The 278696-nt window shown below is 41.0% G+C and overlaps 1 protein-coding gene and 1 pseudogene across 5 annotated transcripts; one reads left to right on the top strand and one right to left on the bottom strand.

The window, feature by feature from the left end:
• The first annotated feature begins 31091 nt into the window (after positions 1-31091).
• LOC130043929 (dnaJ homolog subfamily A member 1-like) lies at positions 31092-33454 on the top strand (annotated as a pseudogene).
• Positions 33455-71053: 37599 nt separating this feature from the next.
• On the bottom strand, positions 71054-277687 carry MPPED2 (metallophosphoesterase domain containing 2). 5 transcript variants are annotated; one of them, XM_056136719.1, is made up of 7 exons: positions 277092-277687; positions 270942-271190; positions 257773-257795; positions 174798-175023; positions 79779-79894; positions 75139-75252; positions 71054-71476 (listed from the first exon to the last, which is right to left on the bottom strand). In XM_056136719.1, the coding sequence occupies exons 2-7, from the start codon at positions 271067-271069 to the stop codon at positions 71358-71360; spliced, it is 726 nt and encodes a 241-aa protein (XP_055992694.1). In that variant the 5' UTR covers positions 271070-271190; positions 277092-277687; the 3' UTR covers positions 71054-71357. The 5 variants fall into 5 exon arrangements, with proteins under 5 accessions (XP_055992694.1, XP_055992662.1, XP_055992671.1 ...); XM_056136687.1 differs by lacking the exon at positions 257773-257795 and adding an exon at positions 221926-222107 and having other exon boundaries at positions 277092-277680; XM_056136696.1 differs by lacking the exons at positions 257773-257795; positions 277092-277687 and adding exons at positions 221926-222107; positions 275325-275448.
• Positions 277688-278696: the final 1009 nt, after the last annotated feature.

Genomic DNA, 278696 nt, shown 5'->3' with positions numbered 1-278696 from the left:
AACTGTATCCTTTACCTAATTTTAGTCCTGGCTTCCTTAAGTTTCTCTTCATTCCTTCTTCCTGCTCACCCTCCCTGCCCCTCATCCTTTAAGTCATAAAATAGCTGAGAGTGTTTATTCCATAACATTTCATTGGCTTCTTCTCTTACTGCATCTCAAATATTTGGAGCAGATATTGGCTCCAGAGCCTCCTGGGAAATGTGTTCCCAGTAGGATAGAATGGAAGCAGAGGCTTTGGGCATGGGAGAAAAGAACCACTCATTGGCTGACAGGGATGCTTGGCTCCTAATTACTAAGAATGGGCAGCTGGCACGCAGGCTCTGTTTCTGCTGCATCATAAGTAGGCTCAAGGGAAAGGGCAGGTTCCCAGACCAAGGCAGAGCGCAGACGGCTGAAGGAGGCCAGCCAAGTCTTATCACTGGATGCTAGAGGGTAGGAGAGAGGAAATAAATGGGAAACCCCACTACAGGGATTTTGATTAAAAGCTTTCATCTGGAAATTGTTGTGTTTGATAGTGCTTTAGACAGAAACTCCAGATAATAAACAGTATCAACTGAATCCCTTCCGTATAATGGCAATGATGTGATCCCACCAGTTTCTATGACAAGCCTCCTCTCAAATTCTGGTCTTAGAAGTGCTCTCTCTCTCTCCATCTCTCTCCTCTCTTTTTCCTCTCTCTCTCCATCTCTCTCCTCTCTTCCTCTCCCTCTCTCTCTTTCCCTCTCCCAAAGCCCCACTCTCCCTGGTACCCACCCTCCTCCATGACTTTCTTCACCCAGGCAGCCTAAATCAACAGAAAACATTTATTAGACTTGCAGGTTCTCATCCCAGAAGGCTTTTGAGTCATGTGAAAAACAGGGTTTGGATATGCCCAAAATATAAATAAAAGAAGTACCATAAGTTGTTACTATTTTTAAAGAACCCTTAATTCAAGACTGATGCTGATGCTTTTGGATCATACTTGACTGTACCCAGGGATGTCCCCTTGGAGTTCTCAGGTGAGCATGTGGTGTCTGGGATCAAATGCATGCTAGAGAAGCACCTTAGCTGCTCTACTCTCTCTCTCTCCCTCCCTCTCTCTCTTTCTCCCTTCTCTCTCTTTTTCTCTCTCTCTCCCCCCCCCTTTATTATTTCTATTGAAACAAGTATGACTCAGGTTCCATGCTGAGTTCTAGTCCCTAATCAGCCCTGTGAGCTAGCTGCCTTTATTGTCTCTGTTTTGCAGACAAATAGAAATGCCATGAGGTAGTTTCATCGGGTTTTCTCCTTTGTTTCAGCACCTATAGGGCTGGCCAACACGTAGTTTTTGCTCAGTCAATATTTGCTGAATCAATGAATGAAGCTAAGCCATGTGTTAAAGCCATACAGCTGATAAAGGGGAAAGTGGGGTCACACCCAGGCCAGCGTAAATCAGGAGACTGAATTCTGCCTCCCTGCAACTCTTTCACCACTTATGGCTTAGGTCAGGAACAGAGACAAGGGCCTGGAGGCAGGGGCTCTCCCTTCAGGACACTTACAGTAGAACTCTCCTCGAAAATGAATGTACCATGACTTTTCCAGAGCAGGTGTTTAGACATTACTGACAAAACAGAGCTTCACAGATATGTAAGCTGTGAGGAGAGAACACTTTTTTCATGATCATTTTTCTAGATTTTCTGTAACGTCTAATGACAAATTGGAGACAACTTACTCAAAATCTCCAGATAGAGGCAAATGTACTTCTAGGCTCACTTAGCAATTGCTTGAGATCTTTGAAAGTCTCTTGAAGGCAGGCAGTAGAGGAAGCTCTCTTAAGAAATTATCAATATTAGAGCTCCAGAAATCACAGACAGTTCCTCTACCTTTTTTATTTCATTTACTTGAAAGTGAACAGATTGAGCTTGCATTTCTCTGTGTGATTAACATCAAGCGCAGGGTGGTGGTTGAAAGGTCCATTATCTGGAGAAGAACTTAAGAGGCAGGATGGACAACTTCAATTTAGATAATTATTGGATGTGATGAAGTGCTCTTCAAATGGTCCTGCAGGGGTGGGGCCGGGGAGGAAGGCCAGACTTGAAGTGCAGGAAAGACCGTCAGAACCCACAGCAGCAAATATCTGTAAGAAGAAAGCAGGTCTGATGAGATTCTGGCCCCACTGCTCACTAGATGGGCAGCCCTGGGCAAAAAAATCACTCAACCTCTTTGAGGTCAATTTAGACATCAGTAAAAGTGGTAATGGCCACACCAAGCTTTCAGGTAGATGTAAACATCCAGATGCCGAGAAAGCCTTGGAGGTCTCTATGGTTTGGAATTAATGTCTCATCCCCTTGAGAACCATTAATACTGAACAAAGTTTAAAAAAAGGATCCAAAGAAGGATGCTTGCCTTGCACACAGCCTAAAGCGGGTGGAGTCTCAGGTCCACATGGGGTCCTCAGGGTGTAGCCAGCAGTGATCCCCAAGCACAAAACCAGGAGTAAGCCCTGAGCACAACTGGGTGTGGTTCCCAAACAAGAAAAAATTCAAATATGAGCTAGATCGACTCATAGAACATACATGTTCACAGAACCTGAAATGAGTATGATCTAAAGGGCCTCTCCAAGGAAAGAACCACAAAATTCTAAACAAAATCTATGTGGCCCTGGCAAGGGCTTCATAGTTAATATTCCTCTGCCTCTATGAAAAGTGGTATAATACTGCCAGGTACAGGGTCCAGCAGAAGTAGCTACCATTCTTCATTGTCCAAATCCTGGCTTATTTCTGTGTTCTTGGGTATGTCGCTTAAACCCCTTTTTGCCTCAGCTTTTTCTCTGTCAAAATAAGTTGTTAGGAGGCTGAAATAACTGGAAATACACATGACTTAGCATGCAGTAATGAATATGTTGGGGCAGCCAGGAGAGGGCTCCTGATGGAAGCACCTGCTTTGCAAGTATGAATTTGAATTCAATCCCGGTGCCACCAGCACGGACCGAGCCCGATGCTGGCAGATCTGTGTTCTGTGATATCTGGTATCACAAGCTGTTTCCAGCTGCTCTGCAGCCAGGTGTCCTGGAACACTGCAACTGAAAGGTGTTTGTTTGCACTTCTCAGCCAGAGTCATTGCTGGTAAATCCTAACTCCTTCTTATATCTGGGAGTCCGTCACAGCACAGGTACAGCATGTGAGCACTGCATCAGGGAGTGCAATGCTGCTGAGCACTACAAGAATGTGCAACCAGCACCCCGATTAAAGAGCCCAACATCCTACTGAATGAAGGTGGTCTTCAGCAAGCACTACGTCTGAGTGTCTCTGAATGGAAAGTCCTGGCAAAGGACTAGGGAGCACACAACCTAGGATCGATGCAATAGCAGCAACAGAGTGAAGGGAAAGGGGCCATGTTTTGCAAATGTTCAATATAAAATTATTTTTAAAAGAAAATAGATGTCATAATTTTATTTTTACCTCTCTCAAGGGTATGGGGGGGATTGGGCCACGTCCAGCTGTGCTCAGGGGCTATTTCTGGCACTGTGCTCAAAAGTGAGCCCTGATTGTGCTGGGGGACCATATGCAGTGCCAGGAATTAAATTCTGGTTGTCTGCATGCACAGTAAATGCCTTAGCTCCTGTACTATCTCTCCAGTGCTCCTAATCCATTCTTGCTTTAGGAAATGACCCAAATGTTGTACATTGAGGTTGGCCACCAAGGAAGATAGTGTGGTCTAGGGGAACTTCACAGCCTTTTGCTTGGGAAGTTTTCATCTCTCTCTAGGAGAGGATTGTGCTGCTGCTGGCATTTGATGAGAAAATGAGAAGGAACATGGTCCAGGGTTCAGATGGGACCCATGCAGTATCAAAGAGGAACAATTTAAGGAGATACTTTCAGGGCATGAAAGGGTTTATACTGACCTTGTGATGTCATGAAGGCCTGAGCTCTCACAATCAGATTTCATGGGTCTGTGAGGTGCCATATCCAATAAGTGATCTAAAGCAACCTATTTCCTCCCAGGATGGGAGATGCATGCTGAAAGTAGACTATAGACCAAACATGATTGCCATTCAATGCCTCTTTTGCAAACCACAGAATCCAAAAGAGAAAGAGAACAAAAGGGAATGCCCTGCAACAGAGGCGGGGTGGGATAGGGGGGATGGGCAGTGGGAGGGATATTGGGATCATTGGTGGTGGAGAATGGGCACTGGTGGAGGGATGGGTACTCGATCATTGTATAACTGAAACCCAAGCACAAAAATTTGTAAGTCTACAACTGTACCTCATGGTGTTTCACTAATAAAAATTAAAAAAAAATAAAGCAACCTATTTCAGGTACCTAGAGTAATAAATGGCGTAGTGGATACAAGAATCACAGGACTAAAACAAGTGGAACTTTATTATTCTGGCATCTAGGCTTAATTACCCTGACACCTTCGCTCAGTGCCTGCAAGCTTAAAGGACCCCCTTGGATAACCATGTGCCCAAGAAACATTCATCGTCATCTACCTGACCTGCACATTCTCATGTGCTGGTGCTTAGGTAAAGGGAAGATTACAGTCACATTCTGTTGGGATACTAGTAGAAAAGACACATATGAAAAATTAATGTTTTCAAACCTATATTCTAGTGATATTCCACTTCAAGGTGGGTTTTTAACTTTTTTTTACCAGAGAACTCATTTTTTAAAGCTGTTCTCATTGATCAAATATCACTTAACCTAGTTCCCTGGCTTTGTATGTCCTAAAGGTTTATCAGAGGAGAAAATTGAAACAGAGAGCATCTTGATGGCTTTCTTGAGGACATAGAATCAGTTAATGGGAAAATCCAGGTTGGAATCTGTATCTCCAGACACAGAGATGAGTAGGACATATCATGGGTTCTACATATTGTCTTAATCTATGTGAAATTTTCATGCCAATCATTTTATACACATACAGCTTTGAACTTCCTTGAATTATTTTATCTCTATTATTTCATTTATAAATTCACAAAAATGTTGAGTGGGTTATACCTAAGATAAGTAAATGAAGGTGCAGAAAGTTGTTTTTCTTCACACTGTTTAGATTTTTCCCAAACCACATGTTAAGCCAAACCAGCTATAGAATTATTTCTTGTTTAATAACCATTCTCTGTCCTCTCTTATTTTCTTATATATTATCATGTAATAAGTTATCTCCAAAATTCACATCTTAAAATGACATTAAGAGATAGGATGTAGTACAGCAGGTAAGACCTCCCCCCGGCCCCCAATCAATCTTCTGCCCTATATGTGACCTCTGAGAACCTCTAGGAGTGATCTCTGAGCACAGAGCCAGGAGGAAGTCCTAAGAACCCTCGGGTGTGGCCTCAACATCCCCCTTCCCACATCCCCGGCAAATAAATAACATTGATTTCCTCATAGTTTCTTGTTTCTCTAGCATCAGAATTCCAAGGGGTCCTTTCACTGGTACCTGCAACTTAAGGTAGCTCCTGAGGTTGCATCAACTGGGGCTGCAGTTCCTTCTGAAAATTTAGCTTAGAGTATAATTTGCTGCTAAAACATTGGCAGGATTCAGTCCTCAGGGTTATTGCAAGGAACCTTACAAACTATTGGCCAGATCCCTCCCCATCTCACTCCCCGTTAACTCCCCCTACCCAGGGCAGGGCTCCATATGAGGGCCTTCGCTGAGAATGAGCATGAGAGCATGACCAACAGCAGGGAAGCCCAAGGAAGTAGCCATAGGACTCTGGTAACCTAATCTTGGAAATAACATCCCATTACTTTTGCCATATTTATTCATTAAGTGCAAGCCCCAAAAGGTTCAGACTAAACTCAATAGGAAGAAAGACCAAAATGCCCGATTCTCAAAAGACTGAAATCACTAGAACCATTTTGGAGAATGGGACCATATATCACAGACCCCCACATTAAAATTACACTTTCGAGATGCCTATGGTGAAATGAGGCTAGGATTAAGTTGATTATCTTTTAGTCTTCAAAAAATTTTATTGTAATGTGAATAAGACTATTCATCCAAAATTATAGCTAGCAGCTTGTTGGACATTTTGTACAAAGCAGACACATATCCCAAAGGGATAGACCCATGATTCCGCCATCCATCTCATCCTCTCCTCAGAGTATGCTAATTTCAGTGTGATTTTTTTTCATCTGAACCAAAAGTCTTGCCTTCCAGACAACACAAGTGAATGACACTGCCTGCATATCAGAAATTGCTACTGACATTTCAATTTTGCTTAATTTTTTTCTTTCTTTGATAGTATTATGGAGAAAATTTACATTTGAATAAAAAGCAAATAGTGCATGTCAGAGTAAGCATCAGGGAATGTCAAATTGTTTTTTTCCAATTACAACTCTATTTCAAATAGGGTAATGCAATTAAAGGATAATTACTAGAAGCACAAAGCCAAGGTTACGATCAGAAATGGTTACCCTTTCACTTTAAGTCCTGTCTTGCTAAATAAAATATTCCTGAGGGGCAAGTTACTGTTTGAAAATAGAATACACTCATCCAGGAACAACCGAACACTTGGCATTGTTGACCAAAACATGTATTTGTGTATAAATACAAGTGTTTAAAAGAGATGAAAAGATACCAAAGGTGAGCCACATTTTCCTTGGCTTTATCACTCTGATTAATAATGTGATAAATTAGCTGTAGGATGCAATATTAATTAACAGTATATTAGTTGCATTTTATTGCCAATAACATAACAAGCTCTGAAATAGTAGTGAGGCTAAACTGCTGATGTGGGCTTTTCTGCAAACTGAGCTGTAGTTTGATTTCTCATTTGTCCAAGTGAAGCATCAGCAACTGAGTAAAACCAATTACCTCAAAACCCACCAAGCCCTCGGCAGCAACTTAGTGCATCTGAGCTTTGCCCAAATGTTATTACTTTCAAATTAGAGCCTGGCCTGAGATGGGGCACAGAAGAATTTCTACTGCTGAAAATAATTCAATATGGCAGTCTAGTTGTATAACACTTTGCAGAGCCAAAAAGAAAGCAAAGACCCCCTCCTACTTCAAGCCATCTTGAATCGATAGCTACCCCCTTCCAGAAGGGAAGTGCAGAGGTAGGGAAATTAGTTATGAAAGAGAGGCATTTTTCTGACCCACTCAGAAATGTTGTCAGAAAACTTCCAGGTCATAGCATTCATTTGGGGGAGAAAGACCTGGGTTTGGGTGGAGAGCACTTGAGAAAAAAAGGATACCAGAAGAAAGGAGATTTAAATAAGTTATTGTGCCTGACAAAATTTATAATTAAAAAATTAATTAGGTAAAGACGAAATTGATTGTGAATGAACACATAGTTGAAGGAATTAAAACAACTGGAACAGCACATTAAGAAATCCCTGTTTATTTTCACTGGTTCCCATAATATCCTTTGAATCTCTGTCTCTGTCTCTCTGTCTCTGTCTCTGTCTGTCTTTCTGTCTGTCTGTCTGTCTGTCTGTCTGTCTCTCTCTCTCCCCCTGTATTAATCTGCCTGTCTATTTCTATCTTTGTCTCTCTCTCACATATATAGATTCATTTTCCTCTTCTCCCATTATTGTGAGTAAATTGCTTCACACCCCTTATTATACTCTAAACTGCATTTCAGATAGTTTATTCAATTGTTTATTGCTTGTATCCCCACCAAACCGAGATATCCACGAGATCCTGAGATGTGTCTGCCTCTTCACAGTGGAACAGTGTCTAGTACATAATGGACAGAGAAAGGCTTCAATCAAAGAATAACCTCAGTCACTGAATTGAGGTTTACAAAATTCCCAATGTCTAAGTTACAAATATTTTTCAATAGAAATGAAGTTTTAAATAAAATGATGACAACTGTAACTGTAATTTACGGGGGGGGGGGGCGTTGCTATGTGATCTTGGGGAGTTAAAAGTTTTGTCTATAGTATCTTATCTAACCTCATAATAATTCTACAAAGCATGTGCTTATAGAATTTTTAAAAATTGATGATATTTTTAATTTATTTGTATCCATTTGAAGTAGGTGGGAATCAGGCCATATTACAGATAATCCAAGGGCCTAGTTTACTTCGTATCACAAAGAGAGAAAGAGAAAAAGCCAAGATTTAGGTTACATGTGTCACTTTTGCTCCAGCTATCATTCTATGCAAAGATGAGCAAGATACAAGCAGGCTTCTGAGACCCTCACTGTCATTCAGTTAGGGCTGAAAGAATTATGGTCTAAGAGAGTCCTCTTTGCCTTACGTTGACAGAGGAAGAAACTGTAATTGAGTCCTGGAGAACTGGAGATGGGGTTGCCACCATCCTAGCACTGCAGTCACATATCTTGACTCTTGGCTTCCCTGCTGTTTGGAGGGAGGGCTGCTACTTCCGGGGGTTCATGAGAACAGTGTAAATTTTTCATTTCCCTGGACCTGGATTCCTATGTGAGTCTCACAGCTGTCAGGGATCCTGTTTGCTTTCAATAAATGTAACAAATGAACAATAAATAAGTGATGAGTCTTCTGCTGCAGAGAATGCAGCAAGGGCAGGAGCCAGCCAGGTGCCTGGTAAGCCCCAGTTTCTCAGTCCTTATAACCAAAGGCTGCACAACCATCACAAAACTTGACCATCAGTGCAGGCCACTGAGTTTTTCTGTTTCGCCGGTCACAGTCACTTAACTATTCCCTTTTCCTCATCCTTCAGAATAAAGTTTTTCAATCTTCACTCATTCCATGATTTTTAGGGAGAAAAAAAATAAAGCTCTCGTTCGGTTACAGCACTGTTACTGTCCTTTGACTAGAAAGAGTTAGAGAAAAAATTCAGGATTGATCTGAGGGACACAGAGCCCAAGTTCCATTAAAGTGTATTAATGCCAAGGTCTGTGCAATTAGTGAAAAGTCAATTCCCATTACTAGTTAACACTATTGAATATCTGCTTTCTTTAATAAAAAGCCATGTCCAGTACAAAGTGAATAAATCAATAGGTTGGCTGCATTTAGATCATTCTGCCTTCTTTGAAAATGCACAGAGAAACTCCGGCGGAGCTCCATTCCCTCTGCCAAACTCCGTCTGTGCACTGGCAGCTAGCCCTGACATCTTTGCCTGGAATCTTTCATTAGCACTCTCCTGTCTGAGCTCTCATTTCTCGAATCAGAGAATTCTGAGTTTTACCTTATGCCTAAATTGCCTATGCGTGCTCTTCATCTCGGTCTGTCTCTGATTTCGACTTGTTTGAAGAATGGTCTGGAAAACTATGCACATATCCCTGAAACCCAGTGCCCGCAAGCATCGGGCCACTATAAGGTGAGAGAATGAGCTGTGGGTACAGCCTCAAAAAGGATCAAAGAATCCCTAGAGACTGAAAGACTTTGTCCCTTCCAATAACCCCTTTGTCTTCATTACAGCTAGTTTATTCTATTTACCACCTAATGTCCATAGCTGATCTGGACCTGTTTGTTTTTTTTAAGTTAATGAAATGACACATGTCCCTTTTCTTTGTCCATGGCTTTTATTTTGGATGCACACATGGTTATTGTCAGCGTTTACACCTGGTGGACTCAGAGGAGTGGAGAAGGATCATATGAGGTGCCAGGAATTGAACCCAGGTTGGATGTGTGCAACACAAGCACCCTCCTGGCTATACTGTTTCTCCAGCACTGCACATAATTCTTTAAGTCTATAACCTCTCATGGTTTTCAGCACCTTGCCAGAAGAAGGAAAGAATCATCTCTCTAGGATGGATCAGGGCTCAGTAGGTAGGTGAATCTATTTATCTTCCAGTGGTTCATGAAAGATAAAACTATTTAGACACTAGTCACATTATAATGCTTGGTTTATTACAGATTTAATGGCTACTTTGAACTTCAATGTTTTGTACTTGCTGATTGTATTTAAGTTACTTTTAGATTGGAATATTACATTTCCATGAAAGTGGATTATTTTTCTCTAAGTTATTTATTTATCAGAATATCCTCTCTTTGGTTGAACTGGAAGATTGCTTTAATCATATTTATTGTATTATATTATTGGATATTTTTTTAAAAAATTCCTTAGTCCTTTCTTTTTATCCCATGGTCCTTATTCACTGGTTTGATATTTCTGTACCTCATCTCCTTGCCAGAGTATTTTCTTGGATAGCTGGGCCCCGTGATAATATTGGTTTGACTCGTGATTTCAGTGGAAGAAAATATTTGCTTCCCATTCCTTTCAGAATTCAGTGAATTGATATCATTGTCCTGGGTTTTTCAGTTAGTTCAAGTTTAATACAGCAGGTCCTTAAATAACATTTTATTCAACATCTTTTCATTATAATGTTGATTAACAAAGAAGAAATATCTGTCAAAATCAAACATTGAACAAAACAATCTAATTCCAGACCCTGTTTTTGTTACATATCATTTCATTTAAAGTTATAATTTCCAAGAACCTGTCAGACTAGGACTCTAAGTGACAATTTACTGTATTGCTCCCTCCACAAAAATAGATGGAGAGCTAGCTGAACCCTCTTCTATTCCTGTTGAGAAATGATTCTTTCATGCCACTAGCTAAAAACTTATTTCTGATCTTGAGGTCTGGACTGTCATTACAATGACCACATACCCGACACTACACTTTGAATCCCACAGAAAAAAAACCCTCTGCCTTTATGAACACTTCCTGAAGTAGCTGAAATTGGCTAAGGGAGTTGGAGAACTCAGCAATGAAATTTCACACATCGCTTCACAGAGCAGCTTGTGGGGTGACAATAAGTGAAGTACAGTGTTGTCTCTCATTTAGGGTTTGGGACTTGAGAAAGGTAGTTTCAGTAGGTGACAAGGAGAAACTTAAAAATTATCTGACAGGTGGGCAAAGTGTTCTGAAGAGTTCAGTGAAGATACACAAACTAAGGAATACAGAACTGGATCTGGGACTGAAGATTTTTGTCATCCCGAGTAGATGAAGACCTGCCCACCCAGCCAGAGGCAGAGAATGAATTTCCATTCTGGTAATGAAGCTCATGAAGCGATGCACTGGCATTGTCAAGAAGTTAATCTAAGATGAAGTATGGTAATGAACTTGGTGAAATGAATACATGCATTCCTAAGCAGTAAAGCCTGGCAGGAAAACTCTCTTTTAAGGAGTTGGTAGGAATTTTGGTTCCTTTAGCAAATCTTGCTGTAAAAAAATCCTGGAATGAATAGCAGGAGGCAAAACTGGATTCAACAATTTCGTTTTAACAAAATATAAAGACATGTTTTAAATGATTCAAATTCACAGAATCACCTTCAATGCTGCAGACCAAATAAAACACCAAGTAGTCAAACCCTAGAGCTTTGAAGAGGGGGGAGAGGGTGATCAGAGTGGTCCCCTATGCTGGAGGCACTCCTGAGAACCATCTTTTGCAAAACAGTCAAATTGCCAAACCAGAGTTTGGCAGGCGAGTTGCTCCATAAAATGAGAATGAAACAGAATGCACTCTCACCTTTGAGGTCAAGTGCATGTGGAGATGGTTAGCTGAAATGAATTCTGATTAGTATCAACTTGGACTCAGGAGTAAAAAACATTTAAGCAGATGTGTTTATACTGTTGACATGCATCAAGGGTATACCTTAAATATGAGTCATAATACTTGGAGAAAAGATGACTTGAGAAATGCATACCTCTGATGCAGTCCACCACAAAAGTCAACATTTTAAATCCCCCAAGAGATGGCAAATGGATTCCAATGATATGTCCAATCACTCCACAAAATAAGCTATGTTTAAGAGCCTGCTACTCCCCCCTGCATCACTTTGTTCTTTTTAGTTATTTTCTCAGGTTCCCACAGCAGCACTTCATTTTCTAGTAATTTTTTTTGGAAAAAGGAGAAATGAACTTGCATTCCATGAATGCTTTCAAAGCTTTGCTGCGGCCCAAAGAGGAGAGGTAGTTGAGTTCCATTTCTGAGGAGAGGGCTTGACATTCATGAAAATGGTTCTCATGAGCACAGAAGAGACAAAAACAAATTCCTCTCTGGGGGGAGGGATGATGCAAAATTCCTGCAATCACTCTCCTTATTGCACATGAACCCTGGCCTTCAGCTAGGTTACTTCTCTGGTGGAGGTAGGCTGGACAAGCCCTGTCAACTAGTCGTTGCAGATTTTTCCACTTCTCTACTTTCAGCTTCTTAGTCTATTTCCTAGGACAATTGTACATTACCTATTCCATCAAATTCTTATCAGAAATTACTTTCAAATGTACTAAACTATGGTCATAACAATGTCCCATCTCACTTGGAGCAGAATATCTCTGCAATATTTACCAATGTACAACCAACCACTCCCTGCCATCTTCATTCTTTCTTCAATGCTCTGAATAATTGCGAGACACATGTGCTTTCTTCAGGACCTATGTATTGACTATTCCCTTCGTTTGGATTGTTTTTCCTGCAACTTGATAAAACTAGATCCTGGGGCCTGAGAAAAAGTTTAGGTGTTAAGACTAGTCCATGCAACATATCCCAGTTTTGTTCCCAATACCACTATGGTCCCCCAAGCACCATCAGGCATGATCCCTGAACACTGCTGGTTGTTTCCCAAACTAATCATGTAAAAAGATTATATCAGAACTCAACTACAACTGTCTTTTTTCTCAGTAGAGATATTCTGAACTAGTCTGAAGACCCCCCACCCTAAATTTCTATTCCCTTTCCAACTTAACATTTACTTTACCCCATGATTGATTCAATCTATCTACCCACTTGAATTTAACATCCAGGGGGACATAGTTTTATTCATGTTGAGTCCTTTGTGATTTGTACAGTGCTTGGTATATAATAAATGCTCAACAAAACTTATTGCATGAATGAAGAAATAACAATGATTGATGAAAGGGGTTGGACATATCTCTTTCATTTGATCACTTGACTTCCTGTTACTCATTGATTTGCTTGAGCGGGCACCACTTATGTCTCCATTCATCTCTGTCGCGTGCTAGTATAGCCCAATGGCGTCTGTTTGTTCTAGGAACACGAAGAGCCTCAAACCAATTGTTCAGTTTGAGGAAGAAGACTGACCATCTGGTAGGTGGGCAGCCACGCGGCCTTTTGACATCCCATGGAATCCAGTCGGTATCAGCTCTAGTCCAGCGGTTGTCTCCAAATCTCATTACGTGTCCAGCCCATCTGATTTTCGAAGCCTTGGCAAACGAGACAGCGTCCCTGATTCTTGACTCTCAGAACTCCGGATTCTTTCTCTCATTTGAGTGAAACGTGATACTCCAAGCATAGCTCTTTCTTCTTTTTTAAAAAAAAATTAAAATTTTTATTAGTGAGACACCATGAGGTACAGTTGTAGACTTACAAATTTTTGTGCTTGGGTTTTCGATTCCTCTTTGGGAGACCAAAATAGTGTTCTCATCCTGCTTTCACAGGGCCCATACCCTGAGGCATATGTTAATGCAGGAAGAACAGTGGAATCTAAGAAATGTGCCTGGAGCCGGAGGTTCTTAGTCCTCTTAACTATTTCTTAGATGCTCTTAAAGGCATTCCAAGCTGCTCTCTTCCTCCTGCACAACTCAGGTGCCAGGTCATTCGTCATGTTGACCTCTGGACCTAGGTACACATAACTGTTGCATTCAGAGATGGTCGATCAGTTAAGAGTGAATGGAATGTCAGGAATAAAACAGTTTCTCATAAACATTGTCTTTGTGAGATTCAGCTGTAGTCTGAACTTTTCACACTCATGGTCAAAGTCGGTCAGCATTTGTGCCACTTGGCTAATGTTTGGTGTTATAAGAACGATGTCATCAGCAAAGCAGAGGTGGTGTAGTTGCCAAACGTCTATCTTCACTCCCATTTCTTCCCATTACAGTGGTCACATGATGTTCTTGAGTGTGGCACTGAAGAGTTTCAGTGAAATGGTATCACCCTGCCGAATCCGCCTCTTGACATGGATGGTCAGTTCTTTGTAGAATGGTGAGATTCTGGTAGTGAATCCTTAATACAGCTCATGGAGGATCCTGATGTATTGAGTTTGAACGCCATGATTGGCTAGGGCTTTGATGATCATTTCTGTCTCAACAGAATCAAAGGCCTTCTTTAAATCAATGAATGTTAGGCAGAGTGGCATCTTGAACTTCCAAGAAACCTTAATTAGCTTGATTATCATGTGGATATGGTCAATCATGCTGAATCCTTTTTGGAACCCGGCTTGCTCGCATGGTTGTCCTTCATCTAGTGTTCTGCCAATCCTATTCAGGATGACTGGAGTGAACAGCTTATAGATGCATAAAACAGGCAGATCAGGTGATATTTGCCAACGTCGTGGATGTTTCCCTTCTTGTACAGTAGTACAGCCCTGCTAGTTTTCCATTGGGATGGAACCTGGCATTCATACAGGTAGCATGTGAAGAGCCGAGCCAGGAGCCCCACCCTACTTGCCCTGTCTGCTTGCACCAACTGCTGGCGACCCAGGGATTGGATTATGCACAGAAGACTCACCCTACTGGTACCAGATAAATACCTCACTGGCAAACCTCCACTACCTCCACTACCTCCACTACCCAGCCGCCGCCACACTCCAGGATGCTTTCCGGACCACAGGGCCGCAAAGTGGCCACGCGTCACATCATAAGACACTTAATGCCCATCTTCCTGGATTGCCGCACCATATTTGATAAGGTTCAAATATGGTTTGAACCATGGGAACACCTACAAGGGCGATTTGAGGCCACCCCAAAAACCTCTATACCTCTTGGAGAGCCTGGCAAGCTACCAAAAGTATTCTGCTTGCACGGCAGAGCCTGGCAAGCTATCCCTGGTGTATTCAATATGCCGAAACCAATGAATACAATGGGTCTCATTCCCATGACCCTGATGGAGTCACCAATACAGCAGCATTGAGAAAGATGTGGAAGGAGAGGCTGATAAAATCTCAATGCTGAACTAGGCTGCCAAAATGAAGAAAGACAAAAATGATTGTCTGTACTGTCAATGCACATATGCTGGCATCAGATGCATCCATCGAGAACCTGGTGGTACAAGCGCAAAAGATCAAGTAAGACATCATTGATCTGACTGAGACAAGAAGGCATCAAGCCACATCATGCCATTTTTGACACTGGAGAAAAACTGTTCCTCGGAACATACGACAAAAGAGGCGTCGAAGGTGTCAGTGTACTTGTCAACACAAAATGACCATGTGCATTGATTCATTCGAATGCCTAACAACCTGAATCAGACAATTACACTTGAATAGATGTGGCTCACTGCAGGCAGTTTCTATCTTCGTTGTCTACGCACCAGCATCCAATTATGACGAAGGAGAAATTGAGAAGTTTTACATGGAGCTGCAGAAGTTCTATAAAGAAGACCAGACCTTCTACAAGATCATTGTTGGTGATTTTAATGCCAAGATAGGACCGAGAAGATCAGCTGAAGAACTCATCATTGGGACCCATGGCCTAGAATGGAACAAACAGGGTGAGAGACTGTCCGAGTTCATCATGTCGACCAAGATCATCCATGGTAACTCACAGTTCCAGAAGGCCATGTTGGACATGGGAATCTCCTGGTGGATGGTTCCACAATAAAATTGGCCACATCATATTCAATGGACAGTTTTGCCTGATCAATGTCACTTGTTGCAAAATTCCAAAAGGGATCGGACTTCTGTCTCCTTCATGCAAAATTCTACTTCACAGAGTGGGGAGAAAGGGCTGCAAAGTTTAAGAAGAGAACTCCCAGAACGACCACCAACTAGGAGCTTTTTGGCACTATTGCTGCAACATGGGAAGATGCCGTCTTTGACAACATTGACGAGGAATACAATCGACTGGTTCAGCACCTCCATGATTGTTCGAGAAATGTCAAGAGAGAGATAGCCACACAAAAAAATGCCTGTCTTTGAAAACTCTTGAGCTTATTCACGAACGTGGCTTGGCGCATGCCTCAGGCAACGGCAAGCAAACTTCTGTGCTAGCAAAGCAGTGCAGAGATGCGATCAAGGAAGACCTCAAAGAGAGAAGATCAGAAGTGCTGGTAGATGCGGCAGAAGCCAGAAAAAGCATTCGTAACGCCCGCCTGTCCTTCACCAACTACAAGATCAAGATGACTGCCCTCTGACGTTCTGATGGATATATTACATTTTCCAGAAGGGCAATGGAGAAGATTATGCATGACTTCTACTCAGATCTCTTTGATAGCCAGTCCACCTGCCCACATACCAAACTCCACAGGATGGATATGTCATTCCCAAGGTTCTCCCTTCCAAAATCCGACATGCCATTTCGTCAATAAAGAAATGAACAGCATCTGGCCCAGACAGGTCAGACCTGAACACCTGAAGAACCTGCCATCAGTAATCATCAATACACTGACATATCTCTTTAACAGTCTGGCAAGTTACACATGATGTATTCGATATGCCAAACACTGTAACAACAAGTCTCATGATGGAGATGTTACTGGGCCCGCTCGAGCAAATCGATGAACAACGGGAGGACCGTGATTCGCCATGATATATAGTCAAGGTTCCTTCCTTGAACATCAGCAGAATTTATAACATTATCTTCATTGCAAATGGCTACTAGTTCTTACTTTATGTGAAATGACATTCATATGTTACTTAATCTTCAAAATCATGCTGAATGAGATCATTCTGTCACTGTACTGTCCTCCCATTGTTCTTCGATTTGCTCAAGTGGGCCCAGTAACGTCTCCATTGTGACAATTGTTACTGTGTTTGGCATATAGAATATGTCACGGGTAGCTTGCCAGGCTTTGCTGTGCAGGTGAGATACTCTCGGTAGCTTCCCGGGCTCTCCGAGAGGGGCGGAGGAATCGAACTCGGGTAGGCCATGTTGGCTGCTTGGAAGGCGAACACCCTACCCGCTGTGCTATTGCTCCAGCCCAAGATCATTACTAGTTTACAATGAATATATAAGTCAAGGAAATCAAGCAGCCTGCCTACATTGGCATGTTATTATAAGATAAAGTTCAAATTTTAGATTTTGTCTAACATGGTGGGTCTCAACTAAGGGATTATGTCACTCACCTCATCTAGGCATTTATATGTAGGAGATAGAAACACTAAAAAAATTTGCAGCTTCCATTTTCAAATAGAAAAAACATGGAATAAAACTATGTGCACAAGGGCTGGAGCAATAGCACAGCAGGTAGGGCGTTTGCCTTGCACACGGCCGACCCGGGTTCAATTCCCAGCATTCCATATAGTCCCCTGAGCACTGCCAGGAGTAATTCCTGAGTGAATGAGCCAGGAGTAGTCCCTGTGCATCGCCTGGTGTGACCCAAAAACAAACAAACAAAAAAACTATGTGCACATATATGGATAACTTTAAAAAGAAGTTCTCTAAAAGAAGTTATGGGATATGAACTTATTGGAATATGACTCTGCTATTAAGAATAAAATGTAATTATGCTCTTTGGGACAAGGTGGATGGAACTTGGAATTATTGTGATCGTCCTAGATGAAATAAGGAATTAAAAGACACATACTGAATCACTTCACTCATATGTGGAATATAAATAACTAAAACAAGCACAATGGCAAAAACCAAAACCATCTCCTAGACTCAGAGAAAATTATGGTAATTAGCACATAAATATGTGAAAAGAATGGCAGAGAGGTCTTTTGAGTGGTGAACTGTTACTATAATTTGGTGGTAGAGGTGGTAAATGTTATACACATAGAGTGGTGGTAAGCTATACCATAAAATTCTATAATATTTATTATAAACTAATGATAAATCAGTCAGGCAAAACCGTCGATTGAATATGATGTGGTCTATTTCGTTGTGGAATCGTCCACCGGGAGACTCCCATGTCCATCATTTAGATTCTGCCTTCTGGAACTGTGAGTTACCATGAATGGTCTTGGTCGACATGATGAACTCAGACAGTCTCTCACCCTGTTCGTTCCATTCTAGGCCATGGGTCCCGATGTGAAGTTCTTCAGCTGATCTTCTCGGTCCTATCTTGGCATTAAAATCACCCACAATGATCTTGTAGAAGGTGTGGTTTTCTTTATAGAACTTCTCTAGCTCCATGTAGAACTTCTCGATTTCTCTTTCATCATAATGAGATGTTGGTGCGTAGACAACGAAGATAGAAACTGCAGGCAGTGAGCCACATCTATTCAAATGTAAACGTCCGATTCGGGTTGTTAGGCATTCGAATGAATCAATGCTCTTGGCCGAAGAACCTCCGGCTCCGGGCACATCTCTTTGATTCCACTGTTCTTCCTGCATTAACATATGCCTCAGAGACCTGGGCCCTACGCAAACAAGATGAGAACGCAATTCAGGTCTCCCAAAGAAGAATAGAAAGAGCTATGCTTGGAATATCACGTTTCACTCAAATGAGAGAACGAATCCGGAGTTCTGACATCCGTCGACGATCAAGGATCAGGGACGCTGTCTCATATGCCAAGGTGTCGAAAATCAGATGGGCTGGTCACGTAATGAGATTTAAAGACGACCGTTGGACTAGAGCTGTTACTGATTGGATTCCACGGGATGTCAAGAGACCACGTGGCCGCCCACCTACCAGATGGTCAGACTTCTTTGTCAAGATCATGAACGATCGGTTTGAGGCCCTCCATGTTCCCGGAGCGAAGAGATGCCATTGGGCTACACTAGCACGAGACAGGGACAAATGGAGACGTTACTGGCGCCCGCTCGAGCAAATCGACGACTAACGGGAAGTTAAGTGATTAAGTGATAAGTGATAATGATAAATAACTAAAGAAAGTTAAAACTTATTTTCTTATAAAATGAAGGAAGATAAATAGACTAACAGTCCCCAAAGTGAACTTCAGGCTTGTAGTGATAGACTTGTCTCAGGTGACTTAATAACTATGTCTAAAGAAATGACCATTTTCCCAGGAATTTAGTCTTTGTTGCAGGAAAAAAACGCTCAGCAAGTTATGATCCGGAAACTGAAAGTTTGTTTGTAGTTACTCAAATAATTGTCCTTAGTTACTGAAATTTCTTTACTAATGCTTTGAAAACTTTGGTAACTTTGATTAAAGATTCATGCCCTGTGAATCTGGCGTACTGTTAAGTTGCTCTTTGGGGTCCTGTGGAACTCAAGGAAAGAGACATGTGCATGATTTCTCCATCCAAATGAGAATCCATAAACCTAGCACCAGAAGTATATATTGTGTGCTCTGGACTCTAATAGACCTCGGTTCAAATTCAAGTACCACACTTAGCCCTGTGCTCTTTAGCAAGTTTTTTTTAATTGAAGTAACATCAGTTTACAACGTGCCACATATTCACAACTCTGCACTACACCTTCCACAAAAATACCTCTATGCCTTTGCCATAGTCCACTAGACACCCTCCTCAAATTTTCTCTCACTTTCTTCTAGTAACTCCAGAACAGTATTAGAATCCAAGGGTTTTTGTCCATTCTCTTGCTTCGTTTCTCGTATTTCACATATGACTGAAATCATCCAATATTTGTCTTTTTCTTTTTGACTGATTTAACTTAACATCTTCTCAGTTCCATTTATGTAGCTACAAATAACAGCATTTCATTTTTTCTTATGGGATGGGTCATACTCTATTGCATGTATATAGCATACCTTCCTTATCCACTCATTTTCCTTTGAGCAATTTATTTTCATATTTGTTTGAAATATTTTTCTGTTCTTTACAAAAACATGCCTAGGCCTAGAATCCCTGGATCATATAGTAAATCTTTTTTTTGTTTGGTTTTTCTGTTTTTATGGGCTGGAGCGATAGCACAGCGGTAGGGCGTTTGCCTTGCACGCAGCCAACATGGCCGACCCGAGTTCGATTCCTCCGCCCCTCTCAGAGAGCCCGGCAAGCTACTGAGAGTATCTTGCCCGCACGGCAGAGCCTGGCAAGCCACCCGTGATGTATTCTAGATGCCAAACACAGTAACAACAAAATCTCCAATGGAGACGTCACTGGGCCCGCTGGAGCAAATCGATGAACAATGGGAGGGCCTTTACCTTTACCTTTCTGTTTTTGATCCACACCCCATGGCGCTGAGTGCTAATTCCTGACTGTGCTCATGGGTCACTCTTGGTGGTACTCAGGGACCCATATGTGGTGCTAGGGAGCTGTGTGCAAGGCAAACACCCTACGTGCTGTACTATTGCTCCAGCTGAGTAGATCAATTTTTAACTTATTAAGAATACTCCCAACTGCTTTCTGTAAAGACTGAACTAATATTAATTGTCTCCAATGATAAATAAAGGTTTTTCTCCGCACTGCCACTAACACTTGTTTCTGACTTTTTTGATATAAACCATTTTCACTTGTATGAGGTGATGTATCTTAATGCTGTCTGATTTATATTTCTTTCAGTGAATTTTTAACCATTTGAGTGACCTCAGTGGATCCAAAGTTTTGTTTTTAAATTGCTACAAAGTGCTGTTAATGCCTGTCAGATGCCATGTTCTTTGGACATGCCTTGAGTCAAACCATGGAGTAAACCTGTCTCCACAACCAGCCTAATACCTCATCTTTGTCCTTCACCCCTCTCTCAAGATATATTTAATCCAACAGAGTTGACGTTTAACCTACACAAGTCACAATACAAACTATGAAAACTTCAACCTAGATGCTCTATCTTTAGACTTTAAGTTAAACTTTCCTTTGCTCTGTGAATTGGGATGACTTGACCTTCTGGTCAACCTTGGAGTGTAGCATAGAATGGGCACAGATGAAGTGGCTACAGACACAGGATCCTCACTCTCTCAGTACTATTTGGGAAATGAAAAAGCAGAGAACTTGGTTATTTAATTAGTCCTCCAAGACTCTGAAATGTAAACATTTTCTTTGTAAAGCCCCGAGACCACTCTTGTTTCTCACCCACCAGCCTTTATTTCATTCTCTTTTATTTTTTCTCTGCCATTGACACCCCCTGCAATACATTATTAGATAACTTGTTTGCACAGAGGCACCTGATTTTTTCCCTCAAAATTCTTGAGGCATTAGAAATTTTTCTCCCTTATCAATTTTCTGTGGAGTGGTCCTCTATTCCCTAGTGGTGTTGGATTGGTACAGACTGCAGACACCAACTCAGAAACAAAAGGGAGAGCGAGAAAATAGAGATACACACAGTCAGCTTCCCTGGCTATTCCCAGTGTGTCCCACTGACAGTGCTGTGTGGAAGGGAAATTGTTCTATCAGCGACTGTGTTAGATTCATGACCCCACCACAACCTTGAATTGGCCTTTAGTTGTCGCTGATGGGAACTGAAGAACAGCGCCTGTCGACATGATTGCTACTCTCCAATGAATCAGAACATACAGGGCGAGGAGCAGCACATTAAATCAGCAACAGAAATATATCACTGTACTTTTATATAGATGTATTGCTTTTGCCCGGGCATATAAATGATTGGGCCAACCACTTATTTTTTTCAAGGACTATAAATTAAAAATAAGCTAAGGGTTTTAAAATGATGTCCTTTTTTAAAAAAAAAATCAGGGAAGCTATTTTAAGGCCACAGTCAAATATTTGAAGAACATCTTTTATGGATATTTCAGCCACTGTCATCAGGAGAAAAGTCAGCCCCTGCCTTCTGCACTTGGGTTGCTTAAAACCCCAGCACTGATTGATCACGTGTTGTCATTTGCTAATTTATTCTTTTAAAAAGTCATCATGATATTTACTTCCCTGCCCACCAATTGAAGAAAGTACAGGTTCAACAAATGTAAACTGGGGGTTAAATAGACAACAAGCATATTCAGCAGCTTAAAATAAGATTTTGTAATAGTCGAGGTATTCAGAGTAAAGAAGACTGGACAATCTATGATTGTTTTATATTAATTCATTTTTTAAAATTTAGGCTCTGTGCTTTGCAATACTAGAGTGCCAAAATCCCTCTACCAGTGTTTCAAGATCGCCTCATATCTCACCTCACACCCCATCCTTTTGGAAAACTCTCTTCTATAGACTGAATCTCAGGGTCTGTTGCCATTGGTAATTTATTATTTCCTTACTATGATTTTTATATTCCACATACAAGAGAGATTACTCTGTATTTGTTCTTTTACTTCTGACTCAGTTTGTTCAGCCTGATGCCCTCCAGTTCCATTCACGTAGAGATAAATTGTATGAGAATCTTTGATTCTTAAGTTTAGAAGAGATGGGGTCCCATTGGGAATATGCTAAAGCCAAAATGTTGTCTCCCCAAGAGCCCACATGCATATACCTATAGACAAAAATCTTCATTTCACTTCAATCAAGGAATCATATACTCTATATGCTCCTTCTTGGAACCCATGTTGAAGTTTCTTGGATTAAAAATTATCTTACAAGGTGAGAAAGTTGTGACATAGTAAAGGTATGGGGTTCTGGAGCTCTCTTGAAGAATTGGCAACTAATAATAAAGTACAGATGCTCACTACTTCTTTGCTCTTTAGAAGTACGTACAGTGTAGATTCAAGTTTTTCCTCCAACAACATCACTCACACTGACTACCACAGGCACAAAGACCTCAACTTTACCTATTTCTGTGACATCACTTCTGAACCTATGTCTCCCTTTTTTTCCATCATCCCAAATGCTCCAGTCATGTGCTTTCCTTTTTTTTTTTTTTCAGTTGCTCACTAGTTTCTTCCCCGCCTTGGGGTATTTTTAATTCTGGGTTGTAGGAAGACACAGTTTGCTTTAGTTGGGGTTTTAGCGTCAGCCCTGGTAGTCTTCAATAAGTGCTACTGGAGATTGAAGCCAGGGCTACTAACGTAAAGAATCAGGGCTCAGTTCAAATGAGATCATAATATCTGTCTGCGGATTTTTTTTTGTTTGTTTGTTTGTTTGAGAAAACAGGCAAAAGGAACACTAGTAAATTTATAAGTTTCATCATTTCACATGGGCTGGAGTGATAGCGGGTAGGGCATTTGTCTAGCAAGAGGCACACCGGCCCACCCAGGTTTGATTCCTCCACCCCTCTCATAGAGCCCGGCAAGCTACCGAGAGTATTTCGCCTGCACGTCAAAGCTTGGCAAGCCACCCGTGATGTACTTGATATGCCAAACACAGTAACAAGTGTCACAATGGAGACATTACTGGGCCTGCTCGAAAAAATTGATGAACAACGATGGACAGTGACAGTGATCATTTCACATGTGGCAAAGCAACTATAATAGGATGCTAATGGTATAAAGCAATGTTCTTCAACCACTAGCCAGCAGGTACAGAAAGGTTAAAAACCACTGGTCTGTCACCTTGGTGGTAACTTCCAGTCTGTGGACTTGTATGCAGAACATGTACTAGTTCACAGTCCTTGGGCATAAAAAGGTTGAAGAATGTTGTTATAGAGTATGACTGAGGGGTAGCCAAGGTAAGGAGGCCCACGGGGGAGATTTTAACTGGGATTTTAGCTGAAATGGGACAACTGAGAAACAAACCAGGACCAATTTTGCAGAAGCCAGTGCAAATGACCTGAGGGTAAAAGAACCTGGTGACTTGGAAGGTCAGAAAGGAGACTTTTCTGTCCATCGGATAGACTTTCTCAAAAAAGAAACTTAAATGCATTATTCTGCTGCCCTCTCTGTTAATATGCCATGAGCAGTTGTGATAACTAGATAATTTCATTTCCCTGAAATGTTATCGTCATTGTTCTGAGGGAGGGAAGTGTCTCCAAACAGTGCTCAGTTGCCCATTTTTGTTGATTCTCTGCTAACAGAATCAGTAGATCAATATGAGGGTCTGGGAATGCCACACTGCTCAGATTCTGCCAAGGATTAACCAGGCCACCCCAGCAGGGCTTGGAGGCCTCCAGGGTCACTCCCAGTGCTGCTCAGTAAGTGACATGAAAAGCATATGCTTAATACCTGTACTATCTCTCCAGCCCTTTCTGTGCAGTAATTTTGAGTGTGTGTGTATGTGTGTGTGTGTGTGTCTATGTGTCTGTGTGTCCGTGTGTGTGTGAATTCTGGTTGGGAAACAGGTAAATTCAAGTCCAATTTGAGTTGGATTAGCATAAAGCCACCCAGAGGGGTTCTGTAATTTACACAGTTACACAGCTATATAACTGGTTAATAAATATATTAAATGGAAAAGACCAGAGGAAAGTCCTGTCTTCTGTGTCTTTTTTCCTAGTGCCAGGAATCCAACCCAGGTTTTCACACACGCCAAGTAAGTCCTCTACAATTGAGCTCCTCCCCCACAAGCCCCTGCTTCTTACTTGCACCACACTGTTCTGCCTCCCTATGGTCTTCCTACCATTTACTAAAGGTCACTTTTTCTTAAAAGGTATTCTGGGATCCAGTTTCATAGGCAATTATAGTCCCGAGACATGCCATCATTACATACTTTTTAGCTTTCATGAACTTTAAAAGTCTGGCTGAATGTTCCCAACATCTTGGGTTCTTTAGCAAAGGTAAGTAAAAAATCTCTCCCTCCTAAATGAAAACAAACAACACTATCCCCTCCCTGGCAAACATTGAGGTCAGTAAGACATGTTTTGAGTATTTACTAGCATCTACTGGGGTGAACAATCAGGTCAGAGGTAAATTTACTTGTCAAGTTGTGAATTTACATGTCAAGAAAGAGAATCATGCCTCCCCTCCTTCATCTATTAGGGTGATGAGATCTTCCATTTCTTGGGTCTCCTAAAAATATCTAGGCAAGCATATAGCCCAATCCAAGATGGAACTTCCCTTTTAATTAAAAAAAGAAAGAAAAAAATATAGAAAGTTTCAAGAAATTAACACATGAATCCCTTTATTGCTACCTCTGGTAAAAATCAGGTCACAGTCCTTCAGCATCTGAAATCTATCTTCTCTGTAGCATTTTTCTCTATACATGGTAGGGGAGTCAATGAGTCACACCTGGAACACAACTGGACTTTTCGGTATCAAGAAACTCTAAAAATGTAGGTAGCATTTGAACTAAAAATTGTACTTCAAAGATTTCATCATGGGGAAATAAGAGATACCAGCAAGATTATATGGCAAGATTTATATAGTCAGATAAACAGCTGTTTTAGGATAGTGAAATATTGAAAATAACCTAGAGGAGATTGGAATATCCTAAAATGTGCTCTTGTAGAAAACTAGTCTCATACTACCCTGCAAACAAACACAAAACTTATTGTGTGACTAACTGATGCAATAAATTTGAGATAGTACAATCACTTTTGAAAATCTGGAGTTACTCTCTGGAAAGAAAGATGGCGGCCGCACGGGAGCCTTGTGGACAGCAGGTTTGAGCCGGGCTCGGCGGAAGCGGCGGGGACCTCATGGGAAGGGGGGCTTTGTGGGCCGTCCCCCACGCCCCACCGAGGTCGCCAGCTGCCCCCCACGAGCGGCTCTCCGGCACGGCCACGGCCCCGGAGGCACAAGGACTTAGCACAGAGAACCAGCCGCTTGGAGCAGAAAAGCAAATGGACTTGTGTTGATCCGCGACACCAAGCCTGCCCGGAGGGGGAAGGGCGTTGACCGGCCCGCCCGCTCCTCTCTGGAAAGAAAGATGGCGGCCGCACGGGAGCCTTGTGGAAAGCAGGTTTGAGCCGGGCTCGGGGGAGCGGCGGGGACCTCATGGGAAGGGGGGCTTTGTGGGCCGTCCCCCACGCCCCACCGAGGTCGCCAGCTGCCCCCCACGAGCGGCTCTCCGGCACGGCCACGACTCCAGGGCACAGAAACCAATCTCTTAACTAGCTAACTTTTAATAGAAATTCTTCCAGGGTCAATAAGTAAAATAGCAGAAATTCAAAACCGCACGGCCGCTATTGCGGCCGCGCGACATCATTTTATTCTTAAACCAAGTTGTAGAAAGCAAATCATTTCACAACGCTGTTTCAGCATATCTGATTGTGGGGGGTGGGTCGTAAACTCTAAACAATAATTGTGCATCTTCTATCGAAACAATCTATCTAGTCAAAGTAGATAGAGTATTAACTAGAACTCATCTGCCTCACAAGAATTGGGAGGGGTGGGAGGTGGGGGTCTATTGGGGTTCGGGGTTAAAAATAAGTATTGGTAAAGGGAAATGTGTTTGATATATACATGACTGAGACCTAAACCCGAAAGCTCTGTAACTTTTCCCACAGTGATTCAATAAATAAATAAATTAAAAAAAAAAAAGAAAACCTGGAGTTATTTATTTAAAAAAAAATATCATCAGAGGGCTTGGGATATAGTTCAAGGGGTAGACCATAATCTAGAAATGTAGCTCAGCAGAAAATCACTTGTCTCATATATGCAAGACCCAGAGTTCAAGTCCTGGGAAATCATATATATATATATATATATATACACATATATATACACATACATACATACATGCATATATACATGTATATGTATATATGTTTTAGAGGTGGCACATGCACCTTGTATGAACTTGTACAAGGTCCTAGCTTTGATTCCTGCTCTTCATGTTTCTTAGCACTGCTGGTTATGATTTCCATAAGTAATAATAGCAACAAAAAATATATCATCAAAGTCATGAAATTTGCTTATAAATGGATGCATATGAAGAGTATCATGCTAAGTGAAATGAGTCAGAAATAGAGGGACAGACATAGCAGGGCTGCACTCATTTGTGGAATATAAAATAACATAATATGAGACTGACACCCAAGGACAGTAGACACAAGGTCCAGGATTATTACCCCATAGTTGGAAGCCTATCTCATGAGCTGGGGCAAAAGGCAGATGGAATAGAGAAGGGATCATTAAGACAATGATGGCTAGAAGAATCGTTCAGGATGGGAGATATGTGCTGAAAGTAGAAGAACCAAATGTGTTACCTCTCAGTATCCGTATTGTAAACCATAATGTCCCAAAGTAGAGAGAGAGTATGGGGAAAATTGTCTGCCATGGAGGCGGGGGGAGGGGGTTAGAAAGGGGGCTATACTGGGGACATTGGTGGTGGAAAATGTGACTGGTAGAGGGTTGGATGTTTGATCATTGTATGATTGAAACTCAAACATGAAAGCTTTGCAACTGTATCTCATGGTAATTCAATAATAAAACAGAGATATCATCAGAGAAGTATCAATATCCTTCATCCCTTATCATCCATCCACTTTTATCTGCTTTTTCCATCCTGTTTTTTCTAATATTTATCAATTATAACCAATGCTGAAATAGCCTGTAAATATGTATTTATTGTTGCATATATAAAAATTTATATATGCATATATATATAAGTATGGATTCATAGAAAGAAATTTGCTGGCTCAGAAAGTAAGTACATATGTTGCTTTGTTAGCTTTGCCAAATTGTCCTCAAGGATCGTACTAATTTGCATTTCCCTCAGCAATGTATGAGAATGCTTGCTTGTCCACAGTTTTACTAACAGAATGTGTCGTCTACTGGTTAATTTTCGTCAGTCTACTAGGTGAGAAAAGGTACGTAACATGAGTGTTGCTCAAATTTGCATTTCTCTAATAATCAATGATAGGCTTGAACACATTTTCTTATGTTTTAGAGCCACTTAATTTTGTGTGTGCAAATTGTTTTTCTTTTTTCTCTTTCAGTTTTCTTTCATGTTTTTAATTCTATATGCCACAAGTTTTATAAGTACTTTATATGTTAGTAGATTAACCCTTTGTAGCACAGGTCACACATTTATTTCCCCTTGGCGAGTTATTTTGTGACTGACCTTTTAAGATGTATTTTGGGAGGCCAGAGAGATACTATAGCAGGTTATGTGCTTACTTTGCAAATACAGCTGACCCAGATTCAATCTCTGGTACCCATTATGCCCCCACCCACCTCCCACTTTCCCCAAGCACTGCCAGGAATGATCCCTAAACAGAGAGCAAGGAGTAAGCTTTAAGCACCACCGAGTGTGTCCCCCCCTTCCCAAAAAAAACCCCTCCATCCCCACCCCCACCATCGAGGTGCTTCTTGCTCTGCAGATTTTTTTTAACTTTTCACAGAATACCCAGCAATTCTCAGCAGCTACACTGCAGCAGACAAGCCTGGGCCTTCTGATGTAGAGCTTTAAGCTGTTTCCCCAGACCCAGAATTTTTTTTGTATTGTCTGGGTTTGGGGTCCATACTCAGCTGTGTTCAGGACTTACTCATGGCTTGGAATTTGAGGATCATTCCTGGCATGGGTGGGAGGACTATCTGAGGTGCCAGGAATTGAACTTAAGTCAGCTGCATGCAAGGCAATCACTTTGCCCATTGTTCTATTGCTCCAGCCCCGGACCCAGAATTTTAATCAAATGTCATGTAGTCAAAATTTTTTGCTTCTAAATTTTGTCATGTTTAAAAATGAATTCCTATCTGATAGCAGAAAGACTTAGACATTGTTACAGCATGAAAAGGGGAAATAAAGGAACTCAGGATAGTTCTGATATTTCTAAACTTGACAAAGAATAGGGAAGTGTATAGCACAAGAAACCAGGAATCAAGTGGATTCTGGGCCCACATGTTCACTTTCATCTATTTTCTGTGTGTATAGTGGGGTGGAGGTTAGGGGACATCTCTGAAGTGGTATTAAAAAACCCAGGAGCCGCTCCCAGCCATGCCTGGCCAATCAGGCCAGTGGTACAATGCTGAGCCAGAAAGTTGCGGTGCTTGGGCACTACAGTGCATGGAACCACCAGGGTCAGAAACTAGATGGCCAATATAGCCTGGGAGACTAAGCAGTGCCAGGGATAGAACTGGGGACTTACATGCACAGAGCTTATGTCCCTGACTCTTGCGATCTCCCGAGATTCACTTTTACCTTTATTAGCAGGGGCATCTTTGGAAAATTTTTGAAATATTAAATTTTTTTTCTCATTTGTAAAATAAGATGGCAAAACCTGTCATGTATACTATCAGCATTTGGATTTCTAATTTCAATACTTGGCACTAAGGAGATATTTATTTTCATTATTATTATAATTATTATTATAATCATCATTATATTTGCAGTGCAACTGCTCCTACATGAAAATTGAATAAAAAATTTTAAGAGATGCATTTTGATATTGACCCTGCATTATCTCATTAAGACTCCCCACACTTTTACTGGTGTAAAGAATCTCAGAGATGTTCACCAAATTCCTCTAAATGTTCATCAAAACTGTCCTCGTTTAGGCCTATGGACATACTTTATCTTATGAAAGGCTATCATGTCTCTGTTCTTTAATGAAGTCAGAGAAACCTCTAGAAAATGAAAGAGTTAACATCCATGAGGCATCCTGAGAAAGCAGATAAAAGCATCAAAATTAGTTCCAGAAAGGATTCTAATTAACCCAATTTATTATCACCTTATCTCTTCAAAGTCCTTTCCTGCCTCCAGCCTCAAGTTCAAAGTTTTGTGGTCAGTCCCGTAGGAGACATATTCCACAGAACCAGGAATCATCAGATGACACTGGTTATTGTCAATACCACAAAGGTACTCACTGGAATTTCTGTTGCCAATTTTGCTCTTTCCTAACAGTCAAATGCTTTTCTTTTTCCTGAAATAAAGCAGATACCCACAGGGAAGTCTGATGTCATCTTTGTTTTCTATACCAGTCAAAGCAAACATGACCAAAGACTATTTCCCTAATCCTTTGGCAGCTGCTTTTAAATTATTTGAACATGATCAAGTTCCCATCTACCAATAAGTTCGGAGAACGTGTGTCTGTATAGAGTACAGATATCTTATAAATCCCTATAGATGGGAATGAGTTTTCTTTCCCTGGTTAACTGATATTTGTTTTTCTCATTGCCTTATCCCCAAATGGCACATTGGACTTAGTTGTTTTCCCATCCTATTGCAATTCTTCAGTGCTTCAGGGCATATGCGATTTAGGGAAAAAAAAAAAGAGAGAGAGAAGGAACAAATGAATGGCAATTGTTTTTTTTTTTTTTTAACTGTGATCTGGATTCTATCCTAGCTATTTACAGATAGTTTGTTCTGTGCAGATAGAAACTCACAATAAGGTATTCCTGATGCCTCTGAGGATGACCTACATTAAAAAAAAAAAACTAGAAACAAGAGTGCTAGAGACAAAGGAAACTTCATAAGCAGTATAAATGGGTATAGACTCTATGAAAAGCAATACAAAGATTCTTCCAAAAAAGTAAAATTTGAACTAACTTATGATCCAGCAGTTCTACTCCTATGTATCTATCCAAAGAACAGAAAAACACTGATTTGAAGAACACACATGCATACATGCATAACATATATCCTTTGTTTACTGCAGATCTTTTTACAATAGCCATGATAAAGAAACAACCCAAGAGTCCAAAGACAGCTTGATGTGTGGATAGAGAAAAATATGGTAGACATACTCAGTGGAACACTGCTCAGTTAGAAGAAAAGCCGAATCTTGCCATTTGTGACAACATGAAAGGAACTTAAGAGTATTACGATAATTAACATAATGAGAAGGAGAAAGACTTCTGGATGATTTTACTCCTACATTGAAGAGAAAGAAGCAAAGTAATGAAACAGATAAAACCAAGCCAGAAAAAAACCTTGGGATCTGACCTGGACAGAGGTCAGCAGAGGTTGAGGAAATCCAATGGATTCCATGAAGAGTTTATGATACTTTGGTGATAGATGTGGCGTGGTAACATATATTTGTGAACATGAACCCCAAACCATATGTAGTTATGTAATGTTACCTTTAGACAAATAAATATAGAAAAAAAGATTGCATTATTTGGGTGGTCCTTAATTAAGGGGACACTATCCCTTTAATAAAAAGACCTCAAATGTGCTGATTCCCGCCAAAAGTGAAGAAGTTTTACTGAAGGCTTAAACCAAGAGCGATAGCACAACGGGTAGGGCGTCTGCCTTGCACACAGCCAACATGGCCGACCCGAGTTCGATTCCTCCACCCCTCTGGGAGAGCCCGGCAAGCTACCGAGAGTATTCGATATGCCAGACACAGTAACAACAAAGTCTCTAATGGAGACGTTACTGGGCCCGCTCGAGCAAATAAAATCACAATATGATTTTATCGGTGGAGAATATTTTCATGATAGTTCATGATGCAACTTAATTGACAGTGAAAGGGGGAGGGAATTCCAAACACTTGGAAACTGATAAGTGGGTGGATGTTGCACAAATTGAGAGGTTCCTTCAAGAAAGAAAGTTACTTCTCAAGAGTGGCTGTTCCCGGCAGAACTTTCCAGAATGCCCACTGGGGAAAGAAGTCGAGGAGGAGCCACGGCTGCCTGAGCTGTGCGCACAGCTAACGCTGCTCCGAAAGCCCCACCTCCACACTTCCACCCGCTCGCTCACCAACACCGGCCTCGGCCCCAATCTCCAGCTGTAGAAAATGGTGAAAGAAACCACTTACTGTGATGTTTTGGGGGTCAAACCCAATGCCATCCAGGAAGAATTGAAAAAGGCTTACCGTGATACTTTCCATGTAGTACCACTTGTATGTAAATTTCATGACTTCATCTTTTCTAACAGTTACATAATACTCCATTGTGTAGATGTACCAAAGTTTTTTTAACCAGTCATCTGTTCTTGGGCACTCAGGTCTTTTTTTTTTTTTTTCCAGATTCTGGCTATTGTAAACATTGCTGCAATGAACAAACAAGTTCAGATGTCACTTCGACTATACTTTTTTGCCTCTCTGGGATATATTCCCAGGAGTGGTATTGTTGGGTCAAATGGGAGTTCAATTTCTAATTTTTTTTGCTTTTTTAGGGTCATACCAGGCGATGCACAGGGGTTGGCTCTGCACTCAGGAATCACTCCTGGCGGTTCTCAGGGGACCATATGGGATGCTGGGAAGTGAAGCCAGGTTGACCACGTGCAAGGCAAATTCCCTATCTGCTGTGCTATCGCTCCAGCCCCTCAATTTCTATTTTTTTGAGAATCGTCCATATTGTTTTCCAAAAGGGATGAACCAGTTGGCATTCCCCACAGCAGTGGAGGAGGGTCCCTTTCTTGCCACATCTGTGCCAACACCAGTCTCTTTTATTCTTTTGGATGAAGTCATAAAATTTACATACAGGTGGTACTACATGAAAAGTATCATGCTAAGGGAAATGAGTCAGAAAGAGAGGGACAGAACTAGAAAGATTTCATTCATCTGAAGAACATAAAGGAACAAAATAGGAGACTAACACCCAAGAATAGCCGAGATAAGTACCAGGAGGTTCACTCCATGGCTCGGAGGCCAGCTGCACATGCTAGGGGAAAAGGCAGCTCAGATAGAGAAGGGAGCACCAAATAAAGGGTGTAAGGAGGATCCCCCAGGATTGGAGATGCATGCTGAAAGTAGACTATAGACCGAACATGATTGCCACTCAATTCCTCTTTTGCAAGTCACAGCACCCAATAGGAGAGAGAACAAAAGGGAATGGCCTGCCACAGAGGCAGGATGGGATGGGGGGAATGGGGAGTGGGAGGGATACTGGAATCAGTGGTGGTGGAAAATGGGCACTGGTGGAGGGATGGGTACTCGAACATTGTATACATGGTATAATTGAAACCCAAGTAATAAAATTTGTAAGTCTTCAACTGTACCTCATGGTGTTTCACTAAAAAAATTAAAAAAAAAAAGGCTTACCGAAAACTGGCCTTTAAGTACCACCCAGATAAGAATCCAAATGAAGGAGAGAAGTTTAAACATTTTTCTCAAGCTTGTGAAGTGCTCTCTGATGCATAGAAAAGGGATTTATATGACAAAGGAGGAGAACAGGCAATTAAAGAAGGTGGAGCAGGTGGCAGGTTCTGCTCCCCTATGGACATCTTTAATATGTTTTTTTTGGTGGAGGAGGAAGGGTGCAGAGAGAAAGAAGAGGTAAAAATGTCGTGCATCAACTCTCTGTAACCTTAAAAGATTTGTATAATGGTGAAACAAGAAAGATAGCCCCGCAGAAGAATGCGATCTGTGACAAATGTGAAGGCCGCAGTGGTAAGAAAGGAGCAGTGGAGTGCTGTTCCAATTGCCGAGGTACTGGAATGCAAATATGAATTCATCAGATTGGGCCTGGAATGCTCCAGCAAATTCAGTCTCTGTGCATGGAATGCCAGGGTCATGGGGAACGGATCAGTTCTAAGGACAGATGTAAAAGCTGCAATGGAAGAAAGATAGTCAGAGAGAAGAAGATTCTGGAAGTTCACATTGACAAAGTCATGAAAGATGGCCAGAAGATAACATTCCACCGTGAAGGAGACCAAGAACAAGGACTGGAGCCAAGAGACATTATCATTGTTTTGGATCAGAAGGACCATGCTGTTTTCAGTAGGTGAGGAGAATACTTTTCATGTGTATGGACATACAGTTTGTTGAAGATTGTGTGGCTTCCAAAAGCCAATATCTACTCTTGACAACCGAAGTATAGTAATCACTTCTCATCCAGGTCAGATTGTGAAGCATGGTGATATCAAGTGTGTTTTGAATGAAGGCATGCTGACTTACCATAGACCATATGAGAAGGGTCGCCTAATCATTTAGTTTAAGGTAAACTTTCCTGAGAATGGCTTTTTCTCTCCTGATAAACTCTACTTGCTGGAAAAACTCCTTCCTGAGAGGAAGAAAGTAGAAGAGACTGATGAAATGGACCAGGTAGAACTGGTGAACTTTGATCCAAATCAGGAAAGACGGCGCCATTACAATGGAGACGCTTATGAGGATGATGAACACCATCCTGGGGTGGTGTTCAGTGTCAGACCTCTTAATGGGGCCAGTGAGTTACACACTGCTGGCATTTCATGTGCAGTAGTGAATGAATGAAGGACTATTATTAATATACTTACTACTTGTAATTGTTTTGTTTTAATATTCAACTATAGTAGTGTTTTAAAAGTTAAATGAAGAATAAACTCAAATATGAAAGCTCAAAAAAAAAGAGTGGGCGTTCCCATTGGCTTTTTACTAAATCTTATGACTTCAAAAATTTAAATGTGGAGTCTACGAGATCTCTCAGACGGGCCACTTCAGTTCTTTACTCCAATTGCCATTGCTGTATGCTGATTGGCCCCTTCTCTCCATGAGCCATAGTCATAATACTATCAACACATAGAATAATCTTCAATAGTATTGGAAAATTTATAGAGCCAATTTCTGTTGTCATAATAATGGGAGAGTACTGACATTTATTTAGTCTTGTTGTACAACAAAAATACTTGGTTTTGTCCAAAGTTCTTTGCACAGAGGCCCTTAAGCCTTTGAAAGCTTCTGAAAGATGAGTATTTTTTGTTTCCTAATGAATTGGCTCCTGGGTAGAGAGTAGGAAAATGGAGTCCAGGACCTTAGATTGTTTCAGGAGAGGAGCTGATCACCAGAAATACAGGCTGTGATAGAAGGGAGGATATTTTAACTCTAATCCCTGACCTCTGGGAAGGGGAAAATGATTGGAGATAGAATTATGTCACCAATGACAATGATCAAATCAATTCTGCCACATATGTTTATTTCATGCCTAATTTTGTATCAATAGTTTTCAATCATTTTTCTTAAAGAGAGACTCTCAAATTGCATGAGATTCAGGTCTTACACAATTTGGATTCCTCCCATGAGGTCTGGGTTAGATTTTTTCAAAATGTTGTTATGCAGAGATCATTTATTTTATATGGTACCAGAAGGCTAGAACTATAATTAATGATAAGAGTTCCAACAGGGCAAATTTGAGGTTAATTTAAGAAAAATATTTTTGTCTTTACAGACATCTAGAGCTTAAGAGGATAACTCTAAGGACTAGATAGTTCCACAACAGGGGAGCAATATAATGAAGCAATGCCCCAGCCTTTGGCCTGGCCATTGTCATGTGGGTCCAAGCTTGGAAGATTGGCTGGACACAATGGGATTTCAGATATACTTTTCTACAGAGAGGCTCTGCTCTTCCTGTCTGTGTCCCCAAATCCTTCTCATGCCACCAACATTGCTGTCATGGTAGAATCTTAGGAACGGGGTGGCAGAGGTGGGAGTAATAAGGGCAGAAAACAATGAGCACAATAACATTTTTTACGAAGAGGAACTGAGGGCTCAGAATTAAGATTAATAACATGGTGTGTTCAGCAATTGAGAGGGAATCCACAGCAGACAGTTTCTAGAAACACCTTCTATAAGCTTTCCAAAGACCTAATCATGTCCTAGGGGAAAGGCCTAGCTCCTCACTTATGGGGAGGCCCATTAACCTTTTCAAGGGGTCACTTCCCCATCATGAGCCCAACATGCCACCCAGAAAATGTAACTGAACATCAGTTTTGCTTTTCCTCTTGCTTAACTGTTTTAAATGTCCTTGAACTGCATTTCTCCATCAGGCTTAATTTTATGGATTGTGGATTACATTTACTGCTCAGCACTTCTTGCTCAACCCTGGACAATCGCAGACCTACTGAGTTGTTAACTCACATGGTCAGCATTAATGTCTGAGACTAGTTATACCAAACGACTGTAGCAGAGCACGATTAACACCTGGCCTTAGAGAGTCCCAAAGAAATCAGCACTTTGGTTCTTCTTTTTCACCCGGCAAACTCCCAGGAGGAATAGACCAGTAATAACTTGGTTAACTGTACTTTATCTTTGAATGGGCCCAGCTTTCTATCCCATCTTACAAGTCCAGCCTTTGCCTGGAAAACTGTATCAGAAAATTGCAAGAAGGCCACTTTCTCCATTTCTTTCACAGGCAGGTTATAGAATTTCAGAGAAAGACAGTAACATCATCAAGACCACACAGAAAATCAGTAGTAGGTGATCTTGCTCTAATTTCTTTTCCTTCTCATTCAAGTCACTTTGGAGTATTCCAGAAAGTTGTTGTGGAAGCTACAAAGAGGTCTGGAATCCTAAAATTGAAAGAGAACTTAAGATAATTTATCATTTGCATCTCCACAGAGCCTGCGGATGTAAAGGCACCAGTAGAATGCATCTTATTGTTTACTCATCAAAATGAAAACTCATCTTCTGAATGAACTCAGGAGAGTGGAGCACAGTGAACACTACTGGTCTCTGACGGGCACTTGAAGTCATTCTGAAAGGGTACCCAGTTCACTGCTAATAATTTGGTCAACTTCTATGGGTCTTTTTCTCCTGCTGTCAGCCACATTCAGGGTAGATTATTGCACTGTGAAAGTCTGACATATGTCAGGATGCTCAGGTTAAGAATGTCAGCAGTTCTATTCAGTAGGAGGACAACCTACAGTTGCTGAGAGTAGAGAAAAAATTCTGAAATGTCCTCTCCTGATTCACTCAACCATCCCTCCCACTGCTCCTGTGAAGGGGAGGGTGACAAATTCCTGATATCAAAACCAGCTGTCAGAACAACATAGGGTAATAGCTGTCCTTGTCAAATGCACCAATTAATTCACCTGACTGTCAATGCAGAGATAATTGATAGACTCCACAATCTGGCTGAGTAATGAAAGTTGAAGGCATTACTGAGTCCACTTCACCTCCTAACAGGTCTCCAAGTGAAAAGGGGACTGTCAGAACCAGACAATATTAATAAACTTCTACTAAAATTGAAGTTTAATATTTTAAAAGTATGTGTGAAAGTAGGGAGAGGGAACTTCCTCATTAATTGAATCTTCTATAATGTGATCAGGATTGTTATCAGAAAATGCTCAGAGGAAAACATGACTTATAAGGAAATGTTGAGCTTGTTTATTCTAATGTTTGTTTGCATATACACACCTTACAGCTTGGGGATACCATTTCAGACTGCAGTAGTCTGGAGTTCATGTACTACTTGCTTTGCTAGAAGCAAAAAAAAAAAAATTCTTGCTCAACAAAAATTGAGCCAAAAGATTTGGTAGGAAATATTTCAAGTTATGGTGTGATAATGCAATGACTTACAGACATTGAGAATACTCTGATGACTAGATATTTACTGAACATTTAAAGATATAGAATATGATAGAATTCCAGACTTACAGTTATAACTAGAGAGTTCTGGCAGGAAAAACCTAGGAATTTAAAGTTTTGGTAGACTCTTTGAAAACAGAATCATGCCACAAAGACTAGCAAAGAAAGAACAAGGACAATAGGTCAAGACATTATAACACTAAATCTCTTGGTCATATAGTTGCATGTCAAATATAAGGGTCATAAGCTAGGTACCTGAAATAAGTTCCAGTAACTTATTTAAGCATAGTAACTCCTGCTAATATTACTGGATCACATATTTGGAAGTTTTATGAGAGTAAACATTAAAAATTGCCCTCACAAGAAAAGAGTATTTTGTAACTATGTTGGTGATAGATGTTAATTTGTCTTACTGTGATTATTTTCTAATGTATAAAAGTAACAAATCATTGTGTTGTACACCTGAAACTAATAAAATGTTATATATTAATCATGCTTATTTTAAAAAAGTCCAAAAACTTTAGGTTAAATTTAGGCCTATTCATTCTAACTTTGCTTTATATATCTAATACAAATTCATTTAATGTGGGGAGCAGTCAAACCCATTGGTGTTTAGAGAAACACTCTTGGCCATGTTGGGGGTTCCAGGAATAAACCTGGAGCTCCCACAAGCAAATATGTGCTCCCACCCTGTCAGCTGTTTCTCTGGACTCTTTAATATTAATTTAAACTATATATTAATATGTATCATCCTTATAACAGAGCTTATTCCTGGTTCTGTGCTCAGGAATCACTTCTAGTGCCCTCAGGGAGAACATATGTGTTGTCAGGATCAAACCCAGGTGGTTTGCAGAGCAAGTGCCCTACCTACTATATTATGTATCCAGCTCCTGGAATATATTTTTTAACTGTGTTTGGTTGTTGAAACCAGCACTTATTATTTGTGAAAATATTCTGAGATATAACTACATAATTTCAAGTTCATTAGGATGAAGGTATAAATATCACCCATTGAAAGATAAGGATATTAAAATTCAGAGATTCAGAGAAATTACATAATTTGTCCAGAACTTGAAAAAACTTATGGAATGTTCATTTAGCAACTTAGAAAAAACAACTCATTTTTGCATTCCTCCCTATGTCATCTGGAACAATCTTCTATTTCCTTGGCTAGTAACACCTATATCCAGCAAAGCCTCAACCCAGAGTTTAACTGTTTTCCTCTTACTAATAGTAACACTTTCAAACATTGAGTGCTTCCAATTAAACCTTGCTAAGGCCTTCATTTACATTTTCTAACCCAATTCTCACCTGATCCTCTGAAGATAGGTATCATTATCTCCAATTTACAGACAGATTTTTGAGGTTTTAGGAGTCTGAGTAACTTGTTCTCACCACTGTCACACAATGAGTCCAGAATGGAACTCAAATCTAACTACACACTCATGGCTCCCTCTTAGTCTTTAACTATTTGTTTAAATTTTTAAGGAATTTTGATTTCCAGTATTTTTTGTGAAACAATAGTTTATGCATACTTCCTCCACCAAAGTGTCTACTTCTCTCTACATTTGTCACAGTGACCCCTCTGTCCCTCCCCCACCGTAAACTTTACTACCACCACCCAACCTTTCTCCCACCTTACTTGGTAATCTCAATACTGTAGACCAGTTATCATGTTCTGTTGTCTTTGACTATGTATTATTTTCATACTGTGTTTCTTTGTATTCCTTATATGAGAGACATCATTCTTCTTCTTCTTCTTCTTCTTCTTCTTCTTCTTCTTCTTATTATTATTATTATTATTATTATTATTATTATTTTTTGGGTCATACCTGGCGATGCACAGGGGTTACTCCTGGCTCTGCACTCAGGAGCTACTCCTGACAGTGCTCAGGGGACCATATGGGATACTGGTAATCAAACCCAGGTTGGCCGCGTGCAAGACAAACGCCCTACCCGCTGTACTATCACTCCAGACCCTGAGAAACACAATTCTATGTCTGTTCCACTCCTGACTTTAATCAGCTTCATATTTTCCAGTTTCATCCACATTTCAAGACATTGTGCATATATGCTATAATTTCTTTATCTATTCATCTGTCTTGGACACTTGAGTTGTTTCCAGATTCTGTCTATTATGGGTAGTGCTCCGGTCCTCTACTGGTTTCCTCTTCAGAAAACAATATGAAAAAATCAGAGTTGAGTTTTACATATGACTCATAAATTTCCATTTCTTGGTGTCTATACCAAGGGCTCCCAAATGCTATTTTCCTCTTTGTTTAGTGTCAGCACCTTGATGCCCCAAATAAATGCTAATTGTTTCTGTGGGGAGCAGAAAAACCTTGAATTTTTGTTAGAAAAACTGTAAACATCCTTCTCACCTTGGTTTATTATTTTTTTCTGAAGATTTGGGTTTCCTGTTGTTCTGTAATGGACACACCATTTGAATAACCTGAACCCAGAGGAGAGAAAAGTCCAACAAAAATGTGAGCAGTGAATCCTGGGGCAGTCTGGGGCGAAGGGAAGCTGGCGTTGGGGATTAACTTCCTTGGAACAGCCTCTGATTGATAAATGGGATTTGTCCAGGCAGGTAGTCCTCAATTTGGATTTGTCAGGATCAGGAAGATTTGTTTCCTACCATGGTTATAGGAGGCTCAGGGTGAGTTCTGTGTACTGTGTACTCACCTTGTCTATGGGTTTAAAATCAAGACTATGTTTCTTAAGCCGTTCACATAAGAAAACACAAGCATAGATCTGTGGAGTGTCTCCCACGGGAAATTGTTTCTGTTTGAGAAGTAAAACATTTTTCTTTCTTTATATTCTTCAACCTGAATGAAGTTCCTTAATGAAAAAATAAAATACAAAGAAAGAAAACAAGGCTTTGTCTCAAGTTTTGCCTCAAGGATTACTACTATATAATTATATGTAGGCCCGTGTATCAAAGACAACTAGATAAGTGATGTCCAGTAAACGCATCCCTCCTATTCTTCCCATCACCCCAATTCAGGAGGCTTCCCTCTCCTTTCCTCTCCTTTTATTTTTACTTTGACCAACTGACACTCTCATGTTCAGCTAAATGTGTTGTCCTGTGTAGGCATCACATCCATCAATTAACGTTTCTGCCTTCTGTGCTAAAGGAATTATCTCCAAGTTCATCTTGATGAATTTTTCTCTCTACCTCATTACCCAAGCCAGATACTGCAGAGACTTTTCATGTTTAATGGCAACCATCTTACACAATTCTGATTCTTTTGAATGCACACACGACTATTTATAGAGGCCAATGAACATCCCATTGAGTATTTTTACATTAAAAACACTTAAATTACAATAGCTATGCAAGTCTCTTGTAAAATAAAATCAGACATTACAGAAGTGTCTTTAAATAGAGAAGGCCTTGAATGAAATTTCTTTTTAAAGCACAATCAAGAGTCAAATCACACATACTATGTATGCATATTTATGTGTAGAGATGTGTATATCTGCATATATATTTGTATACATATATATACATCTTATACATATAAACACAATATAATTTTTTTCACTTACCCATTTTTCAAATCTAAATAGGTGGTAATAAGATGAACATTAATAACTGGCAGTTTTCTTTATGATTTTTATTACTAATAAAATACTTGCGTTTTTAGGGTGCACTTAACTTTTACAGCACATTCACATTTAATTTCTTAATTGCTCCTCAGGTGGACCTATGAGATTTTATTGAGAAGACCCTCCACCACTAAGTCTCCTGGAGAAAATTTCTTGTTTTCTCTCTCTGCTTGCTTTATTTCTGACCATTTCAGTTAATAGCAAACATTATTTATGAGGGTGAACATCCCTACCTATGTCATGACTGTTTCCCTTTGGCACAAAATACGGAGTCAATAAATATATATACAAATGAGCAATAACTTGTTTTAAGTAGGTCTGGTTTCTTCATTATTGTCAGTTTGGAGTTTTAAAGTCCTAAATAAGTTTGTTACTGAGACATATAAAATTTTCCTTTATCTTTTAAGTAGAGCATATTGTTTATAATCTAGTTAATTATTAAGGTTGCAATATCATTGTTAGGTCACTACCAATCACTTTGTTGTTATTTTACCATAATTATTTTAGTGTTGAAAACATATTAGCCTTTCTACTTCTTCTCTATCTAGTCTTGATATTTAATTCTTTTTGAATTATGTTATGATTTGATTTTCTAGTCAGTGATGAGAACACAAATTATATTCTATGAACATCTACATTGAATTCATGCTTTATGCTGGATTTCTTGAAGATTATAGAAAACAAGGAGTCCTAATATGCAGGACTTATGTAATGTTTCCTTGGCACTGGTGTGCAGGAACTTCATGTTGGATCTCTTTATGCTATGCAATGTTAATATTAAATGTAGGAATCCTTAATTAAATGCATCAGGAGTGTGAGACTATAAGAAAACAAACATAAAAATAAAGTATGACTAACTGTACTGAAAGGAAATTTTCTGTATGGATCTTATTATATACGGCATGGTATTTATGGAGAACTTTTAAAAACTTGGACTTCATTCTCAAATATAGTTCAGAGGGGGTCAGAGGCATATGGCTCCACACCCCAAATCTATCCCTGGCACCACATGGTTTCTATCTCCCTTCAAAATCATCTTTTGAATGCATTCTGTTTTCTTTCTCCAAAGAACAGGAAACTTCCAGAGGGTGTTTTAAATCTTCCTAGGCTGCTATCTCCCAAGCCTTACACGGCCTGTCATTTCCTGAACTTGATGCTGTGGCCATTGTGAATGATTTGTGCACAAACCTACCTCTGTTTCGTGCGCTTTTGTTTTGAGTGTTCGGAACACACCTCCACCCCAATGCTTCCTCTCTCCTCTTTCTCACCTTTCCTCATGCCTGAGCTCCTCATTTTTCCAATCCAGTGCCCGGGTCAGGCTCTCAGTCAGTTGGCCTCTGGGAGTGTGTGCAGCTCTTGAGATAGTACCACACATGTGGCTCTGTGTATCTGTGTGAGGTCTGGCTCCTGTCTCCCAGATGAAGGGGTTCCCGCCACCTCCACCCACATCACAGGATCTGCAACCTCATCTTCTATGACTATTTGTTGTCTTGAAATGGAACATGAGGTCAGGATTTAGAAATGAGAGGGTGGGGTGGGGTCGGGTCTACCAGCCTTGCAAAGAAGAAAAGTGTTTGCTATAGAGGCGGGGTAAGGAGGCTGAGAAGGGGGAGAAACTGGGGAGATTGATGGTGGGAAATGAATGCTGGTGAGGGGACAGGTATTAGAACTTTACTTTTCCTCTGAGTGTTTATATTTATTTTAAATTAGTCATTCTTATTTTGATTTTTAATAAAATCAAAATAAGAAATGGAAACTCATCATGAACAACTTTTGTAAGCATGTGTATTTCACTGATTCAATTTTTTAAAAAGGATTTAGAAATGTTACTCAGCAAAATTTGTGTTGTAAAGAGCCCAAAGATTATATTAAATCAATCTACTTGGAACCAAAAAAAGTAGGGTCTTAGAAGCTGACCGTTGAGCAAATGAATGAGTGGAACATAAATGAATGAACTTCATGAACTGTTGACTCTCATACTGCTCTAGGACTGTTCCTGAGAGTTCATGGCCAATAGTCAAGTGCTTCTTATTGACTGTGTTCAATTTAGAGTTACTAATTCTCACCCACACTCGTATCAGCAGGATCATTATAGAGGCCATACTAATCAATGTGTTTACGGAACACAGATAATGACAACTAAAGCAATAATAACAGGAGAGTCATGGTAAGGGCTCACTGGGAAGGTAGCCCACCTGTGAAACACTTTCTCTGTATATGTGAGGCCCTGGTTCAATCCCTGGAACAATAAAACATGTAAAAATAAAATAATAAAATAATAGTCACTCCACTCACTGAGCATCTGCCAAATAAAGGACACTACTTGTCTCACATTTTCATCACCACAATCCTGAAAAGTGTTAGAATCCATGCTTTGCAGAATAGAAACCAATGCTGCACATTTGTCAGATATCAAACATAGTTGCAGAAACCTGTATCTCTGAGCCTGCTCATAGATGTTTATTAATAAGCTTCACTCTGAGCTGATATTCTGCAGGAACAGAGGACAAAAGAAGCTCTGGTCAGGCATGGGAAATAAAAGTGGTTGTGGTATTGCTGAGCCACATGGGGGTTGGAGACTTTCTGTCTTCATGTTCTGCCCCAGTCAGAAAACTCAGCAATGAGATGAAGTGGTTCAAGAATAGACCTCTTCTTCCTCTACATACAATTGAGGGCTCATTACTTCTCTGTGTGGGGGAAACTGTCAAGCGGCACGCTAAGCTGTCTAGCTGCCCTACGACTTCGGGGCAACAAGGTGAATGGCACCGGCAAAGGTCCATCTGCAGTGATGGAATTGTTCACCTGCCTCTTTCTCTACAGCCCTACTCTGCGCCCCATCGCCCAACACCGCCCACACAGCAAGGATGGTGACAGTCTTAGGAGCCTGCAAACACCCAGACATAGTCTTTTCCAGGGTGGGAGATGGGGTGCTTTGGGCAAAGGGTTGTTTGTTGGGTCCGGGACAGATGCGGCAATGGTGACACGGGAAAGGGGCTTTGTGGGAGGAAGGTGGGAGCGGGGTGTGCCCAGCTGGAAGCCGCCTGTAATTTAACACTCGCAGATGGAGACTGAGAGCGATATGATACCCCCAGCTGTCTGCCTCAGCCGCCTTCAAGGCCCCCTTCGGCTGCCTGGGACTTGGGATGCTTTGGGTAGGGCCTGGTGCGGGTGGGGGCAGCCTAATAAAGCAGCTGGTCTATTAGAAGATAAGCTTTGTGGAGAATCACACAATCATTCCCAATCCCCCTAATCCCAAACTTTATTGCCCTAGATAATAAGCTTTGGTGGCGACGCTGAATTGAAATATGGAATTGTCTGCAGGCTGGAGGCACCTGCTGTGTCACTCAGCCCACCGCCGGCAACTGCTGTGCACAGACCAGGGGCAGGTGCAGGGCTGACTGGCTCCCACAGGGAAGGGAGTGGCCGAGGGGGGCCAGCCAGCTCCGCTGACAGCTATAAGAGGCCTAGCCTGAGAATGAGTTTGCTTGCTTTGCCTTCTTCCCCTCCCTTCCCTTCTCTTCCTTTCCTTTCTCCTTCCTTCCTTCCTTCCTTCCTTCCTTCCTTCCTTCCTTCCTTCCTTCCTCCCTCCCTCCCTCCCTCCCTCCTTCCTTCCTTCCCTCCCTCCCTCCCTCCTTCCTTCCCTCCCTCCCTCCCTCCCTCTCTTCCTTCCTTCCTTCCTTCCTTCCTTCCTTCCTTCCTTCCTTCCTTCCTTCCTTCCTTCCTTTCACAGAAAGTTGTTTGGGACCATTTGGGAAACAAAGAGCAGGTGGTCAGGTTGGCTTTGGGGACATGGAGGCTCAGAGACAGGCTCCTGGTGACAGCAGATCTCTGTGGTCAGTCACTCCCCTCCCTTCTTGCACCTGCCTGGCCCCACCAGGGCACAAGCTGTTTCCTTTCCTAGCCTCACCTGCCCCTGCCTTCTCCCAGGTAAAACCTGCTTGTCCCTTTCTCCACAGTGCCAGCGCTGCTCAAGATTGATGTGGCCTCTCCTCTGCTCCTCCTTACTCTCAATTTATGAAGAACAGCATCCCATATAATGTCAAATCACTGTCAACTAATTGCCTTCCTGCCTCTTGTCCATGGGACTGAAAAATCTCGTATGGGTGTGAAGGGTGGGGGAGGGTCATATCAACTTGTCCTGGGCCTGTCTTGGAGATGCTCAAAGAAAGTGTTTTCTGTTTTGGTTTTCTGGTGTGTGTGTGTGTGTGTGTGTGTGTGTGTGTGTGTGTAAGACCAGGTGAAAAAACCTAATACACACTCAATGGCATCTTCTGTCACCACTAAAAATTATAAGGCAGCTGGGGATGTGAGCTGAGAGATAAAGCATCTACCTTGCAGGTTGGAGGCCCTTGATTCAAGTCCCCATCCCATATATTCACAAGGAAGGACGTCCACTTACACTGTTAGGTGAAAACAGTGCAGGGTATCAAACAATGTCAATGTTCTCTTCATTTAAAATGTTGGTGATATTGGAAGGAATAGTTGTCAAAGAGAAGTGTACTTGGAAAGGAGTTATGGCGAGTAGAAGACAGGCTGATTTTATCCATTAAGCCCCTTTGTAAAGTTGAAGTTTTTGGCACATACAAATGTTACTTGCACTCATAGAAAGACATTTGTTTGGTGGCAGAACAAATAAACAAGCATTCCTGCTCAAATTGGTCTTACTCCTCCTATTCATTGGTGATCTAGAACCATGGGAGAAAGAGTCTTCCCAAAGGTATTTGCAGCAGATACAGGAAATGTGCAGCAGGCATTTCTTCAAGGCAGGTGAACAAGTTGGGCTTGCAATAGGAATTTGTCAGAAGTTTCCAATGAGATGAGAAAGCGGCAGAGGAGAAATTTGGAATGTGCTATGTACGAGCTGATTGGCTGCTCAGAGACCAGTCACTATTGGTATGAAAATATCAAAATGGCATCTAATGCATTTTGTAAGAAGAACAATTTTGGAAATAATAGGTTTCTTTTCTTTATAGGAGTCACCCCCAAAGGTAGTTGGTGGGTCCTCCCAGCAATGGGAGGGAAGGGGACAGGTGTATAGTGCCAGGATTTAGCACGTGCTGGCCTGTGCTCTCCCCCTCACTGCCCAACCCTGCCAAGAAACATCATTAACGAAACCTGTCAGTTTCCCTAATTGCTCTGATTAGGACAAAAAAGTTCAAATTCTCCCTATTATGCTTTTCTCACATCTTCCTCTTCTTTCTCTCCCTCAACTGCATTATAGATGCCCTTTCAGGAAGGTTTGCCCTCCCTCGGATGAATACGACCTAAATTATCGGCCTCCTTCTCTGATGGTATATTGATTACTTCACCATGCCCATAAACAACCCCTCAGCACCTCTCCAGGGGACTGATTGCACTCGATTAAATTAAGAGCAATCTTGGCTTTTAAAAGGACCTCTCCACCACGCAGTGGCTTTGCAGGAGTGATTCACAGTTTTCATTTATCATCCTAATGGTCTCTAGGAAGGCTGACCCCTTTCTCCACATTACCTTTGGCTACATAGCTTGGATTTGGGGATCTCAGAGTAAGAATGGGTATATTCCCCAATACTAGGGAGACACAATAGCATAAACATAGTTAAGTCATCACTTACAGAACCACATGGGGTTGCCCTGCAGGGGTAAAAGAGGAGAATCCTCATTTTAAAAATAGAATAGCAAAATATTGAATGCGATCAAAGTAGAGAGAGAGAGAAATGTGGAAATCATCTGCCCCACAGGTAGGGGAAGGGTGTGAGATGGGGGGTATACTGGGGTTGTTGGGGGTGGAGAATGGGCACTGGTGAAGGTATGGGTGTTGAATTGTATGACCAAGACTTAAACCCAAAGCCTTTGTAACTGCTCTCACGGTGATTCAATAAATAAAATTATAAAAAATGGGAAAAAAGTAAGGTGGAGTTCATGCACAATTCTATCAGCTAATCAGTGGCTGAATAAATAGCAGTACTCCTACATTAAAATAAATAAATAAATAAATATTTACACTTTGAAAAAAAAATAGAATAGCACCTGAGGCCAGGGATACAGTTCGATGGTCCAGCATAGGGCTTGAGTCCGGGGATTCCATCCCCATCACCAAAATGAGTACTGTGACCTCCAAAAACTGCCCTTTCTCTGAAAATTAAGGTGGCAACTTGAATACTTTGTAGACTGCTTCTCCCCAATGCTGTTAGACCTTGCTTCTGTGTTTACAGACACTATGTGGCTTTGCCATGATTCCCAACACAGACACTGGAGACCTACCCTGTTCAGATGGAATTTTGGCTTACAGTCATTTTCAGCTAGCTAATTAAGAACTCATAGCTATACTGGCTTCAATCACGGATCCCTCCAGCCACCAAGTCCCCAGCTTCTGCTCTATTTCCAGAAAAACAATGGTCTCTTGGCAGAATTTACTCTTTCAAATGTTTTTAAAGAACTTTTTTTTGTTTTTTCTTGGGCCACACCTGGTGATGATGAGGGTTAGTTATTGCTCTGCATTCAAAAACTACTGGTGGTGCTCTGGGGAACATAGGAGATGTTGGCAATTAGACTAGGTTAGCTATACGCAAGACAAAAGCCCTACCCCTGTATTATTGCTTTGGCCCAAGAAATTTTTTGGTTTTGGTGCTACACTCTGCTGTGGCCAAAGCTTACCCCTGGCTCTATGCCTAGAGATACTGGCAAGGCTCAGGGAATCATTTGTGGTGCCAGTGATTGAACCTAGGTTGGCAGCATGAAAGACAAATGATTATCTGCTGAATTTACTCTTCTTGATCTGACTCAAAGAGGGCCAAATAAGTTGTTTGATTTTTCAGTAATTGATGTGGGAAAATTGTAAGGCTTATTTAAAAATAATATCACAATGAGCCTTTTCTTCAAAGACTGGATAGTCTAGCACAGCATGCATTTGGGGGATCAGAGTAGACCTTACAGACCAAATACACAAGAGTTCCCAGGTCCATCAACACACAGGAAGCCCACATTTCTCAAGATCCTCATAGACATCAGATCATCTTTTTATGGTTGTTGTTGCTGCGTATTTGGGAGCTGTAGCTGGCAGTGCTTAGGTTTAATCATGGCTCTGCTTGGGGATCACTCCTGACAGGGACCATGAAACCATATATGAACTGGCAATCAAACCTGGGTCTTACACATGTAGAGAAAGAGCCTTAGCCACAAAACTCTCTCTTTCTGCTACCAAGATGATCTAACTTAGAAAAAACATCCTGTATCATTGATTTAACCATAATGACTTACATTAAATATATTTTGTATAGCACTGTAGCATTGTTCATCGATTTGCTCGAGTGGGCCAGTAACATCTCCATTGTGAGACTTCTTGTTACTGTGTTTGGCATACATATCGAATACGTCATGGGGAGCTTGCCAAGGCTACATGTCAAATTGGGATTCTTATTACATTTGTGGATGTTCACATAGATAGCTTTTAATTTCGATTTGCAGCTTTTAAAAGATACAGGGACAATATTTTTCTCTCCCCTGAAACCTCAAACATTATTAATTTGATAATTTGAATACTATGCTTATGTTGCTCAAAGATTAAAAGAGTTTTGAGACTGTCCTTTATTCTCTCTTTTTTCTTTTTTTTTTTTTTTGGCTTTTTGGGTCACACCTGGCGATTCTCAGGGGTTACTCCTGATTCTACACTCAGGAATTACTTCTGGAAGTGCTCAGGGGACCATATGAGATGCCAAGTATCAAGCCCAGGTCAGCTGTTGTGCAAGGCAAGCACCCTATACACTGTACTATCACTTTGCTCCATGTCCTTTATTTTCTTAGAGGAGTTTATGGTCATGGAGATAGAACTCTGGAAAGCATTGTTATTAAGGATCAAATATTATTACTCTTTGGAGTGCTCCAGGGCTAGAGCGATAGCACAGCAGTAGGGCGTTTGCCTTGCACGCGGCCAACATGGCCGACCCGAGTTCGATTCCTCCACCCCTCTTGGAGAGCCCAGCAAGCTACCGAGAGTATCTCGCCCGCAAAGCAGAGCCTGGCAAGCTACCCGTGACGTATTCGACATGCCAAACACAGTAACAAGTCTCATGATGGAGATGTTACTGGGCCCGCTCGCGCAAATCGATGAACAACGGGAGGACTGTGACTGTGACCGTGGAGTGCTCCAGAAAAGTCTGCCTGCCAAGAATGCTCCCTTCCAGGGTTCTGAATTTCACAAGATCACTTTCTGATAGCCTTTATCATATAATAAGCAACCCCCAGATGTGGCTAAAAACAATGACCATTTTTCACAATTCTATGCTGTGGCTGCTAGGTTGTACTGATAGTTTTGTGTTGTTATTTGTTTGGGGGTCATAGCTTTGCTCAGGACTTGCTCCTGATTCAGGGCTTGGAGATCTCTCCTGATTGTGCCTGGGGGACCGTACATGGTACCTAAGGAAATGGAATCATCTGTGTTCAAGGCAAGACCCCCCACCTGCTGTACTGCCTCTCTTGCCCTGTACTGCTAGTTTTACCTCGGGTCACACAAGCAGCTATGTATTGCTGGAGGCTCAAAAGTTGACAGCTGGGGGGTGGGGATGGAGGGTGCGGGGCTCACTGGCTCATTGTGGGTTCTGGCTATTGGGCACCTCACCATCTTACTTTTCATTTTCTATTAGGCTAGATCATTTTCCTGGTGTGGCAGTCTCAGTGGAGTATTCAGAACAGGTAGAGATGGATTGCTCACAGCAAGTCCCAATACCAGTCAAAGGTATAAGGAGTGGAGAAGCAGAGTCTACTCCTGGATGGGAACACGGGGTGGAATTACAAGGAAGCCTGGACAGTGGGGTATTAGGAATTCACAGACATTAAATAGCAAACCACAAACATGCCACTGATGGACTACAGGACCCAGAAGGAAATGTGTAGCCTTCTAAGAAGCAAGGAAGTTGGGTCTGAACTGCAACCCCTATGGCTGTTAACCCGGGCCTCTATAATTTAGTTCCTGTGGAGGACCGCTTAGAGGCACTTCAGTTTGAAAGACAAAGGCAAGGAGGCAGGTTTTCTGGGATGGTCATTTCTTCCTTTCTCTCATGATACTCGTGCTATCTGCAGGGAGGTGCAGGGATGCTGTTGAGGCTATTAGGCTTCTCTCCTGGAAAGTCTGGCAGAGGCACTCGGCCATCAGTGGAGAGGATGCGGAGTGATTCCTGAGTGGAGCAACATATTAAAGTCAGATTTTCAACCACAATGCAAGAATTTGACAGCTGCCTCTACCACATACTGCGAAAGCTGAATTAGAAACCTGAACTTTCCAAGCCTTAGCTCCCTCCTCTGTAAAATGGGATCGCTAACTTTTCAAAGTTTTATGTATGTCTATGTGTCTCCATTATGGTTGAATGGCCTTAAATAATGCTCCTTTGTTCCTACATTTGGCACTTGTTTTGCAAAAGAGCTCTCCTTATTTTTTCTTTTTTTATTTTATAAAGTAGTTCACAATATTTGATTACATTTAATATTCAAACACCAATCCCACAATATTATATCTTCCCACCACCATATTTCGGATGTTTCTATCCTGAACACCAACCCCTGCCCCAAAACTGAACTGAAATAATTTATTTTATATTGTTTGTTATGAAAAACCACTAAAAATGCTACAAAAAAAGTTTCCATACAGGAAAGAGAGGAAAGAGTATGAAGATTGTTGTATTTCACCCAGGCGCCATTAAGCCCTTTTTTAAGAGATCACTAACATGTTGTTACAGGTTATATACATTTATATACATATATATATGTGAGTATATATATTTTTGTAAAAAAATTTCCCAAGATCGGTTGTCTACTACTTTAAACCCCATCAAATGTGGTACAGTACTCTAGAAGTATGGGTGTGAGGTATGAGTTGTTGGTCCAGGAATAGGTTCACTTGTGGATGAGGCTCAGCCCGAGAATGTGGAGAGTGACTGTGAGAGTAACAGTGGTTGAATTCTGGAGGTTCTCAGTTGCCGAGTGGGTCCCTCGGGGCGGGGAGGGGTTTGACCCACTCTCCTCCAGGGCACCCGGAGTGAAACAGCCTAGCGCCTGGTCCAGTGGCATGGTTATGGCATGTGTCATGTTATGCTTCCTTCTGGGAGAGAAGAACATTCGACTCTGGATGGTGGCCAATGACGAGATTATTTGGTGCCAGCCAGAGGTGGCTTATGGGTGTGACTGCTGAGTTTCTGGAAGCACGGGGACATGGGCAAAGGATCGCCGTTCCCAGTTCCATTGAACTCAGAGTTCCCAGTCGCAAAGTCCCGCATACCAGGGTTTTCTCTGGATTCACTCGTGGGTGAGGCTTGGCCCGAGCATATGGAGAGCAGCCTTGAGCATGGCGGTGGTTGAGTTCTGGAGGTTTTCGAGCTCTCCTTATTTTCTAAATACACTAAAATGCCCAAACTGAGTATCAAAGTACATTGTTATTGAGTTGACTATGAATGGAAAAAGAAAAAAAAAAGTTATTCTCAGTAGCTGTGCCATTGCCACTCTGTCCTTGAGCTTTAGTGGAGAGCGATTAGGGGAAAGGATTCGCATTTTTTGTTATCAGCCCACCTTAGCTTCTAAACCCAACTCTGACCTTTCCTGCATCATGGTGTGTAAAATGAACCTAAGGGCTGTTTTCTCACCTGAGAAGTGTCTATCCTAACAGAAGCACAGTGCCATCAATGGAGTTAAAATGAGGGCTGTGGTAAGTAACGTGAAGGAAGGGTATTATACACAATAAGGCATCAAAATTTCCTCTACTTGATGAATTTCTAGTCTTATGTTTAACACATTCTAAGATTTATTTATTTTTAACTGACTTGATTTTAACGTTTTTTTCCCTCTCAGTGGGTTTGATTTTGAGATCTCTGATCTTGGCCAGAAGCCACACACAGAAACATTTCCCCTCTCTTGAAACGTGAACTGTGTTTTTGTCCTTCTGGACTGTTCTCACTGTCCTGTCTCTTTAAAGAAAAGACCCTGAACAGTCTGCTCACCCCATTAATACTAAAGTCTGCGAGTTTTTCAGCACTACTGAACTCTGTATGACCCTCACAGACAATAATTGCTTTAACATAGGGTTAGGCAACAGCAACAAACTTGTCTAAAAATAAGCTAAGGCTTAAAATACAACTTAACCTGGGAGATTTAAGTAGGTAAAGAAGATGGCTTCTCTCCGGAATTGCTTCTTGATTAATCACCCCATCTGAGAGAGGCCATTGGAAAAATGACAGTTTTCAAACAGGGCTTTAAATGTCTCCTGCTCTACTTTTCCATACTGGCAGGAAGCCAGGACCTGCAAGGCACTGGTTCTTAAAGGGGACTGGTGCCCTTGGATTTTCCTGTTCTGCAGCTCGAGAAGAGAGTAGGAGAGGAAATGACTGACCAGTAGGGGGAAGGTAAAGGGGGTGTTTTCCTGCTTCTCACTTATGGTTTGCTCATCCTCAAGATAAACTCAGTGAGCAGCCATTGAGTCTGGCAGAGAGAAGCAGCCACATCTTGGGAACTAAGCAGTTTCAACTGTGCTTAGGGCCACATGCAGACAGGCTTCACTAGATCCACTAGTTTCTCTCCAGTCACATTATCCATTGACTGGCATTTTACTGACTTGAACTTAGTCCACTCTCTGTCCTTTCTGTTGACTTCAGGCAAGTTTAGGGTTCATCCCAACCATCACTTCTCTGAATTTGAGTTTGAACTTGCTTTGAGAACCTTTCATTTGTTGGTGGGGAATTACTGATCACTTCCCATTAGACCACTGTTTTATCTTTTGCATATCAATCATGAATCGCCTGGACTAAAGTCTGCTCTTACGCACTTGCTGATTCCCATGACATCACTGAAAAGCACCAGTGGCCAGTGACCTGTGTGACTGTGGGCTTTAGGTGATTTTGGTTTTTACCATCTAGGCCTCAGGTATACTCCAGTTGATGGGATTTTTTTTAGAGTTCAACTTTAGCCTCAGGTAGAAAGTTGTTTTTATTCAGAAAGAGAATCCTCTTGACTTCAATCCAAATAAAGCCCTGTAGAGGGATGGGTGGCTTTGTGGGTCTCACATTGTGCAACTCACCCAAATCCTAGGAATTGTTAAAACGTTCTTTGGGAATCTCACACTGCATTTCATTAAGAGTGGTTCATTCTGACCAATCTTTTTCTCTTTTGTTTGAGTCACACCTGGCTGTGCTCAAGACTCACCCCTGGCTCCATGCCCAGGAATTACTCCTGACTGTACTTGGGGGACAATAGTGTGCTGAGGATTGAACCAGGGCTAGCCATGCAAGGCAAGTGACCTGCATTATCTCTCTGTCTCACTGATCAATCTTTTGTGTACTTACTATAGTTCCACTTTAGATTGGCCATTTCTTCACAGGATTCTTTCCTGTTTCTATGGTTCCATTGTTCTCCACAATGACTTTTTTTTTTTGCTTTTTTGGGTCACACCGGGCAATACACAGGGGTTATTCCTGGCTCTGCACTCAGAAATTACCCCTGGAAGTGCTCAGGATACCATATGGGATGCTGGGAATGAAACCCGGGTCGGCCACGTGAAAGGCAAATGCCTTGCCCGCTGTGCTATTCCTCCAGCCCCTCCATAATGACTTTAGATAAAACAGCAAAGTGACCTCCCCAATCTTGCCATTCTCTTTTTTATAGCATTCATAACAGTTATTTATTTTGATTCAAGTTCCCAATAATTTATATTATGCTAGGGGCATTCTGTGTAACTTAAACCTGTGGGCCTCAAGAAACTGGAGAGTATCATGCTAAGTGAAATGAGTCAGCAAGAGAGAGACAGACATAGAATGACTACACTTACTTGTGGAATATAAAATAACATAGTATGAGACTAACACCCAAAGACAGTGAAGACAAGGACTAGGAGAATTGCTCCACGGTTGGAAGCCTGCCTCATGAGCTGGGGGGAGAAGGCGGTTGGGAAAGAGAAGGCCTTGGCCACTAAGTCAATGATGGTTGGAAGGGTGGCTTGGGATGGGAGATGTGTGCTGAAAGTAGATAAATGATCAAACATGCCTCTCAGCATCTGTATTGCAAACCATAATGTCCAAAAGTAGAGAGAGAATAAAAGGGAAATTTTCTGCCATAAAGGCAGTGGGTGGGGTGAGGTGCAGGTGGCGGGAAGGATGCTGGGGATATTGGTGGTTGTTAATTGGTAGAGGAATGGGTGTTTGATCAGTGTATGACTGAAACTCAATAATGAAAGCTTTGTAACTATATCTTATGGTGATTCAATAAAAAACCCCTAATTTACATTTTCTAAGAAACAAACTGTTCAGTAAATATTTATACTGTAAGTGGAAAAAAATTTGCTTCTAGAAAGAAATCTAGGGTGTTATACCTATATAGTATAGGTTGGAATGACTTCTTGATGAAATCATCTTATAATTTTAGTCCATTTTTAAAATTAACAATAGATTTGACATTTGATAGGGCATTCTGCTTAAATTTTTGATTATTTGAATATGTTGCTGGTGTAACATTGGTTTACAAGAATGTACATATTTTAAAAGGGTAGAAGTTCATGTCTCTTGACATTATACCCACAAAGTACCAAAAATCTCTACCATGAGTTATATGTAACACAAGGAGACATTGTTTCATCATCACTGTTATAGTCAAGACTAACAAACTGTCTTCTTACATCCTTATATCTCCCTCCCCAGCCAATTTTTCCATATCCTTTCTTTGAAGGATATCTGCCCCAACCATAGCCCTTAGCAACCATTGATCATTTTCCTTTTGTCTTGTGGGAACCAATATATCAATGGGATTAATAAAGAGTACTATCTTTAAAAACTGTCCTTATTTTACTCAACATAATTCCTGAGGATCATCCATATTGTTTCATGCATTGAAGATTTGTTTTCTTTTCTGACCAGGCAGTATTTATTCTATTACATGAATGCAACACATTTAAGGCATCTGTTCATCCACTGAAGTACATTCAAGATTTTTAAAGTTACTGGTGATTATAAAAAAAACACTAGTTTACTGTGTGAACCTATAATGAATGGTATAAAAACCCAGGAGTGGGATTGCTAATTTATTTGTAAATGTGCGTTTAAGTTCATAGGAAGGCACCAAATTGTTTTCAGGTATTAGTAACCATTTAGCATACTTATCAGCAATGCATAAGCATTTTAGTTTCTCTGCTTCCATGTCAGCACTTGATATTATCAAATTTACTTTCTTAATTTCTTTTCTCATATTTTAATAGGCAGGTAGTATTGAAATGGAATTCATTGAAATTCATTTGCAAATACAATAGATAGTGGAATCTCATTTTTCTAATGGTTAATGATGCTAAACACCTTTTCTTGTTTTTTTTTTTTTTTTTTTTTTTTTGCTTTTTGCTTTTTGGGTCGCACCCAGTGATGCACAGGAGTTACTCATGGTTCATGCACTCAGGAATTACTCCTGACGGTGCTCGGGGGACCATATGGGATGCTGTGAATCGAACCTAGGCCGGCTGCGTCCAAGGCAAACGCCCTACCTGCCGTGCTATTGCTCCAGCCTCTTCTTGTTTATTTTCAATCTGTGCTTTTTGGCACCATGCCTATTCAAGATTTTACCCATTTTTTTTTAGTTTTTGCTTTTAGGGTCCCACCCGGCAACAAACAGGGGTCACTCCTGGCTCTGCACTCAGGAATCACCCCTGGTGGTGCTCAGGGGACTGTATGGGATGCTGGGAATCGAACTCGGGTTGGTCACGTGCAAGGCAAATGCCCTACCTGCTGTGCTACTGCTACAGCCCCTATTTTAATTTTTTTAAAAAAATTAACTTTATTTTTATAAAGTTGCCTTGCAAGGGGCCAACATGGCTGACCTGAGTTCGATTCCTCCGCCCCTCTCGGAGAGCCCGGCAAGCTACCGAGAGTATCTTGCCCACATGGCAAAGCCAGGCAAGCTACCCGTGACATAGTCGATATGCCAAACACGTAACAATTGTTACAATGGAGACGTTACTGGGCCCGCTTGAGCAAATCTATGAACAACGGGAGGACAGTGACAGTGAAAGTTGTTCACAATAATTGATTACATTCAATATTCAACACCAATCCCACCAGCATTACAGCTTCCCACCACCATTATTTTATATTGTTTGTAATGAATAGTATGAAATGTCTATAATCACTATCTATGTCACAGTAATTCAATAAAAAGTAAAAAAAACCCTGTGAGATGTCACGTGGCTGCTCCTGGATTTCTGAAATTTTAAATAATTGTGGTTTGAAGTCATCTTTGCAGCGAGCTGCTCTGTTCTGAGATTCATTTGTAAGTCTCTGTATCATGGCCAGAGTGCTTAATGGCACCCGGAGGCAGTTTGTGGGCATGACAAACCAGGACCCCAAGAGGGCAGGGAGATGGGAAGGGGCGGACTATTCCTAGCTCCTGAGACCTGGCGTTTTCAGTCACTGGTCCTGCATACCTGGGTTTTTCAGCAGATTGATTCCTTGCGTTGGGGGCTCAAGAGGAACCTGTGATGATGGGCCATGAGGGTGGTGGAGATTGGGTTCTGGAGGTTTGTGGCTACTGGGGATCAGTTGGAGCAGGCGGAGGGACAATGCCTACTCCTGTCTGAGGTGTCCCAGTGAAATCAACTGGGTGCACTGTCTGGAAACATTTCTGCAGTGAGCTGCTCTGTTCCAAGATTTATTGGTGAGTCTGAGATTTTTACCCATTTTTAATCTGACAAAACTTTAAGACTTAACAATTACATATATATTCTAGTTACAAGATATAACACAACTTGAACAATTTTATCCCATTCTGTAGCTCATCTTATTTTCCAAATTGCATTCTTGAAAGAGCAAAAATTTGTAATTTTAATGAAGCACAGTTTTCCAAAATTCTCTTTCTTTCATAGATTATCTTTTTGGTGTCATACATGAGATTTATTTTTCTAATTTCTGATTGTGAATATTTTCCTATGTTTTCTTCTGAATGTTTTACAGAGTTACATTTAACATTCAGGTCAATGATCCATTTAAAATGTTATCTAAGGATGAAGTTATGACAAATTTTGCTTTTGCATCTGAAATTCTAATACCATTTGTTGAAAAGATTAACCTCTCTTTATAAAATTACCTTTGTATTTTAAAAAATTAATTGGTCATACTTGTATAGTTTCTGGACTTTCTATGAAATCTAATTGAAGTATCTAAGCCCTTTTACTGATATGACTGTCTTCATTGCTATATCTTTATACCAATTACTAAAATCCAGTAAGTCCTCTAACTTTTTTCTGTAATTTTTCAGCTACTGTCATTCTGTATTATGAAAGGAAAAAGAGGGAAAAACTGTTAAGCATCACCCATGTGACGATCAGTGAACCATGGAAATTTATAACATTTTTCAAATTTGAAAACAATGCATTCCAGGTGGGTATTACTTGTCCATTTATAAAGAGAACTGAACTTTAGAATTTTAATAACATGCCTAAGGCTATAGAGCTAATATGAGGCAGAACCAGGACTTAACCTCAGGTCAGACTGACCCTCAAGCTTTTATACTTTATACTATACAATAGTTCCTGTCAATTCTTCGGAATTCTGAGAACACCTTCAATGCTCTGCTGGAGTTAAGTTTTTAAAAAATCATTTAAGTCTTAAAAAAAAAAGCTTCCCCAAAGTTATTTTGTTCCCACGGTTGAGATGCAATCACATTCCTATTTACACAGTCTGAATGGAAGTCTAGTTTGGCTTCTTAAAGAAACAATTTCAAGTTAATAACCCAAGAGTAGATAGTTTCCTGGCTACAGAAAGATAAATAATCAAAGATTTAAGTCTTTAATTTCATATATTCTCATTAATTAAATGCCAATTACCTGCTTGTTTTCCTGGGAACTGGCCTTTACAATCAATCTTTTCAGAAACATTGTACACATATACTCACAGAGGTATTAATATCACTCTCAAGATTTACAGGCACTGGACTCTTTGGCTTAAACCATCCTCAAACACTCTACACTCTAACCGCAGATAATCGTCATAAATTTTCCGATCTTTGACCTAACTGGTTCTTAAATTTCCATTCCCTAACGGTCTTGAGGAGTCTACATATCATATTGAGATTCTTATTTCTTAGGATCAACACATTCCTGCAAAGCTGTGGCTTTCTGCCCCATCCTCCTACTTTAGATTTTTTTTTTTTTGCTAGTCATGACAAATGAGAATCCTTGGGGACTAAGAAAGAATACTCTGTCCTTTAATTCCCCTGTGCAAAATCATTCATTCAGGACAATATAACCTAGCAAAGGACCTGGAGAAACTTAACCCTCAGAAGTCCTTTGAAAGCCATACTGAACTTATGTAAGCATACAATGGTAGCACACATTACTGCAGAAGATATGCTACACAATCCCTAAGTGTATCTGCAATTTTTATTAAATATCTTAATTCCCCACAAGGTTTATTCCTTATGCTTGTATATAACTACATTTTATGGTTGCTATAAATTTGTCTTTCACGGAACTGGTGGCCTGCTTCACAGAGATCCTCTGGAATATTGCATTTTAATCCCATATTTCAGTTCAATTCTGCTCTTTTAACTTTTTGATTTAAGTGCCCAGAGTAGAATTATTTCCATCTCAATGCTTAGTTGAATGTTTTTGATTTTAAAAACTAAAATAGTTATTCATGGATATGCAAAGTAGATTTAAAAAGTGTAGAAAAATACAAAGATGATATGTTCTAAATAATCATTGACACACATGAAGAATTTTTTTTATCAATGATTTGATAGTGATAACTCATGTAGGCCAGATACTAAACTTATTAAGCTCTTATTTGCAACGATTTCTAAATTATTATTTCTGACTTTTCTCAACACACTTACTTCTCTCGATTGATCCCATGACATCAACTGTTATCCCTTTCACTTAAATGATGAGGAAACTGAGGCTCAAAGAGATTAAGCAATTTTATTAAAAATTCATAACAAATGAGTGATGGAATCCTGTTCTGAACCAAATTTACATGAGGTGTAGTCCCATGTTCATACAAAATATAAATGTCAGCTATTCACCACTATTAGGATCTCTGGTTCATATTTTCAAACATATACCTTGGAGACCTGGCTTAACCTTATAATTAAAAATGTCTTTTTATATGGGTGGAGCGAGATATCTTGCCAGAAACATTTCATGTCTTAGCTTGATCTATTGTTTTCTTGGGATATGACCAATTTATTTCTCCAAATTATAGTAACAAAGGAAAGTTGGGAAGGTGTTTTAATTCATCATTTTTGTAAGTGAATATGGCACAACCGATTCCCGTAAATGAACACTTCAGTGAATTATCATAGCACCCCTTCCCTGCCATCTCATTGACAGAGAGATTTGCCTCAATTCATTTACATTCTTTCAACAATCTTCATGGTCATATCAATGTAAAGATGGTATGAAATTGAGAGCTTGGACAAGTATAATGAGTAATATTTGTGAGAGTTTTATTTTGTATTAACATAATGTTTGGGTCTACATTCAGCCTATCTCCCCCATTTCCAAAAAAAGCAAGTAGTTCTAGATCTCACATCACTATAATTACTGTTGATTAGATAAGTAGTATAGACTGGTACTCATTATACCAATTAAATGATTAGAAAGTATATCATATGCATCAGATAAAATGTCCATAACAACTACACTGCCTACAGATTCATTTGTTCCTTCTCTATTGTGGTTGTTCTTGATATTTATTATACCCATAGCCTTTAAGAAGCCCTTTAAAACAAGCAAACTTATATAACCCCTGGATAAGACAAACATTTTAAATTTTAGCATATCAAAGTACAAATAGGTCAAGGTCCATTGACTAAAGAGTACAAAATGGTATTTCTTTAAAGAGTTAACTTGCCCACATAGAACAATGGGGCTGACTTCCTTCTATTCAGTTGAGCCCAGATAAACTTTGGTTGTAAATGATAAATGTTGTTTTTATTCTGAAGGCATGGAACATATGTGATAAATGTGAGGACTATCATGTGTCTTATGAAGAGCTAATTGTTTGTGAAAGATGTTCTCCCAGTCTCTCTCGCTCTCTCTCTTTCTTTCTCTCTCTCTCTCACACACACACACAAACACACACACACAAACACACACACACACACACACATACACACACCAGTCTGATGTGTACTGACTGCTGGCTCTTCTGTAACAATTTCATTAAAACATCAACTGTTACACCAGAACATAATGTGACAAAGCTGAGATTGTCTTCTTTGACCTTGGCAGGATCTGGAAACATTAAAAAAAGATCAAATGCTCTTTTTTTAATAAACAACTTTATGAAGACCTAATCACCCTGCATACTAAATCCAAGCACAGAACTTATAAGCCTACCATTTTCTCATTAACACTGTGGTTAATTTTTCATGCTGTATCCAATTTTCTCCATGTCTCAGACTAGCTGCTTACTCTAATTTATTAGCTTAAGAATTACTGAATTAAAAGGTAAGGAAAAAATTATATGTTTCTCCATTCCTGTTTAAACTCCCATCCTGAGGAAATAGAATCTTCACTTACGGAATAATTTCTTCTCATTCTTTAAATTGGTATTTTATCAACTCTCTTGCCTCTGGAAAGTTGGCAAGCAAGCATTACCAGGAATAGAATGTACTACTTTCTTTATAAAAGTCATTTTGTATTTATCTTTAGAATTAGTTTATCATTTTTTGAACAGTTTGACATATTTACTCATTGTAAATGGACAATGTGCATATATTATAGAGATTTCATTTCCAGTGAAGACCTCAATAGAAGCTGAAAAAAGTGGTTGAACTACCAGCTAAAGGCTACATTGCAGAAATAAAATTATGTTAATAATTCTCTAACCTTTAAGATATTTCTTTTAAATAAAAGTCTCTGAATAAAATGTGCACATATTAAATAGGTCTAGCTATCCAATAGCTACAAAGATTATCCAGATGTGACCTATTGATACCAGTCTGACAAGTTGAATCCTGAACTAGCAGTTATTAGAGAAATATTTAATGTTTTTGAGTTTTCAGTAAATCTGCTCATTATAATTAAAATTCATGATCTTGGGTGAGGGTTGGACAGCTCATTTGTTATTTGGGTATCCATTTCAACATCAGATGTCAATGTTAATCCTTACCAGAGAAGTTCTAAATTCTTGAAGAATAAACAATGCACTCATTAGTCTGAATTATTTACTTGTTTTGCTTTTTGTAAAGCACAATTATTTTATTTAAAGAAATTTACTTAAGTGTGAGAGGAGAGAAAGAAATACAAATCCTAGAGAGAATATGGCTTATCCAGAGAGGATATAGGCTCATTTGACCACTAAAAATATATCCTCCAGTGAAAGTTTAAAGACCTAAAACTTTAACTTCTGATATTTAACAGTAGTTAGATGCTACTAACACCAGTAAACTACATGGTTCAAAATCAATTATTTCATAGTCACTTCTTTTTCCCAACAGAACATTTATCACCAAATATTCTTTAATGAATCTACTGATCTATTTTTCTTTTTATGTACATCCTGACCCCAAACTGAGAGTAGCACTGTATCACTGTCCTTTTGTTCATCGATTTGCTTGAGTGGGCACCAGTAATGTCTCCATTGTGAGACTTATTGTTACTATTTTTGGCATATCAAATACGCCACGGGGAGTTTGCCAGGCTCTGCCATGTGGCGGGATACTCTCGTTAGCTTGCTGGACTCTCTGAGAGGAGCGGAGGAATCAAACCTGGGTCAGCAGCGTGCAAGGCAAACGCCCTATCTGCTGTGCCATCACTCCAGCCCAAATTGAGAGTATTATGGAAAATTTTAGCCATGAAATGCAAAGACCACTATAGATGATTGAGACAGGTTTTACAGGACAGCAGGTACACACAATGGGGTAGAAACACTGATTTTCATCTGGGTTACTTAGAAGAAAAAGGGACTCATTTGTCTTGGGGCAGGTTAGACTGCAGTTAAAGTTTTGGGTTAGAGCATTTTTTTTTGGTCAGGATAAATCTGTTCCTAAGTGGAGTGCCTGATTAATGGTGGTCACGTGATAAATATTGGTTACTTGTAGTATGGCTAATGAGTACAGTTTATTGCTGACCTTAATAATCAACCATACACCCACTGCCCTTCCTACACACACACACACACACACACACACACACACCCCTCCCTGGGTACTAAAGAAAACAAAGATACTTGTTGGGGGTAGTATTTCTCTTCCAAAAGTTGGCTTTGTTTTAGCTAAATGGTAGAAACACTTCTTAACAAGCTTAAAGAATGGTAAAGATTCAGTAGAGTGAGATTATAATTTTACAAGACTTTCAGATAAAAAGGAATCAGAGGAGAAAATGACCAACATATACCTCCCTCAAGAATGCCTTTAGTTCAGCAGGAACTATTTGGGGATTTATGAAAGAACAAAGCGTCTACTGATTGCTTTTACCATTGGTCCAAATTGATGCTGGTGAAGAGTTTCTTTAAATAGTTTTTAGAATGCTGAACTTTAAAAACAGTAGGTGATATTCCTAGCATCCCAGCCAAGTTATTCACTTCATATACTACCAACAACTGCAGCATTATTAGCATAGAAACAAATATTCATATCAATGAATTGGACACTGTTAAATCTCCAGGTATAGCTGGAATAGCCAGAATATTGTTACTGCATTGGAAGTACACAATTTATTTGGTGGCAAAAGTCTTTTTTAAAAACAATACCCTCATGAAACAGTCTTCCATGTGCCATTTTGCTGCCTATCAGGAAAACCCATCAGATACTGTGAAGAGGGGTCCAGCTCATCCTGAAAACACCAACAGTTCTCACATGACTGGAAAAATCTCATTACCCACTGACTTCTTGATTCAAAGAAGTCCATTAATTCATACATAGGTTATAACTTTAAGCCTGAATGGAAGGAACTCAGATGATCCATTGACTTCTAAACCTGAGTCTACTATTTCCTCTGTCCTTTCCTTTTCCCATTCTACATCATCTTTATAAACCATAAATTTCTATGAACTCAATATATATTTAATTGCTCTTTCTGTCTACTGTACTCATAGAATTCACCCTTCTTTGAAGATAATCTGTTAACTCATAAGATGTGCTAATTGCCAATAAAAGGCAATTAATGTTTTTAGAATTAGTTTCAGATTTTCAACATTGTTTATTTAAACCCATTAGAAACAATGACTTTTTTATTTTGTTCTTTTGGGCACTCAGTGGTACGCCAGGCTTACTCCTGGTTCTGTGCTTAGGGTTCACATCCAATGGTGTTTGGGGGGGGGGGCATATTTAATCCTTGACTGTGCAAGGCAAGCATCTTACCCATTGTATCTTACTATTCTCTGATCCCTAACAATGAAAGTTCTTATTATCCTTGTGTATAATTATTTTCAGTTTCACTGGTACCTAGAAATAGAGACAGTCAAAGGAAAAGCTTAATTCTTATTTACTAAGCATGATTACTGGGCCCGCTCGAGCAAATCGATGAACAATGGGAGGACAGTGCTACAGTGCTACAGTGCTAAGCATGATATTGTTGAAGTGGTACACAAACTCTCTCTCTTTCTTTTTCTTCAAAGATAATTTAAAGTAAAAACAAAGTTTGGGGTATCATGACTTTATTTCTATAAAGCAGATATAAAATATTTTTATAGATAAAAATTTTTCAATTTTTTAAAATAAAAACTAAGAAGATGAATTTGTTAAATATTTCAAATCCTGCCAGGTTATAAATGATACAAATAAAAGCACTATGTTTACTGTTCTAGGATCTAGTACAACTTGATGATTCGAACCATTAATCTCCATTGTGACCTCTATGTAGACAAACAAAACAAAACAAAACCCCAAATCTTAGAGGGGTCTTTCTGGTCACTGACTCAATACCAGATCTCATGTAGAGAATGCCTCAGTCAGCTGTCCTGAAGAATCATTGGACAGGTCAGAATTACCATGATGTCCTTTACTTTCCATTTTTTATCTGCTGTTCTATACAAATCTAGGAGGGGATGGGGGCTAGCTATCTTTAGCATGAAGAGAGCAAGAGTGTTCAAAGAAGTTTAGACAAATTCAAAGAAAAAAGGGGAATTGCAACCAAGCATATAATCTCCTTTCTTTTACTGGTGAATGCATGAATTCCAGGAAGCTTGTGGAGAGAATCTAATTGCTTGTTCAAATGTCCACTCACAGAAGCAAAGGTCCATGTCCTAGTTTCCAGACCCCATAATCCAACCATAAGAGTCGTATCCATAAAAATACAAACTCTTACAGCTGAGAGTTATAGACCAAAATGGGGCAGCTGGACCAGTTTCCCAGGAAACACTGATCAGGAGGAGATCAGTACAATTTTAGAGTCGAATAAAGAAACACGTACTCAGGGCAGTATTTCTCCAGAGAGCTATTTCAGATTCCACATAAGAGTAACTGGTGGCCTTGGATAAATCATTCCTCTCATTTATGTGCTGAACAGGAGAAAACAAGTCAACAACTGATGCATGCAAAAGCATTTGGAAGTGATGGATGGAGACATTATGGTGCATTTCGTCAATGGCATGCCATTAGAGAAAACCATTTCATAGAGTAAATTAAGAAAACAAACCAGCTACGTGACACACTTGGAATTGCCACTGGCCAGACCGGTTTTTCCCTTCCAGGAATGAAGCAGCATGGGCTTGACATTATCATTATCACTCTCCTTGGTTAGCTGCCTGTGTTTGTCTCAGGCTCAGATCCCCACTTTACTCTTCCCCCTAACAATGACCACTAACACAGATTGAGAAAACTCAATGGGGGTACTCTTTTATTGGTACCCTGAGCTCCTATTTTTCTTTATTGTTATTTAACTTCTTGGGTAAATATATTTCCTTCACAAGTTATAAAGTCCACGCCAAGGACTATAAACAAAGGTTATTAGTACAGTAAATAGTTGCTGATTTAATCAGTGATGATCTCCTTTCTTACATTCCTGACCATTATCTGTCAAACATTGATAAATTAAGAAAACATTTCTTCAGAACTAAATATTGCGGCTGCACGGCCTGGAGTCCTGGCCTTGAGGAGCTTGCAGGTTGACAGGAATTAAAATGTGGGGCAGACAGAAGTCCGTAAGGGAAGTTAAGGGGGTTGGGGGGGGCTGTTCCGGGTATATAGAGGGGTTTATGGGAGGCGTCTGGGAATTATGAGCAACTTTAAGGATTAAATGAGTTTACCAATCAATAGCATAGTGGGTAGGGCGTTTGCCTTGCATGCGGCCAGTCCGGTTTGAGTCTTCCGCCCCTCTCAGAGAGCCCGGCAAGCTACTGAGAGTATTCCGACCCCATGGCAAAGCCTGGCAAGCAACTCGTGATGTATTTGATATTCCAAAAACAGTAACAAGTCTCACAATGGAGACATTACTGGTACCCGCTCGAGCAAATCGATGAACAACAGGAGGACAGTGCTACAGTGCTACCAATGCCTTACAGAGAGTATGTACAGGGAAAGTAGGTGAGCCAAAGCAGGGAGCATGTGCAAGTTATTCAGTTTCAGGCACTTCTGCTGAAACACTGACCTATTCCCGTGGACATCAGCTCAGGTCAGGGTGGGAAGAGGCTATGAAATCACAGGCCCCTTCCCTGGGTAAGCAGGCTCTGACGGCCTCTGGATGCACTTCCTGGTAACTGTGGCTTCATAAAAATCAAAGGTGATTGATGGGTGCAGGCTCACTGCTTGCTGTGTTTAGTCTACCCATGCTTTTAGTGCCACTGTGGCGATGCTTCCTAATGGAAATGCATTTCTCACCGTTACCCTGATATAGATGTTCTTGGATAGGATAGGCTTTTTACCTCAAGACTTTTTGTCTTGTAAGGCATCCCTAATTCAGGAAGGAAACAAGAAGTTCAGAAGAACTCACTCCCAATATTTTGCCAGGTTGCTCAAAGAGAGGCAGGAATTTAGAAAGTTACATTTATGGAAGGTTTGGGTTTACAGGTTATTACCCTGGCTCTGATAAAAGTGCCTACTTTCTCTAGAGAATATTTTATTTATTTATTTTTTAGATTTTTATTACTGAAACACCATGAAGTACAGTTGTAGACTTACAAATTTTTGTGCTTGGCTTTCAGTTATACAATGATCAAGTACCCATCAAATATTTTTAACAAAAAAAAATAAGCTAAATGTTTCTTTTCCCTTTTTTGACTCTGGGAAATTATGAATTTTGTTCTACTTAATTATTTCAATTTTTTTAAAATTAAATAACTCACGGAGTCAGTCCCTCTATTGACAGTTTACCAGCACCATAGATAAAATGTAGGGTAGCCATGGTCCCTGCTTTCCAGGCATAGGGTTTGAAGTGAGAGAAGTGAAGGGAGTCCAACTGAAGCTACTAGTTGGTGAGTGGCCCAGAATGGATTTGAAAATAAGTGTGTCTGATAACAAAGTTGGGGGACTCGTGAAGTCCAGATCAGATAGACACGCAGGTTAAAAATGCATGACATATTGGGGCTGGAGCAATAGCACAGCGGGTAGGGCACTTGCCTTGCACGGGGTTGACCCGGCTTCGATTCCCAGCATCCCATATGATCCCCCCAGCACCGCCAGGAGTAATTCCTGAGTGCAGAGCCAGGAGTAATCCCTGACATCACCAGGTGTGACCAGAGAAAGCACTGTCCTCCCATTGTTCATCGATTAGCTAAAGTGGGCACCAGTAATATCACCATTATGAGACTTGTTGTTACTGTGTTTGGCATATCAAATACGTCATGGGTAGCTTGCCAGGCTTTGCCATATGTGCGAGATACTCTTGGTAGCTTGCTGGGCTCTCCAAGAGGGACAGAGAAATCGAACCTGGGTCAGCCACATGCAAGGCAAACGCCCTGCCCACTGCTGTGCTATCACTCCAGCCCAATTAAAAAAGCAAAACAAAACAAAAAAAAAACATAGAGTTGTCACAGTTGTCAGATAGAAAAGGCAAAAAATGTGTACCCATCTCTCTTATAGGAGGAGAAATTGTGAGCAGCTGCGATTACTGGTATACAGTTAAGGGGAAGAAAGCAAATGCTTATGAGAATACTCAGCATTCAGATTCTGCAGATTTCCCTCCAACAATCTAATTCATAAACTACAGAGAGGTGTTATATTCTTCACCAGAAAACAAAAAAAAATCCTATCACATCTGCAAAACTGAGCTTCTCATCTTCATTTATTCCTGAATGCCAAGACGAAAAAGACATAGTCCCAGTTCAAAAGTTAAGAATCCAAATACTAAAGGGGAGAGATTGCTTTCATTTGATCTGTGACAATGTCATGCCACAAACCCTCTCTGAGACTCTGCTGAGCTATGAGGGTGACTTTACATGGATGCCAAGGAAGAATGGGGTATCTCTGAGAGGCTTTGAATCAGCTGGGTTTTCTCTTCCAGTGGGATGATAGAGGAAACACAGAGGGGACTATTGCAAAGGAGGGTAACTGGACACCAGTAAGAACGATGTTCGACAGCTGCCATCTACCAAGCAATTCTGCTACTTTGTGAGAAGGGGGAGGAAAAGCATTCTCTAAGTAGAAACTGACTTTCCCGAAGTGGACTTGGACTCTTCTGTGAAGCCCCTATTAAAACTGTCCAATCTTGGAACCCTCCACACATCTAACTGCTTTCTCCCCTTGCCCAGAGTCATACATCACAGTGCATTGTAATCACTTCAGCTGAATAATTAAAGAGAAACCTTATAAGTTTTAGGAAAGCGGGGAAAGGGCATGAAAAGATAGTGATAAACTAAAATAATACAAGCAGTGGACTGCCGAAGTAGCTCTCCACCGCTGAGAGTGGAAGAGGCAGCATTAGTTTGGGCACAGCAAGTGTTTTTATTTGCAACTGACAAATCCCAAATCCTCACAGCTTCTGTTTCTCCCTACTTAAGACCTAGGTCACAGTATTTATTTACTTAAGTGATGGAGATGAAGGCAGGCTTAACGTTAGCCACCTGTCAGAATAACAGTGACCTTTCTCTTAAGGGGATTTCAGCAAACTTCCTCTCCCCATCTCCTTCTTTCTAAGATTGGAGAAAATGCACAGAAACAAAATCCACTAATTGAGCCAGGAGATTGTGAGATGGAATGTAAACACTACCAGGGCAGAGAGATGCTGAGAGATCCCTGAGCACCATTTAAAACAACTTGCTGGCTAGAGAGCTATAGTACAGCAGGTAGTTTGCTTTCCTTGCATGCAGTCAACTGGGGTTCAATCCCCAGCACGCCATATGTTCCCCTGAGCCCTGCCAGCAGTGATCCCTGAACACCACTGGGTGTAGACTTAAAAACAAAAACCACTTGCAAAGTAGGACACTCAGGCTTTTGGAGGTCAGGTTCCCTTATGTGCCTTTGGCAAATGCCCTTGGGGTTCTTTCTGTTAAGAAGGGAGGAGCATTATAATTTACTCTCTCTCTCTCTCTCTCTCTCTCATCTTCCCCCCTCTCTCCCCTCCCCTATCCCCCCTGCCCCCCCCAACTCTGTCTCTGTCTCTCTCTCTCTCTCTCTCATCTTCCCCCCTCTCTCCCCTCCCCTATCCCCCCTGCCCCCCCCAACTCTGTCTCTGTCTCTCTCTCTCTCTCTCTTTGAGCCATACCCTGTGGTGCTTGGGGGACAATATGCAGTCCTGGGGACCAAACCAACCACTTGGCTGCATTGAGGGCAAGTGCCTTACCTGCTCTACTATCTCTTTAGTCCCTAGTTTTTTTTCTTCTTCTCCTTCTCCTTCTCCTTCTCCTTCTCCTTCTCCTTCTCCTTCTCCTTCTCCTTCTCCTTCCCTTTCCTCTTCCTCTTCTTCTTCCTCTTCTTTTCCCTCCTCTTCCTTCTCCTCCTTCTTCTTTTTTTTTTGTTTTTTTGGGTCACACCCAGTGATGCACAGGAGTTACTCCTGGCTCTGCACTCAGGAATTACTCCTGGCAGTGCTTGTGGTACCATATGGGATGCTGGGGATCAAACCCGAGTTGGCTAGTACAAGGCAAATGCCCTGCCAGCTGTGCTATTGCTCAGTCCCAGCCCCTAGTTTCTAAGAAAGAAAATGTAGAGTTTTGAAACAGTGCCACTGATACTTGGGGGTATGACAGAGTCAGCTGACAGGTTCTACCCAGAGAACCCCAGACTCCTGGCTTATTAATGAACACAGATACACCATAGCCAGGCAGTGACCTCCAAAGGCAACTTTATCTCCATAATCACCATCACTTCATCTTATAGATGAAACTCAACTGAAAGCATGAGTGTTCAGCGCAGTGCAGCCATGACTGGCACAGGTCCGCTGGCTCTGGGCTCTGGGCCACTACCCCATGCTGAGTCTCAAGCAGTGAGGACATAGTCCATCTTGCTTCTGTCACAGAGCCACATTGCAGGCACTGCTCCCAGGTTCACACACAGGAAATGACCATGGACTGACCTGGAAACTAGGCAGGTCTGTCTGTTTTTTAACCTTGTTTTCCCAGAGAAAGGTAATTTATATCTGGGAGCCTCAGTTTACTATCTAAGGTCAAAAGAGGACTGTCAGCTATTCACAAACTATCTTTGGTCTATTTTAGCTTCTCTGGTCATGGACCCCCCCCCCCCCCCCCCCTTAGCAAGCTCAATTAAACACCTGCCCTCTAGGCACAGAACAATGTAGAGACAGTAAGTATTAACAGTATGATGACCTCACATGTGATATGTGGGATAGGCAGAAATTCTGGTCTACAGTTAGTCTCCCTAGTCTGTGGGCATTAAAATTAAAATTTCTTGTAGGAATTATACCAAGAGGAGGAAGAAAGAGAAATGTATCAGGGCGCAGTTCACTGGGCACTCGGATGTGACTTTTGATATCTACTGCAGATTCTGGTCCATGCTGGTTTTCTGCAATAGGTCTTCCAGAGAGGAAAAAAAACCCGTCAAACTTGGTTCCCCCCCACCTCATCTTGCTTGCTGGTGGCCCCAGCATTTTCCCAGGGTTGAGCATCATTTCAAAAGAAGGAGCAGGAGAGTGGGAACTGGTCCCAGTGAGGCTCAGAATGTGAAGACTGCTCTGTTATTCACTTCTCTCTCACCCCCCAAGTGAGCCTCCCATGTGAGTCACTCCTGCTTCCACGGCATGGTGACTCTGTTGTTGGAGAAATTACAACTGCCAAAGACAAAATCACCCCTCCTCAAAAATCTACAGCAAGATATATGACAGCGTGATAGAAGGAGAGAGTACATGGAGCGTCTAATCAATCTATCTGCCAGTCCATGAGTGATGGGTTAAAAAAATTATTGAAAATTTTGGGCAAGAGAAATAGTTCAGTGAACAGGGCTCCTGCCTGATGTACAATCAACCTAGGCTTAATCTCTGGCACCACATATTGTATCCTGAGCCCTTCCAGGAGTGATTCCTGAGCACAGAGCCAGGAGTAAGCCCTAAACATCACCAGCTATGGCCCCCAAATAAAACTGTCACTGTCACCACTGTCCTCCCGTTGTTCATCGATTTGCTCGAGTGGGCACCAATAATGTCTCCATTGTGAGACTTGTTGTTACTATTTTTGGCATATCGAATATGTCACGGGTAGCTTACCAGGCTTTGCCGTGAGGACGGAATTCTCTCCGTAGCTTGCTGGGCTATCCGAGAGGGATGGAGGAATCAAACCCGGGTCAGCAGCATGCAAGGCAAATGCCCTTCCCACTATGCTATCACTCTGCCCCCCCAAACCAACCAAACAAAAGAAACTTATTGAAAATCAGAAAAAAAGGGAGGTGTGCTGTTGGACTGGGGAATACATGAAACCCTATCATTGAGAATATTATAAAATGATAAATCATTGTGATTATTTTTTTTAAACTGGGAGAAAAAGTCACTTGTTCTAATATTAATACCCGTTTTTCCCAGGCCAAGCCCTCCCTCCTCCCACTCATGATCAGCCAACTTTCCAAACAGCACGAATTTAAAAATCTTGCAATTTTATTTGCATATAAAGGCCGCTAGATATAGAATATCACAATAAATTTAAAGAAACAACTGCTTTCCTAAATTTCGTTAACAAGATAACATAAAATAGAATAAAGCTCAACAGCATTTACAATGGGAAAACAGAAAGGACTATTAGCGACAATAATTTGTGCTAGCGAAGATTGCATCGACACACAGTGCAAAATGGGGGGAGGAAAGGGAGGAAGAAGACAATTCAGGGTATTTAAATATAAAGGACAACTAAGCCTTATTTTAGTTAGCTTCCATTGCATCCATTTACGTCTATACACGTCTGTAATGGTACCTTGATGAGACTCAAGTTCTTTGAGACCTTGAGCACTGAGAAAATGTGTCAGTTCCTTCAGACTTTTGATGCCCCGTGCAAGAGCATCCCTTTGCAGTTGAACTGTCTTGGCAAAATCACACCCCTAACTTAGTCATAATACACACAAAAATATTCATATGTATAAACCCATATTGCAAAGGAGTTTGCACGCTTCTTTTTAAACTGCATGAAATACCTGCCATTGACACAGATTCCATTCTCATATTTTTAAAGCTAAAATAATTTAAAAGAAACAATCAACGAGACCTCATCTAATCACACTATGGATCTCACTAGCTAAGCCATCCTTCAAAACAAGGGCCATTTTCTGCCCTTGGAACGGCCTTCCTTAGAGTGAGAGTGTGAAGGAGTCTTTTCCACGCCTATTTTTGTTGAGAGAATTGCTGTAAATCAGGGCCACATCTGCAAAAGAAAAAAAACACCCCAAAAACAAAAACAAAAACCCATTGCCAAAAACAACAACAAAACAACAAAAAATAAAATACTTCAAACAATACTCTTTAAACAGTTGTGCAAATCCTTAAAAAAAAAACACTGCCTACCTGTATCTCTTTTTTATCTAGCTTAAAGCATATTAAAATAAGATATTTTTTAAAAATCACCTTTTTAAAAAGAAAGCTTGGCTGTCCTTTGGCGAACACTAACAATTTACAATGGCGTGGCCTTTGAGAAAACAACTCATTTTACAAATGCACAATGCTCCTTTGATTTCAAATGGATGCCCCATTTAAAAAAAAAAAAGATAAAATATAGAAGCACAACCTCTAGCATCATCCATGTTCCAGCAATTTACAAAAAGAACTCACAGGATTCGGAGAGGAACAAGAGAATGTAAGTTTATAATTAGAAAAAATGGCAGTTTAAAGACCTTCCCTCACATTCCAATTGGGCGATTAGAGCTTCAGGAACCCTGTGGGTTTGGAAGGTCAAATATAATTGGAGGGTTGGTGGGCTGAAAACTGACTGTACACGTCGAGGCATTGATGTATGTTGTGTAACCATCGGTCATGATGCCGTAACCTGTGGAGAGAGAAAAGTCACACTCACTGTCACAGACACAAAGAACAATGAGTCAGTGCCGGGCGGGCAGGCGAGGACGAGGACAGCAAGGAGTCTCGAGCCAGGGGCAGAGAGATGCGACGCAGCTGAGCTGCCCCACACTGAAGGCTTCCAGAAGTTGCCTCCTGATTTTATTTTCTTGAAAGAGAATCTTTTCCTTCAAAGAAGAGCCATTCTTTCTTCCTGATTTGTCACGGACAGGCTCTGATTCCTTACCATGTGAGAATAAATCAAAACTTTGTTGTCTTCTTTTTAAAAAAGTAATTTTCAGTCCAAAGCACAAAATTAACTCTTGAGGGGTAGGAAGGAAAATGACTCCCTAAGAAACTTCTTGGAGGCACAGGTTTCAGGGCCTTGCGAGTACGTGTGGAAGTAGGGGCACGTGAAATCTGGGTTTTTCTTTCTCCTCTCTCTCTCTCTGTGTCTCTGTCTCTGTGGCTTCTCCCCACTCTGCTTCCCAAGCAAAGTTTAGGGGATCTGGGGGCCTGTCCTGTGGATATTTGGACAACCAGGCCAGACAGTTAATTAATTAATTAATTAATTACGTTTTGCTTGGGAGCCACTCTTGACATGTTCAGGGGTTACTCCTGCCTCTACACTCAGGGATTACTCCTGGTGGGACTCAGGGGGACCATACAGGATATCAGAGATTGATCCCAGGTCAGTTGCATGCAAGGCAAGCACCATACTATATGACCTGGGGCTGTACCATCTCTCTAGCCCCAGGCCATATAGCTCAAAGTTAGGTGTAGTTGTTCAGGTCCAGCAGTGAAGGGGGTCTTCAGGTCAAAAATGGGGGTGACAGGGAGTTGAGTGAGGCATATGTTGCTGGAGGGAGAAAACTCCAGACCCTGTGTGCTTCAGTCTTTTTCTCTATCTCATCAGCCTCAACGCGCTTCCTTAATTTTATTTTTAAATGAAACAATCTCCAACTCTCTCGATGAAACGTATTAATAAATGATCTGATCTTACTTGAATTGTGTGGCTTTTGATGCTGAGTTCCATTTTATTCGAGAGTCAAATAACAAAATGTTCAAGGGCTTTGCAGAGACCATCACCACAGGACATCCCTTCCTAAGCTGAACACGCAATCAAGCAAGACCATTTTTCCTCTAGGCAGCATAAACCTCTTGTGATTTCTTGGGAGAAATCTTGGGAAGTGTCTCTGAGCCTGGTACATATGTTCCTTTTATAACTTTTAAAATTTAGTTTGTATTATTATTGTTTTTGGGAGTTTCCCAAGCAGTTCCTTGGGGCCTGAGTTCCACTCTGGGTGACACTTGTTCAATGGGCCAGTGGTTGAGTGGTAGGGCTCAAGGATGTGGTGCTGTTCTGGTCCTGTGTTCTGGCCCAGGAAGAAGAGGGCCAGGGGTGCTCAGGTCTCTAGTACTACACCCAGCAATACTAAAGAGGCCATCTGGTGTCAGGCATTGATTCTGTAATATCTCCTCAGCCACGTTTTACAGCAATTTTTAATACACTGACATTTCTGTCCTGCTTATGAATCTGCACATTTCCCTGCATGCCTTATATCTGACTTACTGCCTTTGCAATTAAGTTTGCAATTCTGGATTGGTATCAGGCTCTTAGGGCAGAGAAAAATACTTCCATCAGAAAAACAAATGGCCAGGACTTACAAAATTAACTCATAAGGTTTTTCCCTTCCACTGGCTAAAATTTCTTCAAGCCTGTGGAGAGCTTAATGAGGGTCAATGGGAAAATCTCTTAAGAAAAGAACAGAGACATTAAAAACGTGCACTGTTTAGCTCTGGGGTCATAAAGTCTTGTTATCTCTCTCCATCAAGAGGTTGGTATTTGCCTTCTCTCTGCCCTCTTTAGCTGTCTTAAGCGAATAAAAATGAGACAAGTTTATTTGAATATGATCTACCTTTCTAGCAAGTTTATTATTTGGGGATTTCAGTGCAACTCCTCAATTGTCTGGTTAGTTTAAAGCTAATTAATGATTTAAAAGGATGAAATACAAGGCTTAGGTACACTGTACGCATACAAATGTGCTAAATGGCATGCACCCCAAATGTTGTTTCAGTATGAACACCATTCCTGACCCCCTCAAATTCCACTTGGCTGTCAAGAGGCAAGAAGTCCCTTTGAAGGACACAGCTCCAAGTAAGTCAGGTTATGACACAGAAGAAGCCTGAATTCCACCCCTTCTCCACTGGTGCTTGCACTGGGAAGGAACCCTTTGCATTTCTTTGGCCTCAGTGGGATGATTTTCAATCTGTTCTTAATTACATGCCTAACGGGGAAGCTACTGGATTTGTGGGCTTTGCAAAGCAAACTTAGTTCTTTTGCTTCATCAAGCAAAGAGCCTAAACAATTTGGCTGTGAATTCATAAGTAACTCCAGAGACTAGCCGCAAATGAGCTCGAGTGAACATGGGAATTGTCCAGGAAACAGCACCCATGACATACAAAGGTGTAAATCCTGGGAAGCAAGATGGGGTGAATGAATCAAGGAACTGAAAGAGAACACTGTGTCTCTCTAGAGGCTAGGATTGAAGAGTGAGCATCGGGGTTTAGGTGTCTGTGTTACATGTAGCTGAATCTACTTTGATCCCCGGCACCACCAGAAGGGATCACTGAGTTCAGAGCCAGGAGGAAGGCCTGAGCACAGTTGGGTATGACCCCTCAATCACCCCCAAAAAATTAATAAATAAAAGCAAAACTGACTAAAATCTAGAGTCCTAAAATTTCCTGAGAGGAATCCAGCTTCTGTGAACTTGCTCCCAATTTATCTTGAAAGGCAGCAAGTGGCCAATGGCCCAGTTCCCACAAGGGGAGATTTAGTTAGAGTTTAATCTCAGCTCTCACTTAATAGTGCTGATGATTTTCGATAAGTCTGAAATGGTTATCGAAGGTTAGTAAAGCAATATCCACCTGCAGACATGCAGGTTCCTGCCCTTTCTAGCATATAATTTTTCTTGCCCGTCCAGAGTTCTTTTTTAGGGACTGCCTTTGGGTTCTTTGGGCTCTTGAATGCATTCCATCTGAACTCAATAGGATGGAGCCACTGAAATGATGCAGCCAAATATCCAAGGCCAATTCTCATTCTCCTGAAGAGAACATTTTACCTTTTTCACCTTGGGGTGCCTGACAACAGAGCTTATCAAACTTTCTTCTTTTTCTTCTTTTTTTTGGGTCACACCCGGCGATGCACAGGGGTTACTCCTGGCTCTGCACTTAGAAATTACTCCTGGCGGTGCTCAGGGGACCATATGGGATGCTGGGATTCGAATCTGGGCGGGCCGCGTGCAAGGCAAATGCCCTACCCGCTGTGCTATGGCTCCAGCCCCTCGAACTTTCTTAACCAGAAAAAAAATTCCCAAATCTTCTAGATTTCTAGAATTCCAGAAGTTTCTAGGTTTCTGTCAGGTCTATCAAACCTGGGTCAAAATTTCCATTCTGCTTAAAGACATCAGCTCCACATAAACTGTCTACTGGGTTTATATTGGCTTTATCCTAACATTTTACTGCATGGAAGGGTTTTTAAAAAAAAGAATTTGGAAACTGCTGTTGCAGGAAAGCCTGATGTAGCTCAGGGATCTACTATGGAAGGAGAACACATCAAGGACACACATGCACACTCCTTCCTTCTGGTCTTACCTTCATGGATCCCACCAAAGACGTGGAGCTTGGGTCGGACACGCCTCTGGACTGTGTTTAAAAGCTCCACACAGCCCACTCTCTGAAGCTCCTTTGGAACCCAGTCTCGAAAACCTAAGGGCAAAATGCAATCAATACTTTTAATTTTCTTTCTTCAGGTAAGGTTTCATTTAGACTTTCAGGAAGTCATAACTCACAGAAGGTTTATTACATTATCTGTAATCCTAGCCTCTCCATTAAGGCTCACAATGGCTTTTAAGGAACTTTTCACTCGTCACTTTGTCTTTTTTAGGTTCCTGGTTTTTTTTTCTTTTTGGTTTCCACTTTTTTTCCCTTCCTGTTAATTAACATTTTTTTCCTGTAAGGGATTTGATTTATTCAACCACAGGTTTCAAATCTTCTTCATGGGCCCAATGACATTTATTCCTGGCAGTGCCATAATCTCTCTTTCTCTCTTCCTCTCTTTAGTTATTTTTATTATATATCCCTAATAGCAGTATACTTCTGAAAGATTTCAAAGAAGATGGGCTAGAGGGGCTGCCTTTAATTAGACACCCTGGAGGTCCTTGGGGATATTGGATGATGCTCTGAATGGAACCCAGGGCTTCTGCATACCAGGCATGAGTTCCAGATCTTTGAGCCACCTCTTTGGCTCTGGTGCATCTGCTCTTAACCCTTGGTGGTTCCTGATGAAAAGAGCTCCAGAATACCAAGGGCCTCCCTCCACCAGACTCCCCTCCAGCAATCTGGGCAGTCTGACCTCTTGGAGGCACCAAGCAAACGGGTGCTAATTGACTACTTTTAAAGTAAAAGCCACTAATTCCACACTTAATGCAGAAAATCCATAAAAACTGACATCAATTAGAGCAAAAGTCAGCTATCTGGATGATTATAGTCTAAAATGGAATCCATACGACTCAGCAGGGTGAGGTATAAAGACGGCAGGTGGACGAAAGGCTAAGTTGTAATCAGTGGGATCCCATTCCACAGCTCCATTAGGCTATTTCTATTATTTAGAAACGATCAGGCAGACAGGAGCGGATAAGCCTCTTCCAGTCTAAGTAACAGCATTGACATGAGGATGTGGTGTATCTCAGTCAAAATATCAGACTTTGGCTGTGGGGAATGTCCAAAGGACAGCAGAAGAAAGTCAGGGTCCAGTGAAAGTCCAACCAGAGGTTTCAAAACCTTGTTGAACTCATGGAAAAATCCATAACCCACAGTGATTGGTACATTTCCTTCCCTCATGGATGAACTTTTATTAGAGGAAAAGATCTAATCTGAGAAAGCACCTTGTGCAGGTACTAGCCAAGACTCCTGTGCTGAGACTTCTCTTAACAGCAGAGGAGAATTCAAGGCCCAAATCTCATGCCAAGTCAGAAATTTCATAAGAATTCCATGAATTTACTGACTAGGCTTCAACCTTACCATATAAAAACTGTGCCTGACCTTCTATATTAGACCCCCTTGACTGAGAGCTCCCTTAGCTATCTACGACAACCATACGGATTACTCCAGCTTTACTACAAAGAAAGGGATGGGAGCCCCTTCATTAATAGTTTATAGGACAGCTAACCTCCTAAGTGGTTGGAATGAAGAGTTAGATTTAGTACTGATTTTGTACCAAAATTAATGATTTGATTAAGTCTGAACTAAATGGGCATTTTTTTCCCATGGGGAATTTGTTTTGGGGACGCACCTGGATTACTCAGGGTCTATTCCCAACTCAGAGCTCAAGGGTCACCCTGGAAGTGCTTGTGGTGGGGTGTGAAACTGTTGTCAGAGATCTCTATCATGCCTCTAGCAAGCAAAGCATTTGCACCAGCCCTCAAAATTGCAAATTTGAGCCATTTGCAGGCCTGAACTGTTCTGTTTCTTTCCAAGTTATATTCCAAGGAGTTCTTCAGTCAAATTCGTATTTCCCTGCCAAGAATGCAGAAAACCCTTACAGCAAATCAAAAGTCTTAGGGAAACCATGCTTTCCTCTCTCGAGTAAGGATCAAGGTGGTAGGGATGCTATCTCTTTATGGTCTCACTGAGTAATTTACTCAGTGAGTAATAATTCAGACAGTTTAGCTAGCAATGTAATGATGTTGTTTTTGATGATTACAAACTAGGGCAATTAATTCATCATGACATAATAAAGGTTAATACGAATACTTCTAAAACATGGATATGGTGGGTTGAGAGGAGAAAAACATACACATGATGAGTTGAGTCTGAAGCATTGAAAAAATCAGGACCTGCTGATTATGTGAAAATCAGTCTTGTTTTCCCACTGGTCACAACTAGCTTCCTTCTCTTCCTTTCTCCACCCAAAAAAAATTTTTTTTGAAAACTCCACATACAACCAGGAAAAGGGTGTTGGAGGGATGAGTAGGGGGCCCTTGGTAATGGTGGGATCATATTAGGACTTTGATGATGAGTTGATTTGTGCTGTAATATTGTAAAGCAAGCAAGCAAGGAATTTTATTTCCTTTTCTTTCTTTTTATCTTCCTGCCCCTTCCCTCCTATTTTCCTCTCTCTTTTGCAGCTTTTGGACCACCCTGAAAGTGCGCAGGACTTACTCTAGAATTTGTACTCAGAGATCACTCTTGAAGATGATGGGGGAGGGAGGGAAACATATTTAGTGCCTAGGATTAAACTGAGGTCAGTTGTACACAAGGCAAGCGCTGCAAACCCTCCACTGTCTTTCTAGTCCTATACATACAGTGTTGTGATCAGTAAACCAATAATAACATGAAAAATTAAAAATATATATGTAGCACCATTTCTTGCATTCTGGTTTTACTTCCTATTTTTTCCTGGGGAGGGGTTTCCCAGGGGTGCTCAGGAGGTCTGCGGGGGAAGGAGCCCTGCCCAATGACTCAGGGCCAATCATGCCAGTGAATCAGTACAAAGATCCGAGGATGCAGTGTTGCAGGAGCCCTGTGGGACAGGAATTTTCAGGACACCTCAGAGGTGCTTGAGGTCTCCAAGGCAGCCATCTGATGTCAAAGATCAAAGAAGTGTCAGTCAAGGCATACGCCTTAATGCTTGGACTATCTCTCTGGTCCCCTCATGCTTTTCCTATGTGAAACACTGGGTCCTTTCCCAGAAAGCGAAGGACAGCAGCTGTCAGAGAGGAACATGTGCCCAAAGAGTAAATTTACATTAGGAGAAGAATGCTACAGTCTTTACATTTTTCAGGTTGACAGAAGAGGTGACGTGGATAACAACCCCAAACCACATGAAAATAATTAATGTGTTTATTAAGTGTTCTCCTGTTGCCTAACCAGGATAATCACAAAATTTATTCTAGTACTGTATATTTCTGAATTACTTAAGGGGAGATTTTATCTGCTCCCCAACCCCTCTTTGCCACCACAGTTATAAAAGAAAAGCACCTTTTCCCTACTCAAAGTAAAATAGCTGGATAGCATAAGCACATCTTATTTTGACAAGGAAGAAGCTGACATACTTGATACCAAGTAGACGAGGGGTCAGGATGATATTCCTATTTAAGAAATGTTCCATAGTTAAGTCAAACAGATATAAACTCGCAAATAGTTAAGGATAATTATACGAGGCAAAAGATTATTTTTCAGACCCATCACTGTAACTAAAGAAAAGGCATTCTAAGGGCTAGAGATAGTACAGCAGGCAGGACATGTACCTTGCACAGGCCCAACATGAGTTCAATCCCCAGGTGTAAGCCCTGAACACTGCTGAGTGTGAACCCGATTTTTTTTTTAAAAAAAGGAGCTCCAAAGCACAGTGAAATCTAAACTTGAATACAGATTCAATGCAGGGTGAGAAGGGTGGGCAGCAGTCAGTGCTGAGGGGGCCAAGGGATCCCTCCCAGTCATTCTCAGTCAACTGGACCAGGGATTCCCTGGAGGGCCCTGGGATGTAGTGCTCCTCAGGCCACCTCTGCAGTACTTGGGAACCTTACAAGCCTAGAGCAGGCAGTGCTGGGATTGGAGTTGGAAATCAGACCGTGCTGGGGACCAAACCTGGGCTGCTGCATGCCAGGCCTGTGCTTTAACCCTTATACTCCCGCTAAGTCACGACGATGAGTATTTTTCAATAACTTTCAATGGAAGTCTACGTAACACCTTTGCAAGAAAGAAAGAAAGAAAGAAAGAAAGAAAGAAAGAAAGAAAGAAAGGAAATGGATGCTTCTCTCACATAATCAGCTCAAATGTTAAACTTTAAAGAGCTCCCATGCTCCCCTATTCTATGGAAAAAGAAAATGAACTCCTTTGAACAAAAGTTTCCATCATTCCATTGTCACTCAAAAGGCCTGTGATTGGTAGGTCCTATCTTCCTTCCTTCCGTTCCCCACCCCAGTTCCCCTTACTCAAAAGTGAAACATTTCTTACATTATCAAGCTCAAAAGACCATGGCGAGCCATCCTCATTTGATTTTTCCCTGACTTGACTAAATCAAAAAATTTAATTTCAAGAACACCTGTAAGCCCAGCGGAACTGCTGAGTTTAATTATTGTACTGGGTTTCTTTAAAGACACTGACTTTTCTTTTTGTATTCACTTATTTTTTTTAAGGAACATGATTCTGTCTCTGAAGCATTATTCATTTTGCGCAGGAGAACAAGGCATTTCATAGGACAAAAAAAGGAGAACCTTGGCTGCACTTACCTAGAGGAGGTCCGTGTGTCATGAGTATGTCGATGCCCTCGGGAATGAGGTTCCACTTGTCCAGCAGAGACTGACCTCTGGGTAGGTTAAAGCCCCATCCATTAAACCACGGGGTCCTTTGGGGAAGATAATGCACATGGTATCAGGCTAGTGGAACCACATTTCCACTCTGCAATCTTTCTTTCTCGCACATTCCCCCACAGTTTGCATTGCTCTTTTCTCTTTTTTGATCGTTGGCCCTGGCAGCAGGATACTTTTTTGTTGACAGCTTCAAAAACAATCCACTTGAAAGTAAGCATGAAGCCTATGGTTTGTTCAACTAGACAGGGGCATGCGAACCTTCACAGTGACTCTCCCAGCAGGTAATCTACCAAAATCTTTGCATGCTTAGTCTTCTCCAAATCTTAGCACTTGCGTCTGTGATGCCCAGCACAGCTGCAGAGCATTTCCACTCTTCCCAAAGGGCCCCCAGAGAGAAGGAATCACAAGGCTGCTTTCTCTTCCTCTTTCTCTCCCTTGCTCCCCATTACCATCAAACTAGATCCCTAGAATAATTTGATTCGTATGATAGTGCTTGGGGAAAGGATCGGCTCTGAAGGCAGAGCTCTGCAGTTGGTGATGTTCTAAATATCTGAGACAAAGAAGGTTGAAAAAAATATGGGCGGTCAGAAAGATGAGAAAGGATTCAGAGACCCCTAAGGAAATATGCACCAAACAGAAGACGTGGGGGGTATTCTTAGTTACTCCGTTTTGGTTTTACTTGGGGGCCTAACCTGGTGGGGCCAGGGGATCATATATGGTGCTGGGGAGCAAACCAAGCTAGAATTGTCTGTGTGCAAGACAGAGAAGTTATAGCTCTACGGCTGTTTCTGGTTACTCTGGCACCTACTCTCTTTCTAGTGAGTGGAGGCATTCCTTCTCTCCCCCGCAGGCACTTGTGATCCGAGAATGGGTTTTTATTCTGTGTAAAGGTGAATGGTTTCTCTGTCCCTCCAACATTTCTAACTGCATCGGAAAATGTCTCCACCATTTATAACAACAGGAAAATCTACTTTGCTATGCAGGAAAATGTCCATTTGTAGACAAATGTAAAGGACAAGCAGTTAAACCCATTTTCCCTTTCAGCGTAAGTTGTCCAAGTCTCCAAGTCGACTATACAAGGCCACCTAGGCAGTTACAGTTAAGCAAAAAGTCGAGACTCTTACTTACAGTACGTCATAGATGAGACTACTCACATTCTCCCCAGATTCTAAAAGTTAAAGACACTGGCCCAGAATTCATTTGGTTACAGAAATAAATAGTCAAAGCCAGAGATAAAGAACAGTTACTATTATTGTTGTTATAGAGTCAGGAGTCAAAAACATCGAATATCTGTATGACATGTGCTTGTTCACTGAATCACACTCCTAACGCCAAACGAGAGGTGAAGAAATAGGGTAATTTAAACACTCAAGTCACCCTACATCTAAGGACTTCAGTTCCAGCTGAGGTGGTAGAAAGCCTCAGAAATGAGACACTGTTGGTCCCAGCTAAGAAAGGGAAACCAAGAAAGTATCTGATGTGATTCTTATAACCACTCCCAAAATTCACAAATTACCTATGGAGCAATTACTTATAATAAAAATAACAATTACTAAAACTACTATTGATTGGGCGTTTACTGTATGTTGAGGTATTAGTCTAAGCACATAGTATGAACACATTTAAACTTCTCAACAAGCTCATGAGGTGAGCTTGCTATTATTAACCCCATTTTGCTGATGAAACTGAGTTGTAGAACAGACAAGTATATACAACTAATAAATTAGATAAAAACCTGATTTCAAAACACTAACTTAAAAAATTTTAAATCTACTTTTACTATAATTGATTTGCAAACATGTATTTGCAATCATGTTATTATGCATGCTGTTGGCATGCAAAATTCGGTACCTCACCACTACCAAATTATCAAAGACCCTTCACCACCGTCCTCCTGTTTCATCTTGTCCCACCCACTCCTCCACTGCTATTCCCCCACCACCACCCTCCTTGTTAATCCCAGTTCTGCTGTCAGAGTCCAAGGGAAAAACTCAAACTCTCAACCATCCTGTGAATTGTGTTTTGGTGTACTACCTGAATGTACTAGCCTACTTGCCTAGGGTGAGTTTCCATACTCTTTCAAGTGCCTTATTGCTTGAAGCTAAGAGACCTTTGAACTGTAACAATATAATAATTGCATGGTTCTGAAATCTACAATAATATAGCAATATTAATGTAATTTTTAAAAAACATACCTAGCTTTTCCCCCATTTTTTTGTAATAACAGCTGAACTTCCTTCCATTAGAGAACATTTCCTTCACCCAGTCATTACCACTGCAGCCCAAGTTAGGCTGATGACACATTCTGCTATAGAAAGAGACATATATATTGTATCTTCCTGAGTGCTGATTGATCCAGGGATATGTATATGACATGAGCTGGACCAATGAGAGTCAGAATTAGAAGAGTGCTATTTAAAAAGAGATCAAGGCTTCCTTTCTGGGATCTTGAGTCTTGAGAATTATTTAAGTGTGGGATTTCCTGCTAGATATCTTGAGATTCTCCCAAGTGACTGAAACCAACACAAAGAAAGCCAAGCTGAACCTTGTTGGATATTTCGTTGTGTTTGAACCCAATGACACTTTTCTTTCCACGTACATAAGGACATACAATTTTTGCCTTTTTATTTTTTGGATTTTGGGTCACAATGAGCTTTGCTCCTAGTTATGTGCTCAGGGATCATTCCTGGCAATGCTAAGAAGACTTTTTGCATGCAGTGGCTGGAACCCAGGTCGGCTATGTGAAACGCAAGTGCATTATTCACTGTACTGTCTCTCCAGTCCAATCTTTTTCTTTTTATTGGCTTGAATTAGGCAGTTTTTGCAACTTAAAAATGCCTAATAAACTCAATCATAGTGTTCTGAATACTAATGACCTATGTAACAATGTAGTTACTCTTTTTTACCACCAACCTCACCCCCACAAAGCCCTCATAAATGTCTACATCCTAATCCCTTGAACCTGTGAATACTTTACTGGAACTTCACATGGCAAAAGAGAATGATAGATGCTGATGAAGATCCCAAACCAATCAGCTCCCCTCCAACTAGAGTGAGTACCCTAGTTATCAAAGTCATTACACAGGTCCCTGAATGTGGAAGCAGAAAGCGCCACCATTAAGTGACACTATGTAGGAAGAAATTCAGCCACTGCTGCTGGCTTTGAAGATGAAGAGAAACAAAAGTCAAAGTACATGGGCAGTCTTGAGAAACTGGAAAAAGTAAGGACACAAATTTTTCCACAGAGCCTCCGGAAAGAAACATGTGGGCACCAATAGTTAGATTTTACCCCAGTGACACCATTGTCACATTAGTAATGAACAGGCGGGATAATAAAAATGTTCTTTTTATGGTGCTAACTTTGTGGTCATTTGATTATAGCAGCCTTAGAAAACTGAATACGCTAACTAAAATGTCTCAAGGGTCTATAACACTCACGGACTGTAAGTGGCCTGCTCCTTCCTTGGTGCCTGGCACATTCGTACAACCTCCACAGTCACACATTTCTGCTCAGCCAGATGCAATGTTTCTGGCTTTCTCTGGGGAAAGGCGGACCATGCTTGGTCCTGACTCTGTTGTCTCCCAGGACTCCCAACTGGATGCCCACCCTATCTCTTCATTTAACAATACTTCCCAAGATCTGTCTTAAAAGAAGAGGAGGAGGAAGAGGAGGAGGAGGAGAAGCAGGAGGAGGAGGAGGAGGAGGAAGAAGACGACGAAGAAAGGGAGAGAGAGAGAGAGAGAGAGAGAGAGAGGGAAAGAGAGAGAGAGAAGTAATCAAGTTAGAAGCAAGCAAGAAAAAAAGAAAGGAGGGTTTAGAATTCAAGGAAAACTCAGGGAACATTTTGGCATGAAAGAGAGAAAAAATAAGCAAAAACATCTGTTTTCCTAGATTTTCAAAACAAGCTTCTGGGGCTATGGTTCCTGTCTGAATGGCAAATAAAGAAGGATTTGAAAGCGTCCCAAGCACACCCAAGGAGCTGGTACAATGAGGGGCTCTGATTTCACTGCCAGAGTCTGTCTGAGGGCTGTCAGCCTCTGATCCCTCAGGACACCCCAGACTTCCTGAGAATTAATTTTTTCAGTCTTTCCAGTTTTCCTTCGTAGAATGTTCTCTTGGAAATCCACAGTTCTTCCCCCACCCCCCCAGAAATGCTCCGTTTTATATGTGCTCTTTAAAAGATTATGACAAGCCCACGGTCCATAGATACCCCAACTTTAATTTGGTTATGTTAAGCTTGTGACAAAATCCAGAAGTTTCCAAGGGTAAACTTAAAAAATGTCTGGCTTTTATTTTGGTTCAAATCTGTTGGTGTGTGAGAGTATGAGAAAGAGAGAGAGAGAGAGAGAGAGAGAGAGAGAGAGAGAGAGAGAGAGAAAGTTATTGGAGAAAGAGCATTCATCAAGTTTCTGATATGCTTACATAGGGGTTTCATATAAACTATTCAACTTAATTTCTCACAGCAATCCTCGAACTAAGCTCAACATTTAAATACAAAGACTGACTGTCAGTGATATCAAGTAAGCTTCATTCCCAGGACTGCTCAGTAGTGCAATTTGAACCCAGACTTAATGGCCCAAGTCTGTGTTCTTTCGTTACCTCATGTGGAGCTAAAACCTTCTAGTCCTTTTTTGGATTTGGCTCTCACGTATATAAAGTAGGAAGTGGGTTGTTTTGGTCTTGAGCACTGTGCACTATTTAGAGAGCGTCATGGAGCGGTATGGCCAAGGCAGCCTCCAGCAAATTTGAAGTCTAACTTCAATACTGTTGGTGGGGCTTTTTCTGGGATACTTTTTGCTCTTCTATATCACACACATATTTTTTAATTTATATTTTTGGTTTTGGAACCATACCTGGTGTGGTGCTTGAGGGATCCTATGCTGCTTGGGATCAAAGCTGGAGGCTCCTGCATGCCAAGCAAAAGCTCTGCCCCTTTATACTCTGTCGTCCCTCAAAAATTGCTTTTATTACTTTTTATTACTTTTTTTTTCAGTACTCAGGGTTATTTCTGGCTTTGTATGCAGATGTGTTTGTGAGACTACATGTGGTATCAGGGATCAAACTTGGAAGTTCAAGTACCTTACACCCTGTGCCATCTCTCTGGCTCAGGGCAGGGTTCCTTTAAAGGCAAAACTTTTTTTTTTTTATCCAGGAGATCCACACCTGATGCAGGTAAATGCAAAGGTGTTTTTGCTAGACTGGAAAGAAGCAGACGTAGGCTGCCCCCTTAGTGACCGTCTCCTTTCTGACAGGCCTTACAGAGTTTTCTATGATCTGGGATTCTTAACATGCTATAATTCGGTGCCAACTATCAACGCTCTGAGTAAAAGCTGTGAAACACTCTCAATGAATTGCCTAAATTGCCTCTCAGGGACCAAATTCCGTATGGGAGAAATATTTGCACAATATCTGAGAGTGGAGGCCCAGAGTGTCAGCATCAATGAATAATGCTCTATCCAGTTGAGTTTCAACCTGAAACACGAAACCCCAGCACGAGCCCATCAGGGGTGCACTGGAAAATATGTGCATAGCCAACCTCCAGAGCCCCACAATGGGTTTTGTTCTATAGCAATGGGAGGTCGGTGGAGGGAGGAGGGGCAAAATCCAAGAGAACAATATCTACTGCCTCAGCCAAGGACTTAATAATTAGCTGTGACTAACAAATACCACATGGGAACTGACTTATAAGAAAACGTCCCACAAAATGCCCTGTTGCCAAGTAGGCCAAACTGAGACCATAGCTCAGCCCCTCTGAGAGGAATTAGAAAAAACTCAGAAGGAAGGCATGGGTGGAGGGTGGGGATAGGAGAGGGTTGTCAGGTGGGAAGGGCACTACAGCTGTCTGGAGTCACTGGACAAGGATTCAGATGAATGGACGTTGGATTGACTTTCAAGGTGCCCTCCCGCCTCTCTCTCCAAATTAGATGCATTTGGCCTCTCGGGACTCAAGTCTGAGGGCAGGTGCTAAGGGAGTTAACATAGGCAGAACTTGTTCCAAACAATGTCAATACAAAACAGGTTTTTTATATGAAAGCAGGTTGAGATGAAATCGCTGCAAAGGTCATCTGTGTTTGCAGTACACAGTGCTGCGGTGCAGGGAAGGGAGTTGCCAGACCATCAACTCGAGATTTTGACAGGCTGAGTGCTCCCCCACCAATTTTTGCAGCTGCTGGCTGGGCCCCAGGAAAGCAAGAGTTGGGACGGAGAAGCTGGCACAGGTGGTAGACTGGTTAAGACTGGCCTTTCAGGCTCTGTGCTTGCATGGCAGGTAAGTGGCCACCAATTCCCCATGGACCTGCAGAACCTGGGCATTTGGGCTCACAAAACTAGGTAAAGGTAAAGGTAAAGGCCCTCCCGTTGATCGTCAATTTGCTCGAGCAGGCCCAGTAACGTCTCCATTGGAGTCTTTGTTGTTACTGTGTCTGGCATATCGAATACTCTCGGTAGCTTGCCGGGCTCTCCAAGAGGAGCGGAGGAATCGAACTCGGGTCGGCCATGTTGGCCGCTTGTAAGGCGAACGCCCTACCCGCTGTAATATGTCCTACAGAAATGAGGGTTTTGGCTTGGAAGCCCTGGGTGGGCTGCAGTGAAATTGTGGTGCATGAAGTCAGAGGAAGGAAATAAGAGCTTACAGGAAGTCCAATCCAAGAGCAAGCATCCTTCCTGGCTGCTCTGAACTGGAGGCTGCTGACTCTGTACAAGTTGGCTGTTCTCTTTAGGGAGGTAGTGGGTACCAAGCTGCATTATCGAGTCAAAGAGAGCAATGTTTAAGCTGTCCACTAACTTCTCTGAGCCTCAGACTCCTCATATTTCAATGAGAAACAACCTATCAGTCAGTCTATGTGGAGAAAGTGAGACAATTTATGTAAAACATTTGGCAGAATACTAACGCTAAATATTAAGATGAAACTTTTAATTTATGGATGGTCTGTGTTGGCACGGGCTGGAGCGATAGCACAGTGGGTAGGGTGTTTGCCTTGCACAAGGCTGACCGGGCCGACCCAGGTTTGATTCTTCCGCCCCTCTCAGAGAGCCCAGCAAGCTAGCAAGAGTATCTCTCCCACACGGCAAATCCTGGCAAGCTACTCGTAAAGTATTCATATGCCAAACACAGTAACAAGTCTCACAATGGAGACATTACTGGGTCCGCTCGAGCAAATCGATGAACAACGGGAGGACAATGCTACAGTTCTATGTTGGCACAATCCACCTACGTGATACACACACACACACACACACACACACACACACACACATGCGCACGCACGCATTCAGGCACACACACAGTTGCTCATGATACTTTTCTCTAGAATTTCCCAAGCTACGGCTCATCAAATTAGAGATCCTCCTGCTCCAAACTTCTACAACGTCCCCAAAGAACAGGCCAGTATTTCTAGGTGACTAGATAGAGCATGATTTCCTCTGCTTGATTACTTATTAAAAGGCCCTTTCTCAGCTCACTTTTGAGTGGAAGTTTTTCAGAAAGGCACTCGCTCACTCGCCTGCTCAGTCTTGCATACACAATCCTGCAGAATGTGAGAGCACAGGGCAAAACGGTTAGTCAAGGCTGCTTAGCCGGCTGGCACAGGTGGTTAGATTTTGACAGGATCTTAAATTGGGGGAAGTTCAAGGAAGAAGGTTACTTTGGGTCCTTGGAATATTTATAACAGGGGGGTCTGAGAAGTTTATAGGAGGGATGGGCAAGCTCCTAATTAACGCATCTCCACCGCCTGGCTCCTCTGTGAAGCGAAACTCAGGAAGCAGGAGCCCATTTGCACGTACAGTGGAAATGGGGGCACTTCAGAAGTGCAACCTTCTCACGCCTGGCACTCCCAGCAGCCAGCAGGCCCTCTCGGACCACACATCACACCAGGTCCAGGAGAAGCTAATTGAACCACCGCTGGTTAAAATCACACAGCACTTCACGGGGCCTTTCTCACGCTATGGAGCTGTCGTGGTAATTCTTGATCTCTTGCTCACCTGACAGCTCTCCCCTCCCTTGACTGCAATGCTTCCCTCCAGTTAGAAATAGCAGCTTCCCTGGCACCAGATGTGTCATCCTGAATATCCAGATGAAAGGCACGTACCTGCCCTGCTCCCCTCCTGACTACCTTGTTTTTTTTTCTTAGCTTTTGGTTCTTTTTAAGAAGTCAGCTTCCCCCTCTTCCACTTGACAGATGGAAAGGTACTCTTCTATACAATTAAAAAGATGCCAATATTTACCCTCTAGGAACTTTACACGTTGAGCAGACAGACACAGACCGACAGACAGACAGACAGACAGACACACACAAAATGGGCATCACCATGAGGAGTACGAACATAACTACCAGGCAAAAATTGCTCTCTTTTGCAGCTGATGGTAAGCCTAGAAGTCCTACCAATGGTTGCTGTTGCCTCAAAGGGCAGTATTGGCTTTACTGGCTTTTGTGTGGCAGCTGGCTGGTACCATCTCCTTTTGAGGATTGGGCAGTCTGATCTGTTATGAAATCTAGTGGTTGAGAAAAGATACCGATTTGATAAGGGCTGGGTCTGGGTGAGCCCTGTGAGTTGTGTGCTGCAGACCAGGCAGGTACAAATCACTTGGAGGCAACCATGGAGGCCAACAGGTTTGGAATGGGGCAGCTAAAAGCCACACCTTACAGCACACGCACAGCCTCTGCAAACATGCCACAGTGTACTTTTTCACTTCTGTGATTTTTGGGGCCAGACTCTGAGTTTTTTGGGGCCCACTCCTGGCTCTGCACTCGGAAGACTTCGGGTGCAGCTTGGGGGATTAAATATAGGGCCAGAGATGGACCCTAAGTCAGCTATGTACAAAACAAGTTCCTTACCCACTGTACTATCTTTTGGACCCAGTGATCCCTTTTGAAACTACTAAGGACTCGGGGCCAGGATTAAGCCACTGTTTCCCTTTTTTCCTTCCTCCTGCTAGAAAAAACATAGAACAAGCATCGTTTGCTTTAGCAATCTGAAAATAAATAAACTAAACTGACAATCCCTCTGACTGGTTTTCAAACTTGGCGTGTCCTGAATTATTAAGAATAAAGTGACCATGTTCAGTCTTGGCTTCCCCGCCCACCCCACCCCCTTCCAAGCATATACACACATCTTCTAAATGAGTTTCTAGCATGTGGAGGCAGCTTTGCAAGCTGATTCCTTCTGCTCATGTGGTGAGGGAGCACATGCCCATCCAACTGGCAGAACAAGGCAGAGACTGGTGACTAGGGAGTCACCAGAGAGGTTTGCAGAAGTGGCTCTGTTCTGCGACCAAGGAACTCAGAGAACCATTCCTTGGTGCCCTCAGTAGAGGAGGAACTGTGAAAGGAACAGCCCCGCAGCGGACTTATATTGGTCCCGGAGAGTGAGTTCATTGAAAAGGGACATCACAGTTTCCAGAGTTCTGATAAAGAAGAAGGGAGGTGGGGCTGGAGCAATAGCACAGCAGGTAGGGCATCTGCCTTGCATGCTGCCAACCCGGGTTCGATTTCCAGCATCCCATATGGTCCTCCGAGAAATGCCAGGAGTAATTCCTGAGTGCAGAGTTAGGAGTAACCCCTGTGCATCACTGGGTGTGACCCAAAAAGCACACACACAAAAAGAAGGTACAAAGAATTAGATAAAAGAAAAACAATGTTCATATTCTTCTTTTGGGGGAAAGGAGGGGGGATGTCACATCCAATGGTGCTTAGGGCAGAAATTTTTCATCCCAACCACAAATTTGATCCCTTCTAGAGTTCCCCTCCTTTGTATCACCACATTCCTTCTTGTCTCTCTCAGTCTGAGAGCTTGAGGTACCCCGATCTCTGTATCCAGTTTATTCCCCTCAATAAAACATGTCCAAGGGCAATCTCTGTTGTTGCATGTGTTAGAAATTTGTCCCCTTTGAAGACTGACTCATGTTCCTGTGCACGGGTCTGTAGCATCTATTTCTTCATCTGAGACATCGGAAGTCAGCGGCTGCTGGACTCAGGTGGGTGTTTCATAGCACTAAGTCCTCCAACAGAGGGGGTCAGAGCCCGTGAGGAGCTGAGTTCTGGCAGTAGAGAGGTTGGAAATACCAAAAAACCTACAGTGTCCAGGACAGACCGATGGCTCGCTAATTCACAGGTAAGTTTGTCCTGCCTGGTTGTCTGTCAGCTCAGACATCAGAATAATCAGAAATGAGTCCTGTGATCCCAAGGGCAGAGTGGCCCGAGGCCAGGAGGTGACATGGGACATATTTAGCAGAGCTTCTGATTGAGAGTCCCCTTGGGTTTCCTCTGACTCACTCCTGCTGAATAAGGCTCTTCTGCTGAACTCAGGACCCTGGAAACCAGAACCACATTCCAGAGACTGGGCCAGGGAAGCAGCGTGCGGGAGGGAGGACGGCCCTATACTCAGAGAGCCATCTCCCTCCACCCACCTCCCACCCCAAACACATGCCACACACAGGGACACAGTGCTTTTCTAACTCAGTTTACCTAAAAGGGGGTGGCGGAGAAGAAGAAAGGGAAGGTTCTGGATTAGGTGGGTTTTGTTTCATTATCTAGTGACCTCGGAGGAACTGATATTGAACAGGAGAAATAGCTCAGTGGTTGAACATTTGCCTTGCCTATGTACTCACAAAATTACAGATTCTTCATGAACACTCATTGTAATTCAGAGGCTCGGGATTCAATTCTTGGCACTACATGTTCCCCTAAGCCCTGAGCCAGGAATAGCTCCTGAGAATAATCAGGTTAAGCTCTCAATCAAAACAATTAAAGAACTGACATTCACATAATAGTAGGGTCAGAATAATTTATTTAAGGCCAGAGAGACAGTACATGAGTTAAGAGATATATAACATGTATACCCTACATGCAGCTGATGCACACAGAACCTGCTTTGATCCATACAATCCATAGAGTGTGACAGGGTATAGCCCTGGAGGCTTCTGAGTATTGCTGGGGTGGGTCAGGGTAATCCGGACACTGTGGATGCGAGTAGCTCTGCATCCTTGGATCCCTGCCCTGAACTGTCAGACCAGTTGGACAAAAAAGAGCAAACAGAGAACTCTGAATCCCCTAAACAATCTTGGGAGCCCCGCCCCGCCCAAGATATAATGGTTAAGTGACAAAATATCTACCCCAGTTAGAAGTTGACACAATATTTTATCATGTTTGGTGACTTTAAAGCTTTGACTGTGCTAGGCAAACATACAGTCAATCATACATCGTGGCTGCTAATGCTGGTTCTACTTATGCTAGTTCAGGTTCCGGGGTACCAGAGGAAAAAAACAGGGAAAGAATGTGCTGGCACTTAAAACAGACATAGATTGAGTAAGTGGTAAACGGAAGATAAAATACTACCACAGCCATTCTTTTGTGAAGCACAATAAGGAAGATGAGAAACTCAGTGACATGAGTGTGGCTCACTCCTGCGTCTCTACCCCTGGCACAGAGCAGACACTGGAGTTGTTTTTGTCAACTGAATTACAATGAGTATTCATGAGGAATCTGTAATTTTGTGAGTACAGATGACCCCTAAGGGGTCAGTGGAAAGCAGAGTAGTTACATGCAAATCAGCATGAATTCAGGCATTGTAAAAGTGCTTAAAAAAAAAAAGTAACCTCACAGACCAGGGAAGAGAAAGGGGTGATTTTCTCCCTTCTTTCTATTTGTCTATTTTCTGCTTTTCCTAAATTTCCATACAGCCAAATACCAAGTGTGTCCAGAGAGCTTTGGAGAATCCACTGTCTATATCAAAACTCCTTTGTTACAAAGGCAGTTTACCCAGGAGAAGGGAAACTGGTGGGATTGAGAGAAGTTTGGCCCAGGAAGCAGATGCTGAGTTTACTTTAATTCTCTCCCCTTGCCGTTCTTCTCAGTGGGAATGCAAAGATTGGAGACGCTTGAAAAGGTAGCGGAAGTCTTATTTATTCAAACAACTAAATACATTCACTGAGCACTGGTTGTGTGTGGGGCACGGGGAAGCAGGATGGGGCGAGGTGTGTGTGTGTGTGTGTGTGTGTGTGTGTGTGTGTGTGTAGAGAACAGGGAGTTTGGGTGGGGGTGATTCATTTTCCTCAGGTATTTCAGTTTAAATGTAGATGACATCATATATCTGCATGCTACTTATCACCAATCATTCTGACATTTACTGGGTCACAATAATCTCAAGTGGTGGAGAAGATTAATTTTAGAGAAAATGGCATACAGAAGTGGAAATTTTTGTGACTTGCTCAAGATCACCTACAGTTGAGGTGGCATGAGCTATTTTTGAATTTTAATGATTATGGATGTAAGGTTCAATGTGCGACAGGCCTAAGTCCAAATTCTGACCACTGTTGATGGGGTAGTGTGACACTGTGCCGTTTGTCCTTGTGAATATATTTTCCACATGTGGAAGGTAAAGGCCCTCCCGTTGATCGTCGATTTGCTCGAGCGGGCCCAGTAACGTCTCCATTGGAGACTTTGTTGTTACTGTGTTTGGCATATCGAATACTCTCGGTAGCTTGCCGGGCTCTCCGAGAGGGGCGGAGGAATCGAACTCGGGTCGGCCATGTTGGCCGCTTGTAAGGCGAACGCCCTACTCGCTGTGCTATCGCTCCAGCCCTGGAGACCATAATACCAAACACACAGATTTGTAAGGATTAAATGTGACTACACACACACACACACACACACACACACATACACACACTATATATATACATATATATATATAGAGAGAGAGAGAGAGAGAGAAAGAAAATACATTTAGCAGAACGTATGCCCAATGTCAAGAACTGAATGAATGCCAGTTCCTATCATAATCATTATGAATATTAATACCATTGTAAATATTAAGGGTTTGATAATATTAGTATCACTGTATCACTATCATCCCATTGTTCATCGATTTGCTCAATTGGGCACCAGTAATGTCTCCATTCGTCCCAGCGCTGAGATTTTAGCAGCCTCTCCTTACTCGTTTTTCCCAATGCTGCCATATTCGTACGCTCTTTCAGGATCAGGGGAATGAGACCTGTTATTGTTACTGTTTTTGGCATATTGAATACACCACAGGTAGCTTGCCAGACTCTGCCGTGCGGGCAGGATCCTCTCGGTAGTTTGCCGGGCTCTCTGAGAAGCATCAATATCTTAATAAGTAATGATTTCTGCTCACTGGTATCTGTTCTTCAGTGTGTTACAAAGTATCCTTTCCCCATTTCTCAAATTTGGAATTTAGATTCCGAAGAATAGAGGTGACAGATGGGCCAGCTTTGAAAGGTACTGACTTAGAGTCAGAAGATAAAAGTTCCAGTCTTGGCTCTTTCAACTTATTTTCTACATAAACTGAATAAATACCCAATTTTGCCCTCCTGATTTCTTATCTGTACAATGGAGTTAACCATTCTAGGAAACATGTAATCTTGTCAGGCAAATGCCAGTATAAGTGAGTTGCAACCAAAAGGAAAGTTCCTCAAGATAAAGTGTCTTCTAATTCTTATTTATTGGTTATCCATGATGTTGGTTGATACTTTTACTTGTTGGTGCTGCTTGAAAAACTCTGAGTACAGACTAATTGACAAGTAGGTCAGATACAAGTTAAATTGTGAGCCCCCATTTATTTACTATCTTGGCTCTGAAGGGCTTGTTCAGTCCAAACTGATTTAGTAAAGTGAGAATATGGCAACCGCAAACTGACAGTACACACTATCAGAAGATTGAATGAAAATCATAAGCTGCCCCTTCAATTCAGAGGTCAAAGCGATGGACAGACCCCAGTGGCACCCTCACTGTATGTCAGGCAACCATGGGTTATTAATTAGGCTCAGAAACATTACTGAGCACCTTCCATTGCAAGGCTTGGCAAGGCACTCCAGGGGGATTGAAATACAAGTTGCAACCATCCCGACCTACCATCTGGCAGGATAATAAAAGAATCACAAACAAGATTATTCTTCCCCTTTATTCCCCATTAAAATTCTATTGACTCATTTAGGTTCAACTTCCATTCTCCCCAAGACATATTCCCTATCCCCTCAACATTACTTATTTATTTATTTTTGTTTATGGGCTGCACCTGGCATTGTTCAGGTTTACTCCTGGCAGGGCTTGGGGGACAATATGGGGAGCTGGGATTGAACCTGGCTTGTCTGCTTGCAAGGCAAAGAACACTACCCACAATATTATCTCTTAGGGTCTCCATTCAGCACTTTGAATCTATGGGGAAATGTGTGTGTGAGAGAGAGAGAGAGAGAGAGAGGGAGAGAGAGAGAGAGAGAGAGAGAATTATTTCCACCTTATTCCAACTTTAAGTCAAATTTGTATTATGGGTATATATTTTTCATTCCTAACAGACTGAGAACCCCTCCTATTTATATTGGTGGTCCCAAGATCTGACACAGTGCTTGATACATAATGAATGTCAATAAAACACGCATAGTACAGTTGAGAGATAGTACAGTAGGTATGGTGCTTGTATTGCAAGTGGCCAACTTGGGTTTGATCCTCAGCACCCTATATGGTCCCCTGAGACCTGTCAGGAGTAAGCCCTGATCACTATTGAGTATGGCTCCCCAAAACACAGAAGGTGGAGGACAAGAAGAATATAAGAATGAAAGAAAAAACAAGAAAACAAAAATACAAGAAAATTTCTAATAAGTTCACAAAGAAATAATCTAGAAAGTAGGTATGATTTGGAAGTTAAATTGGGGTCAAGAAGTATAGGTTTGGGGGTTTATTTGGGGGAGGGACTCCCAAGCAGTGCTCAGGAGGTCCAAGCCCTTCCTGGTCCCTGTGGGCCAGTGGTTTAATGTGAGAGCCCAAAGACTCAGTGCTATTTGGGCCCCGAGGAGCTAAGATTATCTAGGACACTCTGACAATGCTGGGGCCATTCAATGCTGAGGACTGAAGCAGGATTGGGGACCTGCAAGGCAAGTGCCATCACTCCCTTATTAACATTCCAGATCCCATGTTTGGGTTTTCAAAGAACAGAAACCTTTATAAGCACCAAATAATGTTATAATCCTTTATAAATTTATTACTTTATAAAGTAACATGCATTTTATTAATTATATATTATTAATATATATTATGACTTTTATTAAGTATATTACGACTTTATAAAGTCATTATATTTTATTTTGTAGCCAAATATTAAAAAAAACAGCCACCATGTGGCATATTCTGAATATTCAAAACATGGCTACTCTCAATGGAGAGATTAAAAATGTGACATATACACTGTATTAAGGACATCTCAGACAAAAATATAAAATTATTTCATTTTATTTATGAGTATAGGTTTAATGATAATAACTTCAATGTATTATTCAGATAACTACTGCTAGATGATTAAGAAGTTTTTTTGCTTCTTGTTAAGGCTACCAGAAAATGAAAGCTGCATAAACACTGCATATTGTGTTTTGTGTGACAATGCTATCACAGGATACACAAATGCTTATTATATGATTCAGTGATACCTGTTAAGGAACTATACTCTAAAAAAAACTTAAAATGCAGGTAAAAATGAAATGCACAGAAGTGTTCACAACAGTGCTATTTATAAGAGAAAAATGGTGGTGGGAAGTGTACACTGGTGAAGGGATGGGTGTTGGAACATTATATGATAGAAGTCCAATCATGAACAAACTTGAAACTGTATCTCACTGTGATTCAATTATAAAAAAGTATACAATTCAGTGTGGGAGAGGAGGAAGCAATACAAATTTATTATTTCCTTTAAAGAGAAATATTCAAGTTAAGTATATCCCAGATCACTATTTTAAAAAGGTTAAGACACTTACCAATATCAGAAATGTATGTGATGAAAACTAGGGAAATATACAGAATATAAATACAATTTTTAGAGGGACACACCTGTTGTGCTAAGGACTTACTCCCTGTTCTGCACTCAGAGATCATTCCTGAAGGGGACCATATATGGTTCTAGGGTTCAATGCCAGGCTAGCCTCATTTAAAGTAAGTCCAATTGACCTATCTCTGGCCCCACAGAATATTTTAAAGGCATGGCGTAAGATAGGGTCCAAGAAAAAACTCAAAGGGTCGGGGATACATGTGCCTTGTACCAAGAGGCCCTGAGTTTGATCCCTGGTGCCACTTACCCCAGACTCCCTGCCAACACACACCCCAAGCACCACTGAATGGAACCCTGGTGGGAGCCCAAACACCGCCACTAGGGCATGAGTACCTAATATCTCCATACCAAGTATCACTTGGAGTTGGCCTCCAGTTCTCACTGTTGGGAAATAACTACAACCACCACCACTCCCCACCCCCGCTGCTCCCAAAAAGATGTAACATGACTTAAAAATGTTACTCCTTGGCACAGTGTCTACACCTTCTATAATCTGTATGGAGCCTGGCTCTTTCAGACTTCTCTAAACAATTACACTGCAGCAGGCTCCATCAGAGAGGAAAGGGCAAGCCAGATCAGCAGGTAATGGTGTGCATGATGGAAAAATTCCAGCAGAGAGGGCTGCCTGAAGCTTTCCTAGGAGCAGCACAAGTGGGAGAAATGGAAAGCAAAGGCAAGGAAGTAACTACTCTGGTCAGTGTTGGTATGAAGTTTTACTTGGACTCTCAAATTTCCTTGGATTTTTAACAAAGGAAAACAGAGCGAAGATCGCCAGACCTCACACCAAGCCTCTAGTTCTAAGCCAAGTGCACTGCTAACTCAGAGAGAAACTGGGGCGTGCTGTTGCCTACTGGTATCACCCTAGAGTCAGACCAGTTTGAACCAGTGTGAAGTCCTTCCAATTCACCTCTCTGAGCCTATCTGTAAATAGAAAATAATCTATAATTAAGTCTATCTATCTATGACACAATGTTGAGAAAATAAAATGGACTAATTTACATCAAGCTCTTAACATGGTCCACTAAACAGATGTTGATTCCATGGTATTATTCTAAGGAATCGAGGAACAATAGTGTGACAGAATAGGTCAGGGCGATAAAGCCGAAGCCTGCTCCTAACATTACATTCTAGTTGTACTTGATCACTTACTTTCTAATGTTTAATTTTTTTTTAGTCACTATACACTTACTGAAGATTCCTTCTTCATTTCTTATGATGCCTTGAAGAGTGATGAAAACGTAAATATCTATATAATATGATAATATCATATCTATATAATATGATAGTGCAATAATAGGACCACAGGATTATTTAGATCTTCTCTCTGCCCTCAACAGTGTAATTCTCAGAAAAGTCAGCTTGTAGTCTCATTGTTAATTCCATCTTCCCCCCATCCCACACATCCCTGTGTGCTACCCACACCCCTACATGTTATTCACTGGTTACCAACAATTCAAATACTAAGCTCAATTTATCAATTGCCAGGTGACCTCTTATTAGACAAAACTAAAACTAGGTCAACTGCCTTGTTTTTAAAGCGCACTGATGAATTGACAAAATCTCACAAAAGAAAACATTACATTTTCCTCATCCCCAGTTCTGGTCGTCCTCTTACTAAAAGATTTAGCAAGTTTGTGTGAAAACAGACTGTTTTATAAATAGAACTCTGTTCAAGGTTTTTAAGAGGTGTCTGCTAAAAATAAAGAGGTTATAGTTTACTCGTAACAGCTTTCAAAACAAAACAAAACAAAAAAGCCTGAGTTTAACTAAATGTGTTCTCTTTTTATTTTGAATGGTATTTTTATGTGAGCCAGGCTAATTTCTTGAAATGAAATTGCCCAGAAATTAGATTTCCTCTGTTTATGGAAGGTGTGCCTATGTAAAGTAACACCACCAGAGTGGACTGGCTTAACGTTTTTTGACACCATCCTGGGTTTTGCGTTTTTTTTTTTTTAAACAAATGCTTCAGAATTAACACCACTGATTGATGTTTTGCTTCAATCTTAGAAAGCACAATTCTTCTCTGACACTTATTTACTTAGAGGAGTATGACAGCCAATTTGAGGTCTAAGTTCTAGGTTATCTGCTCACAAGTCAACAGCAGTATACTAAAACAAAAACATTTGTCCCCTAACTGTGAACTGATTGTGTTCCAACCTGTTCCTAGGCTAAACGATGCCAAGTTCCCCAGTAAGTTGCAGGAGTCAAGCGAATTCAAGAGAATGGACACAATGACAAAGATGATGACAAAGCCCTGACCCTGCCTAGGACAAAAAGAGATGAAAATGCCAGGGGCAGGACAACCACTTAGAGTGAACCAGGTGACACTTCTTGGTGACACTGTGAGGCAACATTAGCCATGCTGTATCCAGTAGATCTGATAGACAGAGATTATTATGGATTATGATAAATTCTAAGGTTAGGTACACTGGAGAAATGCTTTGTATTTCTTTCCCTTTCACCCTACCAGTCATCAAGCGGACATGGCTACTATAATCAAGAACAAAATATCTTGCCAAAAACAAATCTTGCTGTTAAGACAGCTGAACATGTTCCAAATCAACAAGGCTCTATGAATCCTGTCCCTGTTGGTTCTACAATATCTATCAACAACAGACAACATTTGTGTGAAATGTACACCATGGCAACTCTGCTCCAAGTGCTTTACATACCTGAAATCATTTAGTGCCCAAAGCATCCCTTGAAGGTTACAGGCTAAGATTAACCTTGGTGCAGAGATGTGGAAACCAGGCCAGAGAGAGGTTAAAGATTTCCAGCGTCACAGTGACTCACGCTATTCACCATGCCAAAATAAACTTGGAAACCCAGCTCCTTAAAGTCACTTTAGAAAATACGGTCCAAATTCTCTCATGGATGACTCCTTCCCTCTCCTCCATCTCTCTGGGGCATGAGTGTGTGTGTGTGTGTGTGTGTGTGTGTGTGTGTGTGTGTCTGTGTATGTGTGTGAGACCAAGTTCAGTCTTAGGGCCTCACCTAAGCAAAGAATATCCTCTACGTAGAATTCCATACACCCCCTGACCTCTGCAACCTTTTACACTGGCCTCTTATATTTATGTCCCAGTCCATGACTCTCTTGAAACTGAACTGGGAATCTTCTTTTTTTTTTTTAAGTTTTTTTGGGGGGTCACACTTCGTGATTCTCAGGGGTTACTCCTGGTTTTGCACTCAGGAATTACTCCTGGTGGTGCTAAGGTAACTATGGGATGCCGTGATTGAACCCAGGTGCAGCGCTTTCCCGCTTTATTATCTCTCCAGCCTCACAGACTGGAAATCTTCTAAGGGTTAGAATTTTTTTTCCCTCTTTTTTTTAACAGAAAGACACAGTCAAAAGATGGGCTGTCTTTCACTTTAAAAAAAAAACTGGAGACAAATTCATCTACACTTCAGAGGAAACCAGGTTTACTTTAACCTGGTAGATGAGTTTTCCATGGCTGCTCCAACAAATTACCACAAATGTAGAGGCTTAAAACAATACAAATTGATTCTGACAGTTCAGTCTCCTTTGAGTAACATCAACTATTGGCAGGACTGGTTCCTGGAGGCTCTGGAGAGTCTCTTTCTTGACGTAGCTAGCTTCTGGAAGTGGCCTATATTCTTTGGCTTTGAATCTTGCTTCATTTTTCCTCAACTGAACCATGTCAGCCCTCCTCTCACTTAGACCCTCTACATCCCAACCATACCCCCACCTCAAAGTCATTAATATGATCCTATCTGCAAAACCAATTCTGCTATGTGCAATACTAAGATGTATAAGAGATAGCCTCAAACCATAGCACTGTAGCACTGTCCTCCCATTGTTCACCAATTTGCTTGAGTGGGCACCAGTAACGTCACATTGTGAGACTTACTGTTATTGTTTTTGGCATATTTAATACACCCTGGGGAGCTTTTCCGTGTAGGCAGGATACTCTTGGTAGCTTGCTGGGCTGTCCGAGAGGGATGGAGGAATTGAACCCAGGTCGGCCGCATGCAAGGCAATCGCCCTACCTGCTGTGCTATTACCCCAGCCCAAATCACTTCATAGACCCCAATAATAGTTCTTACAAATATTTACTCTTTAACCACTGTGTCTAGCCTACAAACACCACAAAATGCTCAGGAAACAAGAGTGCTAATTGGTATGTGAATAAAGTCATTTTGGCAGGGAAGTATCAAGTTGTGAGAGTTGGTTGTCAGGGGCTACCAACCTTGAGATTCCAGAGGGATAGAACTTGTAGCCCAGCCCTGCCAAACCTCTGAGTGGAGAGAGGGGGCAGAGACTAAGTTCAATCAATGCACATCAGTCATGCCTATGTGATGAAGCTTCATAAGAAACCAAGAAGAGGGGTCTCTGAGAGCTTCTAGATTGTTGAACACAGGAGACTTGAGAAAAAAAAAATGTTCCTCCTGGAGATGGCAAAGGAGCTCCGTGCCTCCTCCATCCCAGCCGCCCACCCTACTTTTTATTCTATTTTCTGCTTTTAGACCACATCTGGCAGTGCCTCAAGGGTTACTTCTGGCAATGCTTGGGGAACCATATGGGATACTGGAATCAAATCTGGTCGGTTGTGTGCAAAGCAAGTGCCCTACCTATTTACTGTACTATCTCTCTAGTTTTCCTTATCTCTCTAGTCCCCATTATGTTTCTTTTCATCTGCATGTTGATTTATATCCTTTAGTATACAATAAGCTAAATTGGTAATCTAGTAAGTAAACATAGTTCCTAAATTCTGTTTGCTGTCTTAGCAAACAAATCAAACTGGAGGAGGATGTGCTGGGGACCTCTGATTTATACCCAGTGGGTCAGAAGCAGAACTCAAAATCTGGTTTGCAACAAGTAAGTTTAGGAGTGGGACATGAGAACCTGACATCAGCTGTTCAGAGCTTGGGACTAGTGACTGGCATGTGAGGGACAGGGCAGTTTTACGCATTAGGCACTTACACCTGATGTATAAAAGTGCAACCTGTAGTAGAGCTGAGTTCTCCGATACCCCGAACCTGTTTATGTGGGAACCCCTCCAAATCCCTCCGGGCACTAACTTCAGGAATCCCACAAGGGACTATGTAGGGTTTTAATCATTGGTTTTAGGAACTGGAATGTGAATGTGGGTGTGTGGGCGGGGGAGAGAAGTACTGTTCTACCTACCACATGGTACCCCACTATGGTGCATTGAAGAGGAAAATGGGGATATGGAATAACAGAGAAAGAGGTTTCTCTGGGATCCCCAACTAACCTCTCCTACTCCTTTCACCATCACTAATACAGCTACCATGCCCCCTAGAAGGCAGCTATGTGGACCGCTAGTCCATTAACCCAAAGGAAGATTCCTGAGCTGGCTGTAGAGGTGAGTCACTAGCCATGGGCAAATGGACACAGTCACTCAAGCAAAGGGGACATGAAAATGGCAGGCTGTACTTCTCTAACATGTGTGGTTTCATTCCTTGGTAGCATGGTTCTGTGCTGGGAACAGTGAGATCCCACAGTCTATCCTTGTCTGTCACTAGGAAACATGTTTAAAGATGTTGCGATTTCTCTTCTGGCAACTAGAACTTTCATAATATTACGAACACAGAACTTCCAGTTCTGCTTTAAAAAAAAGATTAAAAATATATATGTATCAACTGAAACTTCCAGGTTGTCAGAATGAATGAGAGAACAAACTACCACCAATGGCAGCAGTGATGTTTAAATACTGATGGCGAGCTGTGACCAGCACCAGGCCCGAAGGAGGAAGCTGTCAGTAGCCATTCAATTTGGGTTGTTACTCCAACAGTACCAAATCATTATAAAAGTCACCTGCCAGGTGATTTCAATCCATCAGCTCCTTTTAGCTTCATAACAGCCCTGGGATGTGACTGCTCTTTCCCTCTTTTACAGATGATCAGGTAGGGTGAAGTCTGCAGGATGATGAGGGTCATGGTCACACCTCTGACTTGTCATGATGGGGGTCATAATGCAGATGTTTGCCTCCAGAGCCCCCAGTTTCAGTCTCAGCTGCCCAGATGTCTGTGAGGCCAGCAGAACGTGTCACCATGTTGAGATAGATCAGTGAGCAGTTTTTCTGAGTTCCCAGGGGGCTCTTGTTTGCAAGCTTCTTGAATTATTAATTCTGCAGAGAACCCATTCCTGCTTATGCCATTCTTGGTCCCATGTTTTAGAAAGTGAAGGAACAGGATTTTAAGTCTCTTTCTTTCTGCTTGGAACACAACCATTCCTATGTGGTACGATGACAGCTAGTCAGTCAGATCTCTTCTTCTCCGAGCCTTGGAAAAGCATTCTCAGCATCCAAAGTGGCACTGTCTGACTCATTTAGCAACTGGAAATATCTAGGAGTAAGAGTTTTTGCAGACTCTTCTTAAAATAAGATCCTTGAACCAATAGTGGCAATGATATCTGAAAGACTGCATGCCATACACAAACTTGAGCTGCTTTTGAAGTTTCTGGCTAACAGGCTTCTGGGAGAAACTGAGAAGACACATCTTGTGAAATCTTCACATAGCTGAAGAAGGGAAGCTGTGTGGGTCAATGAGCTGGTGAACTAGGGCTGAGGGCCTATCACTTATATCTCCTACCCAGACTGGAGAATCTTGATTATTTTTTGTAAGTCAGAAGTAATTGGGGGCTGGAATTTCCGACTCTGCTTCTATCAATAAATGTCATGCTCCCTATGATTCTATGTTGATTCCTATGGGATGAAATTTCAATGGCAGAGCAAGGATTTGGTCTCAAGTTTGTCTTTCTAGAGATTTCCTGTTTTGCCCCTTGACAAGATACAAAGTGAAGGAACTCAGAAAACTATATTCAGCACACTGGAAAGATACTGTGATCAGGAATCTGGGTTTACTATTTTTAAAAAAGGCTTTACTGAGGTGACATTGTTTGTAAATGTTTCAGGGGTACAGTGACACTGTATGTGTTCTAGGGGTACAGTGTCACGGTATATGTTTTAGGGGTACAGTGTCACTGTGATGGATGGATCTTGGCATTTGATGGTGGGGAGGTGTGGTAACAAAGAGACCTACCTGTTTGGAACTGAGAAGCATAAAAAGTTGTGTTGCCTCAGGTGAGTTACTAAACTCTTGTATACATTTGTTCCTGGCCTGTCCCATCAGAGGGCTGAGCCGGCATTTAGCATATTCTTTTTCTTTAAAAAAAATGAAGTAATTACATAATGTGCCAATTTGAGACCTTTAAAAAAGTGTATATACATCACTTAACAATTTTCTATCTTGCCTCCTTAGGTGAGTTCAATTGAAGGAAGATATATTTTGCCTTTGCAATATTTCCTGCTAAGCTTTGCCCTTCACAATAAACCCCCTTTCCTGTCACACACATTTCTGTAAGGGTTGCATGGCATAGTGCAATGGTTCTTGAACTAATATTTATTACATCAGAATCCCTGGAAAGATCCAACCCAAAGTTCAGTAAGTACAACAAAAAGCTTTGGAATGTGCCTTTGTGCCAAGGTCCCAGCAGGGGTTTTGATGTTTCAGTCTATGCTTCTAAAGCTTACCAAACAACAAAATGAGTATGGATAAATTAAAAATGCTGGTATTCAGTTGGAGTTCATATTCTCCAGATTTAAGATTTATACAGATTGGGGCTTTCTTGGAGTAATAGAAAGAGAGATGTCAATAAGTCAATGCACATTTGCATGGATTCAACCCATGCAAAGCCAAGTGGTCTATTGCTATATGTTCTATATGTTTAGAGTTTAAGGTAAGTACCTCTATTTTCCAAATCCAGCATTATCTAGGATTCAGCAAAAAAAAATTGACACTTCCTGTTTAAGTCATGTGACCGTGAAGGTCATCTTTGGATGGTCAAGGCCATGGTAGATGTCACCTCTCTCCAAGTGCCAGGGTTGGCAGTGGGAGGTACAGAGCTTCCTCTATTTAAGCTGAAGGAAATTAGCAGAGAAACAAATTAAAACAACGATCAGATTTAAGTGGCCTCTATCAGGAAATTAACTTTAATGGTATAGTCATCACCATGCTTACCCCAGAGTTGCCGGGCGCACAGCATCAGGATGCAATAAAAATCTAGTACCTAAACACTGAGTTACCCACCCACAACTCAGAATGGATTTTCTTTTTACTACCTTATGTTTGTTTTTATATGTTCCTTTTCCCTGTTCATTCAAGCTTTTCTATGATTCTATTAAACTGATTACCACACCTCTGCAAATGATTCCACACTTTACCTGAGATGGAGCAAATGGACTGGGAGCTGGGAGCTAGAATCCCTTGTTTTGTCAGAAGTGAAATAAGAATGCTTCCATTGGTCCCACCTGACTGTAGCCCTAGACTGCTGGTCATGCTTCAGGACTGCTCTCTGACTGAGGAAGTGCCTTCCCTGCCAGAGAATATGAACCTGCCGGCATGCAGATGTGGTCATGGGATCTGGGGGTTCTTCAGAACCAACAATGATTTGAATTCTAGACTGAGTCTATTCTCCAGTCCTTTACACAACTGATTTAAGAGAACCCTTATTTTTTTCATTAAAAAATACATGAATTTCAGTATAACATTTTTAGGCCTGTGATTCTGCGGTTCATCATCCCTCACTACATTGCAGGCACCAGTAAGCAAGGGATCGAGGTCAAGGCAAGGACAGAAGATAGTGGGGAAATCCTAGGACTGACCACAAAAGGAGTATTTGGGGCAAAAGAGCAGGAATTTTCAGGGAAACAGAGCTGAAAGGACTTGCCTCCCAGCTGAATAAGCAGGAGCAGCTGATAATGAAAGCAGGGATCTTTGGTCAGGTTTGAATTCTTCTTCATCTTTTTTTTTTCTTGCTTTTTGTGTCACACCTGGCCATGCTCGGGTTACTCCTGGTTCATGCACTCAGGAATTATTCCTGGCGGTGCTTGGGGACCATATGGAATGCTGGGAATCGAACCCGGGTTGGCTGCATGCAAGGCAAATGCCCTATCGGCTCTGCTATTGCTCCATTCCCTAGGTTTGAATTCTTATTCTAGAACTTTTCAGCGTGGCAAACTGGCAGTCCTCCATGTGCCATTCACAAAACTGATATAATTTTTATACCTCAAGACATTACCAACACATTATCTTAGGCACAGTTAAAAATAAACAAAACACCGGGGCCAGAGTGATAATACAGCAGATAGGGCATTTGCCTTGCACGTGGTCAGCCCAGGTTCGATCCCCAGTATCCCATATTGTTCCCCAAGCACTGCCAGGAATAATTCCTGAGTTGAGAGCCAGGAGTAACCCCTGAGCATAGCTGGGTGTGACCCAAAAAGAAAAAATAAATAAAAATAAACAAAACACCTAAAATGATGTCTGACATACCTTGTTAGACAGTGAACAAAGTGTGTTACTGAGATCTAATGAATGCCAGAAATGACCAACATATGGCTTCTGTTTCCATAGAGATGATGGCCAGATATAGAAGATGAACTTGGGATGAAATCCTATGTGTGTTGGAGGGATGGGCTCTAACTGGAGGACAGTTAGAACAGCTTCCATTTATTAAGTACTTCCCACATCTGTCTTGCTTCTAATCCCTAAAAGAGACTGGCAAGGTGGGTATTAGCATCTCAAATCATCTACAAAGAGTAAGACCAAGAGAGGTTAAGTTTGCTTAACAGTTTAATAAGTCCCGAGAGTCCCAGACAAGGGGCTGAGCTGGAACTGAGATGCAAAACAGCTGCCTGGCTTCAAAATGTAGGTTCGGTACCCAGACTACATCAAGGAGTGACTCACTTAAGAAACCAAGTGCCCTCCATCCCAGAAGAAGCAGGTAGGCTTAGTGAGCAGATTTGTTATTTCTTTTTAACCCATGGATCACTGTGTCGCCTTGCAGAAACTCTTAGCTTCCTTGTGCTTCTGCATCCATGTCTGACAGTTGGTGCCCTAACGCACTGCCTGACATATATTGTAGCATCAGCAGAGATAAGCAGGGCAGTCCTGGGTGGGGTGCATTGAGAGTGGGAGAGAAAAGTGGCTCTGAATTTCTGACGAGGTCAGAATGGCCTGAAAGGCCTCCTGCAACCTTACTGTTCTTGAGCTGTTAGGGCAATTGTATCTTCTTGCCTAGATCTTAAGCTCCAGGGAGAGAGAAAACAGCATTTTCTTCTTTTCTTGTGCCTGTATGTATTGCTTTTTGGGATTTGGGATAGCACTGCACTGCACTGTCCTCCCGTTGTTCATCGGTTTGCTCGAGCAGGCACCAGTAACGTCTCCATTGTGAGACTTATTGTTACTGTGTTTGGCATATTGAATACGTCACAGGGAGCTTTCCAGGCTCTGCCACATGGGCAGGATACTCTTGGTAGCTTGACGGGCTCTCCAAGAGGGACGGAGGAATCAAACCCGGGTCAGTCACGTGCAAGGCAAATGCCCTACCCGCTGTGGAATTTGGGATACAAAGAAGAAATCACACTCCAGCAAGGGAGACAGATTTAAGCAGAAAATAATGAGTCCAAGGAACACAGAAGAATATAGGATATGATGGAACAAGGCAAGTGGATCTTAAAACAAGTGAAATTGCAAAGGACCATTGCCTGGTTCTGACATATCTCAGGTTCAGATCCACTCAGGTGAAGCCCTCATACTTTCAGAAAAGAACAAACCTTCCAAACCTCTAAAGGTCTGCCAATCACTAATTATATGGCAATCATTCTATTTTGGGCTTTGGCTAATGAGATCTGGGAAGTGTCTTAATTACCCAAAATTATGAAAATAATTTCGAACTTGACTCTAGGGCTAGTTTTACTCCACTTAGGAAGAAAAATATAAATGAATGTACATGGGGTTATTTTTTATTAAGAAATTTCTGAATTTGCTGGAACTCCTATTATAAACCCAGGTAAAAGGTAAAGGTAAAGGCCCTTCCGTTGTTTGTCGATTTGCTCGAGCGGGCCCAGTAACGTCTCCATTGGAGACTTTGTTGTTTCTAGTATCTGCCACTTTAAAGTTTCTGGCACATGGGTAGTGTCTTGACTCTCTTCACTAGAGTACTACAAATTTTGATCATTTCCAGAAAAATACAGTCTCTCCAAACTATGGTGCCTTTGTTACTGCTGACAAGGAGGTGAATGAGATCCTGTGCTCAAGGCAAATGCATAAGACAGTATACAAGCGCAAGTAGAGAAGATAGGAAGAGTGGTGAATGTATATAAAACATGCTTCTTAGAGATGCCTTCAATAGCCCAAAGGAAAGGGAATCTCCTCAAATATACTCTATCTGTGTATACAGGGATACCTTACAGATACTGAGGTTTCACTCCAGACCAACTACAATAAAAGGTCTATCACACTGAAGCAAATCACACATGTCCTGGGGCTTCCCATAACTTATTATCATTTTATGTTAACACCATACTGTTAAATGAGCAATTGCATTGCTTTTTTAAAAAATTATACTTAACTTATAAAAACTCTTTTTGTATGTGTGTGGAGTGCACATATGAGCATGAACTTTGACCCCAGACACCCACATTCAGAGATAGTTATGCTAACCATCCTCTGAACCCATGTGAATCATAATGGTTTTATTGATGAAGGGCCTTATAATTTTGACCTATTTTTGTAATATCCAAAGGGAATGAGTATGGAAGATTGAGCACACTTACAGGTCTTAATATTAATTACATTGCCCTAAGCAAGTTACTTGACATATGTGCCTCAGTTTCCTCAGATAATAATAGAGGGATTAAGTGTATTACGTCACAGGGTTAATGAGAGGTAACACTGTAAAACACTGAACCAGATACCAGTAAATTAGGCTAACAGGTCAAATTTGGCTTGGGATGTGTTTCTGTAAATAAAGTGGTAATGGCCCACAGCCATCCCCACTCCATTATACTGCTATCTGCGACTGTTTGCATGCTACAATGGCAGTGTCAGGAGCCTTGCAGACTGAATGTCCCTCAAAGTCTAAAAGAATTACTCCATGACCCTTGGCTTCCATTTTGCAAGTGTATATCTAGATTCTAGAGAGTCAAATGAAAATGATGTTTCTCAGGGCAGTGGCGGACTGGGGAGGAGGATGGCAGTTTTGAATCAAAGAAACTACAACTGCAACTTGACCATGATGGTCCAATAGTCTGACTCCGATATTTCCCTCACCACATTCACACGCTTGTCACCGCAAAACCCAGACTGAACTGACACTGTTGGCAAATCAGTGGCTCAGGTCAGGCTATCAATTTATGTCTCAGGTTTGCCTGCTTATGAGTCTAGAGGGCCCCAGGGAAGCTAAAAATAAAAGAAAATCCCACCATGGTCACAATTCCCAAAGTGTGTCCTATGAAATGAAAACTGGCACAAATTAAAAAAAAATTAAAAAGGGCACTGTGGTTCCACACATCTGTGAAAAGCTGAGTTAAAGAGTCGTTCTGATTCTAGGACTTCTCTGGGACTTCCCTGCAATGGCTCAAACCAGAGATCTCCAATAGGACATGGGGACAGATCTCCCCAGTCAGGGTCTACCCGCGTTCCTCATCCCCGAAGTTATTCGGCAGGACCACTGGTCTTCAAAGTGCTCTTCAATAAATACTGCTGTTTTGATCTCTGAAGGACTATTTCCTTCTAGAAAGGAACCATGTTTTCCCATACCCAGATGACATATTTTGTAATTAATTAAAAGAAATTAAAACCAAGGAAATGCCCTTTTAATTACAGCCGAAGCATTCACTGACCAGATAGTTCCCAGGAGTTTTTACTGGAAACACATGCTTTCCAGTGCGGCTGAGAAAAGATTGATGTAGCCGTTCATGCCTTTTCCAGTCTTCCCAGACTTCTATATTTCTGGCTTGACCATTAGGCAATGAAGATCAGCTATTCCATGTGGCAAATCCGAGATGGATCAAGTGAGAGATCACATTTTTACACAATGTGGGCTGCAACCCCCTTCCACAAAGTCAACACTCTGAGCAACATCTGTACTGTATGAAATACAACTGCTACAGTCTTGTGATAATAACTTCATTATGCCCCCCAAAAATGCCCCCTCATTCCAAGACCCTGGCAACAGATCTATAATCCAGTGAGTCACTCTCATATTTTGCTCCCACTTAGCTCTTTAATTCAAACCCAATGATGAAAGTGAGGAACAGCTCTGAAATTTTGGTTCCCAAATGTTTCAAGAATCTGGTTACACTTTTCTTGGTTCTTCATTCTCTAGGATCTAAGGGAAGGGGTGCTGTGGCCCCATCAATCTGCGGGAGTTTCTCATTCCCTGTTGATCCTCTGGAGCACTAGTCACTTTGAACTGCTCTTCTCCTGGCACCAAAGGGCCCCATATTAGGTTTTGTTTCCCACTGGATCCTTCCAGCTTAGCCCAGTCAGTGCCAGAAGCCTAACCCATGCTGCCCAGTTTTGTTTGCTGATCTGGCTCACAGCAATAGCCAGATCAGTAAGGGCAAACTGCATACTGTGTCAAAGGACCTGGTTTAAACAGAGTCATGAGAATTGTCAGAAGTAGTTAAGGGAGGTGGGAAGACTCAGAAGACCCCTCAAGTCTGGTAATACAAGACCAATATTGCCAGGCTTGAGCAGGGGAGAAAGATAAAAGGAAAGTCTCTAGTCAGAAATATATGAGGGATATTTTAGAGAAACACAAAAAAGGAGATCAACTAATTGAGATCTGTTGCGTGAGGACTGACTTAAGTCAAATCTGTGTTTGGAGAATTGTGTCTGGTACAAAAATCAACATAGAAGCACTCATGATTGCCTGGGAGGTGTGAAGCCTGTCAGGGCAACAGAGAAAAAGGGCACAAGACAGAGATGTGGATTAGACCAATTTCCTGGTTTATGAAGGGAGCCTCACATGAAAAAAATCTCTTAAAACAATGTGCTAAGCCTTGCTATTCATCTGGAACTTTATTCAGGCCTCTAAGCCTCAAATAAGAGCAAGCACACCTTTTTGATCGGCATGAGGTAGAGAGGTGAGAGGGGGAACCCCCTGGGAGTCTCAGATTATCTTAAGCAAGCCCATGTTTCAGCCATCTACTAGGTCTATTTTTTCCCCCTTAAATTGATTCTAATCCTTTGCTTTGGATCAATCGCAAAAGAAATTCCTCAGATACAATATTAATATCATCCCTTTGCCCAGAGAAACAAAGACTCTTGAACTCTGTCACCCCTAGCAGCTTCCGCCATCCATTCTGCTGGAAGACCTAGCAGGAAATGATACATTTCACAAAGTCATAAAATAGAAATAGCATTTCTGATGAGAAGATTGTAAAAATAACAGCAGTTCACATTAATGAAGCTTCCTCTGTACCGGGTACTTGACATGCTGCCACTTATGATTATGACAGTGAAGACTCAGCATCTTTTCCGTTTTCGGCGGAGGCAGCTAAGACCTAGCAAAGTCAAATACCTGCTCCTGAGTCACCCTGCTGATAGGCACTCTGGTCTGACTACTTCAAGGCCAGTGGCCTGCCTCACTAAGCTTCTTCACTTTGGAAGAGGGCAGAAGGAGCCAGAGATAAAAAGGGACAGAAAGAAGGTGGACAAGACAGATAGTGGAAGGACACAGGCTGGCAAGAGGCCAAGCATTTCCAAAAGATGCTAAAAGGGAGGGGACTCAGACTTTGCAGTCAGACACATGTGGATTCAAATCCTGGATCTGCAGAATGAAGTTAGGAACTAGGAAAAGTTTCATACAAAGCTGGTGGGTAACAGCAGGCCCTTCTTCCAGCACCTACTGTCTCTCAAAGCAATGATCAATAACTCTGATGGATTTATCTACTTGAAAACGGTTTGTCTTAGTGCATTTCTCACCAGAAGGGAGAATGCATAACTCAAACGTTCCCTCGACTTAGGCACAGATACTAGAATCAAGAGCCATGCCAATCAGTACATGGCTCTCAACCGACATCTGACATATGGACATATGGGAAGCAGGATTATTTTTAAAGCATTATAAACAAAAAGTTCTTGTCATCTTTTTGAGACTTAAAACAACTATTTTGAATAAAAATTGATCAAAGCTCTGTAAGGCACTAAAAAAAAGTTAAAAATCAATGGACTCCCCCACTCCCCAATAGGGTCAGGATGATAGTAGGCTATTTGCCTGGCACATGGCTGACCCACGGTCGATCCTTTGTACTCATGTGATCCCCCAAACCTGCCAGGAGTAACCCCTGAGCGCAGAGCCAGGAGTTAAGACCTAAACACAGTCAGGTGAAGCCCCCAGCCCAAAGAAAAACAAAAACACCAAATGGCTGAGCGGTAAGAATGTCAACATGAAACCAAGGAGGATGGAATCCCAAGACTGTCCTGAAAGCACAGAATGATAGAAGGAAGGAAAATGAGAGAAGCAACCGATGACAAGGGCTGATTTGCATTCCACCTGCATTGTGAAATAATGGAAATAAAGCCATGTGCTTGGGGCAGAACTGTCATTTTCGATTGTTCCAAATTGTTTTGCTTGTCTCACAAAGTACTTCAAACACAGCAAATGTACTTGCCTTTCTAAAGTAGCCTTCCATAACAAGACTGGAAATTAATAGTGGCTTCTGAACTATTCCCAAACACAAAGTTTTTTTTTTAAAAAAAAAAACTGGGCATGTTTTTTCCAAGGTGAGCTAACTCCATAATAATTACATCTACTTAATATAAACATTCCAAATAAATTCACCACACAAGAAATAAAATACCCATTTACTGAGATCCCAAATATATTCCATGTGAGTTCTTAAAAAGAGTAAACAAATGAAATTATTTTTTAAAACAGATATGCAATGCTACCTTGCTCGTTTTGGTTTTCTACCAGTACTTCTGTGGCTAGACTGGCTAGTTGAGATATTCCCTACTTATTTTAATTTTATTTTAGTTAAAAAATGTAAACAAACAAAAGCATTTTAAAAAGTTTAATTCTGTCAGGAGAGCATTGATTTCTATGATCCACTTAACTATGTGTGATATGGTACAGTTCCTGAACTACCTTAATTAAGTAAAGTTCAGCATGTCCTCTGACTTTATTTGTTAGAATATGAGGGAGTTAGTTAGTGATCAACCACACTGGGATGAAAGAAGAAGACACACAGCACTTTCTTAATTGCAACTATATTAATTTTTCCCCCTCTTTGGGAAATGTGAAATTAAGTTTGAGGGAGATGAATAGTCTCTTGATAGCTCTGTCTTCTCATTGATTTGTTCCCCTGATAGCACCTGGTCCAGTGTTCAGTCATTGCCTGAATGACCTGTGGCAGAAAATATTATATAGCAAAACTCAGGTCAGCCTCATTAGATGACGAAAGAGTTTGGTGGGTAAAGCCGGAGAAGGGGGATGCCTTCCAGCTGTCTCAGAACACGGAAATAAGGATCAAAGGACTTATTGGGAGTGATTTTTAGGAAGACCCTGGATTAATTCCTTCCTGACACCCAGAGCACAGAGTTTCCATTTCTGGAATGAACTGGCACTCAGAGATTCAAGCTTGTATTCAATTTGTCCCTAATTAATACAACCTTTAAAAATCAAGGTGGCAGGGGAGAAAAGGGTAACAGAAAATTCATTTCTTCTCTGGAGTGGGCTCTAAAACAATGCTCGGCAGGAGAGGATTTAAGGGCCACTCCTGCTGATACTCAGTTGGGTTGGCTTAGATTCGGTAGTGCCACCAGAGCCACATCTGCTGTTCTTCCGGGGGTCATGGAATGCTAAGAATTGAACTCAGGACCTTGCATGTGTAAGGTAAGTGCTCCAATCCTTTGTGCTATCTCCCCAATCCCCTTTGCACTGTAGCACTTAGCACTGTTCTCCTGCTGTTCATCGATTTGCTCGAGTGGGCACCAGTAACGTCTCCATTGTGAGACCTGTTGTTACTGTTTTTGGCATACCAATATACCATGGGGAGCTTACCAGGCTTTGCGTGTGGGCGGGATACTCTCAGTAGTTTGCCATGCTCTCCGAGAGGGACAGAGGGACAGAGGGACAGAGGGACAGAGGGACAGAGGGTCGAACCCGGGTCGGCCGCGTGCAACGCCCTACCCGCTGTGCTATTGCTCCAGTTTCCCCTTTTCACAAACTTTTAAATGCATAGTTTGGTGACATTACGTAAATTCACCCTGTTGAGCAATCATGACCGCCCTTTTATCTTTCCAAATCCAATAAACAATAAATCCTCATTCTTCCTTTCTCTCAGTGCCTGGAAAACCTTCTACTTTCCATTTCTATGAATTTGATGGTACCAGGTACTTCCTAAAAAAAGTTTCATACAGTCTTTGTCCTCTTGTGCCTTGCTTTAGCATGTTTTTAAGGTTTATCTATTTTGCAATGTGAACAGGACTGCCGTTTTAAAGGCAGCAGGATCTCTCATTATTGTATATACATATTGTTGATCCATTCATCTACTGAGTACCTGGTCACATGCACTTTTTGGTTGCTGTGAATAACGGTACTATGAACATGAACAGATACGAATATCTGCTTAAGTGATGAATATCTGCTCAAGTATCTCCATTCTTGGCATCCTATTATAATCTCCAAATGAGAGTATTTTTTATCTTCTTGAGGATACTTTTTCTTCTACCATAATAATTTTCCACGGTCCACCCAGTATTTTATTAACCTGTCTACAGCTCATTGCTAACCCAAGGAAATTTAACTTGATTAAAAACAAATGTTTTATAATCAAGGTCAAAAATTCTGAGTTTCTTCCTGGCCTTGTAAATTCCAATTGTGTCCAGTAAATAAGATATGGTTGAGGACACTGATGAGACCCCCTTTTCTCTACCTCTATCTCTCCCTCTCCCCCCACCCCTTCCTCCTTGTGCTTTTTACCCATTGTAAATTTATAGTGCTCTAAGAATCTTAATTCAACTCAATCCAATAACCATTTATTGAGCACCTAGAAAAGCACAGAACTCTGTGCTAGGCATTCACTAGATTGTTCTTGTCGTCATGAAAAATCACTTTTCTGTGGAAGATACTCTAACGGAATGACACTTTTTTTTTTTTAAGTGCTTGCTATTATCTCTGTGACTTAAAAAGAATAAGTTACTGCTAAGGATAAGGGGGGAAAACAGTGTAAGTAAACAGAAGAAACAAACATTCTTCTATCCCCTGGCAGCTTAGCTCATGTTTGCTTGCCCAATGTGGCCTCCACGTTCTGCTGGAGCTGTTCAATTCTTCCTTGCAAGCACAATTTTAAATATCTACAGAGCCTGCTCCTAAAAGCAATTAGAGAGCCCCCTTGTATATTTCAATCTGGCTAATGGCTTCCCAAGCCATTCCCTCACTAAAGAAGTGCCTGACAGCCCAGGGCAGCCGGGGAGCGCCCCTCTGATTCCACACTCTAATGGAAAACAAGCAGCACAATTTGTTTGCCAAGACTGTCAGAACCCCCGACGAGGCTGAGTTCCAGTTGAAAATGTCTCTTTATGTCCGAGTTACTGATTTCCCTGAAAACGGTGATTTATAATGGAAATGTGGACATTTAACTCAAGTGCTCTTCTATAATGGCTTTGCATTAGTGTTCTGAGAGGTATGGCAGTCACCAAGTTAACATTTTGCGTTTTCAAGCAGGGAGGGAGGCCCGAGAGGGAGGAAGAAAAGCTGTTGAAAGCGAAAGGTCATTTTATTTGATAACGTTAAGAGAACATTAGATTTGTACTCTATGAACTGGGCTGCATAAACAAAAGGTCACTCTAGGCAGACAGGCGGCTGTTGGACAGGGGGAATCTCCCTTTTCTTCCTTTCTGTATGTGTCAGAACCTCCTGGACCCAAAGCTAAGCTCCTGGGCTGCTACCCACCAAGGGATTTTAGAACTTCTGACAGTCTGATGTGACAAAGTCCCAAACCCACAGTAGCCCATTATGTGGGCAAACTATTCATTTTATATTCACCTCCTTGTCGTGTTAGTGCAGAGGTCATCTAAAGAGGAGATCTAATTAATCAAACTGTCAGAGGCGATGAGGAGGAGCATGTTAATAGGACTTTTATTTCACCCAGGAAAGCAGCAGTCTGACAGGGACCAGAAAATATGGCCGTGGTGTTGCTGTTTATTAGCAATGCTGAGATCCGTGGTAATAGGAGCCAAGCAGTGTGTAGTTGATAAAGTACGGGGTGTCAAGAAGCAGCAGCAACTCGAAATTAGACTGACAAGAGCCAGCACTCACGGGATATTGATAGCTGATAAATAGGAGCCCGGTGCAGAGAGGCCTATAAAGGAGAGTGTACAGCCTGAAGGGTTGGGGGGGGGGGGGGGCTGCCAGCAAGTTGAGATTCTGACCTCTACTGACGAGCGAGAGGGTTTGCTACAAGAACCTTTCACTTCCTTTCACCCGTACTTCCCAGACTACCCGCCAAGGTAGGACAGAGATGCCACTCACCCCTATTGGTTAATGCTTTGCAGAATGGCTCCCTGAAACAGGTAAAGATCCTCACTGACCCCAAAGACATGACATGAGCCTGCCAAAATGGAATATTTCTGTTTCAGAATATTTTCAGGGGGGGAACCCTGGCTAAGAGACCTCCATCTGCTGTCACAGGCTTTCCATGTCATGAAGAATGGAGAACGTTGTCATGTCACTCACACTGAACTCCATGTTCCCGTTTCTGCAGAACACTCCTGTTGCTAAGAGTCAACCAGAAAAGAAATTAAAAGCTCCTGGAATGAGGGGGTGGGGACCTCTCAGATGAAAAGGTACAGCAGAAGAACCCGAGTTGTTCATCCATCTTGTCACCAGTGCCAAGTGCCTGCCAGGAAAGCCTCATTCTACTTCCCTGGACACAGGACCAGTCTGCTGATAGTTTTGATCGTTTTCTGGGCTCCACAGAATAGTGCACGATCATTTCACAGCTTTATACTTCGATTTGAACAAGGGCCTTTAGGGAGGTTCATGCTGTGTGTTGCATCTGGTCTCTAAGGAAATGGGATTATCCAAGATGATCAGAGAAGACCTTCCCAAGACATGCCACTTTGGCATGTTGATTGTTTAAAGTCAAGTTAATCCAAGTTCTTAAGTTTCATGAGAAAATTTTTACCATCATCTTAACTAGAAGAATAAAATCTAGGAGTTTTACACAGAATAAGGGCTCTTACCAGAAATAAACTTTCTATTAGATAAGTGTTAGCTATATGGCAAGGAAATAGTATAGAGCACCTGATCTTTATGAGATTCCCCTCTCTTTATCATCGAACACTGCCCATCCACCTCACCCCCCTACACACACACACACACACACACACACACACACACACACACACAGCCTTTCTTTGAAGTTCAGGCCCCTATTTGATTCCTGAGCTCAGAATATGGACCTATGGACCCAGTTTTTGCCCCACTGGCATTGGAATCCATATGTAAACCAATCTATTTTTTTCTTCTATTAATCTGTCTGATAGGGTTGGAGCGATAGCACAGCGGGTAGGGCGTTTGCCTTACAAGCGGCCAACATGGCCGACCCGAGTTCGATTCCTCCGCCCCTCTCGGAGAGCCCGGCAAGCTACCGAGAGTATTCGATATGCCAGACACAGTAACAACAAAGTCTCCAATGGAGACGTTACTGGGTCCGCTCGAGCAAATCGACGATCAACGGGAGGGCCTTTACCTTTACCTTTTTAATCTGTCTGATGCCAACTTGATTATTTGATCAATGAAGAGTAAATAGAAGTAATGGAAGATTTCCTCTCTGACAATTTAGACAGCTTAAACAAGGGCAGAACTAAACAGGGTGAATCTGTTTGGTTTTCAAAGGTCTTCCTTAATAGCTCAGAGGAATAATGATGATGATGATAATAATAATAATAATAATATTAATAATAATAATAATAATGGGCTGGAGCCATAGCACAGCGAGTGGGATGTTTGCCTTGCAAGCGGCCAACATGGCCGACCCGAGTTCGATTCCTCCGCCCCTCTCGGAGAGCCCAGCAAGCTACCGAGAGTATCTTGCCTGCACGGTAAAGCCTGGCAAGCTCCCCGTGACGTATTCGATATGCCAAGCACAGTAACAACAACTTTCACAATGGAGGTGTTACTGGGCCCGCTAGAGCAAATTGATGAACAACCAGAGGACAGTGACAGTGAATAATAATAATGCATTCCTTATATTTTATAGCCCCCCCATGTGTTCATTATATAGCACACCTTCTACTTCACAGTAAGATTTCTTTTATTTATTTGTTTATCTGCTTGTTCTTTAGTTTCCTCTACTAGATTTTAAGTTTGCCGCAGGAGAAATTATATCTATTTTATGAGTTACATGGGCTGGAGCAATAGCACAGAGGGTAGGGCATTTGCCTTGCATGCGGCTGACCCGGGTTTAATTCCTCTGCCCTTCTTGGAGAGCCCGGAAAGCTACTGAGAGTATCCCGCCCACATGGCAGAGCCTGGCAAGCTCCCGTGGCATATTCGATATGCCAAAAACAATAACAAATCTCACAATGGAGATGTTACTGGTGCCCACTTGAGCAAATCAATGAACAATAGGAGGACAGTGCTACAGTGCTATAAGCTACATACATATTCAATGCAAACACAAAGTTTGACACATAGTAAGTGATCAATAAATTAGCACCAATGAGTTCATGTCCCTCAGTACAGCTAAAAATAGAATTACCCCAAAAATTAAAGATTCTGCTGTGCTTGAATACAAAACCAGTACCACAAAATCTCCCTGGGACATCTGTTACTACCAGGCTTTTTTAGCTCTATGTGATTTGACACTGCCTAAACTTAACTAGTCTCCTTGCATAAGAGCAGAAAGCAGAATATTTTGATTTCTGCTCTAAAATTTTCAAAAGAAAACCAATTTCTCTTCTTTTGCGGGGGTGGGGGGGGTGTGGAGGTGGAGGGTTGGGCCACACCTAGTAGTACTCAGGAGTTTGTCATGGCTCTATGCTCAATAGTGACATGTGGATATAGCCACGAAACCAATAAGGTGCTGAGGATCAAATCAGTGTTGCTCCCATGCAAGGCAAGATGAGCTGTATGCAGAGTCCTCCCTGTCACCCACACCCACTTCTCTGGTTGCATGAGACCCTCTGTGCTCTTTATACTTTAACCTTAGTGCCCTGATGATTCTGGCTTTCCTATTCTGAAAGACTTCTTGTCTCCTGCCAGGTGATCTGGCTTAAACATGAGTCCACTTATAAGTTTGTGAAGCTGTGCTGAACCAGTTCACAGCATGAAAACTATCTTGTCTGCTCTTACAGCAGACTTCAATCAGTTTCTGCAATGTTGTAGTTACTGATATTTCTGGGACTTCCTCCTCTGTGTCTCAATCTAGTTCTTGCAAACAGAATTACCTCGAATGCATGCTAAATGTGAAGATGCCTGGTCCGCATCACACTGATTGAACCAGCATGACTGGAAGTGTGGGGCTATGTGTCCTACAGTTCCAGAATCAGAGCAAGAGGGTAGGAGCTCTCTAAGTGCAGGAACTGAGACAGACTTACTGTGTCTCCAGAGTCAGTGTAGTACTGGGAACATGGCAGGTCTGCAGTAAACATGTATGAATGAAAAAATAACTTGGCAGTAGAGTTCTTGTCATGTGACCTTGTTGTTAGAGACCTAAGAAATACATTTATTTGAGCACTTTGAAGCTATCAAAACTACATATGAGCCAGCAAAGTTTCTATATTATTCTACATGGTGCAACATAAAAGGTAGACGGATCGGAGAAAGGGGTTCTCAGTGTATTGAAAGTGAAAGCAAGGGCCTGAGAAAAGAGAGACCCTGGGGGTTTCTACAGATGGAGCTTCTCCTCGTGGAGCAAGACCAGCATGTGAACTACACCAGTTCAAATATCACTTCCTGGATAGTCAGCTATGGAATTCCCTGCAAGGATGTACAATTCTACTATATGCTATGTGGACCCTGCAGGAAACACTGCCCCTAAACTCTGTGTGTGTGTGCTTATTATTATATTTTAACTACTCAGAACATTTAATAGATGTAAAAGGCTAAATTATAAGCAACCAAACTTAAAAAGGTTCTGGTGAACACTGAAATCAATCACCAGTGAATTCTGAGGATAATTTCCTTTTTTGTTTTCATTTTGGGCTATACTTGACAGTGTTCTTGATTATTTTTGTCTCTGTGCTCACTGTAAATCCTAATCATGCTCAGGGAACCATATGTAGTACCAAGAATCAAATCGGAGTCTGCAGCATGCAAAGCAAGTGCCTTAAGTCCTACAGGACCACTGGGGTCTCCAACCACATTTGCATGAGGAAGGGAATTGGGTATCATTCCAGCCTCTAAGGAAAACACATTCAGCTGCAGGTTCAGTGGGGGAAAATCTCCTCATTCTAAGGCATTCAAGATGCAGAGGGACCCCGGGAAGCCACAGAGATAGGTGAAGCGACTCTGTTGCTCAATGCCCTCTGCTCATCCGGATTAATGAAGTACTTGACAAAGCCCACCTCTTTGTTGTGTGACTTTGCAGAGTCCCTGGCAAAAGGAAAATGGAGACTCTTTTATTTTATTTATTTTATTTTATTTCAAGGGCACTCAAATTTCTCTCCAATCAGGCAAAATGGAGGCTGGCTGTTATTGTCAACAGTGCTCTCGAGCCCCCAAAGTCATGGCCCTCCTCACCCCCCGCTTTCAGTTGGCAGGCTCTCTGTGAAGACAACAGTCTCCTCAATACCTTGTCATAGACATTAGAAAAATAACTGATTCTCTCTACCCAGAGAAGAAAATTGACAGCACCAAAATTTATGACCGTTTCCTACAGTTTGCTAGCTGATTCCAAAATGGCAGATTTTACAAGACACTGATAGGATCAAGCCAAGAAGAGCATTTCTTCTACTCTCGAGTTTTAATTCTTAGCTCAACAGGCTCTCCGGGGTCCTTCTGCTCTAACTTAATCATTCCCTTCAAAGTCTGAGTCGGAGCTCAGATGGGGCTCTAGGATTGGTGGGTCTTCCCCGAAGAGGTGAGGGGGACATCAGCTTTCTGCATAGCATCTGCATACAGCAGGAGTCAACAAGGAAACTTCCAAGGGGTTCTGCTACCGAAGTTGTACAACAAAAGAGGTCAGAGAAGTGTCATTTCTTTCCCAGAGTGATTGTCTCCCCCATTTTATCTCAATGCCACACACCTTTGTTTCACGCATTTCTTTGAGCATGCCACAAATTCTTCAAAAGGTTGCTTTAGACTAGAAAGGGCGGCTTTTACCTTGGCAAGGAGACTATTGTTGCTGGAAAACAAAAGGAATCTGCACCTTAATCTTGACTACACTGCTACAGGAACCTTATTTACAGTATGACAAAAACCGTTCCATTCTTACAGGCTCATTAAATCTAAGCCTCATTTAACTAGTAGGACATTTTTACAATGGGTTTACTGGCGCACTGTGATAAATGGCTGTCTAACAGCCCGCCACAATAGCCGGGCCACAGCCATAACCACGATGTGGATAAACACAGCATCAGTTTAACAATACACAGTGCTGAATGGCAGGAAGTGAAGGCAAACATTTTCCTGAAGCTTTGTGTGTGTGTGTGTGTTCGTTATTGAGTGGGGTAAAAAAGAAGAAAGAAAAATAAAAGGAAAAAAGGGAAGGATTTATTAAAAGGAAAACTTATAGAATTTGTAAAAACAAGTTTAATGTTTCTGCTGAGCAAAGTAACCTTTGATACTCATGGCCTAGTTAAATAGAAAGGTTCCTGAAATTTGACAATGTGATCTTGAAAATAAAAAGGCTTGACAACAGAAAAAAATTCTCTCTCTCTCTCTCTCTCTCTCTCTCTCTCTCTCTCTCTCTCTCTTTCTCTCCCCCCCTTCAACCCTATATCTGAAAAACAAACAGAATGGCATGTGAATATAGGGAGTTTACACTCCTAGAAGATGAAGTCCTATTTGCTTATTCAAGATTACTAACTCTGTTGAGGAGCAAATCAAAAATAACCAGTGACAGTCCATCTTGGAGACCAAAGCACTTTAAAAACTCTCTCTCTCTCTCTCTCTCTCTCTCTCACACACACACACACACACACACAACTCTAAGCACTGCAGTTTCATTTTCTCTGATAGAATCGAACCATCACATTCATATTCAAGATGACTTTTGGGTCCACTCCCAGGTCCTGGAGGGAGACAAAGGGTGGAGATGCAGAAGATTTCCTAAATTAGGGGTGAAGCTTCAACACACTCAACACATTTAGATCCTACCCGGATTTTCACTGGCCTCTGATTTAATTTCACACCAAATGTGATTGCATAAGTGGCCAGAGTGAAGCTTCTAGTATTTACACTAGAGACTAAGGTCTGACATTCTGTCTAAATGAAATTTCCCAGTTGTCCCAAGCAGTTTTTATCTTGTTTCCATGCTAGCAGTTTGAAATGTCACTACATATTGCTGCAATGACAGGTGAGCAAGAGCAAAACCTGGCTTGGCTGGTACTCAGAGCCCACAGGCCCAAGAACCAGCTTACTGTCCTCCACCCACCCCCGCCCCTTGGGGGTGCTGGCCCAGGCTCGGTCTCATCAAGCTGCCCTGCCAAAGGCACCCCAAGAGCTCTGCCAATAACCCTCTCAAAAAGCTAATTGGGATTGACTGTAGATAATTATCACTGACAAGAAAGGACACTTGATCTCTCTCTCTCTCTCTCTCTCTCTCTCTCTCTCTCTCTCTCTCTCTCTCTCTCTCCTCTCTTTCCTTTCTCTGTTTTAAGACCAAGAAAGTTTTGGCAACAGCTCGATTTTTATTATAGACAATGCATTTAAAACATAAAGAAATGGTTTTCCATAAAATCCCTATATGGTTAAAGCATTAGAAATGTAAATCTATATTCTGAGGTGACTCTGGCATCTCATTTCTTGTCTTTAATACCAAAAGGCAGCTTCTCCAACCTACGCCTTCCTCCCCATATGGGATGGGAGGGAATCAGAAGGCATGGCTGTGTTCTTCATCAACAGGATAAATCAATTACACATCGCTATTCCCCGCAGGAAGTCAGCCCTTTGCAGATCAGCTGGCTTTACAGGATGAGATAAGGGAAATCCCACTCACAGAGGAAAAAAGATGCTCCAACTGGACAGTCCTGCCAAGATCAGAACTGCCCCAGGCCCACCCAGACCTGCTAGTCATTCTGCGGTTTAACATGGACATGCTGTGGCCCTACCAAGAGGCTCTGGGAACTGTCCCCACTCAGACATCTTGGGCTGGGCGATGCTTTCCCACAATCTGATCCCAAAGCCTCCAGGCCCACTTTTAGAATCAGAGCTTTGTTTCCATGCATTTCAATGGTTCTTCTCTTGGAAAAGGCTAGGATTTGCTTTTGTTTTTTGAAGGATGGGGTTAGGGAAAGGGTAGTTTGGGTAAAATCTAGGCATGCTCAGGCACCATATGCAGTGTCAGGGATGAAACCAGGATCAGCCGCACACAAAGCAGGTGCCTTAGCCCTCACACTATCCCTCCGGCCCCTCCAAGGTTAGATACCGAAAGCACTATGTGAGCACTAATTAATTATTAAAGCAACCACACAATTATCAATAGAAACAAGAACTACAGACTAATAATAACAGAGGGCAGGAAGGAATCGTAGAAGGTGGTCTGTACGCTTATAAATTAACACCTCATGGACTGAATACTTTTTTACTTGTTTGTTTGGGCCTCATCTGTCTGAGCTCAGGATTTACCCCTGGCTCTGCCTCAGGGATCAATCCTGGAGGGCTCAGGGGATCACGCTTGGTGGCAGATATCAAACCCAGGTTGGTCTCATGCAAAGCCAAGTGCCCAGCCCACTGTAATCTCTCTCTCCAGCCCCTGGAGATAGTAAGTTACAGAAAGAAAATTCCATTTCTGCCTGGGAACAATTTTCGTTTTATTCTTTGGTAAATTTTAGCACGTGCTTCAATAGGAAGAAACTTATTCAGGGCTTCGAGTTGCTTGTAGAAAGCTCACTGAATCTGCAGAGAAAATGAACATGTCTGGAGAATTCTACCAGGTAAGGCTTCCTGGGTGAGTTCTAAAGGATACAGGGAACAGGAAAAAGGGGCTAAGAGAGAAGCATTCTGTCTTGGTGTCTGATGGGTTCCCTCAGAGGCTGCATCCTTCCAGGGGACAATGGCATATAATCAGAAAGCTCAAAAGAATTTTCTTATTCATAGGGGTCTGGCATTTTGACCTAATAGTTCCAAACAGTTCTTTATTTCTACAGTGAGAAACAGAAGATGACCTTTCAATATTTTTAGTCATTTGTTTTAATATATTTGTTTGGTTTAGGGGCAACACCTGCTGTGCTCAGGAATTACTTCTGGCTTTACACTCAGGAATTATTCCTGGTGGTGCTCTATCAAACCTGTGTCAGCTGCATGCAAGGCAAGTGCCCTAGCCACTGTACTCTCTGTGCCCTGGATAACGTTTTTGGTATTTTTAGAGGGGGATATGTGCTTCAAGTAGGTAAAGCTCCAGACTCCAATAATATCAAAAAGTTAGTAAGGGTCTATGGAAGGAAGGTAGCACTTATTTACTGTTCACCGCACACTAGGAAACTTTTATTTTCAAAAAGCAACACCAAGGTGCTGCTGTGTATGTGTGGCTGACCTCCGTTCAATCCCTGACACCACAGATGGTCCCCTGAGCACTGCTCAGGGTCAGTCCTGAGTACAGAGCCAGGAATAGCTCCTGTGCACTGGTACATGTGGTCCCATCCCTCCCTCCCCCAGTAAATAAACAGGACTGCATGATGATATTCTCTAGGTTTCAGGTATACATGATTAGAAACCAACATTCAACACTAAAAGCCCAATCCTATTTTCCAGCATACAACAGACCCCATTTGCCTGACTTACCCAAGGAACTGTCACGTAAATCACTACATTTAATCTGCAAACTAGCTATTTCACGTTTATGCTGATGAGGCTCAGAAAGGTAAAGTGAATGGCTTAGAGTCCCACACATAGTAAATAACCCTGCACAAAATTCCATTCTTTCCAACTCAGAAGAACCACCCAAAATACCATGCTGTACACACCAGAATTCTAGCATTCTAGAATTAGTTACAAGAGGCTGCAGGGGTTTCCTTTCACATCACATTCATATTTGGAACTTCATTTATAGGTGAATTTTCTAGGAATTAATACTCCCAGGGTAAAGATAGTGCTCAATGCCACGGACTGATCTCATTTAAGAAGTCCCATATCCAAGTGTCCAGTGCCACCACCAAGGCTCCAGCCTAGAGCTGTGTTCATCCCCAAGGTGTGAGAGATGATATAAGCTCAAGTCTCCAGGTTAGGTGCCCAAATGCAGAATCTGAGGCCATGGTGCTCCTACCAGCTCCTCCAAAGCAGCATCTACTTCTTGATCTGCTTTCTCTTGTGCTAAATAAAAGAGATTTAGCACAAACTGCAGTTTCAGATTTGGAAAGGTCTTTTCAAGTTTTCAAACAATAATTTGAACTTGGGAGAGAAAAAGTGTGTGTGTGTGTGTGTGTGTGTGTGTGTGTGTGTTAAAAGGAACTGTCAAGGTCAATAAGGATAGTGCAGCAGGTAGGGTGCTTGCCTTGCAAGTGACCTTCCTGGGATCTACTCTGGATACAACATAAGGTCCCCTGAGCACTGTGAAGAGAGATCCTTGGTGCACAGCCAGGAATTAGCCCTGAACACTGCTGGGTTGTGGCCATCAAACCACACAAACACACACACACACATCTACATGCAAACACACAAAAGGAATGAAACCCAGGAATCAATTGATCTTATACATGCAGAAATAAGAGTCCTATTATCCACAATAACATGACTAGGAAGTCAATAGCTGAGTATCTAGAAATCTGAGGTTCCCTGAATTTTACATCAGTTTTCCTACAACACGGAGGAATGAGCTTAATACTGTTACTGTGTTGTTACTGTGTCTGGTGTATCGAATACGTCATGGGGAGCTTGTCAGGCTCTGCCGAGCGGGCGAGATACTCTCGGTAGCTTGCCGGGCTCTCCGAGAGGGACGGAGGACTCGAACTCGGGTCGGCCATGTTGGCTGCGTGCAAGGCAAACGCCCTACCACTGTGCTGTCGCTACAGCGACATACAGAGCTTAATATAAAACACATAATTCAAGGAAAGATAATAAACAAATTATCAATCATCATCATTATATTCCAACTAACCCAGATCTCGAATTAATTTGATTTTCATTAATTTTAGCTTTCACTTTAACTGGTAGAGAATGTTGTCCTCTACCAGGGCCCAATTTCCAAGAAGCAATTTTGAATAAATACACAGACAATGCAAACACCTGTAGTTTCAAACCCAGTAGTTCTCACATATTATTCACTGAAAAATCACCATCGTTCCTTAAGTAGAGACTTCCCAACTTCCACCCCCAAGGTTCTGTCTCATGTTAAGGTAGGAACCTCAGCACTGGATTCACTAGAACCAAAGTCAAGGCTGAAGTCAGTAAGCTGTTGTCATCATTCACCTTGAACAAACACTAGAACAAAAGTCTTCAATCTTCCTACATTCGGAGAAACACACATCCAAAGACGAGTAGTTGAAGTCCTTTGACTCAAATGGGGCTTTTCAAACTTTCACTTCAAAAACTGTTCTAATAATAAATTTCTTTATGATTTGTTATCAGTAGATGTTTGCTCCTGTCTATTGATTTTTTATACCAATATATCCAGGGACACGTAAGAATTTCTCATGAATGACAAAAGTTTAAGAAGTCCCACAATTTTGAACAGTTAAATAAAAGCGTTTGCTGTTGTTTAAACCACTGAAAATTTTCTCAAGGACTCTACCTACCAAAGATGCCTCTCTACCAGAGCTATGCTCCTACCTTTGTACGACATTCACTCATTCATAAAGAAACCTGATTTCCTGAAGTGGAGCTTCTATGGGACCACAAAATACCTGATTGGAAACAGTCACAATGCTGATACTAACTCTTTACTAAGAAAACTCAGGAACATCCCAGCAGAGAAAATAAACCCTAAACCAAGGCTGCATCTCAAGGCTATTCTGATGAAACTGAGAGTTCACATTGAACACCTGTTCTTCAATACCCTATGCTTTCCAAGGTGAAGAGGTCCCTGTTACTGGGCTACAATCAAAGATGTGAACATTCCTTTAACTTAACAATAAACTGAAAACAGCAAAAAGGAGAACTAAAACAGACTACAATTGCCAATGCCCAGCAAGAACTCATTTATGTTATTCTGCAACCCACTTGGAAAGAAAGAAAACAAATCACCACAATGTACAGATTCAACTAGGGTATGAAAGAGTCATAATACTTCAATATGTGATTTGCATAAAGGTCACTGTGATCATACAATAATTTCAAATAATGTAAAAATAAAGGAGTCTAATTTTTAAAGTATGTTCAGAAATAATCTTAAGAAGGAAGGGGCAAATAGTCTCGTTTAAGTATTACTTTAAACAATGACTTCCTTCATTTAGAAGGAAAAAAATCCTGTTTCTATTTCTGACCCTCAATCTATTTTCCTGCACTGGATCTCCAAGAGAAGTTTACTAATGTCTAGGGACTTGCAAACAAAGAGCCCAAGAATATCCCATTCCCATCCACTCTAACTTCCACATAACTGATTAAATAAAAAGCCACTGTAATATGCTTAATTGATGGAAACTGAAGTAAATAGATGCATTTATTACTCACATGGCCAAAAGATGGAAAAGGGCACAGTTCCTATCATCTGGTATTTATTTGATGGATGGAAAGTTTAATAAGAATTCTGAAAAAGGCACATGGGATGGGATTTTAAATCTTGAAAGGAAAGAGTCAGACTGGAGGGGGCCCGTGTGTGTATGTGTGTGTGTGTGTGGGGGGGGGTATAAGCCTCTAAATTATTTGAGGAAGGAATGAATAGACTTCCCTACAAAGCCTCTAGTCAGAAAACAAAAAGAGGAGGGAATAAAATGGTTGGGAATAGTTGAATGACTTTAGAATGGAATATGTCGTTTTTTTTTTTTTTTTGCTTTTTTTTAAGGTCACACCTGGCGATGCACAGGGATTACTCCTGGCTCATGCAATCAGGAATTACTCCTAGTGGTGCTCAGAGGAGCATATAGGATGCTGGGAATCGAACCTGGGTGTACCGTGTGCAAGGCAAATGCCCTACCCACTGTGCTATCGCTCCAGCCCCTGAATATATTTACTATCTTATTCAAATAAGATAGAGGGGAAAGAAGTGAAAATAAATGCCTATCACATTTTGTCTAAATTTATGACTAAGAAAGAGCCTGTGAACGGGTCATCAGTTAGAAGCCTGCCCCTGAGGGGAAGGAGTGGACAAGTCAATAAACGGTGATGAAGAGCAGTGGTCACACTGGAGGAGGACACGGTGTTGAAAGGAGGCAAAGTGTTGTCTGACACCCTATCAGCAACAGTACCATCCACCACAGTGCCTAAATTAGGGAAGAAATAAGGGCTCTAGAAATGAGTCAGAAAGAGCGGGATAGACACGGAAAGATTGCATTCATCTGGGGAACATAAAGCAACAAAATGGGAGACTAACACCCAGGAGTGGCTGAGATTAGTACCAAGAATTTTGCTCCATGACGTGGAGGCCAGCCACACATGCTAGGGGAAAAGGAAGCTCAGATAGAGAAGAGAGCACCAAATAAAGGGTGTTGTGAGGATCCTCCCAGGGTGGGAGAAGCATGTTGAAAGTAGACTATAGACCAAACATGATTGCCACTCAATGCCTCTCTTGCAAAACACAGGACCCAAAAGAAGAGAGAGAGAGAACAAGGGGGAATGCCCTGCTACTGAGGCAGTGTGGGATGGTGGGGGATGGGGGGTGGGAGGAATGCTGGGACCCCTGGTGGTGGAGGATGGGCGCTGGTGGAGGGATGGGTACTTGATAATTGTATAACTGAAACCCAAGCACAAAAATTTGTAAGTCTATAACTGTACCTCATGGTGTTTCACTAATAAAAACAAACAAACAAACAAACAAGCAAACAAACCAAACCAAAAAAAAGAAATAAAGGCTCTAGGCTGGGAGGGTTGGTGGGGAAGGAAATTGGGATCTTTGGTGGAGGGAAACAGACATTGGTGAAGGGACTGGTGCTGTACGCCTGCAACTCAACCATGAGTAACTATATAACTTTGTAGTTCACAGTGATCCAATTAAAATTTTTTAAATGAGGTTTCTCTACCATCTATTCATACCGATGTTGAAATATCAGTTAGAAAAGAATGCTAAAAATCACTGAAGAAAGTTAATTGAAACTAAGCAAAGAAAATTATCTTCAAAGAGGAGCTGCCCACTTGTAGCTCACAGTAAACACCAGGGAGTGGACATCTGCTTTCCCAAGCTCATTCTTCCACTTCTGCTTCTTCACAGACCTAGCCTCCATTTGGGAATGATCTTACACATCTGGGTCAGCAAGTACAGCACCTAGTCTAGCTATGCTAAGGCCATGGTGCCTTCCATCTTTTCGGTCCTGGCCACTGATACATGGGTAGACAACTAATCCAAGTCAGCCAACAGGATCTGCTTATTTTACTGAGCTGACCTTCCCATCATTTACAGCAGTTTCCCTGTTTTGTTCCTCATGGCTGCTGGCAGTCATTTTGAAATCAACTGAAAAAGAGTAATTCTGAAATCAAGGGAGAGGCTACGTTTCCCCGTGACAGCTCAAGGCACTGAAACCTCTGGGACACAGAGCTGAGACTCAGTGGTAGAGCATGGGCATTGCAGAAGTGAGGCTGAGCTTGATTCACTATTACGATGCCCAGTGCAATAACAAGTGACACCCATGGCAAGCACAGCAAGTGTGCAACTCCCGAATATCACAAGAAGAAGCAACTAGAACAAACAACAAGATAAGGGAAGGTGTGGTGGGGGGTGGGGGGGGGATGCAATCTTCTCTAAAGCCAAAAGCACCATGAGTTTTTTTAAAAACGTGTAAGTCATACTTTCCATTTCAAGCCAGTTTGGTTGAGTTTTCTATCATTTGCAATATAGAAAGTTTCACTGACATATTGCTATGCCAAAACTATATTATTTTTTTTTATGTAGCAAAACATGGTTCATTAATTAGGATGTGGTTCTACTGGGTTTTAGAAAACATCAGTCCAGGAAGAGCTCCATTGGAAATCCCCCATGCAAAAGAAAATTCAAAAGAAAATTTAAACCTGTAGACGATACAATATACTCAGGCTGAGCCTCACATATGAGTGAACATATTCCTGGACACATCATAAGACACTCCCTACCCATTTTCCATAATTACCACACCATATTTCCATATTTGATGTAGTAGGCAACAAATCATAGAGGGATACATATATATATACATATATATGTATATATATACATATATATTATATATATGCCATATATATTATATATATATGCCACCCTCATATATATATATGCCACCCTCGAGATATATATATATATCTCGAGGGTGGCATATATATATATATGAGGGTGGCATATATATATATATATATATATATATATATATATGCCACCCTCGAGAACATCATGCGACGACTGGAATGGGAAGGAATGGGAGTGAAGATAGATGGTCAGCAATTACACCACCTCCGCTTTGCTGATGACATTGTTTTAATAACACCAAACATCAGCCAAGCGGCACAAATGCTGGCCGACTTTGACCGTGAGTGTGGAAAGGTAGGACTACAGCTGAATCTTACGAAGACAATGTTTATGAGAAACAGCCTCGTTCCTGATGCCCCATTCGCTCTCAATGGAACGACCATCTCCGAATGCAACAGCTATGTGTACCTAGGTCGAGAGGTCAACATGACAAATGACCTGGCACCCGAGCTGCGCAGGAGAAGAGAGCGGCTTGGAACGCCTTCAAGAATGTCGAAGAAATAGCTAAGAGGACGAAGAACCTCCAGCTCCGGGCACATCTCTTTGATTCCACTGTTCTTCCTGCATTAACATATGCCTCAGAGACCTGGGCCCTAAGCAAACAAGATGAGAACGCTATTCAGGTCTCCCAAAGAAGAATAGAAAGAGCTATGCTTGGAATATCACATTTCACTCAAATGAGAGAACGAATCCGGAGTTCTGACATCCGTCGATGATCAAGGATCAGGGACGCTGTCTCATTTGCCAAGGTGTCAAAAATCAGATGGGCTGGTCACGTAATGAGATTTAAAGACGACCGTTGGACTAGAGCTGTTACTGATTGGATTCCACGGGATGTCAAGAGACCGCGTGGCCGCCCACCTACCAGATGGTCAGACTTCTTCGTCAAGATCATGAACGATCGGTTTGAGACCCTTCATGTTCCCGGAGCCAACAGATGCCATTGGGCTACACTAGCACGCGACAGGGACAAATGGAGACGTTACTGGCGCCTGCTCGAGCAAATCGACGACTAACGGGAAGTTAAGTGATTAAGTGATATATATATATATATATATATATATATATATATACATATATATATCTTGGAGAGCCAGGTAAGCTACCAAGAGTATCCTGCCCACATGGCAGAGCCTGGCAAGCTACCCGTGGCATATTCAATATGCCAATAACAGTAACAATAATGGGTCTCATACCCCTAACCCTGAAAGAGCCTCCAATACATTGGGAAAGATGAATAAGGAGAGGCTGCTAAAATCTCAGGGCTGGGATAAATAGAGACATTACTGGCAACCGCTCTAGTAAATCGATGAACAATGGGACGATAGTGATACAGTAACACAGTGAATATAGTTAAGCTATCTTAACTTTACACTCACTGCAAACAAATAAAACAATATGTACATCAACTTTACTGGTGTGATTTTTATCAGTCAGGGGTTGCCAACTTGAGGATCTCATGGTCAGTCAAGCAAAATTTCAAAGAAATTTCTAGATATGACTAAGTTGCTCATTATTATTCTACTAGGAAAGAACACAAAGATAAACAAGTAGAAATACAAACTATGTTTGACTCACGCCTACTACTTTTAATAAAAAAAATAAAGCACAAAATGTAGAATTAGCATAATTTCATAATAAAGTATAGTTCCTGAAAAGAAAAGAAGTTGACATAGAAAGAAAATGCAACTCACAAACAGCATTTCCCCCCTCATTTTCTTCCAGTAATACCTTGAAAGTTTACTTTCAATTTCTTGATGTGTTTAATTATTTAAAAAACTGTGTGAAGATATGCTTTTCACAATTTCTGACTAGCTATTTTCCAGTCATCTGGATAACAGCATTCCAGATGTCTGTTTTGTGCTACTGGTTAGAAACCTGCTTACTTAAAGCTATTGTGCCTGTGAGAAGAGTCTCTGATCAAGTTCAGAGAAAATTCTAGAAATATTCAAAGACGTGACTGTGCCTCATCTTCAATCAACTCACTTTCACAATTTATCATACGCCTAAGTTTCTATTGTGAGGGTGCAGGGTTTTAGACAAGGAAAGCAGTTGGATACCCAAATGCACTCAATAAATTGCTGGATAATTCAGGTTCTTTGGTAAATTTAACTTAGCTACAAGCTCAGCTTTGGCTTTAATCACACCATACTTGCAGCCTTGCTTGATATTTATGATGCAAGCAATTCACCTCTGGCTCTTGGCTGAGGGTCTGCTCAATAAAGTTAATATACCTTCCTCACAAAGCATGAATATAAAAGAAAATATACCTTCCTCACAAAGCATGAAGATAAAAGAAAATGTTTAGTGCAATGCCTGTCACAAGGAAGCTCTCCATCAAACAGGAAAGAGTGTGACATTATGCAAATTAAAAAGATCTCAAGTGATTAAGGCCAGGGTTGAAATTTCAGTTCATCTTGGCCTGTTAGGAGGTGACACTAGACGACCAAAGTAATCGGAAACTGTGACGGGGTTCATGACACGATGGAAGGTACATGTGTCATGGGAAGATCTTTAAGCTTTTAAAAACATTGACTTGCTTAAAAATTATCGCACATGGAAAATAACACATCGGTGGTCCAAATGTAGCCCTAATACCTAGTTTGTGGCCTGTGTGAGGTAGAATCTGAATACATAATAAAGGGTTTTGCTAAGTGGAATGTCTTTGAAAGATAGAGCAGAACCAGGGCTTATAGCAATTATGTCTTCTCTTAATAGCCATTTACTAACATTTCTTTATTTAAAAACTGTGTAGGTAGTATACCCAGTGATACTGGGGCAGGGGGCTTACTTACTTCAGATGTAATGAGGAATGAGGTTGGGAAGCTCCTGTTACTACTTGGGGGATGTTCAGCATGCAAAGCATGCATTTCGGTTGGTTGATCCATTCCAGTCTCCAGCCCAGCGATTCTATTTCATTTCCTTGCAGAGCTCATCAATATTGATACTCTTCAGCTATATGATTTTATTCTTTAGCACTACTTTTTTTCTAGACTGGAAACTTTATGAGAACACAGAATTTGCCCTGAGCAAAAGCAGGCTTACCACAGATATTTGCCAAATGACTGAATAGAAATTATTAGCACCTAAGGATTTCTATAGAGAATCATTACTATAATTAATGTTTGGTTTCTAAACATTAACAGAATTATCTTTTCCTCTTAATGAGCACCCAGCTAGGAGAGCAACAGATGAGAGTCAAATAATTCAATAAAGGGACTCATATTAAAATGGAGAATTAGGGAGATAGTATAGGAAGTAAGGCAATTTCCTTACATAGAGCGAACCCCAATTCAATACCCAGCACCTTCTGAGCAGGAATGACCTTTGTGACTCCCCAGATCAAAAACCAACTCTCAAAAAATTTTAAATAAAATGAGTTTTGACATGTTGCTTAAAGCTGGGAACACTCTCTGAGATGAATTGGGTAATTCATCTTTATATGAAAACCGCAAAGAATAATTACACGAACCAAGGTGATAGGGCCGCACTATACTATACCTGAGCTATAAGACCATGCCTGTTAGGACCCCTATCTTATATGAGGCTCAGTTTGGTCTGTTGTGAAATAGAACGTATTGACTAGTGAGAGTAGTTTTAAAGGTGTTCATAGTTTTATAGATTCAGTAATTATAGGATGCCAAGCCCTATTATGGGCTAGAAGGGCAAAGGGAGGAGGTGCTGTGGCTAGAGGCCATCCCCAACTGGGGTCACTCAGCAGAGGCTGGTCCACCAAGGAATGGTCTTTCCAGATGAAGCCTATCTCCAGGGTCCTACTAAAGGCCACTTAGCAAAGAGGCCTGGGATTCCTAATGGCAGTGGCTAGTCAGCCTTGTTGACGTAGGCAGGTAGACAGGGAAAGGCCTTTGGCAATAAAACGTAGGTCAACAGAACTTCTGGGAGTAAAATCTTAAGACTGATCCATCCTGTGGATACAGAAAACAGACCTCATAAGACCTTCAACAGACCCTGAGGAGGACCCCTCCCCATGAAGTTCCTCAAACCCTCTGACCTCTCCCTTAATCTGATTAAAATGTGATCCAGCCCCGAGAAGACTCCAGAACTTCCGGATCAAGACAACCCGAGAAGAACCTATAAAAGACACCTTGAACAAAGGAAGGGTGCTCGTATGCTGCACAAGTCCATGTGCTGCTTGCGCTCACGTGGCCTAGCACATGTGGCGTCTGAGCACACGTGTTGCCCGCATCTCCCCTCTTAAAATGTGTACTTTCATGTCTAATGTTGGAATGTGTCTAGGGGCTCTCGCCACCCTTGGAGAAGCCCGCATTCTCTCTTGAGCACGTTACACTCTCTCTCTCTCTCTCTCTCTCTCTCTCTCTCTCTCTCTCTCTCTCTCTCTCTCTCTCTCCCTTTCTCCCTCCACACCTCAAAAACCCTCCGAATAAAATCTATTTATTTCACTCTTGTCTACTCCTGAAATTCCTTTCTGCGAGGTGAGACAAGAACCCAGTAACCCTGGGTCCCGGGTGGCAGAGGCGGATGGGGAGAAGGTGACTGTCTTTCTCCTTCCCACTTCACATAAGTCACCCATGGGACCCACCAACATCACTGTGATTCAGGGAGCTGGAGCTAGAGTGCTGTGGAATGGAAAGATCAAAGGGTTAGAGCAACCTCTGAGTGTTCAAACATTAGTATTGGAGGAGCAATGGCATGTTTGGCTCCAAGCAAAGGCCACTCATTGACTGAGTTGGATATTTTCTCCCATTTTAAATGCTTTTGCAAATTCAGCTGAAACTACCTTTTGGCCCCAAACACCTACTCAATCCTTGGGGTAAACGCATTTGAAAGGAATCATTATTAAGACCTGTACAACCATAACATTCTTCTTGCTGATTCTTCCAATTCAACTCTATTCACTAAGAAAGAAAGCTGTGTGTAAGTCTATGTATTTTGAACACACTAATAAGCCTCTTAAGCTTCTGAACTGAATGTGTGTGTGTGTGTGTGTGTGTGTGTGTGAATAAATTCTTTAAGCGCAAACACATATTTTAAATTTTTACCTTCACACATGAGAGAAAAGTTAACAGAAATATTATTCTCTGGTTTTCCTGTTTTTCTCTCCCTTATTCCAAGAAAGCCTTTGTGTTTCTTTGCCTCAGGGTGTTTGTATCCTAGGGCTGGAGTAGAAACTGCCAGAAACACCCACTGCCCCCCACCCTTCCTGGCTTTTGTTTTTACTGAGGGCACAAATCAGGTCAACACTCCAAGGAGGGAAGCCAGGGAAAGTTGCCCTGGGCTTGGGGTGCGAGGTGGGGGAGGACTCCAGAAGCAGTGCTGATAACCAGAGGAGGGAAACTCCCTCACTGCAAAACTAGCACAGAGAGCTCAGCTGGAATTCCTGGCGAGGGGGCAATGGGTGGAGAGAATCAGCCACCAAGATCAATTTGGGCAGAGACACCCTCAGTTAAGGCAAACAGAGCTATCACCTGCCTACAAGGGAACAAGAGCATCAAAAAAGTGTCCATCAGTAAGTGAAACCAAGTTCACAGCAGGGTCTCTTCCTGATTCTCTCCAAGGCTCTGGGCTGGAGTTCAGGGCAGGCACCCTAACTCATGAGTGAGACAGAATTTATTCTTCTCATGCTCAGAATTATATTCATTTCGACTTTCAAAGCAAATAAGTTGATGTGAAACTTTTGGTATCTGTACACGATAGCAGACTGACAATCACACCTGCGGCACATGCTTAAAATGTTTAACAACTTAAGCTGTGCTCTGGCCGTTTTTGCTCATTGTCTTCACCAGTCAGCGCTTTAGTATTGTTGGAATGGGTAGGAGCATTTTATATTTATTATTTATCAAAACCCCACTTCAGAGATAAATTTGCTAATAGTAGGATAGACTGGAAAAACAGTGTTCAAGGTACAACGATGGTAAAACAATTGATCTCTTGGAGATCAATTGGGGCACACCAATTCCCACACTCTACAGAAAAGACAAGAGTCCCCCAAATTCCAGGAAAAACTTGAAAAATGTCATATATTACAAGCAGCATTTCCCAAGCTCAAGCCTCATATACTAAGGTCATGACTCATTTGCCACATCTGGGGACCACCTGTACTAATCTTTACTAAAGAATGCTCTACATATGGATTCACTTTCTATTACTTAAATAAATTTATCATCACCCTGAACAACAATATCCATGAAATCACAAGTTTGGGTTTCTATATATACACACATGTATTTTTTTAGAACATAGAAACAATAAAAACAAAATTACTTGAGACAAATGTTTATCTGTCTGCTGTCTGGGATTATGTCATGCTTCACTAGGTGGCAACTTTGCAGAGTTTGGAAAACCGTATTACATGCACTTCTGTAAGAACTATGCTTTCTGGATATTTTGATGGCATTTCCTCTTCCCATAATCCCAGTTACCAGACTTTGATAACCTTCTGATGAATGTTGGTCTGAATATAATTTAGTATGTGGAGAGAAAGTGAAAGAGGATAGGGAAAATATGGAAGAATAGGTGGAAGATGGAAGAAATGAAACGAGAGAAGAAAGGAGGAAAAGAGGAAAGATGTGTGGGTAAGAGATTTAAAAAAATATATAGCATAGGAACCTTATTTTGTGGATATGTATGAACAATGCAGTCAAACCAAACTGTCAAACCAAACTACCTTTTGAAGGGGCAGAACTGTGCAAAACAATTACACAACATTGGTCCTAAAAATAAGAAACACTGATGCTCTAATCCTTAAGAAACATTGATGCTCTACTCTTCCAGAGTCCCTGGAGTTCACAGTGCCACTTAATCTTTTTTGCCTTCATCCAAAACATGGTGGTGGGAAGGTGTAATGGTGGTGGGATCAGTGTTTGATTATTAAATGTAATCAAATATCGTGAACTACTTTATAAAAATAAAATAAAATTTTTTAAAAAAGAATTGCCTTCCCCATAGACTTACAGCTAAATGGTGCGTGGGACCCTCCCTTATGCCTTCCTCACTTACCTTCTTTATCAGCTCAGGAAGAAATTTCTGCAAAACTCTTCCTCTGGTCACTGATATCGCTGGGAACCAAATCCATTAAGATATTTTTGATCCTTACTCATGCTATTTTGAATGTCTGGTATACAGGAAGGAACCGATAAAAATAGAATTACAATGCCCTTACCGCCAAAGTAGCAAAGGGGCTGATTAAGATTGATGTCTGAATAAATATACAATAGCAGGCACTGCATTTTAATAGCCTTTGATGGAAGGAGAAAAGGAGTGCAGTTTCACTGACTCTGTGTGTGTGTGTGTGTGTGTGTGTGTGTGTGTTTGTGCTCGCACTTTTCCATTTCATTAGCATGTACTTCCCCGCCCTACCCCCTTAAAACATGATCCTCTTTTAAAAACTAAATGAAAACAATACTGTAAAACAATGAACATTTATTAGATGGCAAGCATAGTTCTAGGAAGTTAGCATGTACTGACTCATTCATTCTCCACAGCTAACAACTTAGTAGGGAAACACGTGTCATGATCACGTGTCATGGTCCTCCTGTTGTTCATCAATTTGCTCTAGCAGGCCCAGTAATGTCTCCATCGTGAAACTTGTTGTTACTGTGTTTGGCATATTGATTATGTCACGGGTAGTAGGAAGACACAGATATGAATATTCCTTTCTATAGATAAGCAAACTTAGAGTGACAGATGTAGGAGTAGCATCGCAGACTGATCCAAGTCTAGCCCTGCTACTCCAAATAATTACTCTAATTAGCATAGAAGTCATTTGCTATCTCCTGATCTCGGCCTCCACGTTTCCAAGAAGACATGATAGGAATGTAAAGTCCTTCCAAAAGTGTCTGCTACAGAGTAAAAAGCAATGCATCACCGCCATCACCACCATCATCACCATCATTGCCACCACCAGCAGTGGCAGCAACACCACCTCATGCATGATCTTTCCTTATTCTGTATCTTCTATAGGCTAGAAGGAAAATTCTCCCTCACTTCCCCTCTTCCTGTCTCCATTCATCCCATCCTCCCTCCTTCCATTCTCCTATATGATGATATGAAATAAGTGAATGTCAAAGAGGAAAATGGCCCAATTATACAATCTTCCCAAGCAAAGGGGTAGAAGCTTCCTATTACTGAATCCTAAAAGGTCTGCAGGGCTGGAGCGATAGCACAGCGGGTAGGGCGTTCGCCTTACAAGCGGCCAACATGGCCGACCCGAGTTCGATTCCTCCGCCCCTCTCAGAGAGCCCGGCAAGCTACCGAGAGTATTCGATATGCCAGACACAGTAACAACAAAGTCTCCAATGGAGACGTTACTGGGCCCGCTCGAGCAAAAGGTCTGCAAAGAACTCTAAAGGGAGTGACTTCAGTCCAATTAGAACTACGTCCTTTAAAAAGCAACATTTAACTTGTTGTCTGAAGTTACTCTGATACAGAAAAGGCAGTGTGGAAGAGAGTTATAAGAAATGAAAAGAATTAGCTCATGTGCTGAAGAAAAAAGTCCTAAGACACCAATCCCTAAGGCTATCACATGCTTGATAAAAAGAAGACTTTAAATAAAAAGTTTCTAGCCAGTAATTGGAGCACGTGCAAAGAACAGAATCCTGACCTGATTTTTACTTTCTCTGCGTGAAGCCCATAATATATGTTTACTCACATACCCTCTAAATGCCAAATGTGATGGTAATGATATATGCAAGTATGGACACACACAAAGTTTTTCCACACATGTGCAACTTTAGAACTACCCAAATCATGCTACTAATATGCAATCCTCCCTTAGTGAGTTCAGTCCTTAAAAAACCTTGACCCAAGACTCAGCTGGTTCAAACTGTTCCCTGACTGTCCATAATCTACTTCTAGGTGTGTACTATTGCTTCAACAAATCTATCTTTATCTACACTTTGTCTTCTTTGTTCTTTTTTTTAATCACAAAGAACAAGAACTCACCCTTGCCTGAGATCATTTCCAGAACAAGGATAATAGGGACTCAGTCCTTGCAGATTAAACAGAACTCAGATGCAGTCTTATGTTGGTCTCAGTAGGGATGGAAGCAATTCATCCTTAAGGCAAAAGCAAATGCAAGGTTGCTAAACCTCCTTCTCTGTTTCTGACCTCTCCACAAATTATACCTGCAACACAGTTTGGTCTAAAGTCATTGTCAATCTTTTTCTGAACCCAAAGATTTAAATCTCATCTCAATCTAGGTTCAGCAGCTCTCCAGCAATTCGAGGTTACGGGTGTTAATTCCAAGGTGGCACAGATCAAATGAATCTAGATATAGCCTGATGATCATTTTGATGAACCGACAGGGTAACTGCCTTAGTCAAGCTCACCTTTATCTTTGTGGCATCCCCTAAATCCAGCAACAACTTCAGTGCAAAATGCCTTGCTTACCTGTAACTGGTTAAACTTATGCTCGGTGACCGAATTCTTTAGATGTCCAATTTAATCATTCCATCCACTTTTAGCACTTTCTTTTATATAAATTCATAATTTCATTTAATATTCTACTTTTTACCTAAAATTAAATTATGAACTTGTATACAATTATGAATTTGTATAAAAGAAAGTGCTAAAAGTGGATGGAATGATTGAACTGAACAACTAAAATGGGTCTCATTTCCCTAACCCTGAAGGAGCCTCCAGCTGAGTTGGGAAGAATGAGAGGGCTCATACTAAGCAGACAATAGACGGGGAAGGCTGCCCACAAGAGTTCGGCAGTCACGGGTGGTGTGAAGAAGCCGCACCAGTACCAGCTCGACATTTCCATGGTGCTGCGCAAGATCTACCGCTACCAGAGGTCCTTCACGCTGCTTATCCGCAAGCTACCGTTCCAGTGGCTAGTGTGCGAGATCAGGCAGGACTTCAAGACCAACCTGCACTCCCAGAGCTCGGTCGTCATGGTGCTGTAGAAGAGTGCAAGACCTGTCTGGTGGGGCTCTTCGAGGACACCAACCTTTGCACCATCCACACCAAGCGTGTCACCATTATGTTCAAGGACATCCAGCTGGCGTGCTACATCCACGGGGAGAGAGCATAAAGTTTACGATGCTAAAATCTCAGGGTTGGGACAAATGGAGATGCTAGTGGCACCCGCTCGAGAAAAATCGATGGTTAACGAGATGACAGTGACAGTGACTTTTCAGGTATAGGATGATATACCAACAAGTCAATTACTGGGAAGACAGTTGAGATTTCAGAGACAAGAGTGTTTAGAAAAATGCACTTATCTCCTAACCCCACAGGTCTAACCTGGTGGTTCTTTAGACAAACAAGCCCTATGATAAACAGAAGGCACCACTAGTAGTTGATTGCCCTACCTTCATTACATTTATATTTACTTGTATTATATTTAAATCGCTTGTGCCCATATCTACTTGTATTATACTTCCAAATCCCCTCTACTTCCATTTGAAGATTTGGAGGCTTGAAGGTTTATTTCTAATCTTAATCTATTTATTTATTTATTTATTTATTTATTTAATACTTTGGGTTTGGGAAGACATCTAGCTATGCTGATTGGAGTTCACAAGAATCACATTTTGACAATAATCAGCTTTGAATAGAAAATATTGCATGACTTATAGATATTATTCTGAATTATTGTTGCCTTAAATTGATTAGTTGTCCTTCAGAGACACAATAATTCTAGAATCTGTTCCATGAGAAAAATGAGGCAAGTTATAGAAGCTATGCACATCAGAGGTCCTTTCATTCTTGTTGGTATAAACTTAGGCTTACTCTTGGCTATGTGCTCAGGGATCACTCCTGGCAATGTTCTAAAAAAGATGGTCAACATCTTATTCCTGGTCAAATGCGACACTCCTGTTTAATTTTCCTCCTTGCATGCCTTCTCCACTTCTTTCATTTTACTGCACACTTCTGCTAAGAGTTCTTTCCAAAAGATAGACACAGTCAAGTAAATCTACTTCAACCTTAGCATGGCTCATCAGAAACAGAAGACACTGTTACAAGTAAAAGAAAGTCAAAACTCTTACACCTGTCACCTCATCAAATCTTATCTTACCAACCCCTTGCTCACTAGGGCTGTGAAATTAGTTAACGGGTCTTAAATTCTTAATTATGTCTACTCATTGTATGTCTGGCTGTTTCTGTTTGAAATAATCCTTCAGATTCTTTTTGGTCTTCTAAATGGCTCCCCATCCAACCTGAATTGGGTACTTACATGTTTCTCACTTATATGTTTCCTAAGTAATCTTACAAATTAGCTGTAGCACTTATAATATTCTATTAATACTTGACCTCTCTTTAGTTAGCAGCTATGAGATCCTCAAGAGTCAGCATTTGTTTTTTAATTTCAGCATTCAGCACTTTGCCTGGTACTAAGCAGGCACTTACTACAGTTTAGCTGTATTAATAAACAAATGAAATCCAAGACATCCTAAGTTTATACCAACAAGAATGAAAGAATCTCTGATGGTGCATAGCTTCTATAACTTGCCTCATTTTTCTCATGGAGCAGAATCAATTTAAGGCAACAATAATTCAGAATAATATCTATTAAGTCATGCAATATTTTCTATTCAAAGCTGATTATTGTCAAAATGTGATTCTTGTGAACCCCAGATATACTGTATGCCATCTGCAAACCAAACTGAAATATTTCTACAAGATACACGGGTTTCTCAAATTAAGCATAAAAGTTAAGAGAGGAAAGGGCTAAAATGCAGCTTAGCATACATAGGCCAACTGACTATTTCACTTCTTTCCTCTTTTCAACATTATTTATTAGCATTAAACAGCATTTTAAAAATGATCCTCATGTTCTTTATGCCCTTCTGCATTTTCATGCCAAGACCATTTTCCTTTGATCTAAACAATTCCATATAATGAAATTAGCTCTAATTATACTATGTGTGTAAGTATCACCACCTCCATAATAGAGAGAGAGAGAGAGCAATCTCTCATATGTTGGATTAAAAAAATATAGTTATGTTGGATAAAAAAAAAAACATAGTAAAGGAGCAATATATGGTACAAGTCACCAGAACTGAAGATTTTGTCTATGGAACTGAGCTTAGATGAGGGTAAGGGTTGGAGGGGACATCAAGACACTGGTGGAAGGAAGTGAGTGTAGTATTGGAATTATGCATGCATGAAAAGTATAATTAAAGTGTATTGTAAGTCATGGTACCTCAATAAAAATGGATAATTAAAAAAAGAAAGAAAAGTACAGAAGTTATGATGAATGACTCCTCTGGTGATTTTCTTGCCTTTTGCCTTTTAATTTGTCTGGAAACACCTGTTTTAGGTCAGCTTTTGAAGGATATTTTTTATCATAACAGAATGCTAGAACAATAATCTTTTTTCCCTTATCTCTTACCTTTTCTTTCTTTCCCTCCTTTAAAAACATCTTAAAGGTCTTAAAAAGTTTTTTCTGTATTTAACATTGTAGGGTCCTCTTTTTGCCCTTTCTAATATATACTTTTTCCCTTCAGTTGCTTTTAATAGCTTATTTCTCCTAATTAATTTTTAGAATATGTTATGCCTTAGTGAAATCTGTGCTATGCTTTCCTCCGTGGGGCTCACCGAACTTCTTGAATTTGAGGGTTTATATCTTTCACCAGATCTGAAAAATATCATAACTGTTATTTCCTCCATGTTTCTGGCTTATTCTCACTTCTTTCGTCTTGTAAGACATAAAGGTATGTGGAATCTTTTCATATTCTTCCATGTGGTTTTTATACTGTTTTTTTTTTTTCATTCTTCTCTCCAGATAGTTTCACTTAATCAGGTTTTGGACTCATTAATTCTACTTCTGATCTTTTTCCCAAGTACATTCCCATGGAGTTTCTGGCTCTAATTCCCAGTATTTAATAGCCTATGCATGTAATATTCACTCTGTTTTGAAATGCATATTTTTTTAGAATTTAATTTAAAAGGTGACTTCCAAGATAAGTTGACATCCTTACCATTGTAATTTTAGTTTGTGACTTACTATTTGTTCACTAATTTAAAGATCAACTTATTTCTTTGTCTTCTAACATACATATAATTAAAAAATTACAATACTCGTTAAAAGCTTAATAACCCACAAGTACAAACTACTTCTTTATATTTTTTGGGGGTGGGACTACACACTCTTAGCATGACTCAAGGGACTATACGGGTGCCAGGGATGGAACCCAGGTCAGCAGCATGCAAAGCAAGCACCTCTCTGGTTCATTTTCAAAATTTTTTGAAAAGCAAAAGGAAAATTAAAAGTCATTGACAATTCCCCCTAGAGATATCCTTCTGCGCAGATAGCCATTTGATCCTGCAACTGAGTTGAGGGCCACAACTTGACTCTGTTAATTAAGCAATATTATATAAGAACATATAATTTTCAAACTGAGAAAATGTGTCCCACTAGTAGGTTATAAAGAGAATTTAATGACCAGTATTTTAAAAATGTATGACAAGATGAGGTAACTATTTCATACCAATTTGGATAACTAAACTAGTAAAAACTAGTTAAAATACTCTAGTATAAAAAACTAGAGAGTTTCCAAAAATGTAAAGAAACTGGGCCACTAGTGCGTTGTTGAGAGATAAATTGATGTAGCATCATGGAAAATGATATGACAATTTCCCTCCAAATTAAACCGAATCAGTATAACCCAGGCTGGAGCGATAGCACAGCGGATACAGCGTTTGCCTTGCAAGTGACCAACCTGGCCAATACTGGTTCGATTCCTCCTCCCCTCTTGGAGAGCCCAGCAAACCCTTAAATTCAAATTCACGGCAAAGCCTGGCAAGCTACCCTTGAGGTATTCGATATGCCAAACACAGTAACAATTGTCACAATGGAAGACATTACTGGGCGTGCTGGAGCAAATCGATGAACAATGGGAGGACAGTGACAGTGACAGCATAACCCAGTAATTCCACCTCTCACTATATCCCTAAGAGAAGTGAAGTAAAGGCAGAGGGACTTGAACATATATTTGTACACCCATTTTTCTAGCAGCACTATTCACAGCACCCAAAAGGTGGAAGTGAACCAAGCATCCTTTCAACATGGGAAAATTAGACAACCAGACACAGAAGGTATACATTGCATATATAATGTGATTCTGCTTTTAAGAGGTATTATGAAGAGTGATGAATTTCATAAAAGCTAGAGGTAGAACTGTAGCTGCTGGAAGTTGGAAGAAGATGAAGAGGAAGTTAACATTAAATAACAACTCTGAGTTGGGACGATGAATAACCAGAGGCAGATTAGTAATGAAGATTGCACAATACAGTGAATGTACTAAAGGCCACTGAACTGTACATTTAGGAAATGGTGGGGCTGGACAGATAGTACAACAGGTAGAGTGCTTGCTTGCCTTTAACCTCTGGCATCTCATATGGTTCTCTGAGCACCATCAGGAGTAAGCCGTGAGTACCATTGGGTGTGATTCCTCCCCCAAAAGAAATGGTTAAAATAGTAAACTATATGCTATGCATAAATTATCCTAATTCTAACAATAGAATAAAATGATCAATGTGTATCTCATGTATAAAGGATAAGAACACTCCATGATATTTTATTCCAACTAAGAATTTGTGCAAACTTGTTTTTGGTGTAAAACAGATTTCTTAATGGGAGCTGTGGTCAAAACATTTAAGTCACTGTTGTACACCTGAAAGATAGTACAGAGGTTAAAGCACTTGCCTGGTATGCAACTGCAACAATGGTTTGAACCTGAGCACTGCATATGTGCCTGAGCCACACCATGAGTGGCCCCTGAGCACAGAGTCAGGTGTGGCTCCTATGCACTACTCGGTATGGACCCCCCATAATCCACTGTACTAGAATTTTTTTTAATTTTATAATTCATTTTTCAGTGTTTATTTGTTTTGAGAATAGAGCGATGTTATTTATACATGCCGTGTTGTGTTGCTCACTATGCCTGCCACAAAAGAGTGCCTGGATTCCTCCACCATTATCCCAAGACAAAATTTTATTTTCAGTAGTTATTTATTTTTCTACAGTTTTTAAACCAAGGACTGGAGTGATAGCACAGCAGGTAGGGCGTTTGACTTGCACGCGGTTGACCCGGGTTTGATTCCTCCGTCCTTCTCAGAGAGTGCGGCAAGTTATAGAGAGTATTCGGCCCGAACGGCAGAGCTTGGCAAGCTCCCCCCATGGCATATTAAATATGTCAAAAACAGTAATAACAAGTTTCATGATGGAGATATTACTGGTGCCCACTCAAGCAAATCAATGAACAACGGATGACAGTGCTACAGACAGTGCTTTTAAACCAAGCTACTATTTTCTATGTTAATATCCTTCTTCCCTTCCTCTTTTCTCCTTCTTTCCTGCCTTCCTCTTTCTTTTGTTAGCTTTCCATTTCCTTCCCTCCCTCTCCTCTTTTTCATCTTTTCTTCTAGTTCTCTGTGATAAACATTCATAACTACAACTCCCTGTGCGCATCCATTCCATCTGTTAGATTCTGTAATTTTCAGTTTTTGCCTTCAGCTTTGCCTTCTTCTATCCACATACAAAAATTCTCCTCTGGAAAAAACTTTTGCCCTACTGTGAGAACTTCTTCCATCCACTAAATATATCTCGGCAACCAACCCAGGCTCCCAATAGAAAATTTCTATGATGAAGACAACAAACCCATTTCTTCCTCTCTAGATGTAACCACTGTCACTGACACGTTTCCAATGATCTTGCATCTGGTGTTGATATCCACTTGTAATCTTTTCTCCCTTGGGAAAAGAGATGGTCTGGGCCTAATGACTTGCTCCTCATTAAAAGTACTGTGAATGTGTTAGGCAGTTACTTCTAGACAGGTTACCGTACGACTCTGGTTTCCATCTTGCTTGCCCTCTCTTGCTCTTGGACTTGCTCAGTCCCACTCAAACCAGTTGGTGACTTGTAGGCTGCTCTCTGGAGAAACCCACATGGAAAGAATTTGTGAAAAAGCCAAAAGTTACAAATTGCAAGAAATTAAGGCTGCTGATTCAACAGACAGCAGGGAACTAAATCCCACCATCAGCCAATTGAGTGATACTGGAAGTGGATTTATTCTCAGTCAGCTTCTAAATGAGAATATAGCTTTGATTAAAAAGTTTTAGTAGACTCTTGAGCCTTGAGTCCTTGACCAAAGAGACAATATGATAATAAAAGTTAATTGCTCAAAGAGCTCAAATTGATGATTTTTAAAAATAAAAATATAAACAACCCAAAATCAGTGTCAGAGAATCTGATATTTAGGTATAAAATCATAAATGCATTTATTACCCCAGGGGCTTGAGATATTGTACTGCTGGGGGGGTGTTTTCATTGTATGCAGCTGACTTGGCTTCAATCCCAGCACCCCACACAATCCCCTGAGCATTGCTAGAAATGATCCCTGAGCACAAAGTCCAAAGCAAGCCCCAAACACCACAACACCAGGTGTGGTCCAAAAACATTTAAAATAACAATTTTTTAAAAATATTAAATAATTTTTTAATACTGCAATTTATTCAGCCACCGATTAAGCGCATTAAAACAGGCATGAACTCCACAGTACATTTTTTAATTAAAATTTTTTAAATTTTTCATAAAATTGTTCACAATAATTGTTTACATTCAACATTTCAACACCATTCCCACCACCATTGCACCTTCCTACCACTACTACTTTGAATCTTCCCACCACCACCCCAGCCTGTCCCTTAGGCAAATGCTAAAAAATTTACTAAACAAATTTTTAAAAAGCATCTACAACCCCCACATTTTTTATTTGACCTCACCATCACCAACTGTGCAGACTATTTCTAACTTCTAGAGCAAATCAATGAACAATGGGAAGGCAGTGCTACAGTGCTACAGTGCAGTGCTAGTGTGAAATAAATAAATGGACATGGTCACTGAAAGTAGAGTCTAGAGGACAACTAGTATCAGAAGCTTAAAACAATGTTTACCACTAGCAAGACTCCTCTTGCTTACTTCATGCATTTTGTGTGTGTGTGTGTGTGTGTGTGTGTGTGTGTGTGTGTGTGTGTGTGTGTTTTCTTTTTCTGGAATAGTCAATCTGCTGTTGAGCAACAGGTGCTGGTAAGGCCCTCCTCCCCCCCGAATCAAAGCATTTCATTCTCCTTCCCACACTGACTTGTTCCTGTAAGGACATGTAAATTAAACTAAGATTAGAATTACAATCTACAAATTAGATGAAAAACCCAAACTGCCAGCAGTTATCACAAAGGAAGACTCTGCATACATTGATGACAACACTTAAAGACCCAGCCAAGAATAGGAAATGGATTCTGCTAAAAATGTACAGATATCTGGATCAATCCATGTCCATTGTCAGTTTATACCCAGGGACTTATAAGTTACATGATCTAATCATGTTCCATATCTGCTAGAGTTAATAATAAATGGATTTCTGTTGCCTGCCATTTAAGGAGTTTGAACTGCTGCAAGATTTTAAAATGTTAATTTCTGGTTTGTTCTTGGGTCAAACCAGGTGGTACTCTGAGGTTACTCCCATCACAGTGCTCAGGGAAACACTCAATGTTGAGAACCAAACCATGGCCTCTTCTATATAAACCATGTATGAGTTCTCTAAGCTATCTCCAGGTCTATAAAAATCAAGTTGTTATAAAGCTTGGTAGCTTGATAGAAAATGTTCCTAATATAAATTAGCATTATTTTCTGATAATTAAGTACTAAACTAACCTTGAACTGAGTTATAGTAAAGTTAATCCTAGAAAGGTGAAAAAGCTATGATGCAGAGGCAAGAACTGAGAGTTTCCATTCCAAGTTCTTTGAATCACTGTTTTGATAAAATCTGATAACATTTATTTTACCTATGAATAAAAGTATTGACAAAACTATACTATAAAGTCCTCCTTCCCCTTCTCTGCTTCCCTCTTTTCCTCATTTTTCTCTCCCTTTCTGAAATATTTGATTAAGCATACCAATAAAGGCTGAATGAAATAAGAAAGCCTGCAGAGAATACATTATGCATTCAGCCTAATATCCTTTTCAAATCAACCTTCTGGATAAAATCTATATCCACTAAGATATATTTGTTTAAAGTAAACATTTTAATGGAATGTATTTCATGTATATACAAATTTATAATGATGAAACATGGCCACAATCAAGACAGTAAACATCTCCATCACTCCTGAAACTTCCTTCTCTTGCTGTATGTTTCTGTCCTTTCCTCTGTCCCATGTCTAAAAATCACTGATCTTTTTGTTGATTTGGTTTGTGTTTTCTACAACTTCATAAAATGGAAACAATATTTTACATATTAATTTGTGTGTTTTTTTACACTATGAACACTGCTTCTGAGATTCAATCACACTGTTGCATATCTCATTAGTTCAACCTTTTTAGTTGCTCAGCAATATTTCAATATAGAGAAATATCACACTTATTCATTTAGCAGTTGGTGGGTGACACGGGTTGCTTTCTGGTTTTCTTTAGTTCAAGTTAAGCTGCTAGGCATATTTATGTACACATATTTGCATAGAAATAAATAATCCTTTGTTTTAGATAAATATCTACAAGCAGAATGTCCATGTTTTAAGATAGATGTGGGTTGACTTTTTTTTTTTTTGCTTCTTGGGTCACACCCAGCAATGCACAGGGTTACTCCTGGCTCTGTACTCCTGGCAGCGCTTGGGGGGCCATATGGGATGCTGGGAATTGAACCCGGGTTGGCCCACTTGCAAGGCAAATGCCCTACCCACTGTACTATCGCTCCAGCCCTGTGGGTTAACTTTTAAAGAAACTGCTAAAAAATTCTCCAAAGTAACTGCATCATTTTACATTTTCATACATGTAATGTATAGGAACTACTTATTTCACACTTGTCACTCGATATTTAAAAAAAAAAGTCAGACTGGCAATGACCCCTTGTACTTCTAGCTGCTATGAGTTTTTATTAATAAAGTCATGAATTTATTCAAACACTGTTTTTCTATTAAAATAATCTCGTTTTCCTCCTTTATCCTGTCTAATAGTGACTTGGTCATATTGGTGATGTTCAAAACTGCTACAGTGTTTAGGGTCGATCTCTAGGGGAACCATGCGTTGCTGAGGACTGAACCTGGGCCTCTTCCAGTTTGCAAAGCACACTTACTAGCTCTTTGAGCCCTCTCCCTAGCCCTGTTTTGTTGTTAATGTTAACTCATGTTCTTGGACTAAGCCCAAATTCATATTAACCTTTCTATAATTATCTGGCTTTGATAATGCAAATATTTTATAAAGTTATGATAGTTTAGGTGTTCTATTATTATGTCATATTATGATGTCATTTTGTAGGTACTCTCTTTGTTAGATTTCAATATTTAAAATTTGGACCATAAAATGAATTGAAAAGTATTTCTTTACAAAAGAATCTGGGCAACCTTTCGATGTTTCTTCTTCAAGTAATTGATAAAATTTAATACTAAAGTCATCGAGGCCTGACATTTTTTTCTGTAGGGAGGGTTTGAAAATAAACTTAATTTTACTGTTATAGGACTTTTTAAGTTATATGTTTGCTTTGTGTTTTTTCTTTGTAAACTGAATTTTTAAAAAATTTTGTTTATCTAAGTTGTCAACTTTATTGGCATAAAGTGGTTCTCAATGTTCTCATGTATAATTTAATGTTTTGAAGATCTGTTATGTTACACCCGATTCCTGATGTTTCATTGCTGTTATTGCTGATTAATCTTTTCTTTTCTTTTTTTGATCACTAGAAATTCACAATTTCATTGATTTTTTCAAAGAATGAGTTTCAGCTTTGTTATACTGTTTTCCATTTCATTGTTCTCTACACTTAACACTGCTAAACCCTTCATTCTCTTTACTTTGCTGTTGCTCAGCTTTTTCCCCCTAGACTCCTGAGATGGGACTAGACAATTAAGTAATTGGGTTTTTATTAATTATTAAAAATGGAACTAAATAATTGGTTTTAGCTACTTATTCTTTCCTAACATAATAAGCTCACTTTATCTGTATTTGATAAATAGTAATGTGCAGTATTTTCATCGTCAAGTAACTTGAAGCAATTTTTGTATTTGGGGAGTTCTTCCTTGAATCACTTAGGAGAATGTTGCTTAATTTTCAAGTATTTGGGGCTTTTGAAACCATCATCTTATTTAAACTTCTAGCCAAACTCCACTATGTTCAGAAAATACTCCCTGTATGATTTCAATACTTTTAACTTGACTGAACTTGCTTTATGGTTCAGCATCTGGTCTGCCTTGTGTTGTACTTGGAAACATTAGCTACCCTGCGGTTGTTGAGATTAGTGTTCTACTATCATCAATCAGGTCAGGGGAGTTAATAATTTCTTAATCAGATTCTCTGTGTTTCACTGTTTTGAGGGTGGAACTTAGTTTTATATCACTTAAAAAGAGGGATGTGTTAAAAACTGCTCTTTTTTTTCTTTGAAATTTGCAATTTCTTCTTTGAACATTCAATATTTGCTTCATGTACTCTGAAGGTCAATGTTGACCAACTGTGCCCTTCTCCACTCACTCCCAGAGACCCAAGTTTCCCTATGCAATCCTTCCCCTCCAACCTAATAACGTTTTTTTTTTTTAATTATTCCTTGTGGTGTGGGTTTGGCAAGCAATGCATTTTCTTTGATTTTCTTTACCTAGAAAAGTTAATTTGCTTTTCTTCTTCAAGGATATTTGAATTGCCTTACTCAACTCTGGGATCCTTAATTTTTTCCCCCTCAGGTCTTTGAAAAAGCTGTTGCACTACTTTCTGATCTTCATGGTTTCTGATGAAAAATATGATGGCATTTAATCCCTATATGAAATGTGCTATTCTTAATCTAGTTTCCTTAATTATTTTCTTATTGTCTTCGGTATTCAGCAATTTGACTATGATATTCTTGGGTATAGTTTTCTTAGTACTTTCCCTTTCTGAGGCCCACAGAGTTTCTACTTTATAAATGTCTGTCTTTTACTAAATTTGTGTATTTCAAGGGAATTACTTTTGAGTTTTTTTTTAATTCTCTCTCTTTTCCTCAGTGAGTCTCATTTTTACTTATCTATTATGCTTTTTATATTATCTGGTATAATATTTTATATTTTCACTCAGGGCACCCCAGAGAGGGGCGGGTGAGTGCCCTCCCAGCCCCAAGGGACCCAGCCCTAGCATCCAACCTCCAATACTCAACCACCGCCACACTCCAAGCTGCTTTCCACATGCTTGGGCTGAGCCTCACATATGAGTGAACATATTCCTGTACACATAAGACACTTCCTACCCATTTTTCATAATTACCACACCATATTTGATGGGGTTCAGACATAAGACAACAAATCACAGAGAGCACGGTCCTCCTGTTGTTCATTGATTTGCTCAAGCGGGCCCAGTATCATCTCCATCGTGAGACTTGTTGTTACTGTGTTTGGCATATCGAATACATCACGGGTAGCTTGCCAGGCTCTGCCGCGCGGGCAAGATACTCTCGGTAGCTTGCCGGGCTCTCCAAGAGGGGTGGAGGAATCGAAATCAGGTTGGCCATTCAGCCGCTTGTAAGGCAAATGCTCTACCGCTGTGCTATCGCTCCAGCCCAAATCACAGAGAAAAAAAAAATATATATATATATATATATATATATATATATATATATATATATATCTCGGAGAGCCTGGCAAGCTACCGAGAGTATCTCGCCCACATGGCAGAGCCTGGCAAGCTCCCCGTGGCATATTCGATATGCCAAAAACAGTAATGATAATGGATCTCATTCCTCTGACCCTGAAAGAACCTCCAATCTTTGGGAAAGACGAGTAAGGAGAGGCTGCTTAAATCTCAGGGCTGAGAAAAATCGAGATATTACTGGTGCCTGCTCGAGTAAATCAACAATCAACAGGACGACAGTGATGCAGTTATATTATCCAAAAGATCCAGAGGTTGGTAATTTTCAAGTATGTTCTCATGAAGGATAACACTGGTTTGTCCTTTCTGTCTTGTCACAGGGAGCTTAGGTTTATTGGGTTGCACCCATTCACTGTGTTCCCGAGGCACTCCCATTCCTCTGTGTTGATCTGTAACGTCTTTGTGCTCTGCTTTCCCAACTGGTAAATCACCTTTATCTCCTAATCAGACTCTGTTAACTTGTAAATATTGCTTTTCTCTTCTCCTTATGTCCTTTGCATAGTTTATTCAGACAAATATCTTTTTTGTATAGACACAGGAAAACAGTCAATGTTATGCTTTTATACCTTGGGGGTTAATTGGCTCCAACAATATTTGTTCCTGGGCATCTGTTTTCTTGACTTAAGACTCAGTTGCCCTTACTTCCTAGCATCCCAAAGGGCCAGGTCAAAGCACCATAATACTTGACTATAAGTTAAGAGATCCCGAGTCGCCACCCACAAACGGTCTCTCTGGCTCCTCATCAAGCTGCTTTATAGCCATGATCCCAGAGACTCAGGAACAAATCACGGAACCCAGCAGGTTTGGCAGAAATCCCTCCAGATTTAATTGTTAAAATTTTGGAATTTCAAAATCACGCAGTCACTACTGCAGCAGCATGACATCATATGTTTTTCATAACCAGCAACAAAAAAAAATTGTCTGCGATTGCCTTTTCGACAGATCTGAGTGTTGGGATAAAATCCCAAATAATAATGGTGTATCTGGGATGAAATATTGAATGAAATCAAAGTAGAGAGAGAGTAATGTGGAAATCATCTGCCCCACAGATAGGGGGAGGGTGTGGGATGGATGGTAGAGTGGGGTTTTGGGTGGTGGAAAACGGGCACTGGTGAAGCGACACGTGTTTCATCATTGTATGACTGAGATTTAAACCCAAAAGCTTCCTAACTGCTCTCATGGTGATTCAATAAATAAATTTATAAAAAAGAAAAAAAAAGTAAGGTGGAGTTCATGCCCAATTCAATCAGCCGAGTCAATGGCTGAATAAATAGCAATACTCCTACATTGAAAAAAAAAAGCACAGTCATAAACAAATTCTGTCATGATCCAAAAAGTAACAACTGGATTAGGACCCTGCTAGTATTAGGAAAGATTAATCTGGCCTGAGCACTGTAGTTTAGCATCTATAGCGAGATGTCCCCAGTAGAGCCTCCTACAAGCTTAATGTATCTCTTACTGCATCCATACAAAATAACTAATATTAAGAAGTAGAATCAAGATGAATGTTTAAATGGTTAATGGGCTAAGGAAAGGAGAAAAACCCCTTGGTAGTATTTCAACCTTGAGCAAGCTCTCCTGGTTGCAGGTGATCAGGAGCTATGTGGATGATTGTGCTACCTAACCTAGGTGAGTCTGCTACCCCCAGTGCTAGGAGGTTGAGAGAGACAGAGAGAGAGAGAGAGAGAGAGAGACCAAGGTGGTGAGTTAGAGAGACGAGGAAGAGAGACAGGAGGAACGAGAATGAGGGGCAGTTTGAGACTGGAATGAGGAGTTTAATGAGATTGGAACAGGCACGTGGGGAGAATGGAATAAATGACAACTGATTACTAACTGGCTTAGCCCTTGTTTCCTCCTTCGTTCGTCCATGGCATTGGCCATCCCAGGTGGGAAGACGGCGCGAGACCACCGAACACAGGTGGCGAGAGAGAGCTGTGGGATTCCTAGTCATTTGGTGAATACACATTCTCATTCTCTTTTTCAGGTTGCATAATTTCGATTAATCTACCATCCAATCCATTCACTCTTTTCCTTTGTCCATGTAGTGAATAATGTAATCAAGTATTACGGTTTTTCAGTTCTAAAATTTCACCTGGGTCATTATTTTTTATTTCACTTCTGATACTTCCTATCATTTTAACTATACTTTATATTTATCCTAATATAGCATAATTATAATAGCTGCCTTTAAAAGAAATCTTTGAGGACTGGAGTGATAAGTACAGAAGGTAGAGTGCTTGCCTGGAACATAGCTGACCGAGTTCAATCCCTGGAACATTTTATTGGTTTCCCCATGAGTGCAGAACCCGGGGTAAACCCTGAGCACATACCCCGCCCCAACCAAATATCACTGTCACTGTCCTCCCGTTGTTCATCGATTTGCTCGAGCGGGCCCAGTAACATCTCCATTGGAGACTTTGTTGTTATTGTGTTTGGCATAACGAATACATCACGAGTAGCCGTGTGGGCGAGATACTCTCGGTAGCTTGCCGGGCTCTCCGAGAAGGACGGAGGAATCGAACTTGGGTCGGCCATGTTGGCTGCGTGCAAGGCAAACGCCCTGCCGCTGTGCTATCGCTCCAGCCCCCCCCCCCCCCAATATATATATACTTATTTCACATTTCCAATATCCCATTCATTTCCAAATTGACCTCTTTTGATTATCTTTTCCCTTGACTATGGGTGGCATGAATATTACTCTGATTACTTATATGTCAGAAACATTGTGTGTTTTCCCCTGATGAACACGGATGCAAAGATCCTCAACAAAATATTAGCAAAATAAACCTAAAAATATGTCAAAGAAACATAGACCATGACCAAGTAGGATTCATCACGAGGTACATGGATGGTTAATATTTGCAATTTACACATAATAATCCCGGCAAGCTACCGAGAGTATTCGATATGCCAGACACAGTAACAACAAAAGTCTCCAATGGAGACGTTACTGGGCCCGCTCGAGCAAATCGACGATCAACGGGAGGGCCTTTACCTTTACCTACTACTACTACTACACATAATACATCACATCAATAAAAGGGGAAAAAGGCATGTGATCATATGAATAAATGCAAAAATAGTATTCAAAAAGATACAATACCCATTCATGATAAAAATTCTTAAAAAAACTGAATTTAATAGAACTTTCCTCAACAGAGTTAAAAGCCACTTACCACAAATTCACAGCAATTACCATATTCAATGGTAAAAAACTGAAAACTTTTCCTCTAAGATCAGACATGAGACAAATTTCCCCATTCTCACCACTACTATTCCACAGTATTGGAAGTCCATGTCATAGGAAGAAAGAGATAGTAAGGGCCTCCATATATAAAAAGAAGTCAAACTCTTGTTATTTGTGGATGACATGAAACTGTACTTAGAAAACCCTAAAAACCTCCAAAAAAATACTAGAAGCAACAGACTTGCACAGTAAAGTGGCAGGCAACAAAAATCAATGTGCAGAAATCCATGGCTTTCCTAAGATATAATAATAAAATTTTATGATATACTATGTAATAATTTTATTATAGTAACACAGTAGGGAGAGAGAAATTTAAAAACAACAGCATCCAAAACTATGCCTCAGAAAATCAAGTACTTGTGAATCAACTTAACAAAAGAGGTGAAATATGTATATATACAAAGAAAACTAAAACAAAACTGAAAGAAACAAAAGCAGGAGGAAATGGAAATATATCCTGTAAGTTTTACTGGACATTGCTAAACCATGCAAATGACACAAAGGAAAGAGAAAAGTAATATAGGCTAATTAGCGCTTGATGGAATAGGGTGTGCCTCAGGAGCACTGTTGTGGAAGTAACTCAATAAACCTAAGCTCACTGTGGGAGGAGCAAAGACAACCTAGCGTAATCCAACATCCCCTGTTCATGGAATAGAAGGATTAACATTATCAAAATGGCAATCTTGCCCAAATTATTATAATGTCCCTATGAAAATTCCATGACTTTTTAGAAGACATAGACCAAATGCTGTTGAAATTTATATGGAGTATAATAAACCCCCCTTCTCAGTCCTGAATAGCCAAAGAGATTTTAGAACAACAAAAAAAAGAAGATGAAAGGTTTCTCTTTCCCCAATTCAAACTGTACTATATAAGCATTGTAGCACTATCCTGTAGCACTGTCCTCCCATTGTTCATTGATTTGTTCGTACAGGCACCAGTAACATCTCCATTGTGAGACTTGATGTTACTGTTTTTGACATCGCAAATACGCCACGGGGAGCTTGCCAGGCTAAACGACAGGTATAGAATCTGGGTCGGCTGCTTGCAAGGCTAACGTTCTACCTGCTGTGCTATCACTCCAGCCCTGCTACAGTAGGCAGGCGTCAGTCTCATAATCTGAAGATCCTGTACTTCATAAAGCTGTAGTAATCAAAAACAGTGTGGTATTGCAATAAGGATAGACTCTCAGACTAATGGTATAGGATTTAGACTCCAGAGACAGATACTCAGGGATGTGGAATGGTTTACTCTCAATAAAGGAGCAATATATATGAAGTGGAGCAAGGAAAACTTCAAAAGATGGTGTTGAATAGACTGGTCAGTCACGTACAAAAGTTAATTCAGATGCCTTTCAAACACATTACACAAAAATCCAATCAAAATGGATTAAAGACCCTTTTCTGACCTGATTCCTGAGGAAAAACACAGGCAGATCACTCTGACAATCAAACTATAGGTAACTTCAGGATTTCGATGCCATTGGTCAGCAAATGAGAGCAAAACAAATGGGAATAGATCAAGCTAAGCAGCTTGTGCACTGCAAAAGATACAATGACAAGACATCCTACAGATTGGGAGAAAAATATCTGCCCACTACTCATCTGATAAAACTTTAATAAGCAAAATATACAAAGCACTAGAAGAACTTTACAAAGAAAATACAATTAACACCCTCCAAAAATGCAGTCAGAGGGAAAAAATGAATAGAAATTTCCTGAAAGAAGATATATGATGGCTAAAAGATCTCTGAAAAATGCTATGTATCCCTTATCATCAGTAAAATGCAAATCAAAACGAGGTATCATCTCAGACCAGTGAGCCTGCCACATCACAAAGAACAAAAACAACCGGTGCTTGTGTGGTTATGAGGAAAACTAGTAGGAATGCCAATTACTTCAGATCTCTTGGAAAACATTATGAATGCTTTTCTAAAACTACAAATTGAGCTTCCATATGATCCTACAACTCACTTCTAGGCATCTATCCCAAGGGCCCAAAAATGCTCTTCAGAAAAGACATTTGTACTCTATGTTCACTGCAGCACTATTCATAACAGCCAAAACAAACCAAGTGTCTAAGAACAGGTTAATAAAGAAACTTATACATCCACAACACTATTCAGCTGAAAGATCAAATTATGAAATGTGGAGAGAGTGTATCATGATCTCCGGCATGATCACGATACACTCCAAATCCATCCATGTAGTAGCGCACTTCATAATTTGATCTTTTAGCTACTGAAAGTAACCTGCCCACATGGCAGAGCCTGGCAAGCTACCTGTGACGTATTTGATATGCCAAATACAGTGACAACAAGTCTCACAATGGAGACATTACTGGGCCCACTTGAGCAAATTGATGGACAATGAGAGGACAGTGCTACAGTGCAGTGCTACAGAATCATGCTAAGTGAAGTTAGACAGGAGAGGGACAAACACAGAATGTGGGATAGAAGAAAGCAAAGTAGGGTGGGCTGGATCGATAGCACAGTGGGTAAGGCATTTGCCTGGGATGCGGCCGACCCAGGTTCGATTCCCAGCATCCTATATGGACCCCAGTGCACAGCCAGGAGTAATTTCTGAGTGCAGAGACAGGAGTAACCCCTGAGCATCGCTGGATGTGACCCAAAAAGAAAAAAAATGAAAGCAAAGTAAGGGTAAAACAAATACCAAAAGGCAACAGAAACTGAGGACTGGGTTTTTAGTAGAAAGCTTATCACAGCAGGGGAAGTAAAAGATGGGGGTGGGGTAAGGGGTGAATACTTGGACAGCAGTGGAGGGAGGGAAGTGGAAAATCTAGTGGAGAATGTGGTGCTGAAATATGCTATATATGAAATCCTGTCATTAACAGTATAGTTACCATGGTGCCTAAAGCAATTTTTTAATTGCATATTTTGAGTGCTGTGAAGACAGAATTTTGTTATATCTCTTGGAAAATTGTCCATGATCTATCTCAGCAAGCAATGACTAGGTTAAAATCAAACTCAAAAATGTGATGTCTGTCTGGACAAGTAGCTCAAAATCTCCTTTCAAACAACTTCCAATTTTGTTCATGAATATGTGGCTCAGGAATTTGTGAGAGTCAAGGCCAACTTATACATGATATATATATATATGTATATATATATATATTTCTTCTTACTTCAATCTCTCTTTGCTAGAACTCTCCCATTCTCTGGCCACTCTTATTTTGGATTCTCTTAAAATGGTTCTTTCTGACCAAAAAAAAAAAGCATGATCTCTGTTGGAATTTTAGTCACTTCATTCTATAATTTCTACCATCAGGCAAGACCACAAAAGTGGTAAACCAGTGATGATAATGTGTTACAAATCAAGCACTCTGATTAACTTAATTCTGCCCATCTTAAAGGAACCTTGTTTCTAACTCCTGAAAGCCTCAATACCAAATAGATTTTGGGAAACTCTAGACACAAGGTCTAAGGAATGGCTTGGGATTTGTATGATTCATTTATAAGTAAAATTAACAAGATGTTCAAATTTAGGAATATCTGAGACACACAAGAACCAACCCCACGGGGTTAGCTATAAGTTTGAATGAAGTGGATAAGATGAAACTGTATATGTATGTGCTAATTCTTTGTTCACAATAGGTGTAGGCTGCCTGAACGAGACAGGAAAAAAATCCTAAAGGTTTAGCAGCAAGAAAATAAGAGACTGAATTTAACCATGCTACACCATTCACACTGCAAGAGAAAACTTCAGCTTGCATTAGTAAAAACATAGCCACATGTCAAGGACCGTGGGACAGTTTCCCAGAGGAGACTGGACAAAAAGGCGCTTGGGTTCTGGTATCCTTAACAAGGCTGAACAGAACACCAGGGAATATGCTGGAGGGAGGGAGATCACTCTGGCCAAAGGGGTGGAAAAAGTGATGCAACAGAAAACGTTTTCCCATCTCTAATTTTATGACTCTGTAAAGAGGAAGAAGTCAAGCCACTTCAAAATAAGATCACTGGAGACCTGGCTTGGAAGACTGTGTCTACTTTTAAAAAAAAGTTTATATTTATTTGGGGGAGAGGATGATGATACACGATGCCAAAATATACCTTTATCTATGGCTTCCTAGCAAATTTAGGGTAGAATGCTACATGAATACAGAGTCATTTCTTTGGAACTCGGAACATGAGGGGGAGAATCTAAATATAGTATCACTGCAAAGTAAAGGCCTTTTGTCCTGACAATCAAGAACTTGACAAATCATGTTTTATTTCGTAGAATATTTAAAAGAGCACAACAAATAGAAAGCTCTCTTCTACCTGTTTGTTATTTGCTTGGATTTTAAGGAGATTACACCCCGAAAGACAAAAATTCTACAGTTAAACCATACTGTTAGATTTCCTATTCTTTTTTCTTGCCTGATAATATTAATGATAGACTGCATATGTGTGGGGGGGAGGGAGGGTCTTTTTGTGCCTTTCACTGAAACAGGCTTAAAAATACATCTGAAAAGCTCAGCCTGGGATGAGGGAGGTACGTGGGATGAGATTCAGTGGTAGAGTACATAACTATTGACTGCCTGTGTGACACTGTGGGATTGATCCCCACAATCGCAACACTAACTAGATAAAAGAAAAGTAGGCCAAAGAGACAGTACTCGGTTAACACACTTGCCTTACATGTGGCCAACCCTCTATTGCAATAGTTTCCAGGAGTGATGGATTCCTGAGCACAGAGCCAGGGGTAAGCTCTGAGCACAACTGGGCATGGCCCACTCCCCAAAACAACAACAACAAAGAGAAAATAAAAACTATGCCTAATTAGAGTCCATTTTTAAAAAAAGAAATATGCTTTTTTTGCTGTCAAATGTCTATCTCGATGCAGCTGAACACAATGCTATATAGGTAAAATACAGCCTCTTTGGGAAAGTTAATCCTAATTATGTGGCATGCTAGAGAGGCACCCAAGTTTATGTCAGTAGCTGATTCTGATAAGATACACACCAAAGGAATCATGTCTGGACTGTTTCAATGGGGAGGGTGTTGGCATAATGTTGGTATTTAGCTGTGATCTGGAGGCCAGCAAAGGTCAGGTCGGACAAAGCAGGGCCTAATGAAGCTGTGAAGTTTCTGGTGGGGGAAAGAGCCACCAAGCCTTTCAAATTAACAGCTGAATCCTGAAACTTATTAGTGATTATAGATGTATCTTAAGCCTGAACCAGTAAAATAGCCTAGACTCTGGGCAAATGCACAAAGGAAGTACAATATATACAGAAATAAAGAACTAGAAACTATTAAATGTCTTCACAGTTTGACATTTTTATTTTTTCTTTCCTTTTATTTTTCCTTTCTTTTTTCTGTATTAATGACATGACTGCAGTGTGCTTACATTCCAATTTAGTCCAAAAATAATTACCACCATGACTAAAATAAGACTTTCATTTTTTTTTAATCAAAGAAGGTCTAGTCAGAAATTGCTTCTGCTAAGTTCTGTACAAGACATAATATACTCTTGTTAACTAACAAAACCAATAAATCAAGCTGAAGCACTTATTAAAGTATCTCACAGCACTAAATTTATCACTGATGACAAATTTAATTTGGGACTGACAGTTTGCTCCTTGCATATACTTCAGCAAATTTCATTTCTTTCTTCTTTCCTTCTTCTTCTTCTTCTTTTTTTTTTAAAGGGGGGTGGCTATTTCATAAGTCAGGAATGCTGAAAATTACTAGAAATTTTTTAGGGCTTTAAAAGATGGCTTTTGATAGCTGATTTTCCAATAGCTGCTAACTGGGAAAACTTAGACATTAAAATTCTTTTCCAGCATTGCTTCCTTTGCACATTAAGAGTTAGCAGAGATTTTTTTTAAATGGTGATAATGAGCATTTTATGAAGCGATTTATAATCATCATTCAGTTAACCCACACTCTATCACAAGTTAGGTCAGTGCTTGTCCCTTGATAATGAAGATAAGGAAATTGAGATAGTTTCCTCTAACAGGTAGAATAATTTTAATCTGTAGCAAGGTCATTCAACACAAGGGAGAATTGGAAGAGAAAAAAAAGCACGGAAATTCACAAAATTATGTTGGATCTTCATGATATAGCAAAAGAATAATATTTATGCTAAAGTATTGAAAAAGAATTACACCTCAAATTTCACATACACAAAATAGTTGTTCAAATACAATCTTTGCTCCACACCATTATGTAAGACTATGTCATATTAACCAAGCCTTATTTTCTGTTCTGGCCAACTGTACTCTAAAGTTTATGGTACAACAAACCCAGCTAAGGTAGACAAGTTTTACTTTTTACTAAGAATTTTTCCTCCTAAAATAGAGCTCTACCTCTCTACAGTTGCTTGCTCCTGTTGTTTTTTCCAATGATGCTCTTATGTCTTGACATTTACAGCATACAAAAATTTCTCTTCCTGGTCCTACTTAAGGCAAAGGAATAGCTTGAACCACAGCCTGAGCGCTGGAACAAAAGCATCCAAGTTGCCCTGTTCTGCAGCCTGATTAACAGAAACAAGCTCCCAGGGCTCATCACAAGTCGAGCCCTGTTTTACAGATTAATAGAACAAAGACACAGGAGAGGAAAGGAGGTGTCGGCACTGGAATACAAATAAGCACAGGGAAAGTAGGCACCTGGCTTTTTGCCTCTGAGGTCACATTCTGGAAAGGCAGATCCATGACCCAAGTTCCAGGGAGTCACCTTCAGGGCTGAGTATAAGGCAAAATTAGGAGACTGGGATTCTATCAGTCACCCCCATGCTGGTAGATCAATCAAGGTCCCACCTTCTTTGGAGTTTTTGACTTTATAAGAAAAGAGAATAATGCACGGTCTTGGGTACTAGTTTGGGGGAGTCTTGGGCTCTTAGTCAGCCCAAGCATAGCACTAGTTAGCTACTGCAGGCACTTGTACCTCCTGATATTTAGCAGTGTCCTGTCACACAGGTACCTTGTGCCATGTATGCATGGGTGCTGACGCACAAATAAGCAAGAACTGTATTGACAGTGACAGCATAATGTTAACTAAGAGTTCACTAACAGATTTCCTTGAGACACCTATTTTGCACTAATGTGGCCTTCTTTCCTCTTCCTTGTAAAAGCAATATTTAACCACTTTAAGAAGTTACAAAATCCCAGGAAAGCAGAATGAAAGGAGGACTTTCATAAGAGAAAATTGCTGTTATATCTGTGGTGTATTAGTTCTGAGTTTTCATTTTCCCTATATATTTTTACACATTTTTTATGGTGTTATGATCCCTCTGTATTTTTGGCTTTTGACATGGCTTTTGAAGTGCTTACTGTTAAATAAAAGAAGGAAAACATACTGCATTTGCTTTGTGATGTCTGAAGCTAATTCTTAAATGATGAATATATGAATTTTTATTGGAATTACAAAATCTTCACCCATGTGAGTATCTAGTTAACTAAAGAGAGTTTACACAGCTTGGGAAAATAATTTCTAAGAATTGCTATATCTACTTTTCTGTATAATTTCTATTCGTGAGAAATCTCTGCAATAACTATTTTACTTCCACATCCTCGCCCACTTTTTCTCCCCCTAACCTGACTTCTAGAAACCCAGAAAGACAGATGCTTTTTTGGTCTCCTTCTGAAGAATATTTGATTCAATGCACAAAGAGAATGGAATTCCTCTAGCATACCCTGATGCCACTTTATCAATAATCCAATTATCTGGTTTATTGGAATTCTTATCAAAGTAAAAACACATTCACAGTGCAAATCATAAATATCAACAGTTACAAAAGCTCAGAACTGATTTGAGAGCACTCTGAAGTCAGTTTGCAGGAATGTGCAGGCTTGCCAAGCTTCAAAAGTTCCCAAAGAAGTGATGGTACCTTTTCTCTCAGGCTTTTCAAGACTTCAAACTTGACAGAAGATAATTCACATAGCAGAGAATCTTCAAAACCAATACCTGTCTCAGTATCAGATTTTTTTTTCCTTTCAGAGTAATGCTCCTTGAATGGAGGAAGACACTCGGTAACCTGAAAATTTCTTCAGCTTTCATGGATTTACACGGCAGTTCTGAAGCTACTATTAGAGTCAGCAACCACACGCAATTTGCCTCCGGTAAGAGCTACTTAAAAGCAGAGAGGTCAGAGCGGGTGCTGTATGCACACACTTGGCTCCCCCCGTCCCTTTTTTTGCCTACATATTCTGCTGGACCAACAGTCAAATACCACTGCTGATGGGGTTATAACTGTTTAAAGGAGAGTCTGAGTTTGGATAAGAAAAGGAACTAGTCTTTATGCTCTTTCATCTGAAAAAATAAATAAAAGAAAGAAGGACTATTGGGGACCAGAGGCATCAGGATCATAGTATATAATCCTCATTCTCAAATACTTCCAACGTCTAAATGTGTTTAAATAATAGCACTGTCATCCCGTTGTTCACTGATTTGCTCGAGCGGCCACCAGTAATGTCTCCATTGTGAGACGTGTTATTATTGTTTTTGGCATATCGAATACACCACAGATAGCTTGTCGGGCTCTGCTGTGCAGGTGGGATACTCTTGGTAGCTTGCTGGGCTCTCTAAAAAGGGATGGAGGAATTGAACCCGGGTCAGCCACGTACAAGGCAAATGCCCTACCTGTGGTGCTATCGCTCCAAAAGCAAAACCCACAAATGAACCCTATGAGGTTCCCAAACCTATTTTTTTCACATTTCCCTTCTAAAGTCATAAACCAAAGAGAATTTAAAAAAGTGGGGGAGGGGACCAACCTGAGCTTAATAGTATATTTTCCAACTAGGTGTGCTAGCAAAAATGTCAAATTAGGATTTACCCTACTATCTTTTATTTTGTTCTGAAAAGATCAAAGGATGAAGATTTTTCCCACTGATTTCTGATTCAAAAGAAGAAAGGAGGCCCCAGTTATGACTAGTGATTTATGGACTGAACTTTAAAATCAAGAAATTCCCACTCCCAACCCCTCTCTAGTTTCTGTCTTGATGATCCTTTTGTGATTCTTTTGTAGAATGTAGATTCCAAGCTTCTGCTCATGAAGTCTCATGTGACATGAAAACAAATACATCACATTGCCGTCAGTGTTACAGCTATGATATAGCCATAATTTCAATATTACAGTAGCTTTAAAGGTAGTGAGAAAAAAGAAAAATCTCCCGGGATTAAGTCATGCAGGTATCAGAGACTCAGCTTAATGTACAATCATTTTGCGCGCTAAATGCCTAACTAATTCTAGGAGAGAACAGAACAACAATAACAAAAAGGTAACAATTCCGATCTTTTCTTTTGCTTTATGAACAGAGCACTTATTTTATATAAATTACAATGTTGATTTATACTGTTTGCATGAAATTTTAGCATCACTTCTAAATAATGCAATTTAAAGTTTCTGGAGCTGAAAGTTTTGGTCCTGAAAGATTCTAAATTATTCAATACAATCACCAGCAGTTTCAGAAGCTGCTATTGTGAAATATTTTACCCAAAAAAAATTGTCCTGAGGTCAGCTCTTGACCACCTACTCCTTTTGTCTTTTATTTTCTGCCTATAATGCGTTTATGTGTTTGCTTGTATTTACTTAGTGATTTTCTCTGCTGCCTTTACACTTTCTTATTGCAACTTTCATAGCTGATTAGTATGGGTCACAGTCACTATTTTAACACTTTAACCAAAGAGATGTTTTTTTAATAGAAGGGCAAAATAGTTCCATGTTCCTGCTCCTGAATTAAAGCAGATCTAAACTTCATCTTTTCTACTCTTTATTAAATGCATACACATTTCCTGAACTCAGGGGCTTTCATATTTCCCACTCATGACCTGTGTGACCGTATTTGATATGCCAAATACAGTAACAATAAGTCTCTTAGTGTTACTGGGCCCACTCGAGCAAATCAATGAACATCGGGAGGACAGTGACAGTGACAGTGACCTGTGTGAGCAATTTTCAAGGAACATTCCATATTTAATCTACAGTGACCATCTAAGATTAGTTTTATTTTTCCTCCATGAAAACATAGTAACAACCACTAAACATATACTAAAATGATACTCCGCGTATAGGTCAATTAAAATGCCTGACATATCTTCATTTAGAAGAAATCTATTCATGCTCCCTTGTCTTTTGACCAGATGCAACTAATTTGTGGGATGTTTTTCCTACAGTTTCTACTTATCCAAAGCATAAGCAGCTAGCTGCGAAAGAACCTGTACAAGTTTGTGTTTAGAACATGTCCTTCTTTCTTGCTTTCTCTTACACACACACACACACACACACACACACACACACACACACACTCTCCACATCTACAAACCACACATAAACAGGACTAACCATTTCCCTGTACTGAATTTCCTGTTCTCCCTTCTGCCCTGCTATACATATCATTTAAAAAGAAACAAAATGAAAACTAAAGATGGCAATAAAAAAAATACACAATTGTTATCATTCAGGAAAAAAAATAAATTTATTGAGTAGTTAATGAGTGGGCCCACTCGAGCAAATCAATGAACGACAGAAGGGCACTGCTATAGTACTACTGAATGTCAGAAATATAACATACACTTTCCTCCTTTAGCCCCAATGCCCCCACAAAAAAACCCTCAGAACAGTGAATATAAAACAGGTGGGGTGCCTTTCAGTGCTGTTGTATAGAAATTTTTGATTTGTTTTAGTTCTTTAAATTTTAATTTTATCATCTCCCAGATGAGGGTAATACTCTATTTCTTAATGCTAAAAAAAAAAAAAAAACCAAAAACATGCTAGCTATATTATAGTAGCACCGTAGCACTGTCCTCTCATTATTCATCAATTTGCTCTAGCTGGCCAAGTAACATCTCCATTGTGAGACTTATTGTTACTGTGTTTGGCATATCGAATATCTCACAGGTAGCTTGCCAGGCTTTGCCATGTGAGTGAAATACTCTCGGTAGCTTGCCAGGCTCTCCGAGAGGGGTGGAGAAATCGAACCCGGCTCGGCCGGGCTGGCAGCTTGCAAGGCAAATGCCCTACTGCTGTGCTATCGCTCCAGCCCATATGTGAAAGTGCATCACAGTAAGTAGAAATTGTTGGGATTTCTGACGAATCCAGAGGGTTCAAATTTTATTTGTTCAATTGTCTCCTTTTCAGACAAAAATTATTCTGAGTCAACTGCCCCCCCCCCAATCTACAAACAGTAAGCCCTCCCCTCCCCCCCCCACACACACACTCTGATTCTTTCAGCTCCCTGCCCTCCCTCAGGGGGAGGGCGAAAGATTCACTTTGGGAATACAGGTAGACCCATTTGAGAAATGCAACTAGGCTGGGAGCTGAAATAACTTGCTACACGCGATGAGGGAGTTCTAAATGATGAGCACAAGGCTCAGACTGACTCCTGATAACCACTCCAAAGTCAGCAGCCTCTATCCCTCCTTCATGCCTCCTTAAAGGCTGCAGCTATTTAAGCTGCGTCCAGCATTGGGAGCTGACCTGGTGTTCCTGCTGGGGAGGTCCTGCTGGAAGCCTGTTAACCTGGGGTGACAGATGGCTTAAGAAAAGACAAAATGCACTCAGCACAGTTTCCACTAAGGCTGCAATGTCAAGAGAGATGGCACTCTGTAAGCACACCAGGATTCAGCTTGTCCCCTCAATAGGCTTCCCATAGCTTCTAAGTGGGTGTCTGAGAGGATGAGAGACCGGTAGTCTTGCTGCCCCTTCATAGAGTCAGCTCAAAGGATAGGAGACATCTTTGCTGTGCAACCCAAAATACATCTCGTCTATGATGACAGAGGCTCAGTGATGGAACAACTTGAAAAGGCTTTGGACTCCTCAGAAGGGGCTGAACGGAGCATCTATGCAGCTTGGGTATTGTGGAAAAGGCGTCTGGGATGGAAGTCGCCACCTCCTAACTGAGTACTTTTCTTCCCACCTTATATTCTAAAGAATATAATCAGAAACCACCAGAAGGATTAAAGAAGCCACTGGTAGTCACTGGGATGAATTCATGAACACATCTGAGCTCTGAGCGTATACCGCAGGAAGATAAAGCAGCAGCAGCAATGGGACAGAACCAGGCAAACAAGGCTCACATTTGTCCAGGGACCCCTGTGGACCTGTGCAGTTGGATCTGGAGAATTTACATTATGCTTGCAGTTTCAAGGTATTAAATATGAAACCCATGTCTGTCAAATGACTTGAAACTAAATGGTATAGAATCTACATGACTGTAATTCAAGCCAAAGCGTTCAGTCACCAAAAGTCAACCATTAAGAGAATTCTTTGGCAACTTTTTCTTAATGTCCAAACAATTTCAGAGGGCGCACCTGGCCTGACTTCCTGTCAAACTCACACCCTATAAGGCCTGCTTCACAGCTTGAAGACACAGTCTCCCGATGTGAAAAGCATTTCTACAGTTATTCAGAGCCTGCAGCTACAGTATCCGAGACTCAAATGAGCAGTGGAGACTTTCTCAGAAAATCACTGTGTTCCAGTCAGGTTTGTACAAGGATTCCCATTTCTGGCCTGTACTTAGTCATGCTCACTGGGAGCAATGTTGTGCTCTCTTCTTCAGTGCTCAAGACGGCCCTAAATATGTTGAAAAAGCTCACAGAGGAGGACCAGCTTGGCTCCATTCTGCTCTCCCACCTTTATTCCCCTCTGCAAATGCATGGCTGTGCTTGGAAACATTTTCTTTCTGTTCACAACTGAGGATGATCTGTGTGTAAACCTTCAGTTCATCGTCAATCAGGACCCCTATAAATCATCACTGCCCTTCTTCATTCATTCATTTCACTCAGCAGATATAGACTGGGCATTCCCCAAGTGGATTCAGTTAGTTTAGGATATTGACAGAGAACAAGTCAACAGAACACCTTCCCTCCTGGAAGGTATCATCCATTTTAATAACTGTTCTTTATTGATGTCAGAGAGTACAGCAAGTAGGGTGCTAGCCTTGCACATGGTCAACCTGGGTTTGATCCCAGGCACCCCATATGGTCCTCCAAGCCTTCCAGAAGTGATTCCTGAGTGTAGAACCAGGAGTAACCCAGGAGCACCACAGAATGTGGCCCCGGAACAAAACAAATTAAATGTCCTTAAAAAAAATCTTTTTTCCCCCCTCTAATAGCAGCAATTCTGGGTGAAAAAGGAAAGAGAATTATCAGTGAAATGTGACAAAATGAAAGAAGAGCCAGCAGCCAATCACTGGTCACTTGTGTAGGACCAGGTCTTCAAGTCTTTTTCAGTGCACTGAATGAGGACCCATGCCAGCTTCTGCAGGAACACTTTGCCTGCACTTCCTTCGTGGGGCATATGCTTAAGGCTACTGCTTGAACTTGAATGGAGAAAAGTAAACCACCAGTTTTGAGTACTGACCTGCCTCTTGATACGGGAGCAAAGAAAATGGAAGTTGACACCTGGGAGCAGGAAAACCCACAGGAGTGATTCCAGTTTAGGACAGATCAAGAAATGAGGTTTTACCCCATTCAAAAGACGCTAGAGGTTTCCTTTGTTCAGTCCCTCAAGGTTCCCTACAAGCACCTCCCACTTCATGTTGAGAGTCCCTGAAGAGAATGGTCTGGGTTTCTTGATTCCCTTCTTGCCACCAGAGGGAAACAGCCAAATTTTCAAAGTGGCCACACTTCATATATCAAGGGACATCTGTGGTGAAGAGGGCAGCCTGGTCCAATCTCAAGGATTCAGCAAAGGAGGATTCGATTGATTCTAATCATGTCTCTTGCAAAGTAATTTGACACTTTGGGGCAAGTCACCTTCTCCATCAAAACCTTGGCTAACAACAACTAAGTGAGTAGCCCCTGTCATAAAAGCACTTGGAAAGAAAGAATGAAAGGGTGCTGCTCTTTGGTTCCTTTCTTTGACCATTTTAATTATGCAAACTTCTTCTTAACTACAATTATTTGTTGATATTTTCATAATTTATAAAATTGTTGTTGCACCCAAAAGAGGTAACACATGTGAAAGTCCTCTGGACACAATACACCATCCCAATCTATGTTTATTGTCCCTGATTGCCAGAGTGAGTCCGTGAGAGTAAACAATGACTTCATAGGAACCTTGCCCAACTCCCCTCACCCCCGAATTCCTCTATATAACAGCCACCAACACAGCAGCCTAAGGCACCACACCCCAGACACTAATGGTTGAGCTGGACAAAGGTGCAGCACCTTGAACATTGGATTCCATGCCCCACCTTGTGCAATGACCAACTTTTGAAATGGCATTTATGGATGAGAGTGAATGAGAGGTAGGAAGCAAAGAGACTCCTTTTGCGCTCGCCTTTTTTCAAACAAACAGAGCAGTTGTTAAACCAGAACAGAATCTGATCTCGGACTGCGTTCAGCGCAGTCAGCTGCATTCTGAAATAGGCAAAAATGTAAACAGAGCCTGTAATTCTAGAGCAGGGAACAGCCACAGGTTTCATAATGGGAGAGTCTATGGGCCCTGCGCCAAGAAAAATGAAATGTTAGCCTGGCCCTTTAAACACAATCATGTAAAAGCAGAGTGCATATTTGTTTAACACACACACACACACACATCCTTTTTTTGTGCTATTACCTTTTTGAACCCTCCTGAATAAAAGCCGGCATCTTTGAAAGTGCACTACTGACCAATATTGTTTGCATCATATTCTTTAGCATGAAAGAACATTACTGCTGGAGATATTTCTTCCTCTTCTTTTTTGTGGCCAAGTTAATTACAAAGTATGACTGTGAAAATAAAATAAATGAGCCCATTCCACCATCCCCATATCTGAATTCTATCATATGAGCTGCCAATTGGTTTTCTAATCCTCTCACTCAATATCTGCTGTTAATTTGTTTGCTGTTTCAAGAACTTGAAGACTGTCAGCAAAATACATGATGCATTACAAAACTTATAATTGGAAATAAAAACATCTGAAGCTTTTCTGGCAGGGTAAACATAAAGTCCCATTGCACTGATCAGAACCAGGAAATGTGAGCAACCTTGTAGCTATTTGTGTGCAAACACAATTATAATTGCGAGAGAACAGAATCCACACGCACCTCCCTCTTTGAAAATTGCTGGGGAAATTACATCTACATGAGTGAAGGAATTCATGACATTTCCACAGTTACCATCACAATCTGAAATGAAGGGAGAGCGGAGGGGGAAAAGAAACCTTGCTCCGACTTCCTTTGAAAATGTAACTCCATGGGCCTTCATTGGCTATTTCAGCCATTTTAGAGTTCCGCCGTTTAAATCTGATCAAATTTTCCTGCCACAGAAGTTAAGGCACTTCCTCCCCAGTTACTAAATCTGACAAATTACACCTGGGTCCACTCTAACGGTGAAAAAGTGTGCTCTTTGTTCCTGACCCCTTGGTCAGCAGAGAGATCAAATTTCTGGACATCGGAAAGCCCCACTCATATTCATTAAAAGCCACGGGAGACCAGCTCTGCATTTCTCTTCTTGAGGGAACAAGGAGCAGGCTGTGGCCGAACAATACAACCGCTCTGTCACATTCTTTCTGGGCATTTTCCTTTCTACAGCTGCCTGCTAACCAATTAGTACTTGAATTTCTTCCTACACACATCTTAGCATCAAAATAGTAATTGAAATAATAATGATAAAAGTTGATTATTGGGTGTTGGTTATTCCCAGTGATGCTCAAGGGCTACCCCTTAGCTTAGTCCTATGGAGTTTGTTAGGGTTAGTTCCCTGATGGTGATAGGAAACTGGGGAGAGCATGTGATGCTGGAAACCCAACCTGAATCTCCTGCATGCAAAGCTTGTGATCCTGCCATTTGAACCACTTCCATGACCAGAGTACTAATACTGAGTACTAATACTGAGCTTACCCAACCACTGCTTCCACTGAAATGCAGCCTACAACCAAAAAATCACTGACGATTATCAAATTCCACCTCCCTTCTTCCCCACCAGCCATACAATTAGTTACTACGAAGGCAGGTGTTTTGACAGGTTAGAATTTGCTCTCAGCTTTTGGAAAGAATCCTAGTTTTGAAGAATGATCATACAGAGGAAATGAGGTGCCATCATGGTGGCAGAGGATCAACACAGAGGATGCAGGAAATTCTTGAGCTGGCTTGCTGGGAGAGCAATATCTTGGAAGAAACACAGTCCTTTACTGTATCCCAAAGAAGAAGAGGAAAAACATGGCCATGCAAGCAAATCTGAGACTGAAGTGTTACTACCAAAGGTAACAATTCATCCTGTCTGTATCCTTTATTGCAGAGTGTTGGAAGCACAAAGTTCTAAAGCCATGCATACAGATGTCACAGAATCTGTCACACAATGCCTGGGTACCCAAAGAAACTTGTCAACTTTGGTCCTCTTTTGCCCGAAGCACCATTCCTTCACAAGCACAGCATCCCCCAACAACTGCTTCAGTCTAGGCCACTCAGTTTTCCCAGACCTATCAAACATTCTTCCTTGGAGCTCTAATTAACACCAGAGCATGTTCAGATTGCAACAACCATGAATAGATGGGGATGTGGTATACTGGTTTCCACAAACAAATTTCTGCTAAGTTGTAAACTGAGAAACAGTGCTTTCATTCTCCCTAGTCTGTGGAAGCTGGAAACTGTTGTGTTGCAAGTTATAAACATGTTGTAAAAGTGGACTAATATTCCCTTTCAGTAATGACATATAGCTGCAATCCATTATTTTTAAAATACATGCTATATTTTGATCAGATGGCTGTTACTTTTGAGAAATCTATGAGAGGGTGGTAATTCTTAGTTTCAAGATTTTTGCTTGATGTTCTGCTTTAAAAATCATTATCAGGGGCCAGAGAGATAGCACAGCAGGCAGGGTGCTTACTTTGCACATAGCCAAGATGGGTTTGATCCTTGGCATCCCATATGGTTCTGCCAGCACCACCAGAAGTGATCCCTGAATGCAGGGCCAGGAGTAAGTCCTGAGCACTTATTCCTTTTGGGTGTGGCCCAAAAACCAAATACCAAAAAATTAAAAAATTGAAATTAGATCACTACTAGTAGCAGCAAATAGAAACAATAATTATCTCCTCCAGAAAAATCACTGGAAAGCATGGAAATAAAACTTAGTCTATTCATGTTATTTTAGGTTTGGAATATCTATTGAGTTATTAAGCAGGCATTTAGCAATGGGTGATTTTCAGGGATTAAAAAATCATTTAATTTCTAAGAGGAGAAAAGTGGTAGCTCTGGAATCAATTTTCCCAAATATACTTAGAAAAGTTTAATAGTAAAAGGGATTTAAATTGCACAAGGTGCTAAAGTAATCAAGCATGCCTACGTATATGTGTAATCTTTAAGGATTTGAACCTGAAGATTATATATTCCAAGTTGACTATGTGAGCTGCTGATGAGAAAGATAAGGGTAGACCTGTTGGGTTTTACTTTACAAAGAAAAGTGATTTCCCTGAAGCCACACACTCACAATCAGCAAAGGCTGAACTAGGACTCAGTTTGCCCCTCAGGTTCCCAGTGCAGTAGACAAAGGTCTTAAGTGAAAACACCAACTCTGCAACAGTAGTGATGACTGATGCCTAGGAAAGGCTGATTTTATACCAGGAAGTCTCCTATGTGTTGTAGATATATTAACTCATTTATCCTCCTAGTAACCAAGTAAAGGAAGTGATTATATCTCCCCCTTGACAGGAGATAGTCAGAAAATCACCATAGGTCTGAGGGTTTCCTAAGCAGTAGAAATGGGAACATCTGATCTTTCTGCACAGAGATGCTCAATCAGGCATTCCTAAATCAACATCAGATTATCAGGAGTATTCTGGTGTTACAGATCATGGGGTGGGTCTGGCCATGATCACCCCTCAAGTGGAAACTGGGAAGCACACAACACAGGCCAATACTGTCCCAAACAAGGTTATTATTTTTCATGCTTGAGCATAATGGGAGAAGCCATGTGCCTCAGACTTGAGAAACTGCTTACTCTCATTTGCAGGGGTTCCACTTTAAGTTTCTCTCCCATCATGGAGAGAGTTGGGCTCATCATGGCTCACAGAGTTAGGGGCATCTCTGACATATGCCAGGTGTGGATTCATGCACTGATATGGGCCACACACTCATCAGTAGGTGCAGTCTCCACTCAGGTGTGATTTTAGTATTAAAATGAGAAAAAGGTAAGTGAAGGGTCAGACATGGGGTTCATATTGGCACAGGATGGTTTAGGACAGTTTTGTTCATCCAGTTTGTCTTTCTAACATTACCCTCCCTCTCTATTCTTCTGAGGTAAGTACTCCAAGGAACAGTTGGAGTGACAAGCACAGAATACTGAACCTTGTGGTTAAAATAGGGTAGAGTTGGAACAGTTTCTTTATTCTGAAGAATATTTTGCTCCAAGGTTCAACCTTTAATAGGAGACTTGGGATCAAGGGTCATCAACTGGCTACACTGAGAATATTGATTTTAATAAAGTATCTTCTAAAGTGAGAACCAAACTATTGATACCTCTAGAACACAGGATGAAACAAAAATTTCCTGTTCATCAGTCACTGCATTCTTGGTCAAGTACTCATAATCCCTAATGAGACAAATTCTGTTTCAATATTTCTTTCATTATAAGGAGGTTGGCAGGCAGGACATGGTTCAAACTGGGTGGTGATCCCAGCAAATTAAACATAACCACCATCTTCAGGGTGACATTTTAAAAGGCACCATCCTCTTCTCAATATCAAAATTAAGATTCTGAATAAGATCAACCCAGTTTAGACTCTGCCTAAAGTATGTATAACCACCATCCCAAAACAGATTCTATCCCTTCACATTTCAGATTTAAACTATTCTCATTTTATTTTTGTTAAATTTTATTTCTTGAGATGTTGAAAAAAATCTGCTTCAGGTCCCCAAATCCCTCCCTCATTCATCACAGTAGTAATATGATCAAGCCAAATCCTATCCTGAATAGAATCACAGCAGGGCAGGTAATGGCAGAAGCTAGTTTGCCTTCATCATTCCAGCCACTCTCATTGGTGGGAATCTCAAAAGTCTTGCAAATTCAGGAACAGACTTAAACATTCTAGCAACTCAGTCTTCAAAACTCATCTTAAGTTATTTCAAAGAAGGTCCTAATATCACACTGAATTTCTATGTGAGGGACTTTTCCCTAAATTACTGCCTAGCCATTAAAAAGTAGACTCTCTCTTCTGCCCTCTCATTTCTCCTAGAAATGCAAAGATTGACATCAAATCTTTTCAGATTCCAGTTTGGTAGGAATACTTTCTGCTGCTTATTCTCTTGCCCTTTGCCACATCTCATAAAGAAGTAGATAGGTGCTAATAAAATTGCATATAACCTCTGCTGAGTCTAACCACCAATGACCTCTGGGCCTCGGCCAGACTGTCCCCTACAGTCAGGCTCAAAATTAGGAAGCTACCACTGAATTCTCTGTTTGATTCTTAGGTAGTTGCTTCACCTTTCTCTACCTGAGTTTTCTCATCTGCCAGTGGGAGATACAATGGTGTCCATCTTATTAAAGTATTTTGAAGAAAATGTGATAATAGATGAAAGAACAAAGAAGACTAGAACAAGCATAAAGTTTACAATCCCTACCAGGTTTATTTTAAACAGAAATATACTTCCTATACTCACTCATCAGTATGGCTAGATACCAACTAGTCAAACTAGGAGGGGGGGAAAAAAGGACAAAATATTTCTACTGTCTGTTGTATAGATGACACAGCAACTATGGAATGGTGTGACAATCTGAACTCACTCTTCAACCCTGTCTGCCCCTCCTAAAACAGGACTGGAATTAAGTGAGTCAAGGTTAGTTCCAGAGTTCACAATAAACAATAAGGTAAGGTAAAGGCCCTCCTGTTGTTCGTCGATTTGCTCGAGCAGGCCCAGTAACATCTCCATCGGGAGACTTCGTTGTTACTGTGTTTGGCATATCGAATACGTCACGGGGAGCTTGCCAGGCTCTGCCGCGCGGGCGAGATACTCTCGGTCGCTTGCCGGGCTCTCCGAGAGGGGCGGAGGAATCGAACTCGGGTCGGCCATGTTGGCTGCGTGCAAGGCAAACGCCCTACCGCTGTGCTATTGCTCCAGCCCACAAACATATAATTACATGCCCAAAACTCCTCTAATCTCATCTAATTCCCCTTTGAAAGATTTAAAAAAATAATCCTAGTCTGGACACTAGGTGACTTGCTCAACTTTATCGAAACACTTAGTGCTAGAGCCAAGTCACGCTAAAGAATGAAGATCATTTTTACAAGCAAACTACAGGGATACTTCAAAATTTACCGTAAATCACTTAGTTTAATTCTCACAGCAATTCTCCGAAGTAGGTGTCAGTTTTACCATCTTAGAGACACAAAGATAAAGGCTCAGGCCCCGCAAAGCAATTTCTCCAAAACAAGAAAACTGAGCACCTACTGAGCACCAAGAGCAGGGGTTTCTTTTCTGGCCTAGGCCTACTCCAAGTCTCTGAAAATTCTACTTCTGAGTTCCCAGCAGTAACTCCCTGCCTACAAAGCAGACTTTTGCCTGGGAGGCTTAGAAAAATACAGACAAAACCCAATAATATGCAAGGTCCTCATTTCCATCCCAGGAGCCCTACAATGACCCAGGGCCCCTTACTTCACCTCTTCTGGGGGATGATTTCTCTGTGAAAAACAAACAGAAACTCCAGATTGTTGAGCTCTAATTCAGGAACCAAAATCATATGTCACTGGACCTAGAGGCGAAGGACTTTCAACTCCCATTTCTTCAGAGCTGGTCAGATGATGTGCTTATTTAGCAAAACATCGCAAGACCTAAGCAAAGTATTTTATGAATGCTTCCAGTGTAAAACGAGAGGGAAGAGAGTTACCTAAGGCTGATGGAAAGTTCAGAGTAGCTGAATCTGCCTGAAGGGCACGGATGAGCTGCTCTAAAATCCTTCTGTGTTGCATGGACCATGAGTGGCTTAAATGTAAAACTATCTACCAAATCAGAAAATAAAGCAAGGGGCAGAACCAGAATCTGTATTTTGTTGGTTATAGCAATGAGTTTTTTTCTGTCCTACTTATTTGTATCGAAGAACAACTACTTTATATTATGATTTTTCTAATGCTAAGTCAAATAACAATAATGAGAGGAACCTGTTTGAGCACTTACCAAGGTGCACCATATATCCTGAATCCCTTCACCGTTACTTCCGAGTCTTGCAAGTAAATACTGTTTGTCAGAAGAGACTGAACGTTGTCAAAGTCCTCTGGTTTCAATTTGGACACAGAGGGGAAACGGTAGTAGTCCTGTTTGACAAGGTCTGCCATGAATTCCTTATCAAATGTCAGTTCATGATTCCCAGCAATCACTATTTTGTATTCATATGGCAGGTTTCCTGAAAGAAGAAAAAAAGCGCCAATTAGCACGTTCATTTCCCATCATAAAGGATGACAGTTGAGACTATCATGTGCAGACAGTTTACCCAAATGAAATAGCTCGCACGTCCCTTTACATTTCCATGGGAACCAAAATTTATGACTACTCCTTTATGCTAAAAAAATAACAATAAACAGGAGCTAGGAGGCAGCTACAAAGCTACAAAGAAAACAATAAGTTTGCTCATTTTCAGTTCCTTCTTCTTTATGCTATATATTCAGTCGGTGACTCTGCACTGTGATGAACCAATACTTCATAATTATCCAACAAAAAGCACTTTAATCAAAATCCTTAAAGTCTGGACTCAACTTGGTAAAATAAAAAAAATAAGCCAATCAACTATTTTTAACAACTCAGATAACTTGGATTTTTCAGTCTATCCATCATATAAAAACATGGCACAGCTAACAAAAGTCACAATTTATAGTAATAAAAGGAACTATATAGTCCAATTTTATATTACAAGATACATTTTACCTTCTGGCTTGTGAATAAAGGAACATTATTAATGGTTCTCTGATTAGAAGGCTAACTTTCCTCCCATTGGGATGGAGAAGCAACTGTAAAGCTTAACCCCCTTTTAATATTTATGGTATGGAAATGTGAGTTCTCCATGTGCGCTTCTTATGCAAAAGTTTCCCGATCAAAATGAGATAATTCTGGGAAGAAGAATGAAAGCTATAAAGGAAAACCCAAACACTAGAATTCTGCATAGATTTATAATGTTTGAATAAAGTACAGATCATACATATTAATAACTCACCGTAATGTTATAAGAACCAAAATCCAAAGGGAGATAGTGCTGGGCAGCTGTCCCCATTCTGAAATTAAAACCCTTTCTCTTCTTTGTTATTACCTATCCCTCAAGCCTCACCACTGGGCTGCTACTCATTTTACTTACTTTATTTCATTTTATTTTTGAAGGGAAAAGGATGTGTGTGTATGTGGGGGGAGAACAGTAGTGCTTATAATTCCATCTTCCTGAGACTCCTGGGTCCAATGTGAAATTATTTCCTGCTATTCCAGGAAGAATGAAAGTTACCCCCGTAGGAAATTGGATACACTTGTTTTAAGAAGTGGCCCTTACCAATAAGTCAAAGTCAATGATTTAATTACTGAAGATTACTGAAACACAAGATTTGGGGTAGGAGGGATGGGTAGATTGTCATAGATCCCACGTGGATTTCAGCAATGCAGGAATTACATTGTGAGGTCCATAATCTCAGCAGTACTATGAACAGAACTGCTGACAATAACACAGTTTTAAAGAATATGTTCTGTAATGTTTTTTTTAGGTTTCTAGCAGGAAAATAGTAGCACATATAGTTGTTATATTAATAGGGAGACTTAAGAGACAGAGAAAGGCAGTCAGAAAATGACAATGCACAAAGCCTGAAGCTGCAAACATTGTGATCAAATCTCAGTGAGTATCTTTGACAACCCACAATACAGTAGGACATGCACTTGGTCTTAGTTAACTTGCCAAATAATGGTAAAGACTTTGCAGAAAACAGTTTTATGTGATTTGAGTTCATGACCTAGACTTAGCAGAAATTAAGATGACAAACAACTTGTCAAAATTAGAGAATAATGTTGGTGTTTTTACATAATTTCCTTCACGCAGGTTGCAGATAAAAGAAGTATTAAAAGGGTCACAGATTTGGGAATTTGAGAAATGACTGACAATTAATATGGTTTGATGCTCTTATGCTGCACCTCAAGATCTGTCTGTGTTCCCAAGGCCAGAACGGGATGAAATGTTTTCCCCGGTGGAAATATGCTGTTGGAAGGCAGGTCTTACCGGACTGAATCTTTGAAAGCCCTGTACAAGTCATGCTGTAGGCACTGGGTCTCCGTTAATCATTCATGATGATGGACTCACTGCAATCCCTTTATGTACTGCCACTCCCAACGGAGGGCTTAGCTTTTCCATTTTATCTATTTCAGAGCTTTTGTTCAGGGACACATAGGGGAGAATTGGAAACACAGGAGAGGAAATACGTTTAGACAAGTTTCTTTAAAAAGCAAAGTGAACTTGCTGCAAATTGTATCCTCCTTGGAATGACATGCATCTTTGGTGTCTATTAAATCAAATTTTGGAAACTCATCTTAAAGGCATAACTTCCAATGTCAATCACGGTCACAGTCTTCCCATTGTTCATTGATTTGCTCAAGCGGGCCCAGTAACATCTCCATCATGAGACTTGTTGTTACTGTGTTTGGCATATCGAATACGTCACGGGTAGCTTGCCAGGCTCTGCCGTGCAGGCGAGGTACTCTCGGTAGCTTGCCGGGCTCTCTGAGAGGGGTGGCGGAATCGAATTCGGGTCAGCCATGTTGGCTGTGTGCAAGGCAAACGCCCTATCACTGTGCTATCGCTCCAGCCTCAACTTTCAACGTAACCACCAAAATGAATAGCCACTGAAGCAGTGAAGATATTTACACGTTGCCAACCAACTCATTTTTACCTGATATTTTACTAGCAGTTCTCAGCTTTCTTCCACATCTACCTGTGCTACAAAACTGTCTACATACATTTTTGCTAACTGATCTCTCATTAATAATCTGCCAACTTTTATGTTATATACAAAAACGATTAGCAGGGCAGCTGAGAAATCTATTACTTGATAAGCATTTTTCTCCCTTTTCAGACTAAATTATTTTGGAAGACTGCAGTAAAGCTCCAATCTTCTTAGTATTCAAATAACATCATTTAAAATTTGTCAGACAAAGTGGTGTCTGCCTTTATTCATTTTATTCATATCAAGCCACAGAAGTTGACCTGCTTAAACAAAACACCAAGGCCACATATAGTTATTCTAATATAATTCTTGCTTTACATGACCTAAAAACTCTTAACTAACCAGTTCCATCTTTCCCAAGACATGTGACATTCTCTATGTATAATACACAGATGATTCAAGGTGAAATGGAGATGGATTTTTTTTTACAAAATATCAAATTGTTTTGTATGTTTTCAAAATACATATTTGGAAAACAATCTAATGTTTCCTTTTTGTTATATATCAATTCAATTTTTCCAGTTTTTATTGATATATTCACTTTCCTGGGCTGGAGCAATAGCACAGGGGTAGGGCATTTGCCTTGCACTCAGCTGGCCCGGCCAACCCAGTTCGATTCCTCCACACCTCTCGGAGAGCCCGGCAAGCTATTGAGAGTATCTTGCCTGCATGGCAAAGCCTGGCAAGCTACCCGTGATGTATTCGATATGCGAAACACAGTATCAACAAGTCTCACAACGGAGATGTTACTGGGCCCTCTCGAGCAAATCGATGAACAATGGGAGGACAATGCTATTCACTTTCCTACTGTTACATGTAAAATGAGAGATGGTTTAAAGAAAATGATTGAGGGGTACAGAGAGCAGGGCATTTGTTTTGTACACATCCAACTAGGTCAATCCTTGGCAGCCCACACATTTCAGCATCACCAGGTGCAACGCTGTGTGCCCCTGAGCAGCTCTGAGCATGCTCCTGGAGGTCCAGAGTAACCTAGGCAACTGGGTTGGACATATAATCCCTGGCACTGCAGGCCCGGAGGAGCACTGCATCCTCAGATCTGCCATGCTGGCCAAGTATTGCCAGAGGCTCGCCCACCTGTTGAGCATGACTTGGGAGCCCGCTGCCCCTCCTAAACGAGGACAAAGATAGTCCTGTGTCCACTGTTTACAGCTTAAACTATTCTGCACCCTTCCCCTCACCTCATCCTTGAAACAACTGTCAGACATCAGAACTTTTCAAGGGTTTTCTCTTGCTCCTACACTCTTCATTTGGCATCCAGTTTTTCCTTGATCTTCCTCTACTTTTTTCACACCTCTGCTTTTTTGTCATATGGCTCCAATACTGACCTCTTATTCATCCTCCCATTCCCCCTAGCACTGTCCTCTCCAGACATCTTTTTCAAGGCTGTGGTCCTCTCTCTCCCTACTGAACCTTCTCCTGGGTAAGTTTATGTCTATCCACTTCAAGGAATAAAAAGCAGAAAGAAACACACAAACACACACCACACAACCCTAAACCATTTCCAACTCTTTGAGATGCTTCTCTATTTCACTTTGAAACTTCTGAAAAGGATTCCAGAAGTTCAAAGTTGGTGAGCCAAATCTTACAGTTTTCAAGTGTCTTTTTTTTTTAACAAAAGAAATTATTCAGGGGCTGGAGCAATAGCACAATGGATAGGGAGTTTGCCTTGCACTCAGCTGACCCGGGTTTGATTCCTAGCATCCCATATGGTCCCCCGAGCACCACCAGGAGTAATTATTGCATGTATCGCTGGGTGTGACCACCTCCCAAAAAGAGCAAAAAATAAAATAAAATAAATTATTCAAACACCAAGAGAAATTGTATCAAACTTTCTGAATGACCAACTTCTTGTGGGAAACCCAGAGAGCAGGCAATGCAGACCTCCAGACACCAGACTTGTCCACTTCCTTTAGTCTCTCACACCTGACTCAATGACCTCATCTGCATTGTGTGTATGGTCAACTCTATTATTAGAATTAGCAAGTAAGAGGCCATTTTTCCTCAAAATTGATCCAACAACACATCTGGTTTCTGTATTTTTTTACCCATGAAAAGGTTTTCCTGTAATGCTAATAAGATTCTAGTGTCAATAGCCAACTCTAAACTCATCACCTCAGTTCTCAACATTACTGGTCACAGAGCAGTGAGAATTCAGCTTCTGAAAGTTTCTCCTCTTAAGTCCTGAAGCAGCTCCCACAAGCCTCTTCTTCTTCGTCATTTCCTGTCTTCTATTTCTGTTCTGAACCTTTTTTTGAATCCCTCTTATTCTCAGCTGACTCCTTCATACCTTCCTTCCCCTTCTCTTTTTCTATAGATATTATATAAATAATGACCTCTAGCAATGCTATTTAATGTTTTTTCACAATACCTCACATTTCTATTCTTCCTGATTTGATACTGAAGCTATTCTACTTTAAACTACAGAGGCAGCATCAGGTGAAGAGGAGACTTTGCAGGCTTCAATGTATGTTAGCTGCACAAACAACCTTGTACATATAGAGGAATTACATTTGTTAACAGGCAATAGCAGCACATAGATCACAGCTGTACTTAGCTAAGAGGTTGTGGTCCACATAAAATAAGATAAAGCTTGGACTGTGGACATGGCTCCGTGGTAGAGTACATGCCTGTCTCACATGCAGGAAACCTGGATTCAATCTCCTCACTGCAAAATGTTTTTTTTAATTAAAAAAATAAAGTTTATAAAGTTCATTCATGGTATGAAGTAAGAAATCAGTGCACATTTATTATTTTTACTCCATTCTCTAGTTTAAAATTGCAGCATATGACTTGTCTTTTCTTTGACTTTCAGATCTTTGTAGGCATGGTTCATGACTTGTGGTTCATTGTTTGACCCAAAGTACCCAGTTCTATACTTTCCCCATGTCAGGCCCACAAATAGTATTTGCCGAATAAGTGAAGAATAGATGAAGTTCTAGAAGATACGCCTCTGCAAGATTGGCAGACTTCTAGAAAGATTGAGCTTATCACCTTGGGTTGACTTACCTGCGCAGGTTTCAACCACTGTCAGGTTTTCCTCCAAGCCCTACTCAAGTTTTCTTTTCTCTAAGCCCAAATCCATTTGGGCCAACTAATCTCCAAATAATCTCCAATGAACTTTTATTAAGCTTCTAGCTCCTAAAATGTAAATGTGTGTGCATGCGTGTGTGTGTGTGTGTGTGTGAGTGAGAGAGAGAGAGAGAGAGAGAGAGAGAGAGAGAGACAGGGACAGAGACAGAGACAGACACAGAGAGATGGGAGAGAGAGAAGAGAGAGACAGAATAATGATGCAAATAAGGCTTGGCATGCATTAACAAAATATTGCATATAAAGAAGCTGCCTGACCCTTCATAATCACTCATAAGTATTATCTGCTAGAAACACTTATTTTGATGGTTGCTCTTCCAAGTTACCATCCAACATTAATCTTTAGTTTATCCACACATTATATCACTTCCTAGGGAGAGGCACAATGTCACTATTCTCAGTGAAAAGCATCAAAAAGCTGGAAAACTTTGATTTTCAGAAATTAGAATGGGCCAATATGGCCATAGAGTATAATTTGGACCAGAATGGCATCTGAAATGGGAGGTAAAGGTGAATGGCGTTTTGAAACATTCAAGCTCTACACAGTGCAAACCCAGCTGCTTCTGTGGAAATTAAACACATCACTTCTTTCCTCCTCCTGTTTTCCAGTTATCCAACTCTTCTGATAATTAGGCCATACCAGTCACCCATTCATATCCATCATGGGCAGTATCTTGATTATATTTCTCTCAAGTGCCTAACTCATTTAGAGTATCCATAAAATTACCAAAGAGTCAAATGGGGATACTCTTCTATGAGTGCAGGAAAAGAAACACAAGCTCAAGTTCTTCAGCTTAAACTGCACATAGGCATGTGCAGTTTGATAAAACTACAAAGTCAGTGAACACACAGTGCAACCTGTGACAGCCTCCCTCTCTTATTGAACTCTGGGCATGTAATGAGTTGCTAGACATGAGGGTCATCAACTACAGCAGGAATCTCAGATGGATGCAGAATTCCCAGATCTTGTATAATGTGGTGACTTGAGAGTGGGGCTCAGTGAGCCTCTATAGGACTGGAAAGGGCAACTTGAAAGAAAAGAAAAGGGCAGGGTGGGGGTGAACAGTGGAATCCTGCACCCAAATTCACCAGAGTAGTTCTGCTTTCCTTTATTTTATTTATTTATTTATTTATTTATTTATTTATATTATTAAATCACTGTGAGATAAATAGTTACAAAGTCATTCATGATGGCAGTGGAGACGGGCCGTCCATTTCTGTCATCCCACCCACTTGGGGTTCTGGCTGTCACACCCAGGATCTGTCTCTAGGCACCATCTCAGCATATCAACAGCCTTGATCCAGAGACTCCCAAATGAATCTCAAAATGAATTAGCTACCTCATGGTGTTTCACTAATAAAAATTTAAATAAATAAATAAACAAAAGTTATTAAAAAAAATTAGCTCCCTACAGAGATGTCTCTGGACCTCAATCATGTACAATTCTAGAATTCCAGAAGCACGACCTCTCATAATATTCATAATAAGCAATAGAAAATAAATTTTCCACCATCTTCCCCTGGCAGGTGGGCTTGAAAGGTAGTGGGAAAATTTGAAATAATGGTGGTGGGAAGGTGAAATGGTGGTGGGATTGGTGTTGAAACATTGAATGTAATCAATCTGAACAACCTAAGAAAATAAGGTAAAGGCCCTCCCGTTGATCGTCGATTTGCTCGAGCGGGCCCAGTAACGTCTCCATTGGAGACTTTGTTGTTACTGTGTCTGGCATATCGAATACTCTCCGTAGCTTGCCGGGCTCTCCGAGAGGGGCGGAGGGATCGAACTCGGGTCGGCCATGTTGGCCGCGTGTAAGGCGAACGCCCTACCCGCTGTGCTATAAAATTTTTTAAAAAATCATCTATGATTTGGTTTATTATACAATGTTTCAACATCTGTCCTTTTATCAGTATAGATTTCCCACCACCAATGTCCCCAATTTCCCTCCTTTCATTTTATTTTATAGTCTCAGGGAAATTTTTCTGGAAGTTAGCACCTGGCTTTAAAATATTAAATAGAAAAATGACTTATTTATGTGATTCTGTATTACTAAGCAAGAAACTTAGTGCCAAGGAATTGCTGCTACTTGCCAATCAAAGTCATGGACCAACTTGGTGCCACAACTGGGCTAAGAATAGCTTTTGCCTCCTATGTTAGTATTCTTCGGGCATTTCTAAATCCTAACTTTCTGGTTAGGATTTGGTTCAAAACCCATCTTGATTTAAAACTCATTTGGTTCAAAACCCATCTCTTATTCCAATCCTCTGCCTACAGCACCTCCACCCTCTGTGATCTTTTCTCTGGTCCTAGGCAGCTATGGCTCTTTTATACCTTGAAATAGAACTCCCCATTCCAGATGCTTCTCTGGATATGTCATGGATTTCTCTGGGGACATAAAGTGAGGCCAGCCTCACATATGACAACACAAATTCTGGCTCAACTATGCATTCCTCAAATGCCACCACAGTGCTGGTAGATGTAACTTCTAACTCTTGAGCTCCCAGGAGGATATGGGAGTCAACCCAAGGATGGGAAGGTCACAGACTCAGGAAGGAAGGGGCAGAAAAGCTTCCTTATGAAGCAACTCTGAATCTGAAAAATCTTATGGCTGAATCTGAAAACTAAGATGAGGTTATGACAGGAGACTATGTCCAAATTAATAATTTCCAATGACTTCAGGAGCCTGAGAGATAACAATGTGAACTGAACTGTAAAGAGAGAGTGGTGAAGATAGGCCACAGGCCCATAGTCATTTTAAAAAAAGCAAATGCAAAGACTATTCCAGCCAAGCAAGATTCCCTGCTAATGGGACCCATCAAGAAAAATTCTTGCTCCTCATATAATTGCAAGCCTATTTGCTTCTGTTACTGATCATTATTGAATGTATTTCTCGAGAAACTTGGGAGTTTAAGCCCAATCAGAATCCAAGGTCAATTTCGGAATATCAAATTGTCCTGGAAATTGGACTAGCCCCTACTAGAAGGCTCTCACCCTCTTCTTCATGCCTCACTAATAGGGAAGATGGAAATACAGAGAACTTCAGGTCTAGCAGTATAGATTAATACCCAAAACCACCTTCCCTATGCTCCATATTTCAATGAACATCTGACCAAATGAACTGCTCCCTCCTATTTACTTGTGTTAAAACAAAGAGAAAAAAATAACAAACAAACAAAATAATAGTTCTTTTTGAAGAAGGACATCTGAAGGCTAACATGAATGTCTGGGTTTCCAGACTAAAAGAAAATCTCACTATCATAATGACTGTCCGATCACCAATATCTCTCCCAATGTTCTCTCCTACCCTATAATCTTAACATAAATGTTCAAAGTACAGGAAGACACCAAAACTCTTTGTGGCACAATACTTGCATTCAAAAAGACTCACTATGTAACAAGAAAAATCAACAACAACAAAAAAAAACAAAGACAGAACAGAAGGAGAATATGTAAGGCTCCCAGATGCCAAGGAAAAATGCAACACTCTAGGCTCATTTTCATTTGCTAATATGTTAGGAGAGAAAAAAAAAAGAGTTCTGAGATTAAAAAGAATACAGACCTAGAATTTGAACCATTATCAGGAGACTATTTCTAAACAAAAATCTTATTACAATTCATTCATTCACCCTGTGTGGGGGCAGTGCCAAGAGCCTGTCTTACAGCTCTGCTTGATAATGTCACTGTTCTCAAGGGACCATGTTACCATGTTATCCTCTCAAGGTGGATAAAAAGAAGGTCATTTTTTTTCTATTTGAAATTATCATAATATTTTTAATGTTGGGAGTCCGGCAAGGAAGGAGTATGTTCAAATTCTTGAAGTATCCCTATTCCACAGAGGACTGAATAAGAATAACATAGGTTTAAAAACTGGCCAAGTGGAACGTTCTGCAAGAACATGAAAGAGGGGAAAAAATACCAGGAACTATGAGGATGGAGGAAGGGTAAGGTACTGGGATGGACTAAGGTACTACATCACCTAAATTCCTGCCCTGGTGGTGACTGGGAGCTGATACGGCTGGCAAAGACTTGAACCCAACCCAATGAGTGAGTAGAGAATTTCTCTCTCTTCTGTGCCCTCAGCAGCTTTTAGAGGGTGCCCATAATCTACTAGCTGAAGGAACAAAGGGACCTACAGAAATCCTCAGTACCAACGTTTGCACTCTCTTGACTCCACTGCAAAGCCACCAGAAACATTCAGTCAGGGCACGCTCCATCTCTGGCCTCAGTCTGTCCCCCGTTCAGGCTCCATTAATTTCCACAAGTCCTGACAACTCTAACGTTAATACTCACACTTGCTGATGGAGCCACACAGCAGGTTCAGACTGCTACTTTCTCCTCTGAAACTCATGCATTAGGGTTTCTTCCATGCTTGCAATGGGAAACCAAGTCTAAGAAATATTAAACACAGAAAACTATATTACAATAATGTCAGGGCTAAGCCAGAAACCCAGGAGAAAGGAAGGAATGCTGAGTGAAACACTAGTGGTCCTTTTCAGGAATGAAGGCTAGCATGAGAAGCCACAGTTGAAATGCTCCCTCTTCTTCTTTAGCTTTCTCGATGGAATATTTAAAGATGTCATAACCCAAACCCACACCAAGGAGATGAAAGTTCCTCTCCCACCATGAAACACAGACCTTTCCTACACTTGAGTAGTCACTAGCAAATGACACCGAAGGCACAAAACATTAACTAAGATGGACAAACTACAGAGAACATATCCTAAAATTATTAGGATCTGAAAACAATTCGGAGATATGACGGGTGCTCTGCAGCTTCATGTTTGCGTGCATTCCTATCTGAACCAAACCTTACTCCATCACTGCTCATAACCTACACACCTACACATGTAGACAAACATGAGCAAGCTGTGTGTTCAGACAAAACATACATTCACACTCATGTGCTTTCAATGACAACCATAAAGGAGGCAAAGGAACACATCCTGTTTTCCAGCTGAGCATCTCCACGTTGCTACCCAGCAACTTGTGAACCTGTGCTAGTAACAGCCCACTGATGGGCTGTTGCACAATATGATACACAATATTGCATCTGGCAGGACAACTGGAACCACAAGTTGTATCTTCAGCATTTTCCTTGTCCAACCTCTTTAAATGAGGGCCTTGGGTTTCTGAAGAAGATTTATACCATACACAACAATGTCAAGTCACACAAACTATCTCCTAAAGTACAACTATCTCCATCATCCTTCCAAAACTCAGAAAACTCCAACCAAATCAGGGCTCCACAGGTAATTCCAAGAAAAATAAGCAAATAAATTGATAAGTCTTATCTTGATCAGCTCTGTACACATATCCATGGCTAGAAAACGTCAGAATGTTAGGACTACACAGCATGTTAACAGGGTATGGACTTTTTAATTTACAAATGTAGACAAATTTAGGACCAAGTTTTGGGTTCTGTCACTTATCTATGAAATTGAAACTTAAAAAATGCTACTTAAACTTTATATCACTCATCAGGAAAAAAAAAGGAGAATAATTACACCCTACATTTCAGAGTGAATATATAGATTGTGTGAAATTGGTTATATGGCAATGTAGCATGTGCATGTGTGTGTGTGTGTGTGTGTGTGTGTGTGTGTGTGTACGGGGAGTTTGCACACTTAGTGTGTATACCTGAAAGTGTCTCAGGGCTCACTCCTGGCAGTCCTGGCAGTGCTCATGGAACTATATGCAATGCAAGGAATTGAGCCTGGATCAGCTGCAAAACAAGCAAAATAAGCACCTTACCCATAGTACTTTGGCCCCAATAACTTATAGTTCTTCATTTATTTTATTTCTAGGCCACACCAAAGCAGGACTCAAGGCTTCTCTTGGCTCTGGGCTTAGGGATCATTCCTGACAAGACACAAGGAACCATATGTAGTGCCAGGGATCGAACCCAGGAGGGCTGCTGGCAAGGCAAACACCTTACCTGTTCGTACATTTTCCAGGCCCTTTTATTATCATTACTATTTTTGTTTGTTTTGCAGCTACAGTTGGTGGTGCTCAGGGCTTATTCCTAGCTCTGCAATGAGGAATCATTCCTGGCAGGGCTCAGGAGACTACATGTGGTGCTGGGAATCAAACCAGGGTCAGTCGCATATAAGACAAGTACCCTACCCACCGCACTACAGCTCCAGTCCCCATTATTCTCCTTTAATCCTTCATCGTGTTTTGTATTGTAACCTCAGTGAGGGTGAGAAGCCTATCTCCTATCTTTTTCCTGCATCTTTAAGAACGATACTCTGTTAATATCTTTAATAAACTAGCTGGGTTGACTCATTAAGTCTATGGTGAATTGAAGACTGATGGGTGGGTGGATGTGTTTTCTCCACAAAACCTTTAAAAGCAACTGAGAGAAAGATATTCTATCCAGCAATTATTATAAAAACAAATTGCATTATTTTACTGGATAGTAATACATGTAAGTCCTCTGAATTTGCATTTTAGGTCATTAACTATGGGGAAAAGTAAGTTAACTAAAGGCATAAAGAACCATCACTGTATCACTGTCATCCCATTGTTTGTCGATTTACTAGAGCGGGGGCCAGTAACATCTCTATTCCTCCTCGCACTGAGATTTTAGCAGCCTCTTCGTACTTGTCTTTTCCCAACAATTGGAGGCTCTTTCAGGGTCTGGGAATGAGAGCTGTTTTCATTACTGGTTTTGGGATATCGAATACGCCATGGGGAGCTTGCCAGACTCTGCCCATGTGGGCAAGATACGCTCAGTAGCTTGCCGGGCTCTCTGAGAGGCATATATTTATATATTTCTCTCTATGATTTGTTGCCTACTCTCTGAATCCCATCAAATATGGTGTGGCAATTATGGAAAATGGGTAGAAAGTCCTATATGTCCCATACTGTGTCCGGAAAGCAGCCTGGAGCGTGGCAGCGGTTGGGTAGTGGAGGTCAGCTGCTGGGGCTGGGTCCCTTGGGGCGGAGAGGGCTCTCACCCACCCCAATCTGAGGTGCCTCGAGTAAAAACAGCCTGGCTCCGACACGGAACTGCCTTCCTGCTCCAGCAGGACACCTGAGTTCTCCTTCCTGGATCTCACCTACTGGAAATGGCAGAAGGTCTGCTGTTGGGATCATAAAGACCATATTCTTAAAAACAAATCGTTTTCAAGGTCTTTTTGATTCTCCCCCCACCTAACTAAACCTGAAAATAATAATGAAAACCACACAGATAGTGTTACTTTTGTATGCTGACACATGCTTAGACAGATGAATGCAGGATTTCAGTGTGGAGAGATTGTAAGGGGCTGGGCCACAGTCGCCAGAAAGGAGGGTTGACAGTGGAAATAAAATCTCTGCCTTAACAGTGCCATTGGGGCTAGAATGGAAATGGTCTTCTAGAACTTGATTAAAACTAAATTGAAAAAGAACATATTTGGCTAATATTACATTAGACTAAAATATAGAAATGAACCCTAATACTCTGAAAATCTAATAAGAAAAGGCCATCTCAATTTCCAAACTTTCACAAGCATCTCCTTTAAATGCATCACAGATCAATTTACATGGTACTTTTGCCAATAAGCAAAACCAAATCACAGGTTCCAATTGGCTTATATTGGAAAGTGTGAGAGCAAATGCTAGAAAATGCAATTACTGCAAACAAACTCCATTTTCTCCCCTCTGAAGGGAATTTTAGAGAATATTTTATTGCCATCAAATAATATTTCTGAAGGCATCAATACACAATTTTATTTTATTTTCAGAGACTCCATTCACTGCATAATCTAATACACCCTACAGAATATCTTGAAATTTAGAGAAGAGCCTACGAAAGGGGATATTATCTTGCACACATATCCTATGTCAATTTTAATCATTTGTACTCTGGACAGGAATTCGCAGAGAGCAAAATTTAGGATCCAATAAAATTGACTTTTCTCATTTTATAACTCAAAATTTTAATGGAGTACTTCAAGGACAAAAATTTAAACTAAATCTCTCAGGGAAGATTATTGAGATTAATAGTAACACTGATGAGATGTACAGAGTATAATTCCTTGGAAAGATAGGATTTCTGGAAAGTCCATCAGGATCCTTAGGGTCCAAGTCTCTTTCAGGAAATGGAAGTCAGGTTTTGCTTCCCTCTCTATATTTTTATGCCTTAAGCAGATGTTGTGTGGTGAATGCTGTGCCCTCCTCGCTGTCCCAATCCACATTGAGATCCTAATACCTGCATTTGGAGGGAAGGTCCTGGAAAGTGTAGGTCATAAGAGTGAACAGCATTACCATTCTTGTAAGAGACCCCACAGAGCTGCCTCACTTCTTCCAGTATGTGAGAATACAGCAAAAACACATGAACCAGGAAAAGGACTTTACCCAATGTGGCCACACTTAGGCCTTGATCTTGAACTTCCTAGCCTTCTGACCTGTGAGAAATGTCTATTCTGGGTTAGCTACCCAGTTTGTGAAATTTTAACACAAAGGTCTAAAAAGATTCTGACCCTCTGGCCTTCTAGTTTTCAGAAAATTCTAGATATTATGTCATTGGTACTGGTAATTCACTTGGAGACCACAACTAGCAGGGCTCAGGGCTACTCCTGGTGGTACTTAGAGCACCATATGAGTAAACCCAGGGCTCTAATATGCAAAGCATACACTCCAGCCCTTTAAACTATCTCCCCAACACCAAGCATCTTAATGGTACAGTCCAAGAAACAAGTACACAATGCCTTCTTAAATGTGTGGTTTTAATAATCAGTATGCTTAAAATATACAGTGTTCTCTAAAGCTCAAACTTACGTAATTCAGTCACACATTTGAAAGAATTCAGGTTATCAGACCACAGTTAAATCACTTAAAGCATACCCTGTCTACAAGAATACCACTTCCAGCAAGACAACGAAATAAAATTAAAAAAAAAAAAGCAGAGGCTATCTTTTCTGGCCCTTGTTCCTGATTATTTGAAGTCAAAAGAATATGCACTACCTTAGTATTATGTTGACCGTTAAAATACATGTGTCCATTACTCTCCCTTCTAATATATCTCCTTATTCGTGCCCTTTGATGAGACAAGGATTTCCCTTACCTTTAGATATGCTCCTGTTATAAGCTAAATGGTATCTCTCAGTTTTATGTCAAGGCTCTATATAGCTCAAGTATGTGACTGTGTTTGCTGAAGAGTCTTTAAAGAAGGTAATTACATTACAGTGAGGCAATAAGAAAGAGCTTTAATGCAATTCAGCTGATGTCCTTATAGGAACAGAAATACTAGAAATGAGCACTCAGAGCAGGAAGACCATGGAGGATACAGTCATCTGCAAACCAAGGAAAAGGAATCAGAAGAAACCAAACCTAGGACCCCTTGATCTTTCTCACTTGATCTTCTGACCTCTTGAATGACGAGAAACTAAACTCCTGTTATGGTGTTTTCTTGTAGCTACCTTAGTAAATAAGAATAGTTCCCTATAAAGTAAGCATAGCAATAAACATACACACTAAACCTGAGTTATCATAACAGGATATTGTATCACTGTAGCACTGTCCTCCCATTGTTCACCGATTTGCTCAAGTGGGCACCAGTAACGTCTCCATTGTGAGACTTGTTGTTTCTGTTTTTGGCATGTTGAATACGTTATAGGTAGCTTGCCAGGATTTGCCGTGCAGGCGGAATACTCTCGGTAGCTTGCCGAGCTCTCCGAGATGGACAGAGGAATCAAACCCAGGTTGGCTGCATACAAGACAAACGCCCTACCCACTATGATATTGCTCTGGCCCTAACAGGATAGTAACATGTCTCTATAACATAGAATACATTATATTCTTGTTATATCTATTATATATACATATATATCTATATATATTCCTGAGTACACTCCTTCTAATTGCCTCCTAGATTCCCTAGTATTGCCTACAGACAAGAGAGCAAGTTCTGTTTTGTACAACAGTGAGCTAACCCCTGCTACCTATCTCTGACCTCATACATGGGGTTCTGAGCCTGGCATGTGACTGCAGTTCACAGAATGAGAATTTGTCTACAGCACCGCTCCTCCACTTAATGACAGGCCTCAAAAGATTGTATATTTTCATCTTTGCTTCGCCAGGTAACTTCAATAATTTATCTGATTATTTATTAATCTAAACAATCAACTGTTATTATGGCTTAAAAATCACATGGTTGTGAGTAGCTAGTATTGTAATTTTGGATTTCAGAAGGCCTTAGAATGTTATAACTCTTATTTTAATTATATCCTATGGTGGTACCAATTATCTATCAAAAGACAATCTATCCAATTGCAATTTGAACACACTGAGTTTTTTGTGTTTTTTGTTTTTTATTTTACTAGGTTTTACTCCTGGCTGTGCTTATGATTTACTCTTGGCAGTACTCAGGGGACCAGATGCAATTCCAGGGGTTGAAAGAAAGTCAGTTGCATGCAAAGCAATTGTCTTACCTACTGTACTATCCTTCTGCCCCTATATTTTTTCCAATGCCGGGAATTAATCCAGGTTTCATAAAAGCAAGGCTTGCTTTTTTGTGGTTGAGTCACAGCTCTGATCCTTTTAATTTGATTTTTAAATCTGTTATAAGGGCACTGTGTGTGTGTGTGTGTGTGTGTGTGTTAGGGAAAGCAGATGAGGTAAAGAGATTGACTTGAACATATTCTTTTAAATGAGTAAATAAATGAATGAATGAACAAATGGATGAATTCACTTTATAGAACTATATGAGCCATACAAATAATGTTTCAAATCAGAAGGGAGTTTCTTTTCCTGCATGGCTGGCACTATTCATTTACAGGTATTTTCAATCTAAAGGTATTTTCCAGAATTGGGGAGTTCAGAGCAGATAATCAATATATGGAGCTCATAAAACAGTCATACATTATTTGAAGAAAGTGCCTGTCATTCTTTTTCATGGTATCCTTTCATTGGAACATCTTCTCTCCTAGGCCTCTCAAGAAAACACTGCTGTTTTGACAGCTGGCTTTTCATAAATGAGCCTATGGTCCAGGCCTAGTAGGACACGTGTGCATCTTCACAGGCCCCCAAGTCACTAGGTCAGATGAAAGAATCCAAGCTAACACATTTGCAGGGCTAGATTTTTCTTTCTGATTCCAACAGAAAATCAAGATGCCATAGGGTGCTCCTGACTTCTAATTCCATGCTCACTAAAATTCTAACCTACACAAGTGCTCAGAACTCAGACGCAAAACTGCCATGTAATGGGAAATAAAGACCTCATAAGGCTAAATGCTTTCACTAAGGTTCCTTTTGAGTTACCTGCAAAGTGAAATTTCTGATTTTAAACACCAACACCTACCCTCTCTATTGCTACCGTAACATACAATTGCAAAGTCAGAATTTTTTGTTGAAGATAGTTTAATGATTCATGGTGCCCATGAGAAATTTAGGTCCAGTGTAACTATGACAGCTTTTTGAAGATTGTGCCTGCAATCATAAAACCTGAGTCTTCAAATTACTGTCACTGTAAGTAACAAGAGTTAGTTCCCATGGCATATGACCACTGATTCATTCATGTGTCATAGACATTCAGTTGTCGTAAGTTTGTTGTTGTCATATTCTTTCTTGTACTTTTTCAAACTGCTACTTTTTATAGTTAGGAACCATTTCACTTCATTTGACCTCTGAAAAGCATTTGTTTAGCCCCCTGAACTATGATGAGTTTGTCTGGAGTAACTGAGGCTAGAAATCACCTCTCCTATCCCAGTCATTGTCCTTCCAAACTTGTCTTCTATCAATGATATTACTACTAAAGCACCCTTGATGAAACCCAATGGTAAAGTTCTCCCATGAAACCAAGAGCTATTTTAACTTTTTTTTTTTTTTTGGTAAGCCTCAAATTTACTATCAATAGCAAAGGCACCACATTTATTTTCTCTCAGTTGATATAACGCCATTTTTTTCCTCTTCAGGGGTCAGTATAGTTTCTCAAAGTTCTGAGCAAAGGTTTTTCTATGCTGATAACTTTCTTGTAAGTCACAAGCTCGTCTTAAACATGGATATTCATTTCTGCATGTACCTGAAATACCAACTTTCTTTTTTTACTAGGATAATTCTTTTCGAGTGGGAACTAAAGCCAGGATCACTGATTCTAAGGAGTTAAAAATAAGGCCCAATGTTTGAAGAAAGACTACCTTATTTATATATATTTTAGTGCATTCCTTTTTGGAGTTTTACCATTAGCTGGAGATTATACTAGCAGGAGAGAAAAAAGTGCTCTGTAGCCTCTATCATCATTCTCTACATCTGATACTCTAATCAGATTCTATTCAGATCCATCCAAAGCTTGTAAAGTAGGTACTGTGGATAGACATTCTGATGGATTTCAATTATTTGTGAAAAAAACTGCTTTTTTCCTGTAGCATTTCACTTTTAACTCCATGTTAAAAGTTTAAAATTTTGAAAGTTTTAAAGTTTAAAAATTTAAAAGTTTAAAAGTTTAAAAATTTAAAAGTTTAAATTCACCTCCTTTGTGGTTTTTCTTTCCCTTTGTCTCATTTCAAGGCTTTTAAAAATGCTCAACCTACTTTCCTAATTTGAGAGCCTCAAGGCAAAGAAATCTTATTAGATCCCATTAAATCGTATTAGATTCCTGATGCTCTCAAAAGTCAGGATGAGATCTGATCATCATGAAAAAGTGTTTCAGACATCTGTGAAATGGTGAGTCTTCATATGACATTCAACAACTATTCCCTATGGTCCAAGGTTGTGACAGGTTAGCACTTGATGTTAACTGGGAATATAATGAAACACAAAAGAGAAAAGGGTCTCTGCTCTTCTGTAATTTACACTCAGCTGGAAGCTACAGACAACAAAGAAATAAGAAGCTATGAACTTATCTCAGATAATGATACATGATAGGAAGGGAATTAGCAGCAACTACAAAAGTATAACAGACAAAAATCTACCTATACAGGATCAAGGAAAGTGCCTTTAAAAGGGATCTCTCAATATTTTCAATATTAATCATTTCAATTAGCCACTATTTAAGTCTTTTGCAGCCTTTTAATCAATAAGTTAGGATGCGTGAAAAGAATCTTTCCCTGATCAGGCGTAACATAGTGTAAAGAGGTAGAAACACACACCTCTGATGCAAGTATGCATGTGTGTCTGTCCCCTAAAGTGTTAGCTGTCTAACACAGTCTTACTTTAAAATTTCAATTTTCATGAGAACACTCAGTTACTCCAATACACTCTACGGCCAATTCATTGGAAACTAACTGAAGAAACTAACTAAACATTCCAACTGTTATCACTGGAATGTTTTCTAAAATGTACATATTCTTCGTGCCTCCGTGAGATGGAGGTGCTCAATATCTAATGTTAAAGCCACAGTGTAGGAAGTGGACACACACAAAGTGGTGCTGAACATGTGCTGAAAGTCGTTGCCTGGGGTTGATCTCAATCAGCTCAACAAGGTCAATGCACTGGATTCTATTTTTAGGCTCTACTTACAGAGATAAGAAGGTACTACCAGAATATCCTGTGGAGACTATATTGGTGGGCCTGGGCCTCTATAAGCCCTGGAAGAGATGACCTCTGGACTCAAGCAGTATTTCTTGGTTCCAGGACTCCAGAACTCACTTGGTTCCAGGTGACCTTGCTGACCTCCACTGACTTTCCATATTCTCTCATGTAATCTCAGACATGTAGAGGTCTTCAAGGAACTTTTTTTCAGGTGTCCAGAGATGATGTAAGAATGTCTCAAAGGACGCCATACCTTCCCATCCCCCACCCCTGTGGCCCGGAAGCTAGCTGCTTTTGTTTATAAAAGAAACAAACTTTATTAAGGAAGTTTATGAAGAAGCTTCATTTAACTAAAACAACTTGAGACTGTAAGAGATTCTGATTTGTGATTTGCTGTCCTTGCTAGGTTACAATCAGAGGCCCTGCAAATTAAAATCAAATTACTATAATTATGAGACTGAGAACTAATACAAACAACACAACACTTCCCTGAAAAACTTATTACAACTATCTTACTCTATGAAGGTTTTGTTTGTTTGTTTGTTTGGGTCACACCTAGTGGTGCTCAGAGCCCTTACTCCAGACTCTGCACTAGGACAGCAGCACTTCTCCTGGGCTCAAGGACAATATGTGGTGCCAGGAATTAAACCTGGATCAGCATGTGCAAGGCAAGTGCCCTATCCACTGTACTATCTTTCCCCTATGAAGCACTATCCCCTTTCATGGATGAGGGAACTGAAAGACATGCAAGTCACCATGGAAAATAATTGTCAAGAATGATGAAAATATGTGAAAGTGTCCATAAACTCGACAATCAGAAATGGTTTAAGCAAACATCAAAGGAGCTCAGTAAATATTCAATTATTCATAGCCGTTAAGCAGAAAATATGTTTTACCTTTAAGTAATCAAAAGATAGTACCAAAGGCTCTTAAGACATTTTGATGGCTGTGAAGAGTAGCAACTATGAAGATCAAAATAATAAATGTTAATAATATTCTAACCATGTTATCTGACCACCACCAACAACAATAATAGCAACAACAATAAAACCCACAAAAAAAGAAAACATGAATCACTAAGTGAAAACTAGTTCTAGGAATCTAAAATTTTTAAGATAATTTAATGTAACATTAAATAATATTATTTAAGATTAAACAATATTCCTGCCAGGAATATTACGATAAAAAAATCAGGTTTTTGAGACTGGAATTTACACTCCCAAAAATAAGCTGCTCAAGATTTGGTGGAGGTTTTAAGACAATGTGAATTTTATCTATTAGCTTCTTTTCAATTAGTTATGGCAAAAGCTTCAAAAGTTAACCTCCATCAGACTGACTTCATACCTTCATTCTTTACTAATTAAAATCATAAACCAAAGTTAATGTGCTCTGCAAATTCTAGCGAGCATATTCACATATGTTTTTTCTTCTCTTCCTCTGTTGTATTTATGTTATAGCCGAAACTTGCCTTGCCAATATGCCAATAACTTCCTGTAATGGATATGAAAGTTTTCTAAGTGAAGAAAACTAAAAAACAGACAAAACAAAACAAAAACAAGCCCAAAAGTCACAATCAGACTCATTTTGGAAACTTCCTAATAAAATTCTTCAAAGTCTGGATTGCCCATAAAATAATGGTTGGGACAGAGAGGTGGTTGAAAAGGCTGTGTAATCACAAACTTTGACTATAGGAGCTCCAGGTTTGATACCCAGCACCACATGATGTGTTGAAAACTTGCCCCAAATTAAAATGCCCCAAATTAATTAAAAATGAAATAAAATAAAGCAGGCATGTATTTTAGCTATGATAGTTTTCTGTCAACTACGATGAGAGAGCATAAATTTGACTCAAGATAATGGCATGAAAGCAGAAACCACGAACACATGGTAGATGAGGAAACACCTCCCTGTCCTACAACATGACAAACATTGCTAATCTATGATAGATCTTTCCCACCAATTCGGGAAGCAAAAAGGCTCATCCTAACAAAGACTCATCCTGACAAAGTTTTAGCTTCAGCACTGAAACTCCTTAAGAACATCTACCAAAATGATGCCACTCATTACAAGAAGGGGGCAGGGAGGGGAGGGAATAAAAAAAAAATTGCATTCATTTTCCAGACTTCTGGTGTATCTAAGTCTTATTATTATTTCTATAGCGCCTCATTCCCTGCTCATTAAAGATACTTGGATAAATGTTTGCTGGATTTAATTTGATCTTTTTCTACTACTCTGACCAAGAATTTAGCATTTTCTCTTTTACTAAACTCAGCAGAGTTCATGAAGCACTGGAACCCAAAGAGTTAATTAGCAAGTCACCAAGGCCAGGGAAGAAGCAGGAGGCATGGCTTAGAAAGCTAGCCATTTTTCTTGTAATAAAGAAAATAAAGACAGCAATTCGAAGGACATTTATTAACCCCCCAGTATGGGTAATTGCCATCAGATGTGGGTCTGTCAGTCTTGCATTAACATAAGCTACTGCATCTTGGTTCTCAATGGCACTGTAATGCCCATGATACTGCAGATAAGTGCTAACGCTGGAGTTTTGAGAACCAAGCCCTGTGTCTAGCAAACACTTTAAAAAGAATTCACTCTCAATGGTTGCTTACCCGAAGAAATTCATTTTATGTATAAGCGGGGGGAAAAGTAAGGAAGGAAACAAGGAGGCATTCAAGTGAGCAAGTATTTTCTTAAGCTGTTTTAAGATAATCTCTTGCATTTGTCAACAATTTCTCCAAATGAGTGGAACCACAGAAAGAGACTCCAAATGGGTGGTATGGCTGTATGTTCCATTCGATAGTGGCATCTGAATTAAAATAATGGAATAGCCATAAAAAATAAAAAGGAAAGGCTTTGTAATAGTCAGGACACGCAGACCAATTTTAAATTGAATTACACAGCCTGCTAATCTTTATGATGGGATAAAATTTCTTTCAACATCATGCATTATACTAAAATTTCCTGCGTTTCCTCTCCCCCCCACACACATTTCTTGAGCTGGTACTGATCCACTCTCTTTACACACACACACACACACACACACACACACACACACACACACACAGAGGCATGCACCCCTTCAGTGATAAAGCTTCTTTTTAACCTCAGAAGCATTGTTCCTGCTGACTAGGAAGGCAGGGCGCAGCCTGTGCAAGATTTCATTTTTATGGCTATTGTTAAGTCAGTGTGCATCAATATTTCACACCAGGGTTTGCACAAGTAGTGTAAGTGCTGGACATATTTTCCTAATGCCACAAGCACCAATTCTGAGAAATAAGAGATTCAAATATACACATATGGTCAATGTGATTTCTAAATCTAGCAATATTATGGAGCCGTGCTAAATTGAAAAAAAAAATAGATGCACAGAATGTTAACTGCAGTGTGTGTTAACATTGCAAAGCAGGAGCATCTCAGAAACTCCCAAGTATGAGTGCAGGAGTAGTCCCATGGAGTCGGGGTCTGTCTGCTGTGTTCTTGCTCATTCGTGTGTTTCTCTCATAATGCAGGGTACACAGGATAGGGGAAAAGCCTGTGTTGTAAGCATGGACAACCTTAAAATTTAACCCCAATAAACCTGGGAAAGGAAGTGGGTAGGGCAGAGTTTCCTAACAAGTTTCCCAATCCTTTTTGCTCTCTGATGGGAAAGATTTCCTACTCTAACCTTACTTAAGCCCTTGCATAAAGTTTCTAGAAGGCAACACTCTTCTTAGAGAGCAAGCTCTAGGCAGAAAAGATATATAGAAGATAAGACACTTCTTTTGCATGCAGCTAACCCCTTTTCAATCCATGATTCTGCATCTGGTCCCCCAATCACTTCCAGGGATCACTCCTGAGAAGAGAATCAGGAGTAGTCCCTGAGAACTGGTAGGTGCTCCAAAAATGTAAACTCCCTTCCTGATACTTTATACAATGGAATAATACAATGGAATAATAATGAAGCAATTTGACTTATTCATTTTAAAAAAATTAGGGGCCAGAGTACAGTAGATAATGCTCTTGCTTTGCACAAGGTGAACCCAGGTTCAATGCCCTGAACCACATACAGTCCCCTGTGCCCAGCAGGAGTGATCCCTGAGCACAGATCCAGGAGTAAGCCATGTACTGTCAGGCATGGCCCCAAAACAAACAACAACAAAAAATCAAAGACAAACCTGTGCATTTGTGAACAAACTAATTTTCCCTATCTCTAAGCTATATTATGATGTTTTAAACACTTGACAGGCATGCAAAGAGAACATATCTAAGAGTTAAAAAAAAACAACTGAGATCTGAGCACTACTGAAAAGAGAAATGGCAAATTACAAGCAAAAGAACAACCACAAGAAATGCCACTTCTGTTTTAGATGTTTTTAGATAGTCTAGACACTGTGTATAGGCTATAGCCCACAGTACAGAGATTAATGACAGTCACAGCTCTCTTAGAGACCTCTGCTCCCAGGTAAACACTCCACAGCAACTTTCACTGATTCCCCTAAAGTAGCTTATGCCAGCTGGACTTTTTACCTTCATTATTTAGCACCATTTTATAGCTTAAAATGACTACATTTGAACATTAATCGGCTTCTCATGGGACCACAGAGACAGTTCATGAGGCAAGGCACTTGTGTAACACACAGTCAACCTTAGTTCAATTCCCAACATCAGGGTCTCGGGAGCACTACTAGAAGTAATCCATGAGCACAGGACCAGGAGTCAGCATCAACATGGCATACAAAGCAAACATTTTACCTTCTGTATCTCTCCAGTCCCATAACAAATCTTTTTTATCTGGTGGGGGTAGGGGATTGGGGTGGAGGGGTTGCACTCTGAGCATCAACAGGTGTGCAATACGGCGAAGAAATTTTTATTTATTTATTCACTAAGAGGGTATTGGTCAAACCTGGCAGTACTCAGGAGTTATCTCTTTCTCTGCACTCAGGAATCACTCCTGGTGTGCTCAGGGGACCATATAGGATGCCAAGGATAAAACTCAGGTCAGCTGGGTATAAGGAAAGCTCCCTACCGCTGTATTATCTCTCCAGACCAAACCCAGGAGAATTTTTAGAGCAAGATGTTCACTGTCTGTGTGACTGATCCACGAGTGACAGTGTGGCTCTTGTTACTGTCACCTTCAACATTCAGAGCAAAGGCTTCTGCAGTGCTTCTGAAAACTGGCCCATCCTGGCATGCCTGCAAACTTCAAGTGAGAAAAACGAGACTGGCTGGGAATTTGTCGATGGTTTCAGCTTTGGCTGACTTTGTTTGATTAACTGCAAGTCCTGTTCCTGGACTAGTGGTTTGCCGGGAGCGTGAGCTACCTGGTGCAGGGGTCAGTGCCTCTGACATCTCTCTTCCTTCTGGTCCTTCAGAAAGAACAAGAGTGACAGGCAACAGCTGTATCTGCACCACAGAAGGCATGCATGCAGTCCTGGTTCCTGCCTATTTTCAGAAGAGAAGGGTTCATTTCTTCACATTCACCGAGCTCAATGTGCTAGTCTAAAAACTCATTTGCTTACCCTCACTGTCATTTTTAGGGTTTGTGTTTACAATGTTTTATGAACTCAGACTTCCTATGAAGAAAAAATCCATAAAATGAAGTCTACATTATAAAAATGTGAGTTTGTTTTTCTGAGTCTAAAAAAAAAGTCATAAATGACAGTCAATTAACCAAGCTTTATCACTAGCAGCACTATCACTACTGGCATCAATACCTCTGGGACTATTTCTATATGACTTTAGTTGATGCTCAATTTCAAAGCCTTGCAAAAAAAGAAAGTAAATGTGGAGTTTCGATATTTGTGGGCAACTATGTTCTCTACATTTACAGAGAAATCAAAGCTCAGAGGTTGTATAATTTATAATCAGATGTAATGCCTCATAACTAAGCTTAGTTTCTTCATAATAAAAAGAAAGTTTGCCCTGAAACTATATTTTCAAACAAAGAAGAAAAATATGTGCAAGCTTCATGTAAGTGGCAGGGCTAAGGGAGCTAAAATGGTTTAACTGACTTTACCCCAAAATTTGAAGAGAAAGAAATGTGCTAGTTCTAGCCTGCTCATAAAATTTGAACAGAATTTAAAAAACACGAGGGAAAAGAACTTTATTTCAGTTTCATAATGCACACAAAACTTGCTGCAATAACCTCTAAATCTGGTAAATCAATAATGCATGTTATAGTTAGCTGCTTAATTATTCATTTTGGATGTACTAAATAGGGTTTTAAAACAAAATCCAGATGTGGAAAAAGCTAGAAAACAAAGGCAGTGTAATAAAAAGTAAAAGTACTTTTTATAAGTCAAAGGTATCCACTCTCATCATTTTTATTTAATATTAGAGACCTTAGCCAACATAATTAGACAACAAGAAATAAAAGGACTCAAAATTAGAAAATTAAAATTATCATCATTATAAATGGTATGACAATATATAGAAAACCACTGAAGAACTATTATGAACTACAAATTAGCACAGTAAAGTGGCTGCTTACATCAGTGCATAAAAAATCTTTTTTATGATAATATAAAAATGAATGAGAAAAAAATTGTAAATCTCATTTATAATCAGAATAGAAATACCTATTAATAAATATAACAAAAGAGATGAAAGACCTATCTATGCAACAAAACTACAAGGTGCTATTAAAAGATACAGAACAATTTATAAAGAGGTGAAAAGATATTTGATATTCACTGATGAGAATTAATGCAGTCAATGGCCATCCCACCAAAAGCAACATAATTAGATTCAATGCATTCCTTTTCAAAAATATAATAGTCTTAAGGTAATAGAATAATTTCTAAAATTTATAATAAAACATAAAAGACAACAAAATTACAGCAACCTTGAACATAAAAAATAAAAAGGGAGACATCATATTACTCAAATTCAAGTTATATTACAAAGTTACAGTCATTAAAATAGTATGGTGGAACCAATAAGATAGTTCAGTGGTAAGGGCAAATGCTTTCATGTGTAAAGGATCAAGTTCAGTCTCAGTATTACAGTGTTCTACCCCTAACCAAATTCTGCTCAATATATTTCTAGAGGTTCTGAGCCTTCTGGGGTAGACCTGATGGTGCCCACCATTGATGGAACAGAACAGTACCATATCTCTGAATCTGAACATTGAACCATGTTGGCCAAGTATCTGTAGGACTGGCCCTCTGAGCTATGCTTAGGAGACGGCTCAAGAAATGATTACTTTGGTACTAGAATAAAAATAGAAACACAAGATGTTTCAATATCCTAACATTTTCTATGAAGCCAAAATATTCATAAAAGATGCCTGTTACATTTATCTTGCATTTCAATTTATGTGGGCAATGAAAACAGATTCAGATTATTTTTCTGGTATTTTATTACTAGGTCACTGATTTGGGTTTATAAATTCAAAATATGTTACTAAACATGGTCAACAGAATTGTTTACTAAAAAATGTTTTGTTGAGTAAGTATTAGTTGAAGTCAACTTAATCTTTAAAAAAAAAAACAGAAAAGTAGAAGTACAGATTACTGAACTAGACTTGAAAGCCCAGAAATAAACCCACTTATATGTTGATGTTAAATTTGTAACAGAGGAGCCAAGGTCATAAAATGGAAAAAGAAAAATCTCTTCAACAAACAGTGCTGAGAAAACTGGACAGTCACATACAAATGAAGGAAATTGAGTTACTCTCAATTCTAAACACACAAAAAAATGTAAAATATATTAAAGGCCCAGTTACAATACTCCAAGCTATAAAACACACATAAGAAATCATAAGTTATATATGTTCCATGATATCAGCATTATAGATGTCTTTGGGGATTTAAACCTATCAGCAAGGGAAATGAAAGCAAAAATAAACCACTGGGACCAGAGCAAATTAAAAACAACAAAGAAAATAGCAGAACAAAAAGACAGTCTACTGTGTGGCTGAAGTCACTTGCACACAGCTAAGGCTACATAAAGAACTTGTACAATTCAACAACAAAAGAACAAACAATTCAACTTTAAAATGAGCTTAAGATTCAAACAGATAGTTCTCCAAAGACATACAAGTAGTAAACAGGACATGGAAAATGCTCATTATCACTTAATGTTGAGGGAAATACTAATCCAAGCCAATCAACCCAACTCACACCAATAAAAATGAATTACGTCAAAAAAACAAGTAACAAATGTTGGCAAGGCGTGAGTAAAAGGAGCCCTCAGACAATGTTGATGGAAATGTAAACTGGTGAAACTACTTTAGAAAACAATATGGCATTTCTTTAAAAAGCTAAAATAACTACCATATGACCCAGTAATCTTGTTTCTGGACAGTTATCTGGAGATGTAAAATCATTAACTCTCACAAATGTCTGTATCACAATGGTTGTTTCTATTTCTTTGTTGGGCTGGACAGATAGTATAGCAGGTACAGCGCTTGCCTTGCATGCAGTCAACCCAGATTTGATCCCAAGCATCCCATATGGTTCCTTGAGAACCTTCAGGAGTCATTCTCTGAGTGCAGAACTAGGAGTAGGCTCTTAGAACATCAGGGTGTGGGCAAAAAATAAAATAAAAAAGTAAAATAAAAAGCAATTCACTTTATTTCTTAGCATTATAAATAATCCTGAAATAAGCAAACAGTCCATGGATAGCAGATTAGATAAAAACACAGTATATACACACAATGGAGAACTATTCAACTATAAAAATCATTATTTTGTCATTTCCTATAAAGTGGAACTGATGGAATTATGCAAAGTGAAATTGAAAGGAGAAAAATAAACCGATGACTCCAACCAAATAATGTTCAATGAAAGAAACAAAGAAGAAAACAACAAAATAAAAATAAATGGACACAGACAGTATAAATTTAGGTACCAGAGGCAGAAAGTATGGAAGGTGGGTGGGAGCAAGGCTGAAGACATTTAAGAGATGGTGGCATAGTGGGTGTTTTTTGCTTTATTCAAAACAAACTCCTCAAATTCACTTTTTCCCAATGTAATTCTTTTCTGGAATATATGAAACATCTCTGTTTCAAAATCAGAAACTTGAATAAAAACTTTACTTGAACTTGTATATATTTTAGGGGCTGGAGAGATAGTATAGGAGGCAGAGTGCTTACCTTGTATGTGGCTGACCCAGGTTTGATGCCCCATATCTCATATATTCCCCTGAGCCCAACAAGAGTGATCCCCGAGCACAGAGCCAGGAGTCATTCCTGAGCATAGCCAGGTGTGTCCCCATCCAAACAAAATAAATAAAAATCCCCCAAAACTAACAATATACACTTTATGCACTACTACACTCTAAAATCAAATGTGCTAAATACTGTTTCAAATGGATAATATCACACCAAAAGGGTAAGGTGGCATATACCAGTGAATGTTAGCACAGTAACATTATGAAAACTATGCAATAAAAAGTGACTGTGGGGACAAAATGCAAAACAATTATCTGGAGACTGAACTAACATATATAAATTGAAAATCATCATATATGGTTGCAAAGGTTATTGAGTGCACAAGAGTAAGCAACCAAGTGGGCGAGTGGAAGCTCAATGCCATTTAGCAGGCAAGTATCCAAAACGGCAGGTAGCCACCAACCACTCCATGGAAACTCCTCTGTACACTAGGACAAAAGCACTTTATGAACAGTCCTGACTACAAATGACATGTTTAAAAAAATTAAATGAAAATGCGAAATTCCAACATCCTTTCCCAAGAAATAGAACAACAAAAACTAAGTGGAGGACTGTGAATTTCAAACTAAACCCACCTGGCATTTATGCATTTATGAATGTCTTCTCATCCTATGTCTTTGTAGGAACCCTTGAATCTACAACTTTGGAACATGCTTTCCAGCTTCCATAAGGACTAAGTTATTCAGCCAGAAACACAGAGGATGCGAATATGGTAGTTTCCAGTACCATCTGCCAGGTCATCAGGACTCTCAACTTCATTCCTTAGCACATCCTGGTTAACAGCAATACTAACTTTATGGGACCATGCTTCCATTTTAACCACTCACTCCTTAAAGGCATGAAAGTGTGAAACAGATTTTGATGTAACTTGATTTAACTTTAAAAATTTATTGCCAGGCCAGAGGCAAATAGCTGAATAGACTGTAACTCCTGCTTCTCATCCCCAGAGCACTATATGGAGTGGCCCTTGAATATTGAGTCAGGAGTAGCCCTTAGGCACTGCCAAATTTGACTCGCAAACCAAAAATAAATAGATTTTTAAAATTAACAACTGACTATAAAGCCTGATTTTGGATTGGATATCAGAATAGAAAAAGAAGAGCTATTAAAGACATTATGAGATAACTGGCAAATATCTAAAAAAGGTCTATAAATACAGAATGATATTGGTTGATATTTGATTTTGAAAATTATAGTGGGTTAATGTAAATGAATATCAAAGTTTTTAGGAACAGCACTGGAAAGAGAAACAAGACTATCTATAGCTTATTTTTAAATGCTTTGGGGAAAAGAGGGAGACATGATTGATAGGTATCTAATAAATTCAATTGGTAGATACATTGACCTAGAGAGAGAATAATAAAGCCAAACGTCGCAAACATAAGTAGTCAGTGAATCTGGGGGTAAGGTATCTACAAAGAAGTTCACTGCTTTACTATTCTAGCTTTTCTGAAACTTTAGATTCCAATTGCTTATTAAAATGTTAATAGAATTATTCAGAGGACTTTTCTCTTCATTCCCATGTTCTTCCCTAGAAAATGCATCTTGCTTTCATGCCTCAATGTTTCTTTGCTTGCCTATTTCTACTCTGGAGAAGCCTGTCTCTCTCAAACATGTACTTCTTCTTCTCTCCCCGCTCCACATCTTTTTAAATAATTTTCAATTAAAATCTACCTTGCTTCACAAAAAATTCATATGAGGATGTTGATTTATAATAATGCATATCTGAAACCTAAACAAAGTTCTAACAAAACATTACTTCAATAAAAATTATTTTAAAGAGTCATTAAGCAAGCTGCCCACTCATGCAGAAGTTTCATGGTGCTTCACCTTGGACTTACTGCACTTTCTACTCCCTAGGTGAAGCTCTGGCCTGTGTGGGAACAGCTGTGCTGAGGACGCAGTAATTATGTTCTCTTCTCTTTCAGCTTCCTCACAAGACTCCAAGTGTGCATCTGTAGGGTGAGCTAATGATTTGTCATGTAATTCTGATGAGTACTATATTATTTGCTTCATAATATTTTCATTTCTTCCCCCTGCACATAATGCCACATTGACAGCAAGGTCAGTTAAGTTACTATAAGGGATTTTTAATGAAAACAATTATAAATTTAAAATAACTGCATTTAAAGCATTTAACAGTCACTAGGGTCAAGTGATTACAGCAGTTACAAGACCCATGGGACATGTTCACACCAAAACAAAGTGAATAAATTACCTCAGCTGGCGCATGTAATCACTAAGTGACCACAGGGGTCAGGCAGAGTGGAACCCTGAAGACTTTCACGCAAAACCAATAATGAAAATTTATCAGTCAAAAGGAGGTGGGGGGAATGTCAAGAATCAGTGAGACAAGTGATAGACTGGAAGCAGAACTAACTCTCCACACAGCTTGAAAGGTTAGGAAAATGACATTCAAAACCCAGGGGAGAGCTGGAAATAAGATTCCAGGAAACACTCCGTAGGCAGGCCGGAGGAGGTGGGAGAGTGAAATGGAAGTGATCTATGAACGATCAGCAAGTTCAAAACCAAACCAAAGGCCATTTTGGCATTAGGATGATGGTCCTTATGGAGAAACCTGTGCCAGAATGTGAAAATGCATTTGGAAGGGCCCCATGTGAGATGAGAGGGAAGTGATATTTAGGACAAGACGATCATCTCTAACATTTACATGGCACTGGATATCTTCTGAGGGCATCTCTTAAACTTCACCCTCACTGCTCTTTGACTCTCTCATTTTGTTTTAAAGAAGAGAGGGCCAAGGTCAGGACACCATTGCATTTTGTTCATGGAAACACAACTAGGAAGTGAAGAAAACCAAACATTTATGGAAGAGCCGCTATTTACTAGAGACTCCTCTGGGAGCATGGGCTCAAGAAATGTGTGATCAAGAAATGGCTTTACCAAAAGCAGTGTGTGTGTGTGTGTGTGTGTGTGTGTGTGTGTGTGTGTGCGTGTGTATGCATGTGTGTGTGTGTTTGGGAGGTAGGGGTGTGCTCGCTGAAAAGGCAGGAGAAGTTTCAAAATAGAGGAAGTCTTAGAAATTTTGAAATGGATCATATAAGAAAGATCAGAACTGAAGAGTACGAGTATCATACACCAAAAGTCACCAATGGAGTTTCCACATGACCAGTTATCCTGCTTTTGGTTTTCTCTCCAAAGAATAAGGAACACTGATACAAGATGATCTAATCACCTCAAGATTTACTGCAGTGTGATTTACAATAGCTGCACTATGGAAGTACCTGTCAATAGATGACTGTATAAAGCCACCAGTGCGTTTACAATGTGGAATACTCTTCAGCCTCTAAAGAAGATGACATGGGGTATGGTGCCGCTAGCAGGTCAATCTGTACCTGTGAGGTGAGTGCATCAGCAGCCTGATGGCGCCAGACTTCCAGATACCCCAAAACTGCTGCTGTGCCTTTGGCCAGACCCCAACAACTTGGGGCAAAGTTTACCAAGAAAGCAAACGGCCAAAAGTTAGATATGTGGGAGACACACCCACAAACCACCTCTGGCTCAGCTATATAATTGAAGGTAAGGCCTCTCTGGTTCCTGATCAAACTGCTTAACTACCATGATGCCAGAGACTCAGGGACAAATGTCGGAACCCAGGAGCTTTTGGTAGAAATGTGTCATCCTCCAGAGGCCGGACCACCCAGGGGAGAAAGGATGTTGTCCCTCCACCTGCTCCTCCTTGGCGGTTCGGTGGCTGCAATCTTCCAGAGGCCACTGGACAGTCAAGTTTAGGCCTGCAGTGATGAGACAAGCAAGGCCTCATGGGATAGGGGTGGAGTTGGCCCTTTCTCCCCGCCCCAACAAGACCCGGAGTCGATGCCCACAAACGGCCTCTCTGGCTCCTGATCAAGCTGTTTAATGGTCATGATCCCAGTGACTCAGAAACAAATCTCGGAACCCAGAGACTTTTGGCAGAAATGCGTCTGGTTTCTGTAGTAGGTTACCGGAGTTGGGCCAGCCCAGGCAGGAATAGATTTTGTGTCTTGGCCTGTCCCCCCTGGAAGCTCAGTGGCTGCCATCCTCCAGAGGCCATTGGATGGGCAAGTTTGGGCCCACAGTGATCAGACACACAGGGCCTCATGGGATGGGGGTGGAGCTGGTTCTTTCCTCCCTGCCCCAACGAGACCCCAAATTGCTACCCACGAATGGCTGCTCTGGCTCCTGATCAAGGTTGCTTAACAGCCATGATCCAAGAGACTCAGGAACAAATCTCAGAACCCAGCAGCTTTTGGCAGAAATCCCTCCAGATTTAGTTGTTAAACTTTCGGAATTTCAAAATTGTGCGGCCACTGCTGCGGCCATGTGACATCATATGTTATTCAAATCCAGAAATAGAAAACAAATTGTCTACTGTTGCCTTTTCGGCAGATCTGAGTGTTCAGGTAAAATCCCAAACAATAATGGTGGGTCTGGTGTCGAAATACTGAATGTAATGAAAGTAGAAACAGATTAATGTGGAAATCATCTGCCCCACAGGTAGGGGGAGGGAATGGGATGGGGGGTATACTGGGGGTTTTGGTGGTGAAAAATGGGCACTGGTGAAGGGGCGTGTGTTTCATTGTATGACCGAGACTTAAACCCGAAAGCTGTGTAACTGCTTTCAGTTATTCATTTTTTTCATTCATTCATTCATCATCCTGTTATTCGTCGATTGCCTCGAGCAGGCCCCAGTAACGTCTCTTTCATCCTAGCCCTGAGATTATATTCAAGGCTCTTTAGGAGAATGAGACCCATCATTGTTACTGGTATTTGGCATATTTGGTACGCCACAGGGAGTTTGCCAGACTCTGCCCTGTGGGCAGGCTACATTCGATAGCCTGCAAGTTTGTCCAAAGTAGGAATGAGATAATAAGATGTCATAAAAAGATGTCCTGATAAGATGTCGCACGGTTATTCAATAAATAAAATGATAAAAAAGGAAAAATCATAAAAATAAAGATGACATGCTGCTATTCACACCAACATGGAATAAGCTAGTGGGAATATTAAATAGTAAAATAAGACAGAAGGAAAAAGGCAAGTACTGAGGAATTCTGCTTTCATGTACTATATGAGATACAAGGGGTGAACAAACAAAACAACATAAAAGAGAAATGAGTGGACATTGAAAAGAGAATGAAGGTGACCTGAGGAAAATGGTGAGAGAGAGAGAGAGAGGGAGAGATTAAGGGGAAATGAAGGAAATATAGAAGAATCAATAGTTCACAGAAAGGAGAAACATGCTTGGGAGGCATGCAATAAAAACAACTGTAGCACTGTAGCACTGTCCTCCCATTGTTTATTGATTTGTTCAAGTGGGCACCAGTAACTTCTCCATTGTGAGACTTCTTGTTACTATTTTTGGCATATTGAATACGTCACAGGGAGCTTGTGAGGCTCTGCAGTGCGGGCGAGATACTCTTGGTAGCTTGCCGGGCTCTCAAAGAGGTGTGGAGGAATCGAACCCGGGTCAGCTGTGTACAAGGTACCCTGACTGCTGTGCCATCACTCCAACCCAATAAAAACAATAGGAAAAAATATTCACCTACTCAGCACAGATGCGTTGAACACTTACTATGTATGAGGCACTGTGCCTGTGAGCACTTCGTTGAGAAGAAGCAAGAGAAACCTGACCCAGTGTCATGGAGCTTGCTGTCATTCATCATTCATTCACTTTCATAGCCCTGTTCTGAGCAATTCCCTTTGGGCCAGGCTCTGCAGTATCTATAGAAAATAGAGCAGCAACCAAGACAAATCCAGACCTTCGTGGAATTTGTCTTCGGTGGATAAACACTAACAATTACTAAGAAAACACAAGAGGTCAGAAAAAGATGTCAATGAGGTGGCGTCTGATCAAAGATCCCAGATCTGTGATTAAATGTTCACGTACAAAGGTTTCAAGTTGAAAAAACTCTGGAGCAGAATGATTAGAAAAAAAAAGAAGCAAGACAGAGCATGCTCAGCAGTAAGCCCTCAGGGCTAAGGAGAGTGGAAAGAGATCAGCTGGGAGTGAAAATATACAGGATGAACTAGCTCACAGATATAGACTTGGATGCCTAGCATGTCACACAGAATTTATTCTCTTGATTAATTATTCCTAAAAATGCTTTCCAGAAAGGTAGTCCCATAGGATGTCCCACAGATAAAGGGGTCCCACGTCTTTATTTCTTGAACTGTTAAAAACCGACTTCAGGGCTGTTGTTATTATTATTATTTTTACTTCAGTGTTGTTAAGAGTAAATAAAAGGACAGGTGATCAGTAGTACTCAGTAAGGGTTACCTATTCTGATGAACTGATTCAGGAAATATGATGGCAGTCTCTACCTTGGTAGTTTCTTTAGGGACAAGAGTTCAGAAATATGCTCAGGAAGCAAAATTGATAAAATGCAGTCTAGTTCATTAGAAGTTTGAAGTCTGTGTTAACTGCCATGTAGATAAGAGCAGTATTTGGAAAAAAAAGTAATTCATTCTGACACAGGCTGGTTTTGAGGTAACTGTGTACATTCTAAGACCATGTGTGGTGAAATATTGAGACTCTGGTTGCAACTATCTAAAGTGACACATTAAGATAAAGTCAGTGGTTCATTCCACAAATAAAAACTCAAAGAATGAAAATATTCTCTCATGTTTTGATATGAAAAATATAAACACAGGCAGAGAAGGAATAAGATCATATTCAAGCAGAAAGCAAAATGCTAATCATGGACCCACCACTAACAAATGTGCAAAACTGGGTAAAACTGCTTCAACTCTCTTCTGTGTTCTGCATCCCATTTACAAAACTGGGTGAGTACCACTGACAAGCAAAGCAAGATGTTAACTGTAGGGATCAGTGTCTCTCTAACATGACCCCCTCTACAATATATTCCCTCCTGAGTTCTCAGTCTTCTCACCAACACACACCTACATAGCAGGGCACAGCCTGCAGAACATCTGTAAATATAATCTGATGAAGATTAAATTCCTTTGTGTTCTGCTCCAGGATTTAGAATTACAGAGTTAAAGGACTCTTTTCCATCATGCCTTAAATGGTTTAAAAATGCTGGAGATTAAATGCTTCTAAGTATCTTTTCTTATAGTTTGTTTATTTTTAATAGTGATACATTTTTCACTGGGCTGGAGCAATAGCACAGCGGGTAGGGCATTTATTTGCCTTGCATGCAGCCAACCCGGGCGACCTGGGTTTGATTCCTACGCCCCTCTCAGAGAGTCTAGCAAGCTACCAAGAGTATATCATCCATACCACAAAGCCTGGCAAACTCCCCATGATGTATTCGATATGCCAAAAACAGTAACAAGTCTCACAATGTTACGGGCCCACTCGAGCAAATCAATGAACAATGGGAGGACAGTGACAGTGACATTTTTCATACAGTGAAAATTAAATCATTTTTTTAAAAAGACACGCTTTTCCAGAAAATGTTTACCTGGCTTATCCTACTGAATTGATGAGACAATAGGTCTATGTCTAGACCATGTCTATATCTCTTTAAAAGATAATTCAAGAAAGGAGAAGTGAGAGGTTTTAGAGTTAAAGGTTGTAACAGTGGGGACGATGACTTTTAGGTCTGATCTGAGCTTTCTTTCTGGCTCACATTCTGACCCTCATCTGTCTTTTCACTTCTGGATTGCCATTCATCCATCAGTAAGACAAGATAATAGGGTCTTTCCAAATCAACTTCCCTGGACATTTTAAGCATTAATTACCAAATATAATCAAGTAGTTTAGTCCCTTGGTGGAAAATGTCACATAAATTAGAGGCGCTGTAATGAACATAATTTAAGAAAATGACTGGCCATCACAAAGAGGACTAGATCCACATGGACCACAAATGATTGAGGCATCAATATCTTCAGATTACTGGTCTACTGGCCCACTCTGGTGTGAGACTCTAAAGCCACTTCCCCTGAAGTTCTGTTGTCCCAGGAAGTAGGAATAACTTGCTACGGGGCAGAAAAAAGAAGCCACAGGTTTTGGATGAGAAGAGCTGCTGATTTTCACTGTTCACCCACTGTACTCTGAACTGCTTATCCATTACCCGATCTAAGCTCAACTTTCTCTGTAGTTTTATACATTATGCATTAGTAATTTTTCTTTCATTAATGAATAAAATGAAGAACACAGAATTGATAATTTTGAAAACAGGATTTAAACCTAAAATCCAGTCTCCATATGCTTAACTTTACACCCTGTTGTCTCTTCATATTAACCTATACAAGTGCACATATCCATTACACAACAGGCAATATGACAGCTTTTAAAAGTATTTATCTGAGAATCATAGACTATATTACTTGTCTTCATTTTGTCTCCATTTTTTTTCCTGTATCATTATTTCTAATTTTTCACACTGAGTATGTAAAGCTTTTATAACTAGAAAGAATCAATCTTCACTTTTTCAAAAGCCCTTATAGGAAGGAGACTTTTCTGCCGATAGGGATATACAAAATTCTGTGACAAACTGTCAAATACTACTGAGTGCACTATGGAGAAATGACAACCTTTACACAGGGATATTCGGTAATTCATACTCAAAACTTTTTTCAAGTACATATCATTTGGAGCAACAATGCTACTTCTGGGATGCTATTCTATGAATATGATTAGGGATATTTGCAAAGAGATAACAAGAAGAATGTTCATCACACCAGCACAGATAGTAATAAAAGAATGAAAAACCCTTAGGTGTCCAGTAATAGAGAGCTGGCTAAATAAATTAAATGGCATCTATACAAGAGATGAGCAATAGAGCAGCTTCTCATTTTAAAAAAGTATTATAGGATAATATGCATGGAATATTTAATATTTTTAAAACCACCATACAAAAGAAAAATAAACCTTAGAAAGTAAAGATTTGCTTCTGCTGAGGACACTGAAAATAGCACTGTAGCACTGTCTTCCCGTTGTTCATCAATTTGCTCGAGTGGGCACCAGTAACATCTCCATTGTGAGACTTGTTGTTACTGTTTTGAGCATAACGAATACACCACCAGGAGCTTGCCAGGTTCTGCTGTGCAGGCGGGATACTCTCGGTAGCTTGCTGGGCTCTCTGAGAGGGACAGAGGAATCAAACCTGGGTCATCTGTGTGCAAGGCAAACGCCCTACCCGCTATGCTATCACTCCATTCCACACCGAAAATAAAGACCAGAAAAATGGGGGATGAGATGGGGGTGGTGGGAGGGATACTGGGAACATTAGTGGTGGAGAATGGGCACTGGTGGAGGGATGGGTACTCGATCATTGTATGACTGAAACATAAGCATGAAAGTTTCTAAGTCTGTAACAGTACCTTATGGTGATTCATTAAAAATTAAAAAAAGGAAAGAAAGAGAGAAAGAAAGAGAAAGGAAGGAAGGAAGGAAGGAAGGAAGGATTGCAACAGGTAGTAGCACTGCACTGTGGCACTATAGCACTTTCCTCCCATTTTTCATCGATTTGCTTGAGCGGCACCAGTAATGTCTCCATTGTGAGACTTGTTGTTATTGTTTTTGGCACATTGAATATGCCATGGGAAGCTTGCCAGGCTCTGCCATGCGGGCAGAATACTCTCGGCAATGGGTAGTACATGAACATAATAAAAGACAAAAAGACAAAGAAAAGTTTCATATGTTATGCAACCAAATAGTAATATTCTGGAAATAGGGTTATAAAGGCCCATCCACTTGCACGTGTAAAATAAGTGAATTTTGTGATCTGTGTATATTTTATTCATATTGAAAATATTATTTGGAAGGGTAAGATATTTTAGCTATAGTTACTAACACTGAAAGATAAAATATATTGTCAAGATGGAAAACAAACTCCAGGCAGTACCACTGCAAGCTCCCTATCTTGGCAAAATGTGTGTATATACATATGTACCAGTTGAAAACATTCTATAAAGATTCATACTACAATGGTCACAGCGGTTAAATCTGGCTGTGGGTAATTTTTTTTTATTCTGTGTTATTCCTATTTTCTAAGTCATCAGGAATGAACATGTCTTACATGCATTCTTAAAATGAAATAAATAGCTCGGACTGTGAAAGACTTTCCTAAAGACCAGCTCCAAAACTTGGGGCCAAGAGCAAGATCGCTTTGCTGTTGGAACCATATCCCTAAATATGATTATTCTGAAAGGGTCAAAATTGATTTGTATGTCTACAATCTGGCATGTTTGTCACAGTCACACTGTTATAACCATGCCTAATACAATGCTCCTACAAATAAATTCTTTTTACAAATAAATTCTTTTCTCGAGATTCTCCTTGGAGCTTTTTCATTCTTCCCTCACAGCCAGGAGAATCTGAAGCTCGGAGCTATAGTGGATGATAACAGAGACTAAAGACAAGCCATAATTAAATGTTCGTGGCATTTGGTGCTATGTTAAAAAGGAATCGGACTGACTAGATTGTTCTGTATAAACTTTTGGCTGAACAACAAGGCCACCCAGGAATCCTGTCTTTCTAATTCTGACACAAAAGACAAAACAACAACAAACCCTGTGAAAGTATTTTTGTAGTGATGCAGGCATCACTAGCAAAAGATAACTGGGTATTATAAGTACTTTGAGAAGAGAAGATAAAGAAAGGCAAGAAAAAGGAAAGGAAGGACAAGACATTTGACTTTCAGCACTACCTGGTCTTAAAATTTTGATCAAAAATGAAGGCAGAAATAAAGGATGTTGGGAGGACCCATTCGGGTTGAACGATGCATGCCAAAATAGACTATAGACAATTTGAACATGACGGTTGCTCAATACCTCTATTGCAAACCACAACACCCAAAAGGAGAGAGAGGGTAAAAGGGAATGCCCTGCCACTGAGGTAGGGTGGGGTGGGGTGGGATGGGGTGGGGGTGGCGGGAGGGATGCTGGGTCCATTGGTGGTAGAAAATGGGCACTGGTGGAGGGGTGAGTACTTGACCATTGTATGACTGAAATGTAAGCACGAAAGTTTAGAAGTCTGTATCTGTACCTCAAGATGATACACTAATAAAAAAAAATTTTAAATGCAGGCAGAACACCAAGACTGTACCTCTCTTCGTTCTGACCTTCACTGGTTAAATGAGAATTTGCCCCCATTTACTAGGTTCCAGGTTCCAGACTCAGTACTCACAAATGGATGTATTAAGAATGCTGGCTCGGGGCTGGAGTGATAGCATAGCAGGTAGGGCATTTGCCTCACACGAGGCCAACCTGGGTTCAATTCCCAGCATCCCATACGGTCCCCTGAGCACTACCAGAAGTAATTCCTTAGAGGATGAGCCAGGAGTGACCCCTGTGCATCACCAAGTGTGACTAAAAAAGAAAAGGAAAAGCAGAGCTGCTCGTCGTTGTTTTCTAGTAGCACAAACATAGTTAACAAATACACACCCGCATGTGAAGGGCTGCACAGAAGTCTGACCAACAAATAAAATGGAGCAACAGATTCTGCAAAAGAACCAAAAAAGATGAATGGGGCTGGGACTCAGTTGTAGAGCAATTCCTCAAATATATGCGCAGCCCTGGGTTTGATACCTGGTTGTATCTCCTACTTCAAGCACTCAGTCAACTTCTTTTCCCCCTAGCCTTCCTCCTATCCCTCCTGCCCACCCCCCACCCCCCACACACATTGAAAGATGAAAAGATGAATTCTTCTGGGAGAGATGGCTGTTCCAAATCATGGAAACAGGGTTTTGGCTAAGGAAAATAAGTGTGAAAGGGAAATGGACACTAGGGAAGGAATGGGTGCTCAAACATTGTACAACTGAAAAATCAATCATGAACAACTTCTTAACTTTTCATGTCACAGTGATTCAATAAATTAAAAAAAATTAATAAGTACAAAAGAGCAAGTGTATTCGGGAAATTGGGAAAGTGCAAAACAGCCTGTGTATTGGGAAATAGTTACTGTAAGTGGAGTTTAGAAATATGTGCTGCAATAAAATGAGAAGATAAGCTACTGCCCATCTGTGCTGTGTCCCTAGCTCTAGATGCAAAATCCATGAAGGTTATCTGAAATATTTGGAAGATGAGACAACAGCAGGGATGTTCTTGAGTTAACAGTCAAGAATATCAGAGTGGTCAGAATATCAAAGTGGTCAGAAGAACTCTGGAGGCCACACATGGCTATGTATCTCATTAAATAATTGGCAAGCAGGACCATTATATCAGAGACCATGAATGATATCTCATCCTCTTAAGGCTATCTGCATATGCTCACAGTGACTTTGAATGCCCAGGAGCTGCTACATGGTGGGGGAGCGGGAAGGGGGTCACTGAAGATTCAAAATGGGACAGAAAAGGCATCTCTGCATTTTGCATTCACCGTCTGACCATCCATTTTACTCCCTCCATTTTATAAACTAGGTAACTACCTACCCAGTTTTGCAGAGTTGTCTGTGGAGGACCTAAGACCAGGCCTCAAGAACATTACAGTGTTATGAACATGATTATTCAAGATTTATGGCAAAGCTATAAAAATTTTAATGCTTACAAGACAGTAAATATTTTAACTAACAAGGAATTTAGAGTTGAAAGTTAATTTGTATGCCATGTCTGCAACTGGAATGCATTTTTGCCCAGATTAAAAGGGTAATGTTATGCTAGGACCATTGGTAGTGGAAAATGGGCACTGGTGGAGGGATGGGTACTCGATCATTGTATGACTGAAATGCAAGCACGAAGGTTTGGAAGTCTGTAACTGTACCTCATGGTGATTCACTAATAAAAAATTCAAAAAATAAACTTATTATTCCAAAATAATATAATTACAAAATAAATAAAAATTATGGGATTAAAAAAAAAAGCAGTAATGTTATACAAGCTGAGTGGCTAGAATCCCAGTGCAGCTCACCAACGCCTATTCCCCTGGCAACATATCTGAGCATTTATATCTTTGTGGGACTCTAGGATTTAACTATCTCATTACAAAGTATTTCTTAGGAAAAGCTTTATCTGCGACTCTTTGCACAGTCCCTAGCAATAGCTAGTCATATGTCTCTTGGCTACTTCCCTTGAAGACAGCCCACAGCTAGGAGAGAGGCAAGGTTGATTTCTAGACAGCCAGCCTGGGAGAAGGTGTTAAACAGTTTCTGCGGTTCCCTCTAAATGACAGAGACATTTGGTCTTGTTCCCTAAATCATGGCAGAAAGTTCAGAGAAAAAGACCACAGGGTCAGAAGGAGCAGGTAAGAGAAGATGTTCCTCAAGCAGGTATTCCAATGACCCAGTTGGGAACGGGAAATTAAGAAAATGCACTGGAGCATATTAGAACCCCACTGCAAATCCTGAGGCCTGGGGGTAGAGAAATAGTACAGTAGGTAAGGTGCTTACCTTGTGCACCACCAACCAGGGTTCAACCCTGTGCACTACATACGATCCCCTACGCCTATGAGGATTGATTCCTGAGTGCAGAGACAGGAGTAAGTCCTGAGCACAGAAGGTATAACAAAAAATATTTTAAAAAGTCTTTAATAAAGAAAGAAAAAAGAAAAAAAAACAAAGACACCTCATTGTGTGATCTTAGGTAAATTAACTTCAACTTTCTCTCACAGCTCAGTTTCCTCTGAAGTAAAAGAGAAGCTAATAATATCTACCTCCCAAGTTATTGTGAGGAGCGTGTGCAATGAGACTTGCAACTGGAGGGTGAGAGAAAAGAATTTTCTATACCAGGCTTTCCCAATGTGGGCAACTCAGTCCTCTAGCAGCACTGGAACAATCCGGGGGTGACAGTAATCTTGGAGCACTTTCTGCTTGTTCACTAAAGAATGCAGATTTCTGTGAGGATACTGAGCCATTTCTTTTTCTGAAAAGGGAGTCTCAGGCCCAATCGGTGTGAAAATCTCTGGTCTCAACACACTGCAGGCAACATGTTAGTTCGACCGTACCCACCTAAGTTTTATTCCAATGTGATCATTTCTTATCTAAGTGACCCTGGGAAACTCAATGTCTCCAGCCTCAATTTCCCCATGTATCTCTGTATTAGATGAAGAGGTAAAACCTCTAATCTTTTCACTGTAACATTCTCTCTTACTGATGTGGTTGTTTATAGGAAGGCTTATTTTCAGCCGCCAAACTTACTTTCTTGCAGTCCCATTTTCACACTAAGTTTAATTAATAGTGTTAGTCCCTTCTACTTTCTGTCTTTGTGATTCTATGCTGCTGGTTCAATGTCTCCCTCTACAATTGTCACTACAAGATGTTTCTTGGACAGGGATTATATTAAGAACAGTACAGCTTTTAAGAGAATGTATTCTTTTAATAATCATGAAACATTATTCTGATGATTATTATTGCTGTTATTTCATTTCTACAATGAATACTTTTGCTATTATTATTAATTATTTTTCATGAATGAGGCAACCAAAGCTCTGGAGTTTCAGGAATTTACTGGAGTTTGTGAATTCAAAGCTGGGTCTTCCCAAAAGCTAGTGATCATTAAATGTTACTTTCTAACCTCTGTACCTAATGACTCTGTATATATCCATGTGCTAAGCAAGCTGACATCATATGTTACTTACCAGGACACAGGTTAGACATACTGACAGACAAAAACGTAGCGACCCTATCTTTGAACCAACTGGGAACTCATGATGAATTCTCAGGCCCCTCTGCTGACGGGTCAGGGAGAGAGTCAGGATAAGCAAGGCTTAAATACATTTTTCTTATATATTACCTGGCCTAATGGTTAACTAATGCACATGAAGCAATCAGATATACAGTTTTAGTTCAAACCTAAACTGTGTGACTTCCCCACTGCTATAGACTTTCTGTGACATAGGTTGTCACAGAAAGGTAAAGGAAAGGGGCCAATATTGAAGGGTCAGACAATGACACACGTAACAGCCAAGCAAACGGAGATGGATTACTAATCCTTTCTAAATTCTGTCGTTAAGCTGCGCACTTTGGCAGTGACCCTCAGGGGCCACCAGGGCAATGTCCAGTGATACTTGTGTGCAGTAATCACATGGTGCTGGCCTTGCAGTTGGAAACCATGTGCTCTCCCACTTGAGTCACATCCCTACCCCTTTCTACATTTTCTTTTCTGCTAAGTGATCTTGGGTAACTGAACCCACGTGAATTTCATGTTATTCACCTATAAACATTAGCACCCTGCAATAGATATTATAAATGGAAGAATATCAGGCTGGTCGTAGAAATATAAAGTAGAAATGAACTTGGAGAATAGTGAGGTCAGTTCCCATCACTGGGAAGTCTAAACTAGAGTAGGAAGAAGATGGAAATCAATTAGAGGGTCACTGGATTCTTATGTGTCTATCAAATCTGTGAGAACCTGTGAGAGGCAGATATCCTATTATGGCCAAAAGCCCTAGACTGAGCTAACACCTGACCCTCACCTGCTAGGCCCCCTGACAGCTGTTGCTCAGATTCCTTTTTTTCAGGTTCGAGTCCTGATTGAGCCAAGTAGTCCAGTGTAATCTCTTCACTCTGAGCAACAGGAGGTTGCCCTGGTAACAAAGCAATTCTGGATCTTGCCTTTAGGGACAACAATGTCTCTACCCTGATCCCTGAGCTCACTTCAGCCTCCTATTATGTGCTCCCTGCTGAGATTTCATCCTCTTCTCTCAGAAGATCACAGGGGAAGTGGAAAGAGAAGAAACTTACCGTGCAACTGAACCAGAACATTTTATTTTCCTTATCATTTTATTTCCTTGGTTACGGCACATTTTCATTTATAGAGCACATTCCCTTATCAAACCTCCCAGTGTTTACTTCTAATCTACTAAATAATTCTTCTTACCTCCTCTTGTTTTTCCCTTTTAATAACTGTTGATGGTTCATTCACCATATTCCCCATTCAGTTATTAATAGCCCACAAAATCCTACTAACAGCAATCATTTTCTGATTAATCTGCAGGACAATCCAGAAAGACAGGGAATATTAATCCTCAATTCTTTAGAAGCAAACAAAGGGGAAAAGAGGTTGACTTGGTTGCCCCAGGTCAGTGGCACAACAAGATTAGGACCAGGATTGGTCCTTTCTTGTATTTCCTTAAACTCTTGGTACCGTATAGACTGCTTTCTTTCTTTATAAATCAACACTGCCAGTGTAAGTAAATCATTTCTATACAGATACAGTTGTCAAAAAATGGTGTAAAACTGTAAAAATTTCATAAGGACAATGGTGAAATTTGGTAGAGAGGAATATACAGTAACTTTGTATATAAAATTCATAAATGTTAACACTACTATAACTATTTCACCTAAACTAACAAAATTTTTTTACCTTTTTCGATAAAAATAAAACCATCAAAATTCAACTATAGATTTGCCTAAAAGTTCATAAATGAATGCTGCTAAAATGAAACAGTCATCCTTGTATGTACTTTGACAAAGGTAAAAATGAAGACTTGGATAATAACCCTGACTCTAAGAAACTCACAGAATTTCTCCATATCTGAGTCCTTTGCAAAAATGAAAGCATGGTGAATGTTTGCCTCTTTTACTATTTTTAATGAGTTGCCTAAATATCTACTAAAACAATAGGATATATGAGTGCTGCAGTGACCAAGGGAAAGAAGATCGTAATTAAACTGGCATTCACTATTAATAAAATACACAACTATAACCTCCGTCGAAAACAAAATGCCAAAATACAGCAAGAACCATAAAGTAATTCAAAACCATCAATTTAGTAATTTAATCCATACACAGTATTTTACCACAAGAAAGAAATAAGTCAATGAAAGCAAAAAGTCATATACAAATAAAATTGCAAATTCTTGTGCTAGTTGTCATAGAAAAAAACTGGTATCAATGTATATAAGAATTATTTTGTTGAGAGTTGTCATATTAAAAGCATAGAATAATACAATGTTGAATTGCTATTAAAAAAAGATTAAATGAAAATTATGCGAAATTGCCTAAAAGTTTACCAATGCTATTAAATGAAAATGCCCCAAAGCAGATTGGTATGCACTATGCTGTCAAATTAATACAATGTGGATAAAGATGCAAGGCCACAAAAAACTCAGAACAATTCCGTTACCAGGCATCTTCCTTATTCCCATATTTCTTTTCAATTTGGGTGAGGAGATCTGTTGTAGACCACACCTGGCAGTGCTCAGGAGTACCTCTGGTGGTGCTCTGGGGATGATAAACAGTGCCAGAGATTGAACCAGGGTCATCAGATTGCAAGCTAAGGGCCTTAACCTCTATACTATATCTCTTTAGCCCCTCTCTCTTATTTTTCAAATATATTAAGAGTTTTAATGAATGCCACATTTTCATATGGAATGTATTTGTCATTTAATCAATTTCTTTTAAATTATTATTATACCAATTTACATTTTCCTCAAACTCTGCTTTGGTATAATAAATGAATTTTAAAGTTTCTGCCTCAATCTCCCAAGTAATTGTTGTTGGCTGATCCCTTCATGACATTATTTTTGTGGAGTGATTTCTGCTCTTTACTATACAATTCTTCAGTGCCTTTAAAGTTCCCAACTCATGAAAATGAGGATATAGTATAGGAATTAGGGCTCTTGCAAAGCATACACCTGATCCAGGTTCTCTCCTCCCACATCACATGGTCTCCTGAGCATCACAGGAAATGGTCCTGAAGGCCTCCAAGCACCCCACTTGCTGTGGTCCTGGTGGTCTCTGGCACTGCAGGGTTGAGCAGCATTATATCCTTTGACCCTTACACTGAATAGCTGTCCTGGTTGGCTGAGTATCACCAGGAGTAGCTGTAGGGCAACCCAAACCCAGCCCCAGTCAAGTTTAGGAGACCCCAAAATGCAGGGGACAAAATTCCAAAAATATCAGAATGTCTTCATCTTTCCTAACAAAAAAGATTCTTTAAAAGATCTGGCATCCAATTCAATCAGCCTAATCAGTGGCTGAATGAATAGCAGTACTCCTACATTAAAAAAAAAGATCTGGCATCAAAAAAAATAATAAAAATATAATAAAATAAAATATCTGGCATCTTCTCTAGCTTTAAATTAACTCCATGATGATTGCCTTGTAATGCTAACATCTGGCAACTGCCTGACCCAAGAGTCAATCTTTTTCTATAATCCAGATTCTGCCTTGGATGCCTCTAAGTAACCATGAAGTTGCCTTTATGTCTTCTGCCATGTACAGGACAGTTTCATGGTCCAAGGATCGGTAGTACTTAGAGCAGGACAGCTTTATCTTTTCGGGGGTGGCAGAACCCTCCCTCTGGGTCACCAAGGAGAGCTATTCCCAAGTAGCATTGTGCGAGACCTTCACAAAAGGATGCCATCATGCTACTTATTAGAAATGTTCTCCTACTGGTAGGTCAGTTGCACATCTTTGCTCATTGTATCTGGGAAAGATTGCAGAACCAATGAATTAAAAATATGATTCTAAGTCTCATGTGTGCCAATGAATGGCCTCATTAAAGCAGAATGAGTTAGATGAGATCGGTTTCAAAGCTTTCCTTCCATCCCTGTGCCCCAGCGCAGCCGAGGCCAGGCACTGAAAGGATGCACAGTAAAATTAAATATCTAAAAATTCATCTTTAATTAACAGAATTGGATTAAAGCTAGACACCACCGCATATCATACGAGAAATGGCTGAGCTGGCTTCCAAGTGCTCTAATTCAATTAGGACGCAGTGAGTGACACTCGGACAGGAAAGGTTAATTGGGGGCACCAGAACGCAATCATTCCTTACCTAACCAGTCATTAAACTTCTTAACCTCTGAGGGCAGTCCCAGCTCGGTGAAATCGCCTGTGTGGAGAAGGATGTCCCCATAAGGCATCTGGATACCATCTGTTCTGGAGTGTGTGTCTGAGATGCAGACAAACCGCGTGTGGCCCGCTGGTTTTGGAGTGTCATATGGGATGGGGTCGACCCTAAAGTAGACATAACAGATCCCATAACAGTTAAACATATTAGAACTCCCATATTTGTCATCGCACAAACATATCGACTGTTATCCGTGAATTCACCCAAACTGAGGCAACGGCAGAAGTTGTAACAAGACACTTCAGGGTGGAGAGGAGATCCTATCCTCCAACCTCAATCCCACTAGGCAAATCCAAAAAGTCTTACTTACCTGGGAGGAAAATTAAAATAAAAAAAAGAAAAGCTTACAGGTACAGTCAGAAATAACCCAGGAAGCAGACAGAGTGATTAATGGTGAAGTTTAGGGATATTGAGCCTCAACTGGGGAAACAAAATTATGCTATTTTCTCTCTCATCATGCTCCAATTGATCCCACTACTCATTAGGAAATGGATAACTAATTTATTCCTTCTTAAACATGCATAACTTAAGCAACGAACTAATTTATGAAGAATAGTCTGCACATGCTTTGCCAATGGAGATGGAGAGAGAAATAGCACTTATATTTAATTTTCTTCTCACAACCATTCAACACCTGTATCTTCTATTTTTTGCTAAAAAAATCACAAGTCAATTTGTGGGGAAAGAAGGAAAGGCCAAACTTGCAGGAATTTAAAAACAAAACAAAACAAACCAAAAAGACTAGATGTTAAAAGAATTTTGCCAAGCTCCTTCTTTACTATAATAAATTATCTGCAATACCAGTTATTCCTTGGGTTACTAGAAATGCTCAAATGCCCAAGGCAAAGATGCTATCCAGTACAAACAGTAAGCCTTTTAATGGGTATGTATAGATCTACATATGCATTAATATATGTATAGTTTTAGAGACCTAAGCACTGTGAAATTACAGAAGGGCATAAGAATCAAAAGGCAAAATGATCCACCCGAAGTAAAGAAAATGAAACAGAACATTCTCATTTAATTGAGTGTAACAAAGTGTGCTAAATAAACTTGGTAAAGAAATGCAAATCTGACTCTTCAAGCATACAGTTTTAATTATTTAAAGGGTTTGTAGCAGAATGCTTTAACTATATTAACTCTACACTGACAGCCTCCTTTAATTTCTCTGTAGAAATATACACAGATTTCAGATTATGGGTGAGAATAAGCAGTTAGAAATGCAAAGAGAAGGTCACAAGAGAAGCAAATATTCAATGCAGAGATAAAGACTGTGAAACATTAAATAAAGGACAATATTTCATATCACAGTCCCACCCTTGTTAGTTAACATGCAGCCCTTCTGTTTTAGCCCACTAAACCAAAGATTCCCTAAACATACTGCCTCTACGGGCTTTGTTTCATCTTTTTCACATTATTTTTTAAAAACGAAACACTCTGTTTTAACAATGGCAATTATAGAGTTGGAAACAGATATCAATATGCAATTTAGATAGTCTCTCATACAATAGTTTCTCATTTCATTTTACCTTTATCAGCAAAAGAGAACAAGAAAAATGGGGAGGTGGAAGAAGAGAAGGAGGGAAAGAAATTCTCAAAGATGTTCAATGCATTGAGTCTTTCTGAAAACCCCAAAAGAAAGTTAGAGTTCTACCAAAAATTAAAGAAAATTTTTCTGTCAACACTAAAAATTAAAATTGCTGTTACAATGCAAAAACATCACCAATCCACTAATATCACAGCAGTAACCTAGAGACCTTCCTAATTATATTCAATGTTTTTACACAAACACACACACACACACACACATGTCTGGGGTCTTATTGTCCATAACTGAGACAATACTACATTCACTCTCCATTGTTCCAATCTGTTCAATATCTCCTGCCTTCTAAAAGTAGCTTCCCAAAGAAGAAATGACTATTTCCTGCTGCAATGATATGTAATACTCTATTTCTACTCCTAAAGATAAGAGCCTAACTGGAAATGGAATGTGCACATTTATACTTAACCAATATTTATTTAGGTAAAGGTAAAGGCCCTCCCGTTGATCGTCGATTTGCTCGAGTGGGCCCAGTAACGTCTCCATTGGAGACTTTGTTGTTACTGTGTTTGGCATATCGAATACTCTCGGTAGTTTGCCGGGCTCTCCGAGAGGGGCAGAGGAATCGAACTTGGGTCGGCCATGTTGGCCGCTTGTAAGGCGAACGCCCTACCCGCTGTGCTATGACTCCATAATTCCATAATATTTGTTTAAAAAATTTTAAACCAGAAGCATCAACAATATTCTATGTATATATGATATATACATTATATACATACTTACATCCTACACACACACACACACACACACACACACACACACACATTCATGCATAACATCCTAATGGTAATGTGAACACAACCCTATTTCTTTCTTTTCGTAACTCAGATAAGTTACAGGCACATACATCAAAATCCTCCATAAGTGTATGCAAATTCAGCAGCAAAGATGTCATAATCACCATCATTTTAAATTTATTACCCATAAAGTCTCTGATTCTATGAATGTACTCAATTTGGAAAAGCAAAATCATCAAACAATACATAATTTGCTTCTCATTACACCATATCTTTCTTAAACTATTGGAATACCAAATTCTTCCTCTATTACACGGCCTTCCCCACCCACCTGACTGCTCCAGACAAATAATTTTAGACAGCAAAATTTACAACAGAATCAGGGCCAAATAATGGAGAAACAGAGAAAACGATGAAAACGGAGAAAGTGCATCTTTTCAATACAGGGAAACAACAGGCTGGGCACATGCTTTGTGTGATGGAGGCCCAAGTTCAAACCCTGGCACGGCACTTCCCAGTCCACATAATTGCTGCCAGAAGTAGACCAGGACACTGCTGGATCTGGCTGGATGTGGCCCCAAACAAAAACAAACAAAAAGAAAACACATTTGCTTGGCTTTGAGCTGAAATAAAACAAATGGAGTACACAGGATCACTGTGTAGCCAGAAGGCTCACCCAGTAATGCCACCAATGTCAGTCTTACAAGGGTTACAAGTTGCAGGCATCTGGGAGACTGTGGAGGAATGATTCAAGGGGAGGTAGGTATCAAGAGGCAAGAGCAGAATTTATACATGTATCATTCATCTCCGAGCCAGTGATGCCCTTAGTTACCCAGAGGCAGGAAGTTCAGAAGCCAAGGCTGTGTCTAAAACTCACTTTGGGATTCCATGAAGAATATCCCCGGGGGCTGGGTGTCACAGCAAGAAGACATTTACCAGCCAAAGACATTTCTGGGTTAAAAATAAGATGTCTGTAAGAGTAGGCAACGTGCAATGGATATAATTAAAGCCGAGACAACCCCAGGGAAACTGGCATTTCCAAATGTGGGATTTGGTAAATGCTTTGAAAAAAAGACAAACTTTGGTCTTTTTGGTGTTTTGTTTTTGTTTTTGTTTCTGTTTTGTTTTGTTTTGTTTTCACCTGTAGACACATATCAAAGGGAGACCCTGACTATTGCCTGTAGATCTACCTGCTCTTCATGAATACGGCAAGATTCTCACGCTCCCTTTTCCCTCTTATTAACAACTTTACTGCTTACCATTTATACTGCTGACTTCTCAAATGACCTAACATTTCCCCCAAGGCATCATGTCAAATAGCCTAGCAAGTGAGTCTCTTACCAAAGCAATCTAACCCCCAGAGCCAGATTCAAATATCAGAGTGAGATTTGCACGTACATTTGAGTACACCCAGGGGAAAACAAGATGACATGGGAAGATGAGAAGAAAACACAGCATCGTAAAATCCCAGAGCTGGACAAAACCTTAGGGGGGAGTCTCGCTCAAGGCTTTATATGAAGCTTGAATCCCCTCTACTCCTTGCCAACCTCACTGACATAAATTTTCTTTCTAAGGTTTCCAGAAAGGGGGAAGTTTCTGAGTCTTCACACACACACACACACACACACACACACACACACACACACACACACACACCTGCTAAGCAGTGCAGCCTATTTGGTTTCTGAGTCTTCACACACACACACACACACACACACACACCTGCCAAGCAGTGCAGCCTATTTGGATTTAGCTCTCCTTATAGGAAGTTTCTGTCCCAGAGCCTGCACCTCAGAGAAAGCAGGGCAAGCTCCAAGAAGACTTGGCCAGAAGCCTGAAGCCTAGGCGGAGTTACTCAGTTCTGGTGGGTTATTTCATTCTTGAGAGCTTGAATTCTTTTTCTCCGCAGGAAGAGTTAGAACCAGACTGGCTCTGAATGCCAGGCCACACTGACTCACAAACCATGCAACACCAGACAAGGGGTTGCAATTCCTGGGCCTTGGTTTCCTCATCAGTAAAATGAATCTAAAAACAGGACCAATCTCCTAGAATGGCTGAGCAGACAACAGGGGATACTGTGCTTGAAGCATTTGGAACACTGCATGACAGACGCAGGACACAATCCATGCTTGGTGCTGTTTCTCATCTGGTTAGTAGCATCGCTGGAGCTGCAGTATACAGGAGTGTCTCTGACTTCCATCTCCCTCTCTATTAAAGGTGCATTGGAACATGGGGAGGATTACAACACAGCAACCCCACAAGGTCATCATGTGCACTGAAAACCACATACACAGCACCCAACACGATACTGGGCACGTAGCTCACCATTTATACAAATGTGTCATGCATTACTACCTCTCTCTTCCCAGTTCTGCACTCCAAAATAACAGGGAATTAAAAATTCACCCTCTGAGACTGGAGAGATAATACAGCACTTAGGGTGTTTGCCTCGCATGTTGCCAACATGGGGTTAATCTCCAGCAGCCCATATGGTCCCCGGAACCCACCAGGAGTGATCCCTGAGCAAAGCCAGGAGTAAGCGCTGGACACTGCCAGGTGCACCCCCAGAACAACAACAAAAAACTGACCCTCTGTTCTATTTTCCAGTTCTTGGAATATTTGAGGCTGAGATGTGATAATCCCTTGAAATCTTCTCTTCTCTTTCTGACTAGTCCCAATCTCGTTAACTTGTCCTTGTGAGACAGATTTCAAATGTCTCAGAATCTCATGTTCCCTTCCTGATACAACAGGATGACTGTCAAATCTCTGTTGTCTGGTGAGTTGGAATTCAGGGCCCCTAGGAATTCCTGGACCAGTGGGCTGTTTGCCAAGACAGTCCAGTCATGGAGATATAACAGTGCTGGACACACTGGCCGGAGGCCTGACCTAGAAAAGGCCTGAGCCTTACTGTTTTCTAATGAAGACCTCAAGATTAATAGCAAGCTTCAAGTCTCAGTCTGAAAGTTTAATGTTCAAATATTGATATATCTCATTGTACATTCAAATAAATAAATCATTCTCACTGCTTCAGTCTTGACAGTGGAGGATTTTTTTTAACCCATTGAAACATAAGATGATTAGTATTATTGTTTCCATTATGGAATCTTCTGGCCATAGCTGTTATTTCTTTTCAATAACATACAGGGTTGCAAGCCTCATTGATAGGTCTTCAAATAGCTGTTGTCACATGCTTTGTTATGACATGGATTTCTACTTTAGACCGCGTATGTAAAAAAATCCTTGTCTATACAATTAGCCTGTAATTCAATGTGAGAATAGACAATTACCCTATGAAGCATCTTAACAAGATTTCAATGTCATTTTAGCAAATTTTCCATGTATTTATCATGTCACTTAAAAATCCTGTTGCTGTATTCCTGAATTTCACTTACTTTATCTCTTAAATTATCCAATGCAACATTAAAGATTTGATTTTTAACCCCAAACATTCAGAGGGGCATGAAAACTAAACAATTTTTTGGAAGGTTCTATCACCCACCCTAGGATTTTCATAAATACAGGCCAAACTCAACATCAAAACAAAGAATCAATACCAGGTCCATGTGAGTTGAATCACAGACTTCTTAATTCTGGAATGGAATTTAATGATTATTAAATCTTCTGTTTCACTTTTTTTTAATAACCTATTTGTGGCTTTTGCCTTATTCAGTTATACTATGACTTAATTCTAAGTGTCTTACATCTTTGACACAATGTTTTTAGTTTTTGTGGGGGGGGGTGATGAATGGGGAGTATAAATTGGGAGAAAACACAGGTAGTGATGTTTAGGATTTATTCCAGGCTCTGAGCTCGGGATCACTCGTGGTAGGGCATGGGGGATTTTTGTGGGGCCAGGGATCAAACTAAGGTCAGTCACATGCAGGCAAGAATTATAACTTCTATACTTTCCAGCCCCTATTAGTTTTGCCTAAAAAGTATCATCTCTAAGGCCAAGAATTGGATATGCTGGTTTTATTTTTGCAACCACATATAAAACCAAATCACCATAACAAATTTGTATGGGCTGGGGAGATAGTTCAAAACACTGAAGACATGCCTCCAATACTCCAGGCCCCAAATTCAATCCCCAGCACCAAATGCCCCCACCTCATCCACAATGCAGGCTGAAATCCTGGTGCCCTCCTGCAATACTAATCCACGTATTAAATTATCTGTCCACACAGTCAAGTAACATCAGAGGCCCCTATGTTTCATGGGAGGCCACCCAACATGAATAAAATGAAATGAAATTTTGTGTAAGGTCTTCCAACTCTAAAAGAACTAGAACTTGGATTTCTTAAACCTCTTATTCGCTTCTCTGTCTACCCAAAATGTGCCTCCCTCTGGAGAATAAAAATAATAGCAATCATAGAATGCTAGAAAATCAATCCTATAACACTAGTAGCCATGAATCGCTTGACAGACTGCTCAAAATTATATTAGAAATCTCTACAAAAATATCTGTTTGCATGCTTTATATATTGATTCTGCATTTCTCATATATGCTATCAAGTTGAATAATCTCTTTAAAAACCTCAAGTAACTACATCTTACCATTCAGTGACTGTCGGTTTGATTTTTTTTTAAAGAATACTAGGAAAAATAAGGAGGATTCCTCATAGAACACATGCCATACACAGGTAAGGTCCTGCGGTTCAATTCCTGGCACAGCCAAAAAGAAAAATAAAGGTGTTCCTCATACTCAGAGGCATTGTCAGATCAGCAAACTGAATGTAAATGCTTCCAAATTCAGAAGGAACACTGTAGTTGACAGGTGAGCCTCATTTTAAAAGGACCCTGGCTGTAGAACCACAATTCTCTGCTCTTGCTACCTTTGTCATCAATTAGCTGTGTGACACTTCCTCTTTCCTGGCCTGAAGTATGAAAAGGAGACTGGGATCAAAGATCCTCAAACTTCTGTGATTAGCTTCCTTGCCTCTATGCCTGTTATAACTAGTGAAAGATTTAAGAAAAAACTCATCTCTTAAGGATCTTAAAATACATTTCCCCTCTTGCAATTTTAAATTTCTGCTTACCAGACAATGCAACCATCAACAGAGCTCAGATCCCTCCAAATACAATTAGAATTAGCGAGTCCTTCCATCCCTATAAAGAGGAATGGTACTGTAATTTAGGACTGAAGATGGAGCCCCCAGTATACCAAGTGTAAAAGAGAACAAAGAAGCCAGAATTCCACCTACCACAACAAAACAAAAGCTCAAAGACATATGACTTAACTAGTTGCTTCAGAAATGGGTCTCTTCTCCTATTTTCTGAAACTATGAGCTGGTGAAATGCTGTGAGTTTAGCTGTCATGCCCCAGAATAGGCGCTGAAACCCGGTAAGTAAGCGTAACAGAACCAGATGTATAAATATATTCACATTTGTACCAAGGGCACTGCTTTCCTTTAACTGCTGAACTGCTGTATCAACACTGTTCTATCACCAACTAATTATAGCTAACAAAGCCCACTGCACCGACCCCATTGCCAAGTGTCTCCTCGCTTTTTCCCTAGTACAAAAGTACAGTGCTGACATTCACTGAATATTAAGTGGTAACAATTTAATTATTTGAGCACTGCATGTGATATGTATTCATGGTCCTTGAAGTCATACTATTTCAGGTGTTTTCGTGGCAGGCATGCCAACCACAGTTGGACCACTGAAGCCACTCTGATGGCACACTGTTGGGTCACAAATAACCCACAGAAATGTGTTGTCCAGGGTTAAATTGTTTCCCAGACTTGTAAGCCAAGAGCCAAGTTAATCAGTTTACAATTCTGCATACTGGCCTTGCAGTTGTGAAAAGTACTGACACTACTCAATGTCAGTTAGGGCACAGAATTGGTTTGGCAGTCAGTCAGCAACTGATTCTAAACAACCTAACTGTATGGCAGGTGCCCCCAGCGCAGGTGCTGGGACGACAAAGAAGCAAGAGTGCAGTTCCTTCAAGAATTCTGCAGGTGACTGTCCATTTGTTATTCAACAATGACCTTTATTTACCTGGTTTCTCTTGGGTCTTATGGTCTTTTCACAAGCTTCTACTGATCACCTTCTATGCACTTTGAATGGAGCTTATCTTTGATGTTGGGTCCAGGACAGTTGAGGTATAATGTGAGAAACAGCATACATGTGTCTCAATCAAGGACAAAACTGATGTGGGCAGGAGAGTGGGGAGGGATTTAAAAAAAATGCCTGGCCCTGCTTGAGGACCAGGGCAGAAGTACAGGACCACAGCCACATGCACAGAGGTAATAATTTTGAACATCAGGACAAAGGATCTTAATAAGGCTCACCAAGAGCCATGAGAGCAGCCTGAAGCTGGGCCTGGCACTAGGATTTAAACCAACCTCAATTTGGACAATGAGAAGGAGAAGCAGGGCTGTCTGGCCACAGGAGTTGCCACAGGAGATGCGGAAGTGCTGTGCATCGAGACATGCAAAGGAGCACGGAGCATGGTGGGGAGCTGGGGGCGGGGGCAGTAAGGATGGAGCAGATGCTGAGCGTAAAAGGCTGATAGCACTGGGAGGAAGGGAGGAAGAGAGAGAGACAGACAGAGACGGAAACAGAGAGACAGAGACAGAGAGAGACACAGAGAGACAGAGTCAGAGAGAGAGAGATTCAGAGAGAGAGAGAAAAGAAAACTGCCTGCCTTAGAGGTGGGCTGATGGGGAGGGGGGGTGATGGGAGGGAACTGGGGATACTGGTGCTAGGAAATATATACTGGTGGAGGGATGGGTGTTGGAACATTGTATGACTGAAACGAAATTATTACAGCTTTGTAAAGATCTATCTCGTGGTGATTCAATAATAAAATCTTTTAAACAAAAAAAAAAAGGAGATAACCAAGTTGAGGTGGTAGGAAACCTCCTTGTCCCATCTGTCACTGAGAAGTGACAGGGCCACGGAGAAAGCTGATGTGCAGGAGTGGCTGGGATGGGAGGGGCCGAGTGGGGGACGGGATGTAAGAAGGCTGCCTCTCATTTAAAAGCAAAACTCTAGACAGAGGATGATAAAGCCAAGTTCAGTTGAACTGAAAACAGGAAGGAGAGGCAAGGAAGGGAAAGGCAGTAAAAACCCGATTAGAAGAATATAAACAGAGCCCATCAACAGGATGACACTGTATCTGAGGATGAGAGAAGTGCTAGGAAATGAACTCATGGCCCACTCTAAAGACAACCCCTGTAACCTGATCTGGCCCACATTTTATCATGTATGATGTGCCGCTATGGATTCAAGTTTGATGCTTTTCCCTTGGAGTTTTTTGCCGAAGCCCTCCTGCTCAGTTTGGCAGTATGTGAAGGTGGAGATATGTGGTTAATTAGGTCGTGAAGGAGAAGCCCCCACGAATGGAATTGGAAGCCTTTTGAGTACTGGGTCAGAAAGGACATTTTCCCTGCCCCTTTGGATTCTTCTCAGCTGGAGAAGCTAGTAGATAAGCAGATTAGTAGAAGAGAAGAATGAATTTAATGGCATATACATATGGAGATTCTACATGGATGCTAATGAAAAATGGGGCGAAACAAAAGTATTTATCCAAAGCTAAGAGAAGAAAGAGGGGCCTGGAGCTTCAAGGAGGGAGGAGGGACACTCAAGATGAGGAGAGGAAAATACAAATGACAGAGTGGACGCGGGCCAGAGCAATAGCACAGTGGGTAGGGCGTTTGCCTTGCATGTGGCAGTCCTGAGTTCAATATCCAGCATCCTCTGTGGTCCCCCGAGCACCACCAGGAGTAATTCCTGAGTCTAGAGCCAGGAGTAACCCCTGAACATCGCTGGTGTGACCCAAAAAGACAAAACAAAGAGTGGATGCTGGCTAATTACATGAGTATCCTTCCCATCACAGAAAGCTTTCCCCAGTAAAACACATATTTGTATTTTAAAAATATCCATGCTGAGCAATGAGCCTGATTTTCATTCATCTAGATATTTAGAAAGAGGCCTAAGGTCCTCTGGAATCTCCAGGGCTCGGACCAACTTTAACTCCAAAAATCTACATGCCTAATTGATCTGTCTTAGCAAGACTTGCTCTGGACACTGAGAGGCTTGAAGAAGCTGCACCTGCTAGAGCCAAAATTGACTAAGGCATCTGGAATACTGATGCTGAATTCCAAGGGTCAAGAACAGTAACAATGATGAGGAGGCACAACTGGAAACAGTGTTCACTTAGTAGCCCGGTGATACACCTTCCATCAATTATTTCTCATTTATTCCTTAAGGCAGGTAGTCCATCTTGCATCAGTTTCACAGAGGAAGGAACTGAGACTCTGAAAATTTAAGCACTATGGCAAAGGGCTAGAAGGTGACTACTTCCAGCTTAGAACTCAACATCTGCTGCCCGCCATCCTCGAGACACGCAACCTCCCCTTACACGACACAACACTGCAAGCCTGATCTCAACTACCATATTGTCCTCAAGTGGGGCACACAGATTGTAAATCAAGAACAAAATGTTGGTCCTTTTAAAACTGGTCCACTGAAAAAATGTCATCATATGGCTCAATTCTGAACAGCAAAACATAAGGATCATCCAAAACACAAAGATCATCCAAAACACAAAGATTCACTTTTTAAATGTTGGAGACAGGGGGCACTCACAGGAAATAGGTGTCTAGTTGATTCAACACAATGGGTTTTTGTGTATTAAAACTCTGTCAAAAGAAAGCTAAATCTCCCCACACCCCCCTCAACCCCTACCCCTCAACTCATCAAAGCCAAGTTTTCCAAGGCTTAATGTCTAACTACTAGTTGTTAATGGATTCATTGTTAAGTTAATTGTGCTTATCGGAAGAGCAGGTAACTTCATATTTGCATGGCTAATGGGTCTTCTTTAAAGTATGTGGCCATTTCAGTTGGGTGTAAATGTTCTCTAACATTTTTTTCAACAGAATTGATACTTTCAAAGCATCAGTCATGCCTAAGGCAAAAAGACCATTTTTAGCTACTTATGGAACAGCACTGACTATATCTCAAGACAAATGTTTATTTGGCAAGCAACTAAATGTGATGCCAGCATTAAAGCACCTTTCAAAATAAATCCAATGCAATAAACTCATATTGTGTGTGTGTTGTGTGTTTGTATTGTGTGGAGAGAGGGGAGAGTGTGTTTCATGACAATTTAAGAATCACTTTTCTCTTCATGTTTATCCCTTTCTAAAATACTGAACCACAAAATTCATGTACCAGAGGAACCATAGAAGTTTCCTTTTTTCCTTCTATGAGACCAAATGCTTAGTACCCTCATGCAGTACTCTGGACTTTTAATTTGCCCATGATTTTCACAGGATTCCAAAGCACAGACCTGGTGTGTCACTTGTCCATGATCATACAATTAACATGTCATCAAGGAAAAAAAATCAAGTCAAGGGTCTAAGAACAATTTCAGTTGTTGACTTATTTGGTGTGGGGGGGATGAGAGGGGCCCACATTTGGCAGTATTGAAGGCTTATCCCCATGTGTATTCCATATGTCAAAAACAGTAACAATGTCTCACAATGGAAACATTAATGGTGCACCTTGAGCAAATCGATGAACAGCGAGAGGACAGTGCTACTCTCTACTCAGGGATCACTCCTGGTGGAGCTTGTGGTACCACATGTAGTGTTGGGGACTGAACATAAGTCAGATGCATGCAAGGCAAGCACCCTACCAGAAGTATTATAACTCTGTCCCCACAAATAATGATTTATTTGAAATAATAACAAAGAGAATACCCTGATATGTAATAACTTCTTATTAACACTGGGCAATCTCTATTTACTATTGAGTGCCCATTTTATGACAACTCTCAGGTTTACCAATAGGACTAGAAATCTGTCCTACACCCCCAAGGTTTTTAATTCTCAGTTTTATTTAGGGGTTGGGCCATAGAGAGGAGCCACTCCTGGCTCTGTGCATAAAAGTGACCCTGGTGGTACAGAGGGATCCGTATCTAGTGCCTCATATGAAGCCAGGGTGGTCGCCCAACAGCCATGTCCAAGGCAAGTGCCCTACTACCACTATCCTTCTGGCCTCAGAATTCTCTCTTTTATTCAGTCAGCTCAAACAAATCACAACCCTCTGGTGCTCAGTGGCAAAATTCATCCCAATGCATGTTTTTATAAAGAAAACAATTATTGTCAAAGGCTGTTCACCAGCTACAACAGCAGAATTGTTGTAATAAATGACATATGGCATACAAAGTCCACTATTTACTCTCAGAAGTTTTACAGTAAAAAGTTTACCCACTACCCCAGGGGAGTTTTATGCTGAGTGAAGTTAGAGGTAGAGAGTGCAACACAGAATGATCTCTGTCACATAAGAGATAGAAAGAAACATAATGGTGGAATCAGAAATGTTCAAAGACGATGGAAACAACGAACATGCAAACTGGTATTCAGTAGGAAACATACCAGTGGAGGTGGGTGGGAAACAGCACGGGGAAGGACAACATCTATGGTGGAGAGAAGCCTTCGACCAGGAGAAGGAGGTGGTGCTGAAAGACGGGGTTATGGATGAAATGCTATCAGTAACAGTTTCATAAACCACACTGCAAAAACTTACATAACAAACAGAAAAGGCACCTCTCACAGAAGCAGACTGTTGGGTGGGAGGCAAATGAGGGTGGGGAACATTGGTGGAAAGAAGTGAAGAGTGGTGAAGGGATTGGTGTTCTATGCCTAAAACCCAATCATGAATAACTGTGATTTCACAGTGATGAAAGACATAAAGTTTGTCCACTCCTAATTTGTCACTTGACAATTATTATAAAATTATTCGTTAGGTAAAGGTATAAAGATAAAGGTAAAGGCCCTCATGTTGATTGTCGATTTGCTCAAGTGGGCCCAGTAACGTCTACATTGGAGACTTTGTTGTTACAGTGTCTGGCATATCGAATACGTCAAGGGGAGCTTGCCAGGCTCTGCCGTGCGGGCGAGAGACTCTCGGTAGCTTGCCGGGCACTCCGAGAGGGGCGGAGGAATCGAACTCGGGTAGGCCATGTTGGCCGCTTGCAAGGTGAACGACCTACCGCTGTGCTATTGCTCCAGCCCGTTAGGCGTTCGTTAGGCACTTTAGTAACAGTTTAGAAGGATCTGTTTTTGACTGGGGCTTTTCTGTGTTACTAAATTACTCTCCAAATTTCTGCATGATCTGGGAGTGTGTGTGTGTGTGTGTGTGTATACACATATATATGTATATACATATTACACACGTTTGCATTATTTTTGTATTCTTCAAAATTTACTCAGAGACACACATTGAAGTATGGGAATTTGGATTTTGGATGTGACCAAACCATGAGCTGATGTCATTTATTTCTTCTCAAAAACATTAGAAAATTAAGGGGATAATTCCTATAAGGACAGCATTGGACTTTGAGTGGTGAACTTAGAATAGTATATGCAGATGTTAATTTACTTTGATGCATACACGAATCATAGAATGTTGCAAGGTATGACTTCAATGGAACACTGAAATGTTCAGGAATTATCTGATCCCACAAAAACATAGAGGTTTTAGTCTTTGAACTGTCTTACAACTACTGCTTGAAAAATCAGTATAAAAACAAATAATTCTTGTTGATAGATCAAATAAACTTTGTTCAGTGAGGTTCAATTGAGTCCCCTCCAGTCTTAGTCATTTGCAAACTCAGCATTCTTTTATCACCTATAAATTTGTGATTCTTTTATGAACCTGTTTAAAATAACTTAGTAGCTCCCTGGGTTAATTAAAATGCTTAATTGTTTGTTTTATATCAGCATGAAAGTAAGGATTTTTAAGAATTATTAGTTTTCAGGAGTAGCCAATGTGCTGTTTTTACTATTTTAAACCTCACATTTTTGCTTGAGAAAGTCTACATACCAAACTGTAATCAAGGTGACGTAAATTTTATGTACCTATGTAGGCATGGAAAGAGGAACAGTGAGAAAGAGCAGAGTGACAGAGACCCTTCAGGGTCACTTACAGCACAGAGCACTGAACTGGAATGTCTTCATTCCTGGCTGGGAGAGCCTGAACCAGTTAATAACCTTTTCCAAACTTCGGTCTCTCCAGTCTCTCCTCTGTACACTGAGAGTAATAATGTGACTTGGCTTAGAAGGCTGATAGGAAGATTAAATAGCTATTGCTTATAAAGGCACTGGTGCATATTAAATGGGCAATAAGCATCATCACTGAGATTCCTTCATGAAATATACTGACTAGAATAATTTTGTTTGATGTGTGCGTGGCAAGTCTTTACAATTAGTACATTTCACCTGAGCCTTGAACAATTAGAAGTTTACAGAGTTAAGAGCAAGGGTCATGACATTCAACATAAAAGTAGAAGTACTTAAAAAACAAAACAGAAGTATGAAGGAATGAGGAAAGCAAGTCAATGTCAAATTTACCAGAAGGTTAACTGTCTGCTGGACCCTGCATTTGCAATGTGAATTTTCCTGAGGTAGTACAAACCTGCACCGCTCTGCTTTCAAGTTGTTATAAGCTGAGTAGGATTGAGTGACCTAGATAAGATGAATTCCAGGCAACAAATCATCCTAATTATAACTTGTTCATGAATAGGTAGTTGAGTACTCCAAACATCACAAAAATAACAAAAACTATTAGCTTGGAATGATGGAGTCGAAGGTCCAGACCACATTCTTTTTACAGGCCAAACTTTACTCACTGCACTTGAAACAGCTTTCATTTAGTGTGTTCACAGACGCACATACACACACACACACAAAAAAAAAAAAACAAGAAAACACAAATCCAATCATACTCAGGCTCTGATCCTGGCCACATCGAGCTTCCATCAGTGCTTGATCTGTCACTGTAGCACTGTTCTTCTGTTGTTCATTGATTTGCTCTAGCGGGCACCAGTAATGTCTCTATTGTGAGAATTTTGTTACTGTTTTGGGCATATGAATATGTCACAGGTAGCTTGCCAGGCTTTGCTGTGCGGACAGGATACTCTCAATAGCTTGCCAGGTTCTCTGAGAGGGGTGGAGGAATCGAACCTGGGTCAGTCACGTACAAGGCAAATGCCCTACCGGCTGTGCTATCGCTCCAGCCCAGTGCTTGATAAGATGTTGGTCCTGTGACAACACACTTATAAAATTGCCCTATTTTATTTAAATCACTCTTTGCTAGATGCTTTGGGAAAGAGGAATAATCAAGGTAACTCTGAATTCCTCAACATTTGCTACAAGTTTACTAATTTTTTTTTTTCTTAAAGCCTCCCTGCAGCACGTTTGCTTTGCACCTTTCATTCCTGCACTAGGCTGAGGAAGGCCCATTATCTTAAAAGCCTTCTGCAAAACTGCTAACTTGTGCAACCCACCCGTCTGCTCAGACTTAGGCACATCAGGGCTCTTTCTGCGAGGATCCGGACAGGATAGATATGATGAAAAAGGGGTGAGACCACTTGTAGCAGGAAGATAACTTCCTCCAAAAGCTTTTTCCTTAAAAAAAAACGGAAAACGAAGCACAAAAAACCATATTGATACTCCTTGTGCCCTGTGATCAGATATTATCCAGCCTGGCGGTCTCTGGAGGTTCTGCTTGATGATTGTTTGAAGCGCTCTTCCTCAAGAGGTGAACACGTGACCGCTGTCATCCATAAAGGCTGAAGTGAGTGTACTTAGCTAAAGGGCACTATAATAATTTTTCTCTTCCACGTGAGAAAGTTAGCCTTGAAAATTCTCTGGCTCACTGCCTGTTTTTAAATCATCTTTTAGGGAGGGTTGGTCAAGGGTACATATTAACTTGAACTAGTTCCTTTTCCATTCTCGTATCAACTGCTATTTAAATTAACAAGACAGTCCCTATCAAGTCTTCTGATTTGCTCTCAAGGCACTGCCCAAGCAATCTGGGGGGGGGGGGGGGGGGGAGGGGGAGGATGGAGGGAGGGGAAGAAGAAGGAATACTGGGCCACACCCTACTTAGGGTTCTGTGTTGGGGGGGTCAGGGGGTAATGGGGAGGGGGCTGGTTGCTCCTGATAGGGTTGGGGGACCTAGAAAGGTTCAAAAAGTGGTTGCATTTTATCTCCCCAGGACAACCAGCAACATTTTAATAGACAGGAGGAGAAGGAGAAGGCGGAGAAGGGGAAGGAGGAGGAGGAGGCTGCAGCTGGAGGAAGGCAATCCTATCTGATGCATTAAACTTGATCAGCATGCGGGCTGGTACCACACACTGTGATTTCTGTTGGAATAGAAGGTGAGGGTAGTCTGAGAAAGTCGCTGAAAAGATTTGTGACTCCTAACTCCAAACCAGTCTCTGATTTCAAAGGAATGATTGCATCTCCCCTTCTGGGCTGGAGCACATCCCTGTACCAGGGAGTCATAAAACTCATTTCAGTAAGTACAGTGGGACGAGAATATAATTTCTCTTTGTTTGTGCCAGAGCCAGGGAGTATTCCCATTACAACCCTGCAGAGGGGCTATGAGAATAGCCAGGAATTTTGATGTGATTTTGCCAAAGCAAAACTTCCCTGAGTGCTGGTGGCAATTGAGCACACAGATCATTTTTATAAGTACTTGCCCTGAGGGGTATGGACCAGCTCTCACACATCTACTCGCTGCAGAAATACACTCGCTCTCAGAAACGCTCTCTTTAGCTCTCGTAAACTTCAGCCAGGCCTGTCCCTAAAAGCCCGTGTCACAGCCCTCACCTGGGGAAACTTAATGCACTAAGCCCTCTGCCTCCTAAGGTGCAGAGCTCAGATCGGGGCTGTCTCCTTCCAGGTGCCAGACCAGGAAAGCAGGGGCAACAGAAAGGAGTGCTGCTGGGTTTCTGAGTTCAAGTTGCCTTTCACAGGAAACTGAGGAAATTTAAGAAACTCACTCACTGTCTATTCCATAAACAGGACTCTGGTGGAAAGCTGCCAGCCTAACAAGTGAAGTTAGCCACTTTGCCCCTTCGCAGTACATCAGAAACTGTGCCGATATAATCTGATTGCATCAGATGATAGGACCTTCTGGGTCCAAAAAACTGAGCTGCTACCTCTATTGAATGCAAGATCCAGAGGGACTGAGTCTCTTGCTCAGGGTCAATGTCAGCTGCAGAGCTGCGTCCGTGCGCCATGATTCCCAAGTCCCCATAATAAAAAGGATGGCGACCATCCATGAACGCTCTTTACCAGGCCTCAGGCACCGTGCCAAGCACTTTATGAACATTACCTCATCTAGTCCTTGTGAGAACGATCTAACAGGGGTACTATTAATCCCATTTTACAGATGAGAAATACTGGGTTAATGAGGTTAAATGATTTCCCCAAGGTCCAAAGTGCCATAAGCAATGAAGTCTCACCCACAAGGGAAGTCCATCAGACGTCTGGCTTATTCCCTACATTACCTCCCATTCGGTATTTGTCTTCTAGGCAACTCCAATGTAAAAATATTAATAATAATAATAAAAGTTTTCTACAGATCTGAAGATTCCAGTTATCTATCAGGCATTATTTTTAAATATCTACCAAATGTGCAAATTTCTGCTTTTGTCCACATTGATTTTTCAACCAAAAACATTCTAAAAACTCTAAAGCTTACCTTTTATCAGGTGTTTTAACTGCTCCCAATACCATTTGCTTCCATCTTTAAGTTCATTTAAAAGAAAACCAGATGGTTCAATATAAATTCCTGCACGAAGTTTATTAGGATCCCCAGAAAACTTTACAAGCATAATAAGGTCTCTTGACAAAGAACATGGATCCAAATTCCAAATATACACACTGACAACCTCGGGAATATGGGCAAGTTACTGAGTTTCATGCTTCAGTTTTCTTACATTTACAAGTACTTTGTGGGGTGCAGGGGAGAGGATAAAAATAGTTCCTTCATAGAGGCTAGAGAGCTAATACAGTGGGTAAGGTAAGCTTGTTTTGCTGTGGCTGACCTGGGTTTGATCCCCAGTCTCCCATATGGTCCCCTGAGCCCCTTTAAGAGTGATCTCTGAGCACAGAATCAGGAGTAAGCCCTGAACACAGATAGATATGCCCCCAAACCAAAACTGAAAACTAAAAATACTTTCCCCCATAACATTGTGCTGATAAGATACTGAGCAGTGTCTTGACCAATAATAACATGGCTGACCCGAGTTCGATTCCTTTGCCCCTCTCGGAGAGCCTGGCAAACTATCGGGAGTATCTCGCCCGCACGGCAGAGCCTGGCAAGCTACCCGTGACGTATTCGATATGCCAAACACAGTATCAACAAATCTCATGAAGGAGACATTACTGGGCCCACTCGAGCAAATCGATGAACAATGGGAGAACCGTGACCGTGACTTTATTATGTTATTTAAAACAATATTTATTTATGGCATAAATATTAACATATTATGTGTTATTTCTGTTTATGCAAACTTTCACAAAATTGCCCTAATTTCAGGAGGTTAACAAAACCTGAACATTCTTTACTGATGAGTTCCAAACACAGCTCTCATCTACAAAGAAAGCACCCTGAACTCTAACTGGAAAAGAACAGACCATTTTGTAACTCATAATTCTACTCCACCTCTTGAAATTATTATTCACCTAGTACCATTAAAAATGTCAAGTCTTCTATGTTGCCCCTGTACTTCATCAAATAGGTATTATTTTACATGAAATAATGCGCTAATTCAGTCAAATAAGAATCAACTGAGAAGCCAGAATCACTAGAGAATTGCCCTGATCTACAAGAGTTTCTTCTCAAAAAGAAGAAAAATAAATAAATAAAGTGGGGTGGGATGACATTTTCCTTCCTAATTATAAACATGTTTTTTAAGCTTAGGAAAAGATAATATTAGTAAACTTAAGAATATGTATACAAAAAAAAGAAATGAAAGATGAACCTATATTCATCAACCCAGAGAGAATATGTTTTGTAATGTTTTGGTATCTTTCCACTATGCATTTTTAAAACACAATTGGCATCACTCTGATTCAAATTCTTTCTTGCTCTTGGAAATTCTTTCTTGCTCTACTTAAACCAGTATAAGGCAGTATTTTTACTATGACTATAGACTCTTTATAAGCATTCTTGCTGGCTGCAGGATTATTTCATGGGTTGGTTTTGCCATGATTTTCTTAACGGCCTCCAACTGCTGATCTCCCCCCAAAGGCTTTTAAGCTGTCAGGGCCAGACAAGATTTCTAGATACACAGACCGACCAGTGGGGCCTGCCTGGGTGGTAAACAGGGCCATTTTGGGAATGAGCTACACAACTTCTCACCGTGATGTGAGAAACTCTGTGAGTCCTACTCTTCAAATGCCAGCAGACTAGAGTTCAGTGATGTGTAAACCCCAAATGCCAGTAACAATTACAGCAACTCCTCTAAGATCAGTAAAGCAGGATTCTATAGGGTCCTGGTCAACCCAGTGAACTCAGGCAGCCCCAACACCTCCCACACTTACCCCTGGAGTCTGCTCAGTGTAAACACAGGGAACAGATGTGGCTCCTTTTCTCATCTTCCCCTGCACCATTTACTTCCAAAAAACCACTGTTCCATCACTACTCAACACCATTTGCTGCCACCCAACCACATCACAAAAGGTACTTTTTAAAGTAATGCACCATGTTTATTAGATTTTCTTCAGGAAATACACACATACACACACACAGAGAGAGAGAGAGAGAGAGAGAGAGAGAGAGAGAGAAGATAGGGGGTTATTTTAGGAAAGAAGCAATAACAATGTGAAGTTTTCTCAGAGTTTTCTCAGAATGTGCCCCGGGAATGAAAAATACACTTATGAAATCCCCATCTTACCTCCATGTTGATGCATGACCAACATTTTAAACTCCAAAATTTAGTGAGGCACTTCTCAATTTAGGAAGAATGATGTTGGCTCCAGAAACTTCTGAATTGCACAGGTAAGACAGTATAGCAGGTAGGGTGCTTGCCTTGCATGTAGCATGCCCCGGATCGAATCTACAGCACCACACAAGATCCCAAAAATATTGCTAGGAGTGGAGCACAGAGCCAGGAATAAGCCCTGAGCTTCCCTGGATGTGGCCCAAAACCCAAAAGAGAATGAAACTTCTGAGTTATGTTTGCATTTGCCAGGGTTAAACAACAAAAGAGACGGGTTGCTTTAAGCAGTTAAAGGTTACACAAAGACAGTTACTTGTGAAGTTCTAGGCACAGGGGCTCCAATTTTCAAAATTATTCGTTGTTTCGGCTTAAAAATAACAGAATCTGGAAGAAACTACTTCAAGTCAAAAGTCAGAACGGCCCAAAAGTAAAGGTTTGTCCCAATTTCTGATTCAAGTCTCATGAAAGAGAAATCACCAGTTCAAAGGCTTGCGTTATGGCCAGTATTTTCTGGTTTCCTTAAACAGCCTGCACTCCTTGGGTCCCAGAAAGCTTTTCTCCTCAGGAAGCTGATATTTTTTAAATGATTGTCTAATCTATAAAATTACTCTCTTTGAGATAGACAACTGGGAGACCCAACAGTTCCCTGGGCAGCATTAATAAGTTAAGATGAGAGTTCACTCTGTCACCTTGGCAGGTCCAAACCCTTAGCCACAATAGATTGTTACAGAAAAAGGACCTTCACCCATGTACTATTAAAGATTTATGTATGGAATCTCTGGGGGGGCAGGGAGACCTGGGGGGGGGGATATTGCAGGCAGACACAGACGAGAGTGGGTAGATAATGATTATTTGGGAAATAATGAGACTAAAAAGAAATTGCATAGCCCTAAAGTTAGCCAAAAGGCACAAAAAACTACAATCTTGAGATGTAATCCTGAGCTCACCAAAAATAACAACCCAGGCACCATCCAGAGAAGGTGAATCTCTCTGGAAAGGAGAAGTTAAAGGAGAATTAAAAAGGTTGTGATAAGAACATGAAAGGATGATCAACTCCCTACCTGCCCTACACACAGGCAACACCAAAACTAAAAGTTCAAGACATTGAGGTTTACGGTTAGTTTTGAAGCAAACTAAGGAATAGGGTGGAAAACATATACCCATTCGGGGCCAGGGTCATTGTCTAGGGATTAAGGCATATGCAATTCAATCCCTGGCACCACAAATGATCCTTGAAACATTGCTGGGTGCAGTCCTAGAAGGCCCCAGGACTGCAGGCCTGCGCAGCACCAGATCCTTGGCCCCAGACCTCCTGAGCACCTCCTTTAGTCAAAAATGAGCACATTTTTCCTAGATTTGGTTCATCCTGGGGCAGCCTTCCCCACCAGTTCACAGCTAAGTTCTCTGCCCTCATGACAACCCCCTTCCCAGAGCCATGGCAACTCTGGATTCTACTCAGTAAGTCCCAGAAAATGCTTCTCCATGACCCTGAACAATTCAGAAATTCCTTAATCCATGCCCCTGGGAGCACAGGGACAAGCCATCAGAACCCTTCCCTCTGCTTTGCCTTTCAAGAAAATGAGGGACTACTTTAGCCTCTTATACTTTGTAACCTGCTAGCAATGCAGGAAACCCCAATAATGGAATCATCATATGGAATGTCACAAGGGTGACCTCGGTGGTACCTGATAACCTGGATGACCCTGGTCCTATTAGAACTGGACACAAGAAGATAATCATCTCAGCATCCTCTCCACTGTTGTAACAGCGAGCATTCTTAGAACATAATAAATAAATACTGGCCCACCTATATTTGGTAAAAGCATATATACAAAGAGATAGGCTTTTGTCTTTCTTCGACATTCTTCTTCAGGAGACCCCTCCCATAATCTGTGAGCTTCCCTATCTTATTTTTACTTTCCTTCAATAAAGTCTTTTCTGAATTCAACCATTTGACTTTCATTCCTTTGCTTTCCATCTTGATTTCTTGAGGACAAGAACCTCAGAGCTTGAACCACTCTAGCACTCGTAGGTTGATGCTGTGTACTGGCTGCCCTGATAGTCAATCATTAGTACAGAGTTCCATACAACCTTAAATTAACTCTCAAAAATCATAGCTCACACCAACCCCAAAGGCTGATACATCTGCAGGATTCTATAGCAACATGGGCTGGCCCATCCAGCCGGCTCTATCCTTGCTGCCCTAGTGAAGGATGGCACAACTCTCTTCCCTCTCACTCCTGCCACAGAGCCAACCACTCTCACTCAAGTGCAAATCACTTCTTTAATGATGGGCTTTTCTTTGCCCCAGAAATAACTGAGCTCAAATCATCTGAACTGGCCATTCTGCTGCCACTCATTCCACCCAGGAGTTGCTCCAGTAACTACTTCAATAATGTCACTCTTATTGAAGAGTGAAACCAAAAGTATACTGACTCAAAGATTTTTTGTTTTTTGGCACCAGAAAGCAGGTGATGGAAGTGTATTTTACAAAGCACAGATAAGAAAAGGAGGCTGATGTCATGAGAACTGGCCCCTACCTAAGTGTGACACTAAGCAATCTCAACACTCTTTCTTAGATCTGTTCTCTCAGGCCACCGTCACACTCTGAGATAACTGAGTCAGTGAGCAATGAAAGCAACCAACCATCCCTTCACTGCAGTCTCAGTTTCTTCACACACTCAGTCAAGGGCCCATGTCCACATCTATGTTTAGCACTCTCCTGGGATCGTGTTCTTGATTTCTTTAGGGGGCTGGGGACTCATAGTTTTGTTTTATGGGGTCCATACCCTATAGTGCACAGGGGGTCACATCTGACAGTGCTCAGGGGCAACTGTGTAGTGCTGGTGTCTGACCCAGAGTTGCAGCATGCTAGGTAAGCACTGTAACCTATGTACCATGTCTAGCCTCTGAACATAATCTCTGTGAAGATAATCACTTTCTCTCAAGGGATTTCAAATGATCCTGAAGGTTGGAAAAATAGTATTTTTTCCTTCTTAAATTATTCTACTTAGCACAGATGAATGAATTATTGGCCTTCCAGGTTCCCAGTGAAAGTGGATGCATTCCCATTTTTAATTCTTCCTTTTCCTATCTTCCAATCCCAGTGGATTTAGAGAGGAAAGTCCAGGACGAATACATAGGGAATGCTCAGTAATTTGAGCCAAAAAATTTTAGAATGCTTGCAATGCAAGGCTCCTTGGAGACCATCTGCAAAAACCAGTCAGGATCCGTTCTATTTTACAGATGAGGGAACAGAGATCTACACCATTTGCATCTCAGTCCAATACACTTTTCAGCAGAGATTGCCCAGTTCCCTAACAATGAATTCCTCCATATTTGTGTTTCTGAGTGAGAAAAGTCATCCCAGGTCATGATTCTTTTCAGAGCCTCAATCTTTAAAACAATTCCAAAAATATGTTTGTGGATCTGGATTGTATTTATTTCATACTTCTTCATGACTTCAGTTCCACATGATTTTATCATGAGCATTGTTTTGGAAAAGAAAATAGTCAAAACAAACCTTTATTTATTCTTCCGGTTTTTTTTTGTTTTTTGTTTTTTTTTCTGTAGGGGGAGGTTGCCTCCCAAGCAGTGTTCAGGGAACCTGGAGTGGGGCTGGTGTGGTTCCCCAGCAACACTCAACCCAGCTGTGTGAGCCAGAAGGCTTTGTACACTAGAGGTCCAGCAATGCAGTGCTGCTCAGGCCCAAGGGTGCTGGGTGCTGTCAATACCAGCTTTACTGAGGGGACCACCTGGGTCACACCTGGCTATTCTCTGAGAACCATGTGGTGCCAGGGATTGTTTATGGGGCCTCGTATATGTCAGGCTCACATATCAGTCATTCAAGCCAAGTCCCAAACCCCCAAATCTAAAACTTAAAATGACTGTTTAAATGACAGGTCTGTGGCCTCCCCCTTGAAGACTGACCCATAGAATAAGGCTGCATATATTTCACTGACCAGTTGGAAATTCAGATCACACTGGGTGACTTCCTTTATCCTTGGCTTTCTCACCTGCAAAGTGGGAATCATGCCACTATCTCTGAGCAGTTATGGTGGGAATTATATAAGAAACTGTATTACAGCATTTGTTTGGTATAGCTAGCCAGCAAGCCTCTGTTTTTTTTTAAATTTTTATTAGTGAAACACCATGAGATACAATTGTAGACTTACAAATTTTTGTGCTTGGGTTTCAGTTATACAATGATAGAGTTCCCTTCCCTCCACCAGTGCCCATTCTCCACCACCATTCCAGTATCCCTCCCATTCCCCATCCCCTCTCCCACCCTGCCTCTGTGGCAGGGCATTCCCTTTTGTTCTCTCTCTCCTTTTGAGTGGTGTGGTTTGCAAAAGAAGCATTGAGTGGCAATCATGTTCAGTCTATAGTTTACTTTCAGCATGCATCTCCCATCTTGGGAGGATCCTCCCAACACCCTTTATTTGGTGCTCCCTTCTCTATCTGAGCTGCCTTTTCCCCTAACATGCGTGGCTGGCCTCCAAGCCATGGAGTAAACCTCCTGGTACTTATCTTAGCTATTCTTGGGAGTTAGTCTCCTATTTTGTTACTTTATGTTCCCCAGATGAATGTAATCTTTCTATGTCTGACCCTCTCTTTCTGACTCATTTCGCTTAGCATGACACTTTCCATGTAGTACCACTTGTACGTAAATTTCATGACTTCATCTTTTCTAACAGCTATATAGTACTCCATTGTGTAGATGTACCCAAGTTTCTTTAACCAGTCATCTGTTCTCAGGCACTCAGGTTTTTTCCAGATTCTGGCTATTGTAAACAATGTTGCAATGAACAAACAAATGCAGATGTCACTTCATACTTGTTTTGCCTCTCTGGGATATATTCCCAGGAGTGGTATTGCTGGGTCAAATGGGAGCTCAATTTCTAATTTTTTGAGAATCGTCCATACTGTTTTCCAAAAGGGCTGAACCAGTCAGCATTCCCACCAGCAGTGAAGGAGGGTCCCTTTCTCGGCACATCCATGCCAATACTGGTTGTTTTTGTTCTTTTGGATGTGGGCCAGTCTCTGTGGTGTGCAGCCAGCCTCTTTCTAACTGGTTTCCATGGACTAATTTAGGCTGTATGTCCTGAAACTTAAGGGGAGAAAAATAAAACTAAGATGCTCTGAAAGAGAGAGGGGAGCGGCTCCCCTAAAATGCTAAACAAAGGAAATACAGTATGATGAAGAAATGGAAAGAATGAGACAATAGGGCCAAAGAGAGAGTATAGGAATTAACAAGAGTAAGGCACTTGCCTTGAATGTAGCTGATATGGGTTCAATTTATGGTACCGTCCGTGGTACCCTAAACACTATCAGGCCACTCTGGACCACAAAGATAGCACTCAGTACTACCAGGTGTGCCCAAAACAAAAAGAGTGGAAAAATAAGTAAAACCATAAGGCTTAATTTTATATTCCAGGTTCTAATTTAATCAATGAATGCTAGCAATATATCACTGATATAAAATGCAAACATTGGAGGATAATACAGATGGAATAATTTCCCCCAGAAAGAATTTGTGAGGTTATTTCAAATAATGATCAGTTCCAGACACAGGTGGGTTTATTTGCTGGCCTATATCAAGGAATCACTGAATATCTGAATGAATGAATGATTATAAGAATGACGATCTGGGCCAAGACCTAGCTAATAGGGCGGAGTACATGCTTTGCACATAGGAAGCCTGGTTCAATTCCCAGCATTGCATGGTTCCTCAAGTTTTAAAATACTTCTGCCTTCAAATTATTAGCTCCAACTTTTATTGGTGGAACTGTGTATAAAATACAATATAAAATTCAAACGTACTTTTGGAAATACAAGTATAGTTTCATTTATTTGTGACTTCTGATGGGTATAGAAAGCAGCCATTACGTCAAGACAAGTAACTATCTTTCACAATAACAATGTTTCTACAACTCATATTTATTTCTGAAAGTCCCTGCCTAGTTACTATGAGATTTAACACACATTTGTAGTAAAATAATCTACCAAGACTGTTAGTTTGTTTTTGTTTTTGTTTTTATTTTAAATTGGTTACATAGCCAAAAAGGAAACCTCTCTAATCAGCTACCTTGGTCACCTCTATAACATGCAAATATTTCCACCCTTAAGTTGATAGGTCCATTTATACATTTATACTGTTTGGAAAAACTATTGGATCAACTTTCCAAATATCTCTATGACAAATAGAAAATTGCTGTTTAAATAAGTATATGAGAACTTCTAACAACAGAGACCATGAGGGGTTGAACTGAAAAAGATATTAATCTAATGAGTCTAAAAGTATTGTTAATAGAAGAAGAAAGTCAATCATGAGAATTCACTAATGAACTATATTCCTTGAGCATGTTGTTGAACAAAAACCAAAAAGGTCCTGGCAGGAAGATACAAATGACTAAGAGTGAAGATGTTATCTCTAGACAGAAAACACAAAAAATGCTTTCCTATGTGCCCAATACAATCCCTAAAAAGAAGGCATAACCCTTCTCAGCAATGTAGAATTGCAAGAATAAGTAAAACAGCATCAATACACACATATGAACATATGTATGTTCTTTATTATCATTCTACTTGTACAGGTGAATTCATTCATTTATTTGGGGTTTTGAGCCACAACCAGCAATATTCTCAGCTCTCTGCTCAGAGATTCATGCAGTGTCCAGGACTGAAACCTGGGTCTCCTACATGCAAAGCATACAGGCAGCCTGTTGAGCTATTTCTCTAACTCAGTCTAGTAAATGTATTTCAGGCCTGAAAACTTGGAGTTGTAATTAATCATCACAATTCATGTCCAATTGTCATTCTCTGGTTGAACACAGAGTCGTTATTCCCAGGTGAGTAAATGTCTTATGTACTGTACTTTATAATCTGCTTTCTCCTTTTTTTTCCCAATATCTTCCTTTTTACCTTATTCATTCTTTCCTTGTTCCCTTTTACTTTTTTCTAGTTTGGGCATGTAACAAAAAAAAAAAAGAAAAAATTAAAAACATAAAAATGTTTTGCAGTCACAACCAATTCTTTTCAAAATGTTAGAAAACCTGGTCTTCTTCATTTGGACAATTACAGGCAGAAAGCAGGATCTCGTTTCAAAGTACAGCTGTTCATTTGAAGTGGGATAGGCATGGTTAATTTTTTCAATGAGGAAATGGTGCTGAATGGAATAGGAAATAAAGACGTCTTTAGAGCTAGATTGGTGTGTGTGTGTGTGTGTGTGTGTGTGTATGTGTGTGTGTGTATGTATGTACGTGTGTGTGTGTGTATGGTGTTGTTTTGTCTTGTTTTTTTTTCTCAAAGAGGTCATCAATTTGATAACTAAATATTCCTTAGAGACCAGTTTAAATAAAAATCATGGTAGTGACACATGCAACCCCCAACCCTGCAGGATCCAGATGCAGAAACTATTAGGATCCCAATACATACAATTATCTTCTTTGTGAACCACACAGCAATAGTAACAAGGAGCTCTACAATTTTCATTAATAAAAGTTCCTTGTAGATAGGAGTAATATGTACATCCTTATGATTTTTAGAATATTATTTTGCAGACCACAAGAAATCCATGATCTTTATTTAACCTCAGATGCAGTCATAGAACTATGTTTTTGTGAAAATCCACTCTACAAAATGCAGTTCATTTGTATCCTGCGCAGTACAGATGGTACGCTTCCATGAAAGCATAATATTAAAAAGAAGCTATAGAGTCATTCCTTTACTTCTTTCCACATTAAATGATTTTTAAGATACTTTAAAAAATAATAACACAGAAACAGAAAATTGCAGCCTCTTCAAAGTCTTACTAGAAAAGGTTAGCTATTTTACTATGCCCATATTTCTTCTTCATTGGGTATCCTTAAGCTTTCTTTTTGAGGAGGAAAAACAAAGTACAACAATGCCATATTAGAAATATTCTTTCATCACCCTAAATCCTTCCCATTCCTCTCTACTATGCATCCAGGTGAGGCATGCTCCTTTCCAAACAGCTCTGGATGCTCATGGATTAGCGAGCTCCCTGCTCTGCCAGAATATGACTCTAGCAGGGTTTGCTTCTGGAATGCAGTCTCCACCTTTCTCTAAGGGCATTATCAGCACTGGAGCTGCCTGCTACCTGTGGGGCTTTATCAATAACACAGTCAATAAGTAGAGGTTTTGTGGATAACCACACTGTGTCAGAGGTTATCTGAGAACTCATACCTTTCCCTGGACTTGCCTCTAAAGAATTTATGAGCTAAAAATTATTCGTGGAAGGGCAAGAGATTTGTAAAACAGGACACTGTGATCTGTTTTTGAAATTACTGACTAATGACATCAGCAACTATTGTTATTATGGTAAATTATTTTCAAGGAAATAAACTAGGAAATCTCAAATTGACTTCTGGACATCCATCCGTTTTAAGGAGATTTATCAAAAATCCAGGTAAGATACCAAAAGAGGAGGCTTCAATTTACCTCTGGCAGCTGCTGAGAGCAATCCTGCCTTTTTTTTAACTGCCCTCTCCTACATTTTTAACTTCCTGCATATTTGTGGGCTTTCTGATAAACAGGGAGTTAGCCATTGTCCAACAAAAAATTCAGCCCCAGAGTTTAGGCTCACCTAAAGGCTAAGATAATGGGCAATACCTAAGGCAAATGGCCAGACAAGGATCTGCAGGATCCCTGCACTCTCTCTCAGTAACATTCTTGTCAACTGATAAGAAATGCAAAGAGCCCAATTTTCATTAAAAGGGCCTCTATGACAAAGCCTTATCTTTAACTTCCCTCCATTTTCTATAACACAATGACCCAGTTTTCCTATAAAACCCCCCAGTAAAAGAAACATAGTCAATTTAGTCCTATACCGAGTTCCTCCATACAAGGGAAGCTCCTTTTCCTTTCTTTTCTACTTCAAATAAATTTTTCTACTTTCTGAGTTTGAGCACCTTTATTAATATTTTCATTCTTAAAAATATTGAAGAAACTGGGAATCATGGAGGAACAGAGACCCACCGTCGCTACTCCTGCATCAATACCAATTTCATAGGGTCACAAACAAAAATTAATGGTCCCTCACTCAAGTTTTTGTTTTGATTTTTATGTAAACCATTTTCTGTAGCCAACTGCCTGAAAACGTTTGATTGCTTTATACTGCCAACCAAGAGTGACTGGCATTTACTCTTAGTAAGCAGAAGTTGTCACAAACGACAGAAAGTGATTAGCAATCACTTGCTACACAACATGAGATAGTCTTAAAACTCCCATTTACCCCCTACTGAACCAATATCTCAGCTCATCCTAGAGAAAGCAAACGAGTCTTTCTCTAGCAAGTAACGTAAGTGAAAATATGAGCCCCTAGCTCTGTAGAACGCAACAAATTTGGTCACAAAGGAAAATGAAAGCAAGCACCCTAATACCAACTCAAGACACTTTAGTTGGAGAAAAACAGCCTGCATCCCATAACATTTTATGATACCAAATGAGATGCAGGCAATGTAATTTCACTTATGTGATTCACTTACAAGCAATGCAAATGTAATCTTGCTGATTACATTTAAAACAAAGGACTGAATCTGCTTATTTATAGAGCAGACCCATAGTCATGCAAAAATCATGCTACCCCCACCCCCACCCCCATCCCACCCTACCAGTGTAGAAGGAAAAAGAAAACAAGGTGGCTGAAGACCTTTACATTTCCATAAAAAGAGAGAAAAGGGAAGCAAAACTGTAAACTAAGCTGACCCACTAGGTTAAAACCCTTATTTGTCAGGTTCTTGCATTAGAAAACAAGGTCAAAATAGGATAAGTACTCCTTAACCTAAGTGTTCCATTTGCACACAAATAATGTCCAGTGTTTTGCTTGTTTTCCAATCATAGAAAGTGTTTGGAAACACTTTCCTCTAGGTCTGATTTGAAACATTCATTCATCCGTGGTGTGTGTGCATGTGTACATCACACATACAGTTAAATAGAGACAACAGACATAAATAATTTCTAAGGTGAAATGCAGATTGCTACAACCAGAATATAGTCACACTATATGGACTCCTCATAATACTTACTTTATGAACTGGTCAACCTAACAATTTTGGTTCTTGCACACTGCAGGAAATTTTAATCATCATTAAAATATCAAGCACTTTTATTCCAGAAATTTCCTATTATGCAGTTGAATCCTTAGACTGAATGTGATTAAGTTATTGCCAAATGTCACCTCTGCATTTCTGAGAAAGGTAAAACAACTGGAAAAATTCTCCTTTCTATGATGTGAAGTTTGTTGCACTCTAATAAGTACTTCTGGCTTGGCAACTGGACCAACATCCAGCTGCCAGTTACTGAGCTAACATCCCAGGCAGCTGGTGAATCTTACCGTTATCTCGACCTAGTTCTGCAGCACCTACGCACAAAGGGTTGCCACCAAAGCCACCCAAAGAGGGACATTGTATATGGCCAGGAACACTCCTTGTGGAGTGACTTGTAGCCATAGGGTTTCTTAACCTAATAAAGAAGATACACTTCAATTATCTACCAGATAATGCCAATACCAGTTAGGGATTACAATGCAATTTTCTGTACAATAGCATAACACCACTTTTCTTTGGTCAGAGACATCATTTCCAAACAGTAAACTCCGAGAAAGTTCTCAAAAACAGAGGTGCTTTTGAAATTATTCTGAACATCCAACCGCAGAGTCAGATCTCAAACTAAACTCAAATTGAACTTCATTTAAAAATGTACTCTGTGGAAGCATTCAAACTTCCATCTTTATGTCTACAAACTGAAAAAGATCGAGATGTTCATTTTCACGCAGCGGAAGCAGTGGGCCAGAAACCATTTGACTTGTTTGGAAGGGAAGCCATTCTCCAGTCCCACGGCATATGGTTCTGCGCATCTCATCCCCCACATCCCAGCAAAAATGTAATTGCTGTCCAAGTGTTCATGGGCTCAGAGCAGTAAACAGCAGTGGTTTCTAGAGCCCTGAGGTCCAGAGATGCTGCCAGACTTGACAAGAACCATGGGTCACAAGTGTGGTAAGAACACAAGAGATGATTATGAAGTGAAAGCAAAGTGTGACCCACCAGTGAAAAAACACAGTTCCTCTTCTTCTTTTAAACTGAGATACTCACTACAGAGATCCTACTTTCTCTCATGTTTGGGAGAAGAACCAGAACTGAAGACATTTTGACTACCCTGTATTATAGGTTCTACAGTTGAAAATGAGCAAATGTAACTGAAAAAGCTACTTAATGCAAGTAAATCAGATATCCTCCCAAAAAACATATTTTAGAAATTCTCCCTCATGTCCACTCAGGATTTATTGTCTAACCTAAACCGTAAGTTCCTTAAACTTTATTTACTGTCAAAAAAAAAAAAACCCATAGTACTAGAAACCAGAAATCCTGTGTGACCTTGACTAGGATACTCAACCTCCCTGGACTGCCAATTGGACATATTCGCATGCTTTCCATTCAGTCAGCATAGCACACAAATTTTTTTTAGAGACCCTTTGGCATTCTATTAACAAAAGCATGCATGATTGTTTCATCAGTTATTTTTTAATTTAGGCACATTTCATTGTCTCTTTAACTAAGGAGAAAACCCCAAGCATTGGGTTGACATTCTGCCTGTTTTTGGATTACAAGATCCAAGAAGACATTTGATTCTTTATTTCTTTATTATTATTAATTGTGCCAGATACCATGCAAAGATTTAGGGGTAAAATGATCGGCCAAACAGCCACATACTGGGTCTGGAGCAATAACACAGCGAGCAGGGCCTGTGTCTTGCACAGGGCTGACCTGGGTTTGATTCTCAGCATCCCATATGGTCCCCTAAGCACCCCTAGGGATAATTCCTGAGTGCCGAGCCAGGAGTAACCCCTGTGCATCAGTGGTTGTGACCCAAAAAGCAAAAATTGATAAATAAAAACAAACAAACAAACAAAAAACAATCACATCCCCTACTGACCATGCCACATCTAAGAAACACTTACTGGTTCACTGATGGAAACATTTTCTTTTTTCTGGTGTGGGTATCAGGGAATAAGGGCCTGAAAGAGGCACACCTGGCTATGCTCATCTTATTTCTGGCTCTGATTTCAGGGATCACACCTGGAGGGTGTGGGAGAACGATATGGAGTACCAGGGCTCAAACCCAGATTGGCCACATGCAAAGCAAGCATCCTACCTGCTGTTCTTTCTCTCGGATCTCAGATAGAAATGTTTTCCAATGACACCCAACTTCCTGCAAACCTTAGACGTCTCATGCTTTTTTTCCTTTCTCTCCTGGATGATATATGGCTTCCCTGAATCCATTAAATCAAACAACTCTTCCCTGGGTCAAATCATTTACAAGTTCTCATTTCCAAGTAGATGTGTGACAGGATTCAGTCACTATGGTCCAGATGACAAGAGCAACCAACAAACTACAGCTTGTGACAAGTGAATGGCCAAAGGAGGCACAGGCATTTTACTCCAAGTGTGAAAAAGAAAACTGAAGCTAGCAATGTTGGTAAGAGCCAGGGTTGGAGCAGGGATGACTCTGAAGAAAATGAGATTTTAAGTTTAGCAAAAATTTACCATGAGGACAAAAGTACCAAAGAAACACATATTGAAGGCTTTTGATCTGTCGAAGATAAATTTAATTATGGGACCTATGAGCAATGCAGGGAATCTGGCAAGGTAGCATCCGTGCTGCCCTCTCGAAGCTTCCAATTCCAGGAAGCAACACTGACATCTGTGGCTACTCGCTTAGAATTCCCAAAATAATTTTCACAAAGCAATAGCGCAGCGGGTAGGGCGTTTGCCTTGCACACGGCCGACCTGAGTTGGATTCCTCTGTCCCTCTCGGAGAGCCCAGCAAGCTACCAAGAGTATCCCTCCTGCAAGTCAAAGTCTGGCAAGTTCCTCCCCGTGACGTATTTGATTATGACACAAACAGTAACAACAAGTCTCACAATTTGTTGTGAGACGTTACTGGTGCCCACTCGAGCAAATCGATGAACAATGGGAAGACAGTGCTATAGTTTGCTACAGTGCTACAGTGCTACAGGGACCCAGTGCTAGATGGTTTAAGAATTTAAGCTGCATGTACTGTGAAGGTCACTCTTTGGCATTTTCTCCCATAGGTTTTTGTTGTTGTTGTTGTTGTTGTTGTTGTTATTGTTGTTGTGCTGTTGATTTTTGCTCTGAACATAGACTCTGAAAAACTGAGAAGAGATGTTGCAGACACTCTCCTCTATTCCAACAAGAAGAATGCTGTCTCTTTCCTGCTATGCCTGACCCTTTTCCCAAGATCTCCTTCTCTTATTTCCCAGGAGGATTTGGCTCCAAAAGACACATGCCAACTATATATGTTTAGTGGCACTCCCCCAGTCTGCCTGGCCTGAGTCCTTCACACAGCATCAGTCTCTGATTTTCTTCCTCTGAGCATAATACTGACACCAGTATAAGCAAACACAATGAGGTTTCCTGTGCTCCACCATCATTCTAAGTTTTCCATGTAAATCAACTGATTTAACCTTCACAGCAGCCCTCTAGCTAGTTTCCAAGACTGCCCCCTCATAGGCATGAGCACAATGAGGTGAAAGTATCTTGCTCAAGGTCACACAGATGGCAAAGGGCAGGTGAGGGAATCAAATGCTGGCAATCTGGTCCAAACATCCATGTTCTTAGTTACTATACTCTACTCCTTCTCCTCCTCACACACAGGAAGATTTGCCAGACCCTTAGTCGATGAATCTAAAATTACTACCAAAACTTGTGTGTCTGATTACCCCTCCTTGACTCACTTCAAAGTCACACTTATATTTAAAATCTAACCAAGAGACCAAAAGGAAGAAAGAATGGGAAAAATAAATGCCCCTAATTCTACATCCATCCAATACATCCATGGCTCCCTAATCTGACTTCCTATGAGAGTGAACAAGATCCATAAATCTGAGTATATTGGCTGTTCATCTAAACAATTCAGACCTTTATCATGCCTTTCTGAACTGACTCCAATTCATCAAAAATGCAGGAGCAGATTATATATGGCCCCCTCCATTAACTCAAACATGCCAATAAATTTCCAAAATGTAAGACTCAGCACCAAAACATGTACACATAGACATCTCCCCACCCTTCAAGAAGGGTGGAGAAAACACCTCATATACTGCCACTCTGCAGCCTGGGTCTTCTCTGTGCAGTCTAGAATCATGCATAATGCAACACGGCAACTGCTAACAGCAGGCGCACACCAGATAATTTACACTTGTTTTTATGGACACGAGGAACTGATCTTTGAAGCTGTCCCTAATGAGATTCCGCTTGGCCCTAACAGCATCCTGAGAGAGTGTTCCGGTTTTCTACTTGGCATCCGGTGCATATTTATAATGCAGAATACAAGCTCATTTAAATTGCACATGTGGATTTTGGTGTCTTCCCTATTTTAAAGAAAGATTTTCCTATCCTAAGGAGAACTGACTCCTCAATTACTAAACCATACTTTACCTAAACAATGTCACTGCCAGTCGCTAAAGGGACTTATCAAAGAGGCAGGCACTACCTGCAGGACCAAAATACTCCCCAAACTACAGCTCAGGGCACAAGTGCAGAAACTCAAGTTAGGTCTACGGCCAAAGGACATGTCAAGAAATTCTAATTCAACTACACCTTCTTTACTAGACATAGAAAAAGGGACAGTTCTGGAAATAATGGGGAGACAGTTGGCTAATTAAAAAAAATCCAGGGGCCAGAATGATAGTACAGTGGGTAGGGCACATGCCTTGCAATGCTGCCAACATGAGTGTGAGTTCTGGGACTCCATATGGTCCCCGGAGCCAGGAGTGATCTCTGAGTGCAGAGCCAGGAGTATGCCCTGAGCACTATTAGGTGTGGCCCTAACTGGGGAAAAAAAAAGAAATTCCTACCCCAAAGCACATTTGGAGCAAACCCAGTGCAAATCTCTATTTATTTTTACCTCCCCTTTTAAAGTTACTCCTATGGAAAATTATTTAAGCTTTGCCTTTTATAGCAAGACTTTTGTTGATCATTTGGCTTTCAAGAGGTTTTATTGTTTAGTCACCCATACTCAGAATTGCATTGCATACTCTAAATTTAAATTTTGTTTACCTTTAAATAAAAAAGTAAAAGATTCCTTCATTATCCAGTAACAATCCTGTTATAAAGGTATTATCTGTATTAAACCCAGTCACATATTTCTTAAATTATTCTCTAAGATCTTTGAGAATTTGCTACTTTGGACAAAAGTACAGTTCTTTAAAACACACACGGGAGAATAAAAATCAGTTCACATTAAGCAAAATGCACTATTTCTATGATCGAAGATGACCAGGTTTCCTGGTTTTCATTTCAGGAAAGAACTCATAATAGGGGCAACTGTCAGTCAGACTCCCGGTAATCAGGCTAAAATATCTTAATTGATGTCATGCTTCTAGCCAATAATTACTGATGTCAAACAGGATCAATTAATAAGCACTGACGTATAGTTAAAACAGTACACTTTCTAATTCCTCAGCTTGTAAGTTAGAAAACAAAATAGGAAACCCAAATCATTTGGGCCAAGTTGAAAGTGAAACTTGAACATATTTCCTATGTTAGAGATGAGAGTTCACTACTGTCAAGTTAAGTGTCAACTGAAGGCAGGAGAGATGACAGCATTAGTGTAGGAGTATCAGAAATACTCACTCTGAGCTTCATCCAGCTCCATCCTGAAAAAAACACGGGAGACTTAAATAAGTTACCCTTTCTTAAAGCCACGTATACCATCAACTCTAAATATCAGCTCTTGAAATGAATGAATGAATACCAGGGGCTGCACACTTCCTGGGGCAGCACTTAGCTTCCCTCGAATCCCTGTCAAATCAGTTCTCATCCACTCATTCAACAGGTACATAGAGAATGCCGAGAACGTGCCCAGTACTATGATGGGTGCTTTGGACACAGGCAAAAGTAAATCAAGGAGCTGGAGCGATAGCACAGCGAGCAGTGCATTTGCCTTACACGCGGGCGACCTGGGTTCAATTCCCAGCATTCCATGTGGTCCCCCAAGCACTGCCAGAAGTAATTCCTGAGTAGATGAGCCAGGAGTAAACCCTGTTCAACATCGGCTATGACCCAAAAAGCCAAAAAAAAAGTAAACCAAGGCTGCATTGCTGCCTCCAGATAGGTGAGAGCTCTAAGACAGATAAACATCACACTAACAATTAGAAAATACACATCAAAAGTCTGACTAAGAAACAGCATTACTTGTAAAGTCTGAGTTGACAGAATGAGTCCACCTCCCGGGGGAGGGGAACAGGGTCCCCTGAAAAGTGAGCAGGAGGATGGAAAGAGGCAGGAGTTTGGGGGGAGAAGGGCAGGGCTGTCGATATCATTCAGAGGGTCCGAGTTTAGGGCAATAACCATCAGCCTGCTGTGCTCCCCAGCATCTCTCAGGGCCCTTCCACTCAGAAAACTTAAAAATGAACAATTCAGGAGGCCTGCCTAGAAAGTCAAACAGCCTATCTTCTCTTCAGTGTCCGTGCTCCAAATTCAGACAGGACTGAAGACCTTGGGAAAAATCGGTGGACAGATCACCAAAGTTGGCGCTAGCTGCTGCCAAATGTCTGGCTGGCACCACTGTACACACTAAATTGGCCATAAAACCCTCACTGTAGTCTTGCTCTTCTCAAAGGAAATCATTTTGCAATCCACAATGAGGCTTACCCAGCGGCCCTGGGGGCGGAGGGGGGGAGATGGAGGGGACTTGAAATTTTTAGCTTAACTCAATTGCATGGTTTAGGACCAGAGTTTCGTGTTTCAGATGTGCAGACAGGTAACCCGATCCCATCAGAGTTTTAATGGCTTCTCAAAAATCCAAAGTGTTAAATCCTTTTCCCAGTCTCCCCGAGAGCAGTCTGAGGGTACATTTTTCCCTCAAACTCAATGTCACTTTTTTTCCATACTCAAACTATTCCTTAAGTGTGAAACTAATTCAATATTCATTCTTTAAATAATAAAGTCTGATTGTATCGTGTTCTAAAATGGCACACACACACCTACCCTACACCCTTAAAAAAAAAACACCAGAGAGAATAAAAGAAAAATATAAGTAGAATATGCAGAAACACTACTTTATTTCAGGGACAATTCTATTATCAGAATTCCTTAGAAGCCTGGAAAGCACATTTTGGGTTTTGTGAAAAGTGAAGGCAGCAGATGCAAGCAAATTCCACAAGTCCAGAAAAAGGTCCATCTCTGAGCATTTCTGAGCCGGACAGCAGGCCTGGAGCTGAAGGAAGTGTTTATGAAGTCTGGGCCTCAGGCTATCAGTAGGTTAACCTACACTCCATCTCTCCTTCCCAGTGTGGGAGATCTCTGGGGAGACAGCACTACATTAAAAAGTCTCAAAGTGGGGCTGGAGCGATAGCACAGCGGGTAGGGCGTTTACCTTGCACAGGGCCGGCCGAGCCGGGTTTGATTCCCAGCACCCTTATGGTCCCCTGAGTACCGCCAGGAGTGATTCCTGAGTGCATGAGTCAGGAGTAACCCCTGTGCAACGCCAGATATGACCCGAAAAGCAAAAAAAAAAAAAAAAAAAAAAAAAAAAAAAAAGCAAAAAAAAAAAAACCCAAGTCTCAAAGCAGGAGTTCTGGGGGTGGCTATCAGACACATTCAATTTAACAGGAACAAAAAAGTTCCAGTGATGACAGCAAGGGCCACCTTCAAAACTCTGCTGATGAGCCAGTGTAAATGTTTTAGACACCATCACGGAGAACCAAAATAATACTAATACCTCTTCCAACCACAACAATGCACGAAGCATACAGATACAAGGCAATGTGTTTTACGAAGACCCGAGCACCGGTTACCCTAGCCTTGGCTGTCACCTATTAAAGCGTACATTACAATCTCTGCACAGTAAGCAGAAACGCCCGCGGTAGAGAATGAAGCAAGCACATTCCAATGGCCCGGGAGGAGAGAGTCTGGATTCTGGCTATACCTTTCTTTCAGTTATTTGTTTTAAAGTTTCCCAATGGGTTCTTTTTTTTCCTATTTTTTAATTTTCCTAGATTTCAGCTGAGCCACAGAGCATCACTCCCAGACACTTCCTCCAGAGCACAGGCATCCATTCTGCCTTGTCCCTGCTCTTCCATTCCTGGCTTCATTGAGATAAAGTCTGGGGGGAGGGGGGAGGAGAAGGGGAGAGGGGGGAGGGGGGAAGGGGAAGGAAGAATTCCAGTTTGTCCCCCTACCCCCCACCCCCGTCCTGGTCCAGCACCTCACAAAACAGTGCTGTTTGTTTATAAGGTGACTCAACCTTCCCTGCGGAGTGTGGGGACTGCGACTAATGGCCAGAAAGCTCTTTCTAATTCTACACTTAACAAAATAAACACCTCATAAAGGCAGGTAAGCAGAAGCTGCTTTTCACTCAGGGCTGCTTTTCCTTAACAACCTTCGAGAGGGGCAAAATGTGCTGGCAGGGTGTGGGGGGGGGGGGCAGGGGGGGAACCAGCTCTTGAACACACAAAATCAAACTATGGCACCAAGAGATGGCAGGAAAAAAACATAACCCCCTTCCGTAAAGCTAAATGCTTTTCTTCCTGGGAAGCGGGTACCATCGCCCACAAACACAGTCCAGGAGGAACGTTACCACACATCCAGGCAGCGTGCAGAGGGTCTTAACTGCAAACTTGAGGCACTGCATTTCCTGACAAGCTGCCAGAGGACAGGGACCCTGCTTCCCCCGCCCCCACCCCTTCTTTGTCCTTAGGAAAATGAAACTCCAATTTCATGTCAGAGGAACTATTTTAAAAACATCTCCCCCCACCCTTTTCTCCTTCAAAGTGCAGAATTTATGGCAACAGATAATTAACAACAAATGACAAACAATCTGAGCAGTAAAGGTCCCAGTTTGGTTGCCAAGCTGATGGTATCAAATTCCAAGATAAACAGTGGAGCGTGCCGGCTGCCATTAGCATCAAGGCAGGGCTGAGATGGAGAGATGCAAAAACACAGCAGCCCACCCGCCATCAAGGGGCAGGACCAGGAGCAAACAACCTCCCAGGGATTGATTCTCTCTCCTCAGATCCTCAGGATTACCCCTGAGAGGGAAAAGGGCAGGGGAAGGCTCACTCCACTTGTTGGACAAGAAACCCAAGTCTTTCTGTTTCACCAGGGGCAAATATTTGATTCCTCTCTCTAGAGCTTTTGGGAAGAATTGGGAATGAATGTTCTCCAGGGGTTAACACTGCTTCCCAGTGGTTCATTGGAAGACTTGGCCCTCCCCAGTCTTCTCATCTCAGGGAGTGCTGGGTCAAACAGGTTTCCTTGCTACCAGCTGTGCCCAGAATGTGAGGGTGAAGAACAAAGTGAAAACAAGTTAACCTACAAAAGTCGGAATCTGAGCCCAACATATGGTAAGGCCCCTAGACACTAACAGATGGTGAACCTTGGGAAATCGCCATTTCAGATATTCTTATATTTCTCACAAGCCAGTTCTTCGTCCCCTGTTTGCCACAGGAATGTTCTCGACACACACTGAAACACAAACCTAAAGTTTTGAATCACCTAAGAAGGCCGAACAAATTGCTCCTTTCCGGAGATTAAAGCAGGTCAATGTATCAAAAATGGCTATTCTGATCCTTTCCCAGGCTGGATTCATTGGTATGGAGCGTTGGCATGTGATTTCCAGAAAGAGAACAGCACCATTTGTCTTATCTCCATGTTGACTGCTGTTTAGGGATGCTGAACCTCTCCTGGTGTTAAAGTCAGTCCCAAGGTCAGGTACTCCATAATTGCAAGAAAGAATTATGATCTAATGAGTAATCTGCTAGACTCCCCGTCCCATTCCTTCACACGTATCCCCCATTTTTCCTTTTCTCTACAGAACATGCCCCTCCTTCTGATATGTCTGTCTGCCCAGGCAAAAGCCATATGCAAAAGCAGATAATGCTTTAATAAAATATATGAACTATAAACCAAAAGGAAAAGATACAGTATTTGTGATTCTAAAAAAAAAAATCACTGAGAGGCTTCTATAGTTACCTCTGAATTCCTAAGATAATGCAAAGTAAAACAAAATAAAAAAAAAATAATTTCCCAAAACTCAGGACTGAAATAAATAAAATGTCTAAAAAGCTAAAAGAAAAAGCTAAACCTTTCAGGAAATTAGAAAAACATGCAGAAGTTGCTTAGCTGGTAGGAGACTAGTTTTTTTCTCCTGATTTCAGTTTTAAGTCTCTGTAAAAAAAGAATATTTAAAACTACTTGTACAAAAAATAACTAAAAAAATAAAATAAAACTACTTGTACAATATGTAGTTAGTTTTAAACTAGGTTTTTTGTGGCCCAAATATTAAAAACTAAATACTGAAATTAAGACAGTTTTCTTAGAGAATCAGTAGAAGAAACACCAAATAGCTCACTGCAAGATGGGTAAAGATTTTCCAATTCAAGAATTAGCAAAGCTTTGATCTGTAAGGTTACAGAGTCTACACAAATAAATTAATGAATTTAACTAGAGTTCATGTTTGGTACAGGGCTATGCAGTCTTTGAAAGAAATCACTACCAACAGATGAATTTCACAAGTGATTTAAATCTCGGAATTTCAAAACTCATTAACATTGAGCATGGAAAATGTAGCTGTTTGCTGTAATAAATGATCATGTTAATTTTTCTCTCTTTTTAAAGCTTGAGTCACGAGCTTTATTATTTAATTAAAAAAAACTGCAAAAATTTAAACAGAGTAGGGGGGCTTATGTTCTTGATTTGTGGTAAGAAAAAATATTTAAAAGTCTACAAAAACACATCTCATTTACAGATATTTCCAGAGGAACAGAAAGAAATTAAAGGTGGAAAAATCTTCAAAGCAAAATAGAACATAAATATGCCGGACTAGTAAACCCAAGAGTTTCCTTTTTGCAGAGCTGGGTTTTCTACATAGACAAAGTTTCCAACATACTTTTTACATTTAAAAAATTGGGGCAGCAGACTAGTTTGAAGACCTGCAAAAGTGGGGTAGTTCTGTACACACTGATCGTAAAAGTAGCGGAGCTGTGCAGCATTCATTTCTAGCAAACTTTGAAAGTCTAAAGTGGAAGCAAAAACTGTAGTTGGTAGGAGAGCTGAGGAAACAGAAAAGAAGGAAGCCAAACAGAGTGGTGAAGGGATCTTCTGAAAAACTTGCAGATTTTCTCCTTCCAGGAAAGAGTTCAGAACTACCTAGAAGGCGTAGTCAATTAAGTGGCACTAGCTCTGTTTCTAGTATCTTAAAATCTACCTCTTCACAAGCTCCAAAATCTAAGAATGAAAATGATATATACCTCAAATACTGACTCCCTGTTTAGCTTGCTTGGCCATTTGTTTCTTCTCACTTGAAAAAAAGGAAGGAAGGAGGAAGGAAGGAAGGAAGGAAGGAAGGAAGGAAGGAAGGAAGGAAGGAAGGGAGGGAGAGAAAGAAGGGTGGGAGGGAGGGAGGGGAGAGGGAGGGAAGGAGGGAGGAAGGGAGGGGTCTAAATAAAAGTCAGGAGCTAGATTTGCACCCAAAAGAATCTGTTGACACACTCCCTGTGGCCACACTTTCCCTCTGAATCTTTACATCTACTCATGGAAGTAACTACTTCAGTATTGAAATCTAGGTATACCATACCTGATATTATATTTGTCAAAATTCTTTACCATCACAGCAACAAAAACCAAAAGCAAATAAACATAAACCACTCTACCCAAACATACAATGTGCATTCTAAGAATAAATCCATATGAACAAAATAAAGAAAAGAAAGAAAAAAATCTAATTTTAGGTGGCCTTTTTAATGCTCAGATGCAAACAAAGAAATGCACAGAATGGAAATAAACCCAGCTCAAAAAACAAGTGGAACTGTCACGGACCACAAGACTAGTATCCTCAGGGAGTGTATGGGAAAAGGAACTTATTTTAAAAAGAAATGAGAGAGGAAAAGAAAAATACCCTGTCTCTGTATATGAGCACAAACTAAAAGGGCTATTCAGCATCCCCACAACGAATTTCAGATTGAAAACATTAACAAAAATTATGGCCATGCTAATGTGCAGGCCAGTGATAAATTTGTAATGAGAATGAGAAAGTGGCTTACCAAGAGAAAAATGTTTAGAATTTTTTTTTCCCCAACCAGCTAATGCAGCCCAGCTCTGCAGCAGAAAATGAATGTCTACCTTGTTAGTAGGGTGCAGCTTTACAGAGCCCTAGACATTCATTCATGCATTCACTGATGTGAGGAGTCATTTCTCTTCTCTCACATGCACCTATCTCAGATGTCTCACGGTGATATTCTCTCCTACAGAATATCACTAAGGGTTGGGAATTGTGTTCTTACCATGAAGCAAATAAAACATAAGAAAAAGAATCAGGAATGTGGCACATGTCTTGCAAGTGTGAGGTCTGGGGTTTGATCCCAGGCACTGCCAGGGGCAGAGGGGGTCGGTCACAGCATTGTCTGGCACAGTTCCCACAAAGATTGTTTAAAAAAAAATCAAAGGTCCTAAATAGAATGGGAAAGACACTACTTACGGCCTTCTGGAAAATTCCTGGTCAGGAACCTTAAATTCAAAGGCACCAATTTGCTGAAGATCACAAAGCTAATCAGCAATCAAGACAAGACCAGAATACAATTTCCTGAAACACTGCCATAAAGTCTATATCAAACAATTTTTTAAAAAAATATTCATATAGTCTCTCTGCTGGTTTTCAAAAATGAATCTGAGACTGCTTCTTTTAAAAACATCCCTTCAGGTATAGGACTAAGAAGTAGGTAGTATCTTCTGTGCCCTCATTTTCTCATGCATGAGCAAGTTCAATTACACTGAAGTCTTTGGGCTATTCTTTGATTAGAACCTAAAATAGAAGGCGCCATCCAAAAAAACCAGGCCCAAAGGAAGTCGAGTTTTACATAAGAGGGAACTTTCAATGCAAATCTTGTAGACAAAACAGGGCTTTCAGAGAAATTACATTTTTGGATCTTTTTTTTGTTTGCTTTTGGGGCGGGCCACACCTGAGGATATACAGAGGTTAACCCTGTCTAAGCACCCAGAAATTACTCCTGGCAGTTCTGGGGAACCCAGGTAAGAGCCCTACCCTACCCATGCAAGGTAAGAGCCCTACCCACTTTTTCTCTCTTCAGCCCCTAAACCATTGCTTTTTTTTTTAAAAAAATCATTCTTTAAAAAAAAGAAAAACCTTTCTTTTCATGTGTAGTTGTTCTAAGAATCATCCAAAGTCTTCAAAAATATATAAAATAAAAAGTAAAAAGTAATTTTCAACTATCACTCCTAAATTCATTTCACAAGCCATTTCCTAAATATAAACTAGTAATATTTCTGCATATATTTTTAGACAATGGCACTAAAGCATTATTCTGAAGGGGGGGGGGCGAACGATAGTACAGCGGGTAGGGTGTTTGCCTTGCACTTGGCCAACCCTGGTTCAATTCCCAGCATCCCATATGGTTCCCTCAAGCATCATGCACTTCAGGAGTAATTCCTGAATGCAGAGCCAGGAGTAACCCCTGAGCATCGCTGGGTGTGACCCAAAAAACAAAATAAATAAATAAATAAAGCATTCTTCTGTAACTTTGCTTTTGATCCCAAAGATTACTGATACAGACCTGAAGGAAGTATTTACTTCCTACTACATTTCTGAACTGGATAAGAAAGAAACCTCAGAGCAGTCAAACACAAAATACTCTAAGAATGTGGCCAGGAACTGCGATGACCTACTACCCTAAAAGCTACACAGACCTTTTTCATTAGCAATTCCCATGCAACACTGACAGTTGCTACAACATGCAACAAAGTAGCAAGAATACAAAGGTGGGGGGGTGTTAGAGAGCTAGTACAATGGCTAGGATACTGTGCTACGTTCCTTGTGCAGCATATACCAGGTTCTATGTCCCAGCACCACAGGAGTGATTCCTGAGCATAGAACTAGGAGTAAACCCCTGAGCACTGCAGGGTATGACCAAAGCCCCCAAAATGAACACAAGTTGCACTGATCAGGTTTCTACAATAGTTTAGAAATAAGATAACACAACTCAGGCTCAAGGGTTAGGAAAAAAAGGAAAAAAAAAAACCCTAAATACTACCATGGCATCTACCAAACACTTTGAAGCACTCTAGGCCATATACACCACCTGATTTTTTATCAGTTATCTGAAAGACTTCTTAAAGCCATTATACACAGGATAAGTAGCTGGGCCTTCATTACCCAGTCAGGCCAGTAACTGGTAGTGCCAGAAACTAACATTTGCATACAGAACTCTGACTGCAAACCACAATTCTCAGTTTCCTTTTGAGTATCATACTTGTTCCCCAGTTCAAGCTTTGCACTCGATTTTGGGTCATTATTATAAACTCTTCATATTTCTGTAAAGAGTCACAGTGATAAGCTGGGGGTGGGGTGGGGATTTGCTAAGACACTGATGGGATACAAGGGCCTAAGTGCAGCCCAAGAGCAGTTAGGTTCCTAACTGTGTGTTGGCTCAGAATCACCAGTGAACACCCAGCTCAAGGACTCCTGCTCTCAGTGAAGTCATGCCCATTGAGTGGCTGGAGAATGTGACACATGGTTTATGCTGTTCAGAAGCATCAAGCCAGGAAAGTTTGTGAATGATGACTCCTCGAGGATGAGACAAAACTGAGCTGTGATTTTTTTTATTCTCTTCATTTGTTAAACTTCACTGATTCTCAAAATGAATTGAGACAGCTTAGAATCAAAAAAAAAAATTGCAGAACCCATAAACCAATCTTCAATGACAAGAGGCAATGTTTATTAGTAGAAACTCTACACAAAGCACTTGAGAAGTGATATTGTTTTTAACCTTCAAAAAAACCCTTTGAGACAGGCCCTACTTTTATCATTCACCTTTTGCAGCGGGAACAACAAAACACAGAAAAGGTAATACATTTCTCCACGGTTGGTTTCACAGCAGTAAGAGGTACAATGAGGTGGCTAAAATCCAACAGCCAGAATCCACTGGAGATGTTGTCCACTTTGCTACTCTTTCTCCCAAAAGGAGGTAAAAAGAACAAGAGCTAAGGAGGGATCCAAGACCTCTGACAGCCACATAGATTAGCAAAATGATTGAAACTGAAAATAAAATTTGAATAGAGCTTCCTAGCAACCCAAACCATTTCTTAAAGCAGCCTAAACCATTTCTTTTAAAGCAAAATGGGTGGCATTAACTTCAGGTAGGTGACCAAAGTTGGAGGTTATCTGGAACTGGGGAGTAGAGGTGGGTGGAAGGGGTCTCCCAGAACATGGAGCTTTCAGGGCAGAAACTGAAATGACTGAAACCCCTCCTAAAAAGGTTTAATGATATTTTATCAGGGCCCAAGTATGAAAATCATATAAAATCTTTAGGGTATTTCAGAACTATATCAGCTCCTTTAGCACCTCCTCCCACCACCATTAAAAATACAAACTTATTTTTTGACTTTCTGCTGGGAAAAGACGAAGGCACTGTAGAAAAAGGAAGCCTTGTTCATTCTGGATTTTCAATCATCACATCGAATATTATGTTCAAGAAGCAGGGTATAAAAAGCACACAAATTCTGGCTTAAATTCTGCCCTGTCACCTCCAGCTTTTAATTTTCTCTCCCAAGGTCAGATAAGATTGCTTTCTTTAAAAAAAAATTGCTGAAGTCATAGGGAGAGACACAAGCCAATGATTCTTAGAAAACTGGGTGGCAGCCTGGAAGACAGATTAGCAGGCTGCTGCAGAGCTTGGTTTACAGGAAAGAGGCACAGGTTCAATCCCCTGCACTGCATGGTCTTCCTGAGCACCGCCAGGAATAAACCCTGAGCTAAGTCACATCTTACAAATCAACGAGGAATCTATAGCTGACAGAGCTCAGTCATCACTCCTGGCAGTGCTCAGGGGACCATAAGTACTGTCTTGTATGGATGCAAGCAAGCACCTCCTAAATGATCACTCCATCCCCTTTAGTCACAATCTGAACCTTAACTTAGCATCTCAGGGCTAAAAAAATGCTTACCTAGAATATGGAAGCAACAATGGCTACAAATCAATGATGGTTAAGTCACTTGGCACCAATGTTTCTGGAGAGCAAACTGAGCCTTAGAAGAAGGAAGTCAAGTGCCCACAGTGAGTCACAAAACTGAGATGATAAAAAACAAACTAAGTGGGAATTAAGAGCAAAGCGGCATGCTAGAAACTCCACCGAGCTGAAGAAATTCTCAGACTAAATATTTTATATTTTCCAGATAATTTAAGTTTCTCTTTTGATTAAGGGTGCACTCTCTCCCATGTGCACACATGCATGTGCGCGTGCTAGCTCTCCCCTCTGCCCGTCCCCTCTGGAAATACAAGGTGATCAGACATCAGACTTGCCCAACTATTGCAGACCACCCAGGGCACTAAGCACTAAGCACTGGGAAGCCAAGCACTGGGAAGCAAAGCCAGGGGAAGTAAGGCCAGCATCTGGACAGCAGACACCTAAATGCAGGCAAAATGTCTCAGCAGGACAGAAACATCCCAGTGAAAATCTACAGATCTCAATCACAATTTCTCATCTCAATGCACAATCAAATCACATGGATTAATGACTTAATCAGTGTGTATTTCTGAGCACTTCTACCTGCTCAGAAGCCCCTCATAAGTGATTGTATTAAGAAATGAACATTATAAAATAATACCACAGAGACAAAAGGACATGATCTGTATTTACATGGAGAGTAAGAAGAAATAAGTTAAGAAGCGACTAAGCTTGAAAGAAACACCAAACAAGATCAAGTTGGGGAGTGGGGTGTGAGGTCAGTTTAGTTTGGGGTAAGATCATGTTTCAGCAGACATGTATGGGTGTGAGCTGGTTGGGTGTGCAGAAGAAGCACTTCTAGGTTGGGACACGCATATGTCTCTCAAAACAGCAAAGACAATTTCCTGAGCTAGAAAGGCTCAACGTGTGTTGGCAACCATGAACTAAATCCTGGTTGTGCAGGAATTCAAAGTTCAGGCAAGGCGCAGACAGAGGAAGGGGCCTGGGTGGTACTGTGGGAAGCCTGGGAAAATATCTTCGAGTCTATCAAGACTTGCCAGGCAAACCTTCAGTTCACAGCTCCATTCTCATCTAATCCCTGAGATTTCTTATGTCTAGCTGCAACTACCACTGTGATTCACTATTCACCAGGGGAATCTCCTGGTCACAAACAAGTAAAAAGAACACTGAAGTTCCCCACAGTCATTCTTGAAGAAATTGGGGACAAAACTTTCTTTCTCTTGCCTGAATAAAAACAGGTTCCACAAAGTTCTTTACTATTGTTTAGTACAAAATGTCACAGCAGCAAGACAGAGTTAAAGGCATCCTAATGGCCATACACAAAGATTCAGTAACACAGTTGAAGGAAAAAGAATAAACAGATGCAGAATAAAAATAATATTTGAAATGAACAGTTATTGCTCAAAAATTCATCTTAGCAAAAAGGTTAATCCAGCTAAAAATGTTTTCTTAGAATCATGCCACTTCATAATCATGATTCATTTAAGTATAAAAAAATCTTAAAAATAGTCTGGCAAAAACCAGGTATGACCTCCTCTTTATTTCCTTTTATTTTTTTTCTTTTTTGCTCAGGCTGCTATTTCAGTATTACCACATTAAAGAAACCCCATCATAAGTAATTCATTGACCATACAAAGTGTACTTGCAAAGTAGCATCTTAATATTTACACTAATACCCAGGCAAAGAAAATAACTTTTTGTTAGGTCAGCGTTTTTTTTTTTCTGAGAGTAGTGTGTATATTTTGAGACATGCTAGCATGCATGCTTGTGTGTGTGTGTGTGTGTGTGCAAAAGGAGAAAGGGCAAGCAGAGTTCCTACAGCCTTTCTGCATTAGTGAAAAAAAGCTTGTGAGTTTGACATGCCCATGTTCAGAGATAGGGGGGTTGGTTGGAGGGGGGAAGAAGTCAACGGAGCCCTAACCTCCATTATCTCTTGACTATACAATAGTTTTCAAAGAGGTTTAGTCCTATTAAGAAAGACTCATGTTAGACACTGGAAGGGTCTAATAGAGAATGAGCACTGGGCCCTGAACCAACAAGGGAGATGTGACCTTTTGGCCCCTCCAGCTAAAGCCCGGCGCATCCCGTTGCAGAGGGACAGAAAAGCAGCCTGTGTGCATCCAGGTGCCAAGAAATCTCTGCCTCTGGATTTCTCCCACACTTTCTTCCTCCTGAGATCGCAACAGGGTTTAAATAGTATCCGGGAGAAGAGAAAAAAGTACAATTCCTGGAACCAAGTGTTCTACCATCCCTTAATCCTTTGTTCCTCGCATTGTTTAAACCCTACAGCATGCAACACACGTTCTACTAGCAACAGGCAAGACAATGGATTTGGCAGTAGCTGACAATTAGTCCCAATTAAGCCAATTTCCCAGCTGAATGTAAAGGGGAGGTAAGGTGAGGTATGGGGGTAGGCAGGGGGAGGGAGAAATAAAATTTTTAATAAATACCTTATCACAGAAGCAAGGAATACAATGTAGAGAAAACTGAACCTGGGGGTCTGGAGACTCTGCCCAAGTTGCTAGAGTGACATTTTGGAAATACTTGACCCTCTCTGTGGTTAACCTCAAAATGCCAACAACCAATCACCAGCTCTCTGGGGCTCTGAAGTTCTCCAGTCAAACCCGTTGAAAGTATTCTGAAAAGTGGCAATGTTCCACAGATGGAGGGGATTTCTCCAAGCAGTACTGAGAATCAGCAAGACCCACATGTTTTTCAAATCCTGGACTTTTATTCTCCCTGAGAAATCATTAGTGACTTTCTTACTTTATTTCTATTTTCCTGATTGCTCACTCTTAGACGCTCATGGGGGAGATACTTACATATGCACATGTGGTGGCTGGAATCTGCTCTGGTTGATGTTGTAGTGTGTGAAGGCCTGGGTGGGGTTCGAGCTGTATTCGTCCACCGTTATGGTCACTTTGCCTTGAGAAGGGATCCCATGTGCCATCCTTCCTTCCTCTAGGCATGAGCCATTCACCACTTTCCAGAGCAAAGGACGGAAGCAGGCATGGTGCGTTTCAGCCAGCCTCTGAACCCAAGGATCTACTCATCAATACAGCTGTGTGTGTCTGGAAAAAAAAATTAGAAGATGAGAACAAAGAAAAAGAGGGTCACTCTAAGAGACATTAACAATGACGCCTGGATGAGAAATTGGTTCAGGAAAAAACCTTAATAAGTGTGGTCGCCTTGTGGACACAACCTTGCCGGTGTTGCTATCTATCGTGCACGCACTTCAGGGTGGACATTACACTCTGTAGGACCCTGCTGGCTGCTAGCAAATCATCTCGATGGCATTCAAACTAAGATTTCCTCTTTAATTATAATTATGGCACTTAGCGCGAATTACGAAAGGGACATAGCCACAGTTGCCATGGTGTCTAGCTATAAATGGTTTGTGCTCTAAGTGGAGACTCTTCCAAACCTTCCCTGCTAATTGGAATGTTTGGTTTGTACAAAGTTGGTGTCATATGATAATTTGAAATCTCAGCTTAATAGAGCCTCATCATGCAAAGGCAAAGGTAAATTTGCAGTGCTGAGCTCAGATACCGTAATACATAACACATAATACAAATATGTGTATGTATACATATTACTCGTAACACTCAGTATGCACATGTAATACACCCACTGTGCAGAGCATTTACTCTTTCATAAGCAGCTCCCCATTATCTGTACTTGTTCACTTCCTGGGAAATATACCCAGCTCATTGTGGTAAATCACTCTATGGCAAGGCAAAATCCTTTGTCCCAAATGTACTATAATATCTTTCTACCCCTCAGCCACTCTGGAAAAAGTCAATCACACCCAGGTAAGGATAACCACTCTGGATGACCTCTGCTCTTAGAGGCTGGACGGAGCAAAAAAAGGCAGATAGCCATTATATCCACTACCTCATTCTTGCTTGGTGTTGCCTAATTCTTAGTAATTGGTTTCGTACTTTAAAAGACAATTCCAGGGGCTGGAGAAATAGCACAGCGGGTAGGGTGTTTGCCTTGCACACAGCAGGCCCGGGTTCAATTCCCAGCATCCCATACGGTCCCCCGAGCACCACCAGGAGTAATTCCTGAGCGCATGAGCCAGGAGTAACCCCTGTGCAATGCCATGGGTGACCCAAAATGAAAAAAAAAATAAGACAATTCCATTGGTTCTGGCTCTTTCTACATAAATGTCAATATAAAATTTGCTGTCCTGGGTTCAGAAAATGAACCATGTTCACTGTTACAGCCAGTGTGCAAAAACGGAAGAAAACAAATCTCTGCAACAAAACTGCTGCCACTGGTGAGTGTAGCAGAGAAGCAGCGGGTAGCACACTCCTTGGGTAACCCTTGGGTAACCCATGCTCTTACTTTAAGTGCTTCACAACAGAATATACGTGCCATGTGCACCATTAAACTCTGGGAATCTTAGCTGCTATCTCAAATAAAAATATTTAGAATAATAAGATTAGATTTAAATCTGGCATGAAACACCTTAAATATCGAGCAAAAGGCAGATGGCCTGCCATAGGCCATTTATTTTATTATTTTACAACCCGGGGCTTGTGTCGTCCTCCATATGCTAGCTAGGCTAAGAAATTCCACAGTGTTCTACTCACATCACTGCCGGCTTCTTATTAGCAGAGCAAGCTAAATAACACCCACCTTGCCTGAGTTCCTACTATACTAAAGCCTTGCCAAGAGATGAACCTCTGGGTACTCTGGCATTTTAAACAATGTGTCACACTGACTTCTCTTTCTTCTTCCTGACTTCCTGGGAGGTATGAGTCCTTTAAGCACCAGTTGATAGACATGCAGGCCAGGAGGATTAACTAAATTAAAATCTTTCCCTGCTCCTCTGATGTAAGATATCTATAAGAACTGCTTACAAATCATAATGTAGCAGTTTTCATACCAAGTTTGCAGCTGTTTCCTGAATTTCCCCCCACAATTATATTTTACTGTTATTTTGCATAACAGTAAAACACAACACCTGCTTCAAATTGCAGTCCTGTTCTAAGTACTGTAATTCTCTTTTGAGACACAAAGTACTGAGACACTACTGAAGCGCAAAACTGCATAATTGCGCTGTGCTGAAAAGTAAATACAAATGAAAACATCTTCCTGTTATAGAAATGACTGTCATTAAAAAGAATGTTAGCCATCAAAGCACAGAGGGGGAAAAATACACATTTTCAGACGGCGAGAACTTGGTGTTTGCATAAATTAGAGAGTGGTGTAAAAATTACATGGCAATTCTTATGTTCCTGCCATCAATGCCTATTGTGTGAATACAGAACATTAAGAAGCAAGAGAAACAAAATGCAAGTCTAGACCATTGTGACCTCTCAGTAACAATCTCTGGACTGGGTGCCAGAAACAGCTTAAATGTTTCTGGGGTAAACTCACTAATTAAACGAAGCAAAATGGACCAGAAATAAAATATGCATACCTAATACACAAAAATCCATGCAATGACTTATACATAGCCTGGGAGCCATCCCATTTGAAGCAAGGAAGAGGTAGAACTTAGAAAGGTCAATTCCCACCCCTACCTGGAGCACTGTATCCTAGCCCACATACAAACGATTGCCTTCCAAGCCAGTGCTCCTCTGTAGCTCCTCACACCTCTGCCCCAGCAAGACAAACTGAACATCTTTTCATCAACAAGCACTGGCCCCTGGAACTCTGGAGGGCTAAATGGGTGGCTGGCACCTCATTTGAATTCATCTTTACCATGTTCGCTTTCAAATATTTTATCGAAAGTCTGCACCTGCAGCGTCTATCTTCTTTAATCTGGAGTCCTTTGAAGAAAATGTCAGACAGAGCAAAGAGCTTCAAAACTTTCACAGGAACCTCTACAGACCAGTCAAGAAAAGGCTTCTATTAAAAAAAAATCCACTATATTCATCCCCACTCACATCTCAGAAAATGAACATATCCTAAAAAGGTTCAACACAAACACCTGTGAGATACATTCAACACAAACAGAGATTGGCAACAATGTAGCCCTTCTTTCCAACCTGAGAGATTTGGGGAGAGCTTGAAACAAGCCAGAATGAGACTCTGCTCAGAACTATCATGAATCTACACCACTTTGATTCATGCGCAGGAAAAGATTCCTGCTGACCAGCATAGGAACTTCTCATGCTCATCATACTTTGCATTTTACATATATTTAAGAGGCTGGTCTTTTTTTTAAAAAAAAAATCTTTCACTTTATACTTCCACGTACTTCCACACATTTACTCTACAAAACAAAGGAACTGGATACTAACTGCCAGAAATCCCAAAGAAAAAAAATTAAAAGATACTGGCAGTGCCAAGCATTTGTGCTGGTGCTAGTTTGATTTTCTCTTTAAAAAAAATCATGTGAGCATATTTAGCATTTCCTAGACAGCAATCACTTCTCCCGTCTTAAGCTGTTCAACTAGCAACGTTCGGTTCCAGGAATCGAGCCGGAAAGCCTTTTGAAAGTCGACTGGCAATGAAAGGATTAAAATCCCAGGAATGATAGAACTGTCTCCACCTCCTAGACACCAGAAAGTACAATTTACCAAAAGTTTCAAAGCAACAACTCTCGGTGTCTCTGGTCGGCAGCGCCTATGAGAAAGAAGCCCGCAATTTCCGTTTTAAAACAAGGATGCTCATGTTTAATCCTTGCCTCCCCTCACTCCCACCCTCACCCCACCCCCAAATCGCCCGGCGGCCGGGCTGATCTTGGGAACACGTCTGCTCCAATTCCGCCAGATTCGCGCTCTAGTCCCACTTCGACCGCACAAACGTTCTCCAATCACTGCCTGGACTCGCGCCCCTAAGGTCTTAAAGCACCCCTCCGGGTCCATCCCGGCATCCCGAATCACAACAGTCTTTCATCCCTAAGAGGTGGCCAGCACGCCTTCACAACGGCTTCTCTGGCAGGACTTTGGCCGGGGACCCCCCAGGCTCCAGGTACCTCGGTCCGGAGCGCGGCCCCTCCCTGCCCTACCCCCACCCCCCCACTTACACCTGAGCTTGTCTCCAGCACTGCAGACAACAGGCTGGCACATTCTTTCGGAGGAAGGGCAGGACTTTCTCTCCCGCGCCTTTGGCAACGAGGACAGTCTATATATGGTGGGGCGGGGGGCGCGGAATTCACTACTTTGGATTGGTTTGTTTGTTTTAAATCTAGGGTGGGCAGTTGGGGATCCTGGGGGGGGGAGACTTGAGCGACTGCAACTACTCACACATCCACATCGGAACACGCGCGCGCGCACACCCCCTGCCCTCTCGGCTCGCGGCCACCTCCTCGGGGTCACAGCTCCCCCTTTCTTCCAGAAACACCAGCTCGCCTTATTCGCTCAGTCCCCCGCTGCCACCGCCGCCGCTGCCGCCGCCGCCGCTGGCACTCCTTGGCGCTGGCGCTCACGGCCCCCGGCTCCACTGGGCGCCGGTCTTTTCTTTCTCTCCCTCTCCCCCAGCCCGGGAGTGATTGATGACCACCGGCGGCCAATGGCTCTGACATCGCGCCATCCTCGCTGGAGCATCACAGCCCCACGCCCCCGACGTCAGCCTCCTGGGCGCGTTGGCATCCCCGAACCCTCGGAGCGGAGCCCGCGCGCTCCGGGCCGCCGCCGCCGCGTCGGTGCACTCTGCCCCCGGAGCTGCCCGGCTGCTTCCCAGGAGCGGCGGAGCAGGAAAGAAGAGGGGCAGAGAGCTTTGAAAAAGGGGGTGTGGAAGCCACGGATCTCGCCCGCCTCCCCGGCTAAGCACGGCAAATCTTTTCTTTCACTTAAAGTTTTGTTTTTCCACCCTGACCTGTTTGTGTTTGCTTACAGCATCTCAAATCAATTGCACATTTTCCATGACCCGCATTTACACTTAATTTGGAGTGAATTGGGGAGTGAGGGGGATAAACGTTTTATATCAATCTAGCCTACCGTAGTAGCCTTCATTCGAACTCCCTCCCCGGTCTCCGGGAAAAAAAAAATGACCTCTTCACTTTCTAGGCCTTAAAAAAAAATTCTTTTTTAATTTAAAAAAAAAAAAACCCGTCCATTCAAGGGTTCCAAGGTTTTCCAAAGGTAGTCCGGTGCCACGTAAATAGCCCCCAAACTAAAGCTTCGGTAGCGAATTCCCGCGGCAAAGGTTACTTTTCCTCGCCGCACGTCCCCCGCGCCGCCCTGCCCCGACCCCCTCCCGGGTCTCGCTCTGCAGGCTGCGAGCGTGGAGGCTGCAGGCGGCCCGGGGAGAGCGAGGTTGGGGCGCGCGGGACCGGGTGAGAATAAGCCCCGCGCCGGAGCGTCGCGCGCGCGCGGGCGGCCCCGGGGGCGGCCACCGAGCGCGGCCCGAGCACAAAGCTGCGCGGCGCCTTCCCCGGCCGCGGGCGCCCGGGGCTCGGGCCAACACAATGCACCCGGGCCTAGGCCGGGGAGGCTCGAACACAGAACCCCGGGACTTTCTAGTAAACAGCTCGCCGGGCACCAGTCCCCACCCCCATCCCCGGCGCCCGACTCTCGCCGCTATCTGCGACCGCCACCACCCCGTCCGCCTCTCGGAAGAAACCCCGGCGGAGGGATGGTGGTGGTGGTGCTGCTGCTGCTGGTGGTGGTGGTGGTGGTGGTGGTGGAGGAGAGGTGGGGACCCCTGAAAGGTCGGGGGCCGAGGACTGGGCATCTGGACGGTCGGAGGATGAACGAGGGGCGAAAGGGGACACGATGCGGAGTGGGAGGAAGACAGCTCCGAAAAGAGAATTCGCTTGGGCTCGGGGCTTGGAAATCAGCCCTCGTCGGGGTCCGAATTGTTCGGGCAGCGCCGGCCGGGGCGAATGTCAGGGGCACCGGGGCAGCCGAGGTCCGCAGCCTCCGAGCCCCTCGCACGCGCCTCTGACAAGGCACCTCTCCCCCGGACTCCGCTTTGTGTGTGCATTTTTTTCCCTTCCTCTCGCGCTCGGCACCAGCCGCCGGCCTCCTCCCCCTCCCCCGCCCTCCGCCTCCCTTCCCGGGCCGGATTACCTTGCCCGGGCTGCGCTCCGGATCCCGGGGATGCCTTCAGCGCCCGACGAGCCGGCGATCCATCGCCCAGCGGCCCGAGCCGGCGGGAGGCGCGCGGGGGGCGTGCGGGGGCGGCGAGGGGCGCCGGCGGGCCAGAACCTTCGACCCTGGAGGTCTCGCGGCGGGCTGGGGCGGGGGGCGAGGGGGAGGTGGAGGGCGCGGGGGGCGGGGGGAGGCCGGGAGCAGCCTCGATCTGGGGAGAGACCGAGCGAGGGGGCCGAGGAGCGGGAGCGAGGGCGCGGCGAGCCGGAGGGAGCGCGAGCGGTGCAGTGACAGGGACTGCCACTGGGGTCAAAGGAGCACAGCTCCAGGAAGCAGGGCGGCCGAGGCGCCGCTCCGTGCGCGCTCCCCGGCGGGACCCCGCGCCCCCGCGCGCCCCTCCAGCCGCTCTGGTTCCCCCTTCGAACCTCCACCCGCGCCCCCGAGGCCCCTGGGGTTGCAGGAGGAGGACGGAGCTGAGGGCGAGGCCGGCAGCCTGCTGGTGCTCCCGGGTCAAGCAGGAGGCAGGAAGCTGAGCTGCAAGTTCACCATCGGGAGTGTGATCGGCGTAAAACTGATAAGGGACCCGGGAGGCGGGGGCTGGAGGTGGAGGGGGAGGCTTCGGAGCCCCAGGAAAATAAAGGGAGTTTTCCCTCCAAATGGGCGTCTTCTGCCAAGAGAACACCAAGGCCCCCCACCCACCGACCTGCTAGCGCTGTCTGGAGTCTTGGCACCACTCCAGGCGCTGAGCTTGGCGCGGGGACCTGGGGAGCGGCTTGGCCACTGATCTCAGACTAAAGAAGGCGACCCTGGGTCTCCTCCCATCCGCTGGGCTGAAGCTTTCCTGGGGGAGAACTCTGCTGCTTGCACACACATACATAACACCCTATAACACACACGCATCATCATCATCCACCCCATCACACACAGACACTCGCGCGCTTACACACACACACACACACACACACACACACTCTCTCTCTCTCTCTCTCTCTCTCTCTCTCTCTCTCTCTCTCTCTCTCTCTCTCTCTCTCTCTCTCTCTCTCTTCCTGTCTGCAGTGTTGTTCCTAAGAAAGAAAAGGCCAACCCTTGCGTGTGTGTATCTTTACCTCCATGAACTCATGTAAATTCAAGAGGTAAGAAGAGGCGAAGATTTTATTGTTCCCTTTTATTTTATATACTTGTCTTAAAACACATTTTTCCCTCAAAGAACAAGACTTCTTAAACATTTTAAAAATCAAACTTAGGGCACTCTTTTCCCTTCTGCTACTTTGTATGATGGGAAGGAAAAGCTTTTTAGAATTGTGTGCAAACAGCATAAGGCAAGGCAAGACTCAGAAATGCTAGAAGATGAGACTGAGAAGGCTTTTAGAAAACTTGCTTGGCGGTGCTGTCTGTGAAAGATGAGGTGGCCCTGTGATGTTATGCCATTGTCAGAGCTGAAGGATTTGGACGGCAACCAGATCTAATTCCTTCCCAGGAGTCAGGCTCAACGAGCTAGGCATTCTCCAAAGGGAACTCCAATGTATGTTTGTGAGACAGAAGTGTGCTAAGTATACTATGTGACAACTGACTAGACATCCTGGC

This window comes from Sorex fumeus, unplaced genomic scaffold, assembly GCF_029834395.1.
Source record: "Sorex fumeus unplaced genomic scaffold, SorFum_2.1 ptg000007l, whole genome shotgun sequence".
Classification (NCBI taxonomy): Eukaryota; Metazoa; Chordata; class Mammalia; order Eulipotyphla; family Soricidae; genus Sorex; species Sorex fumeus.
Note: the sequence above shows the minus strand (reverse complement) of the source record. Positions and strands in the feature narration are given on the sequence as shown.

Coding starts and splice junctions, on each gene's coding strand:
- MPPED2 (XM_056136687.1), bottom strand. CDS start 271,069: ATGGCACATGGGATCCCTTCTCAAGGCAAAGTGACCATAACGGTGGAC. Junction 175,024..221,925: donor GAAGTTTAATGACTGGTTAG/GTAAGGAATGAT, acceptor TTCTTCTTTCAG/GAAACCTGCCATATGAATAC. Junction 79,895..174,797: donor AGGATATATGGTGCACCTTG/GTAAGTGCTCAA, acceptor TCTTCCCCAAAG/GACCCCGTGGTTTAATGGAT.